Source organism: Lissotriton helveticus, chromosome 10 (genome assembly GCF_964261635.1).
Source record: "Lissotriton helveticus chromosome 10, aLisHel1.1, whole genome shotgun sequence".
In the NCBI taxonomy this organism is placed as follows: Eukaryota; Metazoa; Chordata; class Amphibia; order Caudata; family Salamandridae; genus Lissotriton; species Lissotriton helveticus.
In genome coordinates, this window is record NC_136071.1 from 679,739,123 (window position 1) to 680,027,480 (window position 288,358).

Consider the following 288,358-nt stretch of genomic DNA (forward strand, 5'->3'; position numbering starts at 1 on the left):
TGGTTGTAAGTCAACCTTATAGACCAGCTATCCTAGTAGCATGGATACGAGCAGTCTAAGGCTAAGACTCTAGAGGGCGTGTTAAGCCAGCTGTTTTACCATCACATTACCCCTTGAACACCCAGTGAAAGGACACCACACAAGTTGTTATGAAAATAAACAGTGTATTTATTTATAACAAGACTACCCTGGCTCTTTATGAGACAGGGAGCTAAGCACACAACAAAACTCTTATAAAAATACTTCAAGTCGCACAATTTACACAAATGCCCGAGGGGCACGAAAAACCATATACTCTAAAAGTGGAATGCGAATTACTAGCAGGTAAGTAACGATTCTCAGAGGCTTTAGGAACGCTAGGCCTACAATACTGAACACTCAGGTTAGGAGCAGGAGGCCTAGGGACACCACGTGCAGAGTGGGAACTCTCACGCGTAAGGCGGGTAAAACCTATGGAAGCTAGTGTTCACAAAGTTAGTGTTCTCGGGCGAACCCGACTAGGTAGGTCAAAAACGAAAGTGGATCTGGACCCTTGGATAGTGAGGCTATGCTGGGGCACCGAAATGCCGAAGTTACCTAGCCCAGGGGCTGCAGCTGCATAGGTCTGAAAAGACGTCGGGATTCTTCGTTGATGAACCAGGAGCCTGAAGGAAAGGAGTTGCTGGCAGGCGACCAGTGAAGATTGTTCGAGTGATCCAAGCCTGGATCGAAGATGGATGACACCTGAAAGCAGAGGGGACCAAGTTCGTGACTACTAGCCAGTAGTCAGGGGGCACCAGGAGGGCACCGGATGGTAGTCACCTCGACTAGGTGAGTGGGCGACGCTGTGCTCTGTAGTCTCACGGACCAGGAGGCGTTGTCGGCGACCAGGATGGAGGTACGAGCTGTCCCACGATGGATGATGCTGTCGACGTCGCTGGACCCAGGATTGGGGCAACAAGTCTTGGCAAATTCAGCCCATGCGGTGGACCTAAAATGGCGTCTGGAGTGGACCAGGAGGGTCCGGGGTGCTCCTCTTTTGGAAGGGAGCAAGGGCCAGTCTGGAGCAACCAGACAAGCAGCAGTGATGTCGTCGGGCGTCGTTAAGAAGGCCACAAGCCAGCGGGCTAGTAGCCAAACAACGCGGTGAGCAGCAAAAAGCAGAAGGGCCCCACGCAGATCGTGGAGATGCTGGGAGGCTGAACTTCGGTGCTGGAGCTGCTCAGGGTCGGGGCATCTCGAACCCCAAAGCACTCACCAGAGGATCCCTCGGCGGTCGTGCTGGAAAGAAGTCGTGCAGTCTTGAAGATGGCCGGTCCCTCGAGGTCTCGTCGCACCCACGGTTCTCAGCTGTGCTGTAGAGGTGGGTAGAGGTCAGAGGTGCCAGGGAAGCCGGTTCTCGTCGAGCTGGGCAGTCGGATTCTGGAGGAAGGACTTGCAGCAGACCGCAGTGTTCTTAAGATGGTGCCTGCGGATGCAGGGTGACTACTCCTTAGTCACAAGGGAGAATCTTGAAGAAGAAATCTTGATGTCCTTTCGTAGAAAGTCGTGTCTTGATTCCAAAGATGATCTAATTTGGAAGGGGGCCTGCTCCTACCTTTATCTGGGAAAAGGGGGCTGGCACGCGACTAAGTCCTGCCCTATGGGTGGGACCAGGAGGGGGGTGGTTACACCCCTCTCCTTTGGCGGGCTTTCCCCAGGCCAGGGGTGGAGTGCCCCTGGAACTGGTTTCAGCCGGCCTATGCACAGTGAGCACCGGGGTGCCACTTGCAGTCACCTTCCTCTGAAGCCCTGCCTACCTAGGATACACAAAATCCTGTCTGGGACGGTGCTGGCACCGCCCCTGGCAGGAAACCCTTTGTCCTTGCCTCCTGCTCTGGGAGGACTCCCAGCAGCAGGAGGGCAGACTTGTGTCTCGGTGGCAGCATCCATTTTGTGGAGCTAAGGCTCTGTTGGACTTTAACCGGGGTTACAGGTTACACACATGTCGTGTCCCTCTAGAAGGGTGGAATGCTAACCCCGTCGCCAGAATTGGCGAGGGGTTAGTATTCCAATTCGTATGACACCTTACTCGACATGTTTTGATAAAGCGATACCAGAGTTGGCATATAACCGCGAGGATTATAATGCACTTAAGAGTATATGGTATGCGATATCATGGAAACGGCTAAGGGATAGATCCCGAAAGCCGCAGACAGGCTCAGCTCATGCCAGAGCACCATATCACACGATTCCAAGCACTCTGCCTTCAGGATTGTTAAGGCCTGCCATAGGAGTGACTGATAGGAGATCTGTGTGTCCATTTTGGGGTTAGATATAGGTATACTATATCTAAAGCAAAGGGTGAGTACACCACCTTGCCCCAGCTGTCGTGCAGCCAGTTGTGTCAGTTTCGTTAGTCAGTCCAGGGGTGGCACAATACATGCTTCAGCCCCTGGGAGACTTCTGGGTGCACCTCAGCCCTGGGTACAGGGACTTGGAGAGGGCCCAGTGCCAATTCAGTACCTGAGTACAATTTGGATAGAGAGAACAGCTAGGCTGTGGGTCTGATTAGCAGGCCCACAGCCAGGGAAAGTCGTAAACCAGTGCAGCAAAAAGCAAAAATCTGGGTGATCATAGGATTGCAGACCCTACTCTCCTACAATACCCAACCATTGATTAGGGTCAAAACAGGGCCCCTTATCTCAGATCCAATTAGCATACACAGAGGCGGCACCAGACAGGACTGCCCACTGTCTCTTTTACTTTTTTCCTTGGCAATCGAGCCACTAGTGATTGCGCTTCGGGATAAAGGAAGACCGTGGGGCATACCTTTAGGGGATGGAAACCACATTATATCCCAATAAACTGACGATATATTACTCTGTCTTAGAGATATATATGCTATCCTTGCCATGATAGCCTTGAACTCGATAGATTTGCCTCCCTTTCTGGATTGAGATTTAATTGGGCCAAGTCCTGCCTATTCCCTTTCATGCATGACATCCCACACCCATATTTTCCTGTTAATGGCATACAGATGGATTGGCAGCCTAGCGATTCTTCAGGACCTAAGGAAAAAGCTATCTACAAATTGTGGTTGGACATGGTGGATGAGGGCAGGTCTAGAAGACACGCGCAACGCGGCAAACTTCACACACAGGAGCAACGCCTTGTGCGTGGATCCACCGGTCACTGTTAAAGCCTGGGGACCATTACTAGTGGGTAGATCCAGGCAGGTCATAGGTAATTTTTGGGTATAAAATGTTACCCGAGTGTGCAATAATTTAAGCCTCCAGCCACAATTTGTAGATAGCTTTTTCCTTAGGTCCTGAAGAATCGCAGGGTTGCTATACCATTAGCGAGAAACATGTTGACCCATGTATTTCAAACAAGGACACCAACACGCGAGGATACTCCTCGGGCGAGTGCCTTGTACACCCTTTTAATTAGGACAGGAGACCCCCAGAATAAAATGTGTCCTTCTAGGTACTCCCAGTCCTATTTTACACCACTACACTGCGTCTACACATTCCAGGCCCCATACCCGCACTTCACCATACGGCAGTTGGATAGAAGATCTCTGCCAAAGAGCCCCTTTTTAGGGAGCCGATTGGGTATTGCACCGCCGACCCAACGAGGAGCAGCTCAGATGATGAAGCATGACACCTGCAAGGGTGTGTGAGGGCATTATGATCCAACATATGGTTCCCCACCTAAACTCTGCTTAGAGTACAGTGGGTCCAATACTCTTGCCCATGTTTACATAGTTACTGGTTGGATGTCAAATCTCACTTAGCCCACATGCATGGGCTGCTCAGATCCACACACATGGGAGGTGTGCCAAATGGGTCTCTAGCGCAGACACAAGAAATATAGAGCTACCTCTTGTTTCCTAGATGTAGGGTTCTTAGTAGCCAAACGCCTTATTACTCGTGGGTGGAAGGCACCTGAATCCCCTCCATTGGCAGCCTGGACGCGCTTGCTACTCAATTGGGCACAAGCAGATAGTGTTTTCCTGCATAAAGAAGATAATCTTGGATTATGTAAATACACGATTGCCACTTACTGAGACACCATTCTAACTGAGCTCCATATGAATACTCACCATGATGCCGACGGTAGTGCAGACTTACCTTAGGAGGGCACAGATAACATTCTCATCAATATTTGCTCACCTTCTGATACAAATGGTTGTCAGACCTCTCTCGCCGGTACAATCCTCCAGGTTTTCAAAATATGTGCAAACAATGGTGGGCTCATTTGCCCTTTTGGTATTTGTATGTTGGGTGTGGGAGATGGGCTGGGTACACAGTCATGTGATCTATTGGTTTGTTGTTTTTGTTTATTTCACCGTTGCACATTTATTTCTGTTCCTATATTTCTGATGACGGACTCGCCAGCCGGCTGAGTGGGTCAATGTGCAGTTCTCCTATCATTTCTAGCAGAGCACTGTTGAGTCAAATGAGACATTTGGGGGACTGATATTTAGATGTACTCCTCTTCTTTCATGCCCCCTTGACAGCTTATCTCAAATTCTCTTACCCAACTATGTAACCTATGACTTTTGTTCATGATGATCCTCACTGTTGCTTATGTGATGTTCTGCCTCCAATTGTGAGTTATCCTACACGATTATTGTATTGTACAATGGATTTAAACAAAAAAAAAGAGCAGAAGTCATTGGTGGGGATTGCCCTAGTTTATGGAGAACTATGATTGGATCAAGGTCCACTTCAGAAGGTGAGTGTTCCATTTTAAAAACTTCCTGATAGAAGTTCAGGAGATGAGGGGATAGGATTGAGGTAAATGTCTTATAATATTCAATTCAGAAGCCATCTGGGCCAGTAGTCTTGCCCGATTGCAGGCCACCATTTGCTTCAGTCACCTCCTCTACTCTCAAGGGTGTCTCAAGGAGTGCCCTGCCCTATCTGCAGCAGCATAATTCTGCTTGCATAGCAATTCCCTTCCCAGTAGATTGGTAGGACAGGAAGATTTCAACAAGAAAGCATACTGGTCTGAAATGGGACAATAGGTGATAGAGACATAAGCTGAAACAAAATTGGTAATCCCCTAACATCAAATGCCACTTGTACTCACAATTCTGAGCAAGAGCAAAAAGACAGGAAAATGAGAGAATTTGAGGGCCAAGCAGCAGGCTCTGGATCAACAAAACAGGACGGTCAAGGGGTCTGAAAGATGAGTGGGGCTCTGAAACTGGGCATCAGTGGTCTGTATGTGAATACCCTCTTCCAGTACCTCAAATGCTCACAGTTGTAACTTTCAAAAGACACCCTAAGTCATTCATTTCATTTCATAAACGTTTATTCGAAATCTGAGAGTTCATAAAAGCACATCCACAAATTTACAATGGTGTTATAAAAGTCCCTATTAAAACTTGATAAATCGTAATAGGCACCAGACAAATTTTACCCTAAGTCATTATACTAATGAGAATTCAAAACAAAGACAAAACGAAATATGTATCACGTGGACTGACATTTCTCCAGCCCACTTATCTTGCGAACATCACCATTTTTCTCACTTGTGAGTCTCGACCCCACTGCATGTTTTTACACCATAAACTTCTTTCAACTTGCCCAATAAAAGAATCAAGCCTTGAAAAAGACCCTTACACGAAACACCTGTTGGCTGTGTGCAGAGCTTTAAGTGGTCTTACTGTAACTATGGTTGGACCACTTGTGGACACCGTCATGTTTTTGTAACACTTTGTTCTTCTGGGACTGGAATAAAAGAGTCTGGCCATATGTACAACAGCATTTTTGTGGCCGGAAAGGGCCCTATTCGGTTTCTGAACATAAAAATGGTTTTTGATATGTTCAAAACTCAAATTGTGATTCAGTAGTGTGTTACTAAATCGCAATTTGTGTTTAACGATTCGGTGTTTGAAAGGGCGTGTTTAGGACATCCCTTTCAAATACCATATTTCAGGGTTATGTATGAATGTTTTGCGACTGAATTACAGTTGTAAAACACTAATTTTTTGCTCACACCTCAAGGGTAGTGGTAACCATTTGCAAATGGCAAGAGGACTCTCTACGAGACCCCATCCCCTTTGTGTATGTTTAAACATATAAGTATTGACAGTGGTCCAAGGGACCACAGCCTACTCTTAAACTGTGAAACGTAAATGTTTCATCTTATTTTTTGAAATGCAGCCCGTTTTCCTTTAAGGGGGATGGGCTGCATTTAAAAAAAACAAAGCTCTATTGAAAAGCAATTACAAACAGGGTGGTTTGCTGACCTCAGCAGGCCACCATCCCTGTGATGGATGCAGCTCCTAACGGGTCTCAAACATCTACACTGTATACCAAAGAAAGAAAATGTTTCAGTTAGAGAAGCAAGTGCTAGAGCCTACCAGTGTTGGATTGGGATCATAAATAGGCCGGATTGCACCTTTTCACAAAACACTACTTCGTGTTTTGAATTTTTTTGTGAGAAGACTGAAGAGGGTTTCTCTAGAAGAGGCATGTATTCTTAACTTCACTGACATTAAAAAATGCCAATGTTACTAGGACTCTTTGTGCACAGATTAGTTCACCTAAATATAAGCGAGGCAATTTCTACTCAGGCCCCATTTCCCTGCTCAATCTGCATACATTATTGGGCTGGCCCAGCGAGAAACTGGAAATGACTACTCCCTCCGTTGGAAAAAGGGAGGTAATAGAAGCCTATCTACCTCTGGAAAGGAAGCTCAGGCCGCCACTGGGCTACTGGCGGCATTTGAGCATCACAGCAGACACAGTCCAAATAGGCCATCACGCTGCCCAAGAAAGTGGTCCAGAGCTGCATCTCAGACACAAGCCCATTACCCGAGTGTCCGCTTTAACAATCCGACCCTGGAACTGTTCTTCTAGAGGCTATGTTTCTAATAGTGATGGCCTTCAAGACATTTACTGTTGATTTCTCGAAGCCTTCTATTCACTTGCTTAGCACTTTGCCTGTGTGTCTGCTTACATGTGCCAAATGTAATCCTTTTTGCCCGCAGACACATTTGGCAGCAGCCATGGTGGGCCTGGTTTTCTTCTTTGGCATACCTACTTGGAGTAGAAAACAAAGGCGAGAAAGCACTTCCTGGGATATGGCAGGATCAGGAAATCTCAAAAGTACCCCTCATACATTCATTCACCTGTTCATACATCGATGCTCTCACTCATCCACCGGTTTACCTATGCACTCACTCATCCATCTATGCAAATTCTCAACAACTCATTCCCTCTATCAACCATCCCCGCATCCTCTCAGTGAAGCGTTCATCCATCTACACTCTTAATAATCCATAAACCCAACTCCTTCACCCATTCATTCATACAACTATTTACAAAACCACACACAACAGAAATCAGCAAGACACTTTCACTGAAAAAGGCCAGACCTATCGACTTTCTCTGTGCTTGCTTTAGGTCACTGTAGCTTTTTGGGTTAATGTCAGCTTTGCAATGAAACGTGAAAACTGAAACGCACCCATTGTGTGTGTTCCTTTCCGCATGCAAGGCCGGTTTATATTTCGCTGCATTTACCTGGCGAAGAGTTGTGTGTTCAGCCCTATGTCAACAGCAGTCCCCGAATGGTACTTATCATTGTTTCTGAAGTAGGAAGCTCGGGCCAGTCTGATACGGTTTTGAAGGAAGCCTGACGCTCGCAAGAGAACAACCCCGGGGGCACGGAACACCGAGAGACGTTCAGGGCAAGCAGTGTGTGCCCGGCGGGAAAACTTACTTCGCTCAGATTGTTCCTGAATGTTCTTAACTTTATTTGCACATCGTAAACAAGCGGGGGGCGGAGATGGTGTCTTGCTGCTGTCTGCCTCTGCGTGCCTTGTGGGAGCAGATGGTGAAAGCCTGCAAGTGCATGGGACACGTTCTGTCGGTGAGTCACTCTCCGACGGAAGAGTCTGCTGCTGACAGCACCAGGAAGCTGAGCATCATGGATATAACCCAGCTTGAAGAGGAGTACCTCTGCAAAAAACAAAAACAAAAGCTGCAGACGCACATCATCGTGTATAAAACAGGTAGGCTGACTGTGGGGAGCGGGAAAAGGCGGCGACCGGGCGCTGTGGAAGGGGCGCGCGCACGGATTTGAAGCGAGGGAGAAACCATTGTGAGGCGCTGAGGTGGGGAACTCACTGTAGCTTCTGTAACAGAAACGCCGAGAAGCAGGGGATTTTCTTCCTGAAACGCTACGGAAAAGTACCTATTTTATTATTATTATTATTTGAGGAGCACGGATCTCTTTGGAGGGAACAGAACAGGCGATGCCAGCGTGAAACAGCAAGGAAAAGACAACATGTTTTACTTAGTTTACTATTCTGTATACCTTTGCAGTAATGAACTTTAAAAGCCAATTTATTAACAGGTACGTTGTCTTTAAAACACTGAGCAGCCTTAAAATTCCCAGCTTGAAACTCGTGCTTCTAGGCATGATATTTCCAGTGGTATAATGGAATCTGTTAGGTTCGTGCGGTCGAGAAAACATTGCGTGCGCTCAAATGATTTTCATCAACACACATCACACTTACTTGACTTTTCGAATGCATAGTTGTTGTTCTCGCCTGCATTTTTCATAAGAGTTTGTAAACTATGTGTACTATCATTACCAGTAGAGCTTGAAAATCTACTTTAATCATGTTTTTTTATCTCTGTTATTGTATGGGCAAATGGCTTAAAAATAAATCCTGTAAGCAAACTTGGGTTTACCGTAGTATACTAACAGAACACATGCCTCTTGTAAGTTGCTGCATATAGTTTTTAGGTAGAGCCTATTAGACAGTGCATGCCTGTCTATTGCGAGGCACATTGTTGCTTTCTGAGAACATAGAAGGGTTTGGAGCACATTCATTGCTTACCATTGGTTGACTTTCATTGTCACTCTCATTTGGTTGCTTCTTATTCGTGTCCTTGCTTGTCAAAGTAATGCTTGTCCCTCCCATGGAGCATTGCCCCTTTAGAACCTCTTTGATTGGCTGACCTCACTACTTCGACTGATGGCTTTTCAAGCACTCCTTTTTAGGTCTCGCCTGTCGATGCGCATGCGCATCGAGCTTGCGAGACTATGGGGGCTTATCCACTCTTTATCCAACTTGCAAGGAATCGTGGCGATTCCTTGCAGTGCACGAGAAATTGAAGGTCAATGCGCATGCGCAATGAGCTTCAAAGCGCGTGCACAAGCCCCCAGCCGCCTGCATTGCCTGCTCTCTCTGTCACAGCCTCCCCCAGCTCCGCCTCCTCACTTTTTGATTGCACGGCCGTTAGGCCGTGCCTCCCCTACTCTACTCCCCCCTCCTTCTCCACTCCCCCTCACGAGTGTCACGACGCACCTCCGGATCCGCCCCCTCCCCATTTTCTCTGCCTGCCATGTCGCGTCGCATTTCTCCTCCCCCCTCCCCCCAGCCGCCTGCCTTGCCTACTCTCCCGCCCCCTCACTTCTTGATTGCACGGCCGCTAGGCCGTGCCTCCCCTACTCTCCTCCTCCTACTCTCCTCCCCCCTCCCCTTATCTGGCCTTCCCTCCGTCTGTTCCCTCTCCCCGCTCCGCCCCCTCCCCTGCCCGCAGTCTGTTCGAGACTGACATCGGCGGATGTTGCCGAATCTACCAGGCGAGTGCAGACACTAGTATATGACACTCTGGGCATTCTTCTAAAGTGTTGTGTAAGTATGTCCCGATACTATTTAATACAGTAAGGGACATAACATGATTGAACTTTTTAGCCATACACACGACCTTTCTTTGAGCTGTTGTTTCTAATAAACTGGCACTAACGGTGGCTCTACGTTTAAAGATATCTAGATGCACTGCTGGCGCAGATACTAACACGCGCTATAGAGGGGTTTTCTTTAATTGGGTTAGTCACCCATTGTTACTGCTATGGACCCGCATTTCTCCTCCCCCCTCCCCCCAGCCGCCTGCCTTGCCTACTCTCCCGCCCCCTCACTTCTTGATTGCACGGCCGCTAGGCCGTGCCTCCCCTACTCTCCTCCTCCTACTCTCCTCCCCCCTCCCCTTATCTGGCCTTCCCTCCGTCTGTTCCCTCTCCCCGCTCCGCCCCCTCCCCTGCCCGCAGTCTGTTCGAGACTGACATCGGCGGATGTTGCCGAATCTACCAGGCGAGTGCAGACACTAGTATACGACACTCTGGGCATTCTTCTAAAGTGTTGTGTAAGTATGTCCCGATACTATTTAATACAGTAAGGGACATAACATGATTGAACTTTTTAGCCATACACACGACCTTTCTTTGAGCTGTTGTTTCTAATAAACTGGCACTAACGGTGGCTCTACGTTTAAAGATATCTAGATGCACTGCTGGCGCAGATACTAACACGCGCTATAGAGGGGTTTTCTTTAATTGGGTTAGTCACCCATTGTTACTGCTATGGACCCGCATTTCTCCCCCTCCCTCCCCCCAGCCGCCTGCCTTGCCTACTCTCCCGCCCCCTCACTTCTTGATTGCACGGCCGCTAGGCCGTGCCTCCCCTACTCTCCTCCTCCTACTCTCCTCCCCCCTCCCCTTATCTGGCCTTCCCTCCGTCTGTTCCCTCTCCCCGCTCCGCCCCCTCCCCTGCCCGCAGTCTGTTCGAGACTGACATCGGCGGATGTTGCCGAATCTACCAGGCGAGTGCAGACACTAGTATACGACACTCTGGGCATTCTTCTAAAGTGTTGTGTAAGTATGTCCCGATACTATTTAATACAGTAAGGGACATAACATGATTGAACTTTTTAGCCATACACACGACCTTTCTTTGAGCTGTTGTTTCTAATAAACTGGCACTAACGGTGGCTCTACGTTTAAAGATATCTAGATGCACTGCTGGCGCAGATACTAACACGCGCTATAGAGGGGTTTTCTTTAATTGGGTTAGTCACCCATTGTTACTGCTATGGACCCGCATTTCTCCTCCCCCCTCCCCCCAGCCGCCTGCCTTGCCTACTCTCCCGCCCCCTCACTTCTTGATTGCACGGCCGCTAGGCCGTGCCTCCCCTACTCTCCTCCTCCTACTCTCCTCCCCCCTCCCCTTATCTGGCCTTCCCTCCGTCTGTTCCCTCTCCCCGCTCCGCCCCCTCCCCTGCCCGCAGTCTGTTCGAGACTGACATCGGCGGATGTTGCCGAATCTACCAGGCGAGTGCAGACACTAGTATACGACACTCTGGGCATTCTTCTAAAGTGTTGTGTAAGTATGTCCCGATACTATTTAATACAGTAAGGGACATAACATGATTGAACTTTTTAGCCATACACACGACCTTTCTTTGAGCTGTTGTTTCTAATAAACTGGCACTAACGGTGGCTCTACGTTTAAAGATATCTAGATGCACTGCTGGCGCAGATACTAACACGCGCTATAGAGGGGTTTTCTTTAATTGGGTTAGTCACCCATTGTTACTGCTATGGACCCATATTAAAGTTTTCATTGTAAGCCATGTGGGGCAATATCACTGGGGGAGGCAAATGCAACTCGCTTTTTTTAGAGGATATTGATTCGAGAGCATGTCTTTAACAAACATTTCGAAGTCCCTCTTAGTTTCCTGGGGGGGCTTTCAGTCTGGACAAGGAGTTTTTAACCTCTAATATCTTGTAACTCTACTTTGTAGGCACAGGGGCCAAATAATACTTCAACTTACCCTGGATACAGGAGGGATCGGTTCTAAAGAAAGACATACACTGTGGTACCAGAACCTTACAGTTTTGTTTTAAATATCACCGATCATTGAACAACATACCTAGATAATACTGTATGTCATTTTGGTGACGTTTACCTCTGGGAACCTTTTGTAAATGAGGATACTATCTTGCTAACACTCTTACTCTGGACTATCTATACTCACAGGGCATCTGAGTTTCCCCAATTAGCCACGGTGTAGTATGATCCATTCTCTTACAAATATCCCTCTGCACCCTCAACCCCTCACCCTAACTCACCCTCAACCCCTCACCCTAACTCACCCTCACCCTCACTCACCCTCAACCCCTCACTCACCCTCACTCACCCTCAACCCCTCACCCTCAACATCAACCCCTCACTCACCCTCACCCACCCTCACCCTCACTCACCCTCACTCTCACTCACCCTCAACCCCTCACCCTCACTCACCCGCAACCACTCACTCACCCTCACTCACCCTCACCCACCCTCACCCTCACCCACCCTCAACCCCTCACCCTCACACAGTGCAATAGGTCTCGGAGCATTTGAGTTAGAGCTTTTAGAAATGTTTATGGCTTTTTTTTTTGTAATTCTTTAGCATTGGCTACAGGAAACAAAAATGCTAAAGATTTACAAAAAAACCCATAAACAATTCTAAAAGCACTAACTCTAATGCTGCGAGACCTATTGCATTTCCAATGCTTGTTTTCTTTTGTGTGAAGCACTCTACTAGATTAGGTGTGTTTTCAACCTGTCTCCCTCATGTAGGTCCCTCCACCTGTTTCCATGTTGTTCTCTGTTGAATGGCTGCTTTTTCCGACCCTCCTCCTTCTTGCTCTTGCCCAACTGCGTTTTCCCATTGCTTTCTTCACACTCTGTGCCCCAACTCCTGTGTTGCTTATGGTCCCACCCTCCCTCTATTGCCTTTGCGTGCTCTACCGCCCTACATCCGTTGCTTTCTCATCCCATCCCATGTAGCTTTGGCCTGACACCTACTTTCCTCCATGTTGCTCTGCCTTTCCCCCAAAATTTCCCCAGGTTGTTTTACCATTCCCCTAATCCTCCCTCTGGCTGCTTCCGCTGCCCTAGCCCACTTACAAAAATGCTTTTGCACGTTTTATTTTATTTGTAGTTACTAATCCAACTGGGATAAGTAACTAAAAAGAAAAAAGAATGTGTCACTCTGCACCAGCATGCAGGTGCCTACAAAATGGCGTAGGCAGCCGTGTCCAAGGCTTTTTTCTTTCACTTTAGCAATGCTGCACATAATGCTGCTGAATACGCGTATTCTATTTAAAACCCATCTCTTGATGCATAGAGCGCTACATCATTTTGTGTCTGGCTATTTGTCCTCCAGGATTTCCCCCTATAAACCTAAGAGAAACCTGCGCTCCTCAAATAACTATCTGGCCACCGTTTCAAGGGTCCGTCGCTCAAAGCTGCAGGGTGGTCCTTCACTCTTCTGGGACTTGTGGGTTGAAACAAGCTCCCCTTTGAGTTTCACCAAATGGAGGAAGGCAGGTTTTTAAGGAAAAAACTAAAAACCTGGCTTTTCGCTGAGTAGCCTATAAAAATGTCCTCATTATTCCCTTACACTCCACATAGCGCCGGGACACTCTTTTGGGTAGTTTCATGCTTAACAAATCCCTATACATTTTCTTTCCTAAGTCAATGCACATTGTCCCTCATTGACTACAGGTCACTGTGAATCATGCTCTTCAAGGACCCGATGCAATTGATCTTCTATAGCATGTCCCTCTTCAAGCCACTGGGAAGGGAAACTCCTTCCAATACCAAGTTGCTAGCTGGCATGGGCATGAGAGTGTTGGGGGCTCCTAGGGTCATGGAGTCTCCTTCTCGGAGACAATTTGACCCTCAGATACCTTCCTCTTCCACAGCTTTTCAGATAATTTGAGTTTTTCACGTCGGAGCAGTAAGCGAGACCTCTGTCCCTGAACAGAGTAAATACACAATAGATCTACAAAGCAATTTCTAAGGAGTGTGGGGTTTAATCTATAGAGTATATGAGGGTTTTAATCTCTAGAGTATATGAAGAATTTCTGAAGGATTAATTTATAAAAAGTATTTCTAACACTTATAGGTTGGTTATAAAAATCCAGCCTAAGCACATATGCATAAAAATCACAATAAGTAGTCAATAAATAAAAGCATAATCTGTGTTTGGTACAGAGCAGAAAAAGATACTTAATTTATATGAATTGTTTGTTCAATGCCACAGTTTTTCAATACTACAGCAAAAGTTCAAGATCAGTGTTTCCTAGAGTAACGGGTGACCATCACAGCGCACACCAGCTTGTGCCATATGAATGAATCAGTTAATTTATAAAACATGGCCTTAGTTGGTGTATCACCCACTCAACCGTTAATAGAACAAAAGTTCTTTTAAATCTTGTTTTAAGTGAGAGACATCCGTCTTTTTGGATGAAATCTGTGACTGAGTTCCTACACTGCCTACATATATGGACCCATAGGGATAAACCCATTTTCCTTAAAGGTATACTAGGTTTACCTCTGGTAACTTGGCTTGAGCAGTAAACAAACCTTCAGAAAAAGATATGAGGTATGTGACATAACTCACACAGTTAACAACTATACAGCGAAAGAAAAAAGAACTTGGAAAGCCTTGCGATTTATATTAAAATTAACAAAAATATAGTAACTATGTGATAACTAATAAAGGTTTTTTTGGAATAAGAATTCTCTAACCATCTTCTAGCAGGAATAAGAAAGATATTAAAAGTGTCAAAGTGAACAGCAGAGGGCCACAGATGATGAGCAATATTCACCAGAGCTCTCAGTGCTTGAGTACTCAAATATCCTAGGTTAGTTGCTAATCTTCTATGTTGGTTTTACAAGGATAGTGCAGTACTTCCTAAATATATTTTTTAAAATCTACAGGTCTTGTTCAAACAAATTCAGACGCAGTGGTGGCCAGCATGGCTCGCAGGTGGCAGGGCAGGAAGGGTGTCGCAGGAGGGGGGAGTCGCGCGGGGGGATTGGGGTACGCAATTTTAAAAAAAATAAACTGACCTTGCTGCCGGGTCCTGCGTTTGTGCTCCTGCTGTCCTTGTTTTGGAACAGGAAGCACAGCCAGGCCCCACTGACCAGTTGCTAAGCAACCAGGCTCCCCTGACCAATCATTGCGGCGTTGTGATTGGTCTGAGCGCCCTGAGAACAGGGAAAGTGCGCATGACTGGGTTGGGCAGCCCAAGAGGGCCACCAAACAGTCATTGCCCACTTAGGAGTGGGCAAATCACTCCTCTCCTGCCCTGCTCTGAGAGCAGAGCAACCCACCCACCCGCCTGCCCACAAAGCAGCACGAAACATAAAATGATAATAACTCAAAATTATAATCATTTTATGTTTCGTACTTTGCACTGCTTAAAAGCAGTGGGTTGACCCTCCTCCGCCATAGCTGAGGGTCTGCCACTGTTCAGACGCATGCAAAAAAAACACAGTGGGGTTACCACAAGATTCAATATTGGTTCCATGTCCTTCTAGTCCTCCATCTAAGCAATCAAATCATTTTTTTCCAGTGGACTCCTGGAACCTCCATCCTTTAAGTTTTGACTTGAGCACTTCGAGACTTCGAAGAAGTGCTCTTGAGCAGGATACCAACTCTGCTATCATTTAGAGTTAAATCAGATAAATGTTGTCTGCAATCCTGGTTCGAAGTCCTGCTGGACATACATTTAGATAAAGATCGATCAGTACAGGGCTGCTTGTATTTTATAAGGCACGCAAAGCCAAGCATTAAGAGACAGATGGCGTTCTATTCTAGAATTATAGTGATGATATATAGCACAAAATAGTTGACATCCTGTATATCAGCGTAAGGGCCCACAAGAGTGTGATGTAAGTCTCATGTCAACAGGACTGTCCCGAAACTGAAAGCAACACCATTTTAGCAGATATTGTTGTGGTTGGGTTGTAGTAATCAGAATACAAAGACGGTAAAAAGCAAACCTATAAAAAAAACCTCGAAGATCAGTAGGAACACCATTGCACTGCATGTTCACAGCTCTAGACTCCCCACCTCTCTGCTTCTAGAAGTCTCTTTCTTAGTTCGCTAGCTTCCCAGAGACCATGACTCTCAACTACCCTGCACCCCACCCTCCGCCCTCTCTCTGCCCTTAGGATGGATAGTTCTCTTTCTCACTGATACATATTTATACAGATCCTACCTAGCTCCATGTTTGGATGCTTCACTAGTTACTCTTTTACCCACTCACCCATTCCACCTTCCATACCCCAAAGCTTATCAATCTTCATACATGTCCAGCTCACTACCTCCACTGAACCACAGCGCACCAGCACTGCACTACCACAGCTTTCCGCACCCCTCCCCAGCCAACCATCCTTTACTTGCAACGGCATAACTCGCGTTATGCCCAGTCATCCATTTCACCCAGTCCCCACAGTGACACAAGAATCCCATTGTCAGAGCTCCTAATTTTGTTCTTTAATCTGTTTATTGAGATTTTTTACACATAAGAAAACATGATAGAAACAAGTATAAAAGCAACGAGTACCAGTTGGAACGACAGTTCATATCAATAAGAAGTACATAAAATCCTTACAACGATAGAAAAAAGCATCAGCGTGAGTAACGTGTCTCAGGAGTATACAGATACTTAGTGATTATACTTCGTACCTCCAACATTGTATATCAGCCATTACAGCCTGTCATTAATGCAATATCTAAGCACCATGCAAGAGCACAAATAGTTCTCCACAACATGAGAACTGTACATTTCTCGCTGCATCTTTCGGCTGAGCCATAAAGTCATGACCATTATGTAAGTAAACAGATTCATATAATAAAACTATATAAAACCACTCAGAAAAATCAACTGAGAAAACCAGTAAGGGTAATAAAGGAAGGAAGGAAGGGGGGCCTAAATGCATAGGAACGATCCGTTTATTAAGGCCACAGCAACCCACACTCAGTCCCAGACATATCAAACGCGATGGCACATTTCAAGGAACTATATCATCCGAAGTAAAGAAATGCACTAAGTGAAAAACTCTTTAATGAGTGGGATCACCATGCCCAGTATGTGAATTAACCTGATCAGAGTTGGATGCAATAGAAGAGTCTTCTGGAGTCGAAGCAACTTGTAATGCCGTCAGCATCACTCCCCATGCCGCCGAGATGGGATACTTGCGGAGTGCCAGCGTGTCCTCTCTTAGCAATAAAGTCGCCTCTGCTTTATCTCAATATAACATCGAGTGAACCCAGGCTGTGAGTGGAGGGGGATCAGTTGACTTCCAGCGACGGGTGACCAGCCGCTTGGCCACCGCCAACCCCAAGTATTGTCAGAGCCCCTTATGATGTGTTCCCCCCAGTGCCCAAATGTTCTGCTCTCAAGTTTGGCAGTCAATCCACTTTTCATTTCCTTATCCTTCTTTTCTTTTCTTTTTCTTCTCCGACTACTCATGTTCCTCTGCTGCCAAGTGATAGTCCGTTGTCCTACATTTGAATACTGAGGGACACTGTACCAATGATTATTTTTTTAGGAACTTTACTTTTCCTAGACCACTTGCTTTGCACATTCTAATGTAATAAAATTTTTACTGGTGCTTTTTTGTTTAGATTGTTAAGAATTAGCTCGTGTGAGAAAGAATAGATTTAAGTCTCATTCAGATTTGAGTTTACATATGCTGGAGGCCTAGGGTGGCTTTGTTTTCTCAAAGACTACATATTTTTCATTAAGTCACCCACCCAACCAAATAATTTAAATCAATTGGACCAACACAGCCTCATTAAGTTGTATCAAAGTCAGTTTTCGAACCTGGAGCTGAAAACCTAGCTAGTCTGAATCAGCATTTCATCGTTCTGAGGAAGATAAACTGTGCATTATTGAATAATAATAACATTTCTTACTATCAAAATTCCGAAATAGCAAATCTGTGGCAGTAAGTAGAACATCAATGTAAGTTATTGTTAAAGAAATTTGCCAGAACATTCCTTTCATTTTAAGACTTTATATTCATTTATTGTCCTTCAGCACGTTCTCTGTATCAGACATAAACACAAATCAAAAACAAAACTGAATACAAAGTTTCACCAACGACATAGCATTAAGAATGCGTCCTTGCTGACTAAACAGCTCAATATTACCTGGTTTAAAAAAAAATAGGAAGCGAAAGATGGTTAGTATAAACTCTATGCCTGATTCACAAAAGGACTTACGACTTGTAGTGTGAAGATTCCATCCCAAGTGGGGAAACTCCACCCCAAGTGTGGAGATTCCACCACAAGTGTAGTGACTCCGCCCGAGTGTGGAGACTCCACCACGAGTGCGGACTCTGCACTCAAAACTTTACGAGTTGTACGTCCCTCTGTAAGTCAGCCCCACTGACATTCCACTACAAAAACGGCTCTAAATTATTGTGAACGCTTTATTTGAAATCATGTGGTAGGTACCCTAGGGAAAAGTGTTCCTCCCTTTGTACCATATGACTAATCAAATGAAACATGTTCGGTTTTAATTGATAGCTGAGTATTTCATTTTTGGTGATTATTGCATAATTATCAATAAAGTTCAATACGAGTCATAACTAGCTTAACAACCTCCAGATTCCATATAACATTGCAAAAATCAGCAACAATTGATTCAAAACGTTTTGACGAGCAATATTCTCTCATAGCTAAACTGTAAATACACTAGTTCACATCAAATTGATAAATCACAAGATCATACATACCCCAAATATGTATATTTTGTGAATGGTACAAATTAGTTAATATTGTGTTCTAAAAAATATGCACTGCTTTACTTGTGCAAAGATAGACATTGGAGGTAATCGAAAAAGGTGCCCAAGACAGATGTATAATGGAAATCTTAAGATTATGTAAGGTAAATCTTTTAAACGCCTCAATTGTAACCCACCCTTTTTTAATGACGGTGAAAGGGTACTTTTTTATATGTTAAGCTAGCCATGCAATGTTTTTTTGTACAAAATGTGAGAATTGTGGATAGTTATGATTTTAAAAGTAGAATTTCATAATACAGTTCTGAACTTTAAAGCCTACTAAAAAGCCTCCTTTGCTTTTCTTAAATTCTTTTAATTGATTCTGATTTGTTACAGAGTTTATTGTGACCTAAATCCTACTAGTATTATTACACCATATATTGTCTAAGCGATACAACATAATTGTACCTACAACAGCCAGGAGGGCGCCAATTGGCCCCCTCCACAGTCCTGGTACTAATTGGTAAATACATTAGGTTTCGCCTATGTGATTGATAATATTTTTTGGGGGGAAGTTTCAAGTTGGCGAGCAGTTGCGTAATATAAGTTAAAGAAACTTTGTAAAAATCGTATTACTTGTTGTTTTTAGAAGTGCAATATATTGTGCAGTAGCTGGTGGTTATATAAAGCGATCATGTACCTTTGGGTGATGTTGTGAAAGCCATATTTATATCCACTGTCTGGATTATAAAGGGGATTGAATGGAGATGCGAAGTTCTGAATTCCATCGCACCACTGGCCTAGAAATCAAAAGAAAAGCAGTCTGTCAATATGTCCTTGCAGCTTCTCTACGTGAGATGTGGTGCTGTGCAGGCAAAACCTAATGAGCATTTGCAATGCAATAGGTCTCGCAGTTACGAGAGTTTCAGCTACTGGCATTGAAAATAACAATGCCTTTTATTTATGTTTAAAAAACAAAAATAAAAGGCATTATTATTTGCAATGTCAATAGCTCAAACTCGCGTAAATGCAAGACCTATTGCATTGCAAATGCTTGTTTCTCTTCTCTCAGCTCCAGTTAAAGCGATTTCTCAGCGAAGCTCACTACCAAAGCCCGTATTAATTAGAGGGCGTATGTGAAGTTCGGCCTTCCTCTCGGCAGTTGCAAACACGCACTGGTACCAGCAAGCAAGCACTGGCAAGTTTGTTGTTCCATGAAAGGTGCTGAAATGCAGAGGATTCTGATTAAGAGCCTAGAGCCTCCAGGTAACAGATGATATAATACACAGATTAAAGGACCTCTTCAGTTGATAGAACTGGCCTTTTAAAACACAGAGTTTGTCACAAACTTTGAGAAGAAACAGCATTTAAGACAAGTCACTATCAATGTTCAAATCATTATGATTTTAAAAAGTTCCATTTCAGCACGTGGGCCTCAAGGGAGAGTGGAGATGAATAATGTTCTTTTGGGTTCCCCTCAGTATACATATAATAATTATGTCAGAGGATGCACGAGTAGAATTTTGATACCCAAATTAAGAATTTCTCTGTTTCTTCTTGTAACTTCTCAAAGCTCCCTTTTGCTTTGAGGCTGGCAGGTTACCACTTTGATTGAACCTTGTGAGGATAGGAGGAGACAATGGACGCTTACTGATGCTCTGAACATTAGTAAAGTAAGATAAGTCTTCAGGTAAGAAGCAAGCCAAGTTCTTTGGAGAGCTAGGAAAAGCAGGGATGTATTCACTAAGGTTCAAAGTTTACTTGGGGAAAGAAATCTAATGGCATAGGAGCATATAGACGTTAGTGTAAAGTGCTCTTTGGGTTTGTATTATTTTGTGTAGGTGAAATAAGCGAAGTGAGCACAACATCAAATGATCAGACACCAGAGGAGGAGAAGGCTACCCTCTTCCAGTGGACAGAGAGGCCCATCAAAGAGTATGTGAAAAGCAGCAACCTGCACCCTAGCAGGTTCCCACCAAGGCCCGATATACAGCAATTAACATTTCTGCTCTAGGTCCATATATACTATGGATAAGCTATCTAGTGAGATCCCTCCAAGCACGTTATATAGAGGACTCAACATTTCACCATTAGGCTGAATGTGAGATAACATGCATCCCTGGTTGGAGTGCAGGTCAGGTAAAATCTTCACTACCCAGCTTTTTGGACTTGCAAGGGACTATGTTAGGGGCCTCAGGGTGGGCTTAGTGGGACATATAGCAAGCTCCCTCGCATGCAGGTCAGCCTCTTTTTGGGAAATCCTGTACACCTGGAAGCTTTAGTCTTTTATTTCAGTCCCGAACATCTGCCTAATATTGTTTTTCTTCTACTGTGGGCTTAAGGCTTGGGTTTTCTGGTTGTTACTTCTGACTAAATTTGCAGACTTTTTTGATGGAACAGGTCTGAGTTATTTGGGGTAAACCTTACTGCTGTTAGGGCATGTTCTGAAGAAATTAGGAATGATGAAAAATGTTGGATGGAAGACAGTACAGCTCAGTAGAGGCGGCTGTGGGCAGATAGGGAAGAAACTAGCTTTAAAATAGGATTACCATTGGGGAATAAGATATGGAAGGGGTCAGAAAATGTAAGGCCACTATAGGGTTTATTTAAGAGAGGGAGTGTGTGTGGGTGTATGAGTTTTTTATAAAGACAAAGGGAAAAATGTCAGGTCATAGTTTGCTTTATTCTTGAGCTGGGGGTTTTATTACACTGGACTTTCGAATTACCCAATACACTTTTCCATATACCTGTATTTGTGGTCATTTTTTGTACAAAAAATAAAACTCTTTAATATAGATTGCATGAGGGAATTAAATAAGACAGAAATTCAACCAGAGCCCCCCCCCCCCGTCTGCAGGATTTAGAAATGCCAGGCCCAACCATCGCAAATTAACCGCATGCGTGCGGCCGTTTTTCCCGCGGTATGCAGCATTTTTAGAATTACCGCGTTACATGACGAGCTCAGCTCGTCATCAGCACACGGTAGGTAACGCTGATGACGAGCTGAGCTCGTCATCAGCATGGAAGGGGTTAAGACATCATATCCAAAAACAGATAGGTCAAAATAATGGTTTGACGTTAGGGCTGCAGATTTCAACTTGAGCAATCACAAGTCTAATTCATGATTTTCTACCAAGAGGAAATGCGTGACCAACCAACAGATTCGGGAAACTTATGCAACGGCGACCCCATAAACCACTTAACAACAGTACAGAAGCACAACTTTTAGGCCTTTAACTGTCAGGATTATTGGGGACAGGCCACATAACATCAAATGCAGGCTTTAGAAAGACAAAACCACAACCCTATAAGGCGGGGTTTTAACTTTGCTCCTATGTTAATGTTATGTTAAAAAGTTTTATACCGCGCACGGTCACCAAATGGTTTCATGGCGCTCATACTCAGCAACATTTGTCCACTCGAACAACTGAGAATCCACAAAAAAGTTCAAATGGACCTGAAAATGTGCCATGCTCACATACACTGGGGAAGAAAGGATTTAGTGCAAACCTCACACTACAAGGGAACAGAAAAAGACTCCATGAGGCTCGAAATTTCACAATGGATGCCTTTCAGAGGCCTTAAACGAATGTATACTTTAATTGTTCTCTACTCACAGAACAGTGATTTGCCCCGTCCTTCAAAATGTAGTTGTTCACGTCATATTCGTGCATGTGCAACCAGAGGCGCACTTCCACTCTAAGTTGTCTTTGCAAGTCACCCTGTCTACACTGCTGCTTCAAACAAGCTGCAAAAAACATGCAATAGCTGCAGAACTAAAGCATGAACAAAAATCAATCGCATGTTTAAGGCCTGGTATGTACTGCTATTTATAACTGCTCCTGACCACAGGTCTAAGTTTTCCTAGTTCAGTTCCAAAAGACAGCTCACTTGCGCTTGGCCCAGCACACTTCATGCGCAGCCTAGGACAGGAAGTGGTGTGCCACCAACGCAATACTACAGGTATCACAACGAGAAAGTGCCAAAGTGAAACTCGCGTCATTCACACTTCTAAATGAGTGCATCAACGTGCTGAGGAACTAGCACAGATTGTTATGAACCGCACAAGCTGCAGCCAGCCACTGACATTCAGAGCTAATCAAAAATCTGATGGTGGTTGGTGCCCGTTCCAGCACCATCTCGACAGCTGTTTGTATAATCCTTTACAACGCAGCAATATTCCGCTCAGCCGAGGTGGCTTCTCTGTGCCCGAGATGGCTTCTCTGTGCCCGTGCGCATGTCTGATCAGATCCAAACTAGGAAAGTGAAAGCGTGCCATTTGCGCATTGTGCTCAAACGACGCGAGCCATACACGTGCACATCGCCTGCTGTACGCGTGCACATCTCCTGTCCCCCTTCCACCAAAAAATCGATGACAATAGATCTCGCCAAGTGTTCAGCGCATGCGCTGCATCGCTAGACGAGACCTAAAAAGGAGCAGTGGAAGAAAATATTTATGAGTGCATGCTCCAGAGGTGGGACAAACATGAGAAGAAGGAGGAAATGCACACACAGCTAACAAATAAGAAGCAATTAAATGAGAGTGATAATGAAGACTACCAATCAGTGGTGAGAAATGGGCGGGTCCCAAGCCCACTGTAAAATAACAATATGTCTTTCAACAGACAGAGCATGTTCTGTTTTAGGTGAGACCTAGAATGGAATGCTGAGCGAGGCAACTAAGCTTCAATAGGGCCTATTCATGAAGGATTTTTTTACTGTAAGATTCTCAAGTGCGGAGAAAGCCGTAGTGTTAAATCCTACTCGAGGGTTGCCCAGTGGGGGTACCAAACATGTACATTTGCTGGTATTTCTAAACTTCGATCCAACCTCTTTCCCTCTTGTAAAATCACACCACCCCCAAGTTTGTGGAGAAAAATGTTTCCTCTTACAGAAAAAAAAGTGGATAAAAAAAGTACGGTACGTAGAATTCCTTCCACACATGGGGAATGTAAACCCCTTGTCACATGCCATTCCCAGTAGTACACCCAGATACCAGCACCTGTCGCAGCTTTCCAGATGTATAACAGAGAATGTTTGTGAAAAGGAATACAATCATAATGTACGTTCAGGAAGAGATGACACCTCTGCCCATACCTTTACGTTTTTCCTCCTGAATAGCCTTTTTGGTTTTACAGAGCATCTGTATGTAGTTAAGAATGCCGAAGATAGGATGGTGACAGAGACAGAGAGTAGCCAGGCAGTGAGAAAGATTAATCAGAGAGGAAGAGGGTGGCAGTGGTCAGAAGAGAGGGAGAGTACTGAAATCAGGAGAGTAAGTGAAGACAGCAGACAGGCGAGGCTAAAGTGACTACAAAGGCGAAACGATGGGAGGACTTAAGCAGAAGAAGTGAGACGAACTAAATGAGGAGAGGGGCTGAAGAACTCAACTGAAGCAGTTGTAGATGGGATAGAGGAAAGGTGCAGACAAGAGAGCGGCGAGAGGGTTGCAGACAGGAAAGGAAGAGAGGGCTACATACAGGAAATAAGTAAAAGGTTAAAGGCAGGAGAGAGTGAAAAGATACAGACAGAGGGGCAGAAGACTCCTGAGGGTAAAGACGTGCGGGGACTGCTGAGGAGACAAATGGGGGCAGGAGATGGGACAGGAGAGAAGGCTGCAGGAACACTGAGGCTTGGAGAGAGTAAGAGACTGGATATGTTGAGAGGACTGCAGGCAGGAGAGGTTTGCTTCAGTATGTTTTTAGGCAGAAGCAGGTGAGTGGGGTTCTGCCTGGAATGCTGACAATGTGAGTCCTTCAGACAGGAGAGGGATAGAGGCCCCAAGTCAGGAGAAGACGCAGAGACTGTAGACAGGGAATGACGAGAGGTCTGCAGACAGGGCAAAGTGAGAGAGGGCTGCCTCAATCAAAGGGTCCAAGGGCTGCAGAGGAATGGGAGTGCCGCAGAAAGGAGTGGGTGAGGGGGCTGTCAAAGTGAAAGGGTGAAAGCACTGCAGACAAGGTAATCAACCAAAGCATTACAGTACTACACAGCAATCAAACAGGATACAACTTATTGTGGGAACGGTTAAATTGAGAAGCGAGCAGCCATGCTGTAATGTGTTTGTGCAGGAGCATGCATTAGGAAGAAGCTCACCAATGGCTGTGAATGATAGCAGATCAGGAATGAATTTAGCAAGGTGATTGGTCATTGTTCTGGTTTTTTTGTTGTAAAAAAGGATATTGGATAATGAACTATCGACACAGTATGTCATAGCACACTCGACACAGTATGTCATAGCACACTCATACAACGCCTCAACAACGTCGGAATACAAGGAAAAGCTCTGGATTGGATCATCTCGTTCCTCGCCGGAAGAACCCAGAGAGTCCACCTCCCCCCATTCAAATCAGAGGCCACCGAAGTCATCTGTGGTGTACCACAAGGATCTTCACTCAGCCCCACCCTCTTCAACGTATACACGAGTCCCCTCGCATCCATCGCGCGCCAACACAACCTCAACATCATCTCTTACGCAGACGACACCCAGCTGATCCTCTCCCTCACCAAAGACCCAAACACTGCCAAAACCAATCTACACGAAGGAATGAAAGAAGTAACAGAATGGATGAAGAATAGCCGTTTAAAACTTAACTCGGACAAAACGGAAGTCCTCATCTTAGGATCATCCCCCTCTGCCTGGGACGACTCATGGTGGCCACCGGCCCTGGGTACAGCACCCATACCTACAGATCACGCACGTAACCTGGGCGTCATCCTAGACTCCTCCCTCTCGATGACCAGACAAGTCAACGCCGTCTCATCTTCATGCTTCAACATCCTACGCATGCTCAAAAAAATCTTCAGCTGGATCCCCACCGAAAAAAGAAAGACAGTCACCCACGCACTGGTCACCAGCCGACTGGATTATGGAAATACCCTCTAGGCCGGGACCACAGCCAAACTACAGAAAAAACTACAAGGCATCCAAAACGCCTCAGCCAGACTCATACTGAACATTCCCCGTCATGCTCACATTTCCGGTCACCTGAAGGATCTCCACTGGCTCCCCGTCAACAAGAGAATAACGTTCCGTCTCCTCACCCACGCACACAAGGCCCTCTACGACCTAGGACCCGAATGCCTCAACACATGACTGTCCTTCTACACACCCACCCGCCAACTACGATCATCCAATCAAGCCCTCGCCGCAATTCCGCGCATCCACAGATCCACCATGGGAGGAAGATCCTTCTCCTACTTAGCGGCCAAAACCTGGAATTCTCTCCCCACTCACCTCCGACTTACACAGAACCACCTCTCCTTCAGAAAGCAACTAAAAACCTGGCTATTCGACAAGTAATGCACCCACCCTCCCTCAAGCGCCTTGAGACCCTCTGGGTGAGTAGTGCGCTATACAAATTCCTGAACTTGAACTTGAACTATGATGGATACCTGAAACGAAGAGGAATTTGTGCCCTCCTGTTAAGATATATGGGATTCTTTGTTGGGTGGGAGCTACTCTCCCCTGTTGATTTACATGAATGTGTGTTGTATTATGATTAAGAAATTAATCCTCGAGTATTAAATGTATGTTTATTATAGTGCTGCAAAAAAACAAAAAAAGAAAGAAGCTCACCGAGCTATGGAAATGCAGAGTTCAAAGAATGCCGACCAGAGAACGGCAAACAGTTAATCCAAATAGCCGCACACAGTGGAACAAGTTGCAAGGCAAATAAGCCTGTCAAAACACTCAGCATATACTCACTGGCATTTATGTTGTCACACAGTCTGTTTTCATTTTGAAGCAAGCGCCAGCCTCTGATGTAGCTTTAGCACTAGAGTGGGCGCCTGCTTCGGCCCCAAGGGGACTGGTGGGTGTGCGTTGCCCTGGGAGGACTGATAAGTGCTGTTGCGATTGGAGCATGCAGCACCTTGTTTCATGAACGCTTTTAATTCTAGTGCAGCCACGGTGAACAAACATGAAGTGCTGTGCAGCAAGGTGCACACTGGAGAGCACAAGTGCTGTGCAGGCAAACGCTTTGGAAAAAAAACTCGCAAAGTGAATGATCAGAGTCCTTTGTTGATGGGAAACTGATATGGAAGAACAGGAAATAGAATACCTACAACCAATAGAAACGAGGTAAAGTAACGTGGAAAGTAAAAGGACCGAAAAGAAGTGAAGGCGGGATGTAAGTCCCTTTTAAGATATATTTAATACAATAGACTTCACAAGCGTAGTGCAAGCGGTGTGCAGGCAAAACCTAAACATGAATAAAAGGTACAAGGAAGCAGTAGTCCAATGTCAGATCAGTATGGCACTGGAGAGTGACACGGAATTGAGGATATTCTAGAGATGGTGGACAGTGGATCAACCAGTGGCCATTCACCCCAGACTACTCTAGCCGGGTGAGGTGCCTGTAATGTAATGCTACTGGGTGGTTGTCGACTACAGTCAGCTTCCTGGGGTTAGTCAAAAAGTTGTAGGGCTCTCAGAAGGGGTGGTTTGAAGCAGGAGTATTCAGTTTGAGAGAAATAATGAATTATTGGTGACCATCATGCTGTGAATTTTCACTTTGTCTGTGATGGGTTATGCGTCACCCGTTTCTAAGACCTGCTATAGTTTGCTTAATCTGAGGGTTGTCTTTCAGTTCCTTTCTTTTAACCATGTTCTGGTCTAAAACTGCTCTTTCAAATGCATATCCCAATTTTATTGTACTTATCACTTGCATTCATTTGGTGAAGTAAACAATGGGAAATCACCAAACTACTATTGCCCCTCTAATATTATTGTTAGTTAAATTAAAGTGTCAAATACGATGATTGACAAGACACACTTCTGGCATAAATTGTCTTTTAATGCTTAAACAACTGAGCTGAAGTTTTATATTCACTATAGCCGCCTCCCTCTCATTCTTCATCTCTACTACAAATCGTCTTCTATCTTTGCTGTTATTTCTCATGCTATTCCAGTCACCCCCCACCCTGGGAAACCTTTTTTACCCTACAGAAGACATCCTGAGAATCTCTTCACAACTGATATTTCCAACGAAATCTCCCTTGATCCTAAATTCTCCTCCCCACTAGCTAGAGGACTCATTAACCCCAGATCTGCAATTCTAATTGTGCCAACATTCATTGCACTCCATTCTCAGTATTCTTTTCCTGATTAAAAACAGTCTCAACCAATTCTCTCATCTCCTTACAGAATTTCTCGTCCCACCAAACTTTGGCCCTCATTACGATGGTGGTCGGTCGGACTGCCGACCGCCTTCGTATTGGGCAAGTGACTGTCCGACAATGAATCAACGCTCCCACCCAACCTATTACGATTGTGCCTTTTTCTACAGCGGAGTTTGCAGCACAAGCCGCAGTAGAAAAAGGCACTTGTGAACATCCATACATGGTACCATGCGGTGCCTAGCACACGGTGCATGGATGTGTGGGGAGTCACTACATGTGCTCCCCATTCCACTTAGCAGAGGCCCATGGGGGACGGGGTTCTTGCATGGGGCCCCCAAAGTCTGTTTGAAAGGATTCTGACAGCCGCTCCGATGGGATCTTGTCAGAGGCAGCGATCTTTCCCCCGATCTCTACGATCCGACCGTCAGTATTGTAATCCGGAGTCAGGCCAATAGCCTGTATGTCAGGTGTACCGCCACCAACGTCCTGTTGGTGGCGGTCTGCCCGCCATGGTAATGACGCCCTATGTCACTGTTAGCGAGGATCGCCAAAAAATATCAAGGACAGTATTGCTATCACCCACTAAAGTAATCCATCCTGTTAACTTGTTGATTCAATTCCTTTTTTCTCTTTTGAATTACCTCTGCTTTACGAAACAATAAGAAGCTGAGACGTGTCGCTATTTACCTCACTGCTGTGAAAACCCACTCTTTATTAAATGACCATATAAAACTCAACACCTAGAACCTTCTCCCATTTGACACCATGTTTTTGGGGGACTTTAATATTTGACGGGACACATTTGATGATCAATTCCTATCATCTTGAACTGGTCTGACCACTTCCTTAATCCTTTCTCTTAGGTTCCTGTACCATTACTATTCACACTCAAACCAAATAAGAGCAGACATGATGTCATGACTACTAGAAAGAAATAATCTTTACCTTTGTCCTTCCACCTGTCTCTTGTAAGTTTTAACCTCTTCTTTCAAACATCATAGCTATTGTTGAGGATTTAATTCCTCTCTCTAGAAAGCCTTTTACAAAACCAAGGCTTCCATTTAATTCTCATCAAGTCTCAGCCTCAAAAGACACTGTACTAGAAGCTCTAAAAGGCTGTTGTGAGTCACGAAAACTCTTACCTCACTTACCAAGCTCAACCTCAAATTGAAAAGCTACATTTCCTTCATCCTCTCAGCTAAAGCAGCTTGTCTGAATCCTCAAATGAACCTTTCCAAAAATAGACCGAAGAAATTGTTTAAAATAATTAAATCTCAAAAGAATGCCTACTGGTGCAACCAGATATAATTAATTCATCTACTTCTTCTCCAACTGAAAAAATAAATCAAAGAGGAAACTCAACATCTGTAAGAATATATTAAATCAGAGCTATATAGTTCAATATAACCACTCATCTCCAAACAAATCTCTCATTGGATCTTATTTTCCTTAATCTCTTAGATACTTTCTTTTCTGCTGCCTTAGATAGCAAGCCCTCCCCATACTCTGGAGACCCAATCCCTTCCCCCATTCACAAAGGCTTTATTCAAGTCCTTCTGCACCATTGGTGGCCTTACAAATGAATCTCTTCAAAATGGTGTTGTACTGAACTTCCTTAAACCTAGAGCTAGTAATATTACTTCAGAGGATTCAAATAGTGCATCTTTTATTATGCCGTTGTCAGTTTTTGATTGTAGTTTGCAAGGTCAATTATGCTAATACTTAACTTGGGTTCTACGAAATCATTTATTTATATTATCTTTCTCCTCATTGCTGCTTTGCAAGAACATTATTCTTTAAGCTGACCTTATAATCTAATTTGTTGTTTACATTCTATTGTTTGTTGCTTATGTCAACACCCCACGAATAGCGAAGTTTCCCTCTACTGTAATATCATGGCTGACGTTGTAATTTTCGGAAAAATATGTCTGCTGTCTTAACACAGTCAAAGCATGGTGACTTTCTGCCACCTGCATCACCTCTTCTCTGTAGAGCAGTGAGAAGGTCGGTTTAATGCCTGAAATGTAAATGGAACGGGGATTGAGGCAAAGACAATTGCACCTATCCTTAGTAATAATTTGCCTAAACATGTGAGGTGCTAAGGACCTGAGATCCAATACCCCTAGAGCTCCTGAGACACAAAGTATCTCCAAATTTTATAAATAACACAATGGTCCAGCACACTACTTTCAATCAAAGTTTACAAAAAAGTGATTGATCTAATACGACCATTTGTAGTTTACATTTCAAAACAGAACAGAACAAAAGAATAGTAGTTCAGCAGAGTTGTTCCTTCAAAATCTTTATTGATGTCTTCTTTTTTTCCACAAGATAAAAAGACTACGGTCTTTCGTCCTCTCGGACTTCTTCAGGGCAAAAAACACATTGTCCGGAAATCTTTACTATATCCTTTCATTTACGTGGTTTTCTCCTTCTAAAACCTGGTGTGAAGCAATTTTATTTCAGACCATCAGTAAGCCGGTGTGGTTAGTGTGGCGTCGCTAACCACGCCGGCTTACTGATCGTGGGGTCCATCTAGAGGTAGCATGTGCCCAGGTCCTGGGCACATTTAAGTAACTGGAGAATACCCTACAAATTCTACCCAGGAGAGACAAAAGACCAGGTTTTGGTGGTACGGTTAAGCAATTAGAAATGCTGTATAGAATGTATTCTGGAGTGACATAAGCTGAAGTAATGGGGACCAAGTAAGTCATCCAGAGAAGCTATGTGGCATTTACCCAAGATCAACGTTTGCCCAAGTTCTGGTCACTGTTAATCAACCAGGGAAAGCTATATGGAGGCAATAGAAGAGTGAATTAGACTGAGTCATAACAGTTAGCAATCACAGAATGCTATCTGGAGTCGAACCTGTAAGAGGAGAGAAGCAATCATTATATGGTCCGCCACAATCTAGATTACGAGAGATCCAAGACTGGCCAGGAGAAAATCATATGGACTTTATACTTTCAGATGTGATACAAGATCTTTCAAGTAAACCCAGGGATGTCCTAGCCTAGCTCCTCCAAAAAAATAATCATGGACATTCCACAAATGTTTGGTAATATGATTCTCCAGTTAACTATATTAAGACTTATTTCATGGCCTGTAGTCTGCCATTGTAGCATAATACAATTACAGAGGTCAGCTGCAACAGTCTAGTTTTCAGTGCCTGAACCCCCTCTTCCCCTACGTTGTCCCCCTCATGTGAGTTAAATATCACATCCATGAAAGTTCTTTTCAGATCCTTGAGGCCACGAAAACGTTTGCCCCATCTCTAATATGTTTAGATATTTAAGAAACCCGGGAATGTATTTGCTGTAGCAGATTAGTTGGTTATTTGTAAGCTTTGGCCATACACAGTTGTGTGATTCCAGTAATTTGTCTTTATCTCCATGTGCTTCAAATTGTATGGATGCGAACATTAGTGTGCCGCAAGCCAAACATTTGTGTTTGACACTCAGTTTGTTCCACAATACCTGCTATCTACAAGATCCTTCTGGTCTGATAACACTTATAAACCATGACCCCAGCTGCCACCTCTGAGCCAAACATAAACTTTATAGAAGGCATTGAGGTTTAGGTAAGCCTAAGGTGGAAGGTTGGACTTTCTCTTTCCAAGTGGCAACTCTGGATCTAAATGTGAACTATTTTTCGAGGGGTCCCATGATCTCCTGGACTGAGTATGGCTCTGGGCACCTGCAGCAAGCACAGGAGTTTGCTACCCATCTTTCCCTCTGATCCAGACCGTAATGGATCTGCCCTGTAGGCCCTTTGATGCATATATAAATGGTTGACCTCTGATTCTGAAAGCAAATATGTTAGTATATTTGTGGTAATTAGTTTTCTGTTACTCTGCCCTTTTAATTCAGTGAATCATGTGGGAAAACCAGGCTAACATTTAATGCAGCGCTTCACAACCTGTTGGTTCAAGAATGAACGTGACTGGTGCTGTACTGTGAAATCTTAAAGTAACTTGCTCAATGCTGTCAACATGAATCAGGACTACTGCCCCAAAATTTATGTACATAGACGTACACTTGTTTCTTGAAACCTGCAAGAAATACGTACATAAGGGAACAAACTCCAGATTCGCAATCTATGTACCATACATGGTGCGCCAGATCTCTTGTCTAAATGTAAGTGCCGTAAAACACAACACGTGTTATTGACGAACTAAATCAGATTAATCTCATACGTATAAAAATAAGCAATTTCATGGAAACATATCACTAGTAACAGATCTATATGTATTTTGGAGCAGCATGGGCTTAAAATGCATTTTTAGAAAACAATTGCTGATTCTCCTAGCCAGTTGGTGAAGGAGAGTAAACGAAATACCCAATAAGCCTGGTCCCTTGTGCAGGAGATAAGCACACAAAGGACAACATATATTGTGAACAGGTGTAGTCCTTAATTAACTTCCTATTTTATCGATGACTACTGTTATATTTAGTGAAAGAAACTGGATATAAAAAGAAGTACAGTGCCATGACGTAACTACAGAACTTTCTTCTTCAACTGCTTTTCATGTAAAACACAAATGTCCTCAACCTGAAACATGTTCATCCTTCCCATAAGTCTTAGATATACTGCTTAATGCTACTTAGTTACTTGAGACTGTCACATAAAAAACAAACATCCTGTTAATCCTGTTAATAGGGCGGGTTACATCACAGGAGTTGAGATAATATTCATCTCCTTTATATTTAATACAACAGGACTCTCATTTACCAACTGGCTAGGAGTATCTGCAATTTCAATACAAGACAGGAGGCTCTAGTATGCAAGTTCAAAACATATCTACAGCTCTACTTGCTGCATGTTGAAACCGCTTGCAGTAAAGGGTTTGAAATGTAGACACCCCACACAGTCTTGTTAAGGTCCTCCAACCTGGCTCCAGGCTAAAGCGTTTTCGACGCCATTGCACCTGGGGTTGACTGGTCTCCAAAGTGCTCCATATCCACAACCACTAGGGATATAACACCTTTAGCTCATCCACTTAGATCAGCCGCAGTAAGAAGTTACCAGAAAATAATAACTGCAGGGCAAATGTTTTCAAGTTCTCCATTACTTGTACATACTGCTTGAGGTATCTCAGCGCACATAACTTAGGATGCAAAGGAAATGCTGGACACACTATGGCAGTAGATGCAGTCTTAGTATGCCTTATGAATAATAGTAAAATCAACCCCACTGGAGAAAAATATTTCAAGGAAATGTCCAAAGATCTAACATCTGATACTCTCCTAAAAGCAACTAAGCATTAAAACATGACCAGCTTGGCAGATTATAACTTTAATGACAACTTTTCGTATTCCTCCCATGAGTGAAAAAGTTGTAAAACTATATTATTAGTGTACATTGTTCAGGTTTAGGAAGCTTTGAATATCTCATTCTTTTTAACAGACTACATACCAAAGGGTGTTCCCCAAATGATTTACCTTCAATATTCAATACCCATTAACCTGTTGCCCACGGCGCTAATTCCTCCGTGGTACGGGCATTTAATCAGTGGGCGCGGTTTGGACGCCCCCTGGCTGTCTCCCGCACCCGCCCACCGTCACGTGGGACTGCTGGGGGCCATCCTCAGCATTGAACGGGTTAATAGTGCTACATGTTTTCTGTCCATTAGCCAGTGGAGAGAGGATGTGGAGTTCATGCTCGAACCAGGTTCGAGTCTCGACATTCTGTGATTTTGGGTAAATTGCTTAATGTCCCAATGCCTTAAAAAAAAAATTTGACCTTGTGTAATGTGTAATTTGTGCTAATGTAAAGCGCTCCAATATCTTTGGGACAAGTTCTCACTATATAAAACAATAAAAATGGCAAGCATTTGCAATGCGGTAGGTCTATCATTTACAAAAGTTTGAGCTATTGGCTTTGTAAATGGCAATGCCTTTTATTTGTGTGTTGTTTTTAAAACATATAAATAAAAAGCATTGTCATTTACAATGCCAATAGCTTAAACTCTTGCAAATGTGAGACCTATTGCATTGCAAATGTGTTTGGCGCAGTGCTATAAAGAATTTTTTTAATGTTAGGAGAGAGAGTATCCTGCCTGCTTTAACAGGCAGGACAAAGCTATTTGAGAAAATAGTGCTTGGAGGCTGTAATTAAAGCTTATCAAGTAACAACACACATAACAAGGGATATCCTCATGGAAGGATACATAGTGAGCCAAGCCATTACTAAGGAGGGACTACTAAGCCTATTGACCAATAAAAAGCCACAGTTTACAGTGGACAATGAGACAAGCCAATGAAAAATACGGGCGGAGAGTGGGCGGAGCTTCAAGTCCATACCTGAATACAACATGCCTTGCAGAGCAGCGCATGCGCTGCCCAGGCTCGACCTAAATAATTATGCAAAAAAAAAGAATTGACATCTGCCAAAATGGGGTAATATCCCCATCCCATATATCAGCTAAACCAGACATCACAGGCTGACTAGTAAGCTTTAGGTCTACCCTTCACTCAGGGTGCCCTAATATAATCAAATCTGATTCTGAAAAGCCTGGCATGACTGCAAATGTCCTTAAATATTCCAGGCCACAAGTACGAAGTTGCCCTTTAATATGATGTTATGACACTGCCTGTCCAGTTAGTCAACAACTGTAGAGTGACAGGTAGCAGAATTGGACTGCCTACTGATGTCTCCAGAAGGGAATTTCCCAAAGGGGTGCTATCAAGACCACTCACGCTGACTGTCTGCTAATTCGTGGTACACACCTAGATATCATGACAAATGGTGGAGAAGCATAGATATTTCCATCAGACCATTCCTGAAATAAAGCACCTACTGCCTATGCTTTCAGCTTTCAGATCTGGTATCCAGCTGAAGTACGTCTGTAACTGAGTCGTTAAGCAGGAGGTAAATCAGTCTATGTTGAAGGGTTCCCAAATCCTGCTCAGAGCTTGGAAAACCTTATGGTTCAGACACCATTCTCTTTTTTCATTAATCCTTCTCCAGTACCAGTCCGCCACCATGTTGCAGTGTCCCGGATGATTCTCTGCCACCAGAGATATCTTTTGATGTATCCAAAACTCTCACATGGATCTGGTGAGTTTTGATCTCATCATTCCTAATCTGTTTATGTACCTCATTGTGGTGAAATTGTCCACACACAGAGGGACAGGACATTTCAACTTGTTTTTATGAAGCTTCTGTTTGCAAAGGTGCCTGCAAGACTCTTCAAACAATTAATGTGCATTGATTACTCTTTCTTCGACCATCTTCCTCTAGTTTAGAGACTCCTACATCTGGTGCCCCAACCCCAAAAAGTTACATACAATTCTAGTACTAGTCTGGGGATGTAGCTAAAACAGCCAGACCTTCCCAGGCAACTAGGTGACTAAAGCACCAGCTTATCTCCTCCCTTGCTTACTAATCTAAAGGAACTAACCCTGAATATTCCAAACCCCTTTTAAATGTCTTATTTTCAGATGCTGGAGAGCCCTGTAAGGAAGGGGACACAGAAATATTACCTGATTAGAGGATGAAAGTAATCTAGGAGCCTTGTTAACTGTCAGAGTGTTATTACCATTTGGACTAACGTCAGTCTCAGCTCTTTTGTGATTAAATGTAGCTTTGAGTCTACAAGCAAAAGAATCTCCCTGTCCAAGTCTATCTGAAATCCCAGAAACTTAGTTCTTTTTTATGGGAAGCAAATCTGATTTCTTTACATTTACATCAACCCCCAGGGATTAAATCAGTTCTGAGACTCTGTTCGCCTAGCCGAGCCTCAGCCACGCCACGCCACGCCCCGCCAGACCGAGTGCAGCGATCACCGAGCAGGAGTAAGGAGCGGGAAGGACTCGGAGTAAGCCCACGACCGCCGGACGACCGCTGGACGAGGACGCGGTCAATCACCAGCGACAAACGGGCATACCGCTGCAGATTTCACCACAGCCTCGGAAAACAGCGGAGCCCTCGGGGGAGAGGAACCGTGAGCCGGAGGGACGTCGAGTGCCACGAGATACGTGTGCATGCATCAGAGCGGAGAACGCCAACGTCCGCCAGTCCCCACCCAGCCCCCAGTCAGCCCCATTCAGCAGACTCGGGCATTCAGCTGGATCAGCGATTCAGCAGAGTCTGCAAAGGGGAAACTGTGCTAAAACAACGGAGGCCCCTAAAAGTGCAAGTTGGCACTAAAGGAGAGCTTTGTAATTTAAATACTAGTCCAAAGAAGTCTAAGCTCCACAGAGAAGTCGGAGCCTTATCAAACACGACAGAAAGTGTAATCGTGGCAAGGCAAGCAGGCGGAAGGCAACTAAGGCAGAACAGAGGTAAGCGAATAATTATAAATAAAGTAAAAATTGTTAATTAAGAGTTCTCACCCATAATTGAACAACAGTTTCGTACCTAGAAATGGTACCTAAAAAGGGACTAAATTACGTACAGGGGACGAACAAGGGAGGAGTAAATCAATGGAGGGCTCAAAATCTCTTGAAGAGAGCCAGGAAAGTCATGCATCATCTTTGGATAATAGTAAGGGGAAAAGAAAGAAAAGAAAAGTCAAAAGAGCAACGAAGAATGCCCAGAAGGCAAAAAGAGGTGGCAACCAAACAACTAATAAACAGAAAGAGAACACGGTAGCGACAAAGTCCATAAAGGAGTTTGTGGGTAAACATTATAAATCATTAAACCCAGCGATAACATCGGAGATAGATGGAGAAATAGTGGAAATTGACGGAGAAATCGGTGAAAACTTAGGCAAACCGGACGAAAGTCAAAGACGGTTAGATAAGGGAGATCATCATGAAGAAGTCAATCAAGCGCACAAGCGTTGGATTCTTCCACTCTTGCGACAAATGGGGTTGAGGTCATGTCGCCCAGCATTTCTGGCACTTCAGCTGCTAGAATCTCGATGTGTAGCCAAAAATGTTGCCATGTTTTTAAAATCTTGTTTGTTGACTCGTAGCAAAATTAATTCTAGTATTTAAGTACTGTTGTTAACACGATCCAAATTTTAAACTTTCCGTGCTAAAGATTGTATGTAAAGTTCTCTTTACTTGCATTTTTACAATGTAATAACGTGTTTTTATACAAATTGTACTGTATGATGCACTTTTTATGATTATCAAAAGTTAATCGAATAAAAGTATTTGAACTTGAACTTGACACCGAAGATGAAGGGGTGAACCACAAATCTTTAAATCTGACTCTGCAGAGCCAAAATCACCAAATTTCGGCGCCTCGATTATCATTGTCACCTAAGATGTTCTCACTGTTGTCACCAGGGAACGAAGGTAACAGGGGAAATGAAGGCCAGAACCAGAGTGTTATCTGGGGAGGTGCGCCAGATCAATTCCAGCAGTCCCATCCACAGCAAAAAACCCCAATACATCAAGACAGCATAAGGACAAGTTACCCAGTAAATCCAGTCAGAAACACTATACAGGATTCGGTGCTCTCTGAAACTCCTACATCTTCGTTGATGGATTTAATCTTGTTACTTCAGAAGGCATTACAAGGAATCCTGGAAGTAAGTCTCTCAAACAACGGTCTGATGAAAGCTCAGAAACAACATTTAAAGAAAATTGAAGAAGAGCTAGGAGAAATAAAGAGCAAAATGCCAAGTAGGATAATGCCAACGGATATAGCCCCACCAATTGAGAAAAGTGACATGATAGTACCAGAAGAAGAAAGTATGGTAACTTTGGAAAGAGCTCCCCAACCCATAGAACAAACAGCAAAGGATGAAGAAGAGTCTGTGACAATGTATATATATCAAAAAGACCTATGCTGATAAAAAGGCGCAGGGGGTATGTCACTCTTGGGGCCATGAACAGGACAGGAAAAATAAGGCAATTGAAACAAGCAGGAAAGAGAAAAGGGAAGGAAACAACGACGGGGGGGTACAGTCAGGATTAAATGCCTCAGCTCCGACTTTTATAACTCATAGACCCACATACGAAGAGGCAAAAACTGCGAAGTCCCCAAAGACCCCAAAGACCCCGAGAGAACTAAGGAAAAAGCAGAGATGTAAGGAGGCAATTGAGATCCCCCCCTCCACCCGTACGACGAAACAGAAAGTAAGGCTAATGGATGAACGAGTTACAGAACAATGGTCAGTAAGACCTCAGGTACACGAAGAACCCAATAGGAGAAAGAATGGACGGCAAACAGGGAGAACAATTGCCAGTCAACAGGCGCATGTAATAAACACGAATCTATATGAGAGAGACAATAACAAATGGTTATTTCTGGACCTGGTACCAGCTGGGAGGAAAGAGAAGCCGACAAGAAAGTCCAGACCACTAAATAGGGCACTGATTTTGACTGCATTTGAAAAATGCGGCAGTTTGAGGGGGATCGGCACTAAAGACCTCCAGCAGGTTCGTTTTGTAGAAAATAGGTATGGAAAGGAAATAACAAAAATCACCCTTCACTCAGACCTGGTAAAAAGGGCAATTCAGAAAGCCTCAAATGAGATAATTCAACAGGGAATAAGGATTATCCCAGAGAGAGAAATAAAAACCTCTAAAGATAACAACTTCTTAAAACAGCATGCCGGGCTACAAAAGAGACAAGTGAATCTCTATAGAGAAACAGAAGAGGATCTAAGCTGCCTGAATGTCGTAATAGATAATACAGGAAACGACTCCTCATGGGGCAACTGGTCGTTGCATAGTAATCCCATGGGAGAATGTAATGAAAGTAATTCGTTGGATACGGAAGAAGAAGGTGGTTTGAGTGATGTTGAATAGGATGGAGGGGGGTCGCAAGAACTAGGTCTCTTAACTTGGAACGTAAATGGGCTAGGCAATGAGCAAAAACGGGAATATATAAAGGAAGTTATAAATAAAGTGGACATTGCCTGCCTACAAGAGACCTGGCTATGCGACGACACCCCAACCTTTGATGGATACGTCCAGATAAATCAGCCAGCCATAAAGAAAAATTATGGACGGCCCTCGGGGGGGCTGCTGACATTGGTATCAACAAAAGTAATGAGGGAAATAAAACTGTTGAATACAAAATGTAAATGGGTACAATTATGTAGAATTGAACTTATGACGGTGGAACTGAATTATAAAATGATGATTTTAATGAATGTATACATGCAGTGGGATACCGGGGAGGAGTATGAAAGGGAAATGAGGCATTTTAAAGAGGATGTAGACAGTACTCTAGAAAAATACCCTGCAGATATAATCATAATAATGGGGGATTTTAATCATAAACTAAACCCAAAAAAGGCAGACCTTTGGAATTGTGAACTGTTAGAGGTGTACGGAATAAACCCGGCTAAGTTCCCAACTGGGGAAATTTCAAAACAAGACCAAGGTCTCGTATACACCTTAGGAGGAAGGGGCTTTCACTGCGTAAATGGGAGAATAGAGACAGACTCACCAGCAGGAAAGACGTTCACCCAAGGGCAACAGAACTGCCCAATTGATTATATATTCTTGCAGGCCTGGAATTTCACCCAGATTAGGGACTTTAGGTTAGAACTAAAAGAAGTGAGTGATCACAAACTCCTACACATAATAATATCGGGGGGAAGGGAATTACAGAGAGAAACGGTGATTACCCAGGAGGTCGAGTACCCCAAACGGGTGACGACACGGCTAACTGAGGAATATATGGAAAAACTGAAGGCCATGCAAATAAAAATGGCACCCGAAAACTGCGAGAATAAAAAATTGGAATGGTTTATAGGGAAATTAGAAGAAGTGGTTCAATGTCTAAAGATAAAATTAAAATGGGTTAAACCCACAAGGGTAAAACAAATAAACCGAGGTAAAGGGTGCTCTGTGGCGGGCCAAAATAAGAAAAAGGAGATACGAGCAGTACAAAGAAGACAAAAAAAGAACTTTACTCAAGAGAGACAGGACCAGCTAGTTAAGCAGAAAAAAGAATTCAAGTTAATGGTAACCAATGCTAAAAGAATATATAAAGAAAAATGCTGGATAGAACTATTAGAAGCCATAGAGAATAAAAATCTAAGGCAATTTTGGAAACTAGTAAAGGCTGTAGCGGGAACATCAGATGGAGAATTAAACTGTGTGGTGAGTGAGGCCGCATGGGAAGGGTACATAAGGGAACTGTACGGGGTAAGGACTCCCAGAGAGGAGGTGGAGACCAAAATATGGCAAGAAATCTCAGATGACCTATTTATTAAATTTAATGAAGAACAAGTTGAGCTCACAATAAAAGAACTTAAGCTAACCCGGGCAGCAGGACCAGATAATCTCCCTGCTATAATTTTGAAATCCGAGGTTAAATGGTGGGCAAGATTTCTTGCCAAGATGTTCCAGGTAGTTCTAAGAGAAGGTGTAATGCCACCAACCTGGAAGGGGGCCATAATTAGGCCAATCCACAAGAAAGGGAGCAAAGAGGCGCCACAAAACTACCGGCTGATTAATCTACTAGATATAGGTGAGAAAGTGTTTTCTAAAATTGTACTGAAACAATTGAATGCATGGGTAGACGAGTTTCAAATAATACCCACAGATTTAGAGCAGGCCACTCTACAATAGATCATGGATTTGCTCTATGGGCGATGGCGAGGAAGTCGACGGAACAGAACGGCAAGTTGTGCTGCTGTTTCGTCGACTTCAGAGCAGCCTTTGACTCTGTGGATCGGGTCTGCCTATGGGAGTTACTAAAGAGGTTAAATATTCCTAAAGATCTCCTCACAATAATAAAAGAACTACACAGGGAAAACTGGGGGCAAGTAATTAAGGATACGGTGGGTTCTCTGACCCCAAAAATACCCATTGCCAATGGATTAAGACAGGGTTGTGTGCTGGCCCCACAGCTATTTTCGATCTTCTTGTCAGATCTCCCGGCACATTTAGAGGTGGAGGGTAGTGCCAGTCCGAAAATGGATGGCAATAAGATACCCTGCCTATTGTACGCGGATGATCTGGTAATAGTAGATCAGACTGAGAGGGGCCTCCAAAGAAAGCTTAATGCTTTCAATAAATACTGTGCCAGTAAATTCTTAACTATTAATATGGATAAAACTAAAACCCTGTGCTTCGGGAAAAAGATAAGTAGATTCAGTTGGTATATAGGGGATCTCAAATTGGAGACAGTTAATGAGTACCGATATCTGGGTATATGGTTCAATAGGTCTTTAAATTGGAATACCCACCTGGAAACTCAAAAAGCAAAGGCACTCTCTTCCATATGTGGCCTAAAAAGATTTAATGGGGACTATGGAGAGATGTCACACCGACCTCTGCTGAGAGCTTTTGAAGCAATGATCCCCTCTCAAGTTTTATATGGTGCTGAGATCCTTTATTTGAGCGGTAAGGGATCCTGGGACGTGATAGAGGGGAATTGCATAAAAAGGCTCCTATCACTTCCTCAGTCTGCTATGATACAAGCCATCAGAACTGAAATAGGCACAAAGTCCTGGGCGATACAAACCCAGATGGCTGTGATTAGATTCTGGAAGAGATTGGAAGACCCTGAAAGCCAAAAAGTAGCACACTGGTGCCGCAAAGAAATTCTGAGAAGTGAGCTAAAATGGGCAAAGGTCAGTAGGGAAAAACTGAAGGGAATCTGTAACTCATTAGAGATCGACTGGGACCAGGAAACGTTTCAAGTTCTAAGTACCAAAGGTGAGCTGAAGCAAAGGGGGAAAGAATCTTCTAAATCGCTTGATATAGGTTATCTAGCAAAGAAAAAATCAGTGGCGCATATGCTAAATGCTTGGTCCTATGAAAATTGGTTCCCCTACCTTGATAGATTACCCAACCGCGGGTTCAGGCAAGAGATCCTGAGGTTTCGAATTGGGATTAACCCGTGGCTAATAAACAAAGATCTTAAAACAAAAATGATAGATCAAGAAGGTCGTTGCAGGTGTAAGTTGGGAACTAAGGGAGATCTGCTACATATTTTGTTGGATTGTCTGTCACTCCTAGAGCAGAGAAAACTGTGGCTGCGCCCGGTCTTTCTAAAATATGATATAAAAACAAGGTCGCAGGCAGCCAGCCTTTTAACAGAAATCCCCTTTATTGACATTGCAATTGCCCTCGGGAAATTTATAAAGGTGGCCCTGAGTGCACTGAGAACCAAGGAATAACATGTAGTATTGTATGAATTTTAGCCGACTGAAATAGCTGTGGTGGTAAGAAAGTGAATAGGTTTTAATTTTACAATTATAAGTTTTAAGGTAACTGGAATTTTTATTGGGATTTTGTATTTTGTACTTTGAATTTTGTATTTGTGATAATGGTGTGTAGGATTGTTTTTAACGGCCTAACTTTTAAAAATAGGTTTATGAATTTATTGTACATACTCCATATTGCGTTATGCTCACTGCATTGTTTAAAGACCAATGGTCACAATAAACATACATTTGACTTGAATCAGTTCTATGGCAAATTGTACTGGTTTTCACAAATACTCCTAAAAATGTATTATCCAGGTATACCACCATCCTCAGCCACTGGTATCTGAGAATCCCTGCACTCGGTTTCAACCGTTTGGTAAAGCACCAAGCAGTAGAGATTAGGACACATTGTAATGATGTGAACCTGAACGGCTGCCCCTGCCAAAAAGATTGTAGCTATTTCAAGTGATGGTGAATATTTGGTACTGTTAGTTATGCATCCTTCAGATCAGAATGCACCATCCAATCTCCAGGAGGCAGAATTTTCTGAGACTGACTAATGTTTCCATTTTTAAATGATAATAAAATACATATTGGTTGAGATCCCTCTAATTTATTCCCGGCTGGTACTCTTTGCTCTTTTTCTGCACTAGAAATATTTTACTTACAGAATATCTGGGGTGAAGAAAACAAGGTTCTATCACTCACTTGAAGAGTAGCTCCTGTATCTCCAATGCAATTAAAACCACATGGAAAACTGTATTGGTGTAGGAAAACAAGTTTGTACAAGAGTTGAATAGCAATCTATTTGAAATTCCTCAACTGTTTGTAGAATCCTAGGATTGTTTGAAATTAAACTTTAGTTTTGTGCCTTGGATTCCTCTCTACCTGCCTGTCCTCTTTTGAAGCTAAATCATTGCATGCCCTCTTCTCAGCAGGAAGAATGTTGACTGGAAATACCAGTATTGCTTACAGTAGAATTGGGTCTGAAGATAAATGCATGGCAGTTGAACTGACCTCCAAATATGCCCGCTCTGGAAGAGACCCAACAAACGACTCCTACTAAAGAAGAATGAGCCCTGTCCATGGAAGCAAAGCCCTGTACATGTCTCCATACCTCCCTGATGAAATCATCACCAATGATCTCTAGTCATGAACACAATATCAGACCAAACTAGCACTCCCAGTTTTCCATCTATCTGTACAAGAAGTCCTTTGCACCTCGCTTAAGAAAGTCCACCATATGCATTTTACAAAAACCGCACTGCTCTTTGGGTTCAATTAGATATTATCTCTGCATTTAAAGGTTCACCCATTTGTATTACCTGTTCTGCATGGCACAATGGCACTATTTACTGGTTGCAAAATACTGATCGAAATTTGTGACCTTTCCTTGATGTGATAAGTAAATATTGAATCGACTTATATGCTAATAGGTCAGTTCTTAAAATTCTAAATCATAGTGGGTCAGATTTTGACTTACATTGTGTATCTTAATTAGGTAGGTCACAAATTGTGAACCAGTACAGGGATGGTGGCCTGCTCAAGTCAGCAGGCCACTATGTCTGTGATTGCTTTTAAATAATTAAAGCAAACTTTTTTTTTTTAAATGAAGCTAATTTTCCTTAAATTAAAATGGGTTGTGTTTGAAAAGAAAAAAGAAAATTAGACGTTCTGAAAACTTTTTTTAAGAATAGGCTGTAGAACTACCCCTAAAACTTTTTGGGGACCATTCACAATCAGGAATGGGTCTCCTGGGGACACATTCTCGTTTGTGATGGGTTACCACTGTCTTTCAATATTAATGTTTGGGACCAGATTCAACCCCAAAACATTGTTAAATATCATTAGGAATCGGTATGTAGAAGTGATTCCCTAAACATGCCCTTCCAAATACTGAATTGGTATTGTTTCCTAAACCTATTTGGCGATTTGGTAACTTGTTGCTGAATAACTAAATGAGCCTAGTAAATTCTAAAAACATATTTACTGTTGCAAACCCTGCATTTCGGTAAATCATAGGGTTTGCAGCCTTATATGTGTCCATTAAATCCGTTCGTAAATCTGCCCCAATATTTTTAGGTCTCGCCTGAGACAGGGCATCCCTGTCTCTTCGAGACATTTAGTAAGTGGCTTTTAAAAGTGCCACCAGAGGCTTTTACTGGCCTACAGGTTGCGTTCACAAGCTAGTGCACGTGCACAGCTGCCATCTGTGTTTTTATTGCTGTACTCAGGCTCCTCTGCTTGCACCACCCCCTCCCTTTTCCCCCTCCCTCCTGGTCAGCTTCCTTTGTGTCTTCTAGCTGTGAATCATGCTCCTCTGCTCCACTCCCCCCCCTCCTCCCCCTCCTCTTTGTCAGTTTCATTTGTGTCTTCTATCACTGTTAATGCTCCTGCTTCCACCAGGCACACACACCATCAGTCGTCAGTGCACACTTTCACCAGGCACACACACCACCAGCTGTCAGTGAACGCTTTCACAATGGCACACAAACCACCAGCCGTCAGTGCACGCTTCCACCAGGCACACACACCACCAGCCGTCAGTGCACGCTTCCACCAGGCGCACACCACCAGCCGTCAGTGCACGCTTCCACCAGGCACATACACCACCAGCCGTCAGTGCATGCTTCCACCAGGCATACACACCACCAGCTGTCAGTGCACGCTTCAACCAGGCACACACACCACCAGCCGTCAGTGCACGCTTCCACCGGTCACACACACCACCAGATGTCCAGCTATTGTAGATCCGGCAACTTAAACAAAACAGCAGCAAAAAACAAACTAGCATTGGCATAGCCAGTAGGTCTCCCTTTTTGGACCCTATAAGTATTTAGTTATGCAGCAAAATATCCTTGGTGCAACAACACCAACTGTTGCATAGTTAAACACTTATAAGGTCCCAAATGCGAGACCTATTGGCTATGCCAATGCTTGTTGTGATTGGACCCAAGATATCCAACATCTTGTTCTGACTCAAAGATCAGGCTCTGTCAACTACCCTCTTTAGATCTCTTCCTCCCCTCCTTAAAACATGCTTCTTTTTTGTGGTGTAGAGCAAGAATAGGGCTTCCTTGTCTGCTATAACTGGTCTAGGGCATTCAGCCATTTTCTTGGGTCTAGTCACCCTGTCAATAGGACTTCTAATCCGAGACTTATCATACTTATCCACCAACACCAGAGGGGACCATTCAGGAGAGTGAGGAAAAACCTGTGTCAAACATAGGAATGTTCCTAGCATACAGAATTACAGTTTGTAGTTTTTCAACCATTTTCATTTTACATTATTGACATCACCGTCATTATTATAGTATGCGTCATTATCATACTTATTGTGAACCTACTAATCAATCAGTCACTTTTGTTAATGAGGTGTTTTCCATAGAGTACCTCATGTTTGGTTTTTGTTAATCTATTTTCAATGTGTCTGCCCACCCCTCCCAATGGAAATGACCTGCCACTCCCCATAAACCCGTGTCGAAAGATTAGATATAGCATACACCACTGAATTGCTAATATCAGTGGCCACATTTTTAGTTGATGTGGATACCGCTTTTTATTAGAACCAGCCAATGAGGCATCCATAAAGCTGCATTGATTCTTTTTAAATATCTAATCCTCTTTTGCTCCAGGGCCTCTGTCCTTAATGGAGCTGCACCCTTTCACATCGTCTACGAAGGCCCCTGTATTTATATATCTTTAGTAGCAGCACGGAAAGAGGAAGATCATTAAGGACTTTATACGATTGGTTTGCCTTTGTGGTGTTACTTCCTTCCCAGGCAGCAGGAATATAGGATATGTTGTCTACTTTAAATGTGACATGATTATTAAACTAGCAAGAAGAGAAACTGCATAATAGAGCCTTCCATGTACTACTAAAATCATTTCCTGCTTAAAGTTGTTATGCCAAAGTGTATATTGGTAGATTTGCAGCATAATACTTAAATATAATTCTTTTGTCCCTTCATCTATGGTTGCTCCTGGTCCCAGTGAAAGAGAGACTTAACTGCATCTCTGTTATCACTGTCACTTCCCTTAATTTAGTAGAGCTTAGTGGGCAAAGTAAACAATGCTTATCTCCCTTTTTCCCGCCCAAAGGTTTGTTCTGTTGTAGGCTTTGATCACGTATCGTCTTTCCCAGTGACTTGGGTTGATGACAGGCCTGCTTCCAGTCTGGAAGATCATGGTTGGGTGCAGATCCTCCATTTGTTGTCGGACGTTTTTTTGGGCATCACATGGCTCTCTGGGCAGATCGACTCACAATTATTATATCTTGCGTTATCCAGGACCTTTTGTTTTTAATCAGAATATTTGTACTATACATATTTACGAAGGCTTTCAGAAAGTCCTCTTCCTCTATTGGTTTGTCCTAGTGCCATTCACATTTTGTGCAGTATAAAGTCTGGTGACATTTAAACGTGTTTTAGAATAGCTGTTGGGGCCTTGGTTATGTCCCTTTACAAAACTGTTTAACATTTAAAAAATATTTTTTAATAAGTTAGGCCTTTAGAAAGAATTGTAGTGATTATTTGTCACTGTTCTAAAAAACACCAAAAGGTCCCAACTGACTTTAAACCATGACTGCTACGCCATGTACTTCCCAGAAGCTCATCCTTAGGCTTTATAGGAACCTTAAATTGGGCAGACGAAAGGCCCTGTGTAAAGCATGGAACCGCTCCATGGGATCTAGACCCACAAAAGCGCATCTGCAAACATTGCTTGCAGAAAATGCTAGAGCCATGGGAGAGGATAAACCTTCCCCCTGCAGAAGAGGAGGCAGAAGAAGAGGAAGTAGCAAATGAGGTTAATTCTTATTCCATCACTGCCCCCTCTCACGGCAATACCCCTGAGAGCACTCCAAGCAGTTTCTCAGAAGAAGTAGACCCTGAAGATGCAGATCTTCAGAAACTGGCCAAGAGTATAGCATTAGAGGCTAAACTCTAGGCCATAAAAAAAGAAAGAGCTGAGATGGGCCTAGGACCCATCTTTGGTGGCAGCAAAATAATAAATAGGGAGGAAAACCTAGATCCTAAAATCCAGAAAGGGATTCTCTCTAAATATATAGAAGGTGATGGCATCACAAAATGGTTCACAGATTTTGAGAGAGCCTGCAGGGCAAGGAGGGTCAGCCAGAAGTATTGGGCTCTCTACTTTGGGAACTGTACTCTGGTGAATGCAGGGATATAGACCAGACATTGAATGAGTCAGATGCTGAGTTCTCCATGAAGAATACCCTGAAGGAGGGTTTTGGACTCACCACTAAAGAGTATCGGATCACGTTCAGGGAGACTCAGAAAACCCTGCGTCAGTCCTGGGTTCAATTTGTGTATCTTTCAGTAAAACACTTGCACCTAGATTCATTAATGTCAAATTCTGCGATTCCTAAATTGCGAGAAAAAGCGAATCGCAATTTAGAAATCGCAGAATGGCATTCATGAAAAAATGCGATAAAAAAAGCGATTTGTAATCGGGCGCAATCGCCGATTGCGAGTTTCCGAACATCGCATAAACCGAAATCGCAAATTGCGATCTCGCTAATTGCGAGATCGCAAAAACGGGAAGTCGCATTCTGAGCACAGTGATGACATCACAACCAGGAAGTAGGCAGGTTCCACCCTCATTCAGCATTGTGAGCCTGAAGTGGAAGCAGCATTGCCAGAGCTCCCTCCAGAGAACCTACAGGTGAAATCCAGGAGACACCCCAGTGCACAACATGTCACAGGAAGCTGCAGGTGAAACTTCCACAGGAAGGAAAAGGAAAATTAAATTTTCAGAACAAGAGTTAGAACATCTGATAGAAGGAGTGTCCAAGGACCACAACCGCCTCTTCGGGAAGGACTCGAGAAGGGTGCCTGAGGCGGACAAAAGGAGGATTTGGGTGCGCATCTGTGCAAAAGTGAATTCTGTGGGGGTTACTCAGCGCTCTGTGGATGACTTGAAGAAACGCTGGTACGACCTCAGAGGGCGGGCCAAGGAGAAGATCGCAGAGAGGCTGGGGGAGCGTGTGGCGACAGGAGGAGGGGAGCCCACTGTCCCACCCAACACCCCACTTGAGGACCGAGTAGAGGACGCCCTGAACCTGCAGGCATGCGTGTGGGTAATCCAGCTGGACTCCTCCCGACCCACCCAAGATACACAAGGTAAGTGCCATGCGACTGCGACCCTGTCCCCTAACAATGGCCATGACCCCAGATCATCCCATTACAAACCCCAGTCATGCAGCCAAAGCACACCACAAAAGCCCTATTGCATTGTGGGACATGTAGTCTGACCAAATTACCATCTAGCCCCATACAGCCAGACCTGTTCAGTGAGAGGCAATCCTGCAGCGAGTCAGGGAATGGTAGCCTGCATGCATGTAGGAAGCTTCAATGTGTAAGTAACATGTCACTAATCAACGTCCACTTTACATCACAGGTGGCGCTGAAGTACCCAGTACGGATAGCGATGCCCTGCAAATTGAGGAAATAACAGAGGACACTGAGGGAGACGTACATCCATCCCCACAGACAGGACCATCAGGGCAAGCTGCCGCACCAGCGGTCATAACACCACCTGCCCCTGTGGACAGTGCCACCTCTGCACCAACAGGCGCAGCAGTACCACAGCGAGTGACTCAAACACCAGTGGGGCTGACAACACCAGCAGCAGCACGCAGACAAACCCGCCGCCCTGCGGCTGTGAGGAGCCAGTCCAGCGGACTGGTGAGGGAGCCGCGCAATACCATATCACGCGCTGGCAGGGGGGTGAACGTGCGGGCACCTGGGCTCTCTATTGAGCGCTGTATGCTCCACGTCCACCAGACACAAGCCCGTCATCTCGCCGCTATTCATCTCCAGCTCAACAAGACCGCTAGGAATGTTGGTCAGCTGACAGACCGTATGGAGAGGATGACCGCTGCTGTGGAGGCCAACACCCAGGCCATGTATAGCCAGCGGGACATCAACCGGCGCAGACACCGGCAGCTGCTGACCCGCCTGTCTGCATACACGCGGTCAAATTATATCATTGGCAACGCGACCTCCCAGCTCTCACGACGCTCCTTGGCCATGCAGGTGCAAATGGTCCAGTGCTGTCAGGACGTCGCGAGAGCTCTGGAGCAAGTGACAACTGCAGTTCAGGGTATGCAGGCAACTGGCCATGGCCAGCCGGTGGGGGGGGACGACACAAGTGAGGCTAATTCCAGCCATAGTAGCCAATCCGTGCCACTGGTGGTAGCACCCCGCCGCAGCACCAGGCCCTCTGCTGCCTCACCGCAAAATCAGGAGGAGGAGGTTGAAAGAAGGTTGGGAGCATCTGCCCGGAGGCGGCATTGAACATTTGATTGGTACCATGAAGGGCCATGCTGCTGCTACAAGCATGCCCTCCACAAGAACATGGGACATATGACGCAATATGGCAATCATGTTACAGTTTGGGGAATTCCCACTTTATTGTGCAAAAAACAATAAGAAATATTCTGTTAAACTTAATCTGACTCATGTCATTATTACTATTGTCATGCATGAGTGAAGTCTTGGGTGTGGGTGCACTAGAAACAGTTCATGCTGATTTGGTTACGGCGCCTGTGTCCTTCTGCAGGATTCTCCCCACGTGCATGACGCACATGTGCAGGTGGTCGGTTGTCCCCTTCCGACTCACTGCCAGAGATCTCTACAGGTATCCTGCGCTTGGTAGCAATGTTGTGGAGGATAGCACACACGGCCACGATGTGGCAGCAGACCTCAGGCTCGTATTTGATGGCCCCACCAGTCTTGTGAAGTATGCGGAATCTGCTCTTCAAAAGGCCAAATGTCCTCTCAATGCAATTTCTTGTGCGTATGTGTGCAGCATTGTAACGCCGTTGCTGTGGTGTTGCAGGGTTGAGGTATGGGGTGAGGAGGTACTCACGGAGAGCGTAGCCGCTGTCACCTGAATGAAAGGAGCAGAGGGTGAGTGCCTGTTCTGCGCAGCTACATGATCACAGTGTACTATTTTGGGGCATGTGTACTTACCTAGTAGGTGTCCTTCCCCAAAGTCTCCCCTGGCCAGTCGTGTGTGGATGCCGCTGTGCCGGAATATGAAGGAGTCATGTGTGTTCCCCGGGTACTGTGACACTATGTCCGTGATGATTGTCTTTGCATTGCACACCATCTGGATATTGAGGGAGTGGTAGGACTTGCGGTTGCGGTACATGTATTCCATTTGTGCTGGTGGGCAGATGTGGATGTGGGTACAGTCAATGCATCCTATTACATTTGGAAATTGTGCAACGTTGTAAAATTGAAGCTTGGTCTCATTCAAGTCCTGTTGGCTGGTGGGGAATGAGATGTAGTGGGGTAGCCGGGTCAGCATAGCCTCCAGGAAACTCCTTAAGCAGCGGGACATGGTGCTCTGGGAGATCCCCCCTGCAACAGCAACTATCCCCTGGAAGCTTCCGGAGGCCAGAAGGTGCAGGCTGCACAATACCTGGACACGTGTGGGCACGGCATTGGTCCTCCTTGTTGGGTGCTGCATCAGGGGATCTAGGTCGCGGATCAGCTTGATGATCATTGCCCCATTCAGGCGGTACTTAGCGTAAATTTGCTCCCTGGTTTGGCCCAGAAGGGTGACACGCTGGCGGAATATCCGCTCCTGGATCCTACATCTGTTCCGTGCTGCTCGCTGTAGCCTTCGCCGCCTGACCACCATGTAGAGTCCTGGCATTGTGAGAGTCCTCATGCTCCAGCTGCATATCCTTAAGTGTGTTTGGTCAGGCCTGCACCTGTTGGTAGTTTGTACAAGTTTTTTTGACATTTTTTTTTTCCTTACTGGTTACCACCTGGTTTGGGTTCTCCTTAAATTGCGCGTCGCAAATAGCGATTTTCGGGTTTTTCGCATTTTGCGATTTTTCTTGAATAGCGATTGCGATTGTTTTGCGATTTCGCATTTAAATTCGCAGATTCCATGGTTTCTCGCAATTTCCGATTCGCTAATGGGCTTCTTCCAGGATTCTGCGAATTTATTTGCGAACTCGCAATTTTTCTTTAGCGAATTTGCTTTTTTTGATATTTCACTATCATGAATTCCTTTTATTCAAATTGCGATCGCAATTGCTAATTCGCAGCTATTGCGATCGCAATTTGGCTTCATGAATCTAGCTGTTGGTGATTGGTTAAAGGGAAGTCAGTTGCAAGGTTATGATAGGCTTAACATTTTTCAAATGAAAGAACATCTGTTAAGTATATGTATTCTGAAAAGTTGCATCAATACCGGGTGGACCTGGGGCCAGTCTCTCCCCAAGAGTTGGGGAGGAAGGCTGGTCATTGGGTAAAAACCAGTGTGTCCAAAACTAGGCATGGTGGCAGTGACCAAAGTAAGGAGGCTAAAAAGCCCCCTCAAGAGAAGAAGATGAACCACTCTGAAGACAATGATAAAAGTAAAAAATCTTCTGTAGGCCCCCCAAAACTTGTCCCGGATGGTGTCCCGAGACACCTCCCACAACAAAAGTGGGTACCAGGCTCCCCAGGAAGGCTTGGTGCCTTAACTGCAACAGGAGAGGGCACCTAGCCAAGGACCCTTGTTGTCCCAGAAACAAACCCCTTAATGTAACTCCGGGGGTTGCCAGTGTAGCCTTTTAGGTTGATTCCTCGTATGAGGAAGTCCTCTTAGCCTGTAACTGGGAGGTGGGCCCAAAAGGTGAGCTGAAGATTCCAGAGGGGAGTAAACCCTTCCACCACCTGCTGGTGAATAGAATCTGAGCCACTGCCCTGAGAGATATCTGTCCCAGTCACACTGTTGTGCATGACAGGCTGGTCTTTCTAACCTGTATTTCCCAGGTGAAACAAAAAGAGTGAGGGCTATCCTATGGTATTTCACTATTAGGCCTGTAGCTGTAGTGCCCCTATAAATAGCTGAGTCCCTTAGTTGGAAAAATGTGGCAGTCAGTAAGCCCCCCCCCCCCTTGACTGTCTCCATGAAATTGCCAACCAGAGGTTGGTCTGAGCCAAAGTTAGGTACTGGTCCACTGCTAGTCCTTGCCCAAGGGTTGGTGGGGGGACTGAAGCTGCAGCTAGTTAAAGTAAGCCCCAAAAGAAAACAGACAAGAACAAGTGTAGGAATAGTGGTTAACTTTTAGCCAAACTTTCAGTGAGCCAATGAGATTCCACACCAGTAGGGTATAACTCCAAAGTTGGCACTGGTGAAGCCCTACCTGAACCACAAAAGTCCTGACCAGTCAGGCAGCTGTTCAGCTTGAGATGGTGGCTCTTCAGCTGACAGAAAAGAGGGTGGAAGAGGGTTGCTTACTACAGAAGGTAGTAGTCCCTCACTTTGTTTTACAGCAGACAGGCAACATGATCCCCAATAAGCCTGTAAGTTACCTCCTTTCCCCGTCAGTGAAGAGCTAAAAGTGTGGTTCTGAGCAATTAACAGCTGTCAGTGGCCTCTGCTGGGTTTTAGCCTTTATGGCTGCACTGTTCTTGGTATGGTGGTCTGACCCTATGTCTAATATGCCCCCTGTCCCTTTTGGTCATGGTGAGGTAGCTCAAGCTGTGGGTAACCTCTTTGTGTAAGCTGGGTGTTGCCCTGGCTCTGTTAGGATTAGCAGAGGTGGACACCTCTGACCCCAAACCAAACTGATTGGGTGGGGACAGTAAAGAAAAAGACAGAGGACATTTAACTGTTGAGGGAGGCCGGCTCCCTAGAGGGAATGACCTAGACAGGCGGATGTAAGTCAGAATAGGCCCTACAACGATCCAGTCTGCTTCCCTACTCTTCCTCGCCTGACAGGCTAGAAAGACTCTCCCAGGATTGGCTGAGTCTCCTGGTCTTCAGGCTGGGGGAAGGGGCTGGGTGTGAATGGCAAACTGGATTTTAGTTCCAGTACCCCCCCCCCCCACTTTTTGCCTGTTATTTTGATGCAACTTTGACCGACGTGTACTTGTTCCCTGCTAGCCAGGTTCCAAGTGCCAGTGTTGTTGTCCTAAAACTCTACAATTATTAACCCAATTGGCAAACCTTTAGCTACCTGTGTAAGCCCCTAGTGAATGGTACCCTGGTACCTAGGGCCAGGGGTACTAAAGGAGGGTGCCCCAAGGGCTACAGCACGTGATGTGCCACCTTAGGGGACCCCTCACCAAGCACTTGCATGACTGCTATTGCATTCGGTATGTTTAGTACACAAAGCTGTGTATGCAAACAGTCTTTTTCATCATCTTGCTTTACCCTATACCACGCATGACATACTCAAAGATCACCAGATCAGCCCCAGCAACTAATCCCGAAGATCAAATGTTCTTTTGTCAAAGAATTTCCCAGCAGCGTTTTGCAATTTCCCGTAACCCTCTCTCCTGACCGGAACATAAAGCTAGCTCTATACATGTGCTCAGGCTGGAAAACATTTGATTTCTGATTAGCTCTGTAGCTCCAAGATGATTCTGGTGCAATTTGCTCTTTATAAATCAACAAATACCTGAATTAAACATGGCATGGCTGAGCTTAGGTTAGGGAAAGTGTTGAATCCCTTTACTTCTCAGCTAGGTTTGTGCCAATTAGATACTAATACATGTAGAAATAGTGAAAGTGAGAAAAGACACAGTTGCCCATGTTGATAATTTTCTCTAAGTGGATCTGAATCATACAGTATGATCCACCATTGCTATAGATCAGTGGGGCTGTAGGGAAAATAGTATATGGGCTTACCCTGGAGTGTTTGAAGCTCAAGAACTGGAGGTATGGCTACACAACTTGAGAGAATGCGTGTGGTCCACCCAGAGGTAGCATGTGCCCAGGTCCTGGGCACATTTAAGTAACTCAAGAATACTCTACAAATTCTACCCAGGAGAGACAAAAGCCCAAGTTCTGGTGGCACAGTTAAGCAACTAGAAATGCTGTATGGAATGTAATCAGGACTGACATAAGCCGAAGTAATGGTAACCTAGTAAAGCATCCAGAGAAGCTATGTGGCATTTATCCAAGATCAGCCTATGCCCAAGTTCTGGTCACTGTTAAGCAACCAGAGAAAGAAAAATGGAGACATTGGAAGATTGGCATAGCCTGATGCATGACAGCTAGCAACCAGAGAATGCTATCTGGAGTAGAACCAGTAAGAAGAGAGAAGCAACAATTATATGGTCCGCCACAATCTAGATTACGAGAGATCCAAGATTGGCCGGGAGCAAATCATATGAAAGGGCAATATACTTTCAGATGTGATACAAGATCTTTCAAGTAAACCCAGGAAAGTACTAGGCTATCTACTTCAAAAATATATTCATAGACATTAATCAAATGTTTGGTAATGTGATTCTCCAGTTTCCTATATTAAGACTGACTTCATAGCCTGTAGTCAGCCATTGTAGCATACTAAAATTAAAGAAGTCAGCTGCACCAGTTTAGTCTCCAGGGCCTGAACTCCCCTCTTCCCCTACGTTGTCACCCTCCTGTGAGTTAAACATCATAGCCATGAAAGTTCTTTTCAGATCCGTGAGGCCATGGCAACAATTTCACCATCTCTAAATGTTATATATTTAAGCCTCAGAATGTATTTGCTTTAGCAGAATAGCTGGTTATTTGAGGGGGACCTGGGTTCCCATTCTAGCTCTGGCCATACACAGTCATGTGATTCCAGGAATTTTCTCTTTCTCTCCATGTGCTTCACATTGTATGGATGCGAACATTAGTATGCCGCAAGCCAAACATTTGTGTTTGACTCTCAGTTTGTTCCACAATACCTGCTATCTACAAGAGCCTTCTTATCTGAGAACACTCGCAAGCCATGATCCTAGCTTCCACCTGTGATCCAAGCGTAAACTTTATAGAAGGCCTTAACGTTTAGGTAGGCCTAAGTTGGAAAGCTGGACTTTCTCTGTCCAAGTGGCTACTCAGGATATAAGTGTGAACTGTTTTTTGTGGGTCCCAGAATCCTTTGGACTTAGTATGGGACTGGGCACCGGAAGCAAGTACAGGAGATTGCTACCCATCTTTCCCTCTGATCCAGAACCTAATGTACCTTCCCTGTAGGCCCTTTGATGCCTATCTGTATGGTTGTCCTCTGATTCTGGCAGGAGATAGTCACACAAAGGACAATCTATAGTGTGAACAGGTGTAGTCCTTAATTACCTTCCTATTTTCACGATGACTACTGTTATATTTAGTGAAAAAACAGGATAAAAAGTAGCACAGATCCATGGAGTAACTACAGAACTTTCTTCTTCAACTGGTTTTCATGTAAAATACAAATGTCCTCTACCTAAAACAAATTCATCCTTCCCAAAAGTATTAGATATGCTGCTTAATGTTACTTTGTTGATTAAGACTAGCACAAAAAGACCCAACATCCCTGTCTGGGAGTGTCTGCAATTTCTTTACAAGACAGGAGGCTCTAGTATGCAAGTTCAAAACATATCTACAGCTCTAATTTCTGCATGTTGAAATGACTTGCAGTAAAAGATTTTAAATGTAGACAACCCAGGCAATTTTGAGAAGGTTCTCCATCCTGGCCCTAGGGCAAAGCATTTTCGACTATAGCACCCCTGGCAGACTGGTCTCCCAAGTGCTCCATATCCACCCCCACTACGGACATAACCCCTTTAGCCCATCCATTTAGATTAGCCACAGTACTTGTAGTAAAACGTTTACCAAAAAATAATAATAACTGAAGAGGAGATGTTCTCAAGTTCTCCATTACCTGTACAGACTGCTTGAGGCATCTCATTCTACATAACATAAGGATGCAAAGGAAACGCTGGAGACTCTATGGCAGGTGATGCAGTCCTCGTATGCCTTATGATAGTAAAATAAACCCCACTGGAGAAAAATCTATTATGGAAATGAAAAAGATCTACTATTCGATACTCTCCTAAAAGTGACTAAGCCTTACATGACCAGTTTGGAAGAAAATAACTTCAATGACAACTTTTCAGACCTCTCCCATGAGTAAAAGAGTTGTACAACTATATTAATATCTCACAGTGTAGAGTGTCGAGGTTTAGGAGGCTTTGACCATCAAATTCTTTTTAACAGACTTCATACCAAAGGGTGTATCCCAAAAGGTGTACCTTCAGTTTTCTGGTGCTCAGCTGATATTGTTGCCCAGTGCCCATTAAATAGTGCTACATGACTTTTGTCCATTAGTCAGTGGGTGGAGGATGTGGGGTTAAAGCTCGAACCAGGTTTGAGTCTCAACATGCTGTGACTTTGTGCAAATTGCTTAATACGGCAAAGAATAAAAAACGATGCTTAAAAAACAATTGACATCTGACACAACGGGGTGAATATCCCTATTCCAGATACCGGCTAAACCAGAGTTCACAGGCTGACTAGTAGGCGTTTAGGTGTACCCTTCGCTCAGTGTGCCCTGATATAATCAAAAGCTGATTCCGAAAAGCCTGGTATGCTTGCAAATGTCCCGAAAGATTCCATGCCACCAGTACAAAGTTGCCCTTTAAAATGAGGTTGTGACACTGCCTGTACAGGTTCATCAACAACTATAGAATGGCAGGTAGCGAAATTGGACAGCCTGATGTCTCCAGAAGGGAAGAATAGCATGGTTGCACCTTCCAAAGGGGTGTTATCAAGACCACTTGCACTGACCGTCTGCTAATCTGTGCTACACACCTAGATATCATGAAAATGGTGGAAAAGCAAAGAGTCCATTAGACGGTTCCTGGTGTAAAGCACCTACTGCCTATGCTCACCGATCTGGTCTCCACCTGAAGTACATCCGAAACTGAGTCGTAAAGTGGGAGGCAAATCAGTCTAAGTTGAAGGGTTCCCAAATCCTGCTCAGAGCATGGAAAACTTGATGGTTCAGACACAAATTGTAGTTGTCATTAATCCTTCTCCTGTACCAGTCCACCACCATGCTGCAGGGTCCTAGATGATACTCTGCCGTCAGAGATATCTTTTGATGGAGCCAAAACTCTCACATGGATCTGGTGAGTTTCGCCAAGAGTTTTCATCTCATCCCTTCTGTTCTGTTTATGTACCTCATTGTGGTCGGATTGTCCATACACAGCAGGACAGGAGATTTCTTCTTGTTTTTTATGAAGCTTCTGTTTGCAAAGGTGCCTGCAATAAGTTTTAAACAATTAATGTGCATTGAGTATTTCTTCTTTGACCATCTTTCTCCAGTTGGGAGACTGCCACATCTTGTGCCCCAACCACTGTTCCCTCTAACGTGCGCTCGTGCGCTGGCGCGCACCTATATCGCCTGGAGCGCGCACTGTAAAATACAAAGCGCGCACAGTCAACTGAGGACCACCACCACTTTTAAAATACGTGCGGCGCGAAAACGGTCCGATTGAGTGCCTTTGTTAAAGTAATCATGTAAATCTCTGCGCCCGCCATGCGCTGCAGTTAATATGATTACTTTAACAAAGGCACTCAACTGCCCTGCAGCTGTGTACTATCAGCAAATGAAAGGCAGCAAGTCATGCATGACGTGTGTGTCACACACGTTGTGCTTGTAGACTTCCTGCCTTTCATTTGTTGCTAGAGAAGTGCTGGTAATTGCTAGGGCTATCATTGGTGCCCCCTGACCTGTGTTTAAATGTTCAAAATATTGCTAATAGACACAAGACAAAACAACTAAAATTAAGAATGCGGAACTACATAGAGAAATATACCGCGGGTGGTTCGTTTAAGTTAACAATGCTCAATAAAAAAAATAAGAACACCCCACGCTGTCCGGCTGTTCCCCATCGTTCAAGGCACCAGGCATTCTTCAGTTCAATTCACGGGACAGACTTCATCAGTAGATTGCAACACACTTAATTATGCAAAAGTTGATATTAGGATTCAGCTTCTATCCTACATTAGCTTTCCTAGGCAACAAACAAACAAATCAACCCGATCTAAGGAAGACGAGCTTTTATTCCGAGCATTAGTCTCGCTTCAGTATACACATGTACTGGGGCAGGAATTCCCCTACCTGGTGAATGTAAGTGTACCTCTGCCGAGTGCCTGTTTGCATGTGACTTTATTTGGCTCCGACATTACACGAATCTAGCAGGTGCGTGGAGGTGGGTGATGTTCTCCTGGAACCTCGAGCCCATAACAAGCCAAGCCTTAATCTGCCTGCCACTCCTCCCTCTACTCAGGAGGCGGCGTTGCAGCTAGAGCTGCCCACTTCGGAACTGGGGAACCAGGTAAAGCCTCGACATCAGTACAACAACCTGTGATTCGAGCAAATCACTTCGTCTCACCGAGTATATACAAAATAGAGGTGACCTTGTGTAATGTAATTGGTGTTCATGTGAAGGTCTCCAAAAATGTCAGGTTGAATTTGTGGTCTATTTAAAAATACACAAAGAGATCAAAACACAGCTCAACATAGGGGAAAGTCAACTAGATACTCATTTAAGGGCTGATGTGTGTAAAGTGAAACCAGAAAACCTGGATTCATGGTGGATTTGCAGCTTAAAATGTGTGCATTACCTTGCACATATGTGGTGTCTGGGGAACTGCCAAAAAACGACGCTTGACTGAGAACCATCTGAAACTAGCTTTGAAACCTTAGCCAAAGAATCCACAACCCGTGTGTCAAATGTGGATCAAAGTGAGATCTAAATAACCCCACTTTGCTATAGTTCTTCATCACTAAGGAAGGGAATACTCTGCAGTGCGCTGCTACATGATTAGAGCTAGTGCCCACATGACATCCCATCTCCCAGAGGTCAGGTGACATCACCTGAAATCCGGCAATTTGTGCTGTAGGAGCAGAGGGTGTTCTCAGAAGTCTTCCTGCGGAGAAAATAAATGAGTGTGCCGGGCTCTGCAGGAGGACAAGAGCAGAACGGTAAATAGCCAGAGAGCATGAGCGACTGCAATGAAGCAAGATCAGGAACAATCACTTTGTGGAAGTCTCTCCACCCCACTGATCTGTTCAGGTCGTGAACTACATCAAGAATTTCTACCAATACCAATCAGCAGTACACCATACATGAGAGACTTATGCAACCACTGCCAACGTTCGAACACTTCATTCAATGCAAGTGTGGGGGAACAGATGGGCTGGAACTGCTAAAGGCCTCCACAAGAACAAGATCAGCCTGGAAGCAGCACCAGTAGTGTCAAAATCTGTTTATACAGATCTGTAAACACACAGTAGGTTTGTGTAAGAAAGCCTTGAAGGCTAGTGTTGGGTGGTGAATGTGCCCTACATGGTATACAGGCGTGTTCCTCTGCCCGTGTACCCAACTGCATATTCATTTGGTATCCTGATCCTGGTGTCATGCTAGTCTAAGTGTGTGACAGATGTCTCAGCATGTCCCAGACTATGTGAGGTTATGTACCTATTCTTTGACCCAGACAGGCGCATCAAGCATGCTCTCATTTTGGAAAGAGGACTACTGTCCAGGTCCTGGGTATAGCACATGAAGCAGGGGTGGAAGTATATCATTTTTTAGAAAAGATTAGTGGTGGGACTAGATCTTTAATTGGTCTCATGGGAAACAACATACTGGCCCACATGAGTATCGTTCTACTAATGTGTATCCCCAGAACCCTGCATTGGCATCCTCTGAATAGGTCATGGGTATGTGCATGCTTATTGCATGTAACGTGTGGTTATAACCTCTGTGTGAGTGAACCTGAGCAGCCAAGGCCAGCAGGATAAATTCTGGATCTTCTGGCCGGCATAGCACAAGATGAGGGGGGGAGTACTGTTCTGCCACACAGTAAAGTGCATTGTCTGCATTCATGTAACAGGAGGGAGGTGAACTAGGCACTGAAATGAAGAGGATGAAGACAGGGCTTCCTTTAAAAACACCATTTCAGGCCTCGAAAAATAATAGAATTGTTACTAGATCTGCAGGGGTTCAAAATAACATCCAATTTGACAGGGGACTGGACCTCACCTCACCTGGACCGTGCTTAGGTATTCGAGGCCCCGCTCTATCCGTCGGTGCCACAAAGCTGTACCCGAGTCTTTGGGGTACAGCTTTGTGGCACCGACGGATAGAGCAGGGCCTCGAATACCTGAGCACGATCCAGGTGAGGTCAGGTCCAGTCCCCTTTCAAATTGGATGTTATTTTGCATCCACTGACATGGAGGATTAGCATGTGACAGGGTGTATTTACTCCAACCTATTATCATTATCATTATTACTGTATGTATTGTTTCACCACTTTTTTGTAGCAGTAGCAATATTTTGAGAGCAGATGCCCTGACGAAAGCCGAGGGACAGCCCGATAGGCAGAAACATGTTGGCCTTTTTTTCCGACAGATATGTTTTCACTGTCGCTTGCACTGTTCTGTTTTTAATTAGGGGATGTGCCCTTATTTCAATTAAAATAGCGGTCTTTTTTTGGACACATCACTCTATTTTAATTCACCACGTATTTTTTTGTGCACTGCTTGTTTAGCACTATTTCATTCATCATTGATCAGCGGCTCTATGGTAGTCCATAAGTGCTTGTGGACATGATCCAGTCCAATTAGGTATTGATTGGTAACTGGTCCTGAGGATCATGGGACTTACCATTTAATTTGCTGGATAGCCATATGATATGACTGATCACTGAGTCCATTTGATGGTAATCCACGCACCAGTGGTTTGGATCTTGTCGACCTGTATTGTGTTTATTTGTTCCATTACATTAGTTTCTCATTTACCTTTTTAGGCTTTCCAGGGTGACTTGGGCACTAATTGATGTAATGGAATCATGGATAGTTAGCCAGAGTGTTGGCCTTTAGACCCCCTGAGTTCTTTATGTTGGTCATATGTTGTATTGGGGGATTTGAACCAGGAGAGGTCTCTAAATAATGTTTCCCTATGACCCCCCCCTCCTCTGTTTGTTGTGGTCATTTATATTATGGCCAGGAATCGCTGTTTTGGGGAGGCCTGGAGCATCACCTCCTTTTGTCTGTGCCTATCATGCAGACCCCATATCTCTTGGCTAAGGACCTGAGAGTGGCATTGAACTTGATTATGACAACCACTGCCTGGCTCGAGGCACATCATCTCCTGGGAATATCCCCCTACCTGCACCAGAAGGCTCCATTGTGACATAAATCCTGCTCTCCTCTACAGAAAAGGTATCTTCTATTTCAATACTTAATAAGGTATAGGTGGTTTCGATTTAACCATGATTCATTATAATGAGTTCAGATAATAGAGTTTGAATATGCCACTCTCACTGATGAGCTGCCAAGGCACTCTATTAGATTTAAGTGTTTGGAACACCCAGTTTAAATGTGTGATAGCTTGCAACTGAGCCTGTCCATGCTGTAGGAGATTTAAATCTTCTTTTAGAAGATCAAGCGTCAATGACATTATAGTGCTTATAGAAGACATGGATTTGGCAAGTGTTTTCATGCCATTATCAACAACCTTAAATATAGTTTTCCTTATTTCCCAGTCAATTGTTCAATTATTTTGGCTGCTTCTTTTTCTGAGTAGTTTTGCATTTAATTGTAAAATGCATAGTCTGCTGCAAATAGAAAACATAACTTTTGCTGTGTATGGACTGAAGGAGGGTGTCATTGAAATCCATTGTTTCACTAATTATGGATAGATGTACATTCATAGGCATGATGGTGAACTGTGCAAAATATTCGTGGCACAGCTTACCTCATCTGTATCATGTCACAGTTACAGCTTTGTACGCTCTATGCATAGGGTCTGGGCAATTAGCCGAAGGACCAGGAGCACTGTTCCCATTAAGGTGCGAGAGAGATTGTGGGCTTTTGTTTAAGTATTCATGTTAATCACAGCTCGTGGAGGGGCTGTGATTAACATGAATACTTTAACAAAAGCCCACAATCTCATAGCTGCCAAGGTTTCAGATTGCTTATGTGTGACATTTTCATAATGTCAGTGTTATTATGAGTGACATTGATTGACTATGAGTGACACTTTCTCTTGAGCAAAAATCAAGCAATGAAGACGAGGGAAACACATAAATATCAGAAATTACACCGATGTGAGCAACAAAAAAATGATGTGCCGCACCATTCTATTAAAAGCCTCAAAAACCATCCATTTATTGCTATCTTTAGTAGCACACCAAAAATCAAGCCACATCCAATACCCTTATCCCTCTCCCTCACACTAAAAGCACGCATTCATTTTGGGCCAGGCGAATAAACAAATTTGCATGTAATGTGTCCTGCCCTGCCTTTAATCTCATCTTTAATCTCATTAACGTTTGTTGGCCGCTTTGCCCACGCATTGCGTGAAATCCAGGACCCCTGTTCACCATTAATCTATTGGTATTTATATAGCACAAGCCTAGACAAAAAGGCATAGGTGAGGTAGTTGGGTTCTAGGAGCAGAAGTATACTATTACTTCATTGAGATGTAGTGTTCTTAAAGAGGCAGGCCTTCAACTATTTCCTACATTTGAGTAGTTTGGGGGAAGTCTTGATGGATACGGGGATGTTGTCCCAGATCCTGAGTACATAGATGAAAAAGGCGTGCTTGCATTTTTCTTCTTTTTTTTTACTCTTCTTAGCATCCAGCCTGATGGTGTTCTGGCTTTAGATAAGCCAAGAGTGATCAGGCATGGTGAGTTTTTCTGCTAGATAAGCCGTCATGATGCCATTGTAAATGGTGCAGCTGATTTTGAAAGGGGTGTGGACCGGCAAAGGGGGCCGAAGAAGTTCCATAAGGATGGGCGGTGATATGATCATATTTCTTTAAGCACTGGATTTAACAGGCTATGGTGTGTAGAATGCCCTTAAGAGGAGTCTACGTGGAGTCTGGAGGGGCAGAAGTAGTGAAATATGTCAAATTCAAGCAAGGATTTTATGAATGGACATTACGAGAATCATATTTTATTTGTGTTTTACTAAAAAAGGCTTTTTGAATAGAAAGGATTAATCAATAAAATAAGTAGCTTTATGTAATGTTCCTAGCTCCCAACTGAAACGCATTGTATGTTGTAAAGAGTATGCCAGAAGGGTTTTTGGATTAGTAGGTTTGGCGCTGCACACAAGGGCGGTCTCGTTCCTGGCGCACATAGCCATGGTTGCAGCGCACAGAGACCCTCCACTGCCGCACACAGAGGAAAAAAATTAGAGGGAACATTGGCCCCAACCCCAAAAAGTTGTTGCCAATTCTAGTACTAGCCTGGGGGTGTAGATAAAACAGCCAGACCTTCCCGGGCAACCACGTGACTCGACCACCCGTTTATCTCCTCCCTTGCCCCCTAATCTAAAGGAATAACCCCATAATATTACAAACCCCTTTGTAAATGTCTTATTTTTAGATGCAGGAGAGCATTGTAATAAAGGGGATACAGAAATATTACCTGATTAGAGGATGAAAGTAGGCCCAGCAGCCTTGCTAACTATCAGAGTATTAATGCCATTTGGACTAACGTCAACCTCAGCTCTTTTTAAATTAAATGTAGCATTGAGTCTGTAAGCAAAAGAATCTCCCTGTCCAAATGTATCTCAAATCCCAGAAAATCTGTTCTTTTTTATAGGATTAAATCTTACTTCTCTACATTTACATCAAACCCCAGGGTTTGAATCAATTCCATTTCATATTGTACTTGTTTTAACAAATAAGCTGTCTCCTGCCCTAATATCGCATTATCTTGGTATACAACCATCCTCAGCATCTGGGCTCTGAGAATCCCTGTAATCAGTTTCAACAGTTTGGTGAAGCACCAAGCCATGGAGATTAGGCCACATGGTAGTGATGTAAACCTGAATGCCTGCCAAACCGATTGTAGATATTTCTTTTGATGGTGATCATTTGGTACTGTTAGATATGCATCCTTAAGACGAGAATGCATCATCCAATCTCCAGGTAGGAGAATTTTCCTAGATCGACTACAATTTTCAATTTTGAAATGATGAAAAAAAAACATATTGGTCGAGATCCCTCATATGTATCACAGACTGGAACTCTTTACCCTTTTTCTGCACTAGAAATGTATTGCTCACAAAATCTCTGGGGTGAAGCAAAGAAGGTTCTATCACTCACTTGAAGAGTAGCTCCTGTACCTCCAATGCAATTAAAACCACATGGAAAACTGTATTGTTGTAGGAAAACAAGATTTTACAAGAGTTGAATGGAAAACGATTTGAAATTCCTCAAAGGTTTGTAGTATCCTAGGTTTGTTTGAAATTGTACTTTAGTTTTGTGCCTTGGATTCCCCTCCACCTGCCTGTCCTCTTTTGGAGCTAAATTGCTGCGCGCCTTCTTCTTTGCGGGAAGAACTTTGACTGGAAATACTGAGTCTGAAGAAGGATGCATGGCAGGTGAACTGGCCTCCAATTATGCCCGCTCTGGGAGAGACCCAACAAACCGCTCCTACCAAAGAGGAATGCGCCCTGTCCATGGAAGCACAGCCATTTACATATCTCCCTACGTCCCTTATGAAATCATCACCAAATATAGATCTTCAATCATAAAGCCAATATCAGACCAAGCTAGCGCTCCCAGTTTTGCATCCATCTGTATGAGAAGTCCTTTACACCTCAAATAAGAAAGTCCACCATATACATTTTCCAAAAACCACACTGCTCTTTGGGTTCAATTAGATATTATCTCTGCATTTAAAGGTTCGCCCAATTTTTCTGCCTGTTCTGTATTGCTCAGTGGGCTATATGTACTATTTACAAGTTGCAAAATACTGATCTCAATTTGGGACTATTCGTTTCTGTGATAAGTAAAGATTTTTAAGAATCGACTTACATACTAATTGGTCAGTTCTTAAAATTCCAAATTATAGTGGGTCCGAATATGACTTACATTGTGTATCTTATTTAGGTAGATAACAAAATGTGACCCAGTACAGTTTGGTGCCATCACAGGGATGGTGGCCTGCTCAAGTCAGTAGGCCACCATGTCTGTGATTGCTTTCAAATAATTAAAGCAAACTTTTTTTCTAATGGAGATAATTTTCCTTTCATAAAAACGGGCTGTGTTTAAAAAGAAAAAAGAAAATTAGAGGTTCTGAAAACTTGTATTAATTAGGCAGTGGACCTACCCCTAAAACGTTTTTGGGACCATTCACAAGCAGGAATGGGTCTCTTGGGGACACATTCTCGTTTGTGATGGGTTACCACTGTCTTTCAGAAGTCTGTAAAATATTCATGTTTGGGACCAGATTACGGCCCCAAAACTTTAATAAATACCATTAGGAGTCGGTTTGTGGAAGTGATGCCCTAAACATGCCCTGATTCAGAGTGATTTCCTAAACCTATTTAGTGATTTGATAACTTTTTGCTGAATAACTAAATGGATGGATGGATGGATGGGTTTTTATATAGCGCAATATCACCGCCAGGTCTCAAAGCGCTTTGCATTGGGAACCCGTCCTGGTTTTTCCCTGTGAGATAGCCCCTACTGGGTATCCCCAAGGTGAAAGCCAGGCATCCCGCCGCGGGGGGCCGTAGTGGAGATTAAGCAAGCTATTGCCCAGAGTTGCAGAGTGTGAACCTGTGATTCGAGTAGGCACCGAAGCGAGAATTACCGAGTCCGTGGACATTTTGGGCTCAAGACCCTGCCGCGTCGGGAATTGAACCCTGGTCCAGGGTCTGATCTCAGCGTCCGGGTCTGCCTCCTCTAACCAGTGAGCCACACTTCTCCACCAATGAGCCTAGTAAATTCTATAAAACATATTTACGGTGGCAAACCCTGCATTTCGGTAAATCACAAGGTTTGCAGCCTTATATGTGTCCATTAAATCTGTTCGTAAATCTACCCCCTAAATATTTTTGTGATTGGACCCAAGGTATCCAACATCTTGTCCTGACTCAAAGACCAGGCTCTGTCCAATACCCTCATTAGATCTCTTTCTTCCCTCCTTAAAAATATGATGATATTTTTTATGGAGTAGAGCAATAATAGGGCTGCCTTGCCTTGTCTGATATAATTGGTCCAGGACAATTAGTCATTTTCGATGTACTAGTCACCCTGTCAATAGGACTTCATATCCTAGACTTATTATACTTATCTACCAAAACCAGAGGGGACCATTCACAAACGTGAGGACAAACCTGGGTCAAACATAGGAGTGTCCCTAGCAACAGAATTACAGTTTGTGGTTTTTCAACCATTTTCATTTTACATTATTGACATCACCGTCATTATCATAGTATGCATCATTATCATACTTATTGTGAACCTACTGATCAATCAGTCCCTCAAATGATGTCTTATGTGAACCACCCATCATTCTCAAGTCTGGAACCACAGGTCACCCTCCCACTGCAAAAATGAACCACCACAATTGCTATCAGTTTCGTTAATGAGGTAATTTCCATGGAGTACCTCATGTTTGGTTTTTGTTAATCTATTTCCAATTTGTCTGCCCACCCCTCCCAATGGAAATGACCTGCCACTCCCCGCAACCGGGGTCAGAGGATTGGATACCGCTTTTTGGGTTTCGCCTGGCGAAGGCTGCGCTCTGCGCAGCTCTTCAGCGCAGGTGAAATCCTATGTCGACACTAAGCACTTCGGGAACGTCCCCCGGCTCTCATTGGCTAGCTCCATAAATGGAGGCTAGCCATTGAGTGCCGGATCTGTCCGTCAAGGCCGGACCAGATTCGGGGGCGTTCCCGAGATTTTTTCCCAGGGCGGAGTTACGTTTTTTCCCGTTCCCTCCCCTTTCACTGAAAGTGAATTCAGATGCGCTGTCCATTCCCGCCCCCTCCGTGTGCCTCCCCGCCCCTCCCTCGCTGTCCTGTGCACGTTTCCCGCCGTCCGTGTCCTCTCCCGCCCCCTCCCGCCATCCGTGTCCTCTCCCGCCCCCCTCCCGCCGTTCGTGTCCTCTCCCGCCCCCCTCCCGCCGTTCGTGTCCTCTCCCGCCCCCCTCCCGCCGTTCGTGTCCTCTCCCGCCCCCCTCCCGCCGTTCGTGTCTTCTCCCGCCCTCCTCCCGCCGTCCGTGTCCTCCCCCGCCCCCTGTGTCTTCGTAGGTGCTTGTTCAGAAAGCGAGTGAGGGCGTGATTACTCACAGCTGCTTCTGTTCCTGGCCAAGGTGCGCCCAGAGACCGATCCTCCTCCTCGAGGCATAGCCCGGGCTCCTCCAGCTAAACAAAACAGCAGCTGCTGGCTCTCAAGAGCCGGGAGAATCGCTGTTTTAGCAAACACGCGTGCGCACTGCCCGGCCCGGCCCGGGACTTGTTGACCAGCCCCGAGTTGTTGAATACCTCGAATAGCTATCATATTTGCAGTTGCTGCTGCTCCAATTCAGCGGGGCTCCACTTTTTTCCCTGCTGTGCTGTAAACGAAGAGGCTAGCTTTTGTCACCCCTAGTTGTCTCTCAGAGCTACCCAAATTGCCAAGACCCCAAGCCCACGCTGCCCCCACCCCTCCCCGCCCTAGGAGCTCACGAATCTGGTCCGGCCGGGCCGTGCTTGCTGCTGTCCTGCCTTCCTCCCGCCGTCCCCCCCTGTCCTCTCCCGCCCCCCTCCCGCCGTTCGTGTACTCTCCCGCCCCCTCGTCTTCTCCCGCCCCCTTCCCGCCGTTAGTGTACTCTCCCGCCCCCCTCGTCTTCTCCCGCCCCCCTCCCGCCGTTCGTGTACTCTCCCGCCCCCCTCGTCCTCTCCCGCCCGCCTCCCGCCGTTCGTGTACTCTCCCGCCCCCCTCGTCTTCTCCCGCCCCCCTCCCGCCGTTCGTGTACTCTCCCGCCCCCCTCGTCCTCTCCCGTCCCCCTCCCGTCTTTGTTGTCAGGGGCGCTAGAGTCCAAAGAATGCTGTCAAGGTTCAAGCACATAAGGTGAGTGCCGTTTTAATTTTCTTGCACCGTTCCCGCTCCCGCTGTCCGTTTGCGCCCCCCCCGTCCGTGTACCGCCAGCGCTATGCTGCAACTTCCCACGCCACTGCCCTCTGGCCACCGCAAACATGTTTCCGACGGTATGTCTGCGAACCACGGAGTCATGGGGGGGCACTGAATGTGAATGAGTTAGCTGGCTCATAAATGGTGTCCGGGTTGTTGGTCATGAGGTGAATCGATATGTATGGGTCATTTGTATAGAATGAGGTTGTGGTTGCAACCAGTGGCATTCCTAACTTTATCAACGTTTTTCAGCTCCTTAGAGCTCACGTGCTGTGGAGTAGCAACTAATGAAGAGGTCCAATTGGACAATCCGAATTCTCCAGAACCGCTCCTACAGCGAGCAGTGCTCCAAGCCAACCTTCAGCACTACTTTGTATTATTAAGTCAAGTTCGGGTGTTCAATGTGTTGTGTGACTAGCTGTGTGTCGGTGTGCTGTTTCCCGCGGTGGAGCTGGTCACATCCGCTTACACCGCAGGACTGCACTTGGGGTGTTCGCCTCATGACTCATAGTAAACCTGTTGAACAAAGCCCGCACGAGCCAACACGAGGCTGGTCCGGTGCTTGGCCTTCCGCTGGTTGTCTCTCCTCCATCTTTGGTGGGAGATCTCGCCTGCAAAGTGGGACTGGTTACTCAGTAGGAAGAAGGTATTTTGGTTTGTCGCTTTGAGAAACATCAGGCTTATTTTTACAAGCATCCAGGCAGAGGACTTTTTTTCCACAGATGAGGCCACCTGGGACTCTCCCAGGCAGGCAGCACTCCCACCAGTTGCTATTATCTTTAGGTTTGTCATGACAGCAGCTATCTGAAGACCGATGTTTACCAATTCTTTAATACATACATACACACATAGTGCCGGTGTTTGCTCTGCCCTGAACAGTATTTCTCTCACCCCATGTTATTTTCTTATTTGTATAGTATTCAGCCTGCTATGGAATGATTGCATTGCAGCGCATGAAGGAATATTTTATATCTCAAAAGAACTCTGAAATCATGGGACATTAAAGTACATATTCCGTAGATGCATCGTATATAAAAATCAGTTAGTTCGTTTTTTCCTGTGCATCAGGCGCTCTTAATGTTTTAGCCGGCACTCAAAATGCAAACCAAACATTCTGGCTTTGCCAAGGCTTCTTTTGTCTTTGTCAACATGTGCGCCGCCCTCTTGCCCGATAGTTCGTGACCGCTCGGGGGTCCTCTCCCTGTGAATCCGTCACTGCTGTGTCAGCGCCCAGGCGTGGGGTGATGCTGTTGCCAGGATACCTTTAAATCCAGGGCTGGTAAATCTGTGCAGCCTTCTCGACAGTGGTATTGATTAGAGGGTTTGAACTGTGACCTTTCTCCTCATTGACTGCACCATGACCACCTCTGCACAAGTCATTCAGCAGGAACTTGAGGCGCAAGAATGAGCATGGTTAAACCTGAATATGGGATAAATGTCATTATGGGTGCATGGTGTACAATTAAAAATATGGAATATGGTCTCTTTTTTAAAACCGCTCATTTGTGGTATGATAACTGAGGTGAAATAGTCTTGCAAAACAGGGTTCCCTTGATGCTTTGTTGAGATGCTTGATAAACGTACGTTGTCGTCTTAGACACACCGGGGCTCCAGGGTGTGTGTGTATGTGACTGCTCCAGAGTGTGTGTGTATGTGACTGCTCCAGTGTGTGTGTGTGTGTATGTGACTGCTCCAGTGTGTGTGTGTGTGTGTGTGACTGCTCCAGTATGTGTATGTCACTGCTCCAGTGTGTGTGTGTGACTGCTCCAGGGTGTGTGTGTGCGTGTGTGACTGCTCCAGGGTGTGTGTGTGCGCGTGTGTGACTGCTCCAGGGTGTGTGTGTGTGTGTGACTGCTCCAGGGTGTGTGTGTGTGTGTGTGTGTGTGACTGCCCCAGGGTGTGTGTGTATGTGACTGCCTCAGAGTGTGTGTATGTGACTGCCCCAGAGTGTGTGTGTGTATGTGACTGCTCCAGTGTGTGTGTGTGACTGCTCCAGTGTGTGTGTGTGACTGCTCCAGTGTGTGTGTGTGTGTGTGACTGCTCCAGAGTGTGTGTGTATGTGACTGCTCTGGGTGTGTGTGTGTGTGTGTGTGTGGGGGGGGGGCTCTGGGTGTGTGTGTGTGTGGGTAGCTCTCTTCTGCCCTCACTCTCCCCTATGCCCCAGCCGTCCCCTCTCGCGTTTCCCCTCTATTTCCTCGTTGGTTCCTCGCTCTGCCTTTCCCTCTCGTTCTTCTCCTCGCACCCTGACCAGCTCAACCTCCTCCATTCGCCGTCCCTCCTGCCCGCTCACCGTTGTCTTCACACACCCCTCTCCACTTAGTATGCCCCCTCCTTTCCTATCTCCCTCCCATCCTCTCACATCCTCCATTGATACATTGTACTCGCCCTATCTTTCTTTTGCTTTCCTCTTCCAAATCTACCGCTTGTTTTTAAAATGTATATTGCCTGTCCACCTCCTGCCCCTTTCCTGTACCCCCCGAACTATCGCCTTCTCTCCCTTTCGTTTCACCCTTCCAGACTCTTCCCCCGTTCTCTCTCTGTCCCCCATTTCTCTCTCTGTCCCCCATTTCTCTCTCTGTCCCCCATTTCTCTCTCTGTCCCCCATTTCTCTCTCTGTCCCCCATTTCTCTCTGTCCCCCATTTCTCTCTCTGTCCCCCATTTCTCTCTCTGTCACCCATTTCTCTCTCCTATTTCCCATTTCTCTCTCCATTTACCCCCCCTTCTCTCTCTCTCCCCCTTCTCTCTCTCTCTCCCCCCTTCTCTCTCTCTCTCCCCCCTTCTCTCTCTCTCTCCCCCTTCTCTCTCTCATCCCCCCTTCTCTCTCTCATCCCCCCTTCTCTCTCTCATCCCCCCTTCTCTCTCTCATCCCCCCTTCTCTCTCTCATCCCCCCTTCTCTCTCTCCCCCCCTCTCTCTCTCCTCCCCTTCTCTCTATCTCCTCCCCTTCTCTCTATCTCCTACCCTTCTCTCTATCTCATGTTCCTGTGACCCATGGCGTTGGCTGCAGGTGGGTTGGCACAACTCCTGTCAGAGAAGTGTCTCAATCCCGCTGTGGATTAGGGGCACGTGCCCCTGCTTGGTCCATGGTGAGGTGCTTTTTACACAGAAAAAGGTGTCTCTGTTAAACCGTAGTTTGAGAGTATTTTTAGTTATTGTGTTTTCTTATTGTACAAAACGAATCATGGTGGAACCGGGAATCTTATGCCAGAGCATCCCGGAAAACCCAAAAAGTGAAAGTGAAAAAAACATTTTGGAGAAAAATCACGTGATGTCACAGAAATCGCTTCATCTCTTAGTGGTGTTTAATGTAGGTGCATTTACAAACCCCAGCCCTCACATAAGGTGTCTGAAATGACTCAGACCTGGCAGATTCTCTTGATGCCCATGAGCAACAGTAAAGAGCATGTTCACAGCTGAAGAGTGACCACTTCACCATTCATCCCTTTGTGCCTGCAGACAGAGCTGAATACTTCACCTTTCACCACTTTGCATCTGCAAACAGAGCTGACCACTTCACCAGCTGAGCATCATTTGCATAAGCGTCATTGACACCCCATACTACCGATTTTTTTATTACATATGGTTTCCACAATTACTTAAAGTACGTATGTTGTGATCGGTAGTCTGTCACCTGCTATACATTCCACCATACAGTTTAAGATTCTTTTTGGTATTTGTATTCATCCATTTACACCCTTTTACGTTAAAATAGCTATAGCTTTACTGTATAGTTGCTATAAAAGCTTATAATATGGTATAGTGGGCACTTAAAAAAAATATCACTCCACTGCTAACAAAGCATGAATAAAAAACATTGCCATTTACAATGCCAGTAGCTCCAACTCCAACAAATGTGAGACCTATTGCAATGTAAACAACAATGCCATTTATTTAGAAGTAAAAAAAAAAAAAGAAATGTCATGAGCAATGCCAATAGCTCTAACTTTTCCAAAGGCGAAACCATTGCATTGTAAATGCTTGTTATTCGAACTGCCACTGAGGCATCCATGAAGTTGCGTAGACTCTTTTTAAATATCTCATCCTCTTTTGTTCCAGGGCATCTGTCCTTAATAGGGCTGACCCCTTTCATATTGTCTATGAAGGCCCCTGCATTTATATATTTTTTGTGAATTTAACCACCACCAACACAGAATCACAGTTACAAATTAAATGGCCTTTTGCGGCCGAAAAAAGAACTGTAAAGCAATTACAGATGCACAAATAATCATTTTCCAAATGCATGCTGGGACCAGGATACAACCCGTGTGACTGCTGGCTTGCAGTCCTGTGTTCAAGACTTTGAGCTGTTCGCTCTTTTAGAAATTAGGTCAACAAAACATAATTTTCACTGTAAGTGTTGGAATTCAAACAGTAATTAAAGTGCAACTGACATCCCTGTCACCTGGGAGCTTTTACCAAAATGATTAATCTGCAATTGACCCTAAGGTTAAAGCAACCCCCCAGACACAAATCTGATGGTCTACTAAGAGAGTCCCCCCAAACAGTCATAGATACAATGTAACCAACTCAAGCCACAAACGAAACTTAAGAAGCAAAGTGCTTCAAACCCTGCAAAGCAACTGCAGCAATTACAGAATACAATGTTATAGATTACATGAAATAACACCCCAACGCAAAACACTAAACTCAAGTAGCAGCACGGAAAGAGGAAGTTAATTGAGGACTTTATACAATTGTTTTCCCTTTATGTTGTTACTTTCTTCCCAGGCAGCCGGATTATAGGATATGTAGTCTACATTAAATGTGCCATGATTAATAAACAAGCACGAAGAGAAACTACATAATAGAGCCGTACATATACCACTAAAATCATTTCTTCTCAAAGTTGTTATGCCAAAGTGTATATTGGTAGATTTGCAGCCTAAGAGTTAAATATAATTCTTTTGTCTCTTCATCTATAGTTGCTCCTGGGCCCAGTGAAAGAGAGAGTAAACTGTACCTCTGTTATCACTGCCACTTCCCTTAATTTTGCAGAGCATAGTGGGCAAAGTAAACAATTCTTATCTCCCTTTTCCCCGCCCAAAGGTTTGTTCTGTTGTAGGCTTTGATCACGGCTATCGTCTGTCGCAGTGACATGGGCTGATGACAGGCCTGCTTTCCACTCTGGAAGATCATGGTTGGGTGCGGATTCTCCATTTGTTGTCAGACAATATGGTACAGTACAATAGTTAAGAAAACATTAGGTTCATTCCATGAATATTGCCAGTACTGATGTGATCTGGACTTCTCACATATCTGATCACCATAAATCCTACAGATTAGCCACTGCCACTGTTATATTTAATATACAGGGCACAAAAAAATCTGCCTTTCTTAGAGTGTTGGAAGGCACAATCACCAAACTTTTACATGTTGTATAGTGTGCATGGCATGTTTATGAAAGATGTTGCACGTTTGTCTGACACCTCGTGCCGCAAAAACACCAGATATCCACCATCAGTATTGGCAATATTCATGGAATGAATCTAATGTTTTCTTATCTATTGTACTGTACCATATTGTCTTTCCTTACAGGTACTTGACAATTTGTGAGGACCCACATATGGTCAGTCCTCTACGCATATATAGCGCTCCTTAGCGCGAGTGCTAAAAATGCTTTACACTTGGTAGCTATTTTTACCACTCACTTTTTCACGTCACTCACCTTTGTTTTGAGAGGTCCTGAAGAAAGCCCCAACATTTTTTCAAGAGGGCTGAAACATGTCGACCACCATAGGGTAATAATTAGGGGTGGACGGAAGTCGCGGAAGGGACTATCGCGGAGAGGCATGGAGATTGAACCAATCTCCGTGCCTCTCTGCGATATTTCCGTTACGCAGCCCGCCCGCCCTGAAAAACGGGGCGAATTTCCGCACATTCGCGGGCGGAACGGAAGTTGGCCACCTGCCCGCCTCCCGCCCGCCTCCCGCCTGCCTTTTTAAATTATATTTAAAGGCTAAAATACAACTTATATAAAACTTACCTTATTGCGCCGCAAACTTCCCCATCAGGGCTTCATCTTGGAAACTGCGCATGCGCAGGAGCCTGCACATGCGCAGTTTCCAAGATGAAACCGCGATGGGGAAGTTTGCGGCGCAATAAGGTAAGTTTTATTTAAGTTGTATTTTAGCCTTTAAATATAATTTAATAAGGCGGGCGGGCAGCCAACTTCCGTTCCGCCCGCGAATGTGCGGAAATTTGCCCCGTTTTTCCACCTTCTTTGCGGAAGGTGCAAATTTTCCGCACATTCCGTGGGCGGAACGGAAATGTCCGCCCACCCCTAGTAATAATAAGCTACACATAGTATCGATTCAGAAAAGGGGGTGGTGATGAACAGATACTCTGTCCATCACCACCCCCTTTTTGTAATTATTTTGGCCACTATGAGTGTGGAAGGGTATGCTCAGACATGAGTCCCTTGCTCATTGCACCATCAGGATTCAAGCAAGCTGGGCCGAAGATGGCTGTAATGCCAGAAACCGGTCCCCGGAAGCTTGTTTCCTTTCCAGTGAAGAATTGGCTTGGTAGTTTGGTCTGCCCTGTTCCCATGATGCACTGGGCCAGGGACAGACTAATTTGCATATAGCCAGGTTCTGAACTGGGATGGTGCAGTGAGCTAAAAAACCGTGATGGATCAAGCCCTGATCTGTTGACTGGGTAGGAGTGTTCTGATTAACTCAGATACTCTGTCCATCACCACCTCCTTTTTGTAATTATTTTGGCCACTATGAGTGTGGAAGGGTATGCTCAGACATGAGTCCCTTGCTCATTGCACCATCAGGATTCAAGCAAGCTGGGCCGAAGACGGCTGTAATGCCAGAAACCGGTCCCCGGAAGCTTGTTTCCTTTCCAGTGAAGAATTGGCTTGGTAGTTTGGTCTGCCCTGTTCCCATGATGCACTGGGCCAGGGACAGACTAATTTGCATATAGCCAGGTTCTGAACTGGGATGGTGCAGTGAGCTAAAAAACGGTGATGGATCAAGCCCTGATCTGTTGACTGGGTAGGAGTGTTCTGATTAACTCAGATACTCTGTCCATCACCACCCCCTTTTTGTAATTATTTTGGCCACTATGAGTGTGGAAGGGTATGCTCAGACATGAGTCCCTTGCTCATTGCACCATCAGGATTCAAGCAAGCTGGGCCGAAGACGGCTGTAATGCCAGAAACCGGTCCCCGGAAGCTTGTTTCCTTTCCAGTGAAGAATTGGCTTGGTAGTTTGGTCTGCCCTGTTCCCATGATGCACTGGGCCAGGGACAGACTAATTTGCATATAGCCAGGTTCTGAACTGGGATGGTGCAGTGAGCTAAAAAACGGTGATGGATCAAGCCCTGATCTGTTGACTGGGTAGGAGTGTTCTGATTAACTCAGATACTCTGTCCATCACCACCCCCTTTTTGTAATTATTTTGGCCACTATGAGTGTGGAAGGGTATGCTCAGACATAAGTCCCTTGCTCATTGCACCATCAGGATTCAAGCAAGCTGGGCCGAAGACGGCTGTAATGCCAGAAACCGGTCCCCGGAAGCTTGTTTCCTTTCCAGTGAAGAATTGGCTTGGTAGTTTGGTCTGCCCTGTTCCCATGATGCACTGGGCCAGGGACAGACTAATTTGCATATAGCCAGGTTCTGAACTGGGATGGTGCAGTGAGCTAAAAAACGGTGATGGATCAAGCCCTGATCTGTTGACTGGGTAGGAGTGTTCTGATTAACTCAGATACTCTGTCCATCACCACCCCCTTTTTGTAATTACACATAGTATCTGTAGCCCATTATTCACTCTCCTGTTTTTAAACATACCCCAGATCACCAGGAATAAATTAACGGGAAGAATTCTGGAGGTATTTTTAGATTTACACTCAGTTCATCACATTCACTTACACCTCAACCAGCTCCACTGTAAACAGGTGTCGCAGCACAGATGGGTAGCATTCGGCTACCCGGCTGGGACCCGATGATGAAGCATGACACCAACCAGGTTGGTGTGTGAGGGTTTTCTTATCAAACCTTTGAGGTGCCAGACACTCTAGTGTCAGACAGTCATTCATTTTGGCTGTCTTCTTTGATTATCAAAGAGTAACAAAGTAGACAGAGGACATTTAACTGTTGCGGGAGGTTCGGCTCCTTAGAGGGAACAACCTTGACAGGCGGATGTAAGTCAGAATAGGCCCACAATTATCCAGTCTGTTTCCCTACTCTTACTCGCCTGACAGGCTAGGAAGACTCTCCCGAGTCTCCTGATCTAAAGGTTGGGGGAAAGGGCGGGGGTTTGAATGGGAAACTAGATTTTAGTTGCAGTACCCCCCGCACTTTTTGCCTGGTTTTTGATGCAACTTTGACTGAGGTGTACTTGGTCCCTGCTAGCCAGGTTGCCAGTGCCAGTGTTCTTTCACTAAAACTGTACAATTGTTTCCCCAAGTGGCAAACCTTTAGCTACCAGTGTAAGCCCCTAGTGAATGTTACCCTGGTACCTAGGGCCTGGGGTACTAATGGAGGGTGCCTCAAGGGCTAAAGCACAAGTTGTGCCACCCTAGGGGAGCCCTCATCAAGCACTTGAATGACTGCTATTGCAGGCTGCGTGTCTTGGTGCAAGCAAAAGTGAAAATACAGCATGTCACACATCCCTGTGTGCCATATCCCCTATCACTGCACATGCTACCTGTAAGTCACCCCTACATTAGGCCTGACAGCCCTAAGGCAGGTTTCTTAGTATTACATGTGAGGGCATACCTGCCTGAGCAGATATGACCCAGTACTGGTCATTTTCATTGCTGCCAGTGCAAGTGACCATGGCAGCCATTTTAAGATATGCTGGACATTGGTGAAAACGAGATCCCCAGCTACATGATGGCTTCACTGAAAATAGAGATGTTTGGTATCAAACATCTTGTATTGATAAATTCACACTGATTCCAGTCTTGGATTTATCAATATATGCACCCCATGAAAACCTACCAGCCTCGGGCATGGTTGCTGACTGGTCTCTGCCAGCCTGCCACTCGAGACGCTGTTCTGATCTCCTTGGGTGAGAGCCTTTGCTCTCAGGAGCCCAGAACAAAAGCCTGTCCGGGAAGCTGGTGTGACACCACATTCCCACAGGATGACCTGCAGATTAGCCTCCTTGGGCTGGCGAGCTTCAAAAGAGCCTCTGCTTTTGTAATGCAAATCTGGCTCCCCTCACAAGAGAGAGAGCCTCTCCCCCCCAACCCCCATCCAGAGCCAATCTTGGTACCTGGACAAGCGGTAAAATTAGCTACTCAGGTAAGCGTGCCTCCCCAGGCCAGTACCCCCTCTAAGGTGGGCTACCTGCAAATTGGACACAAATTTTCAGAGTTCGCAATCTTTGTGATGGCATGCCTAGCAATTCTGGCACAGGGGTATGCCCACTTCCCACAGGAAGTGGTCATATAGGGGGTGTAGTGACCCCAAGGGTCAGTAGCCCATTGGCTACTACCCTACACTCCACTAACAACCCTAAATGCAGTATTTAGGGGAGTCCCTGACATTAGAGAAGCAGATCCTGAAGACCTAAGAATAAAGAGGACACTGATGAGCTGCAAAAGCATAGAAGACTGAAGAGAGCACCTGACTTGGTGCCAGCCCTGCCGGCCTGTCTGCAGCCCTTGCCAAAAACTGCTCAAAAGTCAACTTGTCCTACAGCTGTGACTCGAGAAACTTGGGACGACTGCCTACCTTCAAAAAGGACTCAAGACCTCCTGTAAATAGTGGACCCATTCAGCAGAATCTCCAAAAATAAGACTCTGCAGCCTCCGGTACCGCCAAAAGTGCAGTGTCCACTTTTTAAAGTGAAAATAATTTATAGATGAAAACGTACTTAACCTAAATGATTTTTCTCTGATGCCTAAAACTATATAAAAATACTTGCTATTTTTATTAATTGGTGTGGATCTCCTTCTTGAGTAGTGTTGTCATTATTAATCATTGTGTGTATTTGTAAATGTCTTGCACTGTTGTGTGTTAAACCTAAGGCTGCTCGATGACACTGCCCCCTAATAGAGCACTTTGGGATTGCATAGCAAGCCCTGTCCACGAGTAAGGGAACCCCTTGGCTATTTACACGGTATATCAGATTATTGCTATACCACATAAAGAGCCAGCCTCCTACAAGAAGCATAACCAAAATCTTCTTAGGGTTTCAGGAACATAAGCCAATTGAATGGAGTTCACAGAATGAATCAGTCAGGAGAGGAGCCAATAAGATAAATTAATCCTTAATAATGGTGCTGTGAGAAGTATCTGCTGGACACCTAATAGCTTTTAAAACATCTACTATTTCCTTTACATCACCGTCGAAATATTGATAAGTTACAAATGGCTTTTCAGAATGGATGAGAACAGCTGGTTTCTTTCCTTGAGAATTGCTTTCATGTATAGCACCTGATGTGCTCGCGGAATGTTTAATCAAAATCCACATGCTTATTACCTTGTCAGGGGAAAAAGAGCTAAATTGTCTTTCCAGTCATAGCTGACCTGAAGTCAAGACTGTATTGGGTGATTGTTTTAGTGTTTTGTATATGAATAGGCTGTGGGGTTTTAGGTTTAAATCTATAATAACTGATAAAACCCCACTGAAAGAGAAATAGCCCTCACCAGTGAAAACATATAAACACTGAAAAAACACCTGCACAACCACAAACTAAATGCCATTCAAAGAAAGGAAAAAGAGAGTAAAAGAGTCATTTATTTTCTTCCTGCCGGGGCCAATACAATGTAACATTGTTATACAAGCTAGCAGTAACAAAGCCTGGGCTAACATTATTCTGCTTGAGTTTTGTTGTTTAGGGATGCCACTAAAATATTGTTTCTTCTTCCTTTTGCTTTTTTCAGTTGTGTGGTCCTTGGTCTAAAGATGCTGGGTTTAGGAGCATGTTTTAGGTCTCGTTTAATTTGTTTATAAACTGTAGAGAACCAGGAAATATCAAAATCATATTTGATATTTTGGCTGCGTTTGATTCTTTCACTGTTAGGTAAAATGGCTTGTTTCATAAGAAGCTTTCCTGATATGTGTAATCACATTGACCCACCGAGAATGGGTAAAAACCCTTAATACATCAGCCCACAGTTTCTAGTGGGTCTGTATTGACAGTAGGTGAATTGCAAACACCTCAGGATTTAAACATTTAATGCAAGGTATAGTGACAAGTATATGTATAAAGAGTGCAATCACCAAGCATCAAGGATATTGAGGAAAACGTGACAACAGACATTTGGAAAACATGGAACGCAGTCTCACTTGGAATGCTCTGCAAGAAATCTTCTTTCCAAGTTCAACAAAGATTGGAGTGATATTGTTTGTATTTGCAGTGATTCACTTACATATATGAAAAAGTTGTGTGATGACCTGTCAAAATTGATACCTGAGCTGAAGTGATTCCCTGTAGGAGATCCTTACCACTTGTTAGATGGTATGCTGAAAACATCTTTGCAATCTTCGGAGTTAATGAGGGATCCTATTGACTTTTTAGTCCATTCTGGTGCACTGTTTCCTTATGCACAGGAACTGAAACGCAAAGATTTATAATTTTGTGCTTTGTGTGGCATCAAAAAAGAGACATCTCAACAGGGTCCCTTAGCTGATGGTTCTCACTCCAAGGGGCTATGAATGCTATATTATCCATATGGCAACCGTTTACAGAATGTTTGCTGAGTGATGGTGCCAAAAGCAAGAAACGTGAGGATCTTTGGTCGCATAAACATAGTGATGTGAAAGAAAGTGCACTCTACTGCATTATTAGATTTTTACAGGAAAACATAACTTCTGTAGTGGACATAATAAAAAAAACTAGAGCTTGAAAAAAGCCTTGTCTGCCAAGTGTTCAGCATAATTGGGGAAGATGTGAAACCTCTCCTTGAGAGTAGGCAGGGTGACACCTTTAGTGACTTTGGCACAGCAACCAGTATTGGCAGGGAAAGCTATGTCAGTGGCCAGAGTTAACAAATTGTGTACTGGCTGTTTTGGAGTTGCCCGTCTCAAGTGCCAATGTTGAGAGGGTCTTTTTACAGAAGTTTACATGGGAAGGAAAGGGCGAGCATACATGACCAAAGACTCACTGAAGAAGTATTGTATGGTGTATTACAATAAGTTTAATTTGCAAAACTCTATTTGGACCTCATATACACTATACGTACATTATCTATATATCATGTTCTATAAGTGCAGAAAGCAAGCAATAATAAAAGCAAAACGTTCCATAAACACTGGAAAAACACTTTTTCTGTTGTTTTTACTGGCGAAAATGTGTAATCACTGATAACAACTGTTTTTTAAGGTATTGAAAACACTGAAAAAAACCCACCAGAATTTACCAAAAATAGAAACTGAAAACAGGAAAGCCTATATAGGAAGCTAAAAAACGTTAAGATGCATTAATGCACATTTTTCTTATAATTACTTCCATATACAAAATTTCAGTAGCACTGCCCATTTGACAAGGTAATTCCGTAGAAATGGGGTATTAGTCCAAAGATGGGAAGTGTTTATTGACTGGAAGCAGCAAATTAGTTACAGCCTTGCCACCCCTCTTCATCTGCTCACAGCAGTGCTGTCTCACACTTACACAGTCCTCACACAAATACAGTACTGTTAATTGGGTCACTTTGTCTCCTACGTGCTGCACCTTAGGCGGCTTATGGGAACTGAAGTACAACACGTATGCCAGATGTTCATCAAGTGTGAGTTGTGCTATAGGACTGAAGCTACACCTCCTGGTTGAGACTCAACAACACTGGTACTGCTTTGGGGTTGCTCATGTGTTGTTCAGAGAACTCCTAACCTGGCAGGTCAGGGAGGAGTTTCCCTTTTGCAGTGGGCCAAGTGTGATTTGCATATGGCTTACACTTGAATATAATGAAACAGTTGAGCTCAAAAATATAGAATTAAATGCATCCTCAGTGATCACTCCCTGCTAAAATTACTTAAAGCATTCCATCCTTCTTTTTCTATGCTATGTGGGAGGTGTTTTTTGGCCATCATGATCAGCAGCTGTAAGCTTTTCTCGTGTCACTGCAATTGTGTACCAGTGATTATGCATGTACTATAGCAGAGTAGAATAAGCAATAATTGTGCATATGATCATGTGTACTCTTCTTGTGTGGAATAACTCTGTAATTTGCCTTCATTCACAAGAGCTTGAAATGGTTAAAAAATACTTTATTAGTAACATTCTAAAGTTGGTCCAATTGTAGTAAAGTTTTTCAGTAATTCCAACTATGTCTCGGTTAATAGTTAAAAACTGAATTCATAATTTTTGTCGCAAAAGACCAACCAAATGCATCATTCTTACCTTCTTTTAGGCAGCTTGTTTTGACTGAAGGAAAATCTGGGGTCTTATAGTCAAGCCTTCACCTGTATGCTCAAATTGGGTTGGTTGTTGGTAGCTGCTCCCACTAACAGAACACCTGGAGACATGTGGTGCCTCTTTTGCCTTATTTCTGTAGAGGACTGGTTGTGAGAGCAACTGCAAAATTTGTTTTCAATTATTGCACACTGTATGCAGGATAACCAGCCTTCTAAGTACACAACTATCAGACGTCTAGAATGACTCATAAGAGAACTGGGTAGGAGCCACCCACGCTAAGCGGGCCTTTCACTCGCTTCGTGTTATCATAGAATCCAATTAAAAGTATGTTGAATTGCTTTTATGTGTGTCAGTGTCCTGTCTTTTTCCTATCTGTCTCACCCTTCTAAGCCTGCTGTTATGTGTTGGATCCTGAGCTCTGCTTCTTAGATCAGATATTGGCCCAAGCTCTTGCCCCTAGGCTCCCCTCTACTTTCTATTTCAAGGCTCTGTAATTAACTCACCTTTTCTAAGCCTGGTAAAGCAAACAGGTATGCGGGTTCTCAGTGGACTTTTCTGGTCCAAACTGGTCATTGTAATTATTTGCTATTAGTTTTATGATTACTACACTACAGTGTCTATTTCAACCCATCTTGTTCTACACACAACCACTATAAACAGATCTCTCCTTAAGTGCTGATTCATTGTTGCTGGGTTGTTTTTCTGCCTTGTAATATTTACTGCAGTTCTCTGTAAATTGTCCTTAAAATTGGGGTATCCAAAAATACTGATTGTCAAGAAAAACTTGTCTGTGTTTGTAAGGGAAACTTGTACTCCTGCTGATTGTGTCGTTGGTTTGCACCGCTGCATCACTGTGCAAACTTAAAAAAGATTGACTTTGTCGGGGTGTGTCTTGCAAAGAAGTTACTTTTCACTGATAGGCATAGGCTATCAAGATTATTATTTTTTTTAAACTGTATTTTATGGATTTTTTTCGCTAACAACGAACATGCAGTGCATATTGGCAGTTCTGTAATGGATTTATTATCTCGCAAATAGTAAAGACATATACAATCTAGTGAGATATGAAATGCACACGTGAAAATATTTGTTGGTTCAAGGATAATCCAAACAGCAAGAAATAAAACCAAGACATGGAGCTATATATATCACATAATAACATAGTAATGCTCACTTGGTCATCAAGAAATAACAAAGAAAATATTTAAAGTACCCTCCAGTCCCCCATTTCTGAATCTTCCTCCATGGGATGTATGACGTTACAACACATACTTTTACAATGCATACCTTTACAACGCATTTTTTACAACGCAACATCCATTACAACGCATTCAATTACAACGCATGCCATTACAACGAATTTTTAAAAACTACCTTTACAACGCATTCCATTACAGCGCATACTACCTTTACAACGCATACCATTACAACGCATAACTTTACATTGCATGTATGGTAAGTATTGGATTGTGTAGGGGTAAAAATTACTATTCTAACTCCAGGGGGTGCTACAGTAGGGTAAGTGTTGGATGGTAATGTTATGCGTTGTAATGGTATGCGTTGTAATGACTGTGTTGTAATGACATGCGTTGTAGTGGTATGCGTTGTAGTGTCATGCGTTGTAATGGTTGCGTTGTAATGGCATGCAATGTAATGGATGTTGCGTTGTAAAAGTTTTGTTGTAATGGTAGTGCGTTGTAAAAGTTGCGTTGTAAAGGTTGTTTCCCTCCTCCATGGGTTGGTCCCCATCATCGTGAAACATACCAAACAACTGGGCCTGTTGCATTATAGCCTCAGACGCACCCTCAAAAGTTTGCGATAGGTGCAGGTGTTCTTCCATAGCTTCCCACTCCATCAGGTCTGCACCCTCATCCATCCATGGCCACCCGCATTTTTGCCAACAGTAAAGCCAGCTGAGCTAGCTACGACCCCTAAGACGCACCACTACTTTCAGGAGACAAGCAAGTGGGGTCAATGGAACACTAATACCTGTGGTCACTTCTATGCAGGGTATCACAAGTGTCCTGTAGGACTGAACGGGACACACTCCCAGGCTAAGTGTAGAAGGGTAGGCCGACCACCCCACAACGCACACAGGCAGCATTCCTCAGAGTTTGTATTTTATTGAGATTATATGGGGTGACATATGTACGGTGTACAAAAATAGAAATGCAAGAGTTTAAACCGGTTGTTATAGGATACAGTACGAAGACGGTTCAAAGCCGTCTCCCAGTCCATATCAGAGATGGGTGCTCCCATGTCCCCTTCCCAGGCCCTCCACACAGGGTACTGTTGGGGTTGCATATCATTCCAAAGGGCTTTGCAGAAATAGGTAATGAGATGGCGCCCCTCTTCCCATCCAATGAGGCCATAAAGGACCCCCGATGGCAGAGGAGCTGCTGGGAAATCCACCCAGAGATCGTTTGCCATGCTCTCTAGCTTGGTATAATGATGAAACGGAGCTGGTCCCAACCCAAAAGAGTCCTGTGCCTCTTGAAATGATGTAAAGGAGTCTCCAGGGTAAAGGTCGCCCACATCCAGAAATCCTCCTTCCCTCCACTGTTCCATAGACATGGTGAAGTCAATATGTCCGAACAGCGCCAGATCCCACAGCTTTAGGTCCCTACTGAAGGGAGCACTGCAACTTACTGTCTGGACCACTTTTTCCCAGATCCCTGTGATGTAGGTAACCAGGTATAACATCCGAAGCTCCGACCTCCCCCTCCCATGAGTAGCTGGGGCAGGGTGTCTCCTCCCCAAACTCAGTCCCCATGAGCCACTTCTCCCAATTATCCGAATCCATAAGCCAACGGGCCGCTTTCTGTAGGAGGGCAGCATCAAAAATGACATTTTGTACATCCAGGACAGTGAAGCCCCCTTCCCTCATGTTTTGTTTCATTGTCACAAGTGCCACTCTGCTGCTTTTACCCATCCAAAGGAGTGTCACCAAAAGGCATTACAGCTGACGGAAGAAATGATCTGTGAGTGGGAACATAGAATTCTGTACAAGATACAGGCATCTCAGAAGGAAGACCATTTTTGCTATCGCTGCCCTCCCCATTACAGACAAAGGGAGCCGGTTCCAAAAGGCAATGGAGATCTTCAGACTGTTCAACACTCGATCCACTTTTTGACGCTGGTGTTGGGCATCCATGTGAGTAACCTACATCCTCAAATACCTGAACCCTTCCAATTCCCACCTGAGTCCCACATCTGGTAGCTGTTACCAAAATTATCCTGGTGTTTCATCAATATGAGTATAGACTTTCCTGCCGAACTACGTGCACCAGCACGTCGGCCGCATACAGCGAGACTACATGGTTGTTATCCGCTACCCAGATCCCCAAGGGAGCCATCACCACACACAGAACAGTGCAAGCAGCTCGATCGCCAAAGGGAATAATAGGGGTGAGAGGGGACAACCCTGCTGTGTGCCCCTCCCCACCAGCCATGGCTCTGAGAGTTCTCCTCCCACCTTTATGCATATTGAGGTTTCCCTGCACAACAGCTGAATCCAGGCACAGAGTTTGGGACCAAACCCCATGCCCCTTAGCACTGCCATGAGAAAGACTCCTCCACCATATCAAATGCCTTTTCAAGATCCAGTGAGATTAGGGCCATCCCCCCTCCCCAACCAGAGCATCATGGAGCACAAGTATCAACCTATGAAAGTTGTGCATAGTACTGCACGCCTGCATGAAACTGCATTGGTCCTCGTGGACCAGATCCCGAATAACCTTACCCAGTTGTGTTTCCAGCATCTTGCACAGTTTTTAGATAAGTATTGAGCCTAGTTAGTGGCCTGTATGCTGAGGGATTCACAGCACCCCCTCTCTCATAGTCTGTGGCAGTCAGCCTTTATCCCTAGCCTCCAGATAAACCTCCAACAATTTCTCCCGCAGGTCTGGGGAATAGGCCAGATAGAATTTTGCCAAGCGTGTTTAATGCCTTGATGGCTGCACCCACCTCCTCCACAGAGAGTTTCTCTTCCAACTCCAACATGGCTTCCCTCTGTAACTTTGGGAGTCCCGCCTGGATCAAAAAGTCCTCTGTCCTGCCCTCAGTATCTGGTGGGGCAGCATTAGAAACTAATTTAAAGTGGCCCAGTAGCATTGTTAGTATATCTCTTTGCCGGGAGTGTAAGTGACCCTGTGCATCGGGTATGGAAGCAATCGGAGTATCTCCGTCTCTTGCCTCAGAATCCATGCCAGGAGTTTACTCGATTTGTTGCCCTCTTTATGCAGCATGCCGGTAGGTCTTTAGTCCTGTTTTGTCCAAAGTGTCCCAGAGGGAGCACACCTCCCTATGTGCCCCCAGCATAGCTGTGCATCCCTCAGCCATAAATAGCTCTTGTTTCTGAAGGTTTTCCAATCGATCCTCTTGGATCTTTAAATTTGCTGTAAGTTTTCTGCGCACTCCGCCTACAGTGCTAATACATTCCCCCCTTACAAGAGCCTTTAAAGCCTCCCACTCAATTGTCCCCCAGTTATTAGTAGTTTAGGTGTCTATGACAGCTCTGCACGTGGTATCCTCTAACATAGGGGTCTTCAAACTGGGGGGGGCGAGCCCCCCTAGGGGGGCCTCAAGTGATCCTGGGGTGCCAGACTCTGGCCAAAAAAAGCATAATGCTGAAAGCAGTGCTTTGTTTTAGGCGAGCAGCAGTAAACCGCTCTTTAATGGGCCATCACTAAATCTTTTATCATTTATATCCTAGCTGGGAATATGTGTCAAAAGGGAAGGGACTCCAAATATTCTTTAAATCCCCCACTCCAATTTCTTATATACACACTGTGGATACTTTTACATGTTGGTAAGGCCTGCCTGACCACAATAGTATGTTGGGCAATCATACATTTAATTGTATTTTTAAAATGGTATGAGTACTCCACTTAAAACACTGCCAATTTAATAGAATAATTGTGAAAAATCTGAGGGTGGCACGATGATTTTTTTTCCCACTGGAGGGGGGGGGCAACATTAAAAGTTTGCAGACCACTGCTCTACCAAGTCACAGGTCATGCTCTAGTTCTACACAAACCCAGCCTCCCATCCTAGTCCAGTGTTAACAGCGTCAGGTCATGATCAGACAGAAACCGGACCATGTGTGTCACAGTGCTGATCCGGGAGTAATCCAATCCACCCAGCAAGAAATGGTTCAACCTACAGTGGGTATCATGGGTCAGGGAGTGACATGTATACTCTCGGCCCTCCGGGTGCAAGAGGCACCCCCGTTCAACAACCCTAAGTTCCGCATTGCCTGGGCTCATCAGCAATGGTTTGGTACTGTTCAGAACACAATTAATATCACCCGCCCATATGATGGGGGTTCCTACTCTATCTGATAACATATCTTGGAACCCCTAAAAAAAGAGCCTGTGATCTATGTAGGGGGCATATGAATTGAGCAATGTAATCTCTTTCCCATCCTGACAACCTTGAATCAAAACATACCTCCCCTCTGCATCCGTCTCACTGTAGATAAGCTGAAAGGGGATCCCCGGGGCAACCCAGATAGCCCCCCACCCTGGTGTAAGAAGAGTAAGATGCAGGGAACACCTGACCCCTCCACTCTTTTGTAATTTTTGCACCTCATCTGTCCCAAAATGCATCTCTTGCAGACAAGCAATCTGAATCTTATGGCGTCTGAGGAAGGAATAGACCCTGTACAATTGCCGTAATCCCGGAACCCCCGAACATTCCAAGTGACAATGCTGATTTGGTCAATCATACTCGCTGTTAGCTCAGAGGCCCAATTGGACTGCAAACAACAACGTGCACTCCAAAACAATTAGGAATACCAAACAAGTCAACAGACCCAATGACCCACACCCCGGACAGAGAGTATAACAACAGCCAAGCATACTGCACATCCATCATGTACCATGCTGTCAGCACCCACACCGTAACCCCACCACCCACAAACATGGCCTACCACTTAGTGTGGAAAAGAGGTACTCTCTGCCCCGTGAAAAGTACAAACCCATACCAATCACCCCAAACAGTCATCTACACCACTCTCGCAGAATCCCGCAATAACAATACAATTCACATAGCCTCACCATCAAGATTGTTTTTAATATCATAACACCTGTTGAAGAAAACCTCCTCACATGCTAGTTGAACTCTGAAAGGGTTTATTAACAAAAGAAAATGTAATAGTCTGTAAAACACAGTCTTCCAGCCAGAGCTGCTGACTTTGGTGCTAGGGAACACGGCTCGAGTCTCGGCATCAGCTAAACATCCTGTGATTATGGGCAAATCACTTAATCTCCCTGTGCCTACAAAAATGAATGTGTCCTTGAGTAATGTAACTGGTGCTCATATAAAGTGCTCCAATACTTTTGGGTTGAGTAAGCGCTATACAAAAACTGCACCAAAAATTATTTCAAAGTACTTATTTATATGCTAGGACTCATACGATTCAAATATAATCATGGGACTGATTCCTGCTAAACAGCAAGCCTAGACTGAGATTATAAAGCCAAGTAAAATAAGCATTTGCAATGCAATAGGTCTCGCATTTATGAGAGTTTGAGCTATTGACATTGTAAAAAAGAATGCGTTTTATTTATGTGGTATTTTTAACACAGATAAATAAAAGGCATTGTCATTTACAATTCCAATAGATTGAACTCTCACAAATGCGAAACCTATTGCATTGTAAATGCGTTAGGTGCCAGTGCTATAATATTTTTTTTTTTAAAGCATTAGGACAGAGCGTGTCCTGCCTGCAAGTGCAGGCAGGACACAGTTATTTGAAAAAATAGTGCTCGGAGGCTGTAATTAAAGTACAGAGTAACAGCACACGTAACAGGGGGTGTCACCATGGGAGGTTACAAAATGAAACAAGGCGGTGTTAAGGAGAGACTACTAAGCCTATTGGCCAATGTAAAGCCACAGTTTACAGTGGACAATGACACTAGACAGGGAAATATGGGCAGAGAGTGGGCGAGCTTCAAGTCCCTACCTGACTACAGCATGCCTCGCATGCCAGTGCATGCGCTGCCCAGGCTCGACCTAAAATAAAAAGAAATGGGACGACTAATCATGGCAGTATGCATGTGATATCGTGTTGTGTGACATCATGGAGTGTCACATTGCATGTGGCATCATCATCCATGACTTCACAAGAAGTGACATCAGATCTTAAGACCTCACACATATGTTTAGCATGTCTATCATGAATACATTTAGGCACATTACGAGAATTAACAAATAAAAGCTGATCAGTAAGTAAGCCTGTAACTTGAGTTACCTGTTTGAAGGAATTAATAGACCAAATATGCTGATTTCGTCTGGGCTTCTAGCACTGTCTGTGCTGGGAAGAAATCAAGGGTGGATATAAGACTTGCTTGAAACAGTTTGTCAGTGTTACGGCTGCCCTGTGTGTAATCCTTACAGCAGTGTTGGAATTGGAAAAACTTTACTCTAGGCACACACAAATTGGGGGTAAAAGCATGGCAATGAAAAGGCGGTGGAGACATGAAAAGCAGTCTGACAGCTGTGTGACAGATTTACAAAGATTTTCTGCAAAGCAGCACAGCAAGTGAAGTTGCTCCACTGTGATACGTGAAATGGGGAGAGCAAAACAGCGCCATATTTTCAAAGGTACGGTGTAGTTCTGTTCTCTCCTAGCATTAGTACACTTGTGGCTGCCTAGAGCCAATGCAAGCTATTTCCTCTTTTATGCTATCACCTACATAAAGCAGGTGATAGCAAGGAAAAATAAAGATAGTTCTGCTTGTGACACCACCATTAGGTAGGTGCACTATTTTGGGGCAAGCCCATGTTTAGGAATGTTTGTAAATATGGGTTTGCATCAAAATATATTGGTGGATGCATGGGAGCACCCTTGCACCACCAATGTAAAACTTACCTGATACAAGGTAAAGCAAGGTGGACTAATGAGTAAACTGCAGAGGCCTGTGTTTAACCTCATGATCACAGGTTCAAATCCCACTTGGTCCACTCAGTCTTTCATCCATCTGAGGTCAGTAAAATGAGTACCATTGAGTTGGGTAATATTAAACAACTGTTATTCAGCACCAAGATGCCTACGGGTGAACATATGCTTTACCAATACACGTGTTATGTTATTACTTATATTTTACAAAGCCATGCAAATTGGGATTTGTATTGCTTTGTAAATCCCAAAATAAATGTTGTGTTGAGGCAGTAGCAAAAATGTACTGCAACCTATTATAAAAGAAGTAATGCATCCAGGAAAGAAAGATAACGGAATCCAGTTGATAAGGTAAAGACGAGATCTTTATTCAGCAAGTCTTCACAAGCACGGCCAGTAACTGAGTACCGTGAAACGGTCATTTTCCCACACATAACTTCCCCGCTCCCCTTTCAAATCACAACACCCACGCGGCACTCTCAGTTCACATTCACACGGCACACGAGGAACAACACGCGATACCCACACTTTTCAAAACACAACATAACCAGAATATTGTTTGTAGATGACGCACATGTGGCCACGCGCGTCATTACAAACAATAACATACAACACACCTCCCTCCTTTCTTTTTTTTTTTTTAAGTAAGAACAAAATCTATGAATCTATCTGGAAACCTGCGACTCCTCGAACTCCTCAATAATTCTGGTGAAGCAGAACTGCAGGAATTACCTGAAACTACAGTAGATTCAGACAACCCCAACCCATCAGTAGTAACATCCAAAAACATATTTGATGAATCATCCTCTGAAATGTGTCTGTCATTATTAAACTTTGAGACTCTACTAAAATGCCAAACACTTCCATCCAACACTCTCACAGCATTCCTAAATACCTCAACTACCTCAGTTGGATAAGACCATTTTGCCAATCTCTTATGTACAAAACTACCTTTTTTAATCTTACAAGATCCCCTACCTGAATAGAAATACAACTCCTTGTCCCCTTTTTCTACCAAATCATTCTTAATTTTCTCCTCATATGCATCAACTTTCCTGCGAAAGGAAATAACAAAGTGACCGCATTAGGAGCAGTTCTGTATGATAATAACATAGACTGGATTGCCTTATTCCAACACAAACCACCCTTAACAGCTAACTGAATGGCTTCCTTGACTACTCTATTAAATCTTTCTATTTGACCATTGGCCTCTGGATGGAATACCGATATTCTTTTGTGAGAAATCCCACACCTACTAAAATAACTTTCCATTTGCTTACTGACAAACTGTGGTCCATTGTCTGTTACCACCTCTTGAGGAATACTCTCTCTACAAAAAATGTCATCCATAAATTGTATAATAGCATCACTGGTGACTTCCCTAACCATTCTTATCTCTGGCCATTTTGAAAAATAATCTATTAGCACTATGCCAAATGAATGTTGTTGTGATAGCACACTAAATGGTCCAATAATGTCAACACCAAGTTTATTCCAAGATGATGCAGGTAACTCCACTGGTTGTGGCACACTAGGCAAAGCCTTTGCTGTTTTATCACTATTAGCACATAATTCACATAACCTCACTTGATGTTCCACAAAATAATCAATACCAGGCCACCAAAAATTGTTTTTCAATCGTCTCCTGGTGATTGATATACCAAAATGCCCTTCATGAGCTAAATAAAGAAATGTTTTCCTGAGACCAAAAGGTGGAATAAATGTGTCACCTCTCAATAAAATTCCATTTTCTATAGCAAGTTCATCTTTAATTTTACGATAACTCATTAAACCACCCGTGAAATCTCCTCCTTCTGGCCAACCCTTCAATATGAATTCTTTTACTTCCTTAAGTTCTAAGTCTTTATCCAATTCTTCATTCCATAATTGTTCTTGCACCACAGAATTCTCCCCAAATACCAGATTAACATCACCAACAACATGTGCTACTTCACACTCATCCCTGTCAACCACATCTGACTCTTTACATGCCAAAGGAAGCCTCGACATGCAGTCTGTGTGAACATTAGATTTCCCAGGAATATATTCTAAAGAATACTGAAAATTTTGTAGCCTAGAGGAAAGTCTTGCCAACCTTGATGAAAGTGTACGCCCCCCACTAGGTGACAATATATGCACCAAAGGTTTGTGATCTGATTTAATAATGAACTTCGTTCCCCACAAAAAAGGTCTAAAATGTTCAGCCCCCCAGACACACGCCAAAAGTTCCCTTTCAATTACTGAATAATGTCGTTCAGACTCCCTTAATGTCCTTGAAGCATACGCCACGATCCATTCTCTGCCCCATTCCTCCTGAATCAACACTGCACCCAAACCACAATTACTTGCATCAACCATCACAATGCATTTCTTCCCAATTACAAATGGTTTAAGACAAGGTGCCTTGATAAGCATTGACTTTACAGCATTGAATGTAGCTGTCATAGAATCTGTCCACACAAACTTTGCATTTTTCTGCAAAAGCATCCTAAACGGTTCAATCACAGTTGCATAATTTTGAATACATTTTGCATAAAATTCCACAAGCCCCAAAAAAGCTACCAACTGTTCCTTGTTTCGGGGAATGGGCGCTTTGCTGATATTCTCCAAATGTGAGGCTTTAGGTTTAATTCCATTACCACTAATACAATGTCCAAGATACTCCACTTCCTCTCTCCTGAACCTACACTTATTAGCACGAAGTGTTAGCCCTTTATCTGACAATGCATTTAACACTTTCAACAAAGTTTTGTCATTTTCATTTTCATCTTTTCCAAAAACCAGAATGTCGTCCTGAAATGCAACTGCCCCTGTTAAACCAGCCAAGGTTTCTTTCATCAACCTTTGGAATACCGCAGCAGCGCTGGCTAATCCAAAAGGCATCCTGCAGAATCTAAATAAACCCTCAGGTGTAATAAAAGCGGTTACATCCCTCGAGTCTTCATGCAGGACTACCTGGTGATATGCACTCGCTAAATCCAAACAGGAAAATACTTTAGCATTGTCTAAAGTGGAGACCATTTCGTGTAGATTAGGTAGAGGATGTGAATCTACACAAATGGCATTCTTTAAGCTGCGCAAATCTATGCACACGCGAAGATCTCCTCCAGATTTAATTGAAATCACAATTGGCGAAACCCAGGGAGATGACTCAATGGGTTCAATTATTTTCTTTTCACACATGTCATTGAGCATTTCCTTCAACTTTAGTCTGTATGAAAGAGGAACATTCCTAACTTTGTGAGGAATGGGTAAAGCATTGGCATGTACTTTTATACGATGTTCAAATCCTTTATACTTTCCTAAATCATTACAGAATAATTTAGGAAATTTCTCTTTAATTTCTGAGATGAATGTATTCTCATTTCCTTTGCTTAACGTAGAAGTACTTGAATCAGAGTCAATAGAGTAAACAGGAGGATCAGCATTTGGTTCAAGCTTAATGCCAAGTTGTTCTTGGTGTGGCCAACCTAAAAGTGAATCACCAGACTTTGTAACATATATTTTACCACGTGTAGTGCGACTCTTGAAATTAAGTTCAGCTATAAAATAACCATTGAGTTGCAATTTATGACCAGTATAGCCACTTGGTGTAATGTTCGGTTGTATTAAATCAACATTAGGCCAATTGGATCTAAATATGGTGTCAGGTAGAATAGTATACCACGAACAAGAGTCTACAAAAACCTTAGTTGGCACACTATCAATAATGACCTCACAAGAAGGAAATTTTTTGATTTTTGGTTCCTTGGTTATGCACATTATAGTATTGACATCAAATTCACAGTCACTTGAACTATCTTGCTCCTGATCTTGAACTAAACTAACTTTCCTTGGAGCGGATCTACAGACTTTTGAAAAATGCCCCTTTTTTTCACATCTTGAGCATATTTTCTCCAAAGCCGGACATGACTTTGAATTACCTAAATGGTAACCACTTCCACATCTAAAACAGTACATATTGTACACCCTTGAGTCTGGTCTTTGCCAATTGTTCATCCTTTGATCTGGCTTTTGCCAACTGTTCATTCTTGGATCAGGTTTTTTCCATCTGCTTTTATTTTCAACCTTATATTGGTTGTCATTCCTTGTATTAATGGACTTTTTATACTTATCTGAATCCTTAAATTTGTCATTTTCCTTATTAACAATCATCACATCTGATTTACTGTTATTTTGCGATCTAATTTCATCCACACATTTTTCAGAGTGTTCAATAGACTTTGCTATCTCGATCGCTGCATTAAGAGACATATCAGAAGTTGTCCATAACCTTTGCTGTATCTTTTTATTGTTGGTACGCATAAGAATTTGATCCCTTAGCACTTGGTCATAATTAATATGTTCAAAGTCACATGTGACTGCTAATGCTCTCAGCGCAGACACATAGTTGTCAATAGACTCATCACTTTGTTGCTTCCTGGAATAAAATTTAAATCTTTCCATGACCATATTAATCTTCTTCCCATATCTAATGGAGAGTTGTTTAGATGCGATTTGATACACGTTAAGACCAGAGGTATCATTTAAAGGAGGTAAACTTTTAAATTCTTTGAGTGCAATTCCTCCAAGACAATGTTTTAACAAAGTAAATTTCCTCTCTGCTTCGCAATTTTCTTCCTCTAGAACTTCCACATATGCCAAAAACATAGGTTCCCAAATATCCCATTCAATTGGAGGATCCCCTTTTATGGCCAAGAAGGATGGAGGAGGCTGAATTCCTGCCACAATTGTATACAAGTATTTATATTAATTCAAGTTTTATCCCAAATTATTGTTGTACATTAAAAATATTGTTTGTTTTTAATACTTTTCCTCTTCTTAATGTGATTAGATACGACACGCTGGATTTATGTGTGCGTATCACAGAAGCTTACTTACAGTTCACCAGTTTGTAACAGTGAAGATTATCCGCTCTATTCCTTTGATGCGCTGTTCCAACGATAAAAATAAACTGAATTTGACAAGAAAATTTTGATGAAGGAAAATCGCTAATACAGCGATAGAAAATGAGCAGTCTCAAACTGTAGAACAATACAATACAGATCCGGAATTCTCACCAATAAATCCAATAGGAAGACGCTTAAGATCCATAATTGCTATTATCCAATGCGAAGCAAATATGACATCCAATGAAAAGAACCAACAGAAAATCTTTCGTATCAATAGCCAATGAAGAAACGGTTTGACAGAAATCCATCAAAAAACTGCTCGAAAATCAGCAATAAATCCATGCAGGAGTGCATTTCCGATCGTCGCCAGTATTATAAAAGAAGTAATGCATCCAGGAAATAAAGATAACGGAATCCAGTTGATAAGGTAAAGGCGAGATCTTTATTCAGCAAGTCTTCACAAGCACGGCCAGTAACTGAATACCGTAAAACAGTCATTTTCCCACACATAACTTCCCCGCTCCCCTTTCAAATCACAACACCCATGCGGCACTCTCAGTTCACATTCACATGGCACACGAGGAACAACACGCGATACCCACACTTTTCAAAACACAACATAACCAGAATATTGTTTGTAGATGACGCACATATGGCCACGCGCGTCATTACAAACAATAACATACAACACAACCCAAATGGAAAATTTTAGTAAATCTAGGCTTTAACGTATTCATTTTTTTAACTCTGCTGCCAAAAAAATGGCCAAAAGGAGAGACATGGCAGCAAATCTGTTCTGGCTTAATTGGCTGCAAAGGCTGAATTTTAAATACCTTTTGGGTGTATAACACCTGCTGCAGAAAACGTGTGCCCAGTAAATCTCAGAGAATAATAATATTGAAAAGATAACTCTAGTGGGTAATAGATTTGTTGGAGGAGAGATCTGTGCTTGTCTAGTTACATTTCTAACTCAAAGTAAAACAGAGGGCTAATGTGTCTCCTGCAAAGCGCTTCATATCACATGTAGATGACAGATTTTTTATTTTATGCAGATAGGTACATAAGTTACTTCTTTTAATACAGAGATCTTTTTATTACTTACAGTTCGTATTTTGCAATCCATCTAATATAGCAAAGTGACCTTTTTTGAAAGTGAATATGTGCCTCCAACACCACGTAACCCACATTGTTTTATGTAGCAGGTCCTGTAAGTTGATGTCCATACTTTTATGATTTATTGTCAATTTATAATGTGTGCATATGATGTAAAGTGCTTTTTAAATTATTTGTGTATATAATGGTACCGTGCAAACACAAGGAGATGATGGACGGAGCGCTGATACTTTTCAGACACTCACCCCCAGTCACAGATCTGGGTTGAATCCATCATCGTTCTTTAGCTCACTTTGCCACCCCAGTTAGACACAGCTATATGCAAATCAGTCATGACCCTGTGCCTCATGGGAACAGTCCAGCCCGAACTGCCAAGCCAAGTCTTCTCTGGACCAGAAACAAGCATCCTAGGACCGGTTTCATGCTAACAGCCCTCATCAGCCAGGCTAGCTTGAATCCAGTGGCAAAGTGAGCAAGGGACCCACATTTGGGCATTCCCTACCAACTTAGGGTGAACTGGTGTGAGTGAGGGGATGGTAAAAGGACTCACTGTGCAAATCCAATAAACACTTTTGTTAGCAAATGGCTGCTGATTAGACTTCCTGAAGCAGTGCCTGCAGGAAGTTGGCTCTCTATATAGTGCACTAACTGTGAAGAGAGTCCAGGCAACCCTTACCGGGTTACAGGGGCTATAATAATAATCCCAAATGCTCTCTTTTGTGGTAGTGTGGGTGAGCAGTTTAAGCTTATCAGAGGATAGTGTTAGGCATTTATTGCACACACAAAGTCATTAAGCGAGACACACACTCAATAAGGAGTCCAACACCAATTTATAAAAAATAACACATATATTTATATCAAATAAGAAGCAAGATAATATAATTTGCTAAGTACTTTTCGAATTATCACTTTATTAAGTATGTTAACATACACTTGTATTTGTAGTTTTGAAGAGCTAAGTTTATCCTTTGGGAAAGAAACATATACTGCAAACTGTCACTTGTCAACAACTTACAGGACTGTTCTTCTGGACTTAAGTTAACCACTTGGCTGCTAAGGGTGCTCGATGAGCTCCATTGACTTTCCATTGAAATCAATGGAAAGTCCATGACGAGTTACCCTTGTCATTAGCGCTGAAGGGGTTAAATATGGGGCAAGGTCCAAGGCAGCACCAACAGATCACCTCGGTCAGCTCTAGGATATCAGGGTGCAGAAGTGCTTTGAAGCATCGGGTGCCCATTTAAGTCAATGGGAAACGGTCTTGATGAAAAGAGGCCGCAAGCAGGGACTGGGGGCAGGTCATGTTGAACCTACAGGGGAACTCATGTCTCAAGGCTCTCGGGGACAAGGCTGCAGGCGGGACGATGAACCCAAGTTTTCAGTCAACTTATCAACCCGGGGCATTGGATACATGTCAAATTTGGACCTCATATTTAGTTGGCTAAGATTAAAAAAACATTAATGGTCTCATTAGATTATGGAACTATAACCACCGGAGAACACCATGCACTACTAAAGGGTTCGCTAATTCCTTCCAGGAGCATGTATCTAACATCAGCTTCCACGGCACTACTACATGCTTCAGGAATTCTATCTGGCCTTAATTGAATTGCCCTTTGTCACAATATCATGATTGATAAGTGTGGTTCACCCTGTTTTTTCCGAAAACACATCAGCATAGTTTCCCACAAGTGTCTATATTTGTTCTTTTTGTTTTGTACTCAGAGTATACCCAAGTCGAATCTCCTTATTCTTGCTATCCGTTTTCAGCGGGTTAAATATGATTTCTAATGGTTGGCAGTTAGTTACAAACAGAGCAGAAGAGCCTTCTCCACTGTTTCTATTATAAGATTCCCATCTCTTGAGTAAGATGATATGATAAATCTGCTCACCCCCGATTGTGTTGGGTATTGCTAATTTATATGTTACTAGAGTGATCTGGGAACCTACTCTATAGGAACCTTGTCAGTTGGCCAGTAATTTGTTGTCTGAGGAGGGAAGAACTGGTACCTTCTCACCTACAGCTATGGTCCTTACTCTACTTTTTTATTGTATGTCATTTTCTGTTTCTTCTGTGCTTTCCCCACTTTCACCACGTGGGTCCTGACATCTTCCCACAAGCTATGTACCTTTTCTTTGAGATTGGTTGCATACTCTAAAAGTCCCAAACCCCCTCATCTTCTTCCTCCAGTGCTTTGCTGCTATATCCAGAAGTGTGCTGGGTATCGCCCTAAGACTAACTCAAAAAGTGCTATGTCCTGTGGATGATTGGGTATGTGTATGAATGGCATGCAATACTAGTGGAAGTTTTCAATCCCAGTCGTTTCCTGTTTCTGAAACCAGTTTCCTCAAAATTGTTTTGATGGTTTGGTTCTACCATTCCAACAGACTGTCGGTCTGTGGATGATAGACATATGTTCTTATTTTAGTGATATGACTATGCAAGATAGGAAAGCCCTAGGATTACTCTTGTATTTTCCTAGATGTTTGGAATTTGAACACAAAAATATTTGGTATCCACGGTCATTTTAGGCATATATCGGTTTTTCCTAACAAAGCACAATTTCTGCATTATGGAAAATTAGCAGTATTTTACCCAAACCTTTTTTTATTTTGTACTTCACTATGGGTAACATGTTTCCATGTTAGTTCTTTCTTTCCATGGACCTCCTCTGAAAATGGGCAATTACATTACACTTTCACCACACTGTGTGGACAATGGACCCTAGGATCATTTAGATGTAACACTAGAAATGCAACAGACTGCAATGAAAGCATTACAAATGTGAATGGATGCCCACAACTTACTAACTGTGCGTTCACATCATTTGAACATATAGCTTCCCTGGCACTCCCCTTGGAACATGCTCTAGGTGTCGTGGCTACAAAATAAAATATGTATTCTTGTGCTAAATGGCACACTGATGTGACAGCTCTGTTTAAAAAAGTATGTCTATCCCACTTTGTGAATCTGGATCAGTTTGTCCATGAGGCATTTTTGGCATTTTCTTCCCACACTTTACTTACGCACTGTGAAGGCTTGTTAATGAGCAGAATGTAGTCACTCAAAGTGAAGTTAGCCGATGTCTGAAGAGAACTGACCCATTGCCACATGCTGTACGCTGCAGTGGGAGGAAGAAAAATATGAATGATACAATAACACAGAGCTGGATGAACTGAAAGCACCTATAAGTAATTTTTATATGCATGCTTTTAGTCCAATCGAAAGATCTTGGCTAACGCAAGACCTAGAAAACAGGACAAATACACAACTTCAATAATTAAGCAGACAAAGAATGATACATCAGGTTTACACTGCCTTAATGTATTCCTTGGTCGATTTTATGAGATCTTATGGCTCCATTTCATTGATGGCTCTGTTAATCAGTTTTACAAATTTAAAGGTAATCGGTTGATAACAGGCCAGTGGAAGAAGAAAACAAGCATTTACAATGCAATGGTCTCGGCATTATTAATGGTAGAGCTATTGGCATTGCTCATGACATTTTTTTTTTTTAAATCATAAATAAATGGCATTGTCATTTACATTGCCAATAGCTTAATCGTTAAATGAATGGCATTGTCATTTACAATGCCAATAGCTTAATCGCTTGCAAATGCATGACCTATTGCATTTACACCCACACAGAGCCACACACACAAAGCCACCCACACAGAGCCACACACACACGCAGAACCACACACACACGCAGAACCACACACACGCAGAGCCACACACACACACACTCAGAGCCACACACACACACACACAGAGACACACACACACAGAGACACACACACACAGAGACACACACACACACAGAGACACACACACACAGAGACACACACACACAGACACACACACAGACACACACACAGACACACACACAGACAGACACACACACACAGACACACAGACAGAGACACACAAACAGAGACACACACACACAGAGACACACACACAGAGACACACACACAGAGACACACACACACAGAGACACACACACACAGAGAAACACACACAGACACGCACACAGACACACACACAGACACACACATAGACACACACACAGACACACACACACAGACACACACATAGAGACACAGAGCCCCACACACAGAGAGCCCCACACACACACACAGAGCCCCACACAGAGCCCCACACACACAGAGCCCCATACATTTGACTCAAAAATTCCTTCCACAGCCCCCCACTGTCACTGGTGCTTAGTGTCCTGATATGTAGTGTGAGGTAAACAAGCCCTTGCACAACTTGCACAGAGAAGATCAGTTGAGAGCCAGCTACGGGGTTTGGCATGCTTCATGCAATAAATGCCATGTATAGGGTCGTTTTGAAGGGGAAAACACTGCCATATAGCCACTAACGACCTGTCAGATCTGCACCTCTCACGCTCCGATTCTTGGCTTTTGAGTGTTAAGCTCAGGTACGTATTACTGCAGCCATTATAGACAGTCTCTGTCTACAACCAATGGTAAAGTGGTGATAATTCACCTGACTGGACTCGGAGGCGGATGTTTGCAGACGTCAGCTGGTTATCCGGAACTATAGCCCCCAGGCACGAGAAAGGCAAGAAAAACGGCACAATCCGGGGGGCAGAGGCAAGATAAATGGCACAATTCGGGGGGCACAGGCAAGAAAAATGGCACAATCCGGGGAGCAGAGGCAAGAAAAATGGCACAATCTGGGAAGCAGAGGCAAGAAAAATGGCACAATCAGGGGAGCAGAGGCAAGAAAAATGGCACAATCAGGGGAGCAGAGGCAAGAAAAACTAGTGCAATCAGGGGGCAGAAGGCAAGAAAAAAACGAGTGCAATGAGGGGGCAGAAGGCAAGAAAAACGAGTACAATCAGGGGGCAGAAGGCAAGAAAAAAACTAGTGCAATCAGGGGGCAGAAGGCAAGAAAAACGAGTGCAATGAGGGGGCAGAAGGCAAGAAAAACGAGTGCAGTGAGGGGGCAGAAGGCAAGAAAACGAGCACAATCAGGGGGGCAGAGGCAAGAAAAATGGCACAATTAGGGGAGCAGAGGCAAGAAAAATGGCACAATCAGGGGAGCAGAGGCAAGAAAAATGGCACAATCAGGGGAGCAGAGGCAAGAAAAACGAGTGTAATCAGGGGGCAGAAGGCAAGAAAAAAACGAGTGCAATCAGGGGGCAGAAGGCAAGAAAAACGAGTTCAATCAGGGGCAGAAGGCAAGAAAACGAGCGTAACACAGGCCCCCGCGGTGGCTCCCACCCCCCACCCCCAGTGCACTCTGGCCGGAGAGCTCCTGATTGAGCTCGGAGGGGGCCCCTCTACGCACCGTGCACATATACTAACATCGGAACTTGGGACATAAGTAACCAATGAGGGACCATGAGCGCTGCAGCTGGAGGGCAGATGAGAAGCACAGGGCATTAAAGCACACAGCGCCCCCCTCACATGCACACATTACGAGAAACCAAAAAGTGGGTGGAAGCAGTACTTCGGCAATGGGAAACTGATGAGAGAAGCACACAAGGACCAACACAGGAACAAGCATTGGAAAATGCAAGAAAGAGTATGCTACAGCCAATAGAAATTAAGGAAAAGTAAGTCTTAAGCACAGGAACCAAGGAAAAGCTCTTTTATTCCTATATTGACAACTAAAATGAATACACTGTGGAACTTTAGATCACGTATTCCCTATTGGTTGTAAGATTTGCTCTGCCCTCTTTGGGCATACCTAAACCAAATAAAACATTTGTTTAAAGTATTTTGCATAATGAGGAATCATACATCAGCTTTATATGGTATAGGTATATAAGATAAGGATTCGACCTTACGCTTCGCTATTTATTAATTTTTGTGCTGCTTTAGTTTAACAGTAGTGACTAGCCGCCCTTGAGCTGAGTACATTATTTGGGGTTTACTAACTATCGACTACTAACTAAAATGAACACGTTTTGGAACTGTGCTCCGTTGCTTTAACGGTAGTCACTAGTTGGTGATCGCTGCTACACAACTTTTTGGATGCTTCTGAAATTTTTGGTTTGTGTTATGTCTGGTTTCTATGCCCTTTACATGATGGGTCTGTGCGCGGCAAGGATATCTTAACAATTTTGGGGTCCCTGGACAAAATGCATTTTATGGGCACCTGTTCAGGACAGCTTTGAATTTATGATTCTATTTCAACCCTTTCATGCCCTCTTTGGCCAGGCCACAGTGCACAGGCACACTCACCCAATTTCTAAATAGGTTTACATCTAATAATCAGGAATAGTGACGTGTTTGTAATATTGTAACACAGCAGCAGCTCACTAATTTTACAGTAAATAATCTCTGTGACAACCCTCCCATTTCTCATATGTGAGATCGTTATCTAAAAGAAATATTTTTATGAATGAAACAAAAACAACATTTCTCCGCAAAATGTCTGTATAGGCTGTCAAACACCAACTACATAAAAAACAAGCATTTGCAATGCAATCAGTCCCGCCTTTAGAAGCTTATACGTTTTTATCTATACAGCGTATTATCTTGGGTGCAACTGTAACATCTAGTGTTCTTTAACGTGGAAGGATTTTTTTAAATAGTTTTATGTAGCACGAACTAGACACAAAGTTTTTTGGGTGCTTAACATGAGCCTCAGTTACATTACGCAAGGACACATAGGCATATTATCGAACTGCATAGAGAAGTATTTATTTAAAATGTTATTTTTGAATAACTGGCTGGTAAGAGGGCATTACATTCATCCGATGGCAGGCTGCGACGAAAGGGCACTTCCTTTCAAGATATATGTGACGTCTTATGAACAACACACTCACCTTTAGAATATGTAGTGAAATGCTGATGCATTAAAGAGGTCCAGCACAAACTCTTTGGAAACGGCCAATTGGGATGTTCACTAGGGTTATGAAAAGGCACCATCAGGTTTCAATCAATGCAGCTCAGAGAGCACCTGCTCTAAAAAAACACCATTAACAGCAGACGAACTTGGCCACCCATTAAAAACTAAACTCCACATAGTATCTGCTACACGAGCAAATCATAAACAACAGCCTTAGTTCACACTTCCTATAGGGGCCAATCCCAGCTGATGAGGGGGCAGAGTTAAGCAAAGGGCCCATGCAGACTTTAAGGTCAAAGGCCAGAGGGAACTGAAGGACACCCTAGGCTAGAGCAATTACTATGACCGCTACTTTCAATATTGTAATGCAAATGTCGCGCTCGCCTGGTTTTAGAATCCCCGACTTACACACTGATAGTAAACAGACCAGGGAATAGGTGAATCCTTTCTTTACTCGCCTATTTACCCCCACACAGGTTCTTACTCCTGCGCTTCCCGATGCTCATATACACCGTGCTGTGCTCGTTATGTTTCTGCAACACCGTTTTACCAGGTTTACATGCCTATGGATTCGGCGCATGGTGCGTAATACTTTGAATAAACTGTTACATGGGCATGCTGCACCGCCCCACCCATTCATCCATGTGACACCCTCTCTAAAATGCTTACATTTGTTGATGATGTTATTCCTGTACTCAGTTTAAAATTATCACCTCAGTCACAAGTTTTATATGTCTGGCGTGTTTATGCTTACCCCGATGCGCTCCCTGAAGGGACGGAAAGGTAGTGCCCAGCGATATATTGACAAGTCGAGGTGAAACAAGCTGATTTGAATACATTTAAGAACCACGGTTGTTTGTTCCTTAGCAATCGCAGACCATTGAAAAAGTTTCGACAAGCTTCGTTTCTGGGTATATTAAGATAGGAAAGCGCTAAAGGCAATTTTCACACGTAGTTTAAGGGCGCTGAGTGAATTTAGACAACGGCGTGCAACAATATGGCAAAGCGTTTAGAATTGGAACAGCAAAGTTATGGTGTGGGTACTTAATACCTATAATGAGACTCAGAGCCGCTTTATCAGTGCACGTAGATAGTAACTTTTGGATGGAACGGAACTGTCTGTTGGGACAGCAAACACGGTGTATTGCGCCACCGTGGGACATTATTTTCAACTAGTCCACATTACAAGATCGCGACCCAAGACGTCTTTAACAAATATAGCGCGTTTTGCCTTAAGACGCACATAACGCGCATTGCCCCGCAGCGCATTTTCCAGTTACTGTTACTTCTTGAGAGTTACTGGTGTCAACACATATGTAAGAAGATGAAAACAAGCGCCGGAGCCAGATCAAAGGCATCCAGAACAGCTACCTTCGCACCACAATATCCCTGCCTCACCGTCTGCCACCAGCTAACACAAACACAACTTGGCACTCTAACCTCAATTCTTAACACACAGAGTCTGCCTGGCTTCCTGTCTCGGTGGGCCGCCAATGGCAGCGCGGCCCTGAGCAGGGAGGCGGGCACAGCGTCTCCTCCACGATCCCCTGGGCCGGCGGATCCTGCAACATGGCGGGGCAATGCCGGGTGGACCTAATCAGCAGGAGGGGGGCAGGAACAAACACATGGACAGTGGGAGGGGGGCGGGAAAAAGACACGGCGGGGAACGAGACAGCAGCGGACTACCTCATCGTAAGGAGCAGGAAAATGGCGGACGCAAAGCTCCTAACATTTTCGGATTCGGGGGCGTGTTCTTGGCGTTCTGAGTGATGGGTGACGTCACAGGGCGAAAGAACACCAAAAACACGCCCCCGAATCCGAAAGAGACGGGGCTTGTTTGGAGTGACTCCCTTCTCCTCCAATGGCTGGCCTCCGTTTAGGAAGCCAGCCAATGGAGGGGAGGTGGAGGAGAGAGGCGGGTTTAAACACCCATCTCAAAAACATTAAATCTCTTCCCGGAAGCTGGCAAGCCAGCCTTCCGGTCCGAGACCTAAAAAGATACTTCCTGTGACATCGGGATGTCAGTTTGTCGGCTGAGCTCCTTACCATCTGGCTACAGTTCAGGGGTTTTGTTCCATTAGAGCATAGCACAGTACATTCTCAGAACAAATGATAAAAGAAAAGGAGTCCTGTGTGACTCTCATGAAGTGAACAGAGGACATAACGACCTTTAAGTGATTCAGCACATGGAGCTCAGAGAAGCCATATTTCAAGTTTACAGCTCTAATGTCTATTGAGAGAACATTGTCTACAGACGCTACTAGGCTCCTTGTTCCCGTTTTTAGATTCAACTCTTCCTCTACATTACAACAATGGGTAATGTAAAGTGTAGCAGTGGCGGCTGGCATTGCTCTTGGGTGGAGAGACAGGCGCGTGTGATCGCGCTAGGAGTGGGAGTTGTGGAGGAGGGGTCATGCTTGGTGCAATAATAAAAATGTAAAAAAATGTACCTTGCCTCTGGCCGGGTCCTCCGTCTCTGCTTCTGCTCTTCTCTTGCACATCAAGGAATGGGCAGCAGACCTCACTCACTGATCACAATGCTGCAATGCAGCACTGTGACTGTTAAGCACCCAGGCTCCCCTGACTAATCACAACGCTGAAATGCAGCATTGCGATTGGTTTTGAACATCCTGGTTCTAAGCTCAAACAGGGAATGGGGGCCTAGGCATGTTCTCCATGCAGGATGGGAACGGGGAAAGTGCGTATGACTGGTTTGGGTGGCCTGATAGGGCCGACCAGATAGTCATTTGCGCACTTAGGAGATGGGTAAACCACTCCTCCCCTGTCCTGCTACAAGAGTAGAGCAGCCCCGCACATGCATAAGAATATTCATTGTGCAGACTGAACTTGCTTTCTGTCTATTAAACTGCTCAATGTTGCCTATCATCCCTAAAGATTTCACAAGGACTTCTGTCTGGAAAGAAAGGGACGCAACGGAGTTTAACTTGAAGAGAGAAGACTCATGTTGGTCACATGAGCAAGAATTGTATTTGTAACTGTTCTGTGTGATAATTAGGAGTTCAAAATAAAGAATTTCATGTATGAAGTAATTATGAATAAAGCAGAAAGATGATGAATTTATCATTGAATTGACAATTGGGAAACAATTACTTGGAAAGCCAACAAGTCTGGAGTTGGCCTTCAAACCTTTTGGCTCTGTCAATGCTTGTTTGTTTTGTCATAGTTTTTGCAAAACCTTATTGTTGAGAATATTTCTAAGCCCCCATCAGTCTCGAAAAAGCATTGGCTAAAAGCAAAAATATGTGTTTGTGTATCAAAGCACACATTGGCATAGTAGTCCTTGGCACTTGAGGGAACTACTTATTATTCCAATGTGCTCCATGTGAAATGACCGAATTGATTGATTCAATAAAAATTAAAAAGTCTTGGCTAACACTACACCTAATAATTATCAAGAAATTAGGAAAATCAAAATGTAGAAATTCTATGACATACTCCCTATCAACTCTAACCTTATCCATTTCAAAAGTCTAACCTTAATCACAACCAAAACCTTCTCACTGGCCAGAGCCTACCGTAATCCTAACCTCAACAGTAAACTTAAACATTAACTTAAGTTCAGCATTTACCACAATTCTCACCCTAACACTAATCTTAAACACAACCGTAAACCCAACCTGTACCATTACTTTAATCGGCCATATGCCCAGCCATGCCCTTGTCACAACCTGAACCTCAATTTAAAAAAAAAGCTTAATTTGCAGTTTTCTCCAGTTTGTTTTCTTCATAAAGTGTCTCCTCGTAATGTCGTTTTAATAGTCATGCATGGGGATTTCTAGTGGTCCTTACAGGTACTGTAGGCTGTATTAGCTCTACTATATCTTTAAAGGGACCCTCTTATGAGTGATGTCACTGGAAGTATCTAAACCAAGCATAATGTGTGGTTTGTGCATTTAACAAGTATCTAAAACTCAGTTGCTTTCACAGCAGGGTATGAAAAAATTAACTAGTTGGGAGAAAGACCGGTGGGCACAAGAGAAGAAGGTGTACCCCCTCTCTCCAGGATGGTGTGCTTGCCACACGTCAACCAGGGCCAGGTTGTGCTAGAAAGCCGATAACAGCATCGGACCTCGACCTGCTATGGAGAGGGTAGGGGAGCGATCAAGGTCCCGGTCACACACACCATTAAGATCCCCTCCCAGAAGCCATGGTGCCTCTGGGAGCTCACGAATAAGACCACCCAACCTTTCTAAGAATCTTGCTGTAAGAAACAGGGGGGCGTAGACACAAATCCCAAAAATCTGGAGCCCTTGAAGGGTGCCCGTTACTGCAACATGCCGGCCCAGATTTTCATGCCAAGGGCAAGCATTTTCATATCAGAATGGCCGTGCCTCTGGAGCCCTGGTGAAAAACTGAGTGATAGACCTGATCATAACCCCTGTGGGCCAGAAAAGGACAATGGTTGCCCAGAAAATGGGTCTCCTGGAGCATCAGAATGTTGGTGTCCATCTTTGAGGCCACCCTCAGTATGGTCTCCCTTTTGATCTTGTTGAGCATGTTGCTAACATTCCACAAGAGAATTGTAGGTTTACCCAGGAGACCTCCCAGTCAAGCATTCCGATGTATCAGTCATTCTCTAACCATATCTGTGAACCATAAGTGCCTGTCGCCTGTCTATGTCTAATAATGCCAACTGAGAAGAAACTATAAACCAATCCCTCAACTCCCACCCCATATCTCCTGAATTGGAAGACCTTATCGTAGTGTGTCTAGGGACCGTAGCCAATGGGGCTAACCTCGATTGAGTTTACGCCCACCAGCACTTTCACCGGTCTGTTGATCTACCGCCCCCCCCAGGAGATCTAAAACAATTAGTTCCTAAGCTTATTGATTTGGTCGCAAACTCAGCTCTAGCTTCGGCAAATTTCACAGTGCTGGGTGATTTTAACATAAATCTAGATGACATATCTAAGTTTACAGCTAGTGATCTTCTATCAAGCTTTCAGGCGATTGACCTTAATCAAATAGGCTTCCTCCCGACACATGATAAAGTACATCTTTTAGACCCAGTCTTTAGTAATCTAGATAACTTGAGTACTGGGGCTCCTATTCCACTTACTTGGGCGGATCACTATTTAATCCCTCTACTCTGGGTCACGAAGACGGGTCTGTCAGACCAGAGTCAAACTGTGTCCTGGGGTAGGAAATGGTTCAGACTTCCTGTGCTGGAAAGGAAGACAGCTCTTGAGGCCTCAAAACCCCTAAAGGGAACCACCATTAAAGAGGCAAACAACAACTTCAATAGCTGGATACAGGAATCCCTTGATATAATTCTCCCTAAAACTCCCATTTCAGCTAAAATCAGGAAAAACAATGCCCCATGGTTCTCTCCCTAATTGCGATTGTTGAAACAATCCTGCCGGAAATTGGAACGTAGTTGGAGACAGGCTCCTTTACAACATAAGAAGGATGATTATAGGAAGGCTATTAGGCTGTATAAAACCGAGATCAAAACTGCACAGGCCCATTTCTATGAGACTAAAATCAGCTCAGCAGCTAACTCTCCAAAAGAAATTTTTCGGACAGCGAAATCACTCATTACCCCTCCTCAAAAGCCTATACAGACAGAAGGAGCATTGACATGCTGTGACAACTTAGCGTTCTTTTTCCATCAGAAAATCCAAGCTATTTATACAGCTTTCCCTCCTAATCCTCCTGACCCGGTGGAAACTGAGATAGGCGGCCCCGTTCCTTTGCTGGAACAATTTCATCCTTTAGACGGTGACACATTAGATATGGTGATTTCAAAGGTGTCCTCAGGCTCCCCACTGGACCCTGCCCCACCTCAACATCTTATTACAGTCATTGACTACGTTGGCACAACAATCCTCGATATCTTGAACTGTTCTATTAGTTCTAGCACAGTCCCTTCCCACTGGAAATGTGCGATGGTAAGGGCTCTCCTGAAGAAGCCAAGTCTGGATCAATCTAATCTATCTAATTACCGTCCAATTTCCCTTCTGCCCTGGCTAAGCAAATTGTTGGAAAAACATATTAACAACATCTTGGTTAATCATTTAGAATCCAACAATCTGCTTGATATCTCACAAACAGGCTTCCGCCCCTAACATGGGACAGAAACCGCGCTGCTGATGGTAACAGAAGAGGCAAGGAAGCTGGTGGATGAGGGAGGAGTGGCTGCCATCATCATTTCGGACCTCAGTGCCGCGTTCGACACGGTCAATCATACCATCTTGACCCACCGATTCAAGAGTATCGGAGTGTCGGGCACTGCACTGGCATGGTTTTCATCCTTCCTCAGTGACCGCTGTTTCCAGGTCTTTGAGGGAGATGTGGCATCCTCTAGACTACCCCTGAGCTGCGGGGTCCCGCAGGGCTCGGCTTTGAGCCCGACGCTCTTTAATATCTATATAAGGCCTTTAGAAGGGGTTGTCCACCCATTTGGTATCAAGATCGTCAGCTACGCAGATGACACCCAGCTAGTGGTGTCTTTACACCACGATGAGGGTTCATCTAGCACCTTGGGCCCCTGCCTAGAGGCAGTGGCCAGATGGATGGAGCTCACCTATCTTCGCCTCAACGGAGACAAACAGATATTATGCTGTTGGGTAACTCATCACCTGTTTCCTCCGTCTCCCTGTGGCTGTCATGTCTGGGTCCCACACCTCCCCCAAAGCCACAGTTAACGAGTCTTAATTTTGCATACCAAGCAACTGCACTTTCTTCAATCTGTTATGGATTGATGAGAATGCTTCGCAAAATTGTTCCGCTCCTTCCCTTTCAGGCGAGAAGGATCATGGTTCAGGCACTAATATTGTCCCACCTGGACTATGGGAATATTTTGTATCTTGGAGCTCTGCAGACCACAATCAACAAACTGCAAGTAATCCCGAATTGTGCTGCACGGATGCTCCTTCAGACCCCACGGTGGCAATCGGCAAGACCAGCACTGAGACAGCTGCACTGATTACCGATCTCAGCCAGGGTACAGTTTAAAGCTATGTGTCTGGCACATAAGGCTATCTGGAGGACTGTTCCACCTATCTTACATCCGCTAATAACATTGTATCTCCCGCCAAGAACTTTACGTTCTAGCTCTCTATATCTGGCCACCACTAAGAAAATAAGTATGGCGAGATGGGGTGGACGCTCCTTCTCATTTACTCCTGCAAAATTGTGGAACTCCCTCCCCCAGGCTCTGCGGGGGAACAACAATCTGTTGGCCTTCTGTAAGCTTCTAAAAACCCACTTGTTTGGAACGCTTGTATAACATCACATACTGACTTCACTCTGCCCTTCTTCCTCAGCGCTACGAGGCCTCCGGGTAGTATACGGGCTATATAAATATTTTTCCATTCAATTTTCCATTCCATACCTGAGATGTGCATCTTTTCTACCATGCATACCCCCACCCCAACTAAAACCAACCCAACCCCACTAATATAAGGGAAGGGAAAATAAAGGAAGGGGGAAAGAAAAAAGGAGAGGGAGGGCTAGCTTGTGAGTTGTGTAAAAGCCTCCACACATCAACATTGAATATTGCAAAGGTACTAACATCTTGCATCCACATTTACTTCACAGAGTGTCTTGCTTGGCCCGTGAGGGGTCATCATTGGTAGCCAGTGAAGCTGAGTCTTCTGCTGTCACCAAAGAGTTATCTTGCCTGGGGAGTTGTTCTGCTCCCAAGAACCGGGCTCTCCAGTCTCTGTGGCATGGCCGCCTTCTCAGCACTGGGTGCCATTCTGTAGGAGAACCCCAGTACCCCCGCTCCTCCTGCCATCCCCCCATGATGGAGAGTCTCTGATGCTCAGTGTCTAGCACTCCTCTACCCAGTCTCAGATTGCTTCAGGAGTGTCAAATAAGAGTGCCTTCAAAATTACCTCATACAGGCTGGGAAGAGAAGTATATACGTGACTTCCATGGCCCTTAGTTTGTTTTCCGCTTTATGGAAGGATAGTCTTTGCTGTTGGACCTTTAAAGTGTAATCTGGAAAGATCGTCACAGGAGAAGATTGGAAGGTCAGAGGTCCTGTCTTCCACACAGCTCTAAGAATGGCTTCGAGATCAGCATAGTTTAGCACCTCGACTATGAACGAGCGAAGTGGTGCACCCACTGTGGGCTTGGCAATCAGTGTCCTATGAGCTTGTTCGATTATGACAGACCTCTCCTGTGGGAACCTAGTTCAGCAACCAGTTTTGTATGAACTCGGCGGGCCTAGCCCCTTCCGCACCCTACGGGATGCCCACAGCGCACAGGTTGTTACACCTTGATCTTCCTTCCACGTCTTCAGTGTGGGCCTCTAGTTGTCTCACCAGGCGCAGTAGATTTACCAGGCGAGTTATGGGACTTGAATGCATCTTTGGTATCGGATCCCCTACTTCTGTGACCCAATGAGTTGTATTCCGCCAGTCTTGTCTGATCATTGCCGGATCAACCTTCAGTTCACCCATCTTGCCCTCCAAAGTTCTTGGATTGCAGCTAGTGTGGAGGAAGTCTGTGTCCCTTTGTCCGTTGAAAGGCTGACACCGGCTGCCTCTGTCTTATCCAGGGGGACAATTTGTTTGGTAAATTTGTCGATCTTATGTTGGGAGGCAGTGGCTGCTGGTTTATCTATTGCCATTTATCTATTTCATTTTGACGCCACCCTGGATCACATGGCCATGGCGCTGGAAGATGATCTAGCGGCATTACAGTTAAAACAACGAGTTGAGGCACCCACTCACATCGAGGGTCACTTACTGGACCCAGTATTTAGCAACTGTGTTGAGTTGACGGTTGGGCTTCCAATCACCATTCCCTGGACTGACCACCTACTAGTACCTTTCACTTGGACCACTCATAAGCCACTTCCCCCTAGCATCACCGCAAGGAACGCCAGAATCTGGACTCGTCTCCCGGTTAATTCTTGGGCTGACAGACTTGCGCTCGCCCAGCCCTCTTACAACAGGGACCCATGCGTGGCCAACCAGGAATATGAAGATTGGATTGTACAAACCCTTGAGGCCACCCTTCCCTTGCGTAAAATTACTCCGAAACGTTCTCAAAAAACCGCCCCTTGGTATACGGAGGCTCTCAGGGAAAAGAAACGCCACTGTGGGCAATTAGAAAGACGGTGGCGCATGGGATACTCACTGGTTGAGAAAACCCAATATAGAGAGGCAATTAAATCCTACAAGACTGGGATTAAATCTGCCCAGTCCACCGATTTTTCGGACAAAATTTTGCGAGCCAAGTCCAAACCAAAGGAAATTTTTCATACTGTAAAAAGCCTTACTAAACTCTCCTCCCCGGGCATGCATTTGGGCAAAATTCCAGCCCAATGCGATGACTTGGCAGATTATTTCCACCACAAAGTTAATCAAATTTACTCCTCTTTTCCCTCCACTATATCAGAACCCACAGTCCAGGAGCAGACAAACCCGGGGGATACCATATCCCAAGCATTAATTACCTTTGATCACTTCCCATTGTTGGACTCTGACTCCTTGGATTCCACAGCTCGCCAGGTAAAATCGGGGTCACCAAGTGATCCAGCACCCCCAGAAGTTATGATGCTGGCAGCACAGTTGTACTCCCTACCATCATGTACCTCCTGAATGCCTCCATTATTTCTAGTACCGTCCCACCTGCGCTTGGAAACAGGCAATGGTCCGTGCTCTGCTAAAAAAAACTAATCTGGACCCTGGTGACTTTAGCAGTTATCGTCCAATCTCCCTGCTCCCCTGGGTGAGCAAGATTCTCGAGAAGCACATCAACAACCATCTGGTGGACTATCTCGAGGATAACCAGCTTTTAGATGCCACCCAGACATGGGACGGAGACTGCGCTGCTGACAGTCACAGAGGAAACCAGAAAGATCTTGGATCAGGGGGGATCAGTGGCAGTGATCCTCCTTGATCTTAGTGCAGCATTCGACACGGTCAGCCATGATATCTTGCTGAGCCGTCTTTCGAGTATCAGCATAACAGGCGGAGCATGGCTTTGGCTCAAATCATTTTTGAGCAACAGGTCCTTCCAAATTTTTGAGGGTGATATGGTATCCACAAGCAGGCCACTGAGGTGTGGAGTCCCACAGGGCTCCTCCCTAAGCCCTGCGCTTTTTAACATCTATATGAGACCACTGGCTGAGGTTGTCCGTCCGTTTGGTGTCAAAATCGTTTCTTACGCGGATGACACTCAGCTAGTGGTCTCTCTGGCGCAGGAGGGTGGCTGCCCAGTATCCGGAGGGCTAAGGAGGTACCTGGAGGAGGTAAAGGGTTGGATGACCTCTTCCTCCCTCAAACTTAATGGGGACAAAAGAGAGCTGATGCTCTTTGGCCCCACGAACCCTACATCTTTTGACTCCTTGTGGCCCCCATGCCTAGGCACTCCACCAGCCCCCAAGGATACTATAAAAAGCCTGGGGGTTTGGCTGGATAAAACTCTATCGTTCAACACTCAGGCCACAAAACTTTCTGCCACCTGCTTTGGTCTGCTCAGGATGTTGAGGAAAGGTCTTCCTATCCTGCCTCTGGAGGTAAAGCAGGTGGCTATTCAAGGCCTGATTCAGTCCCGTCTAGACTTTAGCAATGTCTTATACCTTGGTGCCCCCGAATACACACTGCACAAGCTGCAGATAGTACAAAATTGCGCGGCCCGTACACTACTTCAGCTGCCATGCAGACAGTCAGTTAAAGTCGCACTGAGTAGTCTGCACTGGCTGCCGATACGGCAAAGAATTGCCTTCAAGGCTATGTGTATATCGCACCAAGCCTTTTGGGACACAGGACCAGTCATTAGTCGAGACCTAACAATTCAGTATCATCCCAGGAGGAATCTTCGTTCCAGCCAGGCATTCATGGCTGTAGTTCCAAGAATAAAAAAGGTAAGAATGGGCGGCAGGTTGTTTGCATACAACGCCGCCAGGTTATGGAACACACTCCCCCTTCAACTCAGGTCCAATCCTAATCTGTCCTCCTTTCGGAAACAATAAAAAACTTTCCTTTTTAATGCTCCACTTTAATTTTTCACTCACTCTCTTTTCTTTTAAGTAAATCACAACTGTATTAGCGCTTGGACGCCTCGGGGCAGCAATCGCGCAGTATAAATACACATTTCATTTCATGATGCGGTCAATTGGAGGCACTGTCCAAGAGAGTGTAACGAGAAGCTGCAGCAGGATCGCCCACTATGACACACACCCCTGTCCCAGTGGGGTGGAAGACAGTATTCCTCAAAGTTTCATAGAACATGAGACCTCTCCCTATTCAGGCAACAGCTCCCCTCCTCAGCTATGGGGCTCGATTGCCACGTTCGATGCAGGCCATTCGATGACATCCACCCCATTGACAAACACCCCACGATCTTAGGGATTAATGGAAGGGGAGGAGGAAGCAGGGAGAGCAAAGTTTGATCCACGAGGGGTTGGGGCCCAGCCTCTGCCCATACCTGTTTGTGTGAAGTTTACTGGCACTCACAGTTTTTGCCGCACTGGAGTCGCTTGCTGTCACAGTGCACATGTTCAGACCTCCCACTGATCCCTGATCTTTTTACAGCTGACTTCTAGTATTTGTGTAGGTCTCTGCCATGCCTTGCCAGATTAGCAGTGGGGCAAGCCCACCTCCGCCAAATTAAGTCTAGCCAGTTGTTCCCCATTAATTTCCTTAGCGCCTCAAAGGCGAGAAGCAGACTACAGAAGGACCACATAGCCTGGGGGCAAGAGGAGGAAGGCAAAGGCTCCAGTGAACAAGACCACTCCTATGGCACCCTCTCTTAAGCCCTCTTGGAGCCTATTGATGACCTCAGTGCCCCAGTTCAGGTCTTCAAGGTGCACAGGAAGCACAGCTTCCTATATTTGCAGCGTCCAACAGTAGGTAAAGTCCCCTTAAGGTTGTCCGTCCAGCGACTCGAACGTGGCTCACCTCTTGGAGGCCGCTGACGGGCTGCCACTCCTTTAACCTCATCTGGCCCCCTGGTGCCTGCCTTTCAAGTCCCCTGGCCTCACCAGTGGCTGCATCAACTTCAAAAGCTGTTTGACAGCAGCACAACAACTGTTTAAACAAAAATGAGTCTCTCCTGCTCGGCAGACATACATATCTTTGGAGTGATCAGTAGTGTCCGGGAATAGTAGGGCCCCGTCCTGAACCTAAATAGGTGGTGAAAAACCTTGAGGTATGGATGGTTAACTCTTTATCCTTTGAGACCCAAGTCAAAACTTTAGCAGGTCCCTGTTTTGTCATCTTAAGGAGCCTCAAACCAATGTTGGCAATTTTTTCCCCACAAATACGCCAACTGATTGTACAATCCCTAGTCATCTCGAGTCTCGACTACTGCAACATCCTCTATTTGGGGGCAAAAAAATCTATCCTGAACCGATTGCAGGTTGTTCAAAATGCTGCCGCCAGGCTTCTCTTTTCCCTCCCTAAATACAGCTCTGCTTCCCAACTTTTGGGTAAGCTCCACTGGCTACCCACAGGTAAAAGAACAAAGTTCAAGGCCCTTTGTATTTCCTACAAAATCCTATACAAGCAAGGAGTACCCAACCTAGACACCTTGATGCAATTCTACAGGCCCTCCAGAGCACTATGCTCTGCTGATCTGAACCTGGCTCATATCCTTACGTCACACCAGAGCCAGAATGGGAGGCTGCTCCTTCGGTGTCATAACCCCAACCTGATGGACTTTGTGCCACTCCACCTCAAAAGATTCAAAATCTCCTACAATTTCAGAAACAGCTGAAGACATGGCTGTTCACCAACTCGATTCTCTATCTTTTATTGCTTTATCTCTCCTTCGAGCAGCCCCGGGAGGCTCCTTTAGGGGCAGCTGCAAGCTTTAGAAATCTTTTTTAACCAAACATAAAATTACATAACATAACCAAACATTTGAAACATTGACACAACTCTTTTATTGGCTGGACATTCAATGCATGAACAAAAAGTCTGAACCAGTGTTGTGGTCAGCACTTTTATACAGAGAACTGTTGATGCAGCTCATAGTTCGTATTTTTTTTCCACTGTTCAACTGTGCACTTTGACACATATCTTCCAAATCACCTACAATGAGCCCTCAAATGGAGCATCTACTTATTGTACTCAAATTAATTGTCTAAATAGAAATACAAGTTTTTCTAAAAATGTTCAAAAGAAATGTGTGTTTTTTGGTGGTCTTACTGCACAGGCTGGCACCTCTTAAGTTAAAAATTGTTTTTCGATTTCAAAAAGTTTTTATTGGATATTTCAGTACAATCAAATTACGATGTGCATACATTCCGTGTGCAGGTAAAAATACAATCAAAACATAGGTAAAATCATAGTATTAAGATCCTGATAATCAAGACACATTATAATGGGGTAATTATGGTGGACATTGTTACTTCATATGTGTCCAGGCAATATCCGGGCATCACATCTATCATTGCTAGGCCTTACTAAGGCGAAGGCCAAAGGGAAAGGAGAAGGAAGAGAAGGAAAGAATAGAGAGAGAGAAGAAAAACAAAGAGAGGATGATGCCCCATGGTATAGCAAAAAGGGTCTTACCATTTCAGCATGACTCGAGATGTGTTATCAGTGTGTGAGTGTCCAGGGACCCTGGAGAATTCACGGAGGTTTATGGACGCTGAAATAGTTATCAAGCGTGTTCCACATTTTTCTTCGTGCGGGCCGCCAGGGCGTGTTTTGGAGAGTAATGTTGTCTGCCCCTCGGAGGTTAATCACCCAGTTCAACCAGCAAGCATAGCTAGCCTTTTTGGTGTCTTTCCAATTGTTTAGGATCACCTTAACAGCCGCCATGAGCAGGAGATCTAGCAGGGCTCTATCTGGTTCAGGAAGCTGTGTTTCTTTAACAAAACTGAAGACAAGGTAAGGGAGTTCTTTGGGGGGCAAGATATTGAATACTTTGCGGATAAAACCGAATACTCTGTCCCAATATGTTGAGACGCAGTCGCATTGGAGGATGGGATGGTCTAAGTATCCCTCCGCACACTTGCAGTTCCAGCAGAAGGCGTCGGAGCTGATTTTGTGGGCAAAGAGGCGAGCGGGCGTCCAGAAAACCCTGTGCATGAGCCAGAATTTGGTTTGTGATAAGGTAGAGCTTATTTGGGAAAAGAGGCGAGAGAGGACCAAAACTGTGTGGAGCTTTCGTTCAGTCTGGAAGATTGTGGGCTTAGGTATTTATACATCCTGGAGACTTGGTGACCTAACTTATTTAGGCTGGAGAAGTATGTAAGAAGGGCTGGGGGTGTGGGGCACAATCCCAATTTTGTAATGGCTGTTTTTATGTTCAGGAATATATAAAAATCGAAGTCATTGATCCCAAATTTCGACTAGATTCCTGCAAAAGGAAGGGGGTAGGCACCATCGTAGAGTTGGTGAGGGAAGAGGATGCCACTCCGAATCCAGGATTGGTTATACAGTGACTTGCCTTTATATTTGATGGTAGGGTTCTTCCAGATCGATTCCCATCTAGAGCGCCTTATTGTTGTGTCAAGAAGTTTATCAATTTTAAGTAGGACCAGCTTAGTATTAATAAATAAAGATTTCGAGCAAGGGATTTGGTTCACCCTCATTGATAGGACCGAGATGGGAAGAATATCTCCCAGGAGGGCTTTTTCTATATCCAGCCACACAGGCGAGTAACCCACGGGGGGGACAGCCAATAGGATCCTTGTTTGGCTAAGAAGGCTATTTGGTACCTTTTAAAGTCCGGGAGGTTGACTCCACCCAGGGACTTATCTAGCCGAAGCTTCTGAAGGCTAATTCTCGCCTTTTTTCCTTTCCAAATGAATTTAATAAGAGCCTTGTCCAGTTTATGGTGAAACTCTTGGGATAATATCAGTGGGAGCATAGTGACAAGGTAGTTTACCAGCGGCGCAATCATCATCTGATGGTCTCCAGTCTGCCCCACCAAGTAATAAATCGAGGTGACCAACCATCTAGCTGCTTTTTGATTTTCTCGAGGGTCAAGGATTCATTGTGTTGGAGAGTCTCAATAGTGGAGCTGCCGAATTCAATCCCCAGATATTTGATGTAACTGTTTTGCCAACAGAGCCCAGATGTGCCTAACACCCACCTCACTATTGGTGAAGATGTTGAACTGTGGTGGGCATGCTGGATTATATGCACAGACCCGCAGTATATGTAAGAAACTTTGATGAGCACCGGAGCTGTGCCCGATGTAAGATGGCGGCGGCTGCGGCTGGCGGCCGATGCGAAATATAGGTCTGTCCTGCCGCCCGATAATTGGCGGTGCCAGCGCTGTTCTGCGAGGGGTGAGCTCCGATCCGAAGGCCTGAACACAAGATCGGACGCTGATGGAGCGGTTTCGTGCGGCAGTGAAGACCTGATCCTACTCGGCAGGACTTCACCCCTTCGCCTCTGCCTGACTCTAATATGGCGGCCGCGTTTTGTGTGCTAGGACTGACTGCTTCTAAGCCCACTGCTTGAGGCAATTGACATCTGATGTAAATGAACTCTGCTTCAAATAGTAGTGATGTTATAGGTGTTTCTTCTACTGCATCTTGTGCATCACATAACAGACAACTGATAGACCTGTTGGGATGAATACCTTCTCTGTACCTGCTTGAATAAATATACAAGTTAACTTACTCCACGGAGCAGTCCTTTATTACAACATCCTGCTGCCTCCATGCTCTCCCTACTAAGACTGACTACGCCTGGAGCTCCACCTTGTGGCCGCAACAATAATTAACGTACCCCTGTATGTCGGCCTTTTGTATTTGCCTGGACCTCCACTGTTTGGTCAGGGAGGCTGAGATGCTGTGAGACTGTGTGGATTGCACCTGCAAGCTGCCGACTGGAAGAGGAGTTCTTGATGGGACACTGGCATCACTGTAAGAGCACGGAGGTGGGGTGATGTGCAGGCTGCAATGGCGCGCTGCAATGGCGCGCTGTACTGCGTGACTTGCGCCCTTCCCCCAATGCAATATTGATACCCTGGTATTGTACTGACGGCGAGTGGTGTATGAGTGCTGACTGGAGCTCTACTGCAGGACCTGGGGCATACGAATTGAGGGGCCACCTGCATACTTTTGTATGATGACTGATGGAGCTACCTCGTTAGCTATGGGGGAGATTGGCTTTGGGCTCCCTCCTTTGACTATCACCTACCCAGCCGGACTTCGGACTAACGCACCCGCGTCTCTCCTGACCTTACCTTCCCGCTCCCACTTCCCCCAACCCTCCCCCCCACCGCTCCTACTCTTTCCAGCTTCTGTCCTCTGCCCTCGCATGCGCCTGCCTTTTGTCCCCACCCTGTTTTTCTGTGAATCTCTTCCCTCGCCACCTGAGACTGAACTATTTTGTATGATGCCCGATGGAGCTACCTGGTTTTAGCTATAGGGGAGATGGGCCGTGGATTCCCTCCTTGGTCGTCACCTACCCAGTCGGTTTTTAGACAGACTTCCTTTCGTCTCTACGGTTGTCTCTTCCCTTATCCTCACTCTCTCTCCTCCCCTATCCCCCACTACTTTATCTCTTCTTTCTCTCCTCCCCTAATGTATTGCTGACTGTTCTAGTTAATGTTTACTTGTTGTTCTTTTTCTGGTATATTGTCGAACCACATTGTTGCACTTCCTTTCGTGTCTCTTGTCGTCTCCTCCCGCATCCTCCCTCTATTTATGTCTCTCCTTCCCTCCTCTCTCAATGTATTGAGACCGAACAATTTTGTCTGATGCCCGATGGAGCTACCTGGTTTAGCTATAGGGGAGATGGGCCGTGGATTCCCTCCTTGGTCGTCACCTACCCAGTCGGTCTTTAGACAGACTTCCTCTCGTCTCTACGGTTGTCTCTTCCCTTATCCTCACTTTCCCTCCTCCTCTACCCCCCACTACTTTCTCTTTCCTTTCGCTCCTCCCCTAATTGTATTGCTGATTGTTTGATATAATGTTTACTTGTTGATCTTTTCTGGTTTATTGTTGAACCACATAGTTACACTTCCTTTCGTCTCTCCTGTCGTCTCCTACCTCATCCTCCCTCTATTTATGTCTCTCCTTCCCTCCTCTCTCTCAATGTATTGAGACTGAACTATTTTGTCTGACGCCCGATGGAGCTACTTGGTTTAGCTATAGGGGAGATGGGCCATGGATTCCCTCCTTGGTCGTCACCTACCCAGTCGGTCTTTCGGCAGACTTCTTTTCGTCTCTCATTATTGTCTCTTCCCTAGCTCCTATCCTCTCTCCCTTGAATCTCTCCCCTTGTCTACCCTGGGATCACAGCTTATTGGACTTTGGACGTTGCCTTGACTCGTCTACCGGTTTGTGTCACCATCACCCTTCCCCTCCTCTTCCCATGCTGTGTCTCTCACCCGCCCCTCCCCTTTCCTGCCCTCATTATCAGTCTACTTCCCGTGCTCCAACCCCCTCCCCTGAATCTCTCACCTTGCCTGCTTTTCCCCTTACATATTTGTGCTCATTGTTTATCTCGACCTTACATGTAACTATGTTGCCATGCTCTAAGAACTGTGTAACCTTTGTAATGATGTAACCTGTAACTATGCTCTGATGCTCATGTAAAGCGCTCTGATACCTCCGGGTCTAGCTAGCGCTATATAAAACTTTAAAAATAAAAATAAAATAAATAAATAAATAAATAAATGTTTAGAGGTTTAACTTCGGATTTGTCTCGGTTCAGCTTATAACCCGAGTGCAGGGAGTAGGAGTCAATAGATTTCATCTGTGCTGCTATAGAGATTTCTGTCTGTTCCGTGACCACCAAGATGTCGTCTGCATAGGCCGCAAGTTTTACTCTCCCGTCACCGAATGCAATCCCACTAATATCACTATTTTGTTTTATCTCACAGAGGAGTGACTCCAACGCCAGTAGGAATGGAGCGGGCGATAGGGGGCAGCCCTGTCTAGTCCCCTGTTCAAGTTGAAAGGGTTCAGAGAGGGAACTGTTTATGGAGATTCTTGCGGATGGGCGGGAGTATAGCGCCATGACCATATCAATGTACACGTCTCCCAGGTTAAAAAACTTGCATGCATTGGTGCAGAAAAGGCCACGACACTCGATCGAATGCCTTTTCCGCGTCAAGTGTAATTGCTACCGCGGGGGCGTCTGAAATTTTTGACTTTTCCAGCACATGACAAAGGAGTCTCGTGTTATCATTTGATAATCGGTGTTTTAAGAACCCCACCTGAGAGCTACTGATTAAGGTTGACAAGATGGAATTTAGTCTGCAGGCTAATGTCTTCGCATACATTTTACAATCTAAGTTTATAAGGGAGGTCGGTCTATAATTTTTTGGTAGCAAATGGTCCTCCCCGTCTTTCGGTATAACTATTATTGTTGCCTCACTCATCGTGGGGGTGACATTGCCTTTTCGTGAAAAAGATTGGAACAGGTTAAGGAGTACAGGATTGAGATGGTCTTCAAAAGCCTTATAAAAATTAGCCGTAAAGCCGTCTGGCCCTGGCGCCTTATTATTCTTTAGTGTTCTGACTGCGGCCGAAATTTCCTTGAGCGTGAACGGGGCCCCTAATTTATTTTTGTCTTCCTCCGATACACGAGGTAAATGGATTGAGGTTAAATATTTAGTGCACTCGTCCAAGTTAAATTAGTTTTTGTTCTTATAGAGATCCTCATAGAAGGATTGGAAGGTGCGAAGGATATCTTTCAGTTTGGTATGGCTGGTATTGGCCTGATCTTTAATAGAGGTGATGTGGAATTGTTCCCTCTTATGTTTAAGATATGATGCCAGGAGTTTCCCGGACTTGTTACCCTCGCAGAGCTTCTGCGCTTTAAATTTATTGATCCATACACCTGCGCATTTACTTAGGATGGCGTTGTATTTATATTTCAGATTGGTCAGGCGGTCAATCGTCTGCTTATCTTTTAAATTGGAAGTGTGGTAAGCTTCCAGTTGTTTGATTTCTTTTTCTAGGGAGTCTAATTCAGAATGTAGGTCCTTGTTCATGCGAGCCCCGATTCCTATGAATGTACCTCTTATTGTGGCCTTAAAGGCATCCCAGACTGTTGATATATCTGATTCTGGTCGGGAGTTTATTTCAAAGTATTCTTGTATGGCGAGCTCTATCAGTCTCTTGTTTTCAAGGATCAGTAGGATCTCCTCATTAAGCCGCCACCGCTTCGGGGGAGTAAGGGTGTGGGAGCCTGCAAGTTTCATGTGGATACAGGAATGGTCCAAAACCAAGATAGGGGCAATACCTGTTTCGTCAATAAGGTGTGTAAAGGGGTTGGAGACTAGTAAATAATCGATTCTCAAGTAAGAGTTGTGTGGTGGGGAATAAAAGGTGTAGTCGCGTCCATCAGGGTGTTGGAGTCGCCACGAGTTGTGCAGGTGGAATTTAGAACATAGTCGTAACAATGCCTCATGAGAGCGTGACGGGTTGTACACACATTTAGACTGCCTGTCTAGTAGGGGATCTAGTGGGAGATTGAAATCACCGCCCACCACCAAGAGTTCCTCCTGGGGGATATTCTCCAATTCTTTTGAGACGTGTTCCCAGAATTCAGGGATATCTGCATTAGGCCCATAGATATTTACCAAGTGTATATGGTCCTCATCTCTTTGAAGGTGAGCTATGCTTAGTCTGCCATCGTTATCGTTGGAGTGAGAGATCAGGGCTAAATTAGATTTTTTGGAAATAAGAGTGATCACCCCTCCTTTTTTGTGAACAGCCGGTGAGCATAGTGTGTGAGAGGTCCAGTGTTGTTTAAAAAACTCCGCATCCTCCTGAGATAGCTTAGTCTCCTGTAGGAGAATTATGTCGCCTTTAGTTTCAACAAGATAATCTAAAAAAAATGTGCGTTTAATGGGGTGATTGAGTCCCTTAACGTTCAGCGAGACTATATTTAGACTAGCTGCTAAGTCCCTATCTGGAATCATGATAGCTAATGTTGTGGTAGGGGATAAGGTGCAGATTGTGAGCCCTGAGTCCGCAGACGTGGGACCCCATTAGAGGAGTGAATATGACGACCTGCGCTAGTGGACTGGGTAAGCCCCTCCGAGGCATCTTAGTCATGTGTTTTTGCTTCCGTTCCCGCTGGTAGGATATGTGTGGAGTGGATACCATGTGGAGCGGATACCATGTGGAGTGAATACCATGTCAGGTAATAATGTCAGGTAATAATCCATGGTGGGCGTGGAGAGTGTAGAGTGTAGAGTGTAGAATAAGAAAAGGAGAGAAAAGAAGAGAAATGTACGAGGAGAAAAGAGCATAGCACAATAAAACAATACTAAAACATCCAATTTTACCGACCTTTTGTCGAACCCCTTTCCCTCCCTCCTCCCAACCCAACCCCCAACCCTCCAACCCTGTGCCCCGCCCACCCCCCGTCCCACCCTAGAACTCGAACTTAAGAGCTGCGACAGCAGTACTGTCTAAGCTCAACACAGGAGTAACAATAGAAGTAAATGAAACAGTGTGGTCACTAAATACCTCTCCATTTTAGATATTCGAAGTTACTGTACTTAGTGAATCTTTAGACAAAACACAATTGTTCATATCATAATTGTAAGATAAAGGCATCTCAGCTGTGACTCCATTATAGACTTCGGTCAAGGTGAATACAGACATTTGTCATCTTGAAGGTCTAGACATTGGATGCTCGAACAATAGTCCCTTCTTGGGAGAACAGTAGATGTAAGTAAGAACTGCGTGCTAATGAAAACGTAAAGGTGAATACAAACATTTGTCATCTAGAAGGTCTAGACATTTGATGCTCTAACAATAATCCCTTCTTGGGAGATCAATAGACGTAATGAAGAACTGCATGCTAATGAAAACGGGGAAACCTTCAATTCTTAGGTGTATAGGGTTTGGCCCTAGAGGGAGAATGTCAATTAGATTTTAACTTTTACGAGACTATCAAAGTATCTCAGGCCGTAGTATTCTACCACTAGTATCTGAACTTTCCCTGCGTAGAGACCAACCCCTACAGTCAGTTGACAAAGTGGGCTGAATAAACAGAGCCGGCATTACTAGCAAGATAGGTAGTATTAGGCACATCGGTAAGACATTAAATCAATAAACTGATACTTAGCATGTGGGTGTACTGGAAATGTCCCTTTCTGCGAAGGAGTCTGTGAGGAGCATGACACAAGATGCAGAACAGGCAGTGTTGATAAGATCGGCAAGAGGTAGGCACTTCAGGCACGGCAGCATACCAGACGACCGATACTTAGTCGTGCGGTTGTACTGAAATTGTTCCTTTTGGCTTACAGTCCATGAGGAACATGATCCTTGTAATCGCCTGGATCTTTATTGATCCTGACTTTCCGTGTCGTGAGACTCTGTTTTCCTTTTGTTGGAGGCTCCTCCTGCAAAATCCATTTCTTGTGGAGGTGAGTCGTCGAGGTAGCCCACCAGGTTGTGTGGGCTGGAGAAAAAGCGTGTTCGCCCGCCGTCGACGATCCTGAATTTCGCTGGACCTGCAAAGGAGAATTGGATGTTTCTAGCTCGTAGTTTCTCTTGCTGTGATAGGAACCCCTTTCTCAGCTCCACCGTCTCCTTGGAGTATTCCTGCGTAAAGATAATGTGGTTTCCTTCCCAGACAATATGTTTTGTTCTTGCATATTGTAGGATGGCTTCCGTATGCTGGTACAGAAGAGGTTTGTATATGAGGTGTTGGGGACCTCTTGATGTTCGTTGTGAGAAGGTCTGCATCCTATGGGCTCTATCCAACTCCAGACCATGTTGGAACTTGATCCCAGTGACCGTAGGGATCCAGGCCTCCAGGAAGGACACACAAGACTCCTGCATCTTTTTCTGAGTTTTCCGGCACCCCGAAGATGCGTATATTGCCTCTCCGGTTTCGATCTTCCAATTCGGCAGTCTGGCGTCTGAGATCTCTGGCAGTGGATTCTAGATGTTGAATCTGTTTAGCGCTACGTGATGCTTTGTCCTCATTGTCACTAATCCTTTGCTCAGCTTCACTTAGACGCAGATTCATAGTATTCATGTCCGCTCTAATTACGGTGAGCTCGAGCTGCATCGAATCGGTATTGAACTTCGTAGATTTGGCAAGGTCATGCACGTCCCCCAACTTTTTTTAAATCATGTCAAGAGTGCCAGAGAGATCAGCCTTGGCTTTGATGGGTGAGTCAGAGATAGAGGCTTCTGGCCGAACCTTTTTGCTTTTGGATTCCCTGTCCACCATTGTTGGTTCTGGGTGGGAGCACTAAACAGATTTGTCGGGACTGAGAGGTCCGAGGTTGGTAGTGTAGTAGGAGTAATGGTAACAAGCGACGGATAGAACCTAGGCGCCTGTGGCGATATGTTGGGTGAAGTTTGCAGGGCCTTATTGGCCGAGGAACGTTACCAAGGTCCGGATCAAGCAGGACTCACTGATACTGATACTGCAATACTGACGCAAGGCTTTAAACAATAGAGCGTGCCCCACGCATCTGGAAACAGTGTGTTACCATGAGATCAGGGGGTGAGCATCCACGTTAATTGACGTGCATTACTTGAACTGGCGCTCTGTAGTGTTGACACCAGTCATTACCCAGAGGATCGTGCCCCAACCATCTGGGCTTCTTGCTGTGTTGTGACTCAGGAGGCGGGTGGTAGCGCTAAGGAGCGCACATTCATTGCATTGGATTCCTGTGCCCTGGCTATCTGAGCATTGCTGGCACTGGGCACTGGCACTGGCACTGAGTAGTACTGGCACTGGCACTGAGCATCACTGGCACTGGTCGCCTATGGTCTCCTATGTTGATCTCTGTGGAGCCTGGGGTACGGTCGCCGAGCATGGTCGAGCATGGTATTATATACTGCAATGTCCAAACTCCGCCATCTTAAGGTCAGGCGCCATGGGCTGGTCGTGGTTGCTCAGGCAGGCTGCAGACAGCGTTACAACAGACAGCATATGAGAACCAGGTGAAAATGGGCTCAGAGAGTGGCAAACTCGCTGCATTGGAGCGTAGAGGGCGAAAACGAAGCATGTAAGGCAGCGCTTCTCAGCCGCTACGCCAATTTGGGATCAGGCGCCTCAGGATCGCAATAGGAACACCACCTCTCGTTGCGCAAAAGTCCCAGGAATATAAAGTAGGCGCCGCGTCTCCTTGGTTTACAATGCGCTCACCTCGCTGGCCTCAAGGGGTGCATCCGGATTAGTAAGGAGGGTTGTAGAACATCTTGAAGTGGATCGGAGTCTGCGACCGTAAAATGGCGGTCGGCATCATGTCTCCCGGTCCAGCAGACAGACAGCGGGCGGACTCGTTCCCTCAGGCAAAAAGTGGTGCCGAGCGGCTCATTAAATGCACCAAGCCTTGCGGTCACCAAAATGATTAAATTAATATGAGGGAACTACTGCACTCACATACTCTATCAATACCCAGGTTCCAGAAATACGGGGTTGCCCCCTTTACCCTTTGTTACAAATTGGTGATGGTGCAGTACCGCACATCTTTCGGACTAGGCCATATCTGTGACCCTGTGTGACCTCTGCTCCAGACCATGTTATGGCCTCTTCAACTCTGCACTGGTGACACATAGCTAAGGAATTACAATTGCACGACCATGGCTCAGGATTGATTACGGCCACATAGTGTCAGGCCAGGCGACCCCCATATTCTGCCATCCACACCACTCTTGTGTGGCTAAGCAGATACACTTTGAGTTTGCAAACAATCGTTCATTGCGTGTAGCTCATTACATTTCAATTAAAAGCAAACACGGAAGTGTTAACCAAATTTTCCCCTTGTTCTCCAAGGCCTAGCTAACCCTTGGGGCTTTGATCTTATTTGTGTAATTGTGAGAGAAATATCCCTTCAGAGCTGATTCTGTACACGTTCACCATCTGTTGGCTCTTGGTGAAATGAAAAACTCACGTACGAAAACGTGATGTTGTTCATTTAATGCATGAGAAAGTCCTAAATTCCCAGCATGTGAAGTTTGTGCATTTAAATGATCATCTCCTCAGTTTAGCGCAATACATTTTAATGTGTAATATGTTTTGCCTCTTTTGCCTGCTTGTCTATGTGGTTTTTATTGCAATTATACTTCAATTCTAATACGAGCTACTCTGTTATGGGCTTATTCGCCAGCAATAGAGCTTGGATTGGATTCTGATCCTTGGTAAAAAAAAAGTTTGACTTTTGACTTTGATCCTTGGTATGCTGAAGATCACACAGAATGCTCCCACGCCGCGATGCTGAGTCCGGAGGGGCATATTTATGGAAATTGTGGTGCAGGGCAGCGCAGCAAGTCACCTTGCTGAACTGCGCTGCCCTGTGTCACAGGGAAAGGGCAGGAATTTGCCATATTTATCCAATAAGGTGCACTCATGTCCTCTTCCCTTGCTCCGGCGCCGTTTTGGCAGCCTAGCGCCAACGGAGGCATCCTTAAACCGTGGTACAAGGGTGCATGTGTTGTAGGCAAGATTGTTTTGTGCAGGAAGGGACACCTTTCTCCACAAATGCATTCCTAAGAGTCTTTTTCCTATTTATATGTGCGCTGCAGAATGCAGCACACATAGAAAGAGGAATAAAGAGGAGAAATAAAGATATTTCTCCTCCTTATGGCATATCTTTTTGGTGCATCCCCAGGTTTACTTTGCTTGGCAAATCTAGGAATGCATCAGAAACCATGGGAGTTGCGTGGAACACCCACGCAACACCTCCCTGGTGTAGAGTAATGCAACGCAGTGATTTGCGCTCCTGTGCAGTAGTCCATGACTGAAGGTCTGTGTTGCTCTTGTCCCATGTTGCGTGGAGCAAGAGCGACGCAAAACCGGGTCATAAATATGGCACTTAGTGTTTCTCATTAGATGACTTTTTCACCCAATTTATGCTCTATATTTCTAGGTAGGGCATGCTTTCATGGACAAGGGCACTGGCACCCCTCTTCCTTACCTCTTTGGAATGCCAGCTTCCCAGCATAATGTGAAGCTGCCTTGTGGGGTTTAAGAAGAACGTAAGGTACACACATTGACGTCAAAGGTTTTACACAGCTGCCAGTTTTCTAGGCAGCATTCCCTAGTATCGTGTGTGCATGTTCTTACCCCTCCCATTCCGTCAGATAAATTATTCATGTGCCCTCTTTTCTGTTCTTTTCTCGCACCAAATTTGTATTACTTGTACCTCGGAGAAGTGTTTATGATCATAATTATAACTATCAACTGTATGTACTTGTCTTAAATATATATATATATATATATATATAATATATATATATATATATATATATATTATACACATATACACACACACATATAAAAATATAAACATAGTAAAAAGATGAAGGAGACTCGCGGCTAAGATAGCACACTAAGAGAACCTAAGGCCCTGTTGCCTAGTTATCATTCAAAAAGAGCACTAGGCCTCCAGGATATCAAGCTGATTGCAAGTCAAATTTTTACAACTGAAAAATATAGAAGTCAAACCGGTTTCTGGATGTGGTTAAATGAGAGCTGCAAAATCTGCAGAGCACACACCAATTACAGCAAAAATGCAAAGCAAACAACAAGGAAAGGGAACTTAACTAGAAAGAGTGCAGCATCCATCACAATGCCTGAATCCGGAAACTGACCAAGACTTCCAGGTGAAAGGTCGGTGTAGCATCCTGCTACAATAATCACAGACACATATTGGTAATTTCTATGGAGCTTTATTACTGTGCTCCCTGCCTGTCTCCTGTCCCTACTCTAACTAACTTCCCTCGCCCTGCTCCTCCTCTTCCTGCCCTCCCCCTGTCTCCACCCACAACCACTAGTCTGCTAACTTCACAACATCTCCCCCTTTTGTAACAAAACAAATGAAACTCTGACTTCTTAGTCCATTTCTGCAATAAGTCTCCTGGGTGGACGGGTATTCCTATGAGGTCGCGGCGATTTGACACTCGGACCAATGCTGTTCGGTGTTTCATCGGCAGGACTAATGTTCTCACAATCATCTGTCCGTGGTTCAGCCGAACCAGGAATGGCTATTTCACTGGATGCAGTTTCGGTGGAGTCCTGCGATAGTTTCTTGAAGTGTGAAATGTTTCTGGTGATGCTTCGCTGCTCCGATTCGGCAGTCAACATAGTTCCTTTCCGTTTTGTGATTACTAACGGTTCATCCTTGAAAGGGCAGTCAGTCTTCCTCTGCTGCTCTTGTCTGACAAATACCTGGTCCCCTTCATGTAACGAGAGTGACCTTGCTCTCCTCCGTCGATCTGCGTATGTCTTCATCTTGTCTTTCCGGTGTTTGTCAGTCACCATCATCTCTTGATGTTCTCGAGCCGGTGACACTGACGGTCGTAAGACCCCTTCCCATGTTGGAATGCGGTTCCGCATGGGACGTCCCAGCATGAGAGTCGCTGGGCATTGCCCTGTGGTTGCATGAGGGGTTGTCCGATAGGCTCGGAGGACCTCATTGAGGGCTACTTGTAAGTCCTTTCCCTCTGCCGTTGCATGCTGAAAAGTCTTTTTGAGCGTGGCCATGAATCTTTCGATTGTTCCATTGGCCTGTGGCCAGAGGGGCGTGATCTTACGGTGGTGGAAATCTAGGTGTTTTGCAAACGCTGCAAAGTCTTGTCCATTGAATGGGGGCCCATTGTCTGTCTTCACTTTAGAGGGAACTCCCCAAGCCGCAAAGACTTCATCAAACACCTTGAGAGTGCTCGCGGCATTGGTTGACGGTACAAAGTGTGCAAATGGATATCTGGAGTGTTCATCAATGATGGCCAACACGTATTTGCCCGATGACAGGGGTCCATAGAAATCAATGGCAATCTCTTGCCACACTCCCGGTGGAAGGGGGGTCATGTTCAATGGTGCTGGAGGGTCATTTTTGCTTGTGAGCTGACAGAGGTGACAATCCTTCAATGTGGCTTCCACCATTTGGTCAAGGTATGGAAACCATACTCGCTCTCTCAGTGCACGCTTGGTTGATACAATACCCCGATGACCTTCATGAGCAAGTGCAACTACTCCTTGTCTCAGCTTGGTAGGGATCACGATTCGCTGGTCTCTCAGCAGTATGCCATCAGTGGTGGCAGACAGTTCACCACTTACATGTTGGAAAGCTTGCATTTCCTGTTTGAGGAGTGGATCAGTCTCTGTATCCGTAGGATCGTGTCTCCACCTGTTGTGTCGAAGGCGGCGCAAGACCTTCTGCATGACAACGTCTTGGGACGTACATTCACGGATGGTGTCCATTGGAATGGCAGGAGGGAGAGCTTGATCTGTCACAAAGTGTATATATTCTTCCGCAACAGAGGGATTAGAGGCTGACGATGCGAGTGGATGTCTGGACATGTAGTCAGCCGGGTTTTCTGACTTCCCCGGCTTGTGGACTATTGTAAATGTGTATTCCTGTAACCTTAGGCCCCACCTCTCGATTCTTGGGGGCATCTTGGACCGGGGATTTCCGTAGATGGTGACAAGGGCTTGGTGGTCTGTAATTAGAGTGAAGTGCTTACCATATATGAAAACATGAAAATTTTCACATGCCCACACTACGGCAAGACTTTCTTTCTCGGGCTGCGAGTATGACCTCTCTGGGTCAGTTAGACTGCGACTCGCATAAGCAATGATTCGACGTTGATCTGAATCGTTGTCATACTGGGCCAGGATGGCTCCAAGCCCAACGGGGCTGGCGTCCACAGTTATTTCCGTTTTCCGTTGTGGATTGAAGTATGACAGGTGATCCGCAGTTGCCACCGCCTTCTTGATGTCTTTGAATGCTGTCTCACATTGTGGAGTCCATTCAAATGGTTGACCCTGTTTGGTCAGGATGCGGAGGGGGTTGCTGATCGTTGCATAGTCCTGGATATACCGGGCACAGTAACTGGCCATCCCGAGGAATGACCGGAGCTCGTTGACGTCTTGAGGACTCTTGGTGTTGTTCAGAGTCCCAATTTTGTCGGGGTCAGGCTTCATGCCAGCGCCGGAGAAGATATGACCAAAGAATTTTAATGTGTCCTGATGAAATTCACATTTGTCCTTGTTCAGGGTCAGGTTAGCTTCCAGTAGTGCGTGACAGACACGATTGAGTGCAATGTCATGTTCTCGTAGATCAGAGCCATACACAAGAATGTCATCGCTATAGTTGAGCGTATTAGGAATGTTCTGGATGACTTGTCTAATAGCCTCTTGAAATATTTCAGCTGCTGAGGAAACTCCAAAGCTGAGCCTCTTATATCTGAACAACCCAAGATGAGTTGCAAATGTGGTGATGTATCTGGATTTTGCCTCTAGTTCCAGTTGATGGTACCCCTTATTTAAGTCCAATTTGGAGAACACCTTAGCCCCGTTGAGAGCTGAGATCATGTCGCTCAAGTGTGGTCCTGGGTGTCTCTCTCTTTCAATAGCAGTGTTGGGCAACCGCATGTCTACACAGAGTCTGACTTTGTTGGCGGTGCCCTTTTTAGGGACAATGACTACTGGAGATACCCATGGAGTTGGGCCTTCAGTGCGCTCGATGATGTCAGCGGCTAACAGGTCCTGGAGTTCTTCTTCCACTGCGGTCTGCAAATGGAACGGCACCCTTCGTGGATGCTGAGCAACTGGCCTGACTTGTTCGTTGATGTGCAGCCGCACTTGACAGCCCTTCAACTTGCCTAGCCCTTGAAATAGTCTGGGGAATTGACTGGTCACGTCTCGGTTTCCACTGACCTTGAAAAGAATTTCTACAAGGTGAAGGCGTTCTGCTGTTGGTAAGCTCAATAGACAGTCTGCTTCAGGGCCTTTGATAACGTGGATGACTGCCGAGATGGTTGTGTCTTCATGTGTAAGGGTTGTCGAGAATTTCCCCAGGCAAGGAAGTGGCTTCTTGGCCATCCAGGTGAAAACTCTGACGGGTGCGAACGACAGAGGGGGACGCGGGCTCATTCTTTCGTATTCAGTGACTGGAATATAGTTCAGAGACGCACCTGAGTCCAGTACAAATTTGGTGTCATGATTGCCAACCTTGATGTCCAGCCTTGGGTATGTTTTGAGCTGATCAGGATCCGCAGCTAAGTTCAAATATTCAATGGTGTATACAGAGTCTCTGGATGACGGCCTGGACTCCCTGGATGGTGATCTCCGGTCCCACCTGGACCGACGTGACTCCCTGCTGGAGTGGGACGACCCTGACGACAGCTCAGTTTGATCTTGAACCGCTCGTGCATGGTGTCTTCGGCCGTCAGATCGGGATATTCTTGAGGTACCTCCTCGTGGCTCAGGCTGAACTGTCTTGTTGGTTCCGCCTCTTCTCTCTTGCTGGTATTCTCCACACATTGCTTCAAAATGATTGGTTCTGCCACATTTCTGGCATTTCTGGCCCATGGCAGGGCAGCTATCCACATGGGGGTAGTCATATCCACACCGGAAACACTTCCTTATATTTTCAGATCTCCTTTCTTTCTTCCATGGTTCTCGCCGCTGATGTCGCGATTGTTCTCGACGAGATGACGGGCGTGACCTCCACTGCTTGTCTCTCGAGCTTCTTCGCTGGTCACTTCTGGCGTGCACACGTTGCACTACCTCGCGACTCCCTTTGTGCCCTGTTTCAATGGCAGCCGCATGCTCCTCTGCTTGATCAAAGATCCGTGTCATCTCCTCGATCTCATCTAGTGTGTGTTCTTTCCTCAGCAACCGTCTCCTCAGTTGATCGGAGTGACATCCATCAATTATTTGTGATTTTACTGCAGCATCCGTGGAGAAGTTATCAAATGCACAGTGCCTGGCTAGTCTCCTCAGTCGCATCATGAAAGCGCTCATTGGTTCCTCCTTCCCTTGACGTGCTGAGTGGAAGGTGTGTCGTTCATAGTCGACGTTCTTTTTGTGAAGGAACCTCTTATTCAGAGCGTCACGCACTTTGTCATAAGTATCTGCCTCTGTGGCAGGAAGGTCCTTAATTATTTTAACAATCTCTCGCCCCGCCAGGTTACGCAGGGCAATCAACTTCTTTTTGTCCTCAGTCACTTCTGATCCTTCGATATAATCCTCGAATTCTTCGAACCATTCTTGCCATTTGGGACCCATGGTGCCCCCAGTGGTCACTTTTAGGGGTTCAGGCGCTCGCAGGTGCGACCCACCTGGAGCCTTAGGCTGATTTCTCTCATCACCGGACATCTTGGCAAGGTTTGCAGGTGTCTTTGTCACACTCACTTGGACTCACCAATGCTTGTTTATTTTCGGGTACCAATGCTTGTTTCTCTGGTCCAGGTTTGTTAGTTTTCAGGTACCAGTGCTTGTTTCTTCGCCAATGCTTGTTTATTCCTGGGTACCAATGCTTGTTTATTTGCCAATGCTTGTTTGTTCACAGGTACCAGTGCTTGTTTCTTCGCCAATGCTTGTTTCTGTCATCAGTGCCTGACTTCAAAATGGCCGCCTTTGCTCTATACAGGGTTGTACTTCCCAGCCGCCTGACTTTAAGATGGCCGCCTCACTGCAGGCACACACGAGGCTGGCTCTCCAGGCTCATTCACTCGGGGGCACTCAGGACTCACCGGCGGTCGGCTTCTGAGGCAGTCCACGCCAGGATTCACTTCTCCTCCGCCACCACGGACCTCAGGTGAGATCGGGGTGGGCTCCCGGCTCGCCTCCGCAGTTCCCGCTTTTGTTTCGCCGATGACCTCCCAAACCTCACGCATCAGGCGTGAGGTTTTTCCGACGTCCGATGTCGCCCGGGCTCGGATTGCAGCGCTCTCAGCAGCGCTTGCTGGCGGCTCGTTGTGGACGCCGTCCACACCTCTGGGGCACTTCTTCTACCTCTCTGGGCACTCCACAGGGTCGGAGTAGGCTCCCGATTCCTGCACACCGGCTCTGCACCTAGGACGCACGCTTCCAGCGTGAGGCGCTCTTTCAGCGCGACGAACTGCTTTGCTCTCGAGCAGTCCAGCGCACGTTTCTTCGGCCCCTCTGCTCCCTCACAGACTTTGGGGGTTACTCTCAACAGCTGCTGGCCTCGACCTCCGGGCGGCAGCGTGGTTCTATTCAGCAGCGTTTTCACAGCTGCTTGGGACAGGGCGTCTTCGTGGGGCTCTGCACACAGTGGGGCTTGCTGTATCCCATCCTCGTCGCCAGTTGTAGCATCCTGCTACAATAATCACAGACATATTGGTAATTTCTATGGAGCTTTATTACTGTGCTCCCTGCCTGTCTCCTGTCCCTACTCTAACTAACTTCCCTCGCCCCTGCTCCTCCTCTTCCTGCCCTCCCCCTGTCTCCACCCACAACCACTAGTCTGCTAACTTCACAACAGTCGGGTATTTAGGTCCCAAAAGAAAGGGAAAAGGCTAAGGCTTTCCTTAAAATTATAGGGTTGCCGATATTAGGACCTGGTAAGGTTATTCGAATAGCCAGGCGGGTTTTAACGTTGGTGGCGCCCTGCGCAACAATCTTTGTTAGCGCCCCCTTCCTAAAACTCTCTTCTTCTCAGCTCTCAGCCCCTCGTCTCTCCATAGCACCTTCCTCACATTTATTTAACTTAATTTCTTTTATACAGGTACTCGTCCCCATGTAGGGTGTCAGAGCTATTTATATCACACACACACACATTATACAGGGACGCTGAATAAAGCAAGATTAAATCATTGTATAGAAAATGTTGCATAAGGCAATGAGGGCTACAAAGTGTAGGCATTGCATATCATCCATACTGGTAAGCATTATTAGGAGTGCTTGGTCCGAAAAACACAAACATAGGATTTAAAACGTAACACAGTGGTTGGGGTTGTCTATACCAATAAGAGTTTACCACTACCCAAAATAACGCTCTTTTCACAATCTTAGAACAAAGAAATATTGAGAAAAAAATACGTTTCTAACCTATGTTTTTAATTAGGATATATTTTTCATTCTCACTATTTACAACTTTTCAGAAAGGTTAGGGTTAATGCTTAGTACTTCACCTTTCAAAGCTGTAATGAGAGCTCCCCAGGTATGAAAACAACTGTTCAACCATAAAGAAGTGCACCCTGACATACACTCCTTTCAATTAATGTTTAAAAGGTCTTAGCAAGAAGCTGGGACGGAGGATTGCTTTTGAGAGAAATTCCCAAATTACGAAGTCACTACGGCGTTTCATTCTTCAGAGGTTGATAACTCCTGCTATTTACAGCATGCCAAAACTGCAGCAAATGTGGTAGCAAGTAAGCCGTAAAAAGGTTATTACCAGCCCTAGTACTGTACACAATAGCAGACACAACAAAGAAAACAGCTTAACCAAGTAACCAACCACAAGCCCCAGATAGTAGAAGAATTTCAACAGGTTTACTCTTACCGATATTTACAAAAGAGAAAGCTTTTTAGAATTGACTAACCCCCATTAAGTATCATGAGGAAATCGGGCTTCAGAGTTCCAACAGAAATGGTTGAGATTATGTAGTTTACTTAGTGCCAGACATTCTAAACTCTGCATAAATATGTTCCACATTACATACCGGCTGCCTTAAAATCAGGCAGCACAATTAAGCATGCACCCGTTATGGAATCCAGTGCAGTGAAACATCTTTGCACCCTCAAGTAAAAATGTTTACTCTTATGCAGCCATGCCAAAAGACAGGATGTACAAGTACAGCCCATCCTTCTTGGCTTGTGTAGAAAAGGTCAGAGGGAATGAAAGGTGTCTTTATGAAAGCCACAAGAGAAGGGAGACAGCAAGAGGTGAACATGAGAGCGAATGAAGGGGCCAGAAGACCAGTAAGGAGCAGGCTATCTTTATGGTAGTGGAGCAAATGCAGAACAATATGGCAACAATGATCACCATCTAGAACCAGGTGAGTGTGGTTGCCTCTCTTTAATTTCCATGGTGATTGATGTTGTGGAAATAAAAGACGGGCAAAAGAGCTTATTTCATGTGATTTGGACCTGGCACCCCGAACGTGGTGCCCTGTGTGACAGCACTGGTCGCACCACCCTAAAACTGGCCTTGGCCATTTCTGCAGATGCTTGTAGAACTCAAGAAGTGAGGAGAAGGCTCTCATGCGCTGAGGGAGTTTGTTCCAAGTTTTGGGTGTGATGTAGGCAAACGCGCAGGATCCTGTTGTGCTTTTGGAAAAGTGCGGGGTGTGTGCGAGTGAGAGTGAGGCGGAGTATATGTGTCTGGCTGGTTGGTGAAAGTGTATTTGGTTATTTAGGTATGCTGGCCCAGTGTTGTGCAGTGCTTTGTAAGTGTGTGTGAGGAGTTTGAACTTGCGATATTTGTGCATTGGGAGCTAGAGGAGCTATCTGAGGTGAGGTGAGATGTGGGTGAGGCATCGTAGGTTGAGGATGAAATTTGCGGTTGCATTCTGGATGATCTGGAGTCTGTGTGTGAGCTGCTTGGAGATTTCTACTTAGAGTGTGTTTCCATACTCGAGTCTGCTCCAGATGTGCTCTTGTGTGACGCTTTGTCTGGTGTTCTGTAGCAGCCTTTTCAAGATCTTTTGGAGCATGCGTAGGATGTGGAAGCAGGAAGTGGGCGCTGCATTGACTTATGCAGTCATGTTGAACTTCCTGTCCGAGGTGATCCTCAGTTTCTGTAGTCGGTTGGTGTTGGTCCTACCTCTGCTGGCCACCAGGTGGCATCCGTGGGGAGGTCTAGGGCCAGATGTAGGTAGCCCAATAACGGTCGGAAACGGCCGAAAATACCGATTTTCGTCCGTTTCCAACCGTTATTGGGCTATGGAGATGTAGGGGCTCAAAAAACATACAGATTCGGTAATTTTACAGAATCGGTAAATTTACCGATTCTGTAAATTTTACCGATTCGGTAAATTTACCAATCGGTAAAATTACTGAATCTGTATTTTCAGATGTAGGTAGCACTTTGAACAGTGCTTCAGGCCTTTCAGGATTCGGTATTTACCATGTAATACAATTGCATGGTAAATACCGAATCCCTGTGTACATGCACACCTGTGCATGTACACCTGTGCCATGTGGCACACAGACATGCCCTAAGGGCATGTATGTGTGCCACATGGCGCACAAGCCAGTTACAGGGGTGCAACAGGGTGTCAAAGTGACACCCTGTCCCCCTTTGCAATTCGGTATTTTTACCGATTCGGTAAATACCGATTCGGTATTTGCTATTGATTCCTATGGGCTTCAAGGCCCATAGGATTCAATAGCAAATACCGAATCTTACCGATTCGGTAAAAAATACCGAATTATTACCTACATCTTATTTACCGATTCATAAATACCGAATCGGTAAAATTCGGTATTTATGAATCGGTAAATGAAATTTCCTACATCTGGCCCATAGTTTCCGAAAACCAGTACTTCGTCTTGTTGGAGTTAAGCTTCAGGCAGTTGGTTCTCATCCATTCTGCTTCCATGGTTATGCAGTTGATGAAGGAGGTTCTGATGATATTTGTGTTGTTAATCAGGGAGAGGATGAGTGTGTTGCTGATGTTGGAGATGATGTTGATACCTTGGTACTGAACCTGGCCCCTTCTGTAGAGTCATCCTCAAACCTTTTGCCTTTGACCTCCACTTTTTGCTGAATTCATTTTTTTGGGCTTTAGGACTCGGTCCACTTTACCACTGCTAACCAATGCTAAAGTGCTTGTGTGTATAATTGGCTTATACACAGTTGGAAAATGTAATTTACTTGTAAGTCCCTAGTTAAGTGGCACTACCTGTGCCCAGGGCCTGTAAATTAAAGGCTTCTAGTGGGACTGCAGCACTGGTTGTGCCACCCACTCAAGTAGCACTTTAAATATGCTTAGCCCTGCCTTTGCAGTCTGTGTATGTGCAGTTTTCAACTGCCATTTTCATTCTTCAAGCAAACTTTTTGCTAGTCCAAAATCTTTCTTTTTAATACATATGAGTCATCTGTAGGGTAGGCCCTGGACAGTCCAGAGGGAAGAGTGGAGTATATTTAAAGAGTTGGCCATGTTTTTTTAAGTTTTAGTAGTGGTAGTGAAAAACTCTTAACTACGTTTTTCACAACTGCATGGCCTACCTCTCTCATAGAAAAATATTGGAGTTACCTTATTACATTTAATAAGCTGAGGTTTACAAATGGGAACAGTTAACCAGTTCATGTCTGGTGTCTTTGGAATTGTAATGAAAAATTCTAACTTATGGTGAAGTTAGATTTAAAATTAACATTTTTTAAATGTCCTACTTTTAGAAATGTGTGCATTTTTCTGCCATAACCATTTGGTGCTTCCAACCTGTCTCTGGGTCACATTACTGGGTGTAGTGAACAGTTGGGCTCTCTGTATTCCTCCTAGACAGCCGAACACAATGGGGAGCTTAGATGTGCCTGGATGGGAGGATTGGAGGGCGTAGCTGGGCCCAACCATACTTACACTTGAATAAGCTCTATTCTGTCTCCATGCAAAAGACTGCATACCCCGTGTAGTTAGTCTGGCACCAGGACAAGGAAGGCAGGGGCACTTGTGCACTTCATAGGCCGGCCTCTAGAAGCTTCTTCTTAATTCAAAGGCACAACTGGGTGTATATATACTGGACCCCAGACACCACCACTTCAGTCCTCTTCTGTGGCTACTCTGCCAGGAAAAAAGACTCCTGTGCTGCTGAAAGGAGTCAATAACACTTAAAAAGAGAGGAGGAGCGTAGGCCACCGTATGTCCCTCTAGAGAATCAGTTAAATTACACAAACAGGTATGGTAACACCAGAAAAGTAAAGAGAAAAATAGAAAATATGTTGTTTCTTAATATTCTATGAACAATCAGGAATCTAGAATTTGGACGTCACAGGACTTCTGCCACGCATCTGAGGAAACGATTCAGAAAAGGGGGGTGGTGATGAGCAGAGTGTCTGAATTAATCAGACCACTCTTACCCAGTCCAAAGATCAGGGCTTGATCCATCACCGTTATTTAGCTCACTGCCCCATTCCAGCTCAGAACCTGGCTATATGCAAATTAGTCTGTCCCTGGCCCAGTGCATCATGGGAACAGGGCAGACCAAACTACCAAGCCAATTCTTCACCAGAAAGGAGACAAGCATCCGGGGACCGGTTTCTGGCATTTCAGCCGTCGTCGGCCCGGCTTGCTTGAATCCTGATGGAGCAGTGAGCAAGGGACTCATGTCTGAGTATACCCTGCCACACCTATAGTGGCCAAAAACGATTCAGAAAAGGGGGGTGGTGATGAACAGAGTGTCTGAATTAAGCAGACCACTCTTACCCAGTCCAAAGATCAGGGCTTGATCCATCACCGTTATTTAGCTCACTGCCCCATCCCAGCTCAGAACCTGGCTATATGCAAATTATTCTGTCCCTGGCCCAGTGCATCATGGGAACAGGGCAGACCAAACTACCAAGCCAATTCTTCACCAGAAAGGAGACAAGCATCCGGGGACCGGTTTCTGGCATTTCAGCCGTCGTCGGCCCGGCTGGCTTGAATCCTGATGGAGCAGTGAGCAAGGGACTCATGTCTGAGTATACCCTGCCACACCTATAGTGGCCAAAAACGATTCAGAAAAGGGGGGTGGTGATGAACAGAGTGTCTGAATTAAGCAGACCACTCTTACCCAGTCCAAAGATCAGGGCTTGATCCATCACCGTTATTTAGCTCACTGCCCCATCCCAGCTCAGAACCTGGCTATATGCAAATTAGTCTGTCCCTGGCCCAGTGCATCATGGAAACAGGGCAGACCAAACTACCAAGCCAATTCTTCACCAGAAAGGAGACAAGCATCCGGGGACCGGTTTCTGGCATTTCAGCCGTCGTCGGCCCGGCTTGCTTGAATCCTGATGGAGCAGTGAGCAAGGGACTCATGTCTGAGTATACCCTGCCACACCTATAGTGGCCAAAAACGATTCAGAAAAGGAGGGTGGTGATGAACAGAGTGTCTGAATTAAGCAGACCACTCTTACCCAGTCCAAAGATGAGGGCTTGATCCATCACCATTATTTAGCTCACTGCCCCATCCCAGCTCAGAACCTGGCTATATGCAAATTAGTCTGTCCCTGGCCCAGTGCATCATGGGAACAGGGCAGACCAAACTACCAAGCCAATTCTTCACCAGAAAGGAGACAAGCATCCGGGGACCGGTTTCTGGCATTTCAGCCGTCGTCGGCCCGGCTTGCTTGAATCCTGATGGAGCAGTGAGCAAGGGACTCATGTCTGAGTATACCCTGCCACACCTATAGTGGCCAAAAACGATTCAGAAAAGGGGGGTGGTGATGAACAGAGTGTCTGAATTAAGCAGACCACTCTTACCCAGTCCAAAGATCAGGGCTTGATCCATCACCGTTATTTAGCTCACTGCCCCATCCCAGCTCAGAACCTGGCTATATGCAAATTAGTCTGTCCCTGGCCCAGTGCATCATGGGAACAGGGCAGACCAAACTACCAAGCCAATTCTTCACCAGAAAGGAGACAAGCATCCGTGGACCGGTTTCTGGCATTTCAGCCGTCGTCGGCCCGGCTTGCTTGAATCCTGATGGAGCAGTGAGCAAGGGACTCATGTCTGAGTATACCCTGCCACACCTATAGTGGCCAAAAACGATTCAGAAAAGGGGGGTGGTGATGAACAGAGTGTCTGAATTAAGCAGACCACTCTTACCCAGTCCAAAGATCAGGGCTTGATCCATCACCGTTATTTAGCTCACTGCCCCATCCCAGCTCAGAACCTGGCTATATGCAAATTAGTCTGTCCCTGGCCCAGTGCATCATGGGAACAGGGCAGACCAAACTACCAAGCCAATTCTTCACCAGAAAGGAGACAAGCATCCGGGGACCGGTTTCTGGCATTTCAGCCGTCGTCGGCCCGGCTTGCTTGAATCCTGATGGAGCAGTGAGCAAGGGACTCATGTCTGAGTATACCCTGCCACACCTATAGTTGCCAAAAACGATTCAGAAAAGGGGGGGTGGTGATGAACAGAGTGTCTGAATTAATCAGACCACTCTTACCCAGTCCAAAGATCAGGGCTTGATCCATCACCGTTATTTAGCTCACTGCCCCATCCCAGCTCAGAACCTGGCTATATGCAAATTAGTCTGTCCCTGGCCCAGTGCATCATGGGAACAGGGCAGACCAAACTACCAAGCTAATTCTTCACCAGAAAGGAGACAAGCATCCGGGGACCGGTTTCTGGCATTTCAGCCGTCGTCGGCCCGGCTTGCTTGAATCCTGATGGAGCAGTGAGCAAGGGACTCATGTCTGAGTATACCCTGCCACACCTATAGTGGCCAAAAACGATTCAGAAAAGGGGGGTGGTGATGAACAGAGTGTCTGAATTAAGCAGACCACTCTTACCCAGTCCAAAGATCAGGGCTTGATCCATCACCGTTATTTAGCTCACTGCCCCATCCCAGCTCAGAACCTGGCTATATGCAAATTAGTCTGTCCCTGGCACAGTGCATCATGGGAACAGGGCAGACCAAACTACCAAGCCAATTCTTCACCAGAAAGGAGACAAGCATCCGGGGACCGGTTTCTGGCATTTCAGCCGTCGTCGGCCCGGCTTGCTTGAATCCTGATGGAGCAGTGAGCAAGGGACTCATGTCTGAGTGTACCCTGCCACACCTATAGTGGCCAAAAACGATTCAGAAAAGGGGGATGGTGATGAACAGAGTGTCTGAATTAAGCAGACCACTCTTACCCAGTCCAAAGATCAGGGCTTGATCCATCACCGTTATTTAGCTCACTGCCCCATCCCAGCTCAGAACCTGGCTATATGCAAATTAGTCTGTCCCTGGCCCAGTGCATCATGGGAACAGGGCAGACCAAACTACCAAGCCAATTCTTCACCAGAAAGGAGACAAGCATCCGGGGACCGGTTCCTGGCATTTCAGCCGTCGTCGGCCCGGCTTGCTTGAATCCTGATGGAGCAGTGAGCAAGGGACTCATGTCTGAGTATACCCTGCCACACCTATAGTGGCCAAAAACGATTCAGAAAAGGGGGGTGGTGATGAACAGAGTGTCTGAATTAAGCAGACCACTCTTACCCAGTCCAAAGATCAGGGCTTGATCCATCACCGTTATTTAGCTCACTGCCCCATCCCAGCTCAGAACCTGGCTATATGCAAATTAGTCTGTCCCTGGCCCAGTGCATCATGGGAACAGGGCAGACCAAACTACCAAGCCAATTCTTATACTGGGAAGGAAACAAGCTTCCGGGGACCGGTTTCTGGCATTTCAGCCCGGCCCATCCCCCGCCTGCCCCGATCCCCGCCTGCCCCGACCCCCACTTGCCCCGATCCCCGCCTGCCCCGACATGGGTCCCCTTACCTCAGCCGCCGCTCCTCCCGCCTGTCCGCTGCTGATATACTGCTTTAAATATGTCTGTTCTTCTTTGCAGAGGTGTACAGCTGACCAATCCGTTCTACAGAGTGTACATTGGCTGGGAAAGCTTACATCATAGCTAATCTTTTTGGCCTAGAGGTGTGTTAATGATTGCTGTTTCACCATTAAAACACAGGATCATTCTCTTTTCTCCTGCAGCCCGGGCCCCCGCCCAGCGCGTCCTCCGCCTGCCACGACATGGGTCCCCTTACCTCAGCCGCCGCTCCTCCCGCCTGTCCGCTGCTCGCACTGCCGCTGGCCTGTCCGCTGCTCCTCACGTCAGCGCTCCTCCCCCCGCCATGTCCGCCGCTCCTCGTCGCGCTCCTGGATGCCGCTCCTCCCCGCGCTCCTGACGTGAGCACGCACGTCGCGGCCGGCGCTACTTTGGAGGGACTACTTTTTTTTTTACTGTAAATCTTTTTAAATAACGTTTTTTAAAAAAATTATATAGCCTATAACCATCTACACACCCCGACGATTCCAACGGTGTATCGGGTGTGTGGATTGGCGCTGTGGTTCTCGAGTTTACCCGCCTCAAAGGCTGAAAGTTCTCCCTTTATTATAGTAGTATAGATAACACTATATGGTATGTTCATATTGCTTATCAATTGCATAGCTTCTTCACATAAAAGTTCCCACATTGAGTACACTTTTAAGAGGTTTTATTTTCATTGACCACATTTCCATCAAACAACACATATTACATAGATTAGTATAGTTTCTTTTTTTTCAAAGGCAATATGGATATTTGTGTTTTTGTGGAAAATTGATCAAGAATATCTTTGTAAAATTTCTCAATGAGAGTTGCAGCCACATTTCTTTTGGGGGAAAAACAGATCATGCATTTTATAATCATTTGCAAAAGTCCTGCTTCTATATTATTCCTCCAGATATGGAAATGGCCCCTGATACAGCTTCTAAAAAAGCACAAATGCAGCACTACTTTGAATATTCTTGCGTAATCACTAGAAAAGTAACTTAATTTCTTCCTCAAAAGGTAATGTAAATGGTGATAAATGATTAGGGATCAATAGCATGCTCAACTGCAAAGTCCATAGTAATAGTAGAGGATGTGGTCATACATTAAAATACAAAAACACAATTGCAAAGGTGGCCTGCAACCTTAACTAGTTTTAAATTACAAGGAACTCCTAGTTTCATAGCTATAGATCCCTGCTTGCCTGTTGAACTTTTGTTGTTGATTTGTGTCCTGTTAGTTCCCATGTGACTACTGCTCCTACTCTATCTAACTATGTAAACATACTTGTCACACAGACACTCATATATTATCGTTGTTCCTGTTCTGTCACACAACTCAGTCTAGCATCTTCATTCTCTGGTTCTTCATTAATCCTATGGACTTGTGAATAGCAATCTTTATTTGCAATTCTTTCGAAAAGCAATCTTGTTTGCCGACTTGGTTTTGTGTTGCCCAATGTATGTATGTGCACTTTTTTCAAGTACTCTGCTCAGTGTTTGTCCAATTTCAGTCCGCCCTATCGAGCTACCATAAAAACATAAAAGCAACTCAGAAATCATGTTTTACCTCTCAGCTAGCCATGGCCCGGCAACTCCCCCAAAACCCTATACCAAATTCTCCAATCCTTTGTTAATCCCAAATCCTGCGATAGTATAGAGGCCCCCACTCAATCCTTATCCAATGATACTGCCCTCTATCTCACTCAAAAAATAGAGCTTATTTATGAAAAAAGTATTGGTACAGGGGATATATCACAAACCCAAATGGCTACAGATAAGTCCAATCTCAATGATAATCAGATATTAGAGAATTTCCCTACTACCTCATTAATGGAGGTCGAATCATTGATTAATAAAGTTAAATCTGGCTCTCCTGCAGATTACATTCCTGCAAAAATACTTCCTTCTCTGGCCAAAACTCTGTCTCCTTCCATGCTAACCCTTATCAACCTCTCCCTAACAGGAGGACATGTACCATTAGAGTGGAAAGTCGCCCAGGTTAGGCCGATTCGTAAAAATACCAAACTTCCATGGATGGAACTCTCCGACCTATCTCGCTCCTTCCGTTTATCAGCAAACTGCTGGAAAAACATGTAAATACCCACCTCTCCAACTTTGTCGAACAAACTGGATGCCTAGATCCTTCCCAGTCCGGTTTTCAGGCCCAAATACAGCACCAAATCAACATTACTAGCGGTCACAGACAATTTCAGGATGACCCTAGATAATGGTCACTCCATGTTTCTCTTGCTGTGGGACCTGTCCGCAGCATTCAACACAGTCTCTCATAACATCCTGACTAATAGATTGGAAGAGATTGGACTAAGGAAATCGGCCAATGGATGAAGAGCTTTCTATCTGGGCGCTCTCAAGTTGTCAACCTAGGCCCTTACAGATCGGCCCCCATAAAATTGTCCAAGGGAGTACCTCAGGGCTCATGTTTGAGCCCTACATTATTCAACATCTACGTTGCTCCCTTGGCCAATCTCCTGAGGTCCCATGGGTTTATTCCGATATCATATGCCGATGACACCCAATTACTTTTTCCATTCAACAAGCTCACCTCAGAAGTACGGGCGGCCTTCTCCAATGGAATGAGAGCCATATCAAACTGGATGAGGAATAACTTCCTCCAGTGCAATGTGGGGAAAACAGAAATCATGCTCTTTGGAAAGGCACCCCTCTTGTGGACACCGGACTGGTGGCCGACAGATCTAGGACCCCATCCTGTACCCAAGACGTTAGTTAAAAACCTGGGGATCCGGCTAGATCAGGCTCTCACAATGAAGGAGCAAGCTGCTCAAACTGCGGGGTCTTGCTTCCATGTAATGGGCCTACTATGCCGAATCTTCCCTTTGCTCCCTGACTCCTCCCGGAAAACTCTTGTCCAGGCACTTATATTAAGTCGCCTGGACTATTGTAACGGCCTGTTAGTCTCTGACAATGAAGCTTCGTTGGCCAGATTACAGGTAGTTCAGAACTCGGCAGCTCTAATGGTCCTTAACGTTCCCCCGAGAACGCCCTCCCACCCTCTTTTGATGAAACTACACTGGCTCCCCATCCGCCAAAGGGTCAAGTTCAAAATCTGCTGTACCATTCATAAGGCATTGTATTGCTCAGGCACCTCTTATCTATCTGAGAAATTCAAGCCTTACATTCCCCTGAGATCTCTCCTTCGAGCACTACACATATGCTGGAGGTACCACGAGTAAGAAGAGCAAGACTGGGAGGAAAGGATCTCTCCCATCTTGGTCCACACTACTGGAATGAGCTGCCTCTACCTCTGAGACAGTGCGCACACCACCTACAATTCAGGAATCTGCTAAAAACTACTCATTTCTGTACCTGTTAGCTTGCAGGGTCCCACACCACCTTCATGTGCCGTTTAAGCGTAGAGATAACCCCCCCCCCCCCGGGGGTCGATTCTAGTGCTATATAAACATATAAATAAAAAATAAATAACTGTTCGCATTTTCAATAGGCGGATACAAAAGGTTCAGTCAAAGCTCTTAACTAGACTCAAATACATTTTGGGTGGTTTGAGTCAAAATTTGTAATAGATATATGCACTTGTTAGGGGGGGGAAATTAAGTGGCACCTTCATTATCTTAGTTAGAAGTGGTTTGCAACCTGAATAGAAAGCCTTCCATTAATCTGATAAGCTAATGACAGAAAGGAAACTCATCAAAGGTTGCTCATTTATCCTTTTCTGCAGCCAGGTACTCAACCAGTTGCCTGGAATGCACCTTCCTTCTGGAAGGTTCTTTAACACATCATGGTACCTAAGATGGCCACTGCCCAGGGAGCTTGGAAAATACAGTTCTTAGGCCATTCTGCTGATTCAAGTTAATGTATGCAACGTGTTAACATCACATGTCAGCATTTGACATATACTGGTTAACCACATCGATGCTATGCATTTTCCCGCTGTGTGCTGGAAACAACAAAAACACATGTTACATGACGAGCTGGGCTCGTCATCAGCGTAGCAGGAGGCTACCTCATGACGAGCCCAGCTCGTCATGAGTGTGGAAGGGGTTAAAAATGGTTAGCTTGGCCTTTGTGTCTGTGTGTGCTCTCTATATTTGTTGTAACTCAAATTGCGCCAGTTGGCCAGCTTGTACTGTGTGTGCATTTGCATAGCCAAACTTAGATTTTTCAGGGATCAATTTCACTTCAAAAGAACTAGAAAAATAAAAAACTGGGAAAGTAGCAGTCCTGTATAGAATCCTGCCTGATATCTGTAAAATCAAGTAGAAGATCTCGGACCCGGGTGCCCATGGTCAGTTTGAGCATGATCAATGAATCTGAAGATTGGGTGACGTCTTGTAAAAATTCACAAATGAAGATTGATAATCAAATCCTGTGAGCAATACTCCAATCTCTGTTAATGTTAATGTTAAGAATGAATAATAGAGCACGCGTACACCAATTGGTTTCATGGCGCTATGATAGGAATTAGCCGTTGCCATTGGAGAAATGAGTTGTGGGCCTGTTCAAATAGCCACGTTTTAAGGACTTCCTGATGCTCAGAAGGTCAGTACACGACCGGATCTCCAGGAGAAAAGAATTCCACAACCTCGGGGCAAGAGAGGCGAATCTGCAGCCTCCTTGACTTTTCCGCTTGAACGTGGGGGTGGAAAGAAGCAGGACGTGGGCAGATCGTAGGTTGCGTGAGGGGGTGTACCTTAGTATAAGATTGTTTATGAATTTAGGGCTTTGACCGTGCAAGGATTTAAAAATCAGGCAGCCGGTTTTAAAAACGCTGCGATGAGGAATGGGGAGCCAGTGCAGTTTCCTTAGTAGAGGCGATGCTGGTTGCCACCTAGGTTGACGAAGGATCAGTTTGGCTGCCTGGTTAGGGACCATCTGCAGCCACTTAGTAAGGAACAGTGGCATGCCCAGGTATACTGAGTTAGCATAGTCCAAGTGAGACAATATAGTGGCAATTACGACCTGTTTCAAGGCTTCCTGCGTAAGTAATGTTCAGATCTTCCTGATCTTTCGCAGCTGAAAGAAGCATTTTGAGATCACCAGTACGGCCTGCGTCTTTAGTGATAGATCATTATTTAGGGTGACACCAAGAGTTTTGGCTGAAGTGGAGGGGGTGGGAGGGGATCCTAGCTCCACCGACCAGTAGTGTGGGCCCCAGAACTTGTGACTATCCCCTGTTAGGACCTGCTCCGTCTTCAGTTTAAGGTGGTGGCGGTCCATCCAATGTTGGATCTGAAACATAGTGGCCTTAAATTCGGTGACTGAGTTAGGAGAGTTGTCAACAGTGAATACAAGTTGAATCTCGTCAGTGTAATTAAAAACGTTCACCTTCCTATCTTTTAGGGACTGGATCAGTGGGAGGAGATAGTGATTGAACAAATGGGGGGGAAAGTGAGGAGCATTGCGGAACCCCGCAGGTGGTTCTTCGTCTGGGAGCCGTGAACTGGGCTGAGCGAACAGCCTGGGACCGGTCTTCTGTCCATGCCAAGCTATTCGCAAAGATACTACAGAGACACTTAAGGCACTGGACCGTGAGACCAGCCGAAAGGGGAAGAGTGCCAATATATTTTTAACTTAATAGGAGCCAAGTTGATTGATGCAGTAACATATCCCAGGTTGCATTTAAAGCATGTGGATACTGCCAACCTAGATGCATATCTGCCATTTATGGGCATTACGCCTGCATTTTATTAAGCTTTGTAAAAACCCTGATATTCTTAGGATTAGCTCATGGTTTACTACGCTGTGTACTCAGTATCTATGCTGAACAACAGTGTAAGATTGGCCACATATGGCAGTAAAAGTGATGTCTTTCTAGTAAATCCTACTTTCTATCATTTATGTTAACAACTTGGAAAATAAAAATGTGTTCAAAAGGCATAATATGAATTGCCAAAGATAAATCAAGAAGATAAAGTTTTAATTAAACTCTCTTGGCATTAGATGTGTGGTTAACCTGAAATGGTGAAGCCATATTGCGAAGAGTAAATATTTTCTAGAGCATTCAAGGTTGGACTATCTGCCTCAACAGTAATATGGGCAGCTACTCTATTATTTCTAATTCAGTGATATGTGCTCTGTATGCCGATTAACCCAGGAGCATGTAGGCAAACCACAGATTAAGCTCCATGGAATACAAGCTACTGAGGAAAATATTCAGGATCAGAGACTCAACTGCAAACAAGTGTGCTAATTGGGAGTTTGGATAACTACTTTGGGGCACTATTTTGTAACTCCATAGGTAAGCAAGTTTCACCATTTACAATAGTAACTTTAAAAAGCTTAGAAAGTAGCCTTTTTAGCGTTTTGGAAGAGCCTTCCCTAAAGAGGAGGCTGGCACAAGGACGTTGCCATGATACAGAATGATATTGTCAACAACAAGGGGCCCCAATTTAGTCAGCAGGGGACCTCGGGGAGCAATTCTTTTCAAACAACATCGGTCCCATGTACATTCTAGTGCAGTATCAATAAATATAGACGAAATCAGTTCTATATTTCAGAATGACGTGTCCAGCCGGACAGAGGTCCTTCAAGTTTACTTAATAAACAGAATTCCAGAATAAAACAAGAATACCTTCCACAAAACCCTGTGTGGTGCACAAGCCTGTGCCCAACACTTAGGGGGTGTTGACAGTTAGTGATAAAAAGGAAAGGTTTTAAGGCAAACAAGCGTTCTTCTGTTTACATGTTCATTACACAGAAAATATCAGGTAGCACCATTACAACAATTTAGCAATCAAATATTCGTATATGGTGTTTAAGCAAGTCAACGGCGTTTCGATCCCCCTAAAGGGTCATGGGGACCATCATCAGGACAAATAATTAATTGCCTTAATTGTTAAACCTCAAATTGCCTATAGGGAAGCAAAAGGGAAGAAAGGAGACAAAATATACAAACTTAAGAACAGAGCATACTTAATTATGAAACAGGTGACTCTTTGTGCAGGGTGTATGCCAGGATATCAACGTGATGACGTGTCACGATTTTCAAGGGTGACATGGTGGCGGTGGCGGGGAACCGTGAACCCGTGGGTGTTTGTGCTAAGTCGAAACTAACGTCAATTCCATGGTATCGACGAGTGCGGAAGGGGTGGCAACGCGAGGACCCGTACATGCGTATGACCAGGGGTTTAAATAGTGCCTATCGCGATAGTGCCTGCATGATCTCAATATTCGAGCAGGTAGTGAGATGCAATTCCTACTGGTGGTGGTGCCAAACGGGGAAAGTGGTATGGCGCATGCCACTAAGGCGGCTGGAGAGTGCATATGGCTTACCGAGGCAGCGTTTATTTAATGTCTGATGAGTAATTACTCAAGACGGCCCGGAACGACAGCCCTAAAATAATAGAAGAATTTTAAAAACCCATTTGAATAGCAATCCCGCAACAGTGCACGAGACGTGCCATGCAAGGCAGCTTACCCAAGTAATAAGTGGGTTGCCGTGTTACTGGGTCGTAACCGGGCGACGCCAGGGTAAGCCTGTTGGAAAGGGAGGAAATTAGTGAAACGTTGATCACATCGGTAATACGAGGCATGTAACCAAGCGTTGTTGTTTTACTCACCGGAATAGACGGTCATGGAATCGTTCCCTGGCGTGCTCGTGCAATCGAACCAGGAAGTGAAAAGGGGGCGGGTGCCCTGTGATTGGTCAGTGCGCGCAAGGTTTCCGGCCATAAACATAAACGAGGGGTGCATATTGTGGTGGCCATCTTGAGTGATGTGTGTCTATGCTGATATCTCATGCAAAGTGACAAATATAAAAACATTAATTACAGCCTGACATTTTTTCCTCGGACAGTTAATTACTGGGCGCTTTGCTAAGAGTCTCTACAGTAATGTTGTCAAAAAATCAGATTAATGCAGTCCATTCCTCCTGTAGGTTCAAGCCTGAATTCAGGCTGTCAGTCTTCAGAATCCACTTCAATTCTTCTCTGGTTAGTATACGGTTTAAGTCGCCTCCTCTTGGTGGTATGATGATTTGCGTAATGACAGTCCAACGGATCTCATTTTCAGTATGCCCTTTGCTTAGAAAATGTTCAACCAGGGGTGCATTCAGTGTTTTACATCTAATGCGGCTGCGATGTTGAGATATTCGCAGTTTAATCTTTTGCTTCGTCTGGCCAACATATATAAGGTTGCATGGACAGAAAATTGCATAGACGAGATTACAACTATTACAGTTTGTAAATGTATGCAGTTCATTCTTCACATTTTTGAATACAAATTCCTTACTGTCAATCGAAAACTCACACACCACACAGGAGGCGCACTTGGAGTGACCTTGTAAAGGTGGTAATGACCAGTGATCGTGAAGCGTGGTATTTCTCCCAATTACTGGTGGTAACGCTGCCCTGACCAATTGATCCCTGAGATTTTTGCTTTTCTTGAAAGCAAAGAGGGGAGTTTCCCAATTGAGTGGACGAGAATTCAGAATGTGCCAGTTCTTTTTAATACACTGCTTCACACGATTAGATATAGTGGAGAAGGTGGTTACACAAACTGTTTTATCGCAGGCTCCTTTAGGTTTGGGTTCAAGGAGGGTATCACGAGGACAATACCAGGCTCTCTTCATGGAGTTTTTTATCAGACGTCTAGGATAGCCTCTAAACCTAAGTTTCTCAGATAAGGTATTAGCCTCAATAAAGTAGTCCTCTTTCCTAAAGCAATTTCTTCTGAGCCTGAGGAATTGTGAGTAAGGGAGACTATCTCTAAGCGCCCTGGGGTGGCAGCAGTTATAACTGAGAAGGGTATTCCTTTCTGTAGGTTTGCGATACAAGGATGTGTATAAAGTGCCATCATGATGTTGGATGGTCAGATCTAGGAAGGGAATGCTATCCTTATTGTGGGATAAGGTGAACGTCAGGCCATTGCAGTTATTATTCAGCCAATGTATTAGCCCTGGGAAATCCTCACTGGAACCTCCCCAAATTAGAAAGATGTCGTCTATGTAGCGCTTCCACGTATGTATACCCTGATGGAATGGGTTACTGCTAGACAGAATGATATTCGTTTCCAGCCAGTCCATATATAGGATGGCCAGGGTGGGAGCAAAAATAGCACCCATGGAGCAACCACGAACCTGCTGGTAATACTGCGAGTCATGGAGAAAGAAGTTCTGAGTTAGGCAAATCTCTAACAGTTGTATTATGAATAGGGTAGGTACCCTATGGGGACGTGTTCTTGTGTTTAGTATACTTTCCATTACAAGTAGCGAGTCTCTCTGGGGAATATTCGTGTATAGGGACTCTACGTCTAATGTGCATGAGACTCTATGCACATTAGACGTAGAGTCCCTATACACGAATATTCCCCATAGACACACATCACTCAAGATGGCCACCACAATATGCACCCCTCGTTTATGTTTATGGCCGGAAACCTTGCGCGCACTGACCAATCACAGGGCACCCGCCCCCTTTTCACTTCCTGGTTCGATTGCACGAGCACGCCAGGGAACGATTCCATGACCGTCTATTCCGGTGAGTAAAAGAACAACGCTTGGTTACATGCCTCGTTTTACCGATGTGATCAACGTTTCACTAATTTCCTCCCTTTCCAACAGGCTTACCCTGGCGTCGCCCGGTTACGACCCAGTAACACGGCAACCCACTTATTACTTGGGTAAGCTGCCTTGCATGGCACGTCTCGTGCACTGTTGCGGGATTGCTATTCAAATGGGTTTTTAAAATTCTTCTATTATTTTAGGGCTGTCGTTCCGGGCCGTCTTGAGTAATTACTCATCAGACATTAAATAAACGCTGCCTCTGTAAGCCATATGCACTCTCCAGCCGCCTTAGTGGCATGCGCCATACCACGTTCCCCGTTTGGCACCACCACCAGTAGGAATTGCATCTCACTACCTGCTCGAATATTGAGATCATGCAGGCACTATCGCGATAGGCACTATTTAAACCCCTGGTCATACGCATGTACGGGTCCTCGCGTTGCCACCCCTTCCGCACTAGTTTCGACTTAGCACAAACACCCACGGGTTCGCGGTTCCCCGCCACCGCCACCATGTCACCCTTGACAATCGTGACACGTCATCACGTTGATATCCTTGGCATACACCCTGCACAAAGAGTCACCTGTTTCATAATTAAGTATGCTCTGTTCTTAAGTTTGTATATTTTGTCTCCTTTCTTCCCTTTTGCTTCCCTATAGGCAATTTGCGGTTTAGCAATTAAGGCAATTAATTATTTGTCCTGATGATGGTCCCCATGACCCTTTAGGGGGACCGAAACGCCGTCGACTTGCTTAAACACCATATACGAATATTCGATTGCTAAATTGTTGTAATGGTGCTACCTGATATTTTCTGTGTAATGAACATGTAAACAGAAGAACGCTTGTTTGCCTTAAAACCTTTCCTTTTTATCACTAACTGTCAACACCCCCTAAGTGTTGGGCACAGGCTTGTGCACCACACAGGGTTTTGTGGAAGGTATTCTTGTTTTATTCTGGAATTCTGTTTATTAAGTAAACTTGAAGGACCTCTGTCCGGCTGGACACGTCATTCTGAAATATAGAACTGATTTCGTCTATATTTATTGATACTGCACCCGAATGTACATGGGACCGATGTTGTTTGAAATGATACAGAATGATGCAAAGGTTACACATCGCTTCCCTTTTAAAGCCATCAGTTGTAGGCAGAGCAGGTGTCTCATATAGAACTACAAAATAATATAGGCCCCTTGCTTTGGTGCAATTAACTGCACACATATCTCGCTGGCTTCCCCCTTTGAATTGATGCATGTCTTCCAGAAATGGAAAATGCATTAATCAATGAACGAACACACATATTTTTAGGTTCAGCACTTGATTCCCACATACTACCCAGGAGTTACATTCTAGACATGAGGGGAGGCACCATGCACAGAGGACATGCAAACATTATCAGCTCAAAGATTTTCTTAGGAGGACACCACGGTTGCTGCCAGATTCCAGGGCTGCAGAATATGAAGGCTGCCTAGGGTTTATTTCATCTCAAGTCTCTTTCTTCCACCACCCAATGCTTCTTGACTTCTTGGCTATGGGGTGGCATGTTGGCTCTCTGGCTCATTCTCCCCTATGACCATCAGGAATTTCTGGGTTTTCACAGTGGCCCATCTTGGAAGGGATGGGCACATGTTGCATGGATGTTTCTCCGTGACTCAGGATGTGTGGGTGTCTCATCTGTTTTGCAGTAGAGTATAGGTGTGTTTGGATTGCTGTTGAGAGAGCTTGCCACTTCTCTGAACTTGCTGGATCACCAGGAAGTGCCTTGTGAAGTGCTTGTTTGTATGATTTCATCGACACCAATATTACCGTTTCTGCTTTTAGAGCTTCTGGTAATACTGAAAACAGTGCTGCCACATGAGATATTATCACATCCTGTAACAGCATCTCAATCTACAGGCCAATAAATTGGCATTCATATCGGTGGACCGAACAGAAGCAGTATCATAGAGCAGAAAGAACGTGATCGATTTCCGACCTCCAAAAAGATAGATGGTTGAAACTAGGCCTGGACAAAATTTGCCACATTTCTTCTGGGAAAATTAAGCAAATGCTAAACAAAATTATACAACGCTGTGCATTTTTTTTGTGCGAAATGTTCCTTCGTGTCTATTTTGGAAACAAGAGCACATTTTCCACCAAAGAAAAATTGACCATAATCGTGTGTGACGTAAACAGCAGCCGCTTAAATTCTGTTCGTTCACGTAGTTCCCATACTTCTGAACTAGAATTGTTTCCCAAACGAAATCCAGCTACATAACTTGGCATAATCGCGTAACATGCATAACCCAAAATGCCGGACATTATGCAAGACAGATTACACCAGCATACACCCAATTTTGCCTGGGCCCAGTAATAACTCTGCATGTGTAAATTCAGAAACAAACTACAGAAACAAAAGCCGTTATTCTGGATTATTAACACACTACCTGGCTGCAAATGGGTATTATTTACCCTGTATTTTACACAGTCAAAATATTAAACACCACATTGTGCTCATATATCCTAACACAAAACCGTATCTTGTATGTACAAGACGAAAGGTGTACGAAAATGATTTCCTGAAGGTTATCGCGTCTTTTCTGCAACACTGAAGATAAATTGTGAGAGCTTGACAAGGTGTTTTATTTTTAGCAAGCACCTTTGATTGCGATATTTGCTCACCTAAAGTGCAAGCTTTTTAAATAGATATCCTATCTTAGTTTCTTGTGCAAACTTTAAAAACAGAAGGTAATTTCGGTTTTGCGCAACTATAAAGATCTATCATTGTATAATATATTGAAGTAATATAGGAACACGTGTCTTGCAAGTTGCAAGTTTTCCGCTTTTGTTCGTTTATCTACTTTATGAAAGGCCCCATTGGTTGTTTCATGGGTTATTACACAGCTAAACCAGTCTCCCGTTAATACCCATCTCATGAGAGCACTCCATCAAACTACCAGTAATCACTGCAAATTGCAGTTCATTGTTTAAATTGCCTTTTCTTTCCCTCTAGCCTTGGTTTGCATTGTGGATGGTGTACTTAGGTATAATACAGTTAGTTTTTGAAGACGTCTTTATCTCCTGATCTGGGCTTCTTGGTCATTGAACAATGGTCAATGTATTAGCTCGTACTGCTATTGTGGTGCAACTCCTGAAATGTATTTTGCTGTAATTGTCCTCTTCTGGTTATGTACATATACAAATAGATGACGTGTGCTGTAGAGATGTGCTGCGCCAAAAAGACGCGCACTTTAAACAGTGCACATACAGCCCACCAGGGCCGGACTGGCCATTGCGGGCACTGGGTGTTTTCACTATGGGCTGCAATATCGGTCCCCTGTAACAAAAGTGGGAGCAGTGCTTTTTACTAGCACCCAGGGCCGGTCGAGCAGCAGTTGGCCTCAGGGCTGGTTGCTGTTACCAGTCTGGCCCTACAACCCACCTGTGATGTATTCCTATAGGTTCTGTATCGATCCCCCTATTCCTGACCCTATTCTGGTTAACAAACTAACAAGTTAACTAGCAGCCATCCCATGAGGCAGAAAACCCCCATGATGCAGGAACCGTTATCTGATAAAGCCACACTACGGCACAGGAACGTGTTATCTGATTAGGTCATAACGCTTGCCATCTAATTAGACAAGCGATATTCCTCCAGCCCCTGATAAGGCATACGGAGTTCTCAAAACAAATCAAACCTATGACAACCTGGGAAAAACCCTGCGGCCATTGTTTTGATTTCACCGAGAACTTCAGCAAAAGAATGTGCTAACGACCTGGTCGTATGACATCTTTATTGACGTATCTATGTCCATCCTTACGTCAATCTCGGCACCTTAAAGGTATAAATATTACCGATATTGCCCTATGCAAACACACGCGGTGGTGACGAGATCGGAGCAGCCAGACTTGCCGAAGCCCAGAGCAGAGCAGACCCCGCTGGCGCAGCCCCGCCTTCTTGACGCGCTGAGAACGAGCAGCTGCCTATTTCTCCTGCCGAGAAATCCAGCTCCGGCGCTTCCGGGTAGCCCTCGCAGGCAGCCTGGAATATCGAGACCAGAGACGAGAGATACCATCCCTCATCCATCCTAGATTCCAGGTACAGAACTGAATAACCCCTCGCAGAGAATTCTTTAGTCAGTCACTTGGCAAAAACAAACTTAACTTAAACTGTAACTTTCTATTCCCGCCCACGTATTAGGCTTAGGTCAGGTACACAGGGTAGGCGTAGTTAGAAACACCAGTTGAGTACGATTAGTCAAATGTATATGTGTATGTAATATATTTTATTCATTTTAAACCTTCATATGGCTTAGAAACCATATCAATGTTTTTACAGTATTATTTTATACTTCTGCTTTTAATGTATGCACTTTACTTAACCATAAGTATTGCAATAATATCGATCCATTTCTCTTGTATGAGAAAAGAGACTGATCAATAAATAACATCTTTTATTGAACACGCCCGTCTCTTCCTTTTCTCTACAATCTGATGAGACTAAGAATGCACGTACTGACTGAGTAAAATAAATTGCCTTTTGTTCACACGACTCTCGAGATACACTCTTGATTAGGGGAGAGCAAAGTTGTCATGTTCTATGGTTGTCAGAAACTAAATCCCTTCTTGTCTATCCAGGGAGGTTCAACTCCTCCTTGCCTATTCGAGAAAGTTTCTAGTGAACTCTGAGCTAGCTGGCAAACCCAAAACTTTAAGTCTAATATCGACAGTAGTAGACCTAGTTAACGTCTGGTCTAGGCCTATACTATTGAAGGTATTATTCCAATGCGCAGAGCCTATTGGGATAATAGGAACTACACTACATGGCGCCCAACGCGTTTGGAAGGGCGATAAAACTAACGTAAGACATTTAGAGTAACTCAGTCATGCTTTCTCACTCAGACCCCTTTTTTCCCATAATACTCCAAAGACGTCTGGAGTGGGTAAAAGGTAATATCCGCCAAACCTCGCAGGAGGAAACTCCTATGTATGGTACTTGGTTTAGTCAACGTTGAAGGATAAAACCGTTCCAAAATATTGTGCAACTAATCTTTGTTTCCATAGGAAACCTGATCTGCAAACAAAAGAAATAACATTCCTTTCGATAAAATGGGAGACAGTGATGATGAAAGAGAGGCAGTTAGATTAGCAGCTGAAATAGTAGCAGCTGATACTGCTATACAAGAAGCTGACCAGGATATAATACTCATCCCGGTCATCAAAAGGAAATCTATAACTTTAAAACTTATAGAAAATGGACTGACACCTAGAGGTGGCACAGTCATATTCGTAATTGAGGCACACGAATATCGGCAGACAGAGGTATACTATTCATGGATACATTTTCCACCAGCAAATGCTGTAACAAAGTACTTTCACTATTACAAAATAGAGGAACCTCCTGAAATGTACACTCCTTTCGAGGAGGTGGAAGTACCACTTAAATTTCAAGAGCATTTGCTCTTATTTAATGGCGCCCTAAAACACAATAATGACATCACCAGGCTCGGTCCTTTAGGTAGACCAGGAGCAACGTGGCCGGTCCTAGCCGGATACACACCGCATCCAGACTTCGAAAGAATGCCTGCAGCAGATCTTTTAGTACAACTAAAACAATTAAAAAAAATACATAGACAATTAGTCCAATATGTGATGCGGACTTCAACAATTCAGCCAGCAATTAAAATTCCACAGCTGACCCCTCACCAGGGGAACACAAATAAAATTACACCACAGAACATACAATCCTGCCTAGGTAAAGTACCAGCTAAACGGGAACAAATACCATTCTGGTTAGCACAAAAAATCACCCAAATAGAGGCTGTGTTTCCAGATACCACCCCGTTAGAAAAACACAGGATTCTGACTATCTGTCTTCCAATGGGAATCGCACCACACGTGGAGGACTGTGACACTTGGGGTACAGTCTTTGCTTCCATTTACACAAAAATGCACGGTGTTCCATCCATTTCGGTAATACCAGATGTGCTAAAACAAATTCAAGACGAATATGGTCCAGAACCCGCTTTAACTCTTGGTATGAAACTACTAAAAGACTTCAAGCAGGTCTCGGCTATATTATTAGCCAACATAAAGGGAGAAGCAGCAAACGTGGCGATCCGCCAGAGGTTAAAGGAGACAGATATAGCAGACCAACCAGCTGAAATTGCCAGAATCATAGAAAAATCCTATGAGGAACTAGGCAGAGATAGTTTCGGTGGAATACCAGTAAAACCACAACTAATTGAAAGTCCTGAAAAAATATTTTTTAATAATAACTCAACATCACAAAAAAGAGCTGGGATGGAAACAAACAATCCAATCCTAAAGAAAAGAAATTCCAGTCCAGAGGAAGGTCTCCTAGGCGAAGAGAAAAATCTCCGAACCAAAGACACAGGTCACCCCAGAGTGACCCCTCTGGGAAAAGATATAACCTTAGAAATAGGGATAATATAAAGAAGCCTGATAGATATCAAGACATTGATACACGTCCCTCTCAATCTTTTCAGACATCCTCGCAGAAATCGGAAAGAAGAGGACGATCAGAACAAAGAGAAGAGCACGCCAAGTCCAAAGACAAGGAACCTGCTCATCTAAAAAAGAAACTACAATTTCCTAAAAAGAAGGTAGCCAGTATCAAGGTAGTTAACAATGCCGAGAATACTGAGGACACAACTGAAAAACGGAGAATGGGCTCAGACAATGCTAGACAGCGCAGCAGAAGTGAGCATAGCTCGCAAAGTCCTTATGAATCATCTGGAGACAGTGACACGAATGAATATCTTCAAGTGGAAACTGCAGACACCAGAGTTAGCAAACCTCACAAAATATATGAAATACCTTTACGTATAGAGGGGGATAAGACTAGAAAAATAAGGGGACTATTTTGGGATAATCTCTCCAAGGGCTATGACATCCTTCTAGCTGAAAAAGACTGGCCACCAGAGTTTGTCAGGGAGTGCCCTCATGGCGAAGAAATAATTATGCCTGCCTTCTCAAATCATATCCCAATTCATAAAAAATATACACTTGCTAGAAAGTGGGCAGTAGCTCTAGCTCCTGCTTTATATAAAAATCACGTAGGATGGGATGAGGACTCTCCTTCCCACAAAATCCAGTTAAAATCACAACCTACTGCACAGAGGCAGTACCCAATTAAGCAAGAAGCTAAAAAACAGGTAAAAGAAATCCTAGATCAGCTAGAATACCAGGGGGTGATTGAAACTTGCACCTCACAAATGAACAACCCTTTGTTTCCGGTCTCCAAACCAGACAATTCATATCGTCTAGTTTTGGATTACCGACACCTTAACTCATGTTGCAAAACATTTGCAGTGCAAAACTCGCATAGTGCTGCACTAATGAATAACATAGTGCGTAAAAAATACAAAACAACATTAGACATCTCTAATGGATTCTTTTGTCAAAACATAGCACCAGAGAGCAGATATTTGTCTGCGTTCTCAATAAATGGCACTCAAAAACAATTCTGTCGGTTAGCCCAGGGGTACAAGAACAGCCCGGGAGTATTCTCAGCGAGAGTAACAGAATTACTACAAACATATGATGACGAAGCATTATCGTATGTCGACGACATATACTTAACAGATGATGACTTGGAGACTCACTTGAAGAGAGTGAACACCATAATACTTGGGTTCGCAGCAGAGGGTTACAAATTCAACTTTAAAAAATCCAGAATTGCCCATCTGACAGTCCTGTTCTTAGGATATGAATTATCAAGTGAAGGCAAAAGCCTGGCTGACAATTTCCTAGAGAAATGTGCCATACTCCAAGCACCTAGAACACTAAAAAACCTACAGTCAATTCTAGGCTTCCTAAATTTCGGAAGCACATACATTGCAAATTACGCAGAAAGGGTCAAACCCCTTTATGATCTAATAAAACCAGATTTTAAAAGAACCAATTGGACTCAAATACACACAGAAATTCTGAGATCCTTACAAACAGACATGCTAATTAAAACAAAATTAGAAACACGTGATAACACACGCAATCTTGTGATTCGAGTCATCCCAGGAAGATGCGGATTCACATACCTGACCTCTAATGAGGGAGAAAAGGTACCGATTGCATTCAAATCACACTTGTACACAGAAGCTGAACAGAAATTCAGCATTAAAGAAACAATTGTTCATGCAGTTCAAACCGCAATAGCTAGAGAAAAAGATCAAGCTGACGGTAGACGTATCACAGTCAGAACAGCAGAATCAGCCTTTGAGGCATTAACAACACCGTGTAATTTACCAACAACAACATTGAATCCGGAATGGATACAATGGGTGAATTCAATTACAACGGACAAAGTATACTACTACTTTGATCCAGAACTAGAGGAATTAAAAAATCTAGAATATGAAAGAACATTCCCTCTGCCAATCGACATTCTGCCCTTACGACAATACGCTTGTGTAATCTATACAGACGGACATGCTCAACCCTCCGTTTGGGGAGAACAAGCATACAACCCCACATGTGAGATTACAAAAGAAGTGTGGCGCGGAGGTAAACTAAGACCTCTATTAACAAAAACACACTCAGTAGAAACTAATTCAGAACAACAGACTGAAATAATAGCATTGAAAATGGCGCTAGATTATGCGGATCGCGAATTCCCGACACTTATAGTGTCCGATTCATATTACTGCGTCAAATCATATAACAACGATTTGCAGACATGGATTCAAAACGGTTACAAAGATGACACAGATGCAACAATAAAGCAGAAACTGCTTTGGGAACAAATAGCTCTTTTACAAAAAGAACTACCAAAGACTCACGTGACACACTCACTGAGTCATCAGCGTGATGGCGTTCACGTTGCAGGGAATTCATTGGCTGAGACAGCCACAGCGGTAGCAACTAAATCGGCTTCCGTAGTTCGAAAAAAGCGTACAGTGAAGTATATTGACGGTGAAACAGTGCTGGCGGTGAAAACGTCATTAAAAGGCGACTGCTCAGCACTACCGATCAACTATCCACTCAATTATACATACATAATCGATGCAAACTCCGTCCCTTTTGCTCGAATCCCTGGAGTGGGGGATAGAGTGATTCCAAACATGGACAGGAGAAACTTGTTAATCGCAGACGCACATATGGGCGAGGGTCTCAGACACCTCAAACTAAAAGATTCTCTGGAAGAATTACAATCAAGGTACTGGTGGCCAGGCATGAGCCTGCATCACACCATGTTTGTAAAAAACTGCCCAAACTGCAACAGGAATCGCAGTGGTGAGAGAAACGGTGTAATACCATGTCGTTTCACTCCAGAAAAAATCAACAGTAAAAAGCAAGGCTTGCGATTAACATATACAGGCTAGTTTCCACTTATAATGTAAATCACCAGCACTCGGCTGACGTCTGGACTGTTATACAAAGATTTGCGAGTCTAAATGGCATATACGCTGAGAGCATGCTACGTTTGACCATTGTTTTCACTCTAGCCCTCCAGCCTGAGGGGAAACATGGCCAAATGAGCATAGCACAGCGGGAATCTTCTCACTTCCTTCCTGAGGGATACGGGATGGTGTAAAGAAAAAACCAAGGCATAAAGCTATCTATAACAGAAAGGATATTAGGTTCGGGAGCTGGGTGGGTCAAACATCTAATAAGTGTCCAACGTAGTCTAAATAACTTGCCAAGAAATTCTCTGATGGGATTCAGTCCGTACGAATTATTATTTGGAACTAGGATGTTAATCTCTGACCTTGACAGTCAAACTTCAGTGGTGAAGGAAAAAAGCTTTGATATCAAAGACCGTTTGGCTATTTTGCAGGACTTGAATGAAACAAGAAAAGACCTGAGCAACATAAAGTTGAAACAACAGCCAACAACCACTGAAGAACCACCACCTGTCCCAGCAAGACCTGTCTGGATTCCAAAAGTCGGGGATCTAGTCAGAGAAAAGATCGCGGTAAAGAAGGAATTTGGGCCTTCTTACAGAAAAGCAGTTCCTGTCTTGTCTGTCAACGGGACAAGATCAGTTGTACTACCGCCGCTTGCTGGTAAAAAGGAGAACCGAGTTGTATCCATCGACCTGGTAAAACCACAATCATGTGGCCGATAACAAATAGTAGGCCAAGTGGACTCCCCATAAGTAGCAGAACACCATGGTTTGCTACCAGTACAGAGGTCCTAACAAAGAGGCTAATCACATTCGAAACGCCTACAGAAGAACAACAAGGACTATGCAACAATGCAATGGAACTTAGACCTCTGAAAACCCAAATAAAAACATTTAGCAGAGACACACCAATCTATAATGAAGTACCAAATGATAATGCAAGGAAAATTAATCCTGAAGCAATTGGAACAATTGACAGAACTGCATCCGGCTACTTCATAAACTTCGATGATTCCTCTGAAGGCTTCAGTGAATCAAAAACACAGCCATCATCAAAAACCTTTAAAGATAAAGCTAAAGAACTTTTGAAACAACTGAAAGAAACATATCTAATTTCTCCATGGATCGAATTTTGGGTGGGTTTTGGTGCATTTATCCTCATACTTTGGCTCATCATGATACTAACTTTGGGACGCTTCATTGAGGGAAAATATGCTAAAATGGACACAGCAAGTCAGAAAATCAACTTGATCCTCAAACCACACACATCTTCACACGTCGAGAAAAGAGAACTTTCTTCAGTCAACTTCACAGCCAATCCTATACCGGGTGGGGTAGCATGGGACAACACTGACTACGAAATCTATGGTCCGGTTGAAATCCTGAAATATCCACACCAAATTAAGATCTCGTTGAGTGACTTTGTAAAACCAAGCTCATTTGCTGATGATTGGGACTTTGAAAGTATAAACAATATGATGTCTGACTTAGTGATGTCTGCTAAATTTACCAAACATGATTATTTGCAGGGTTCGACAAATTATGATAGTATGTATTGCTACAACCACTATGGTAACCATTTTCTACATAGATCTGCACAACCTAGAAATGTTTTAAATTATAATCAATGGGAACATGTGCAACCCCTCCAAAAGGAACCTCAAGAACCGTTTACGACAAATATTCATACTTTTCAGGTTTTAACATAAGTAATGCTGAAACATTTTATTTCAAATTGTCAAATAAGACAGGGACAAAGACCATGATAACAAACACGAAATTGATATATTCAGACTCATTCTTTGAACAAATGAATACTTTTGGTTTTGATTATTGGGACAAAAATGTTGAATTGAAAAGTGTTTGGAGCACAAAAGAATGGCAAGTACAGGGTATAGAATCTTTGTTTAGAGCCTGCATGATCCCAGAACAAATTATATTTTTAAATGACACTGTTCAACAAACCACCTGTCTTGGCCTAGCCAAAATCAAAGACTTAAATAAACCGTCTATTCCAAAACCAACAATGAACAGCAATAGCTCTACAGATGAAGAGATAGACGTAAATTATGTATTAAACCAAAACAGAACACATCCAGATTGGAAACAGTGGTTGATCTGGCCCACAGATACTAATAACTGTCAAGACAGATTCCTGAACAAAACACAGGGGTTCAAAATGACCAGGCCAGACCCTAGATATCCCCAAAGACATCACCCAGGGATAATAACCACCTACAGTGTGGGCAAATTATGCCTTCAATGGCTGCAAACTTCCACACTGGCAGAAATTAAGCAACACCTAACTTTACTTACTGATGGTGCTGACTTGCGTGATTTCACTATGGGACCACGCAAACAGCGTCAAAAGCGTTTCATAGCAGCCTCTGTATATGCAGCATACAACGAGGCCTGGAAGGTGACTCAAATTGAAACAGCAGAGAGAATACGGGAAATTGACCGTATTAATTTGGAAAAATCACTTTCTGTAGTGGACAATGGGTTAATGACTCTGTCCTCCAGAATTTTTTCTTTGGACAGCATTGTGTCTTCAGCAATCGACATATTATCGCAAGACTTACTGTTATTACAACACGGTCAGTCCCAATTGCGTTCTATTGTACAGCTTGGCTGGACGTTACAAAATCTGCGTTGAGGCTATGTGCCTTGGCGTTTAATCAACACAACGTCACTATTCCATATCTTTAACCTTACTGATAGACAGATCAGTATGGCACAAAAGGGTGCTGATTATACAATCCTGAGCATTGAGAAACTCGAAAGATTACCAGTGACAATGTCAGAACGACCTGTCAGTGAATGGATAATACATGGGATAATTAATATTCCAATATCAACCTTCAGGTTTCAATACTGCCAAAAATATATACAGGCTGGCATGTACGAAAAGCTGGGAAAAGGGTACATTAAAACAACATGGAACTTGCCCTATTCACATGCATGTGTCAGTAATAAAGGACAGAAAGTGTTTCTTAGTGGCAATAATTGTGCGATGTCACTAAGCGGTACACTTCTGTGTAACGGAATTAGTTTGCATGGAGCCTGTGAAGGGAACTCAAATAACCTTTCATGTCACCAGCTAGGCACACCTGCAACAGAGATAGAACCATTCTTTCAAAGACTCTATAATGGGAGTTACATTCTAATTGTAGATCGCAGATGTTGTAGTCTTATGCCCGGGACTCCTTATCTCGTAACTACGACTGCGAAGGTCATGTGCTGTGGACACTCATTGTTCCCCAGCTCCTTTCCAGACAGGGAGGCAAGGGCATGGCCCAACTTGAAAATTACTTCTATTCGAATAGATACTTTAAGCAGAATGAAAACAGTGCTTCTTCAGACGCCGACAAGGCTCACGTCATCAAAAGAAACGTATGATCTCCAAGTCGCAAGGACGACTGCAGAGATACATTCATTGTTATCAACTAATTCCCCCATAGATTTTGCAGAAATCCTGAATGAAATCTTAAATATTTCTGATACCAGTGGAGTCTCAAAAGTATTTAAGACAGTATTTTCGATGGCATTAACACCATTCAAAGCCATACTGGGTATTTTTCCAGATTTCGTCCATTCGATTTTTGGCGGACTTCCCCTCATTTTAGGACTGATTGCAGGAATCCTATTCCTAGTCCTTATATTTCGTTATGGCAAACCATGTCACAGACAGAACACCTGCGACAAGGGAAGAAACAATCCTAGCCATTGGATACCGGGACCGGATATCAAAAATCCTGGGACTATCCCGGCTTAGAGACCTGAACATGACTTGGTTTCTATCATTTCGACCAATGTGGCAACAATGTGTTTTACCTGTATTAAGGTGCCTGCTATGCGGAGAAGAATGCGTGTTAGACACCTGTCTGACGCTACAATCGGATGCGCCAATGGATGCAGAAACATTGTTGAGTCCAACAAAGGCTCATGCTTTGTGCTGCCCTCAACGGCTACCAATCCTGATGACGGCATTCGTGGAAGCTTCACCACTACGATTAAGGGGTAGTGAAGTTCAAGATGAAAGCAGCATCGATCAGGTACGACCTTCTGTCAGCAATCCAAATCAAAATGTCAATGGAGACAATCATGCGCACGAATGCATGGTTACACCTATTTCCGAGTTAGTGGAACTCTCCCAGGAAGCTGTTGACAACTTTTTCGAGAGTCTAAATGATATGATGTTCTCACCAGAGCAGAAATAGAGACTTTTGAGCAAGCTCGTACACGGCGTTCCCTGAATTTGGCCTTCAACTAGAAAAGCAAAATACCATGAACAATTTTCCCTCCAGTTCACGGACAGCAATTTTTTCAGCAGCCCCAAAATATTTTTGCATATTTTTCGGGACACTATCTTCTGCTTAAAGTAAGAACTATTCTTAGAGAACTAAAATTTCTAATTTTAGATAGCTTATAGACATTAGCTGCCCACTGGTATGTTCATAATTATTTTATTCTGTGATGGAATGGTCTCGAACCTTTTTTTCTGTATTAAGAGCCATTTCATGTGTAATTTCTCATATACCAATTAGCAATAATGTATACAAATGCGTGATTACTTTAGCATTATTTCACAGCTTGAGTGCATACAATACATGTAACTGCTTTTTTTCCGTATATTTGATAATTTCAAAATGCATTTATGTATTTTGGGGTGGTAAGGTATACACGATACTCTACAGTATGTTTTACTATGCATAGATTAGTAAATATGTCCATAGTTAGCGTGGAGTGGGTGTGATGTATTCCTATAGGTTCTGTATCGATCCCCCTATTCCTGACCCTATTCTGGTTAACAAACTAACAAGTTAACTAGCAGCCATCCCATGAGGCAGAAAACCCCCATGATGCAGGAACCGTTATCTGATAAAGCCACACTACGGCACAGGAACGTGTTATCTGATTAGGTCATAACGCTTGCCATCTAATTAGACAAGCGATATTCCTCCAGCCCCTGATAAGGCATACGGAGTTCTCAAAACAAATCAAACCTATGACAACCTGGGAAAAACCCTGCGGCCATTGTTTTGATTTCACCGAGAACTTCAGCAAAAGAATGTGCTAACGACCTGGTCGTATGACATCTTTATTGACGTATCTATGTCCATCCTTACGTCAATCTCGGCACCTTAAAGGTATAAATATTACCAATATTGCCCTATGCAAACACACGCGGTGGTGACGAGATCGGAGCAGCCAGACTTGCCGAAGCCCAGAGCAGAGCAGACCCCGCTGGCGCAGCCCCGCCTTCTTGACGCGCTGAGAACGAGCAGCTGCCTATTTCTCCTGCCGAGAAATCCAGCTCCGGCGCTTCCGGGTAGCCCTCGCAGGCAGCCTGGAATATCGAGACCAGAGACGAGAGATACCATCCCTCATCCATCCTAGATTCCAGGTACAGAACTGAATAACCCCTCGCAGAGAATTCTTTAGTCAGTCACTTGGCAAAAACAAACTTAACTTAAACTGTAACTTTCTATTCCCGCCCACGTATTAGGCTTAGGTCAGGTACACAGGGTAGGCGTAGTTAGAAACACCAGTTGAGTACGATTAGTCAAATGTATATGTGTATGTAATATATTTTATTCATTTTAAACCTTCATATGGCTTAGAAACCATATCAATGTTTTTACAGTATTATTTTATACTTCTGCTTTTAATGTATGCACTTTACTTAACCATAAGTATTGCAATAATATCGATCCATTTCTCTTGTATGAGAAAAGAGACTGATCAATAAATAACATCTTTTATTGAACACGCCCGTCTCTTCCTTTTCTCTACAATCTGATGAGACTAAGAATGCACGTACTGACTGAGTAAAATAAATTGCCTTTTGTTCACACGACTCTCGAGATACACTCTTGATTAGGGGAGAGCAAAGTTGTCATGTTCTATGGTTGTCAGAAACTAAATCCCTTCTTGTCTATCCAGGGAGGTTCAACTCCTCCTTGCCTATTCGAGAAAGTTTCTAGTGAACTCTGAGCTAGCTGGCAAACCCAAAACTTTAAGTCTAATATCGACAGTAGTAGACCTAGTTAACGTCTGGTCTAGGCCTATACTATTGAAGGTATTATTCCAATGCGCAGAGCCTATTGGGATAATAGGAACTACACTACACACCCTCCTCCCTGTTGCTGTCACTCAGCAGGCCCCGCCCAGTCATAACGCCATGTTGGGGACAGGGGTGAAAAGTAAAACGGTACCATTTTATTTTTCATCTCTGGGGCTTTGGGGTAAGTTAAGTGGGGTGAAGCTCCTCTGCTCCAGCAGAGGAGCCACCCCGATCAATGGTTAATTATTGTTTGTTATTTTTGCAGTTGATGCCAATCATGCTCTTCGTTTCTTTAGTATTATGAAAGATTTAATAACAATCATTAAAAACATTATGCTAAATCTAAAATTAAATCTCCTAGGATTCAGAAACTATGTTGACCTTGCAGACATACCAGCAAAAATCCAGTAAGGAAGTGCCCTAATTATTCAAAAATAATTGTCAAGTAATTTATGCCAATTGCCAATTATTATTCAAACTGTCTTGCAATGTTAGTGTGTTCCTATTCTTCAAAGGTATTTTTAATATTGATGGGTGTGTCCTGATTACTTGTCGGTAAGAGTTCAAATATTTACAGTAACTGTCATGAACCCGTTAAGACCTCACCACTTCTAACTCCTGCCCTGTCTCTCTAAAAAGTCCCTCACTCATGCATCAAGAAGCTTGGTAGTAACAGAAGAGGTGGGTCTTGGACAAATAATTCGTATAGGCCTAAGCAGAGGGTTCATTCAGAAAGAAGTGAAGATTGTGAAGATTGTATTCCTTCAAATTCAAACTAACCCTGGGCATAGGACTACTCTACGCTCGCGGAGCGTGCGTAGTTTGCGTTACTACGCGCTACGCAAATTGCACGTAGCGCAGTGCAAAAACGCTTACTGGGCATTTTTTGCTTGCTCGTGGTTCTCAAAGTCAAGTTGGCGACCGCGAACGAGCAAAATCAACATCCCGGCAAGACTTTTTCCTTGTTCGCAATCAGCAACATCAAGTTGCTGATCGCAAGTGTGGAAAATAAACCTCCCGGCGAGATTCTCAATGCGGGGAGATCAGGTTTCTCATTACAAGTGGTCGCGTATGCACGAGACCGCTCACGATGAGAAACTACCAGTCCACGTTGAGAAAGCTGCCACTCGAGTACAAATCTACTCGAGCGGCAGAAAACGACCGCTTGCACTGTGTAAGATGCCGTTTGCAATGATTGCACAGTGCGGACAAGCATCCGGCACTGTGCAATCAGTGCGAACAGCATTTTCCCTACTGCAGTTCGCGTTGCTCGCGTAGTGCACTTCACGTAGCTACGCGTACCGCTACTACGCAAACTACGCCCAGGGTTAATTCAAACTAGGGAAAAGCAATTTAATCGCAGACAAGATAAAAACACATAGGAGTCTGAGGCATAGTAGTGCACTGTTTTTTCCTGTCTTTTGTCTGTATGTAGTATGTAGACTTGGGATCTGCCTTCATGAACGACTGGTTATGTCGTCAAAGACTAGGCTGCTATGCAGTGCCAATTTCCCAATATGTAGACAACTTTGTTTTGTTAGATAAGGCAGGTGATGGCCTGCAAAGCATACTTACTGACTTGGAGTCTTACTCTGTGTGAGAAAGTGCGATCTTTCTTGCATTGGTATGCCCCCACTTTTTTCTGAACTGCTGATGTGCTTTGACTGAGTGTTCCTTGGGCTCCTGCCAACCAGGTACCCAGGGCCTGTGTTCCTTCCCTAAAACTGTGTTGAAACTAAAACCCAATTGGCATCTCTGGCCTCCTGTCAGCCCCTAGTAAATGGTACCCTAGGTACCCAGGGCATGGTGACCAGAGAAGACCCCTGAGGGCTGCAGCACTTATTGTGCCACCCTCAGGGGCCCTGTACCCTGACACCCACACACTATTTTTCAGGCTGAGTGTCTAAGTGGAGAACTAAACAAAGAGTTGACATGGCACACATCCCTGTGTGCCATGCCCACAGAACCCACTGCCCTGGCATACTTTAGTCACACCTCTAGCCTGATGCCCTATGCCAGAGGTGTGGGTACAGGTACATGAGCCCTGTGCCCCTAAAGTACCCAGGTCCATTCCTGGGCACTGTAAGTGCAGTGATGCCATTAAGAGTATATGACGCTGGGAGGTTGTCATTACGAACTCCACAACACCATAATGGCTACACTGAAGACTGACAAGTTTGGTACCAAACTTCTCAGCACATTAAACCCGCGCTGATGCCAGTGTGGGATTTAATGTAAAATGCACCAGAGGGCATCTTAGAGATGCCTCCTGAAAACCTAGCCTACAATCCACGTCTGGGCTGAGTGGCTCCAGACGCTGCCACACAGCATACATGTTGCTGGACCCCTGGGTGGAGAGCCCCCCGCTCTCCTGGGCCTGCAACAATGCACATCCTGGGTGAGGTGCTAGGTCTCCTCCCCCAGGATGGGCAGAGAGGAGATTCAAAGACATGCCGCCTCTGTGAGCTTCTCCAGACGATTTGCTGTACTCAGCAACTGCGCCCCAACGGTTCTAACCCCTACTCTGGCGGGAAAACTGGTGGGAAACCCTACATCAGGAAGGGGGGGTGTGCCTGCCTGTGCCAACCCCAACCCTCAGGTGGGAGAGGCCAGGTGAAGCACGACTCCGGGCTCCGGCCATCTTGAAGATCGGAGCCCTGCCCAATCACAGCTAGGCTCGTTCCACCCTCCCACAGGAGAGGAGCAGGCTAGGGGGTGTACACACCCCAGGACAGGGACCTATTGGTCCCTGCCCTTGACCTACCTGTAACGCCCCTAAATTTAGTATTAAGGGGCACCCTGAACCTTCCTTCCGCAGATCCCGATAAGAAAAGAAGATCAAGAAGAAGAAGACCCGCCGTGCAGCTGCTAACAACAGTACAACACCCACTGACTTGGCCCCAGCCCTACCGGCCTGTCGATCCTGGAACCTGCTCCTGCTTAACCCCGGCGACTCCTGCGGACAGCAACCTTGGGACACCCGGAGGACCTGCCTGCCTTGACCCTCTTAAAGACTGGGACTCCCATAAGCAGAGGCTCTGCTTCAACAACCAACCCCTCGTGCCAGCCAGAAAGCTCAAGACCTGCCCACTCTGGACCCGCCAAGCCCGGCCTGTGCCCAAGTGATTGAAGACCATGAGGACGTCCCCCCGGCGACTGGGACCCGAATTCCAGTGCCCAAAGACCCTCCTCGACGAACCAGATGACACCTGCAGCCTCATAACCAGGGAACCCTCCAACCGAGGGTAAGATTTCCCGACACCCAAAAACACCCCTGCACCCGGCACCCTGCAACCCCCTGTGCCTCCCTTTGGGGTACCTACCTCCTATCCAGGATCCCAACTTACCTCTCGAAGTGGTGGTCGCACATGAAGAATCCCCGTCCCCGAGTCTGCAGCCTTTGTTCCCTTTTTACCTTTCCCATTGAATAACATTGAGCGCCCGAAGGCTCAATGGCACCCTGCACCCAGCCGCCCGAGTGCCCCTGGCAGCACAACCTGTGCCCTATCCTATTTCCCATTTGCCCTGAGCAAGTGACCAGGAGGCCAGCTCCCACAGCCGCGTGGCCTGCTAGCCAGCAGCACCAACCGCAGGCACCCTGTCCCTCATTGGATAACATTGGGCCTAACTACCTCTGCACCCGGCCGCCCCTGTGCCGCTGAGGGTGAACTAACTGTACCTACCTGACCCTGGGGGACCCCTGAGTCTATGCTCAGAACACTAACTTCGGCAGCCGAGTACTCACCTGGCAACCGGTAACTCACTTACCTGCCATTGGATAACATTGACTGGTTGGACTCTTCTTAGTGCCCACTTTTGAAAACTTAAAATATTCACATAAAATCAACCGAATTCCGAAGTACTCACCTGTGATCAGGAATGGAGCCAGTACTGCATCTTGTCCCCAGTACTGAACCGCAAAAGTAATCCTAGTCGGGTTTACTGGTAACTTGAATTTTCTCCATAGGAATCCATTGTGTGCTTTTCTGTGAAATTTCTTCTGTCTACTTTTGAAAACTTGAAATATTCTTTAAAAATCATTCCAAATACTGAAACACAATTACTTACCTGTTTAAAGCTGAGACCCCAGTGCTGGACCTAGGAGCCCAGTACTGGATTACAAAATTAACGAGATCGTACTTTACTTGCCACCTGAATTTTCTCCCATTGTATAACATTGCCAGTTTTCGGTTGAAAAGTTTCGAAGTGTGAACTTTTAAAATAGCTTTATATTCCTGAAAAATCACTGCAATAACTAAAATGTTTTTACTAAATAGTTTTCAGCTTAGACCCCAGGACTGAATCTAGGATCCAGTCCTGGAACTACCAAAGTAATCTACTAAGTAATCAACTGTGTTTAAATAGAAAACCCCATTGAGCTCAATGCTAAATTGTGTGTAGAATTGTGTTGCCTACTGCAACCCCTGTACCTATGGTGTTTACAAAGTTATTGCCTTTCTGCAAAGTACTCATCTGAGACCTCTCATATTGAGAACAGTATATTTTGATATCTGTTGGTTCTAAAAATAAAACAACTATATCTTTGATATAAAAACAATTGGCCTGGAGTTCAGTCTTTGAGTGGGTGAAACTTTTTGCTGACTGAGTGTGTACAACAAATGCTTTACACTGTCCTTTGGTACTGCCTTACTGCTCCAGTATATATAGAGCCACTTTCTCACACTCTGACAATAGCAATTCACAATAAACTTTTAATAACTTACATTATAATATTTGTTAAAAGCAAAATTAAGAAACCTGGCGATTGGATATTTTAGGTTGATCGTATTGCCCAGGCCCCTGGATAGAAATCCTTAGATGTGTTGCTCCACAAAAGAAGCATGTGTTGCAAGCATCTAGCAAATTGAAAACCGAAAGCATTTTGCTCTCCACTATGCTTCCATGTCTGGCCAGGGGGTTTACAGGTCAATCTCTGGAACCCATGTTTGAAATAATACAAGCCAAATTTCTAGCAGCTATTGAAACAAGGTATTTTTGGGCAGATTCATGTTCTGGATAGATTTGGCTCAATCTAATCTACTCAAATGATTATTCAGTCTTCCTCACTTACACCCCAGATTAGGTTGGAGTTTGGCTACCTACATCAACAATGGGCAGAGAAAGTCTCATTAATAAGATTTTGGTATAGAAACAAAATCGCCAGCAAGGGAACTGCAAAAAACTGCCTTTTAATGTTAACTAATAATGCTCTGAGGGAGCTAGGATTGGAGATATCCTGCAATATGGGCGTATTTATATATACCGATGAACAGTGAACAGAAAGAAGAGGGGAGATATGGAATCCATATGCAGGATTATTGAACCATCAGGAGAAACAAAGTGTATAACCTCTATTGGGATTCTATTTTGATCCAGGCACCCAGTCACATTTTGAATACGCCGAATGAAAGCCAATCAAAAGTGTCTTCAACTTAGATTTGGATTATTCAATTTTAGTGAAGCCAGACAGAGATGGAAAATTAGGTAATTTTTCAGAAATGCATTTGTGCAACTCAAAATTGAATAGATTATTTCAATTTCTTCATATTTGCTTGGCTTTGAGTCATGAACAAAGGCAATCTTTAAAGCTGTCCTTTTCGTAGACTTAGGGGCCCATTAGGATGATGGGTGGATCGCCACCGCCTGTATGGCAGTGGTGATCCGCCCGCCAAAAACCTCCGCCCACTTCTATTTTCCCACCTCCACATTACCATGGCGGGGGGGACCCCGCGGACGGGAAGACCGTCGGCCGGTTTTCCGCCAGTAGGCAATCCGCTCGATTGCCTACAGGGCGGAAAAGCAGTCTATATGGTGGCGATGTCTGGTAGACACCGGCATCCATATTTGTATGCAGGCGGGGACATGTCGTTATCGCCACGCAAAGGCAGGCGGTTCTTGACATTGGGGGCCCGTAGCAGGCCCTCAGGTATCCTGGGGGTTGGGGGTGCACATGGGGGGTACCTATGGTACCCCCCAGCAGTACCATGCACAACATGGCAGGCACCGCGTGGTGCCTGCCATGTTGTGCATGGAAGTGCACAACATGCCTTCCTGGCATTGTGGCGGGCGGTGCTGAGTGCACCACCCGCCACAATGACAGGAATGCAGGCTGCGGCCGCCACTGCGGGCGAATCCTAATGTCCCCCACGGGACCCTCCCTTTATGGTGGGAGGTCCCTTTTCCCGATAGGATGGCGGGAGGACAAAGTCCGCCCACCATCCTAATGACCCCCTCAGTGTCTGAACATGCAAAAAGGCCACTGAAACGTTTGTGAAATGTGAAGATGGCCTGCTATTGACAGCCTTTGCAAAGTTCATTAAAGTTTTAGAAAACAGCTACAGGCCATTATGAGCCGAAGGTTTGTAGTTAGCTTAAAAGTGCCAGATCAGTTCATACATACCGTAGCTCACTTTTAGCGGTGAATAACCAGTGTGTAAGATTATGTTTTTGAAGCTTATTTCTGTCTGATTATTTGTGTATTATTGATGTTATTGTACTGGATTGAGATACTGTTATACAGCTGCTTAGATCTTAGATCATCCATAGTATCATTTTAGTCTCATGTCTCTATATCAGCTTAGATGTGTCCTTTTGTTTTTTGAGGATCTTTTTTTATATTTGAAAAGCAGACTCTGTCATCACACATTTAATTATTTATCTCATTCATGGATTGTATACACACCAAGCAATGTTTTTTGTTTTGCACTGCAGCAGGGTTTTGTAATTTGCTTTTGTCATTGGTGGATTAGGAGACATAGGTCTTCACACAACCCAACGATGTAAAAGTCTGGTCCTCCTTTTTTCTAGAGTGCCATGGAGTTGCTACTAGTAATCAAGCTAGGACTAGGAAAGCATCAATTGTACTATTCAGACGTCATATATCTTGAAAGGAGAATACTATTGCTTGAAAGCTGAAGTTGCAGTATGTAGCCAAAAGATGTCCTCAGAGAAGAATACAATGGAGATGGAAAGATGCAGTTGTGCTATACTAACAACAGATGTGCTCGCAGAAGATGAAGGATTGCAGTTGTACTAAAGGGAAGACAGGTATGCTCATATACAATTACAATGTATAGGGCGAATGAACTGGAGCAGTGCTAAACAGCCTCTTATGAAAGTTTAATGCCGAAGAAGGGCAGCAGGGGACATATGATTCAGAGGATGGCAGCACCTTCTGAATGTTACAGGTCTTCCTAGGTGAACAGTTAACCTTTTATCTGCATTCTGTAATTTGCAGTCTTTTATTAACAACTATACACAGGAATAGCAATGCCAGATAAAAAGGAAAACAATTACCTTCTTCCACTATTTATACATAGTCTTGTGAAGAGTGGGTTATGCAACCTCTGTATTTATTCTGTATAGATGCAAAATCATATGTGTGGCATACAAAACAAACGCATGAGTACGTATTGACAAAGTTTGCACCTTGAAGCCTACAGCACTGCCCAGAATCTAGGTCTAAGCTTTCCAGAATCTTAGGCACGAGCTGGAAAGCTGAAATGCCCCTATGCAGCCTACAGATGTTGTTACGGGGACTTCACTGGAGATGGAAACCTGAAGTACCCCTATGCAGCCTACAGATGTTGTTAAGGAGACTACAATTTAGATGGAAAGCGTGTTGCACTGTACTGCAAATATAACTCCTCAGAGAAAAATAGAAGTGTGCATAAAAGCCTTAATTTGCACTATACTACTAACAGAGGTCCTCACACAGAAGAGGGCAATGGAGACAGGAAGCTGCAGTTGTGCTATGCTGCCTACAGAGGTCTTCACAGAAGAGTACTGTGCAGATTGAAAACTTATTGCACTCTACTACCAGCAAAGGTTCTCACTGAAGAGTATAATGGAGATGGATAAGGAAAACTACATGTGGTCTAAACTACCAACAGAGCTCCTCACAATAGAGTGCAACAGAGATGGAAAGCGTGTTGCCCTACACTACCCAAAGAGGACCTCACAGAAGAGTACAGTGGTGCCATAGCCCTTCCTGAGCACATGCTCACAAAGTGGAAGAGCACGTTATGCACAAGGCATACAACTGTGACAACTTGATAAAATACTTATAGCACTGCTTTGTATATAGGTCTGGATTTTCCTCAAACTAGTGCAATAAACAATCATGTTAACTTATGCAAGATCACAGTTACCATTGGATGACTCCCAAAATTAAACTTTACCTTTCTGTTTAGGAATTAGGATGTGCATCCCTATTGACAATGTCAAGTGCACAACTATTCTGAGATGGCTCTGACATCCTGAAATCTTTGCACACAATGAATACATGTAACTTCAACACCCGTTAATCTAAAAGAAGTTCAATGGATGCAAAACTGCTGCATGTATTTACTAAAGGTCCCTCTCAAGTCAGATAAAATTGTTTGAAATGTCAATCGAAAAGCTGAGGGGGGCTTGTCTGCAACCTAGACATGTGCATATAATATTGCTATTATAAGGCCTTTCGCTCATTTGTCTAAAGGATAACTAAATATAAAAAAGTTGGGTCATGGTGTTGAGTCAACATTGCAACATACAATAAATATCTTGAGGGTTATGGAAATAGTTGATAACATCCTGCTATACATAGTAACTAGCAGTCACTGGGAAGTAAAAGTGTCTAAAAAGTTCTGTTCTTAGAGAGCTATTTATTAGGTGTATATATACATGTGCAACTGGTGAAAATGCAGTCTCTCAAAGTGTAGGCAGCTAGTGGCTGAAGTGGGCTGGTCCACTGACCTATATTGTTTGCTGTAGTAGGAGGGAGAATACTTTGAATGACATTGGAACAGACTAATGGCAATGAGTGCTGATTGAGAAACCCTATATGTTTATGTATTTTCTACAGTATTTTGGGGAAAACATGAAGCTGGCAAGACAGTAAAGTTGTCTTTAGGCCAGGCCATAAATATTGTAGCAAGCAAAGACAACGAAAAAATGTATGTGTCTCTTCCTGCACAGTGTTTTATATTTGACAGGAGCATTGTTGTAAAAAAAGACAGTCTGTGTCATTGTGGAGTCTAACAAATTAAATCTACGAAAAAAAATTGGAGCTAAACCACGATGTTCATTTCTCTTTTATTGTTCTCTAAAAAACCAATGGACCATAAAGTACAAGATGTTGCAAGACCCAAAGGAGTACATACGATGTTATAGCTTTTGATAATTTAATCCAGGATGATGTTTTACTGATTCTCTGTCATAAAATACATTGCTGAAACCCCGCGCACAACATCCTAACGCGGCCCTCCAAGCCCCACTAAATTATCTTTAAGGGCCAAATGCCAAAATCGGACGATCTGGAGCATCTGCTCTGGGGCCGCCGATACTTCCAGCGGCTGCTCTGCTGTGATATCGGCACTATGCACCCCTGGCGATAACACCTCAAGATGGAGCCTGAGGTGAAACTGAGGTAGAAGTGGGGGGGCCATGGTGAAACGGACCCACGTTATGAGGTAACAATGCGGGGGGCGCCACATCAGGAGCGGGCCCCCTGCTGCCCTTTCATCTTCCCTGGCGAGTGCCCACAGCTGGGGCAGCCCATTATCGCCGGATCGGCAGCCTGCATCCGCCTGTGTGGCCCTATCGCAGTGTGTGGATGGCGGCCTGTGGCCACAGCAGACGGGCGGGACAGGTTACACGACCGGGAGAGGATTTTAATTACAGCGCTCACCCCCTACATATGACGAAGCCGCTAACGCCCCCCCCTGGGCGAGCCAAGATAGACATCAGCTTTTTGTCGAGCATGAAAGCTGGGTGGAGACCTGGGGATTTGTTTTAACACCCCTCCAGCTAATGACACGGGTGGACTGTGGTGCCCAGTACAGGAGCGTGGTATCATATAGACCAGGGATCATGTGTGTGCAGCAGTGGTGAAAGGAGGTGCAAATACTGAAGATGCTCCTCCTTTTGACTGTCTGGCTCCTTTTTCCCTCTTGTTCCTCCTCCGTTGGGTCGGCTCCCTCGTTTTCTTTGGACTTGGCCCTTGTAACTTTTGGACTGGAACTCGTGTGCGCCCGCCATTTTCGGACCCTCTCCTGTTGTCGCTCTTGCCCTGGGTGCATCTTGCCATGTTGAGATGGCTTCCCTCGTTGCCCACGACCCGGGTCCACCATTTTGTTGATTCTTGTCCTTTCCTTTGGTCCCTTGGATTCCATCCTGCTGACCTTCAGACATTTCACTTACGCTGGACTGCCTTATCTCTTTCTCCCCCTCAGGCTCCCCCTCTCTCCTCTCACCAATCTCAGTCTCCAACTCTTCTCCCCCGCATACCGCACTCTACCCCTTTTTATTTTCATTTTTTATTTTTTTTATTTCTCTTTTCACTCTGTAAATATGTGATATATACTAGTCCAAGCCGAATCGCTGGTAAAATGGAATCCTGAGAAAGTCTACTATTTGTATATATATATATATGTATATAGAGATAACTCTAACCACTAGTATATGTAGTAGACCTTTGTACACACTACCATTCCTATGTGATTCTTAGAGTTTATCCATTTGTATCTCTTCCTTGAGTGACTTTACAACTTGTACATTTGCAATTATTTGTATCTCTTCCCTGTGTGTCTTTACAACTTGTACATTTGCAATTTTTTTTTCCTGTTTGTATCTTTTATGTAACTCATGTAATCCTAAATCCTTATGTATCGGAACTGGTTCTTTTGTAAAGCGCTCTGACACCTTCGGGTAATGTTCGCGCTATAGGAAATCGCATTACAAAAAATAAATAAATAAAATAAAAAAAATAAAAATAAATGGGGTGTTCCAAGATGTTTTGGGGGATTTGGCAAGGAAGAGTGGATAAAAAAACTTGAGATCATTATTGTGATAACTGATAATAAAATGTAATGGCCACGTAATCCTGAAAGCCTCGATGTCGTTAGAGGCTGGTAAAATAGACCTGTAATTCCCATGTGCGGTTCATTTGAGGTGTAGCTTTACTTAAGCCATGCATTCCGAGCTTCCCTAACATGATCCTTTTAACACTGCCCAGTGTTGATGGTGAGCTTGCTGCGGACTGAGGCCTAGGGCCTTGAGCATCGTCGCCTTGTGCAAACAAGCAACCTTTCAATAGGTTGAGCCAGGGCACCTTAAAGTATATTAACATGTTCAACTGTGAATAATGTGGGTGGCACAATGTCCTCTTATTTTACTTTAAATGGAAATTGGAGTTTGCGCTTTAACTTAGAAAGCCCCAGGAAAATGTCCATGAACGACTTATCATTCCATTCAAGGATCTAGTTCATAATTAATTTTTCTGATTTGTGCACTAGTGTAAATTAGGGAACAATCGTTAATTTTTGTCTTATACATATTCACAAAATGAATCTGCACATATTTAAAATGCAATTCATGGCTAAAAATAGTCTTCTCCTTTCCATCCTTCAGGCGTTCTAATCTGGCACAGAAACCCCTCAGTGGTACGCACAATCAAATGTCCCCTAAAATTCCAGTGCCCATACGCTAGTTATTGTGTCGCGAGACTGGTACAGGATGACAGTCCCACTGCTCACCAAGGCGGACTCTGGAAGCAAAAGCAGCCCTCCGGTCACTTTATCTCTGTCTTACTCTCCCTCTCTTGGGATAATTTGTAAGCAGACATTCAAGATTTTTATTTAATTTGATGTAGTCCTCTGCTGAGGACAACAAATTATAAAAGATACATTCTGTTAAAACAATGATGATATAACTACATCAAAACACTTTGAAAAATGCTTAAAAAAATTATACAACCTATGACCAAGAAATTCTTCAGGCAGTAATTTAAAAAGCAATATAAGACCTTGCACCATGATTATATTGTATCTTGTACAAATAGGATTTAAATACCGGCTTCTGGCCTCAACTAGTGTCGGATTTGGACATTAAAACAGTACATGTAAGCAGCCCTTAAAGTCTGACACTTCAAAGGTCAAGTATTTTAAGGTTTGTACTACAATCCTCAAAGATACACTGAGGAAGGACCATCACTGCTGAATTCTGTAAATGAAAGAATCATGTAAATGAAATGGAAACTCCTTAGAAGATACATATATAAATTCAGCACTAATTTGTCTAAGCACTTTTTGAAAACTGGTGTGTGCCAGTTGTTTCACAATCTCCGTGGAACAGAATAAAAACAAAGTGGGTCAATGAATGAGATGCCTTAACGCTGTTTTGTAAATAGTTTCTAGTCAGTAAAGTGATATAGATTGATATATACTAAAGATATAAATGTGGCCTTGTCTTCATTTGTACCCTAGTTTCAACAAAATTGACCTAGACCCACAGGCACTTACAAATTTATACTTTTATTGGTGTACCATATGTTGCAAACCATTACAACTAGCTCCCCTATTTTAATTTGTGGGGTAGGAGGTACAACCACATTGTGCCTTATTTAAAACTTGCCCTGTCCCTTTCATAAAACAACAATTGTGAGACATACAAACACACACCCAAGTGTCGAACTCAGACAGAGGAAAAAGTGTGTGTGAACGAGATGGCGCCTCACGGGCGCACCACCGGCGGGAACCTGGCAGGTACTCACCAGGATTGCCCTGATCTCATCATTGGCACCATCAAGCTCGAAAGAAATATGTGTCCAATAACAAACAAGAAATGTGTTTGTGAATAGTGCAGTGTAGACAGACAACAAACAACAAATATGGTGTCAAAAACAGAAATACAGACCACAAACAACACGGATATTAATTTTATTCTGTCTCTTTCGTGTTGGTTGTGGACTCTTAAAAAAGTAAGTATGGCTACTACCTATCCAACCATACTCTACTTGCCGACATGTTTCATTGCCACTCAAATTTTTGGCAATTTCTTCAGGGCATCACATATTTTAAGCCACTGCTTTGGACATACATAGTCTTCACAACTAAAAAATAAAATAAAAAAAACACATAATTGTCAACCTGCCTTGTAAATTGCTATAAGTGTGGTATATCCCAAATGCACATAACTCCACAGTATTTACCCTCAATCAGCCAACTTGACTCGTACCAGCTGAGAGGACGAAACCCTCGTATATTTCTAAATGAACTCCAAACGTGAGTCACCTTTCCTCCCCTTCGGTTATTTTCACTGCAGGGGATGAAATATACCAAAATTACACGCATGTTTTGTGATTCGCCTTTCCATATTATTGAGGTCATCTTTCTTTTACTCCCGTTAGTTAAATATCTGTCTTTCTCCTGCTACGATGTTTACACTTCAAGACAAACCATTCTTATTTACATTTCCATATTCGTGGCTTTAGCCCGTTGGCACCACAAAAGAATGATTTATCAAATGGTTTAGCAAAATACAGTCTTAACGTTTCTTTACAAAGAAACACCTTTCTACTTCTTTTACGTAGCTTCAGCACTTGGCACCACAAATATTGTCAAATTGACCGCCCCCCTGGTGGGTAAAACTCCCTAATGTCATGGGATTCTAACTCGCAAATCGAAACTCGGACCCCGTACTCCATACCGATAGTGTGAGGGACAGCTGGCATTTCCTCAGCCCGTGTGTCTACCCGGACGGCTTCCTCCTCTATGTATACAACGCGGTTCGACGTCATGGCGTAATCCAAAGGGACCCAGCGCGGATGCACGTAACCTTATGGGCGCCATCTTAGAGTGGGGCTGAATTCAATATGTTACCTAGCCGTATTGTTGTCTGGCGAGTTCTCGCGCTCCGTTTCTCAATACAGAAATGACTTTTATTCAAACGGCTGCAACAAATGTATATCACTATCAATTCATTTAAGCCCGGGGGTATGCATATTTTATATTTTACGTAGAGGAAAAATTTTAAATGAATTTTTAAATTTTTTAAAGTAATTTTTAAAAAAACTCAGAAAGACCTCAGCTCCAGTAATTTACGTCTTGTTCAAATGTATGTTGTGAATAATCTACATATTGATTATTGACGTTACGGCAATGCAACAATTCACCCCTCTCCTATAGCCATATATTGAATTTATATTCCACTTTACTTCACAGATAGCCTATATGATTTTCAGCCAATTAGTTTCAGAAGCTGAAAGGCAATCGCTGAACGTTAGTAACTGGCTGTTTTTTTCAACAAGTATCGGAAGTATCTCACTTCAACACCTTCACCTATGAAAAAGAAGAAGTATTCCCAACTCAGGACACAGGCTCCCTATTTATGTTGGGGAATTAACTTTCCAGCTGCCAAACCAGGAATGGAGATCTTGTATATATACTGTGGGCTATGGATTTTCCAGCTCTCTATCTGGGAGTAGCCAAAAAGGGGGGGGGGGTGGATTACATTAATGTACTTTGTTCCATTCCAGTAATTCGTTGAGCCCTGCTCTTTCGGTCTTTTCCTGAAAAATCCATCTTGCCTCCTTAGTGATGAGCAGCCGTTCTACTGATCTGGAATCCCCTGTCACTTTCTTTAGAACCACCCACTTAAATGTGTGTTTGCTGCCGTGGCAGTGTTGAACCAATTTCATAGACAGTTTCCCTGCCCTTATTGTGCTCAAATGCTCTTGAATCCGTGTTTTTATTTTGCGTGTGGTAAGTCCAATATAGTGTAACCCACATTCACAGTCTAACCTATATACCACATTAGTGGTATTACAATTACTGAACTGTCTATAACTCCATTCTTTACCAGATTGTAACATTACACTGGTCACTTTAGATGTTAAAGGGCAGACTGAGCATGTCCCGCAAGGATAATGTCGCATCGGGACCGTGCTGTTCCCTGTTGCATTGCGGACTTGTGTGCGGGTATGGACCAACTTGTCTTTTAGATTGCATGCACGCTTGAAAGCGAACCTGGGTGGCTGCATTTTAAAGTCTTTGCTTGATAGCAAAGACCAATGCTTCCGTATCGATTGCCTTATTTTCGTAGCCAGCGGGTCGAAGGTCATTACTACTGGAAGGCAGTTCTCCTTTTCTCGGTGGTTAACCTCTAGAAGGGCACTCCTGGGTGTATTTAGTGCTCTCTTCCTGGCTTGTTTTATAATTTTTGCAGGGTAATTTCTTTGTTCCAATTTGTCAGACAGAACCTGTGTCTGCTCTTTGTATAAATCTATAGTAGAACAGTTTCTTCGATATCGAAGAAACTGCCCCACCGGCAAGTTGTCTCTGAGTGCCCTTGGGTGGTATGAATCATAGGACAACAGAGAGTTCCTATCAGTGGGTTTCTGATGGACACTAGTGAGAAGGCCACCCTCACTAGCTTTAATGTCCAAATCCAGATATACTGCTGAGTCACGGCTATAGGACCAAGTAAAACGGAGGCTTTGATCCTGCACATTAAGCCAGTTTAAGAAATCCAATAATCTGGATTCCTCTCCAGTTCAGACGCAGAGCACGTCGTCTATGTATCTCCTCCAAAGACGCACATGGTCTTTGAAGGGATTGGTGGATGGGTAGACCACGTGCTCTCCAAACTGGCCCACATATATGCAGGCCAGACTGGGCGCCATTGTAGCCCCCATGGAGGTCCCTGCGGTCTGCAGGAACAATTTGTCCTTATAACTGAAAAAGTTCCTTGTTAGGGCTAATTCGATGCATTGCAATACAAAAGTTTGTGGTGCATCATAAAACCATTCCTGCAAGCCCAGGGCACGCGCTGCTGCCACCAACGCGGCGTCCTGGGGAATGCAGGAATACAGAGATTCAATATCAATTGGAACTTAATCTCTTCGGACGGATCAAATGCCATTTCTTTAATTACATTTAAAATGTCCATAGTGTCCTTCACAAAAGATTTCTGTGTTACAACGGATTCTCGCAAAAAATAATCCGCGAACTGGGACAATGGTTCAAGAACCTACTGTATTTGTACCCTCCCATGGCGACTGGTCTTTTTACTTCGGTTGTTTTACGGAACCTGTTATTTAGTCTGTAAGTACTATTTACTCTATTTAGTTTCTCTTACTGCAGGCCGGACATGAGCTGCTTCATCTGAAACCACTTGTGTTTTTTTAAGCAGCACAACTGCCCCCGTAACACAGGCACCTGCTTTCAATCCCTTTAACCAGGCATTATCTCGTGTCTGTTTCAACCCCCCCAGTAAAATGGATTTATAACTGATTGGCAAATTAAGTCATGTGAATTCTAGGTAGCACATAATCCTGTGCTAATGGGCTGAAGCTGACAGCAGCACATCTGTGTTACATGTCATCTCTACTAAAGCCACCTGACTGGTTGTTTTCAAAACCTGTTTTATTAACAACAACAACACCACCACCAATACCACCCCCACCAATATTACCACCAATACCACCACCAATACCACCACCACCACCAATGCCACCACCACCAATACCACCACCACCACCAATACCACCACCTCCACCATCACCAATACCACCACCACCAATACCACCACCACCAATACCACCACCACCAATACCACCACAACCAATACCACCACCACCAATACTACCACTAATACCACCATCAATACCACCACCTCCACCACCATCAATATCACCACCACCAATACCACCAACACCACCACCAAAACCACAACCAATACCACCAATACCATCACCAATACCACCACACCCACCAACACCACCACCAATACCACCACCAGTACCACCACCACCACCACCAATACTACCAATACCACCCCCCAATACTACCACTAATACCACTATCAATACCACCACATCCACCACCATCAATATCACCACCACCAACACCACCACCAAAACCACAACCAATACCACCAATACCATCACCAATACCACCACCACCAATACCAACACCACCAATCCAATACCACCATCAATACCACCACCACCACCAATACCACTACCACTACCAATACCACCACCACCAATATCACCTCCACCAATACCACCACCCCACTAATAACCCCACCCACAATACTGCCACCACCACCAATACCACCATCACCAATACCACCACCAATACCACCACCACCAATGCCATCAATACCACCACCACCAATCCTACCACCACCACCACCACCAATACCACCACCACCATCATTACCAATACCACAATTACCTATATCACCACCACCAATACCACCACCAATACCACAACCACCACCAATACCACCACCACCAAAACAACCACCAATACTACCACCAATACCAACACCAATACCACCACCAGCAATACCACCATCACCAATACCATTACCACCACCAATACCACCGCCAATACCAATACACCATTAATACCACCACCACCACCAATACCACCAATACCACCGCCATCGATACCACCGCCACGAATACCACCAATACCAATATCACCACCACCAATACAACCACCACCACTAATACCCTCACCGTCAATACCGCCACCCCCAATATCACCACCACCATTACCACTAACAATACCACTACCACCAATACCACCAATACCACCATCAATACCACCATCACCAATACCACCCACCACCTCCACCACCAATATCACCAACACCAATACCACCACCAATACCACCATCACCAATACCACCACCACCACCAATACCACCACCACCACCAATACCACCCCCACCAGTACCAATACCACCACCAACCAACCCCCTGGCCAAGGAGCTGAGAAGGGTGCCCCGGGAAAGATTAGGCGACAAAGGCTCAGGACAGGATAGATGGCCTCTCTACCACTGACGCTTGCATTGCACCCTTCTCTAACACTCTCTTTCTCCTCGAGATTCTTCTGCAATCTTCTTCTAAGTAAATTAAGTTAAGATAAATGGTACTGCATTCGATTCTTCAGCAGCATCTCTGGTCACTCCGAAAGCATCCCGAGCTCTGCAGCATTCAGCAAATCTCCGTCTCTGGTTCACTCGGACAGCATCTCGGTCTCATCTCATCTAATTAGCTAAAGCTGCCTCAATTATACTCTTTGAGATTCATGTACCACCCATTAATGTGTCAATATCGTAAAACATACTAACTCTGATTGGACAGCCAAGGGGGGATGATCATCACACCATGCTTATTTTCAAATTTTGTCTTTCAGTCCATTGTTAAAAGATCCCACCCCTTGATTTGTATTCATAAATCTTTATTCCCACCCGTATTCAGATCATATTAGAAACAAGTTTATCATTTCTCCTGTATTTCTATTCATCCAGAGGACTACGGTACTGGTTCCCAGGGTATGTATCTTTTTCGTCCTTGGACTGTGTTCAAGAGTCACATCTCTTCTTCCGGCTCAGTCACACTACGCATGTGCGAAGGTCAGGTGGTCAATAGACTTTAGACTCATACGAAAGGCCCAAAATACTCACTAATAAAAGAGTCAAAAATACATTTGTTAAATAAAAAAATAAAATAAAGGGTTTACTCTGTACCACCTATCTCTACTCTAATCCAATTCATTTATTAATGCTCTCCCCGCATTAGCATTAGTAAAATAGCTTGTGTTAGTTTCAGCAAAGCAGATGCTAAGCATGTGAGTTCTCAAGCAGCCATTTTAATACGTCTGCTTATGAGCAAGAAATTCCCTCCAAGTGATAGCTCGTCATACTGGTAGATGCAGCTGACGCATGCGCAATAAAGATTTCCCGTTAGCAGCTATTTTAGAATTTCACTCGTGTTACTTATTAGTAATACACGTAGGCAAGCTTCTCTATCTTTTATGTTCAATGTTGTGCATATTAATTTATACAATACATGGTTAATACAATATTTGAAGTTAAATGAGAGGGTTGCTTCTGAGCAAGTCTCTTTTCTACGAGTCCTTGCTCCATCAGATGCCTCTGAAGAGCTGAGGTCTCATGGCCTCAACTCGGTCATAAAGTTAAGACTACTTATCCTATTACCTACACAGCACCAGAGTATTTTATGCCTTATGGCTTAGAAGCTGGAGTACAGCTATTCAACACTTATACAACCTTCCACAAATGCATTACCTCTATGTCCTTCTATGTTCCTTTTCTTCATCTTTGTTGTTACTTTTATGGTTGCCTATCAGGTGATTCCCACCACGTAAGTAAAGGGCGTGATAAATAAGAACAGGACTACACATCAAGAGAATTACTAAGTTAATAGCAAATTTGTGTGCCTGGATCTCATTTGGTTATGTACTGGCCCAGCCTTACGAAGATGGGCAAAAGTAAATGTCCTTGTATACAGAAAAAGGAATTATAAGCATTGTGAACCATTCCGTGGCATGTACCCAGAACATTGTGGAATACAATGTGTTTGATAAATGTATATCCTAAATATCATTTTAAAATAATAACACAGTATTGGAGTTTATAATAGCCGATTCACACCCTGTGGGATGGTATGTTTGTAAACTATATTTGGCACATTACATTTATGTTAACATGTTTCGGCATGTTGCCTGGGGAGATCTGATCACAGACAAAATGTGCTGGTATTTCCATAGACAGAGCTGGCAGCATCATTTGGAATGCCTGCCTTTTAGTGATATAATTATCTGTTTGGAAAGTAATGTGAAAGGGCGTTTTCAAATAAATATGTAAAATAATCAACAGAAGAGGTACACACTAAAATGTTTAGATCTAAGGGTAAATTGTGTTTTACGCAGAATACACACTTTGCAAATCTTTCTTCATTCTGGGTGACGTCAGCAATTGTGTCTGTACATTCTGTTCCTGTCACTACTCCTGGTGATTTTTTTTATGTTTCTGCTGAACCTCCTCTAGTTTGTGGTTGAAAGAGAGAATCACAAGCAGCGAGCTTTCCACTGCTGCTCATTTGGTGAAACTTTTCAAGGACCCACTTGCACCATAATTAAGTGAATTAGTGTGTCAACTGTTTAATGTACACAAACGTGCTTTCCTTTGCAAATATTATTTAAACGTACAATTTGGCTCACTAGTGGTAACTCAGGATTGTGAAAGTATGCCACTACAGCAGTGTGCTCTATAAAGCAGGAGACTTTGCACCGCCCATAGACTGAAGGTCAATTGCGCTCCTAGGGTTTACTCTCATTGAAGTCTCTACCAGTGACCTTGGTCCAAGCCACTAATAATTCATCTCTTTTCTCGAAGCAGGTTTGCTACCTTCAATCAATCATTCATGGGCTTATAAAGTGCAGCTACTCACCCGTGAGGGTCTCAAGGCGCCGGGGGAGGGGTGGGGCTGCTGGTCCCTCTGGGTGGAGGATCATTCAAAGAGCCAGGTCTTGAGGTCCTTCTTGAATTGCTGATTGCCTGATGTGGAGGGGCAGTGTGGTACAGGTTTTGGCGGTGAGGTAGGAGAAAGAGCTTTCTCTGTAACCCCCTCCACTATTAGCAAGCACCAGATTAACAGAGATTGTTGTAAAACTGTACTTGATCATCTACCACCTTGCATTGGTGCAGATTTACAACTTTCTGAAATTCTGCTCAAATGACAGCTTTCAAAGTGTAATCCTGGAAACCTGTTGTGAATTCCTTTTTGATTTAGTAGTGGTATGTCTGCAGAGATATTGTTCACACGTTCAGTTAGGTGATGAAAGTCCAGCAGCTTGTGAAAGTGCACTATTTTTTAAATAGTTAAAAGAATATTTTTCTTTGGTGAACCACATTCTCTGCTACTTTCAGAGGGCCCAATTCACAGAATGAATTTAAGACTAAATCCTAAACTTACTACTATTTGGTATTCACAGAATGCACTTACTACTTTTGGTATTCACAAAATAGATTTAAGACTACTAACTTTACGTCCGCACTCGGGCTGGAAATTCCGGCCTGGGGGTGGAGCTTGCGGCCCGGAGGCGGATCATCCGGCCCGAAGGCGGAACTTGCGGCTTGGAGGCCTAGCTTCAAGGCCCAGAGGTGGGGATTTAGCTATGGCTGAAATCTCCGCCTCTGGGCCGCACGCCCCGCCCCCAAGCCAGAAGCTCCGCCTCCGGGCCGGAATTTCCAGCCCGAGTGCAGACGTAAAGTTAGTAGTCTTAAATCTATTCTGTGAATACTGAAAGTAGTAAGTTCACTCTGTGAATCCCAAAAGTAGTAAGTGCATTCTGTGAATACCAAATAGTAGTAAGTTTAGGATTAGGTCTTCAGTTCATTCTGTGAATCGGGCCCTCTATTAGCAGGTCAAATGGTGTCATGATGACATTGGGTCATCTAACAAACTTCGCTCTAGGATAGTTTTTTCCTCTATAAAGTGATTGTAACTTGGAATCTGTGAGGAAGTAAGTAGCGATTTTCAGGTTACTTGCACTGGTGATGTTCAGTTTAACCTTAGCACTCTAGTAATACATGTGTGAATGCAAGTCATTTCCTATAACATTTATTAGTGCACATATATTTTCTCTAATATGGCATCAGTTGGTGTATTGGTATTGCTGGGAACGGTCTGGGTTCAATTACACTGCAAAAAGTCATCAAAATAATGTGTTTCTTATAATAAAGATATCCTCTTTGACAGCAAACCAGGCAAGAAAATATTCTGGAGACCCATTCCATGTAAAAGAGGGGATAAAGTTCAATCTCATTGTCTCCTGTTAAACAGTAATTTCGGGGCTTATGCCAGGCTTCAACCTTTTGGTGAGATCCCTCAGAGAAATGGAAATTAAACTCCCACAGTTTCATCACATATGTATCCAAGTAGACCCAGAGAGTCGAAAGCTGTGGAATTGAAGATGCCATCTCTTCATCAATTTCCTAAGATGCTAACCAAACTGTGTGCTGAGCTCCTATCATATTGTGAAAGAGTCCCAAAAGTGGATCTACAGAGTACAAATTGCTTTGTAGATTGGGTGGAACTTTGTTGCATATCATCTGTTCTTTTTGTAAAAACATCTGGGCATTTTCATGCAAAGTTCTCTGTTGCCTTTGAATCAGCATGTGGATGGCTAGCACTTTCCACACATTCTTCCTCCACTGACCCATAGACTTGCTAACCAGTATTGTCCCACTGGTAAACATGATCTGCCAACACATAGTCTGTGAATAACTATATTAAGGAACCGTTAGTGTCCAGCTAACTATTCTTCGCACACTGGCATATACTCTATTGCAAGAGCAGAGAACACCTGCTTACAGAGGATTTACTGCAGGCAGAAACAGAACTAACTTAAACCCAACAATAAAGATTATGACTTTTATCTAGCAAAGACGATAAAACAATATGTATCTAATGTCGGAATGGGCCACTGTGATAAACCGGAGAAAACTCTGAAAACTGTGATTGCCAATTTTATGGATTTTCACCTTCCGTGTTTTCTGACCCTACCCATATGCACCTGTAAATGGGTTTGCTTTAGCCCATCTGTAAAGCTGTCAATACTGCAGGCCTGCCCTCTGTCACCAAAAGAACTAGACTGTCACTGGGGCTTGTAAAATTATCAACAGCTAAACCATTGCAAGTCAGCAGTGCTAGTGGAGGACAGCATGCACTTCTAGACAGGGGATAGTTTATCAAAACTGTGATATGGGATAGGTCGTCCACACAATTCCACCATTCAGACAGCATGCATGCCCCAATGAGGCTCTGCTAGCTTTAGCTATAGATAACAATGCTCTTTCAAATACAAATGTTAAATCACTCTTAATTTGGATCACGGGTTTGGTAAATGCAATCAACACTAACATGATTCCTTAAACATCATTGGTCCTGGAACACTCATACTTGCAACCAGGCTTGAGCTGTCTATTTTAGTTCTGTGACCTTTGAGACATCAAACATTGAGTTCCTATGTCAAATACAGTAGACCCACAGGGAAAGATCCCTAACAGGAATGACCTAAGACTCTGGAAACGGTATCTTCTGTAACGTGGCCTCGAGCAAATGGAAAGTAACAAAACAACACATTACTAAAACATTTACAAGATAATTTTACACTACCTCTTAGATCTTTTGGTAGGGCCAGTTTCAACTCATGCCTTTCAGCAGTCTACCTTAAAGGTGTATGCCTCAGCCTCCACTTAGCCAAGGAAAGGGAACATCCGATGACTGGCATGTACTACATTACAAAACAGCAGATCACATTTATTTCTTATCAAGAAAAGTTTACTGGCAGACATACAGTCACCACAAACCAGTATACAGTTCTGATATCGTGTTGGTAAAGGGTGCTTGGTTCACTTTGTAATAAATTGGGCTGTACTGGTTAGTAATGGGTGAATATGGGAGTTGAGGAAGTTCCCCTTAGCATTAGCGTTGCCCCCAACAAGGCGAGGCCTGGACAGCCCAGATGGCGTTCACTCTCTTCTGAGTGCCCGCCCGGCTCCTGCATTCACAGGTGCTGGCAAACCTGACCACATTCATTGGCATTGCCCATGATCTCCTGAAGCCTCTGGGAGTATCAGGTGCCCACTGGCTTTCGCACGTTTCTGCTGCCGGTTAGACCATGAGCAGAGGACGACAGCAGATGGCAGCTGGGAGACATGATTCGGCTCCCGTACTGTAACCAATCGCTCGACGGCTGATGGGCAGGGGGGCCCGGGCCCTCACACAGGACAGCTCGCAACTGGTCAGGATTGGCGCAGCACCCCAGTGGAAGTTGGGAGGTGTGATGAGAGGTGGAGCAACCTTTCCCAAGTCTGCCAGGGCTTCCTCACTTAGCTTGTCTCCTCAAGGTGTTCACTCCAAGACATCATTCATTTTTCATGGGTCCTCCCTGCCCTGCTGGCCTTTGCAGCTCAAGGTGGATTCGGTTTTTCAGTGCAATATTATGGGGGATGATGTACCATGGGACCGCTTGTTTGGGTGTGGGGGAATGGAGGCGTGAAGAACCTCTCGATCCTCCTCTTTTCCACATTTGAGGGCGCCTCCTTTGGACTTGGCAGAGAGCGGTGGAGCCAACAACAATTTGTTACCCCTCTGGGGTACTTGTTGTGTCGAGGGCCCATTCCTGTCATGGGTGTGGGGGCTCTGTCCATCGCTTCTGAGCAGAGCAGAATGAGTCCTAGCCGATACAGCTTCCTTGAGGTGCCCCATGCTGGGCCATCCTGGCTTTTCCCCCGTCTTTTTTTAAGGCCATGTGGGGGTGGAAGCGAATCTCCAGCCATGGGTGCCTCCCAACACCTGAATCGGGCTACCATTGGGTCTGACTGCTCATGCTGCCTGCAGCTTGTGGAACCATGTGATGCAAACATGTCAAGTCCCCTCCAAAGAGTATGGAGTGTGCTAAATCCAGTTGGCTCCAGTTGCCACCCAGGTAGCCCCCCTAGTCAAAGGGACAATATTACCACATAGAGTAAGGCGGCGTGTGTCTTGACAAGTCCCTGTCCTCACAGACGCAAACAAGATGGACACATTTACGGCTCCTACTGAGGGCTCAAAAGGTGCTGCAGGGAGGCAGCAACAATTCAGTGATCCTGCAAGCTAATCAAGATTCACAATCCACACTGGAATCTTGGTCCTACTGAGGCAGGATCTCCAAAATACAACTGACAGAGGATTGGAGGTGGATGGAAGAATCTCTAAGCTACAGGGCACAGTGCAAGAGCTCCTGCAGTCCCCTGACTGGCCACAGCATCCAAGACCCCGACAGACTGGGATGAAGATGCAGAGAACAAAGTCTGCAAAAACAAACTTTGTTTCATAGGGTTTCCCAAAGGATGAAGCTCGATAACCAAAATATTCTTGAAACAGTGGATCGGGTCATGGATGGGCACCCTCTGCCTGTCGTCTTGATTCATCATCGAACGGGCGCACAGATCCTTAGCACAGGAGCTGTCAGCTTGACGATTCCTCGAGAACAGATCGATGCCAAAAAGGGTCCACCTCTCGACAGCCCCAACCCTGAATGCTATAAGAGCACAGGTGAATGGGATGGTCAAGCGGGGGAAGGAAAGGAAGGGGTCAGCAGGGAGGGAGATCTGAAAAGCAAAAACACTCAAAGATCAGCAATGGCTAGGTTATCTGATTTCTCTTATCTAAGCCAGTGAGCAACCCCTACCTGTAAAAGAAATAATAGCATTCCTTCCTTTTAGGCAAATCATGAAACCAACAGTTCAGTATTTTCATTATGTAATGATGGTGGTTGCGCTAGGGAAAGGATAGTGGTACAAAGGGAGTCAGAAACCAGGAGCCCAAACAGACACGCAGCCATCGCTAGCTTTGCCATGCGCCAAGGAGCGATACACACCATTACACACACTTTCTTCCACGTCACAAAGGAAGAGCTGAAGGTGCCTCTTGAACCCCCTGTTAAGATAAACCAAACACAAACGTTCAAAATACTTCTGTTGAAATCCAGATTAATAGTTCTGCATCATTTTAACAGTCATGTGCATAGCGCAAATCACCTCCTTAGCAGCAATACCTAGGTACCTAAATCCTTGGTTGTATCTGTACAAAATTGTGGTGTGATACTCTCCTTGTCGTAGTTGTTAATTCTCAGGTTCCGTGAGGGCATATATTCGTCCACAAGGAATCACCGCACCAGGTATTAAATCGATCTGACAGTCGTATATACGATGAGAAGGCAGTATATTTGCTTGTTCTTCATTGAAAACATCCTCATAGCTCTTGATATTGTGTTGGCAAGTCTATCTCCTTCTATTAGTCTGTGGCGATCACGTGTCCTTTTGATAGCTCTCTTGCTGGACTGACTCGTATTTGTGTACAGTGTTCCAGGCAGTACGTGGACGTGAACTCTAGTACCTCCTTCTCCCAATCGATAACAGGATTGTGTTCGCGGAGCCAAGGAACCCCAAAATGATACCATATTGTGGAGCTCGAATTATGTTGAATGACAACTCTTCCCTATGACTACTCCCACATGAGACCTCGAGATCTTTGGTGCTGTAGCAGATGGGCTCCGAAACCAGTTGTCGTTCGTCAGCTGTCACCACTGTTTCTGTTTCTGGTTTGGTAAGAAGTTCTACTTGTAATGTGCCAGCTAGCTCCTCATCCATAAAGAGTCCCGTAGCCCCTGAATCCACCATGGCCTTGAGGGTGTGTTGTTGACTATTAATGTCGATCTCTAAGGTTACGTAAAAATTTACCGAAGGGTCTCCTGAATCGCCATGAACAGAAGGGACCATCTTTATGCCCAAGAATCTCCCTTTAAGTCTTCTTGGGCCTTGAAGTGTTCTGCCTTTTTAGGTCGAGCCTATCCCATTCCGCAGGAATGGATAGGGGAGAATTTTAGTGTACAAAATAAGTTCTCAAACCATCGGGCGGATTTCAATCAGTTCACGTGCACAAGCACGCGCTTCTCCCCCACAGGCTTTTTATTTCCATTTGCTCCTGCCTCCGAGAGCTTCAAAGGGATCCGCTCCCCGGCCCACTGCTTCACACTTTTCACTGTCGCCAGGCTGTGTCTCGCATTTCTCCTCCGCCCTCCCCACAGCAATGCCAACAGGCCCTGATGTGTAGCGTCCTGGCTCTGTTTTTCTTAGTCTCTGTCTCTCTTTTGCTTTCTCTCTTTTATGCCTCTCTGCCTCCCTTTTATTTCCTCATCTTTCTCTAGTTATTTTTTGAAGGATTAACCCGGTGGTTCTTGTGCAACATCCATTTAACTACCTAACGGTGTATGTAGAACTGCATCTGCCTAATGCGACAAGTATTTTGGCCTGATTGAATGCTGAGAGAACTCACACATGTTGCGCAGTTCTGCTATTAAGCTTGCTTAGGCTAATGAGCATGACGTGAAACGCGTTTTGCTACTCGTGAGGGTGGTAAGGAAAGTAACACTAAGTCAAATGCACTCAGACACAAGGGAGACTTTATCTAAATTGGCTCCCACCATCTATATTTGAGGTGAATAAATGTACCGTGAGTATTTCTACAATCCATCGTTTTAGCGTACTACATGGATACATCGCAAACCAGGCTTCTTTCTTTGAAAATGTTAAGCTTTCAGGGGCGGCCTGGTTGTCTCCTTTAATTTCTACCCGTGGCCAAAGGAAGAGGGCTTTTGCTATTCAGCGTGTAGCCCTCACCCCCACCCCACCCATTAAACTCTAACTGTCTGCTGAAATCCCTGCACAGTAGTAGGACTCGACTTTAGCCCATTTTAATATCAACCCTGGAACACATCTGCCCAATGCTAATTTAAGGAGCGTGCAGGCTCTGTTTATCCTGAAGTAACGTCGCTGCTTGGGGGTCAGCCTGCCTGTGCGCTGCTGCTAGTTGTCTGACACGGTGGAAGGTGGGGGTGAGGTCGGTTTGAAGTGACTCAGAATCCCTGCGTCTGTTTATTTACTACGTTATTTTAATGCACTTTCGTGACTGAAATTATGACCATTACTATATACTTTACAGTGCAAAACAAAAGCCTATTTTCTCATATCCCTCTGTTGCTGGCCCCGCCCCAGAACCCCTCCCTCTCCTAGCCCCCTCTTTACGCATTTACATTTAAAAAAAATCAAATCCCTTTGAACTTTATTAGAAGGCAAAGATTTACCAAAGTTTTTACAAAACACGTAACACAAAAAAACAAAAACATAATGCTACATTATGAATTTGCAGCCTTTGATAGCTGCGTACATTTAGGGGAAGCTGTTCTGCGTGATGTCAGTACACCCTTTCCCTCTCACACACTCCGAGCCCCATAGGCTTCGTCTGACCCTCCCATGCCAGTAGCTCGCTGCGCATTAGCAGAGAGAGACACACAGAGGGAGCTCAGCGGCAAGCGCAGATGAATCCAGAGCGCGGAATCACCCGGCAGCCCACCCTCATCCTGTGGGGTGTGGGGGCACAGGAGGGAGAGGTGGGACCAGATAAGCCACAGAGTGCAGAGTACTAAGGATCCCCTGCTAAGAGCTGCAGGCACCGCTCAGTCCACCTCCACCGGATACAGCCCAGTATCCAGGCCACTGGAGATGGGCCAGTAAGGTAAGAGAGCGCCTCACACTTCTGCCTGGGACAACTCACCCCACCCCCTAATTCTCTACTAGTCCGAGGAGCTGCTAGTCCAGCTCCGGGGTACAGTTCTGCATTTAGGATGACACTTAGAGCTGTTGCCCAGTTGTTTCATTTTAGATATTGCTGGACTACAACTCCCAGAATGCATGGTTGGTTATATGAGAACTCGGCACTTGCGGTCCCCAATGGCATGGAATTAACTGTCAATCTAAGTTAGGTGTGCAGTTTGAGATACTGTGCTTGGGAGCAGCTCCCTCCTCACTATGGTTGCATGAATGCTGCCCTTATCTACTTCCCACGTGCCAAGTACTACAAACTAGCAGAGCACGTGCAGGGCTTGCAGCAGGGCCTTGTGAAGACTGATGCTGCTGGTTCCACTTTCATAACTATCTAGGACTGTCACCTGACGCCATGTTGGTAGAATGCCAGTCTTGGATTTTCTTTTATGTTATTGACAGGGTGTGGTAAATGCAGCGCAACTCGTACTCATGCCCCAAGTGGTTGTGTGTTCCAGTTACAATTAAACAAGAGCACCTTCACACAGGAACACATGGCCTTTTCGAAGGCACAGGAGATTAACTAATTTTTTTCTTTTCCGTTTTTCACGTTTATTTAAACACTCCACACATACCTCCTGCATTTTTCTCCCTGCTGCGCCCATCGCTCAATGACATTCTCTTTTCTCCCAGGCCCTTCAACCGCTAAACTCTTTCCATACTCTCATTGCATTTTTCTCTCTTTTGAAGGAGCAGTTTTATGTTTTATATTGCTTAATTTAATGGTCCAAGATAAAAAAAAAAATGGATACTGCATCATGACATACATTTCCCGGCCGATTTTTTTTTCATTTCGCGGACGCGTTTATTTAATTTCAGTTCGTGGCCGCGTTTTTTTTGTGCCCTTATGCCCTCTGTTAGACTCCCTTTGTTGTGCCTTTCTGCCCCTGTTAGACTCGTTTTTTGTGCCCTTCTGCCCCTGTTAGACTAGTTTTTTGTGCCCTTCTACCCCTGTTTGACTCGTTTTTTGTGCCCTTCTGCCCTCCGTTAGTTTTTCCCTTGTTTTTTTCTGCCCTTCTGCCCTCTGTTAGACTCGCTTTTTGTGCCCTTCTGCCCCTGTTAGACTCGTTTTTTGTGCCCTTCTGCCCCTGTTAGACTCGCGCGCAACCCCTGCATCACTCAGCGCAACCCCTGCATCACTCAGCGCAACCCCTGCATCACTCCGCGCAACCCCTGCATCACTCCGCGCAACCCCTGCATCACTCAGCGCAACCCCAGCATCACTCAGCGCAACCACTGCATCACTCAGCGCAACCCCTGCATCACTCAGCATAACCCCTGCATCACTCAGCGCAACCCCTGCATCACTCAGCGCAACCCCAGCATCACTCCGGCAAACCCCAGCATCACTCTGCGCCACCCCTGCATCACTCCGCGCAACCCCTGCATCACTCAGCGCAACCCCAGCATCACTCAGCGCAACCCCTGCATCACTCAGCGCAACCCCTGCATCACTCAGCTCAACCTCTGCATCACTCAGCGCAACCCCTGCATCACTCAGCGCAACCCCTGTATCACTCTTCGCAACCCCAGCATCACTCAGCGCAACCCCAGCATCACTCAGCACCACCACAGCACCACTCAGCACCACCACAGCATCACTCAGGACCACCACAGCACCACTCAGCGCCTCCCCAGCATCACTCAGCACCACTCATCATCACCACATCATCACTCAGCGCTACCTCAGTATCACTCAGCACCACCACATTATCAATCAGCACCACCACATTATCAATCAGCACCACCACATTATCACTCAGCACCACCACCGCACCACTCAGCACCACCACAGCACCACTCAGCACCACCACAGCATCACTCAGCACCACCACAGCACCACTCAGCACCACCACATTATCACTCAGCACCACCACATTATCGCTCACCACCACCACAGCACCACTCAGCACAAGCCTAGCATCACTCAACACCTCCCAGCACCACCACAGCATCACCACTGCATCACTCATGACCACCACAGCTTCACTCAGCACCTCCCAGCACCACCACAGCACCACCACTGCATCACTCATGACAACCACAGCTTCACTCAGCACAACAGCACCACTCAGCACCACCACAGCATCACTCAGGACCACCACATCACCACTCAGCACCACCACAGCACCACTCAGCACCACCACAGCATCACTCAGCACCACCACAGCACCAATCAGCGCTACCCCAGCATCACTCAGCACCACCACAGCATCACTCAGCACCACCATGCACCAACACAGCATCAGTCAGCACCACCACAGCACAACTCATCACCACCACAAAACCACTCAGCACCACCACAGCAACATTCAGCACTCCACCCTCCAAATCCACCCTCCAACATCAACTCCACCCTCCACCCTCCAAATCCACCATCCAACTCCAGCCTCAAAAAACAAAACCACACTCAAACTCCACCCTCCAAGTCCAAGACCACCCTCCAAGTCCACCCTCCAAACCCAAACCCACCCTTCTAGCCCAAATACACCCTTCAACCCCTACTACACACTCCAACTCAAAAACAACCTCCAAACCCAAATCCACCCTCCAAAACCACCATCAAATTCAACCATCAAACACAACCCTCCAAGTCCACCCTCAAAATCCACCCTCCAAAGCCAGCCTCAAAAACTTCCCTCCAGCTCCACTCTCCAACTACACCCTCCAACTCCACCCTCCAACTCCACTTCCACTCTCCAACTCCACCATCAAACTCCACCCTCAAACTCCACCCTCCAAATCAACCTTCACTCGATCTATTGCCATACACACTTACTACACTACTACACCGCCCTCTCTCTACCACTATACCGCCCTCACTCACTCTACCGCCCTCACTCACTCTAACGCCTTCTATAATTCCATGTTCACTTCTCTTCTCCCGTACAGATCTGCTGCTCTCTTCCAGCACCTCCTTCTTTAAGTACCAGTTCTCTTCTACTGTGCAAATCTGCTGCTGTCTTCCACCCCAACTCCTTCTTTAACTCACTGTTCTCTTCTGCGGTGCTGATCTACTGCCTCTTCCACGCACCTCCTTCTCTTTTCTTTTCTCCCTCTGCTCTGCTCATCTGCTGCTCTCTTCTGCTGCTCTCTTCCACCCACCTCCTTCTTTCAGTCCCTGGTCTCATCTCTTCTCCTATAATAATCAGATGCTCTCTTCCACTGCCTCGTTCTCTAACTCCCTGTTCTCTTCTCCTGTGCTGAACTGCTGTTCTCTTCCACCCACCTCATTCTTTAACTCCATGTTACCTTCTCCTGTGCTTACCTGCTGCTCTTGTCCACCCCAATTCCTTCTTTAACTCCGTTCGCTTCTCTTCTCCTGTGCTGATCTGCTGTTCTCTTTCAACACGCCTCCTTCTCTAAATCCCTGTTCTCTTCTCATGTGCTACAATTAAGTTCTCTTCCACCCGCTTCCTTCCTTAAATCCCGGTTTTATTCACCTGTGCTGATCTGCTGCTCTTTTCCACCCACCTCCTTCTTTAACTCAGCTTTTGTCGTGCCTGCATGAACGGCAGGTACATGGTTGGCGCTTCTCCCGAGGGGAATGGTTGGCAAGGTGTCGGAGAAGTTTAAAGCGCATGCGTGGAGGTTCGCGCATGCGTGCAACACGCTTAAAAACCTTCCTCGATGTTTACAGAACGCTTCGCGTTCCTTCCGGGTCAGAAGTCAAGAGTCTCTTCCGGGTCACGGTGGTGGCGTGTTCGGGTCTCGTCGGGTCCTGCAATAGGCGCACCCTGACCTCCTAGAATCTTCGTGTATTCGTACACTGCAGGTATTCGTGTCACAGATCCGGTGTGTTATTTATAGTGCTGAGACGGCAGCAGTGTACTTTGAGTTCGTTTTGTCTCTTGTAGGATCTGTGTATTGGAATCATAGTTTCTCCTATTATTTAGTATTGACAGTAGCGCTTCTGAGCAAGAGTGAATTGCTCCATATACATTTATCAGGATTCAGTATTTACTGCATATCCACGATCCTTTATAACTTTGCAATACCCCCCACACAGGTTACATAAGATTATATGAACTTCCCTAATAGAATCATAGCTAGTAGGGGTTCACCATATTGATTCATTGTTCATATTGCATTACAGGGCATACACAGTATTTTTAACCTTTATCGTCTCTTGTGAAGACAACAGGAGAATACCTTCCTTCTTTCCTTCACTAAGGTATTCTAAGCATTCTACACCCATATATCCTTATAGAGATTACTCTTCAGGGTTTATACTATATGCTTACACTTTTAGGGTGTTCCAGCATTCTTGTCCCTATTTACCATTGTGCTGTGGAGAGAACAGAACATTGGGGAGTACAAAGAATACACACACACCCAGTATATAACCAGGTAGTTGTTAATAACGTTTCCCACCAGTAATCTTACCTGCCCTATAAGAATTGATATAACCTTCATTCTTTGTCTTCTAGGAGAAGGTCACAGACGTCCCCCTGTCCCTCTAATTGACTGTCTTGGATTCTGTGTATGAAGACTCTTTGTTTTCCCTCCTTACCTTGTTTTGTTTCCCTGCTTTCCCCACACGGGCATCACCTCTTGCTACCAGTATACATATAGTCTGGGGCGGAGTGAACCGGTGAGGGGGAGTTGTGGACTAAGCTTCAATTCCATGGTGTTTCCGAGGCAACCTCCATTACAAGCTTGACAGAACGCGAAGCCTTTTATAAATTTGCCACCCAAACACCATGGATGTGACGCTGGGCGATTTAGCCAATATGATGGGTAGTCTCCAATTAGAAACACAAGCATTAGCGAGTCGGTTAGATAGACTTGATAGAGATGGAGGGGGCGGAGCTTCCGGATCAGCGCTGAGACGCCCATGGGCATTTGTTCGCGCTCAATAAATGTTATTAATAAATAAATAATAAATAAATCACAGAATCCGGTTATACAAGTAGTCACCCCCTCACCACCAATACCTTTAGCCCCGCCTGAACGATTTACAGGTGACACTATGAAGTGCGCTGCTTTCATAAGCCAATGCCAACTACATTTTATGTGTAAAACAACATGTTTTCCTTCAGATCAAGCCAAGGTCGCCTTTATGATTTCCTATCTAGGGGGTTCAGCTGCCAATTGGGCTATCCCATTAATTGAAAGGAATGATCCATTGTTACTGGATTATGACACATTTAAGTGTGAATTTCGCAACCCATTTGATAAACATTCCTTCACTCATGCCGCAGATACCGAATTACTTAACTTACGACAGGGTACGAAAGATCTGCCTACATATATCGCCACCTTCAACAGGTTAGTGGCTGAAGCTGACTGGCCTAGGGAAAAACGCAGCGCTTTATTTTACAAGGGGTTACGTGAAGAGTTAAAAGACGCCCTGGCCCATGTTGTTGTTCCCCCGATTCTTGCCCTGAATTAATGGATTTAGTGGTAAAACTAGACCATAGATTGGGAGAAAGGAGAAAGGATAAAACGAGGTTTGATTTCAACAGATCCTTCTATAGAGAAAAGAAAACAGAATCAGAGGCAGGTTCTGTACCCAGTTCTGATAATACAGAACCCATGCAAATCGGGAGTGTGAAAGGTCCGCTAAGCGAAACAGAAAAACAGAGAAGAAGGGACCAGAAATTGTGTTTATATTGTGGCAAAGCCAGGCATTTTTTAAGGGACTGTCCCATCAAACCCAGACAAAGTAGGAAGTCGGAAAACTAGAGGACCCGAAGCCAAAAGAGACTGAGGCATTGGGTCATTCCGGATCTATAGTCTCCTCCCTCTCTCATACTCAAGGCCATTTCTTTGTATCTTCTTTATTGCAATGGAGACCTAATCAGACAGAGATACCCATTATGGTTGACTCTGGTGCTTCGGGGAATTTTATGGACTTACATTGGGCTCATAAAAGTAATCTTACTACACTCCACAAGGACATAGTAGAAGAAGTACACCATAGATGGGAGCTCCTTGAAATCAGGTCCTATCACACATACTACCGACACCCTTATCATGACATTAGCCAACCTTCATAAAGAGCCCATCCAGTTTGACCTTATACTGTCACCTCAATTTCCGGTAGTTTTAGGTCTTCCGTGGTTAAGATTACATAACCCGTCAATTGATTGGCAGAAGGGTACCATTCTCTTCAACGCTATAACTTGTATTAAACACTTGGTTCCAATGGAGGTGCCGGAAAGAGACACCAAGCTGGAAAGGATTAGTGTCACAGATCTCAATCAAGAGAGATCAGTTTTGAATGCCACTATCAAGGAACTTAACATAGACGAACCAGATACCACTTTACCTGGAGAGTATTTGATGTTTCAGTCAATATTTGATGCTAAGGAAGCTACATGTCTGCCCCCACATAGGGTATATGACTGCCGTACCGATTTGCAGGCAGGAGCTCGCATACCAACTAGTCGTGTCTATGCTTTGACGGAAAAGGAAAATGTGTATCTGAGGGAATATTTGGATAAAATGCTAGACCTCTGGTTCATTCGCGTTTCTAGGTCCCCCGCCTCATCTGCTCTCTTCTTCATTCCAAAGAGGGAAGGAGGATTGCACTGGTGTATTGATTATCGCTCCCTTAATGCAGTTACCATTAAGAACCGATACCCTCTTCCACTCATCTCTTCCCTGCTCGATCAACTGAAAACCGCCAAGTTCTTCACGAAGTTAGATCTACGAGGAGCGTATCATCTGGTCCGAGTAAGGGAGGATGATGAGTGGAAGACGGCGTTCTGCACAAAGGTCGGTTTATTTGAGTATCTCGTGATGCCATTCAGCTTGTGCAATGCACCCTCAGCTTTTCAATACTTCATTAATGATGTATTAAAAGAACTTTTGGGAAAATGTGTAATCGCCTATATTGACGATTTACTAATTTATTCTGGCACCCTAGATGAACACGTCACACATGTTCAATCTGTTTTACAGAAACTAAGAGATAATCTTTTATTCTGCAAGCTGGACAAGTGTTTTTTCCATAGGTCAGAGGTAACATTTTTGGGATACGTGATATCATCACACGGTTTGGAAATGGATCCCCATATGGTTCAGGCAGTGGTACAATGGCCATCACCTAAGACAGTTAAGGAAGTGCAGCGCTTTATAGGATTCGCCAATTTCTATAGGCGCTTTATTAGTCACTTCTCTGACATTGTGACCCCCATTACCAGGCTATTACGGAAAGGCATCCTGTTTGTATGGTCTTCTGAAGCGGAAAAGGCCTTTAACACCTTAAAAGAGGCATTCACGAGCGCTCCAATACTCAGGCATCCTGATCAACAGAGTCCCTTTGTAGTTGAAGTAGATGCGTCACAAGTAGCAGTGGGAGATGTGCTATCACAAATCCACCCCGAAATGGGGGAACTACATCCAGTGGCTTTTTATTCTCACAAGCTTACCGCTCCTGAAATCAATTATGCAGGGGGAGAAAGAGAACTCCTTGCAATAAAGAAGGTACTAGAAGAATGGAGGCCGTATCTGTTGGGTACACGATACACCGTTACTATCATAACAGATCACAGAAACCTGCAATACCTTAAGACTACCAAGGCGCTATCCATGAGGCAACTAAGATGGACCCAATTTTTTAGTGGGTATGATTTTGAAATACACTTTAGGGCTGGTAAAAGGAATGGGAAGGCACATGCCCTTTCTCGCATTAGTTTTGATCCCTCGCCTTCATCAGATGATCCACCCAACATCCTAGATACCAACAGGATAACAGGGGTACTCACTGCCGAGGAAAGATTCATGAATGAAGTCAAGGAAGCTCAACAGACTCCTGACATCCTTGAGTATCTTAAATCTCAAGACACCCAGTGTAGACAAGGGTTGTATTATGTACAGGAGAGTTTGTATATTCCCACTACTCAACAGCGACAGAAGGTGTTACATTGGTGTCACACTCAGGGAACAGCCGGTCATCCAGGATATTAAAGAACAATAGAAATGGTGAAACGTTATTGTTGGTGGCCTAGCCTTACACAAGATGTACAGGATTATGTTAAGACGTGCCACATCTGTGCCCAAGGAAAAGCATCCCATGTTAAACCAGTAGGTCTTCTTTGTCCTATTCCTACGCCACCGGGTCCATGGCACACCGTGTCCATAGACTTCATTGTGGAGTTGCCACGCACTAGTAACGGAAATACTACCCTGTTGGTGGTGGTTGACTCATTCACCAGAACTGCCCATTTTATTCCTTTGCCAGGTCTTCCTACTTCAATGAGGTTAGCACAGGTGTTTTTACAACACATCATCAGATTACATGGAATTCCCTTTGTTTTGATAACCGATAGGGGTACACAATTTATATCTAGATTCTGGAGACAATTATGTAAGTTGCTACAGGTGGACGTTCGTTTGTCATCCAGCCATCATCCACAGACGGATGGACAAACAGAACAAGTTAACCAAAGCCTTGAGCAATTCGTGAGATGCCAATGTATCCAGTCTAGTCAAGATTGGGACGAAATAATTTGGTTGGCAGAATTGTCTTACAATAACAGTCATCACTTCTCCACTTTGTTCACCCCTTTTTACGGATCTCATGGGTTCCATCCCCGGGTGCTGCCTATACCCCTTTCGGCCTCTTGTGACACCCCAGCAGTGTCGGCATTGGTCCAACATTTACAAGTAGTACACAATTCCATTCAGGATAATCTTGATAAAGCAAAAACACTGTACAAGAAAGGGATGGACCCACACCGGACACCTGCACCCACGTATCAAATAGGGGATAAGGTATAGTTGTCAACCAAACACATTGCATTGAGAGGGGCATGTAAATGTCAACCTAAATACATAGGTCCCTTTCCCGTGTCTAAAATAGTGAACCCTGTTGCCTTAAGGCTTCACCTTCCTCCGTCCATGAAAATACACCCCGTTTTTCATGTATCACTCCTTAAACCTGTTGCACCTGGTACACGTCTTCCTTTGGTCCCCACCCCTGTTGTTGTTGATACTGAAGAGGAATACGAGGTTGAAGCCATCATTGACTCCCGAAGAAGTAGGGGCAAATTGCAGTACCTAATCCATTGGAAGGGTTATGGTGTGGAGGAGCGCAGTTGGGAGCCTGCTAGCCAAATACATGCGCCGAGGCTGTTGTGTCTGTTTCATAGGAAGTACCCCGGAAAACCCAAACTAGTGGGAGGGGGTTTAGGAGGGGTGTACTGTCGTGCCTGCAGGTATGTGGTTGGCGCTTCTCCCGAGGGGAATGGTTGGCAAGGTGTCGGAGAAGTTTAAAGCGCATGCGCGGAGGTTGGCGCATGCGTGCAACACGCTTAAAAACCTTCCTCGATGTTTACAGAACGCTTCGCGTTCCTTCCGGGTCAGAAGTCAAGAGTCTCTTCCGGGTCACGGTGGTGGCGTGTTTGGGTCTCGTCGGGTCCTGCAATAGGCGCACCCTGACCTCCTAGAATCTTCGTGTATTCGTACACTGCAGGTATTCGTGTCACAGACTCGGTGTGTTATTTATAGTGCTGAGACGGCAGCAGTGTACTTTCAGTTCAGTTTGTCTCTTGTAGGATCTGTGTATTGGAATCATAGTTTCTCCTATTATTTAGTATTGACAGTAGCGCTTCTGAGCAAGAGTGAATTGCTCCATATACATTTATCAGGATTCAGTATTTACTGCATATCCACGATCCTTTATAAATTTGCAATACCCCCCACACAGGTAACATAAGATTGTATGACCTTCCCTAATAGAATCATAGCCAGTAGGGGTTCACCATATTGATTCATTGTTCATATTGCATTACAGGGCATACACAGTATTTTTAACCTTTATCGTCTCTTGTGAAGACAACAGGAGAATACCTTCCTTCTTTCCTTCACTAAGGTATTCTAAGCATTCTACACCCATATATCCTTATAGAGATTACTCTTCAGGGTTTATACTATATACTTACACTTTTAGGGTGTTCCAGCATTCTTGTCCCTATTTACCATTGTGCTGTGGAGAGAACAGAACATTGGGGAGTACGAAGAATACACACACACCCAGTATATAAACAGGTAGTTGTTTATAACGTTTCCCACCAGTAATCTTACCTGCCCTATAAGAATTGATATAACCTTCATTCTGTGTCTTCTAGGAGAAGGTCACAGACGTCCCCCTGTCCCTCTAATTGACTGTCTTGGATACTGTGTATGAAGACTCTTTGTTTTCCCTCCTTACCTTGTTTTGTTTCCCTGCTTTCCCCACACGGGCATCACCTCTTGCTACCAGTATACATATAGTCTGGGGCGGAGTGAACCGGTGAGGGGGAGTTGTGGACTAAGCTTCAATTCCATGGTGTTTCCGAGGCAACCTCCATTACAAGCTTGACAGCTTTTATATCCTGTACTGATCTGCTGTTCCCTTACACAAACTCATTCTCTAACTCCCTGTTCTCTCCTCCTGTGATGATCTGTTCCTCTCTTCCACCCACCTCTTTCTCTAAACCCCTGTTCTATTCTCTTCAACTGTGCTCATCTGCTGCTCTCTTCCACCCGGCTCCTTCTTTAACTCTGTTTTCTTCTCCTGTACTAATCTGCTGTTCCTTCCAGCAAATCCTTCTCTAAATCACAGTTCTCTTCTCCCATGCAGAGCTGCTGTTCTCTTCCTCACGCATCATTCTCTAAATCCCTGTTCGCTTCTCCGAGGGTGATTTGTTCCTCTCTTCCACCCACCTACTTCTCTAAATCCCTGTTCTATTCTCTTCTGCTGTGCTGATCTGCTGCTCTCTTCCACCCCACCTCCTTCTTTAACTCCCTGTTCTATTCTCCTGTGCTGATCTCTTCAACACGCATCCTTCTTTAACTCCCTGTTCTCTTGTAATATGCTGATCTGCTGCACTCTTCCACATACATCCTTCAGTAACCGCAGACACACATACATACAACAACACAAATACACACAAACAACAACACACATACAACTACACATACACATCTACACACATCTATCGCCATCACTCGATCGATCTAGCACCCTCAGTCTATTAAAATATCGCACTCACTCTATCTATCGCCCAGTATCTATCTCCCTCACTCTATCTATCGCACTCACTCTATCTATCGCACTTAATCTATCTATCGCCCTCACTCTATCTATCGCCCTCACTCTATCTATCGCACTTACTCTATCTATCGCACTCACTCTATCTATTGCACTCACTCTATCTATCGCACTCACTCTATCTATCACACTCACTCTATCGCCCTCACACTATCTATCTACCTAAATCTATCTATCGCCCTCACTCTATCTATCACCCTCACTCTATAAATCTATCACCCTCACTCTATAAATCTATCGTCCTCACTCTAGAAATCTATCGCCCACCCTCTAGCTATCTATCGCACTCACTCTATCTATCTATCGCACAACAACAGCATCACTCAGGGGCACAACAGCATCACTAAGGGGCACCACAACATCACTATGCCCTACAACAGCATCACTGAACACCACAGCATCACTTGGCGCCACCACAACATCACTCAGCGACACCACAGCAGAAATCTGTGCAACAATCCGACAACAACTGGTTCAAATATGTTCTCTCAATGTTGCAAACTTTATTACAAACTAGCAGCCCGTCCCGACGTTGTCCGGGAGCAATCAGGCTTCTGGGCCCCCGCCCGCCCCGACGTTGTCTCATGCTTCAGGGCCCCCGCCCGCCCCGACGTTGTCCGTGGGTCCCCCGGAGCGCACCCGCCACTTTTAAGGCCCCCAATGAGCCGCACACAGGCCGCTTCACCTACCTCAGCCGCCGCTCCTCCCCGCCTGTCCGCCGCTCCTCACCGCCTGTCCGCCGCTCCTCACCGCTCCTCCCCGCCTGTCCGCCGCTCCTCCCCGCTCTCATGTCCGCCGCTCCTCCTCGCGCTCCTGTACGCCGCTCCTCCCCGCGCTCCTGATGTCAGCACGCACGTCGCAGCCGGCGCTACTTCCAAGGGACTACTTTTTTTTAATCGTAAATATTTTAAAGAACGTATATTTTATTTTTTTATATAGCCTATGTCCATCTGCAGACCCTGACAATTACAACGATGTATCGGGTGTTTGGATTGGTGCTGTGGTTCCTGAGTTTACCCGCCTCAAAGGTTCAAAGTTCTCTCTTTATAATAGTAGTATAGATGTAAAAAAAAGTGTTAATATTTCCATTATGTTCTTGGATTTTCGTGACAATAAAATACACTAAACATATTCTTCACACAAGTTATTTGCAAAAGTTTTACCAATTGCCATTATACCATACAATAACTTTTATTTAAAAATTAATTATTACATTTCATTAGAAGCCATTGTTATTTGTAATATCAATACATGTAAGTCACGTACAAACAACACATATTGTATTACAATTGCAAAAGGTGGCACATTTGAAAAAATTAAAACTATTGGCATTGTAAAAGACAAAGCTATTAATTTCTATATTTTCACAATTAAAAAACAAAAATAAAAAAAAGATCCTTTACAATACCAAAAGATCAAACTTTCCTAATGCGAGACATATGTTATGTTATGTTAACCAATTCTTCTATAGCGCGGCAGCTACTCCAGAAGGAGTGTCCCGGCGCTTTGGCGAAGGCAACATAACTAAGAGACCTTAAGGAGAGACAAGGGGCCTATCTAGTGAAGAGCCAAGTGTTTAAAGCTTTTCTGAAGGACATAAGGTTGGGAATCTGTCTCAGGGAAAGGGGGAGCTCATTCCAGGCACGGGGAGCCAAGTGATGGAAGGAACGGCCGCCCTGTCTGGCGCGTTTAATGGTCGGGACTACCATTTTGAACAAAGAGGCGGACCGTAAGGCTCTGTTAGGTTTGTAAGAAACAAGACGTTTCCTAATCTAGGAAGGGCCAGTATCATGGAGGGCCTTGTAAGTCAACGTCAGACTTTTGAAAAGGACTCTCTTGGCTATAGGGAGCCAGTGCAGTTCTTTTAACAGGTTAGAGGCACTAGCACGTCTGGGAAGCCCGTAGATAGCCCGAGCAGCTGAATTCTGGACTACTTGAAGTCTCCTTTCAAGGTATTTAGGGAGACCCAAGTAGAGACCATTTGCATAATCCAATCTGGACCCTACAAGTGCTTGGACAATGATCCTACGATGACTGATTGAAATCAGGGGAAGAAATTTTCTGAGCATCCGAAGGATGCCGAAACATTTCCCAGAAAGGCAGGATTGAGGCCCAAAGGTTAGGTCATTGTCTACAATGATTCCAAGATTTTTGGCTTTGACACTTGCATTTGCAGGTGGAAACAAGTCCGGCGGCCACCAGCTTTTCCAATTTGGTTCTGTGGCACAGCCAAAAAAAAGCAACTCCGATTTATCGGAGTTGCATTTCAGGCCGCGTCCCTGGAACCAACCAAAGACTGCCTCTAAGCATCCTCTGATGCGAGCCCCGTCGAACACCTCATTCTTGTTACATGTAAACAAGAGCTGGGTGTCGTCAGCGTAGGACACGATCTGGGCGCCATAGGACTCCGCCACCTCTGCAAGGGGGGCCAGAAAGATGTTAAAAAGCAGGGGGCTAAGAATAGACCCCTGAGGGACCCCTACTTCCAGAGGTGCCATAGCGGCGGAGTGTGGGGGCGCCCAGATCGTTTGCCGACGGCCGGCTAGGAAAGATTTCAGCCAGTTCCACACCGTCCCCCGAAGACCGCATTCCCAGAGTCGTATTAGGAGGGTATCATGGGGAACGGTGTCGAACGCCGCCGACAAGTCCAACATAGCCAACATGGCCTTACCTCCCGCATCCAACACCTCTCTAATAGCGACGGTGACTTCAAGTAACGCGGTCTCTGTGCTATGGTTAGCACGAAAACCGGATTGAGTGTTGTGCAACAGATGGTTCTCTTCGATAAAATTTGAGATTGATCTGTGCACATGTCTTTCGGCCACCTTCGCTAGAGCAGGAAGAAGCGAGATTGGCCTATAGTTGGCATGTATGATGGGATCAAGGGCTGGTTTTTTTAGAAGTGGAAGAATGAGAGCACACTTCCAAGCCCGCGGGACTACACCAGAGGACAGTGAGGAGTTGAGGATGGAATTGATGAGGCCATTTAGGGCTGGGGCTATTTTATTGAGGCATGAAACAGGGCAGGGATCAAGCGGGGAGCCTGATTTCAGTCCTGTAAGGTGGTCTAAGGAGGAAGCCAGACTCAGCGGGGGGAATTCCCGAAGAGTGGGGGCTGGGACAGATTGTAAGGGGGAGGGGGCCTCTGGTGGATCAGCCTGAGTATGTTCAGAGTACGCAGCAAGAGAGGCTTGGATAGATGTTATCTTATCTACAAAATAATGCGCCAATTCAATCAGCCAGGGATCTGAGTGTGATTGGGCAAGAGAGCCTGAGGATGGAGAAGTAAATTCCTTGACAATCTTAAAAATTTCCTTACAGGAGTTACCTGAATCGTCAATGCGCCGTTCCAGATAGGATTTTTTTGCTTTCCACAACAACTTGTGGTAAGATTTAGTCAGATTTTTAAGTGTTATTTTCTCTAGAGGATTATACTCCTTCCTCCAAGCTCTTTCAGCTCTCTTACAGATTTGGCGAGTTTCCCTGAGCTGAGAGGTAAACCAAGGGGCAGAAGGCCGTTTGTTCCCAGTTTTAATTATTTTCTCAGGAACGAGAGATGCTAGTCTTGCCGTGAGCCACTCAGCAAAATAGACGAGGTCATCTTCCACGTTACCTGATAAAATGCAAGGTGTGCATTCCATCGCTTGTAGTACCATCTCATTAGAGAGAAGATGGAAGGGTCTAAACGGTCGCTTGGGAGAAACAATGGATTTCATTCTAGAGGAAGGGGTACATGGGAGAAAAAAAGTAATTAAATAATGATCTGACCATGGCACCGGCTGAGGAGCTTGAACGTCAATAGTAGTGGTAGAATAAACTTGGTCCAGAATGTGGCCCTTATTATGCGTAGGCTCGCAAATAAAAGGCAATAACCCTAGTGCAGTCGTTATCTCCGTAAGTTTCAAAGTGTCAGGATTAGTAGGCTCATCCATGTGTATATTTAAGTCGCCTAGGAGTAAGCAATGCTTTGATGTGAGACAGGGGACTGAGAGTGCCACCTGTAATTCGTCCAAGAAAGGTCCAAGGGCGCCGGGGGCTCTGTATAACAGAATACCGGTATATGCCTGGGAGGGGGATAGATGGAGTGTGAAGCCAAGGGCCTCTGTCTCCTGAATGTTGTCAATCGGAAAGGTGGTGCAGCGCAGCAGCCTATTTACTATAATCGCCACACCGCCCCCACGCCCAGTTGCTCTATCCTTCCTAAAAACTGAATAGTTTGGCGGGATTGCATGAGCCAAGTCCGGGGCCGAGGAATCATGCAGCCAAGTTTCAGTCACAAAAAGACAGGAAATATTGGAGTTATAAAGCAAGTTCCAAATGTCCAGCGCATGGCAACCCAAGGAACGTGTGTTAAGAAGTAGGCAGACGACTGGGGTCGAATGGGGAGTCGATATAGGTTTTTCGTATTTAGGAAGACGCCAGCCACAGCTATTACAGCCTTTCCTAAGGGCACGACTGCCAGGGAAGACATGCAAATGCTTGTTTACCTCTGCAACGGCTCTGGCTTGTGCTTCTCTGGTTCTTCCTCTGGCTTTCACTAATATGCACCAATCACAGAACTTGAGACAGCCATTTTAAAACTAGAATGTAGTAACCGGGGTCATCAGACGGAGCAGGCAAGGCATCACCTAGAGCTAGACAGAGCTTCCCTGCGCCAGCTCTGCCTGGATGAGACCTGTCGATGTTTGTGTGGCCTCCACCAGGCGGGTATATGAATGTAGAGATAAATCAAGCAAACTTTTATATTAATTAGCCACCAAAGATAAGGAATCCAGAGTGGTTCCACACAACAGCGATGGGTACGGTGGTAAGAACAGATACAGCAATAGACTCTTTATACCGCAGGTCTCCGCTGGCACAAAAAGGTGAATCCCCACTGATCACTGACTTTGTGATGCCTCAACTGACAGCTTCTAAACAAGAGGATCTAGATCAACCTCTCAGTCTGGGGGAAGTGGGCAAAGCATTCACTGACCTCAACCCTGGCAAGACCCCAGTGTTAGATGGTTTTCTGAAGAATTCTAACGTAAACTCTGCAGTATTCTCTAAATCGAACACACCAGATTGTGTAAAAAAGTATTTACTGAGACTTCTTGTTCATTTAAGTTTAGAAGCAGTGAGTAAAATCGTTACTAGATTCCCCAGGGGAAAAAACATTGAAGCGGAGTTCCTGTAAATATCCAAAGAAAGAAAGAATATGACATCAGTCTACAGGAGTGGAGCTCATATGCAGCTCTGCTTTATCATTTCCAGGCCATGTAGAACCAGTTTAGAGCTGCATGACGCCACATTGCGCTGCGCACGATCCATTCTGGTGCCTGCGGCATAATCTAAAGTAGGGGAGCTCTGGTTTGAAGTTATGTTATGTTATGTTATGTTAAAGTAAGTTTATATAGCGCACGGCTACTCTGAAAGAGTGTCCCGGCGCTTTCCACAGGCAGCTCAGTGTAAAATAACACAACAGGGAAAAACAGATACAAGAAAAAGACAAAAGACCCACCAGAAAGAAACTAGAGATTAAAAAGCCAAGTCTTCAGGCTCTTCCTGAAATGAAGCAGGTTGGAAGTGCTGCGTAGCGCCAGAGGAAGAGAATTCCACAACTGGGGTGCCTTGAGGCTGAAAGATCGCCCCCCCGTGCGGGCCTTCCTCACACGCGGAACCACGGCAATGAAGAGAGATTCGGACCGCAATGAGCGGGCTGGGCGATAGAAAGCCAACCTACGCTGTAGGTACCCAGCCCCTGAGCCAAACAATGCTTTGTGCATCAGCGTCAGGGATTTAAACATAATCCGCTTCCGCATAGGCAACCAGTGGAGCGTCTGCAGCAGCCCAGAAGCTCGTGCTCGCCTGTGCAGGCCAAAAATGGCGCGGGCAGCAGAGTTTTGTGCCACCTGCAGGCGCTGGACCAAATAATCAGGGAGGCCAAGAAAGAGAGCGTTGGCGTAATCCAACCTGGATCCAATGAGCGCCTGCACAGTAATCCGCCTATGCTCCGCAGACAGCAGTGGAAGAAACTTGCGGAGCATCTTCAGAATGCCGAAGCAGGTGCCGGCCAGACCAAGGACATGCGCTCTCAATGAAAGCTTGTTGTCCAGCTTGACACCAAGATTTTTGGCAACCAATGATGACTGAGTGGGAGGACACATGCCAGACGGCCACCATTGCCGCCACTCGGGGTCGGTGGCACAGCCAAAGAATAAAACCTCTGACTTGCTGGAGTTGGCCTTCAGACTGTTCCGCTGGAACCAGTCGAAGACCGTTCCCAGACAACCCCGAATACTCTCTCCATCAAATGCCTGGTCTTTACCGCATGTGAAGAGGAGTTGCGTGTCATCGGCGTAAGACACGATCTGGGCCCCATAAGCCTCCACCGCCTCCGCCAAAGGGGACATAAAGATGTTAAACAACGAAGGGCTCAACACAGAACCCTGTGGAACCCCAACTCCCAATGGCGGCATCTCGGCGGAGCTCTGGGAAACCGAGATCGTCTGGCGGCGGCCTTCAAGGAAAGATGTAAACCATTTGAGCGCCGTCCCCCTAATGCCGATGTCATAGAGCCTGGCGAGGAGCGCCTCATGGGGGACGGTGTCAAAGGCCGCCGACAGGTCCAACATGACTAGCATGGCCTTGCCACCAACATCCAAGGTCTCCCTGATGATCTCCGAGACCTCCAACAACGCCGTCTCCGTGCTAAAATTTGGACGGAATCCGGATTGGGAAGGATGGAGCAGATTGTTGGTTTCTAAAAAGCTCGACAAGACGCCATGGACATGTTTCTCAGTGATCTTGGCCAGAGCCGGGAGAAGTGAAATTGGCCTATAATTGGCCAAGACCTCGGCATCAAGACCAGGCTTTTTCAGGAGGGGGATTACCATCGCCCTTTTCCAGGTGCGAGGGACATTCCCCTCCCTCAGGGAAGCATTGAGGATGGGATTAACCAGGGGATTCACCACCGTCGCCATCCCAGCCAAAAATTTGGCAGGGCAAGGGTCCAGTGGTGAGCCTGATTTGAGGCTGGCCAGCAGCACCTGAGACGCCTCGCTAGTAACGGCAGGAAAATCTGACAGTACTGCGACAGGCGTGGACGATGACCCATGTCCCGCTCCGGGACCGCGACCACCCTCCTCCGAGCTTTCCAGGAAGGAAACCTGAATCGCCTTGATCTTGTTGGTAAAAAAACTGGCAAGATCACACGCCCACGCATCCGATGATACTAACGGGGGTGAATGGGAGCTGTGGGTCGTAAACTCCTTCACCACGGAGAAGATCTCCTTACAGGAGTTCGCCGCCGCCTCAATCCTCCTAGCAAGGTATTCTTTCTTGGCACCAAGGATGTTCCGGTGATAGGCCTTCACAACCGCCCTATAGGCAAGTTTGACCTCCCCATCGTACTGAAGGCGCCAGGCCCGCTCAGCAACCTTACATTGGCTGCGAGCCACACGCAGCGCCTCCATAAACCACGGCGCAGATTGCCTTAATACCGTGGACCGAGGGGCTGCCTTTGGGGCGAGATCGTCCAGCCTTTCAGTCAGCCACAGCTGCAGAGCCTCAGTGTCTCTTTCCGGATCCCCCGAGAGGCAGCAAGGGTGTTCCGTAAGCGCCTGCTCCAACATAGCAGGTGTCACTCTGTGCAACGCTCTCGAGGCTGGTCTAGGCAACATGGGGGCGCTGTTATCCGGCCGCCCATTCTCCCACACGGAAAACCTAATCAGCCAATGATCCGTCCAGAGCACCGGCATGGTTTCAACATCAGCAATCGGGACTGACGAGAACACTTGATCGAGAGTGTGCCCTTTCTCATGCGTAGGACCCAAAACAAACGGTGCGAGGCCCAGCGGAGAAGTAATGTCCAGCAATTTAACAGCGTCCGGGTCACCTGTCACGTCTAGATGGAAATTGAAGTCGCCTGCCACTACACAATGCTGTGTGGTCAGCGCCAGCTCGGCCATTGCTATCTGCAGGTCCTCCAAGAAGGAACCCATAGGGCCTGGCGACCTGTAGACCAGCAGCCCCTTGAACGCTTGGGCCGGGGACAGTCTGAGCGTAAAGGCAAGGGACTCCGAGCCCCCGATGGAATTCAGGGGAAGAACTGAGCAGAAAACGTTCTTCTTCACCACCAAAGCTACTCCACCACCCCTACCCTTCACTCTGTCCTGCCGGAAGATGTTGTAGGCCGGAGGTATGGCAGAGAAAATGTCCGGGTTAGACGCCTCGCCCAGCCAGGTTTCGGTTAGGAGAAGACACAAGGGATTTTCCCTCACAAGCAGATCATATATGTGCAGGGCATGGCAGCCTAATGACCTCGTATTGAGCAACAGGCAGAGATGTTTAGCACGAGCCTCGGCAGGCCTATGGACGTTGACCGGTGTCCAAATGGGCGACCAGCCGCAGCCCGGGCAGCACTGTTTACCCTTGAAACGGGCCGGGAAAACCGAGCGACAAGAACAGGAGTACGTCTGCAAGGCACGCAGCGCCGCTGAGGTGTAGCTCATCATCCTCGCTCTAGCCTGACCGGGCCCTCGTCCACCGCCACCCCGACGCCTCCGGGACGCTTGCGGGCGCAGACGGGCAGGACTGCGGCACGACTCAGGCTAAGCGAAGGCGTCCACCTGCGCGTCCCGCTGCGCATATGGGAGCGACTTTAAATAGGCGCTCCAGTCATCCCTATCGCGCGAGTCCGCTCAAAGATGGCGGCCGCCGCCGGATGAAAGTGCCCCAATCAAATATGGCGCCCAAAGTTGACCCCCAGGACCCGGACCCACCAAAGTGGTGGTGCTTTGAAGGCACAAAGTGCAGTTTTTAAATGCTGTGAGGGGAGAGAGGGGCGCGAGCTGCAGGCAACAGAATTAAAACCAAGGGTAAGTGAAACAAAATGCAAACCCAAATACAAAAACGAGGAGAGCTTAAAAGACACAGCGCTGATGCAGCGCGAGCGCAGCAATGTGGTAGGTAGTATAGGCCACCGCCACACAAAGGACCGCCTTAAATAGGCGCTCCAGTCATCCCTATCGCGCGAGTCCGCTCAAAGATGGCGGCCGCCGCCGGATGAAAGTGCCCCAATCAAATATGGCGCCCAAAGTTGACCCCCAGGACCCGGACCCACCAAAGTGGTGGTGCTTTGAAGGCACAAAGTGCAGTTTTTAAATGCTGTGAGGGGAGAGAGGGGCGCGAGCTGCAGGCAACAGAATTAAAACCAAGGGTAAGTGAAACAAAATACAAACCCAAATACAAAAACGAGGAGAGCTTAAAAGACACAGCGCAGAAATGTGGTAGGTAGTACCATCAGGAACTCAGAGCCCAATCCAGGGCTGCCAGCCTCAGCTTGTCCTGTTTCCATTCAACTTTCTTTAGGACCAGCAGGATCAGTGACAGAGGTGAAAATGTCTATGGCCGAAGTCCCACCAAAGGCTTAATTAACATGTCTCCAGAGAGGAGAATAGGGAGGGGAGACTTAGTTGAAGATTGTGTTGTGAGCAGGTTTTTGGTTCAAGGCAGGGTGGGGGAGGTTGACAGCACTAAGAAACATGAGAATCTGAATGGCAGATAGGGTAAGTGGAGTTAAGTACCCTTTTGCATGATGTATGGAGATATGTACAGGAGGTGAAAAAACAGTTGCTTGAATGTGGGGAAGGGGAGTGCACTGTCATGTTGTGGAATCTTGGTGTTGGCAAGTGGGCGAATGTAGCATCATTGTGCTTGTGTGCAATTGTAAGGATGTACAGTATCCTAGTGTTCTGAAAGTGGGGAAGAGGACTCCCCTTTTGTAAGAGGAATCTTGGGGAAGTGTAGTACCCTTTTGTGTTGTGGCTGAAAGTCACAGGTTACGTCGGTTTGTGCCCTGAAACTAGGTGTCGCTGTCTACAAATTTGACGTTTCGACGGGTGTGTTCTGCTAGAAGCAGAGTACTTTGGTATGAGGTTTTTTAATGCTTCATTTGGTACTGGTACACCCATGTGTGCTCTGGAAAGAGTGGTTTTGTACAAATGCGAGGATTTGACACATCAGTGGTATTGGATGCAGAGTACTTTGGTGTGTGCCTTGTATATGTGTAGATATGTGGCTTCAGAAGGTGTGCATATTATGTGTAGGTGCTTCCTTACTCTGGTGCCTAGAGCCAATGAAGTTACAGATACCCTTATGAAATATGGATTCTGTTCTAGAGGCCTCCCCACTGTTGGCCCCACTGCAGATGCAAGTTCTGTTGAAGGGATTGCACGTGTCACCGAATGTGTGAGACACCAGCAGGATGCTTAATGGTGGTAGACCAAGGAGACTCAGAACCATAATAGCAGGAACAGAAGTTCTCACCTAAAACATTGGTGTATTACTCTGAATGCGACAGACTCACTGTGAAGGTGGAAAAGCCTTCACAGTGACAGTGTCTAGTATGATATCAAAAAAGAACCATGTCAAAGGGATTTGGACTTGTTTATGGAAAATGCCAGCGTTCTGCAGATGATCAGACTCTACTTGGGGAAAGCTCACCTTAGGGCCAGTTGTTGAGGTGCAGGAATATATTTATCCTCGAACTGCAAAGATGGACTGCGTGCACCAACATAACTTTAGTAACGACCTAGGGGTAGAAGTGAGGCTGAAAAATAGAACAGTGAACTGAAAGTGGTTGGCTCCCACTGTAAAGCAGAGGTACTTACTCTGCGACTGCTGGACTGGCACTCATCCAGCATCCAATCCTAGTCATCCAAGGCCAACATAACTTGTGCTAGCAATATCATTTTCAAGCTTGTCCTTTCTGTGGAACAATTTCAGTATTCTCAAGTCGCGTATTAACCTCAGGCCACCAGCTTTTTTGGAAAGTACTGTGAAAAGCATCTCGTCCAAAGCTCTATTGCAGGTACTGTTTTGATTGCAGTCTTGGTGAGCAATATCAGTAACCTCCCAGGTAAGTAAAAGGATACAGTTGTATGTAAACTAAGGGATTGTGAGTAAAGGTGTCCTGAAAGGGAACGGCATTGCCTGCTTGGATAATTCATAGGACGCATTGGTCCAACGTGACCAAGTGCCAGTCTGGAAGGCGTTGTTGAATCTGACCACCAATTGGTCACAGCCGAGGGTGAACTAAAGTGATTTTGATATGTTGCTTGGAGAAGAAGAGGACTGATGCAGCTGTTGACCTCATCCTTGCCACCCCATCCCCAAAACCAAAAAAATCTATGTGGGCTGGATCTGCTTTAGAGACTGATGCAGACAGAAGTCTAGGCCCAGAGAGTAACCCAGCAGGTGCACCAATGCCCCGCTAGTCTTAAAATTTTCTGTTACCAAATTAGCTATCTTGCCGAATATCCATCAAAGGGTATGTCTTTCAAGGATGCTTGGACATCTCTGGAAAATCTGGTGAAGTGCATACAGACATGCCTTTTGAAGCTAGCACTGTTTGCCTTAGCAAAGGTAATTGAGTCAGCCATTTCCAAGCCAGAGCATAAGACCAGGATGGCCAAGATGTGGCAAGACTAATCTGTCTGAGCAAAGGTTCAAAGGTCCTCTATCAGCTTGGGCAGACCTTACTTATAATTCCCCAGAGAGCCTGGCAATACAGAGTCAGAAGGAAAGAAGTGCTGAAAGAGTGCAGTGCTATACTACCTGAACAGAAAACTATTTTTCTGATTAGGTCAATATGTTTGAACTTTCTGTCTGGTGGAGTGTTCAGAAAGGAGTTCAGTTTGACCTTGCAATTAGAATCTTGCACCACAAGACTCTCAGATGTAGGCTTTTGCATCAGGAATTTTGGGCCCCAAGGTGCTTCCTATAGCACTTAACAATAGATCGAATGACCACTGGGGCCAAATCTTTTTTTGACCAGGGCCCTATAATTGGGTCAAAATTGGTAATAGAGGCTGCAAAGTGGACGGTCCAGGTTGAAATATCTCTTGTAAAATGTTAGGTTTGATGTCATCAGTTGCGATGGTAAATCCAAGATCTCTGCAGGTCTGTGAACTACTTAAGCAAAAGAGGCACTTTCCTCTGTTGGGGGCAGGGATTCTCCAAGGCAGGTCTGCCAATAGTATGCTGATTGAAGGCCCTGCCAGGCCTTTGGGTCTGGAAGGGGTGACACAGGGAGTAGAAGTGTAGTTGGATGTTGGCAGCATGATCTTGTGAAAAGCTGCAATTTGCTGCTGCGTTGATGATGGCCCTGGTCACATTGGATCCAGAGTCAGCATTAGATCCAATGAGGAAGGTGAAGCCAGAGTTAGTTTCCTCGAATGCTGCCCGTGTGAATTCTCCCTGGAGTTAGAGTTACACTTAAGCTTCTTATGCCTTTTTTCACTCTGTCCTTCAGTTTCCCTGAAAAGGGTGACCTGAATGAGACCGACCTTGTTTCTTCTGGTCAGCAAAATAGCGTTCAGCTTCTAGTTACCTGATGGCCTTCAGGTGCCTCAGGGAGCAGTTGTTGTATTACTTGAACAGAGACACATATTCAAACACAAGGCGAGAGAGGGTAAAGGAAAAAATGGTGCCACTTTTGGGCCCCCTAATGGTAATGGTAAATAAACAACAGAAGAGTGAGGCCAAAGATTGAAGAGCCAGCAAGAGGAGTCACTTATTTTGTAAAAGAGCCCTCACTCACCAACCTGGTTGGTGACATGCTTCATCATTGGGTTTCCACCAGAGACGCCAAGTGCCTCTCCGGTGTGCTACAATGCCTGATTACAGAGGAGCAGGTTTTTGGGAATTCGTGGATGTGAAAAAGTGATAGTGCAAAAGGTTAATATTGCCTTAATTCGCCCAGAGTCAATTTAATGGTGGAAAAATAAGGCAAGAGGTAAAAACAGTGCGGTGGATGTTTTGAACTGGATAAATTGACCAGCTACATCCTAGGGTAAAAAAGAAGAAGTGTGGTCTACATGTTTCAGCCTCTTCATGCTGTTAGCAAGGCTTTCATCAGGACCAGAAGCCAAGGCGGTATGCGCACGCTAAGGTGTACCCTAACCTTGGGCAGTGAAGGAAACCAGATGACTTACGGTTATCGTTGTGCCTTCAAAATTACTGAAGGCAGATCAATCTGAAAGACTAAAACAGACAGACAAACAAATCACATGACAGTTATGTACAGTTATATGAACACGTGAATCGCCGTGTAAGTGACAATGATCATGCTGCTGTTTGGTACTCTTAGAAGTGCAGCAATAACACGTATCTTCTAACAGCTAGTAGTGACAATGGTGCGTGAATACTAAGCACTAGTTGCGGCTGCAAAATAGGTGACCTGGTCAAATACCAGGGTGTTGGTCTGTCAATCCTAATATCTCATGGCAAAAACGTGCTTTTAATCCTGCACGCCGACTCAGGTGTTGCCAGTGTATGTATGATTAAACTAAGAGAGTGAACATGACTAGTTAAAGGCCACAAGAGATCATGAGGCTCATGATATCGGAAGTCGGAAAGGCAGACGGAATTCATGAAGAAGACCAAGCTTACATTTAGTGAAGGGAAACCTTACACCATGGATCCTAGCGGGGCTGTGGCTTGTATTCACACGCTGGGAGCACAAAAAAAGAGTAAAATCGTGTTACTACTGAGACGGCCATCATGTTACCTGCTGTAGTTGAGGAGCTGATCCAGTACTCACTCTGTCAAAGCCAGACACCCGTTTGGCACCTAGAGACTCCCGTCATGAGGAGCCGGCCGATGGTGAGGTTGCGGGCCGGGATGTATTTAAGGTAGGAACTGCATAGGACACTTACAGTCTGTGTCGCGGGCCGAAGACGTCCACGCGTACACACGAACGTCTGCGCCAGTCGGACACCGGAGAGGGCTGCCGCGCTGACCTGCGTTATGTCATGCTTTTATTGACGAGGACGCCACTTTTGTATGGTGGTAGTTGACAATAATTCAAGAAAACCGAGAAATGAAAACACAAAGTTTGACAGTAAACGAGTGTAAAATTGATCTAGTATGGATCACTGTAGGTGGAAGATATGCATGTAATGTGGGTTGAGTAGTTGCGTATAAGTGGCGCAGCAGGTTCTTATGGCCCACAAGTCCCCCCAGCCAAAATATGAGAACAAGGTCTGGAAACTGCATGCATATAGGTCCCCCGTCTGAGTGTAAAAGCAGGGCATAGAGATCAGGCAATGGTATGTGTATATAAGGAAGCGGGCTGGTAAAGGACAGAGGGTGAAAAGTCCCTAAAAGGTCCCACAGTCCTGTCGTGACATTATGTACTGTTAGGTCTTAAATCTGCACTAATGGTGTATAGGTACAGAGGTAGTTACCAGAGTACAGTAAAGAGAGTTTGTTAGCATCCCAGCATGGACCCCCATGGGATATTGTCGTTGAGTCCCTGTTTGTGTTTTGAGAGTTGGTATACCCACCGCTGTTCTTTTTCGAATAGTACTTTGTGTGAATTATTCCCTGGTTTGATTTTCTCGCTAACTGTCCGGCGTAAATCATTTGTGGTGTGTTTGGCCTGAAGAAAATGCTTGTCATCCTGGTTGTACTTTTCTTGCACCGGATATTACTCCGGTGCTCACACACCCGTTGCTTGACTTTGCATGTGGTAATTCCCAAATACCTTAGTCCACCCGAACATGTGATCAGGTATATCACATTGTTGGAATTGCCATTCGTGTGGGATCTCCATATCCATGTTTTACCGTTTTCCAGATCTAAGGTTTGATGGGTGTTGTAAGATGACAGACACTACAGTTGCCACAGGGAAAATACCCTGTGACCTAAGGTAGGCCCCAAGAGTTAAGTACAGATGGGTTATCTTCACTGTCGGTTTTTTTAGGGTGAGTATGTACTAGAGCATCCCTAAGGCTTCTTGCCCTTTTGAAAGAGAAGAGGGGTTTATCCTACCTCCTATTGTTACTTGCCAGTACCTTCCAATGCTTGTTTATTGAGTTTGTTATGGCATTCGAAGCTGCACTGCTCGTAGTTACACAGGTCAGAGGGACTTCATCAGTGTGCTTTGGATTGTCCTCCAAAAAGACCTCCCTTGGATGGTTCCTAGCCCATTTACAACTTTTCTTTAGGATTCTCTCAGGGTAACCGTGATTGCTCAGTTTGTTGGTTAATTTCGCTGACTGGGTGCGGTAGTCATCAATCTTGCTGCAATTACTCCTTAGCCAGAGATATTGTCCATAAGGGAGGTTTTACCGCAGGAGCCTGGGATGGAAGCTAGAAAATTCAAGTAAATTGTTCTTAGCTGTGGGTTTGTAAAAAGTCTTGGTAGATAATTGCCTTTCTGCTTTAGAAATGAGGACATCAAGGAAAATCATCTCCTCCTTGTCAAAGGCATGTGTAAACCTCAAGTTGGGGTTGCAGGAGTTAATCCATTGCAGGAACTCTTTCAAAGTATGTTCAGGTCCTTGCCAGATCACGAGGACGTTGTCAATATACCTTTTCCAAAAGGATATAAAACGTGAAGGGTTAGCTTTCAATCGGAATGTACTTCTGTTCAAAATCATGCACATAAAGGCCTGCTACGCTCGGGGCGAAAGTGCTGCCCATGGAAGTCCCTGTAGATTGTAGGAGCAGGTCCCCTTTGTACTCGAAGAAGTTTTGTTTGAGTGCAAGGGTGGTGCACTCGATAATGAACTGTTTTGGAGTCCGGTAATCCCAGGTAGCTTTGTTCAGAGAATCACCAAGTACCTTGATTGTGTCATCCTGAGGGATACTAGTGTAAAGGCTCTCGATGTCTAAGGACACCAGTATGGTGGAGTCCTCATCCACTGTCAGGTCTTGTAGGAGGGCCAGAAGGCACTTTGTTACCTTGAGGTAGGTGCAAGTTTTCTGTATCAGAGGCTTTAGAATAAAATCGCTGAAACGCGATAATGGCTCCAAAAGTGAACTGATACCCGAGACGATGGGGCGTCCCGGGGGTGGGGTTCTGTTTTTGTGTGTTTTGGGCAGGGTACACCTAATGTAAGCTTGGTCTCCTTCATGAATTCAGTCTGCCTTTCCGACTCCCGATATCACGAGCCTCATGATCTCTTGTGGCTTTTAACTAGTCATTTTCACTCTCTTCGTTTAATCGAACATACACTGGCAACGCCTGAGTCGGCGTGCAGGATTAAATGCGCGTTTTTGCCATGGGATGTTGGGATTGACAGACCAACTCCCTGGTATTTGACCAGGTCACCTATTTCGCAGCCGCAACTAGTGCTTAGTATTCACGCACCATTGTCACTACTAGCTGTTAGAAGATACATGTTATTGTGCACTTTGAAGAGCACCAAACAGCAGCATGAGCATTGTCACTTACACGGCAATTCACGTGTTCATATAACTGTACATAACTGTCATGTGATTTGTTTGTCTGTCTGTTTTTGTCTTGCAGATTGACCTGCCTTCAGTAATTTTGAAGGCACAACGATAACCGTAAGTCATCAGGTTTCGGTCACTGCCTCAGGTTAGGGTGCACCTTAGCGTGGGATCTGGTGCTGACGAAAGCCTCGCTAACAGCGTAAGTTGGCTGAAACATGTAGACCACACTTCTTCTTTTTTACCCTAGGATGTAACTGGTCAATTTATCCAGTTCAAAACATCCACCTCACTGTTTTTACCTCTTGCCTTATTTTTCCACCATTAAATTTACTCTGGGGGAAGAAAGGCAATTTTAGCTTTTTGCACTATCGTTGAATTAAAAAACAAAACGCTCCGCTGTAATCAGGCATTGTAGCACACCGGAGAGGCACTCGGCCTCACTGGTGGGAACCCAATGATGAAGCATGTCACCAACCAGGTTAGTGAGTGAGGGTTCTTTTACAAAATATGAGTGACTCCTCTCGTATGCTCTTCAATCTTTGGCCTCACTTTTCTGTTGTTTATTGTTCAGAGACACTACAAACAAACATATGCGGGTAACAGTTAGTGACATCAGTTTTCAACAAGGTTTGAACTCTGTTCTCTTCAGGGGCATCATCTTTGCACACTGACAAAATAATTTGAAACAAAACTTTAGTTAAAAAAACAATAGTAGTGGTCTCTGGGTCCTTGCCGAAGTGCGCGGAAAAAAAGGAACTGACATCAGCATGCATGTTTGGTGCTTATATGCAGCTGCACGTCATCTTGTCCAGAGGCACAAGAGTCATAACTGTACCACTCATCAGCACGCAGGAGTTATTGCAGGAGCGACTGCAGAAGTTAGCTACTGGATTCAGGCCTGCACCTCGGGGGATTAAAAAAGTAAGGAATCTGCGGTTAGAGGTATCCATCAGAAAGAAAAGTTATGGCACAACCTCCACCCCTCACTTTGTTGAGGTGGAAAGCTAGACCTAATGCCATTGAAGTCGTAAAAAAGAAGCTAAAAAAAAACTCTCTGGTCTTTTTTTATGTGGGACATTATGGCTTGTTTTACCTCTCAACAAAGTGAGGGAATGAGCAAATATGCCATTAGTTCAAAGGAAGAATGGCTCTTCTTTCAGCAGCAGCAGTGTGACAAAGCTGAAGTTGGGGTCGGGCCTTATTGTACAACATACAACAATTTAACAGAGCAAATGTTAGCACACTGGGGGAACAAGGAACAGGTAACCATGGAACGCTCCCCAAGGGAGCAGTAATGGAAGTTCTAGGTAAGTAAATGGAGCATTTCACTTCAAGTGCTAATTTGAGCACTGCATGAGCGAACAGTAGAAAAATGCATTCCTGCTCACCGATAAATAAACGGTCGGAAATGATTCAGGCACTCTAGAGTGTATTCGGTGATCTTAGATTTTATATTATCACCCTACATTAATACCATGGCCAGAATATTGCTACCAGCATTTAGCCAAGGTAAGTGGATAGGCAAATCTAGATTTACTGTGCTTAACTCCAAATAACAGACTTACATGTCCACCACTCAAATTAATTTCATATTTCCCTTTACTAATTCTCCACTATTCCTGTTTGGGTTGGAGTAGTGTGCTACTCACCAAAAAGCGCTTAACACATCATCAGGAGTAGCAAGCACTATATAAATGCAAACCCTTCTCTCTTCTATCCCTCCACTATCCGTCTCAATCCAAACACCAGACTAACATATCCACCGCTCAAATTAATTTCATATTTCACTATATTAATTCACCACTAATCCTTCATGGGTTCCAGAGTAGCGTGTTACTCACCGAAAAAGCACTTAGACGCCTCGTCAGGGGTAGTAAGCCCTATATAAATGCAATTTCAATACAAATTACTATACATACATGTACCTTCACCATATATTTACCGTCATGGTATGCAGTCATGGAGTTAAGTACAGTAAATATATACATTTACAAAAAAATTACATTTACAAAAATTCAGAATGATAATGGAATACTGACTGTAGGTAAGTCACTCCCACGCTTTTGTCTGCTACTTCATAAAAATACTTGATTAAAATGTGTACACTGGGCAAATATATGTATTGTTATATACTTTTTGAGTGGGAGACATGCATACTGCAGTATAAGGTGGAGACTTGTGACTGTTTTATACATGGTTTGGCTACTGGTTACTCAACTACAGTAACCAGGAAGGTCTGTTTTCTGCAACATCTTGCTGTTACAGTGAGTTATTTGTTTTTCTCTCCTGGATTCAGTTCAAATGGCTTCATGCCCTGCCACGTCTACACATCTAATGGTTTATGTAAGCCGACGAGTGCCTGGCTGGCACAATATGTTACCTATCCACAGTATGTAAGTAGTAAAAAAAGACTCAGTTGGAACATAAGCTCCCAGTTATGACTGAACTCACAATTGTTGTTTAATATAGGATTTAAAAAGTAGAATATTAATATTTCGCTTGCTGGTGGAATCCAGAAAGTTACCCTGGCTTCCCGTGGAGGCAAACAACAAACGAAGGACCCCATTCTTTAGAAAGTTAGAAATGTATTCCTGCGGATTTCCTACATGCAGGTGTGCATAATTCTGTCTGTCTGGTAGGACCAGTCCTCCTGGAATCATATGCCAGGCCCGGCTTTCCAGGCATATCATGAAAAACGTTCAGAAATTCCTTATGTGCATTTGAAAATATGCAAATGCACGTTTTTGTATGCTATAAAAAACATCGTTTTTTCTTCCTACACCACTAGCAAACTTAGGGATCCCTTGCCACCCTGAAAAGGGGAAGGGATTTACGCTTACTATTCACAGGAGTAAATATCTCACTATTGATAACAGGACCCCGAGTGGGGTCCTGTGAATACCCTCATAAGTGTATGTTTGTGGGTGTGCATAATGTTCCAGGGTATTCATGTTCAAAATTCAGGGGCATTCGTGGAGAAGTGTGGCTCACTGGTTAGAGGAGGCAGACCCTGAAGCAGAGGTCAGACCCGGGATCAGGGTTCAATTCCCGATGCGCAAGGGTCTTGAGCCCAAAATGTCCACGGACTCGATAATTCTCGCTTCGGTGTCTACTCGAATCACGGGTTCACACTCTGCAACTCTGGGCAATAGCTTGCTTAATCTCCACTACGGCCCCCCGCGGCGGGATGCCTGGCTTTCACCTTGGGGAGGCCCAGTAGGGGTTATCTCACAGGGAAAAAGCCAGGACGCGTTCCCAAAGCAAAGCGCCTTGAGACCTTGCGGTGATAAGGCGCTATATAGGAACCTTTGAATTGAAAAAAATAATAATGATTTGTGCGCAGGAACGCCCACTCCTCATTCTCACAAGGAGCTGTATGTACATCGAAATACCTGTGCGAGAAAATATTAACCCTTTCACAAGTGCAACCTACTTTGCCATGCCAAAGATGGGCGTTTATGGACTCTCAGCTATGTGATTACCTTTCCCCAGGAATACGGTTCAAACTTTATTGCACTGCGTTGATGCCAATTGAAGATGAAGCTGGTTTAGCCCCACTTTTAAGGCAGCCTGGATGACTGGTTACCGAAGAGGTCCTGGATCCTTTTAATTGTTATGTCAAATATGTTTGGTGCAAGTTTTCTTCTTAATACACTCAACTTTATTGAGACCTGCACTGCACTAAAATAAAGGGAGACTAACAACAGTAACATCTTGGACTGGGATGTGATGCACAGTGCAATTCCAAACTTTGAGTTAAGTATTTGTATCTAATATTCCATAAACAAAACAGCATTCATATTAATGAACAAATTCTGGTATTTCTGCTGACAGCACTGAGATGCTGTATATTTACTAGTAACCAGGAATAATGACTCTTCCCTTTAAAAACAATATACAAAATGATCAAGCAACTGCTTGAACTGATCCCAGCCACTGGTAATTACTCTGAGCTGGATTCAAGTCCATCGTTTTTTAGCTCATTTGTGCCACTGCAAACAGGGTCAACCCTATGAATGCCAGTCTTCGCCTAGCTCTAGCAGTCTAAACCGCTAGGACACATCAGTTTTGAACATGAACAGAAGCACACACCAGACCGTTTCTGGTCTTGTTCAGTTGCACTAGAGAAGTTAAAATTGACTTCTATGGCACAGTGAGTTCAAGACCTAAATCTGGGCATACCCATCCTACTACGTTTGACTTAACCCCTTCGCTGCTGGCGTCGGCCAACGGCCGCCGCACGCTCTACCTTCGTAGTGCTGCGCACGGCCGTTTACCGACGCGGCCCCGCCCACTGCGCTAGACCACCGCACTACAGCGGAATTGACGCCGCAGTTAAATAGGCAACACCGAAAGTGATTGCTGAAATGCTTGAATTCATCTCAGCCGTGCTTACTATTACATTGTGTTTATTGTATTTTGTGCCAGACTGGCCAACCCAATGCTAGCCATTCAAGTTCCCTCTCCAAAAGGAATCGTTCAGTTTTAAGCGCAAGGAGAGAATGGAAACATATGCAACCCCAGACTAGGTTCAGTCTTATTGGCAACCTGACACTTAAGACCCCACAAGTTCACATACCACTTCTGAACTTATCCCTCCTGCTTAAGAAGAAGCACTTAGACAAGTGATGGATGGACTGCTTGAATTAATCGTAACAACCAGGGCATGTTCCTTTCCTTTGTTTTAGGTTTCTCTTTTCCATTACAGGCAGGAACCAACCTTATTCAAATCAATCTTGACCCCCTCCAAGTGGCTTGGTCTGGGCAGTTCCTATTGGAAGAATAAGATCAAGGCTGGCAGGGCTGTTTCTGTATTGAAACAGTAATTATCAGCATATTTATCAGTGGCTGAGATTATCTCAAACATTTTATGCTTCACTATTCTATTCTGCTAACTGAGAGACTTAATTGCAATGGATATGTATATACATGGGTCAGTAGCTCGCTATACCATAGCGCTTGCGCTTCACCTGACCAAAAAGGCCCAGCAAGGCTTAAACTAGGCTGTGTTTACTTATGCTCTTGTTCAGTGTATGTGGTCTAAAAGTTCAGGCTCGAATGTTGGTAGTGAAGCAGTACCAATGCTGATTTTCAGGGGATTGTTTCATGTAAGAGCAAAAAAACAATGGAATGGAATAAAGCACAAAATAATTATTAGTGACCGGTTTTAATTTAGACATTCCACCCCTGCTTTTCGCTGTCCTTAAAAAAGGCGTGCCTAATTGCATCTCTGTAAATGGAAAACTTGGAATGTTTTATTACTATACAAGAATGTTTGTGTATGTGCCTTAATCAAAATAATACAAAATCCTAAATAACACAAAATAATACAATAACCTGGCTAAATCAGTACTCTGTATGTCGAAATATCTTTGTGAATAATATCAAACTAAATGTATGTCAACTCCATAATTGACTGCTATCATATAGGCAAAGTAAGCATATATAGAAAATATAGATTTAACGTTCTTAACTCCATATTTACTTACTTTATTGATGTGCTGGTAGTCAGTATCATGGAGTCAATGTAAGTATATGGCAGTATTAAAAAAGTCAATATATGGGGACAACAACGATCAATTAGTTGCGTAAGTATTATATTTTTGTTCTTAAAATTACAATACCTCCAAAAATGTTTTTCCAAATGGCTTTTTCCAATGCTGGAATAAGTTTCCTTCAGTTCTTTATCACAATTGATGCGTAGAAACAAAGTGATCTTCACTCTGCTAGGGGCAGATAGGAGGTGAATACATGTACGATAACATTAAGATGGCTGACATCATATGCATGTTCCCAACCCCTTAATCATCAAATTCTAAGAGGCAACACATTCAAAATGAATAGAAAATGAAAGTTAAGAACAGATAATCACCAGGAAAAATAAGTATCAAAAAGTATAACATCAAGACTAGTGACTAAGGGGCCCTATGGGGCTGACCTCAGAGCAAGCTTAGAAAATATGTGGAATTTGGTTTATCTCAGATTTACCTTTGAAAAAGGATTTTAAAATCAAAAATCTTTTGTGGGTCCTAACTGGATATTGTCAGATTTTGACGTCATAAGGCTGGAAAGTCCCCAGCATGAGGACTTGGTTAACCATAATATTTCTGCGTTGGATTGAATATAGAGGGAATATTTGTGCCTTCCTTGCCTCCGCTGATGTAGAAGAGGAAACAGATTACCGTGCCATCTCTGTGAGCTCTGTCAGTTGTGTGCAGGAGGGGTGGAAAAGTAGAACGACGGAAATAGGATGTCATAGTGTCAAAGAGATTCATGGTACTGTCAGTGAATAGCAGTGTTCTGTATGTATTATTTATTGGAATGCCAATAAAAAGAGTTTTAAAAAAGCTGCAGCGGGGACAAACCTACAAGCTGTGTCTGGATTTGGGCTGCAGGAGCCCACAGAGAAATTGTGGGCGATCCTAAGCATTGGTGGATTAGTAGTACGAAGACTCCTTCTGAGCTGTTCCAAGTCATAAATTCAAGCACTGCGCTTTGTTGTACTGTGTTGCTCGTACAGGTTCAGGATTTAAAAAATTGAAAAATTATTTTCCACTAGTAGTTTCTTCAAAAACTAAGCACAGGTCTCTGGAGATCCTGTCCACATACATCAATAGTTGCAATAGTGTTGTATTATTATGCTACATTCCACACAAGTGTAACCAAATATGTGCAATTACAGGATTCCAACACTCCAAGTCATCTTGACATCCAGAATGGGACAGAAATTACCTCTTGACTCAGCTTCTAAAGAAATATCTTATTCCCAAGAGTCAAACAACTTCCAAGCAGACTATCTCAATATCCGAAGAGTTAAGCCTAGTGAGTTGGCTAGTTTCAGCTTTTCAACAAGTGTTCCCTAAGGAGCGAACATGGTTGGTCTAGCACATTTGAGGTATTTCATTCACAGGTGTCCAGAGAATATTATTCCTGCTTTTTCTCTTTTTCAAGTCTTGACCACTGAAAGAGTGGTACAGAATAGCTTGTCCACCAGCCCATTAGACAGAGAAAAACTAGCCAATGCTAAAATAATTCCAACCCTTTGCAGTTTCTCTTTTACAGCTAAATAAAATATTGTGATATTTGGACATTTAGGCAAGCCACACATCGCCAAGGCATTATGAATAAAAGTGATATGGTAAAATGATTCCTAAACTCAAAGTATATTCTCCCATTCAACACAACTCAACAGAAAATATATGAATAAACTAGCTAGAACGTCTATGGTTTCTTGGAGTCAAGAATTGCTAGGCATGCCTTGTAACTGTAATGGGCTCATGACACAGGTTGTTAATATCTTTCTGCCAAAAGGGTTATTCCCTTAAAGGCTCTTCCGTTTGTTCTGGCCTTTTGCTTAGATGAAGCCTTTGAATAACCATTATTGGTTGTTATCCCATTAGGTGCAGTAGCACGAGCTATTGCACCGTACACTCAGCCCAGAAAAGTAAATATTTCGATTGAAGCCAATCCTGATTAGCAACAGCAGCAAATATACAATTGATTACATGTCCTAAATTCAAAGTTGGGTGTTAAATCAATGAGAAAATGTACATGTTCCAAGGACAACGGCATTTAAGTTTTGAATATGAAGTCCCCCGCAGCCAACATAAAAATATTAGATGTTTTAATTATTTCCCTGAGATATCACCCACAATCCTGTATGCTCAAATATTACATTTATATCTATTAAATCACAGACATAATTCAGAAATATAGGCGAATGTATTTCAATTTCTACTTCTGTAACTGCAGAATATATGCTCTTTGAATTCTAATTTATAATATGTAAATTTTTAATTCTCATATACTGTTCAGGGGTTGCCTAGTGTGTTGGTGTCCTGTCAAAGCAGGCCTACAGCTGTATGTGAAGCAAAGCCTACAGTGCATTCTTTGCCTCAACACATTTGGATAGACCTTTCTCACAAACCACATAAGCTTGCATCCACTGACACAATGCAATCTGTGTTAGAATCAAAAGGAGTTAGAATCTTTCATAAATCATGTTCCTTCTTAACTTGATCAAATTCCTTTTGATATTCTTCATCTCACAAAAAAAAGTGTTCCCCTTCTTAATAATGATCTTAAACGTTTGGTCTTAGCCGCATAATTCTGCACAAAAATTTGATAAAATTCACATACCCCTAAAACAACTAGACTGGTCCTTGCTAGTAGGGCTGGGCACTTGGACAATTGCTTCAATTAACCTAGGGTGTGGCTCCATCCCATGGTGAGAAAGTAAATGTCCCAAATACTCAATGAAGCTAGTTGCAAAAACAAACTTCTGTCTGTTAGTCACTATGCTTGCTTCATGCAACGCTGTCAGAACCACATTCAGATTTTTATCATGTTCCATTTTACTTTTACCTGACACAAAAATGTCATCCTGAAAAACTACAATGCCTAGCACCCCTTCCAGAATCCTCTCCTTAACGAGCTGAAAAACCAAGGCTGCTGAGGCTAATCTGAATGGCATTCTTTTAAATTGAAAAGTGGCAACAGGGGAAACAAAAGCAGTAAGATGTCTGGAACTGATATCCCACTCAACATGGTGATATGCTGAAGCTAAGTCTAATACCGTAGGACCTGAACATGTAGTTACAATGTAATCAATTATCTGTAAGGGATGGGAATCTACCCATATTTCTTTGTTGAGTGTACGTAAATCTACACAACCCGTAAGCCCATTTACCTTCCTTGCCACAACCAATGGAGACAACCATAATGACGATTCAATGGGTTTGATAAACCTTTGTCTCACACATTCTTGCCAACTCATCTCCCAAATTGACTCTCATGCTAATCTGCGCATTGCGCAATTTATGCTTTACTCGGGTGGCATTTTCCTTAACTTTGATTTCCTGACTCAAACCCCCTTATGTGGTTCAGCTTGTCAGCAAATAATGTTTATACATGTTAGTCCAAAACTTGCTTCACCATAATTCTCATCACCCACAAAATACACCTGCTCCCTGGTCTTAATGTCATGCAGAATAACCTTTGGTGATACCACCCCAATATATTCAAGCCTTTCTTAGCAACACACACTTTGCCCTGTGTTATGAGACTTTTAAATTTCACAAATGTATCTCAAAATATCCTTTTAATTCTATTTTCCTTCCTTCGTATGACACCGGATTTGTACCCTGTGGTTCCAGTTGTTTGTTATCCTAATTCTCAGCAAATAGTTCTTCAGTGATCATTGTCATTCTTGCACCTGAATCCATTAGTCGATTCAATTGTTTACCATCTACATAAATGCTTGTATATGGATCAATACATTTGTCAGATTCATCTTTCACAACCAGAACTAAATCATTCATAGTGTTTACTATGCTTTCATTCATCTCAAAAGCCTTCTCCTTCTGGTTGACACTATTCATTTTATCCTTGGATTTGAAAACTTTGGCAAAATGACCTTTTTTGCCACACTTGCGGCATGTCACATTCTTTGCTGGACATGAACGTCCATTCGGGAAATTTGATGAGAACCCACACCGAAAACAAATATTCCTCTGAATAAAAATATTACCCTTCTCTCTCATTCTAAACGGCATGGCATTCTTGTTGGACTTTACTGTAGTGTTTTGTTTTACATTCTGCTCTTTAACCCTTTGCTGATTTATCATTCTTCACTAACTCCTTTGATGCAGCTTCAGATGAGACAATATTTTTACTATGATAATAGTTTCTTGCAAAGAAGGATTTTTATTGTGAGTAATTTCTCTTGTACTTCCTTGTCTACACCGTACAACAATTTAATCTCTTATCAATTGTGACGTGAATCCTTCAAACTCACAATCAGCAGCCACTATGCATAAAGTAGCAACATACACATAAATACCCTCGTCAGGCTCTCTGGTAAAAGATTTGTGCCTCAGCATGACCGGACTTGGTTTTATATCAAACAGTTTTTTCTAGCCTAGCTGCAGTATCCTCAAATTTATCTAGTCCATCCTCTCCTTCTGAAAGTTCTAAAGGCAGCAAATCTTCAAGTACAACTTTCCCCGCAAACCCAAGATTCTGTTCTAATATAAACAACTTGCATTCAGCACCGAATCTATTTCCATCAACAGCACCTAAATACTAAAGGCCTAATTATGACTTTTGCGGTGTGGGAGCAGGGCCGCCACGCCACCGCCCTGCTCCCACACCGCTAAAGCCATGTGAGCACCACCTGCCTGATTACGAGTTTTCTCATGTCTGGCGGGCGTTTCTTTGGCAGTCCCATGGCGGTGCCTCTGAAAAAGGGCACCGCACTGAGAGCACAAAGGCAGTTTTTGCATGGCATGGACTCTACAGTCCATGCCGTGCTGAACTGGGGTGCACGCACATAGGGGGGCACAACATGTGCCACTCTGCATGCACCCCATAGCCCTTTCCTCTCTGGCACAGTTTTCATGGCAGGCTCACTGCAATGAAAACCATGGCAGAGAGGAAATTCATAATATACTTGGTGCAGCACCACCAAGCATATTGCAGCCTCAAGACTGCCGCAACACCGCCAGGGATCCTTGATCCTTGGCAGTTGCAGTTGTCCCGTGGAGGTCTGACCGCCCAACTTGTAATAGAGCGGTCAGACTGCCGGCGCGGCAGTGCTTGCACCACCACCATGGCTACATCAATCCATCGTACTGCCATAGTCATAATGAGGTCTCTAGTGAAAGCTCCATACCATGTTTTCCACCTAACTGGTAGAATTCCAGGGAGCTGTAAAAATGGTGGTGGTGGATGAACACTCTGCATATTACCCCTTAAATATAAATATAATACCTTGTAGTATTATCCTATAAAACACACACATTAATAAACAATATCTGCAGTAAATCACACACAATACGTTAAACCTGTGAGGAAACAAAAATGCAACTGTTTTGTTTTTTCTCACCACATTACATTGCAGTGTGCCATAAGTAGGAATCCATGCACCAAATTAGATGGAGAACTAACCCACTCTCCATAATGTTTTACTGGTTAAGAATGATATGCGTACTCCCGCAATTGATCCACACCAGACGATTTTCTTCTCCTCACGACACCGCCTTGGTACCTACAAACATAGTAATATCAGTTGGTGCACGCACGATGTTCTTCTTCTCACAACCATGCATAGATATCAACAATCGTACGATCCTTTAGATGTTCCTTCAATACACAGAACAGCGCTCTGAACCCTATCTCAAATGGTGCAATGACTATAGTACATTTGTCCGATGCTTTAATTGTTCCGCTAATACGCATAATCGCTCTCTACACCTGATCCAAAATGTCATGATGGCTATAGGATTGGTGTCAATCCAGAACAGCTCGATGACTAAAGGACTGGTGTGAGAATGCGTTGCTTGATTGCTTCACACGCCAAACCAAAATGGTGTGGTCCACAAATTTCACGCGATCTAAAATGGCACTGGGAATCATGCCTGAAACTAAAAGGGCATCTGGAGGCATTTCTACACTTCATCTGTTGCTGTCTCACTGCACTAAGGCTGCTCCTCCTCCACAGTGTGGCGTCAAGCTCCTCCTCCACAGCATGGCTCTACTATGAACTGAGGCCACTTGTACTAAGACTGCTAATCCACACTGCAGCCTCAAGCTCAAAATTTATGAATACTAAATAACCTGGCTTAAACGATCAAGGCACCTGCTTTAGTTCACCAACCCTTTGTAAATACAATACAGCTAGCCAATTACCAAGAATCTGGATGCTGTACGACTCATCATGTAACCCAAAGCTCCCTGGAGTCTCAACTTACTCCAGAACCAACAACAGGTTTGAATCGTAATATTCCATTAGAACTATACATAAGTCATAATACAGTCCCCTGAATAATGAATACTACAAAATGTAAGTTAGTTGGCAACTTATGTTACTAGGTGGGAGAGTGAATCTCTAAATCGCTAGTTTGCACCACTGTCATTTGTTAGGCCAGGTAGAAAAAATGCTAATCATCAAATTACATGTTTCATATTTTAGATGCACACATAGAAATTGAACATTTGTTCTTAATATTTTATATGACCAGTAAAATATGTGAACAGCATCGCAAGAAGAGATACCATCTTGCAAATGCCTCTGGACAGAGTTCTCTATTTTCTGCACAATGGAAATTATGAAACACTAAAGTGTACATACTATCACCTCTCCATTAGGATAGAAGGCCATAGCTCTGGATGTGTGCCTGAATTTCTACTTAAAAGCTAAACCTTTCATGGGAGGTGGTTGCTTTTGCTCCTTTGGCTGTGTTAACAGAACTTTGAAGCAGAGGTCAGAACAAGTCTATTAAAAAGCAAACAATACAGAGGAACAGCATGGTCTTACAGAACTTCTTCAAGGATCCGCTCTTGTTTCTCAGTACTTTGCACAGACCTCTACTTTGAGGGTTTGCCCTAGAAAAACAAAAAGTAGATACTAAATGACTCACCAGATGGGCCATCTTTAGCATTTTCAATGAACGTGCACCTACCATGTTACTAGAAGCAGTTTTTGAAAATATTCCCCACTTATTTGGTGGGGAAGAGTAAGTATGGTGGGATTGAGTACCAAAGGCAGTGCCTCCACCGTTCCACATCTACAGCGACCGGCTCGTCGGACTTCTTTAGTGTTTAGAAAACCTATGTAGGAGGTTGTTATAGCCAGGGAATGCTACCTGGAGGAATAACCAGGTCCTCATTGTCCAGAAATGCCATGACCGCATAATTGACCTGCTAATGATTGCATCACAACAAATATTGACATTTTGTGAAAAGTGATTACCTTAATGAACAACCATTAACCAGGGACCAGTGTTTTCTTTATCTGAGTGTATTGCGTAAGGCAGCTTTTTAGAGTGTGTACCTGGATAGGTGTGAAAGAAACAGTATTGCTGGGATTCAACTAATTCAACCCCTCAGATAAAAAGCTGTTAAATGACTCAATAAACATACATGAATTTCATTACTGTCCATAGGAAGTTTTAGCACCAGGAGAGGAATCAAATCCCAGTTCTTTACTGCTCTGACAGAAGAGCAGTGAAAAAACAAACGTGATTTTCACTTTTCTTATGACACACGGTGGACAATGGTCCTTCCTGTTCTTGCAGAGATTTACTGAAAGTGGTGGAAGGGCAGATGCTGATGAACACCCTTCCTGAGTTCTTAAGAGACCTTAGGGAAATGGTGAAATATGTTATGGTGATCTTCTGTAACCCCTATTTCCTCAGCTTCCCTGGATCGCCACAGACGGGCAAACTTCTTGGTAGGTGATGCTCTGGCATTGGCAAATGCAATTTTCACTGGCCCCTGTGAGTCTACAAAGAACCAAAGGAGATAACAAACATTTGCCTGGCTCAGCTGTGGCTCAGTGTAACAGCCACCATTGAGCATGGCGCATGCTTTTTCACTTTTAAAGAGACTGGTTCCATGGCACATGGGAGGCAGGGTGAGAAAAGGCTATAATAAGGTGGGAATGTTTGGGAGGAGACCAGATATTTTTTACACAATAATATGGCTAATGGTCTGGACTGCTGCAAGGTTACAAAGGCAAGTAGGACACCACAAAGTTTGTTTCTAATGATATTCCTTGGAAGGACGGAGGGAGGGAAGTAAGCCCTGAGGCAGGTGGGGGGGGGGGCAATAGTTTAGTTTAGACACCGCTGGAGAGGTCTTTGGGCGTTGTGGGAGCTAATTTCCAAATAAAGCATAACATGCTAGTGAATGCAAGAATCTAATGGTCAACAGAAAAGATCACCTGTGTTAGATGAAACAGTTGAATTTCTTGAACCCGATAAAGCAAACAAACTGACCATCTTTGAAAGCCTTTGTAAACGTCAGATCATCAGGTACGAGTTTGAGGGGCAATGGGAGCTTATTTCTCTATTTCGCTTCGAATCACTCTTAAGGAATTTCCAACCCATGAGATTTCCCTTAATCTGGGGATGATCAGGAGATTGATTTGTCAACCACAACTGACAGGCGGATTGTGTTGTTTTGCATTACAATGTTAACTGGGTAGATTGAGAGGTGCAATAGTTTTAATGAAACAGGCAGAGTTCTTTAAAGCTAATCTACTTTCCTACTGGCAGCCAGTGTAGAGTCTGCAATAAACCTGATGCTGAATAAAACCTTTAAAGCCAAATATCAAGCATGCCGCATTACATTGTATATGGTAGAATCTATTCATGGTATCTTTGTGATTCTTAATTAGATTGTGTTTCAGTAATCAATTCTGACATGAATTAATGCATTTTTTACCATAATTGTCTGGGAAAAGGTGTGGAATATTGAGGGAGGTCTTATTCTCCTTTAATTTGTTTCTGGTTACCAAATTATGATTTTGACTTGTATCTCATATTCTGGTGCACCTGCGTTTAGTTGATTAATTACTACTTTCATTCTGTGTGTAATGAATTTGTTTGATTGCTCTCCCTACAGGTGAGGATGAGCCTATGACCACGGAAGCACTGGTTACAACAGTTCCTGTAAACAAGAAGGTGCAAAAACCGAAAGCATTTGAGGAGCGAATTCCAGTAAGAGGGGTCACCCTAGAAATACTGCGTGATGCTACTTCACAAGACCCAATCGATCCATGGCACATACATCTAGATATTCACCGACTGGTTCAAGTTGAGCACCAAAATCAGGCATTTAATCCTGTTCAACATAAACACAAACAGGTTAGCTTTGACGATGAGAGGATGTCTTTGGAGGGAAACGGAGACACTGAACCTGTGCATCCCCTCTTAATAGACAGTCCCACCGAAGAAAAGAGTGCACCATTTAGAAGTATTCAAAGAAAGCCTTCTTGGAAACCACTGACAACCACTTCTTTAATACATCACCAACTCTCATCCATTAATCATATGTCAGGATCAAACAAACTATATTATTACCCTTTCCCTCAAAAGAAAGGACCCAGGATTTCAGAAGCTGCCAGGCGTCTTGGATTATATGTCACTCAGTCAAATATTTGAACTAACTAGGCAAACACTGTCTAATGTTTCTTGAAAAAGAAATGCGAGATGCAGGAAACGCCCACGGTGGAATGCTCTAATGGAGAAAGGCCAGCCATTGTTCTTCTGATGTTTGCCAAAACACCTTTGCGGTACCATCTTATTCAACAAAAAAATCAAACAAGGGAAAGAAAGGTTTCTGCCCTTGAAATTCTTGGATCTTTTTCTATACTCTTTGTACCTAGCTGCCTTTGTAGTTTTCATTGTGTCTGGCTGCATCAAGGTTGGCATGCGCTTGGGTTCATCCAGATATACTTGAATGATTCACAACCTAAATGGCAGAGCTGAACATTGCCTCCTATTTTGTTTTTTTGTGTTATTTTGACACATGTTGCTAGGAAAACTTTTCTCCCATTTATGCATATGCAGATTCGCTCTTGGGAAATCACTTGAACCTTCTTGACAATCAAAATCAGTTTAAAAAAACCTATACAATGCCTTAGCAACGACATTAGGTTGTTCATGTTGTCATGAGCAACTGAATTCCTGAGACTACAAGATTTCCTTTACAATTAATTCTGTGTTGGCCACTTTGGCTACTTCACTATTATGGACCTACATTGTGTACTGATTAATTTGTACATTTCTGTGTGGGTCTTTCAGATGTGTAGTAAATGACTTTAGGTGAAAGGATTGTTGTTAATACATTGAAAAGAAATAATTTCTCCACCAGCAAACTTCAAAAGACTTCAGATTAGTTAGGATGCTATAATGATCTTGTCTTACTTTGAAGACTTAATTCATAATAATAACTGTTGCCTTGTCATGATTATGTAGAACAAATATTTAGTGTGGTTGTGTGTTGTATATGTTCTGGGTTCACAAGCGTGTTTGAAAGAACATTCACAACAACATGGCTGTTGATATTGCTGTCAGATTACTCTAACATTTGTTTAAAACGATTGCTTGTTATCTTACTAGACCTAGAAAGATTTGTATTGTTCTAAACTCTGATAACATTTATAGGAACATGGATAAAGATGATATAGTAAATAGTTTTTTTGGACAGTACAGATTCCTTCTTCATGCATGACAGTTACCACAAAGGATGCACGTAAATGATTTACGAAGCAAGGCAATCAAATGTGTTAGAAAGGATGTATGATGGCAAATAATGGAATGACAGAGTCAAATTCAGCACCCTTAAAGGACCATTGAGATTGATGCAAATGGGGAGAAAGGCATTTTATGCCAAATAGAGCAAGTTATTCAAGGAAGAATTATAACTGATGCTGCCAGAATGATATATAAAGGCACTCTTGTGAGTCTTAACAGTGTTTCCACTGAAAAAATAGTACAATCTGGAGCTCTGTAACATGATACATGACCTAATTTAGAGCTTGATTGTAAATTCTCTAATTTGTTCAGGAAGTACTAAGGCTGCAGAGGAATTTGCTGGCAGAATAATCATCCACCATGTAACTTGTTATGGTGGAACACATTTTGATGGGTAATTCTGTAGATTTAAGCTCCTCAAATACGATGATTTTGCATAACCGTCCAACTCTAAATGAGGCACTTAGACATTTTTTCTTAGAGCCTACTAACTCAGAATAAGCAGGTTCACATGAAATTCGGCCTTGCATACATTGAACGTTACATTTACATTTAATAACTGAGAGGTCTTGAAATGAGAGTCCATTTTGCCAAACGAGATGGCCTACAGGTGTTTGTATCAAGGTCCGAAGTGGTGAGTTGGGGATTATTAGTAGCTACACCGTATCTGTTAGTTTGTGAACTTGAATGGAAATGTGCATTTAATTAGAGCCTATTCACAATTAAAGACCATTTGCAGGCAAGTACATGTGGTTGGATGATCCCATCCTTTTTTAATATGTGCTATGTATTTCTTTGTAAATCATTGATGACCTTATGGTACAACTAAAATTTGTCTGCTGATAAACAGTACATGCGACGGTCAATTATCTCTCAGATAAACTGTCCTGCATCAGTAGAAAGAAAGGACCTCATCAAAACTTTTGAGTTAAAGGAGATAGTCTGTGGGAAGGTGTTAAAGAGAGTGGAGGCTCTTAAATCAGTTGGGGAAGTATTGCAATGTAGGTGAGCAAGAAGAGAAAAATATCAAAACACCATAGTACGGAGGTCAGTGTGGGTTCTGATAGTGTTGGCATAATGAACAGAGGAAGTGTGCATGATTAAAGAGTGGGATCTTCGGCACAAGGTGTAGGGCTCATATTTGGGATATTTAGATTTTTTTGGTTTTACAAATATGAGGCAGGTGATAGTGGGCAGAGCTGTCAGTCAAGATAATGAAAGAGGAAATTCGAATCTGACTGACGGTGAGCTCCAAGTTTGGAGGTAGAGGGTCACTGAGGAATGATGTTGGGAGAGGAAGATAGGACGATCGAATACTTTTATATGGAGAGGATGATGGGGAGGGTGTAACTGGCATAGCTGAGGTAGGAAAATTAGGAGAAGAACTTTATATCACTAAGAGAGCTTGAGTACACAGGGAGGATGTAGCGATGATAAAACCTTGTGGGACTCCATTTACAGTGATGTGTGCTCAGAGTTTGAGAAGTAAATATGAGAGGGATTTTTGAAGAACAGTGAGGAAAGCCTGGAGAGTTGAGGTACTCAAGACGTTTAAGGATGGACATGCTTGTCAAGAGTGGTAGTAAGCTGCTCCCAAAACAAAGGAGTTGCATGAGCATGGACTGGAAATAGTTCCGGAAGACAGTGCTAAACACATACCTGAGAGCGTTTTTGGTGGTGTGCCTTCAACAGTAAACTTCCACTGGTTCATGATACCCTACGGAGAATTTGTATTTCTATGGCACCCTAGTGCTAGTTTTTTCCTGATGGTCCTGAATTCACTACAGTGTTTTGATGTGTCATACTAACAGCATCTAAAATCCTTCTTCATTTATCACCGGTCTCTCTACCAGGAGATGGTTGTCTCCCCCTTGTTTCTACAGTAAAACTGCCATGTATTATTCTGAATGTCATCCTACCATTGCCAGAGATTAATATGCAAATATGACTTATTTTTAATGCAAAACAGAAGTGCCCCATCTAGGTCCAGGATATCTGCACCCTCTGCCAGATGTTCATGATATCCACTATCTTATTGCGTTCCATTTAGATACATTGCATGTCAATATTTTTTTATATTAGAATTCTGAAAGAATGTACAGCCTTCCTGGGCTGATGTTGGACTCTTCTCAAGTAAAACAAACTGCCTCACCAATTGATTCACTACTGGGCGTGTTTAAGACTGCCTCCTCACCTCAGTGACAACTGACCTTAATAATTAACATTTTGTAGAATCGTTGTACTTCTTTTGCTCATGTTATAATAATATACTGAACAGAGATTACAACATTTACTCTTGCCTGACCAAGAGATTCTTGCGTATTACTGCACTATATAAGTGTTATCATTCATTCATTCACTTGGAAGCCTTTAAAATGTGCCTTATGGTCATTTCCAGATCCGTGGACATTCAGCAGCATCTCGAAGAGCTGATTTTTCAATGACACAAGCAACAGATCTTTGAAGCAGTATCTTCTAGTGTATTTTGTTTCTACAGCTTTGGGCATAATTCATTGACTCGCCCTTTAATGTATGTCAAATTATGAATAATATGCATGTGTGTATGGCATCAATACATAAAAAAAGCACTTTATGTAAAATGTTGAGCCTTCACGTTCCCAATATTTTATGTCCTGTAAGAATGTTTGTATGTATGTATTTATCAAAAAAATATTAATATACATTCACTGTAATTTGTAGTAACGGATCATTCATACTAAGGTTAGTGTAATACAATGTTTTACCTAAAGTGAACTGTCTAAACATACATTTTTGGATATTTGTTGAATTTCACCAAACAGTCGACTAACCTAAATGTATATTAAAAATCTATTTTGGACTTACTAGTATTATATTGCCTAACCTGTGGTTTGCTGAAATACGAAAGTGGATCTTTGATGGAGTAGGTAGCCCATCTGGGTATGGAATGCTGGAGAAAGGCAATATCTCTTAGGACCCTTCCCTGTGGAATACTTCCCTCTGATAGCACTTCTGCTAGAGATAACGTTCTATTTTGGAGCCATTGCAATCTTTTTGTGATCGCCTTAATCTGTAACAGGACCCTAAGGTGCGAGAGGTTCTTTCCTTAGACCTTTAGGCTCAGTAACGGATTACTGTACTTTCTCAATCTCATATCTGTCCAATAGGAGTTAGGGTATATCTTAAGCAGTGCAAAGATATTCAAACATTGTTTAAATTTGTCTTAACTGCCTCTAGCCTACAAAATGTGAGATTGTTGGACTTTGAAAGTGGTAAACTGATCCCCAGAAAAGGCAAGAAACTCAAGCCCATTAGAAGGTACTTGATGTGTCTTCTGGCTGCTGCCAACACTACCTGCATGAATGAAAGCCTAAGTGAGTGAGTGTATGCAGGTGTATTTGGTTATGGTGCTTTGAATGGGAGCCATCTGCAAAGATGGTTCCAACTTAATAGCATCCACAATATGCGTCATTGCATCTTTCAGCACAGTATGACAGTGTGCCACCATAAGCTGTTACCATATAATGTAGAGAGACTATATGTTGTAATTTTTCATTGATCAAATAAAATTCTTGGGCTCTTATGAGTTTGCGGTCCCATGGACCGCCGTATTGGTGGTGGTGGTCTGTGCTTGGTGAGCTTGGCGGTCTGACCGGCGTATTACCAGTTGTACGGATCAGCTTTGCCAAGACAGTCGCTGGACCACCGTGATCGCCAGCAGACCGCCGACCGCCAGGTTCGCGCTCAGAGAAAGGCAGTGGCGGTCCAAGCGCGGTGAGCTCGGCGGCCTGACTGGCGAATTACGAGTTGGACCGATTGGCTTTGTAAGACCGCTGCTGGACCGCCGTGATCTCCAACAGACCAACGACAGCCGGGTTCGCGCTCAGAGAAGGGCAATCACCTTAGGGTGTTACAGGGGAGCTCCAGCGTTATGCCTATTACGAGTTGCCTTTTCCACGAGCGAACTACAGCAGTGCAACCACCTCCTTCAAAGTGGCAGTGTGGCATTGACGAAGGATATGGGGAGTGTAGTCGCTCCTTTCTTCTTCTTCCATGGCCATGTCTGAAGTGGGGTGGCAGAGTGGGCTACAGAACAGTGATGGATTAAACCCAGTTCTGTTGACTGGGTGTGAGTGTTTGATTGGTTCAGATGCTCCGTCCATCACCACCCCCTTTTGTACCGCTTTGTTCGCCATAAGTTGTCAGGGTATGCTCAGACGTGAGTCCCTTGCACACTTTGCCACTGGATTCAAGCAAGCCTGGCTGAAGACGGCTGTAATGCCAGAAACCGGTCCTAGGAAGCTTTAATCCGGTCCAGGGAAGGCATGGCTTGGCAGTTCAGGCTGGACTGTTCCCATGAGGCACAGGGTCAGACTGATTTGCATATGGCCATGTTTGAACTGGGGTGGCAGAGTGGGCTAAAGAACGGTGATGGATTAAACTCCGATCTGTTGACTGGGTGTGAGTGTTTGATTGGTGCAGATGCTCCGCCTATCACCACCCCCTTTTGTACCGCTTTGTTTGCCATAAGTTGGCAGGGTATGCTCAGACGTGAGTCCCTGGCTCACTTTGCCACTGGATTCAAGCAAGCCTGGCTGAGGACTGCTGTAATGCCAGAAACAGGTTGTAGGAAGCTTGAATCCGGTCCAGGGAAGGCATGGCTTGGCAGTTCGGGCTGGACTGTTCCCATGAGGCACAGGGTCAGGCTGATTTGCATGTAGCCATGTCTGAACTGGGGTGGCAGAGTGGGCTAAAGAACGGTGGTGGATGAAACCCAGATCTTTTGACTGGGTGTGAGTGTTTGATTGATTCGGATGCTCCGTCCATCACCACCCCCTTTTGTACCGCTTTTAGCCGCCCTAAGTGTGGCAGGCTATGCTCAGACGTGAGTCCCTTGCTCACTTTGCCACTGGATTCAAGCAAGCCGGGCTGAAGACGGCTGGAATGCCAGAAACCGGTCCTCGGAAGCTTGTTTCTGGTCCAGGGAAGACATGGCTTGGCAGTTCGGGCTGGACTGTTCCCATGAGGCACAGGGTCAGACTGATTTGCATATGGCCATGTCTGAACTGGGGTGGCAGAGTGGGCCAAAGAACGGTGATGGATTAAACCCAGATCTGTTGACTGGGTGTGAGTGTTTTATTGGTTCAGATGCTCCGTCCATCACCACCTCCTTTTGTACCGCTTTGTTTGCCATAAGTTGGCAAGGTATGCTCAGACGTGAGTCCCTTGCTCACTTTGCCACTGGATTCAAGCAAGCCTGGCTGAAGACGGCTGTAATGCCAGAAACCGGTTCTAGGAAGCTTGAATCCGGTCCAGGGAAGGCATGGCTTGGCAGTTCGGGCTGGACTGTTCCCATGAGGCACAGGGTCAGACTGATTTGCATATGGCCATGTCTGAACTGGGGTGGCAGAGTGGGCTAAAGAACGGTGATGGATTAAACCCAGATCTGTTGACTGGGTGTGAGTGTTTGATTGGTTCAAATGCTCCGTCCATCACCACCCCCTTTTGTACCGGCAGGTGGCAGTGTGGCATTGACGAAGGATATGGGGAGTGGAGTCGCTCCTTTCTTCTTCTTCCAGGCAGATTCCAACGTGGATTCCAACGTGGATCTGTTCCTCCAGGTCCCCCCTTCACAGCAGGATCTTCACCTGAAGGATTACGACCCTGTGTGCGTCAATCTATAGGTCAGTCCTTTTCTTACTCACTGCCATCAGTGGTCACATATGGACTGATCCCCAGGGATATATGACATTGTTCCACATATATCATTCATATGGGTGTATCTGACACATATGCAGTCGAAATGCACACACAGGCATTAATATATATGGTAATAGTATTCACCACAGCTGCAAGATCCCCAACTTCACACCGCCGTCTCATAATACGGAGGTCTTTGGACCACCTGTGCCGTGGGCTGCTGGCGGTACAAAAGGGGCTGGTGATAGACGGAGCATCTGAATCAATCAAACACTCACACCCAGTCAAAAGATCTGGGTTTAATCCATCACCGTTCTTTAGCCTACTCTGATACCCCGGTTCAGACATGGCTATATGCAAATCAGTCTGACCCTGTGCCCCATGGGAACAGTCCAGCCCGAACTGCCAAGCCATGTCTTCCCTGGACTGGAAACAAGCTTCCGGGGACCGGTTTCTGGCATTCCAGCCGTCTTCAGCCCAGCGTGCTTGATTCCAGTGGCAAAGTGAGCAAGGGACTCACGTCTGAGCATACCCTGCCACACTTATGGTGGCCAAAAGCGATACAAAAGGGGGTGGTGATGGACGGAGCATCTGAATCAATCAAACCCTCACACCCAGTCAATAGATCTGGGTTTAATCCATCACTGTTCTTTAGCCCACTCTGCCACCCCAGTTCAGACATGGCTATATGCAAATCAGTCTGACCCTGTGCCTCATGGGAACAGTCCAGCCCGAACTGCCAAGCCATGTCTTCCCTGGACCGGAAACAAGCTTCCGGGTACCGGTTTCTGGCATTCCAGCCGTCTTCAGCCCGGCTTGCTTGAATCCAGTGGCAAAGTGAGCAAGGGACTCACGTCTGAGCATACCCTGCCACACTTATGGTGGCCAAAAGCGGTACAAAAGGGGGTGGTGATGGACGGAGCATCTGAATCAATCAAACACTCACACCTAGTCAAAAGATCTGGGTTTAATCCATCACCGTTCTTTAGCCCACTCTGCCACCCCAGTTCAGACATGGCTATATGCAAATCAGTCTGACCCTGTGCCTCATGGGAACAGTCCAGCCCGAACTGCCAATCCATGTCTTCCCTGGACCGGAAACAAGCTTCCGGGGACCGGTTTCTGGCATTCCAGCTGTCTTCAGCCCGGCTTGTTTGAATCCAGTGACCCTGTGTGCGTCAATCTATAGGTGAGTCCTTTTCTTACCCACTGCATTCAGTGTCCACATATTGACTGATCCCCAGGGATATATGACATTGTTCCACATATATCATTCATATGGGTGTATCTGACACATATGCAGTCGAAATGCACACACAGGCATCAATATATATGGTAATAGTACTCACCACAGCTGCAAGATCCCCACCTTCACACCGCAGTCCCCAGGGTCGACTCATAATACGGAGGTCTTTGGACCACCTGTGCCGTGGGCTGCTGGCGGAGGCAGACCAGGTCCTACAGCGGTCAGACCACCAAACTTGTAATGAGACCCTTGGTATTGAACAGTTGGAATAAGGCTTTCTATTTTTTACACAGATCCTTTATTAATGGTTTATAAGTAACCAGAGGAACTAATAAAAGGCTGTGGCCTAGGTAAAGCTTAAGGTTGGTATGAGGCAGTGGTCACTGTGGCACAGGGAGGTATAAATTGATACAGAGGCCCCACCATTAAACCTAAATCTTAATGTTATGTTTTTTGTATCCACAAATACTTTACCCACTTTAGTTCCCAAAGGGACGCACCGGTCCATGACCTAAAGACCATATACTCACCCTAAGTGTCATGGTGGCACACATTTATTTACATATGGTTAACTGACAGTTGATGCAATCCTAATGGTTTCACACAGAAAACCCTAAAGCATGAAAAAGGAAAAAGAAAAATTAATTGTAACATTACAAAGGTACATGATCTTGAGGATATCTAAAACTATGGCAATAAAGCTTAAGCCTAGGAAGCAATAACACTACAGTCATCTGGAAATCCAGTATTTTGAACAACGAGATTGACTATTTCACTGTTCTTCGTATATGAAAACCATTCTTTAATGAGAGGCCAAACAAAGCTGCTTATATTAGTACAGCAGTACAATTACGCATAGTCTTTTTTCAAGAGAAGTGCAAAGAATGTCAGTGCTCCAGAGAAAATATAATTCTGACCTCTGTGAGTGTTCCCATAAACTGAACACGGACTGTTTTCTCGGCATTTTGTAATAATTGGGTACACCTGCTCATTGGCAACATTATGCTGCTTCTTTGGGGGCCCACCAGGGAGGGGCGGGGGGAAACAGCACAGACACGGACTCATCTGAAGGTGTGACAAAGTCCGCTTTATTGGAAGCAGGTGCACCTTACAAAAATATCCTTTGGCCTGTGCCGTACAAAACTACGCCTCGCTAAATAACATGTTCCTAACAGAACCCCCGACCCCCTCCCCTAAACATGGTTTCCCCCAAACACAACAACATGACCAATTGGCCAAAATTCAACTTGCCTCTCTAACTAACTAAATAAACTGTTGCACTTACACCTCCCTCCCGGCAAAGGCAGACCTCCTAATTCTCCCAGTCCTTAGGTAAAAACCACCACCTGGACAACCGAACAACACACCAGCGCCTGCTCCAGCGACATTACCCCATACAGCAAAGCCCCCCTGATGCACCAGCTCCCAAGAAACCATCCCCAACCTGACAACACAAAATCATCCCTTAAATTACCACCTACCCAGCATAACCCTACTAGATAAACCACGGGCGGGAGGGAGGGAAAAAACGACACCGACCACAGTCCACTACCAGCTGCCGTGTCACTGCCACCGAAATGGTGGACAGTGACACAAAATGGCTGGATATATATCCAGGTATCCCAACTCCAGCCCAACCACAGCCCAACCAGCCCAAGCCAGCCCAAGTAGCCCAAAACAGCCTGGTTAAGGAGCTGGCTACCTCCCCCCGTTGGCCTCCAAAACTCCCCAGGAGGCTCAGGCCTCCGTCCGGTCGGCCACCCCTCCCAAAGCCCTCTTGTCTTACCTAATGTAAGCATCTGCCCTGCATTTTGTAACCTCTAAACTAGTCTAAGGGCTAGTGTGCATAATTATAGATTGCTTCTGTCATCACTACTAATGAGACATTGGAGGTCTGGAACTAAATCCAATATTTGGACTCAACACAGGGATGTAAGATTGGATGCTTTAGAGGTACATTTGAAAATAAGCGTAACTGTCAGTTTGCTCGCCATGTGGTGTCTTCACCTTGATTTAAAGGGCAAGCGGAAAACAAGAAGCTTGGCCTCACTGATAAAAACACAATCTATGTAGAGTCTTCCATCCATACTTGGTCTGGAGGGGGAAACCTTTTGTAGAACCATTCATACGCAATATTCCATTTTAGGGAATGCTCCAGTGCAAGAATTGATTTTTCTTCTAGGTTTGACTTGCTAAAAATCAATGATTGAGAACACCTTAATCCATAACTCGATAGCTACTTATTAAGATATACACAGTTTTGTCATGGCACGTAAAGGTACAGTTTGCAAGTTTGGCTATAGACATCTTAGGTTTTTTTTAACATACCTTTAGTTTATTTACAGTCTACTTACTTGGTTGTGGATGATGAGGATTTGAGGATACGAGGTTGTATCCATAGATTTCCTTTGTTCCATGGAGTATGATAATATGGCTCCTCAATTTGTCGGCTATGTACTTTCTGTTAGGTTTTAATTTTGATGTTTTCCATAGAGATATACTATGGGGAATTATATTTAATAGAATATAGTTTGAAGTAGAAATTACATCAATAATGTATATCATAATGTTTATCTATTTTTGATATATGATTTTATACCTTGGAGAAAATGGAGTTTATTTACCTATTGATAAAGTTTTATATAGCGCGAACGAGACCCACGAGGTTATCAGAGCACTTTACCGTATAAGAACATAAATGGTTTAGGTCGTATACATACATTCAAAAGTGTCAATTCGTACAAAAGGAATAAAAGACATATGACTAACAAACATAGAGGACTGTGAAACTGCAGGACGCAGCGCAATATACAGTTAAAGAACATTAGGTGAATGTGCTAGCAAACATATATATTATAACCACAATCGAATCCCAATGGATAAGACGTGTATAGATAAAACCAAGAGGGACCCATAACCAGCTAAGCTTTACACTACATACAGTTATTAAACAGTAAGGGTAGTGATATTCGTCATACATAAAATGGACTCAACCATTCCACCTGAGATGGACTCGGTGACATCCTAGGAATGAAACTTATGGCATGAATTTGTTCATTAGTAGTATTTTTACTTCTTTTTTTAAGGCGGTAAGGGAAGTGATTCCACGAACTACTGGAGGTAAGGAGTTCCAAATCCTTGGTCATGTCGGCAGGGATTCTGCTCCTATACAGAACTGTGCATAGAGACTTGGAACCTCAGTGAATTAGGGTGTGCCAAAACTCACCTTAGTAGCCAAAATCCCCTACCAGATTAGCAATCAGTTTCTCATTGGTTCTTCCATACCCGTAATGATTAGACAACCCAGAACATGAACTTAGAACACCTCAGGTAACGTGGAACCGAACACTCTTTCGTTATACTATCATACCAGTCCAAAACGAGGAGTAAATGAAGACACGTGCAAGTTTGAAATATTTATTTCTAATGCCGTGTTCTCAGGCGCAGTATCTTAGCTAATACAAGCAGACATATTATAAGCAACAAGGTTATCAGCATAGTTATTATTCCATAAAATACAAAGGGTGAAATCATGTTAAAATGCTAAAGGGAAGAAGGCTAAATCACACCTCTATCTTACCCTACCTTGCTAGTATATTATATTATATCCATAGAAGGTCTCTTTGGGTTTAGAAGGGCAACCCCATACCTCTGGTCTTAGTAGAAATGGATCACATCATTTTCCACACCAGCTCTCTGCATGCGAATGTTCTTCAAGTGTGTTTGCATGCTCTGCGCAGTGCATTATTAAACGCGCCTAAATCAGAGGTGGCCACAGCTGCATACGTGTAATGTCTAGGACGTGCCCTGATCAGACCGAACAACAACCACTGTGTTGAAATAACCTTGAAGGCCTCGGCACTCACTGTTCAGACATAGCTTACCAAGCAAGATGATACAATAGGAAAACATATTCTCGTTTGAAGCAAAATATTCTGCTAGACTCTAAACATTTATAATATTATGTGCAGTGTGCAAAAGCAGCAGAAAGGAAAAATGGTGTTTAAACTTCTAATAAGCTCATGCTAACTTAACACAGTGTAAAGGCAAAGCCCATCTCCATGACACCCTCCCTTGATCCGAGCACGGATAAGATAAGATAAGGGGCAAACTTTGAAATGCAGAGTTCAAGAATAATAGTCAGAACCAGTCTCAAATTTGCATACGGAAAAAAAAATGTATAGAACAAAAACCTTATAGTCCGACAATAGGTGAGCATTAAAAATGTAGCCATTGGACATAGTGAAGTCAATAGGTCTGGGCAGGAAAAAAAAATCAAAAAAGTAAAAAATATCCGATGTCCAATACGTGACGTCGGTCGTGGAAGAGAGGGACAAAGACACATCTCATTCTAACAATGAATATGCAAAATATGCAGCAACGGCCTCCAACAGGAAGACACTGTTTTCATCCAATTTAACAAAGGGAAAGAACATACATGTTCCTCAAGTACCGGAGACTCTAGCACCATCAGAGGACAACTCGGCGGGTTTTCAATGAAGCTGCGTTCCAAGAAATCTTGCGCCACTGCGAACACATTCCAACGACTCAGAACTCCATGCATCACTGCAAAGGCCATAATCCCTCCGCCAGAACAAAGCAATTCATGAGCAACTAAGGAGCTCATAAGCTGATTATAATCCACATCGGGAGACACCGTATTGGAGACACACAAATTCAGGGCTCAATCGAAATCACAACTCAGGCAATGAAAGACAGGCTGGACGCATGTAAAGTAGGAAAATCGAAATGATAATCCATAAGCCGCACTCAAGGTAGCAAGAGGCAGCGCTCCATAGTACTCAAGCATTCGGTTGCGAAGCAGCCCCAGTCGTGACAGCTCTTCTTGCAACACAGGTTGTGCATCCATTTTGAAACAAACTAAAATGGTAACAGCACGCCAGCAGCCAGAGCCAGCAGTAAAGGAAAACCACCAAACTGGCTGGAACAAATAGAATGAAAAAATGCTGGGAACACACCAAATATAGTCTGAAAAGAAGTCACAAGGCCACTGCTTACAACCTTAAAAATGTGAGCCAGCCCCGTGGTGGAGGATGCATTAAAGATAGTGTGAATTAACTCACCGAAATGCAAGAGCAAATCAGTATTCAATAACGCGTGCACTTCTGTGCGGGTGTTTGCCATGTGAAGGACGAATGTCTCACGAGCAGATGTGAGGGCAACTTCTTTCTGGGACAATAGAGCTCTTATGCGACTCATCTTGTTGAACTCTGCTTTCAAGGTCGGAATCTTGGGCCAGATGGAAAGATCAAGCTTTCCATGCAGAGGAGGATACATTACATTTTTGCAGCAAACCACACGCTCACTGACGGTAACGACATAAGCAATTCCCGCTACTAACCCACAACAATCCTCGTTATTCAAAAGTAAATAACTCCCATTTGCCAGTAATGTGAATGTGGGTACAATAGAAGGCACAGGTGTACCTTTCAAAATACAGGCTAAATGTGGCTCATTCTGATTACAAGAGCCATGTAATTGGATATGTCTACACATCAATGAGTGATCTGATGTCTCAGTGCAATCTTCACCATTCAAATAAATCTCCTTATCCTCCCTAAGGCACCTATAAGTAAACGGAAGCGACCAAGCTTCATGGAGATAAGCACTGACAAGAGGCTCCTATCTACCAATGGCAACGTATTTCATACACGCCTCGAACTTGAAAAGAGGAAACGGGAGAGTATTAACCCGCGGATAAGCCACGTTGCTGAATTGGCTTCAGCCACTGAAAATGGTAAAGGTTCTAACCTTTCAGTGTGAAACATAGAAAAAGATGCATCTTTCATTGATAGTAAACGTTGCTTGTCAGTCAAATTAAACGGGGCAAACAATGATGACGTGTTCATGCAATGCCAGGGCACTTTTCCAGCTTTCAAGGTCTGCAAGGTCCATGCAAACTGCATAATGGAATGCAATTGATTTTGACCATGGTACAAAACAGACACTTCATCCTGCACAATATCAACAACAGATGATACAATATTGTCCAACGTATAAATGCGGGAAGAGAGCGTGTTTATGCAATTATCTACAACCGCCAGCACTTTTTCTAAATTAACTTGATCTACAGCTCTAATGCGGGTAGCCGCTTCAATCTGGGACGTTTTCCAGACTTCGTTGTAAATAGCATATACCCATCGTTTAGATCTGACGTTAGCCGGGCCCTTTATAAAATCATTCACACCAACATTGTCAGTCAGTTTAGATAAATGCAGTTTAACTGACACCAAGGTGGAATGTTTGAGCCAATTTTGATATAATTTGCCTACAGAATAGGTAGTCACAGAATGGCCACTTTCAAAACGGGGATCCACCCTGACCTGTGTAAGGCCATGAGCCAAACCCAGAAAACGATGCTGGCAAGAATCTGCACTCCTGTGCCCGAGCAACCAACCCGTCGGATCCAAACTGGATATGAAGAATTTAGCAACAGAGCTTGTATCTCTCTGATCGAAAATCTAGTGGCATTATTCCAACCGGAATATTCTTCTAATTCAGGAAAAGAAGGAGCATTTAATCTTGTAGTAGTAGCCAATCCAAAGCAAGTTGTCTGTGAAATTGTTGAATTCAAAAACAATATCTGGTTCGGGATGAGGCATGCACGGTGCAAAACCTCAGCGCCTTGCACTTGTCAGCTTTTAGAACCACAAACAGATTTAAGGTCAATGGTATCCTTCCACAGCTTGTAGCCCCCAACAGCTAACTGGTCTAGAAAGGACTTCGAATACAATAATTTAGTATCGGTAAGTCTAACCTTGGATGTGGACTTTTCAGTCATCTTAAAATAAAACGCATTGGGATTTGACTGATTAAAATCAGTAAAATAAGTGAACCTTTTAAAAAAGGAAGTAGAACTGCCTTGTATAGGAGCCGGACAATGTTCCCATTGTGTATAATTGACAGTGTTCCTCCTGGTATTAGCTTTTTGGAGGTAGGATTGCCAAAATGTTGGTAACAATATAAATCACCGTAATTAGCAGACTCTAATGACAAATCTTCAGCATCAAAGGCAGCATAATATTTCAAATCTGAAAACAAAGCTTCTACGGCCTGAACATCCCAATCATCAGAATGTATATTTTGTTTAATCACATCCCCCATAGAAACCCTCAGCACATTAGGGACATTTATAACTTCAGTGGGCCCGTGAATTTGAAATCGAACAGCATCCCATACAATCCCATCTAATACAGGCCAAGAGGTAATATTAACAAAAGCGAGGTCCCTCTTCAATCTGTGTGATGAGGAATGGGGAGCCAATGTTCCATTGATATGTCGAATGCAAGTTCTCTCCTCGACATAGTGTCCATGGACTAGTCGAAAAAAATACACCACAAAGCCAATTGACATAAACAGGTAAATTGAAAAAAGCACCAACCAAATGTAGGTCCAAGGGGGAATAAAAAATGTTTTTTAAACAGTGCTGCCAAAACAGAAAGTTTTGAAGGTTTCTTCGATGTGTGGGAATTAGTGTCAAATGAAAATCTGGATTCTGTAGCCAAACGAGTTTGCAAATCAGGCATCGATAAGTCAGTTGGGTAAGTGTAATCAGTTTCATCAAGGTGAGTACCAGGCAGTGTACTCAATAAAGGACTTGAAATTGCAGGCATCTCGATGGCAACATCAGGCCTTGGATCAGAAGCCAGGGCCAAAACAGAATTTCTCAAAATCGAAGGACATGAGACTACCGGTGTCATACTAAGAAGAATCGGCCACTCTGTGTATTTTGACAATGTCAATGGAGATATACCTGTTCTCTTTACGACCTGGAAGTGGTGGTAACATGACTGTTCTTGTGACCTTCACGTCAAGCACCGGAATTGGAGCTCGATAAGAGGGACCAAATTCTTTCTTGTTTTAGATCTTCTCCCGAACCAGTTCTCCAACTTGGGGTAGCCAGCCAACTACAGGGATCTGCAACGCATCATCAGATGTGGAGGACAAGTGTTCCTTTGCAAGACTGTCTCTCGTCTCTTGTAGATTCTGTAAAACATGACAATGTTCATCTACGTCTAAGGGGGCAGCAACCGCCGCCTTGTCTAGACTGTCAAGGTCCGGGACGAACATTTTGACACCAAAGAGCATTTCGTATGGGGTCCGTCAACCCAGAGACCTTCTAGGGAGATTGTTAAGGGCACGCTGCACGCTATTGAGGTGGGCCAGTCAGTTCCTGCCCGTGCCTATAACCCTAGCTGTCAAAGACTGCTTTAAATCACGGTTCATTCGTTCCACAACACTATTACCCTCAGGTCTTTATGGAGACGAAAACTTGACTTGGATCCCCAACGAAGCCATGGCATCCTTATACGCCTTAGAGGCGAAAGCAGGAACCTGATCCGAATGGAAGGTACCACAGGCAAAAATCCCTACAAAGACACGCAAGTCTCTTATGACAGTTTGCGAATCAGCGCTGCGGTGTGACCACACCCACACAAAGCGTGTGCATGAATCAACTGCTACTAAGATGTACTTATACGCAGTATCAGAAGAAAAAGGACCACAGTGATCTAAATAAACACAGCCAAGTGGTTTATTAGAAATGTACAACTGTGTCTGGGGCGGAAGCGCAGCAGTTGAAGGTTTAATCTGCTGGCAAATGTCACATTGAAGGACATAATCACGCATCTGTTTGTAAAGTACCCGCCACCAGAAACGTAGTTGTAACTGAGATACAGTAGCCAAAACGCCCGCATGGGCAGACGCTACACCTTCATGGGCAGCTGTAATCAGCGTGGACCTGCGGTCTGCGTTGGGAATGAACCTTTCACCAACGACCGGTATTTTCACATAAGGAACTTTATCAGGACTTAAGTGGTATGTATACTTGGAAGGGAACCCCTAAGGATATTTACTTCCCTTCTCAGTTGCGGCTACCGCCACCAAGATATCATCATCAATCTTACTTTTGGAACGGGTAACTGCTGCAACCAAATATGTCGATACTGTTGTTTTTGCGGCCTCATCGGCCAAAGAATTGCCAACAGCGTGGACTTCTACGCGCTGATGACCAAGAGTGTAAATTACATAAACAAGTGGCAACTGCTCTTTAAGCTCAGCTACTCGTACCCAGATCATTTTATGTTTTATTGTGCTACCCTTGGAATCACGAAAATCATTCTGAATCCAAAAGAACAGGTTTTCGTTGTAAGACTGGACACAGTAGTAAGAATCACTCACAATAAGAGTCGTCACACTAGGATCTGCGTACTCCAATGCAAGGAGCACGGAGCTCTACCAATTGTGCGGTACAGTCCCCTAAAGTCTGTGTGTGCACGACATTGGACTTAAATTCATCATTCACCATGGTACCCACCACAATGGCGGAAGCTGAGATGTAAGCGTGTTTAGACCCATGCGCAACTTACGCTGAACCATCAGTGTATATGACACAATGGAAATCCTCCAAAGGCCGCATAGTCAATGGCGCAAGATGAACAAATTCATACTGCAAAAACTCCTGCGACTGTAAGGAGGCATCAAAAATAAACATGAGATGTCAATGAGGCAGCCCATTGTATCCACTGTGGGTGCAAAGCTTTAGAATTTGGTACACTGGCTTTCGTCACTGCCTCTAGTGCAGGATACGGGGTAACAACCAACATGCGTTTTCCCTGCGACAGTGCACGTTCCTTAAGAATCGCCATTTGCACTGCTGTCAAAACTTTTTCCACAGTGGAAAACCGCATTTCTGCCGAAGTGTACAAGTGTGACTTGTAAGCAATAGGTACTGTGTCTCCTTCGTTAAAAGTAAGATATGTGAAACCCACCGCCCCAGGGATGAATCTTATTACCAGGTTGGTGTGGTTATCACGAGCCAGTAAGAATTAAGATTCTAGAAGATCAGCCTGCAAAGATTGCAAAATGGCTGAATGTTCAGGCAGCCAGCACGATTTGGTAAAAGTAGGTTGTATCAAAGCATACAAAGGCTTGATACACTGGGCATATTTGGGAATGTAAGTACGTCCGAAATTCAAAAATCCCAGCAAGGACTGTAATTTTTAGGAGCGTGCAATTGTGCGCATTTCTCCAAGAAGTGAGGAGCCAATCCTCGACCTTCATTGTTGAGCTCGTAGCCCAGGAACAACACTGTGTACTCTGCAATGTGAGATTTTGCAAAGTTGAGTTTGTAACCGAAGTCCGCAAAGTTACAAATTATGCGATCAACGCGACGCAGATGCGCCCAAATTTCGTCGTCTGTGAGATAAATGTCATCCACATACGAACACGCATCTGTGTCAACTCTCTCCAAGAGAGAGACAATACGGGCAGTAAACACACCTGGACTATTCTTGTAACCCATCGCCAAACGCTTAAATTGGCGCTGTTTGCCGCCACAGGTAAAACTGGTCCATTGGGAACTTAGACCATCCAAATTAACTTTGGATATGTCAAGTGTGGTTTTAAACCATTTACGCACAAGACCATCCACCAGAGCAGAGCCGTGGGTATTCTGTACTGCACAGGTACGGCAATGCGAGTTCAAATGCCGGTAATCCAATACCAAACGGTACGAACCGTCTGGCTTGGTCACAGTAAAAAATGGGATATTCATCGGTGACACACAAGTTTCAATTACACCTTGATATTCCAATTGTTCAAGGATTTCTGCAACGGAAGTCTTAGCTTCACGTCGGATAGGGTATTGAGGTTGAGGCTGCGGCATAGACCATAAGGGAATCTCGTGGTGTGGGGAAAATGTATCCCAACCACAATGCGTACGGTACAGAGCCGGCGCAAGGGCTTTAGCCCACTCTTCTGCAAAATGCAGCGCATGCTCCTTCGAGACTGTGTGCGTGAAACTAGGGAGGATCACCTCCTCCCCTCTCGGAGCTGCGAGAACAAAAGGTGGGGGCCTGTCAGCCTCCGCTAACAAAATGTAATAGGTAGTTGTAAGATTTTCCCAAAATACCCCTTTTATGGTACGTTGTACGTCACCTTCAATTAAAAGGACTATATTATAAAGTCTATCACGGGGAGCTACTCTAGTGTCAGCTGTCTCCACAACAACATATTGGTCAGTCGCTGTCACCTTCAGTAGTGGACGCAGGGCCTCTCGCACTATGGTAATCTCCGCCGCGCTGTCCAACAACGTCAGCACCCATGTCTGATTCCGAAGCTGCGTTCTCACTATCTGTGGCATATCTCGCTGTTAAAGCGGCAACCTTCATCTTCTGAAACTGGGGTCTTTTCGGTGTCGAATCGTCCTGCTTGCCTTTACTGTCTTTCGGGCGGGGCTGGTCGCGTCCCTGCTGGCCACCCCGACCTCTGCTGCCTCCTCCACCACCGGTCGATGAGGCCGATGAGTCCTGAAAAGAACGAGGAGAGCGTTGTTCAGAAACCTGAAAATGATCAGGTGATTTTATCGTCGCGCGATCATGCAAGTCAGAGACGCGTTCTGTAGGTGCAGGCACTGGAGATGCAGGACGTGACCCCTGTTTCTGTTGCTGTTGTTTACCCTGTTTTTTGTTCTTAGGCTAATTTTGCTTCTTAGCCTTCGGCTGTTCGTCTGCTTCTGACTTCTGCCCTTGGGGCTGCTTTTTCTCTTTTGTAGAGAAAGGCTTGACACCCAAACTATTACGGCCCACGGTCTTATAAGCCGCCGTAATAATTCTCGGTAACTGTCGGGGTTTATCGGCATCGGGAACAGCCTGCAAAGCATTAGACACCTGGAAGCTGCATCTGTGGTATATAAATAAATAATACCGGATCTAGGTTTGACTAGGCATAGCAATAACAGATAGCTCAATAAATAAGAGTCAAGATTCGAGGTAGTAGGAGTTTTGCAGGTTTATTACAGCATAAAGGACGGGAACAGGACAACCTGCATAGGAATAGGATGGCAGGGCCCGGCAGCTGCCGGGGCTGGATCTGGGATGAGCGCGCTAGCATTTAATAACAATACACAAACATATATAGTAAAACAGTTGCATTACAGTACATATGATAGGCGGAGCGGTGGGTGGAGCAAAGGGTGTGACGCGTAGCAGTCGCGAAAGATAAGGGTGAAAGTGGGTGTAACAGGGCGTATACATAGACATGTGCTGCAAACGTAACAGAATATGTCATGAATGGGGCGGAAACATGGAGGGGGCTACCTAAGGAGCCGGGACCTCTAACCTGATGGTGCGCGCAAACTGGCAATGACGTGTTACTAGGAGAAGCTGGGGGCTACGAACTCTGTGCTAGGAGCAGAGACTGAAGTCTGGAGAGTCAGGGCGACATGTACCTAAGCAGTATCTAGTATCTGATGTTTAGAGAACATGTTGATAGAATCCAAAAGTTATCGGGGTAAAGGCTAACAGACTCTAAGAATGGTGCATGCATTATTCTACATGTAGTGCGTGATGAAGAATATTAAATGACCATTAAATGCAGTATTTCTCTTACATGGAGACGTAAAGGCTAGACAATGACGGAAACTATTGATGCGGTTCAGTAGCTTAGGAATGCAGAGAAGGAGGGCTGGACTGATAACTAGGATCATAACATACTCTTGGCAGACTCAGAGGCAGAGCCAGGCTGAACCGGGCACTGTGAGGCAGGAAGTAAGTGAATGGTCAGGGATACAGGTGGGGGCTGTATCGCTCCTCAGCGAGGGCTTCAGGAGACAGGAGCTGAATCTGGTGTCCGGGCCCTTTTGAGGCCTAGAAACGGGGACTTTACAATGGAATAACGTGCACACTGAGAAACATGGCAACGTAACTTTAAATAGGCCTGATATTCGTAGTATTCACGAGAACTGGAAACTGGCATACTAGAGATGGACACAGCTATAATTGCGTCTTTAATCGAACATGGGGAATACATATGCATATTAATCATGCACACATAACATAAGATGGAGGACGCGTAGGGACACAGAACATGGCAAAATTCACTTTTCCACATTCCCTCCTTGTCACTACGTTTCCATCAGGAAACATCAATATTCATGATACCATCTATCATTTCATACAGTATCATTTGCTCGTCTCGAATTTTCTGGGAACGGGTTTTAGAACGGGACTTGGGACTAGGAATACAAGAGGTAGCACAAATGCCGCAAATCGCAGGGCCACATTGTAAACAGAGGCAGCAACTGAATATGATCGCTACTGCAATACCTAGAAAGGACAAGACTTTCCATCCCCAAGCGGAAATTATATTCCAGAACCAACCGGACCATGTCCAGGTGCCTGGGTCTTGGTGTAACAGATGGGCAATTTTATGGAGTCTGGTTATAGCTGAATAAACAGACGGTGCGTTATTTGGAATGAAAATGCAGCAACTAGATCCGATGACTCTACAGGCCCCGCCCCTATCGGCCAATATGACGTCAAGGACGAGACGATTCTGGAGCACGACAAATCTCATAGCAGATTGCTCTTCGGTTAAGTTACCTAGGGCAGAGGCAGTCTCATTTACTACAGCTTCAAGGGTTCTGGTTAACCTACGGATTAGCTTGCTATTCTGGATAGGGCCTATAAAGAAGAAGAAACCTCTATTGAAATCTGTATACTGTTCTAGAGCAGTTTCAGTATAATCGACAATTGGGGACTCAATCTCCCTTCTATGTCTAATGTGTACTAGATGTGTGTTTCTATGATAATCAGATGGGGCTAGGAAAACTGGTGGCAGTAGGAAGGCAATGTAACAGGTTCCCTCCCAATCGAGGGGCAGACGAACATATGCGGTTTGACCACAAACAAAATAAGAATGACGTGAAGCTTTGAAAATAGATTTCCCACTGTCACTATACTTGACAATAGTAGTACAATCACTATGGCCTACATGTACGGAACCATTATTTCGGACACATAATTCGCCTTTGACTGGTAGTACTGAAATAGCAGGTAAGTCTGGAGTAGTATCAGACTGAACATTCAGGACCATAAAATTTGAAGAATAATTACCTAAGTTGTAAACTTCATTCTCTAGATCTAACCCTGTTCTGTGGGGAAGACCTTGCTTGTCTGGGAAACATGTACTGTTAAGGAAAGACATATCTGTTGAGGATGACGTTAACGTGGACCATGCTCCACACGAACCATTATGAGAAAATGGATAAGGAAAGAGTGGCAGAACTCCCTTCGGTGTCTGGAAAGGGGGGAGTCGACCACACACCCAACAATTAGTGGCATTGCTGGTCTGGTGTGAATAATGTAACATGCGGATAAAAGAATTGTTACGCATAGCGAGGCGGTAAGAGAGTTCATGAGGAGGCAGATCACTAAACGTGTGCTCTACTGTAACATTAGAAGACTTATTTACATGAGAAACTGGAAAATACAGATAAAACGCATAACTGGTGCAGGAAATCATAATACTGAGAAATAATATGAAACATAGAAAAACGATACATCGGATTGAGTTTTGACTAACTCTCTCACTATGGGGGTCTATTTTATACATGTCAGAAACCGGTCTAACCGTTTCACCTAGGGGAGGACTTAGACAATCAAACTGGCTGACTTATTTTACTAGACCTTAACTTTAATTTATACTCCTGTTGCGGAGTTTCCTCTAACAGGGAGGGTGCAATATCATTGTCTTTTGCGGGACAGTCCTTAAGAATAGTACTTTGGCAGTCCTTTAAATCCTCGGAAATGTTCTTTGAAACTGGTTTCAATCCATAAAATCTTTTGATATGCGAAAGATGCACCCAGCCTTTGCGTCCCTCCAACTTCACGGCTGTACGGGTGGCCAGGAGGACCTGTCGGGGCTCCTTCCAGCGAGGCTCCAGCGGACTTGAGCGATCAAAATTTCTCACTGAGACCATGGATCCGGGAACGATTTCATGCGGTGCCACCTCGGTATTGTCTGGAAATGCGGCGGCAACCTGTGAACGACAAGAGTTGAGGGCAGACATCAAGGAAGCTAGGTAATCTGTCAGCATATTACTTGAAACATCGGTAATACTTCGAGGTCTAGGAGTACCCCACATGTTAGGGGGGCGGCCGAAAACGACCTCATACGGAGACAGACCTGATCTGGAATGTGCGACCATGCGCATATAGAACAGGGCAACTGGCAGAGCTATTAGCCAGTCCACACCTTTCTCTTGACATACTTTGGCAATGCGAATTTTCAGGGTCTGATTATGTCTCTCTACGAGACCGGCTGCTTCAGGATGGCGTACACAATGGAACTTCCACTGGTACCCTAACAAAAGGGACACGTGTTTCATTAGCTCGGATGAGAATGGCTGGCCGTTGTCAGAATATACGACTCTAGGGAGTCCATAACGGGGGAAGAACTCACGAACCAACTGCTTGGCAGTGGTCGCGGCTGTGTAATCTGGAACTGGATATGCCTCTGTCCACCTGGACAAAGCGCATACAACTACGAGGACATACTTGAAACCTCGACATCGCTCCATCTGAATATAATCCATCTGGAGGACTTCAAAAGGGTGGTCAGGGGGCTGGAATCCACCTTGTTCCACCGGGACACTTTTACCTGGATTAAACTGGCAACATATCATACAGGTACGGACTTTCTGCTTGGCTGCAGCTCGTAAATGCTTGTTGAACCAAATGTTCTGGATACTGTCTAACATAGCTTTTTCTCCTAAATGTGCTGGACTATGTGCGGTATTGATAATGACTTGAACCATAGAGTCGGGGAGAAACCATGTGGCTCTACCCTTCGTTAACCATCCTTGATCTGTCTGGACCCCTCCTTGTTCGGACCATTTCTTGATTTCTTCAGGAGTAGCATGTAACTGGATATCTATGACATCTTGAGTAGGGTCCTTAACTGTCATACAAGTAGTCGGATCTGGAGTGTGTGTCAGTGTCATGTTAACTGGAATGTCTGGAGTCTGAGCTGTGAGCTTGGCTGTGCGATCTGCTAGATCATTACCTTGAGAAATAGTGTCAGTAACTTTCGTATGTGCTTTGCATTTCATGATAGCAATGGATGTCGGTAAGTGTATGGCATCTAACAGAGCTTGAATAAGGAGACCATGCTGAATCTTGGTTCCATGAGAAGTCATGAAACCTCTCTCCTGCCAGAGCACTCCGAAGTCATGTACGACTCCAAATGCGTAACGTGAATCTGTGTAAACATTAACTTTCAGGTTCTTGGCGTGTATGCAGGCTTGAGTCAGAGCAACTAGCTCTGCTGCTTGAGCAGACAGGGTGTCAATGCGGTGTGTCTCTATAACTTCGGTGTCGGTAGTCACTGCATACGCGGCTACTAGTTCTCCTGTACTTGTTCTCATACATGAACCATCCACATAAAGTGTCTGGTCGGGATCTGGTAATGGAATATCTGTCAGATCTTGTCTTGGCTTAGTCATAATATTAACTACTTCCACACAGTCGTGTGTGGCAGGATTCAAAGTAACTGATGGTAACAATGTAGCAGGGTTTAGGACGTTGCAGCGTCTGATTTCTATGTGTGGCTGAAACAGTGTCAATTCATAACCTGTTAAACGTGCAATTGTCAAGTGCTGAGTTTGTGTTCGGTTTAAAAGAACTTCCACAGAGTGTGGAACTTGTACTGTCAGAGAGTGTCCTAATACTATGGAATCACTTTGTCTGATAGCTAGTGCTGTGGCTGCAACTGACTTGAGGCACGCAGGCAGAGCCTGGGCTACAGGATCTAATGTGCTCGAAAAATAAGCACATGGCTTGTATTGTCCTGCTTGATCTTGTGTGAGAACAGATAATGCTGTACCTTCGCGTTCTGTGACGAAAAGTGTAAAAGGCTTACTGTAGTTCGGTGTTGCTAGAACTGGAGCTTGACATAGGGCTTTCTTTAATTCATTGAAACTAAGTGTATGTTCAGATGTCCAAGGGAGGACAGTCGATACGGCTGCCTCCTGTGTCGTTAACTGTATCAGTGGTTTAGCTAGAAATGCATACTGAGGAATCCATTGTCTGCAATAAGAAGTAAGGCCGATAAAAGCACGTACCTCCTTCTGGGTCTTTGGCTGAGGAAGACTCGCTATTAACTGGATACGGTCTGGTGTCAACTGCCTACCCCTCTTGGACAGTAAGTGTCCTAAGTAGATCACTTGCTGGACACAGAATTGAAGCTTAGAAGGGGACACCTTGTGCCCCATCTCGGCTAGGAAATACAAGACTGTAAGTGAGGCTTGCTCGCAAGCACGTTCAGAACGGGCTGTGATCAGTAGATCATCGACATACTGGAGCAGGGCAGTGTCAGTTGGCATGTGAATGTTGTCTAGTTGTCTCTTGAGTGCTTGACTATAAATACTAGGACTTTCTGTGAAACCTTGAGGAGCGCGTGTGAACATATAGCTCCTTCCATTTAAACAAAATCCGAAAAGAAACTGGCTGTCTGGATGAATGGGGACACTGAAAAACGCGTTCTTGAGGTCTATGACCGTAAAAAATGAGGCTTCGGAATCAATGGCTGTCAATAGGGAAGAGATATCTGGGACAACTGGGTACTGGGGAATAATACATTTGTTAAGCTCTCGGAGATCAATCACTAATCGATATACTGGGGGTGCATTTGGATCAGTACGTTTCATGACAGGAATGATCGGAGAATTACATACATTGGAGTCAGTTTCTACCACTACTCCTTGAGCCATGAGCTCGTCAATAATTTTGGATAAGGCTGCTACAGCCTCTGGTGGCAATCTGTACTGTCTTATTCGTGGTAACACTACACCTGGCTTGAGAGTCACACGATGGGGTGTGATTTGCATAAAGCCAACATCAGTTGGACCTTGCGCCCATAGATGCTGCGGGACATTGGACAATCTGGGATCAAAATCTCGTAATACATAGTGACCCTTGAAGTCACGTAGGAACAATCGTATTCCCTCTGGGGAACAGCATATAACTGCACCTAACTCTTTCAGTGTTTTAATGCCTAATAGATTTTCTGGACATGACTTAGTAAGTAACAGATCAGTAGTGCGGGACAATGGACCTACTTCTAGAGTAACTGGCTTTGATATTTCATTTACAATAGGTTTTCCTGAAAATCCAAGGGAAACATTTCTAGAGCCTGAGAGCGGAGCCCCTGGAACTTCGGCGTGACTGATGGTGGTCCTGCTTGCCCCTGTATCAATCAGAAACTTTCTGTCTTTCCCTAGTACTTGACTATGAACATAGGGACCTTCTTGATCTACAGGTATCTCGATGAGAGGCAAGCCTACCTCCCTCTCTAGGCTGTTTCATGAATACGGTTGATACTCTGGATACTCTGACTGAGCATACTGGTACATCTGCTGTGTAACATGCTGTGTTGCAGCGATGGGCTGCGGTACAGTAACTGTCTGTTGTGCTTTCTGTGGCTGAGAAGTCTGTGAAACTTGCTCTTGTCTAGGCGGACGTGGTCTTTCTTTAGTCTTACCGGTAGCTATGTTGTGTTTCAGAACTGCACACTCGTTTATAAAATGACCTGGCTGTTTACAATAATTGCAGTTCCCTTTAACGGGAGCTGCAGGATGACTGGCTTGATTTGATCCCCTCTTCTGACTGTCTTGAGGAACAGATTGTGCAACTAGTACTTTCATTTTCGTGTCTTTCATACGCTTTCTCTCATGATCTTGCTCTTCTCTGATTCTATTCTGGTGATATTGAAGCATCTGTAACATCTGGGACGGGGTATTAGCTTGCCAGGTACTTTCGACTTTCAAAACTCGGTTTTTAACTTGTGGACTTGAATTCTCGACTAGTTTAGTAACAAAAAGATGAGGGTATGACTCGCTACTCGTCTTGAGGCCACTGTTTATAATAAAACATTTTTCAAATCTAGAGTAAAAATCACTAGTGTCTTCGTCTTGTTTCTGTTTACATGCTGAGATTGCATCCCAGTCTTCCTTTTTAGTTGCTAATAGTCTGGGCAAAACTTGTATTAACAGTTCAGGTAATTCTTTACATTTATCTCCAAGACCGGTACCTGGTACTCGTGCCTTATCTTCAGCTTCTAGAACTGCCCAATCGATCTTTTTCTCTCCCACCTCCCATTCTTTTTCCTTGAGTTTCTCATATACCCCTGCGGGCAACAGGACCTTTAACATTTTAATAATATCTGGATACGTGTATTCTCCCATACGGAGCATGTCTTTTAATTCTCGGTGGAACCCTGCTGGATCTTTATCATGACAGGGAATTAATTTTTTCATCTCTAAGAGTTCCATCTTTGTGATAGGGGTGTAAACAAACACTCGTTGCATTTCACCACCCTCTGTCTTAACTGGATGCACTTCTCGTAACGGATTCTGTCTGTCTATGTAAAAGGGTTTACTTTCTGGGGGTGAGACATGAACAAAATGCGGGTTCAAAAACATACTATATTTGTGGCGTTGTTCCAGAATGACACTAATTAAATCGGTACCTAAACCTTTCCATTTATACTGGAGTAACTCGTTCAGGACATCATGTAACGGACCTGGATCAGAATGTTGACCCTCATACAATGTAATGAGGTGCTGGATCATATACATACCCGCCAGTCGCTGCTCGGCTGGGGGCAATTTCAGAAACATTTGTGCCACTATTTCGTCTGGAAAAGTGGTAGAATCAGTAATCCATCGGACTGCTGATCGGACTAGTTCTTGTTCATGCATAGTACTTAACTCGTTATAACCGATTCGTGATTTCAGAATGTGATCGGTAGCTTGAAATACTTGTTCCAGAGAACCTTGTTCTGGTGCTGGATGATGTAAAACTGACTTGTGTTCTAGGCGCAAATGGCGGTCTGGAAATCTAGATTTTCCTACATACGCTATTCTGGCGGGATTCTCGTCCTCTACCTCTTCAGTAGAAGAGTCATTATCTTTCTCGTTTACTTGTGCTGCTTTACGTTGTTCGTGTAACTTTATTATTTCTTTACGGATTTTCTTGTACATACTCTCTATACTACTGATAGTCTTGTGCTTACCCTCAGCTATATTATCACTCCACCTTGTCAGGATTTTCATTTCGGCCTGATCTTTAGTCGGGGAATCTTGTTCTCTTATTAGACAATTAATCAGGAACTTTAATAACATGAGCTGGATCTCAGCTTTCCTTTGAGACATGACTTCACTAATACTTTCTGGATCATCCCCTGTACGGATGAAACGATATATTCTGTCTAGATCTTCTTTCATATCTGGTAGGGTGACTAGATACTCGGTCACCTTTCTCACGCGTAATGAATATAAAACCATATTATCCTCGCCTGGGACTGGATCATAGCCACATTCGGTAAGGGCTTTTCTTATTTCTGCAACAGACTGATATCTGGGCGTACGCTGTGACGCTTGTGCATGTAATTCGGCTAACGTTAAACGCTTGTGTGGCGGCGGGGTTCCTGGAGGACCTCCCCCTGCGGCCCCTAAACTAGAGTCGTCTACTGATGCTCTTCGTCCTGGCAGAGTGGGAAATGGAAATGCAGGCTGGACTTGTATGGCGGGCTGGACCGGGGGTACCGTAACAGGTACTCCGGTGTCTGGAGGAGCGGGAATTGCCTGATTTACAGGGACTGGCGGAACAGGATTTGCATATTCCGGGACTGTGTCGTCAAAATAGGACGAGATGAAAATATCAGCTGCGGTCGGTTTGTGACGTAGCTTAGTCGGAACTAGTGGTGGCGGAGAATTACTGGATGCCTCCGGGGTTGCTTTTGGCAAGCCCTCGGCAAGAAGAGGATACATACCCTTGATGAGGGCATGCCTCTGTCTGTCTGACTGTTCTGTTTTAACTCGTTCACCTATCTCGATTAGTTCCCTTTCCTGGGCTCGTTCCAAGGATTCTCTACTTAGTTCTAACTTTCTGATTTCTTTTTCGGTTCTTTTATGAGATTCTCTGCGCCATAACTCGATGGCATCTTTCTGTGACTGTCTGGCTTTCTTTTTCCATAATGCTTCTTCTACTCTCATGATGCACTCGGCATCCCATGTACCCGATACGGGCCATCTATACTTTTCTTCTAACTGTTTGGTATACTCTACCCATAAATCTAGATACAATATGGCGCTTATGCCATGCTTCTGATACATAAAATGACCTGGACTGTCCCTAGGCGGGGCAGGAACTGCTTCTTCTAGCAGACCCTTTCTAGTTTTTAACTGACGTAATCTCGAAAAGAGGGACATTGCAAACTTGAATCTGAACACAATACAATACACGAGGAACAATAACAATTGAGAAAACAATTCAGGCATACCACGACATTGAAAATACATTGAATAACATTATGAAGCAACAGTTCGGACAGAATACTACCTGGAACACTGAGAACAGAAACACATGAATTTCTCGAGAACGGAACAGACTAGAATTACTGGATGCGCTGCTGAAACAGCACGGAACATACCGGTCCCATAAAGGGACGCATCAAGACCCGTATCCACCTAGGTGAACACTTCGTTTCAGATCTGCGTACCCAGACCCATCGGACCAGAGACAATTTAGATTGACCCTGTCTAGATACTACCCCAGCAACGGTACTCACCGGGCAGCAAGAACGGAAGGCCTCGGACTGGACTGGACTGCTTCGACGCCGGACGGACGAACTTCGAACTTCTGTTACGGGTGGGCCTCCGGATACCTCGGACCTTGGACTCTAGGCTTGGGCTCTGGTCGGGACTCGCCGCGTTCCTCCACCGTCTCGTCTGGATGCTGGACCGCCTCCTCCGTCTCCTCCGTGGGCCTGAGGGATACTTAAAGCAGAAATATCTGCCGGTGCGCAGAAGAGTTCCGTCACGACTGCAGAGGGTCAGGGGGCCGGCGTGGCTTCACCGACGCGTGGGGAAAGGGCAAGTACCTGTTCGGGCGCCATTATGTGGTATATAAATAAATAATACCGGATCTAGGTTTGACTAGGCATAGCAATAACAGATAGCTCAATAAATAAGAGTCAAGATTCGAGGTAGTAGGAGTTTTGCAGGTTTATTACAGCATAAAGGACGGGAACAGGACAACCTGCATAGGAATAGGATGGCAGGGCCCGGCAGCTGCCGGGGCTGGATCTGGGATGAGCGCGCTAGCATTTAATAACAATACACAAACATATATAGTAAAACAGTTGCATTACAGTACATATGATAGGCGGAGCGGTGGGTGGAGCAAAGGGTGTGACGCGTAGCAGTCGCGAAAGATAAGGGTGAAAGTGGGTGTAACAGGGCGTATACATAGACATGTGCTGCAAACGTAACAGAATATGTCATGAATGGGGCGGAAACATGGAGGGGGCTACCTAAGGAGCCGGGACCTCTAACCTGATGGTGCGCGCAAACTGGCAATGACGTGTTACTAGGAGAAGCTGGGGGCTACGAACTCTGTGCTAGGAGCAGAGACTGAAGTCTGGAGAGTCAGGGCGACATGTACCTAAGCAGTATCTAGTATCTGATGTTTAGAGAACATGTTGATAGAATCCAAAAGTTATCGGGGTAAAGGCTAACAGACTCTAAGAATGGTGCATGCATTATTCTACATGTAGTGCGTGATGAAGAATATTAAATGACCATTAAATGCAGTATTTCTCTTACATGGAGACGTAAAGGCTAGACAATGACGGAAACTATTGATGCGGTTCAGTAGCTTAGGAATGCAGAGAAGGAGGGCTGGACTGATAACTAGGATCATAACATACTCTTGGCAGACTCAGAGGCAGAGCCAGGCTGAACCGGGCACTGTGAGGCAGGAAGTAAGTGAAGGGTCAGGGATACAGGTGGGGGCTGTATCGCTCCTCAGCGAGGGCTTCAGGAGACAGGAGCTGAATCTGGTGTCCGGGCCCTTTTGAGGCCTAGAAACGGGGACTTTACAATGGAATAACGTGCATACTGAGAAACGTGGCAACGTAACTTTAAATAGGCCTGATATTCGTAGTATTCACGAGAACTGGAAACTGGCATACTAGAGATGGACACAGCTATAATTGCGTCTTTAATCGAACATGGGGAATACATATGCATATTAATCATGCACACATAACATAAGATGGAGGACGCGTAGGGACACAGAACATGGCAAAATTCACTTTTCCACAATTCGCAAGTACAAGAACAGAAACTACGTCAAAAGAGCCGCAAAACCTCATTCCCAATTCAACCGCTGCCTCAGGCCCATGTTCATCTTGAACACGTTTAATGACCAAGGGAAGGACAGTCACTGACGGAGTGCCGAAGCACCTCATATACACTGCCGCAAAAATCTTACCCCAAGACTCACAGTCACCTGCCTCCGGTATCAAGTCTTTAGGCAAACTAATTGTCAGAATCCTGTGTTTTTCAGCAGGAGTCATGTTAGGAAATACTGCTTCCAGCTGATCAAGTGTTTTGGCAAGCCAGAAAGGCATATCATCATTATCCTGGGGACGCTTGCCCATCACTGCATTAACCATGACAGGACTAAGCTTCATTCCGCTTGGTCCGGCTGGAAGCGCCGCAACACCCGGCGCCCCGCCCGGGAGATTGTGGGTAATGTATTGTACTAACGACCTAATTACAGTATTCGCGACTGTATGTAGCTGCCTCAGATCCGCAACGGGAACCACTGATGCACAAGGATGCAGCGTAAATCCAGCCAAAACAGGCCAAGTAGCGCCTGGAATGGAGAAAGGACCTAACCTTGTGATTTTTAAAGCATGGGGTAGGGCGCCATTAAACCAAACACGGTGCTGCCAAGCATTAATTGGAACTTCTTGTGTCCTATACGGTACATATTCTTGCGGCACGGCTGTGTGAGTATAAGTGTCGAACACACCAGTGTTTGCGTTCACAGCAGGGAAGGTCACCCACGAGTAGAAAACCTCAAACGGGTAAGCTACTTCCGCACTCACTATCATGATAACTGCCATGATCTCTAACCCGACGTTATAAGCCTGCAAATGATTGCGGACCGCAATTCGACTATGCTGCGGAATGTCAACGTCAGCCATAACGACACAGTAAGAAAGTGGTACAAAGAAGAACCTATGTAGCACAACTGGGTAGCAATTCAAAAGGAAACCGTTTGAAAAGATTCAAGCTTGAAAAGACCTATGTCACTATAGGTAGGTTTATCCGACACCACTGTTATCCGGAAACAATAGCGAAGGGGTTAAGGACTGAATGAAGTACTACTCAAGCGTCATGTAACAAGACCACCAACGATTGGGCGCCATGTCGCAGGGATTCTGCTCCTACACAGAACTGTGCATAGAGACTTGGAACCTCAGTGAATTAGGGTGTGCCAAAACTCACCTTAGTAGCCAGAATGCACTACCAGATTAGCAATCAGTGTCTCATTGGTTCTTCCATACCCCCAATCATTAGACAACCCAGGACATGAACTTAGAACACCTCAGGTAATGTGAAACGCACAAACACTCTTTCGTTATACTATCATACCAGTCCAAAACGAGGAGTAAATAAAGACACGTGCAAGTTTGAAATTTTTATTTCTAATGCCGTGTTCTCAGGCGCAGTGTCTTAGCTAATACAAGCAGACATATTATAAGCAACAAGGTTACCAGCATAGTTATTCTTCCATAAAATGCAAAGGGTGAAAGCATGTTAAAATGCTAAAGAGAAGAAGGCTAAAACGCACCTCTATCTTACCCTCCCTTGCTAGTATATTATATTATATCTATAGAAGGTCTCTTTGGGTTTAGAAGGGCGACCACATACCTCTGGTCTTAGTAGAAATGGATCATATCATTTTCCACACCAGCTCTCTGCATGCGAATGTTCTTCAAGTGTGTTTGCATGCTCTGCGCAGTGCATTATTAAACGCGCCAAAATCAGAGGTGGCCACAGCTGCATACGTGTAATGTCTAGGACGTGCCCTGATCAGACCGAACAACAACCACTGTGTTGAAATAACCTTGAAGGCCTCGGCACTCACTGTTCAGACATAGCTTACCAAGCAAGATGATACAATAGGAAAACATATTCTCGTTTGAAGCAAAATATTCTGCTAGACTCTAAACATTTATAATATTATGTGCAGTGTGCAAAAGCAGCAGAAAGGAAAAATGGCGTTTAAACTTCTAATAAGCTCATGCTAACTTAACACAGTGTAAAGGCAAAGCCCATCTCCATGACAGTGCAATCCCTGAGAAAGCTCTACAACCTGTTCTCTTCTTAGGGAAGGATTGAAGTTTCAGAAGGAAAGTGCTCGCACTTTGAAGTTGTCTGCATCCTCCAGACCTTTCCAACTTTAGAGCCAGGTAACTGGGTGTATTGTTGTGAATTGCTTTGTGTGTCATGCAAGCCACTTTACGGTGTATTCTTGCCTCGTAGGGCAACCAATTCAGGGTTTTCAAGGTGGGAGAGATGTGACAATTTCTTTTGGTTTCTGATACCAGTCTAGCTGCAGCATTCAGTGCTGCTCTTAGCAGAGCCAGCTTGTATTTAGGAAGAGCACAGAGTGTGGTGCTTCCGTAGTCTAAACTGGGTAGCACTAGGGCTTGTACTGCCATTTTTAGATCAGCCTGAGGGAGGAAGGGTTTGAGTTTCCTTAATATACTCAGCTTGTAATTAGCTCCCTTGGAGGCAATAGAGATGTGCGACTGCATATTCAGATGTTTGTCTATGGTGATTCCTAGGTACTTTGCTGAGTCAATGATGAGGGGGGCACAGTCAAAGGAGGTTAAGTTTTAAACCATAAGTCTAGCTTTGGTGTGTGGCTCGGTGGCGAGATGAGAATGAATTCAGTTTTTTGGGTATTCAGCATGAGGTGGTTGTTAGTGAGCCAGCTTTGTGTGTTCAGTAGAATAGTGTTGAGGGCAATGAAATCTTCTGGCCAGGTGATTTTCAGATACAGTTGGGTTTCATCTGCGTACAAGTGATACAGAATGTTCGCAGATCTCAGTGCATTCGCCAAAGGCTCCATTAGGAGGTTGAAACAAATGGGTGGTAGGCCAGATCTCTGAGGAACACCAAGGGTGACCATAGAGGGTTGCGAAAGTGAATTCCTCATCTTGAATCTTTGAGTACTGTTATTCAAGAAGGAGAACCATTGCAACACTGTGCCCGAGAGGCCCATCCTTAGTTCCAATAGGGACAGAAGGTTGTCATGCTTGACCGTATTGAAGGCGGAGGACAGAGCAAGAAGAATCAGTAGGCATGATTCATTGCAGTCAAGTATTTTAAGGATGTCATCCATAATATGTGTGAGTGCAGATTCGTGCTGTGTCCTTGGCAGAAGCCCAATTGGTGAATATCTAAGAGGTTATAATTCTCAATGTGATTGCTTAATTGAATTTGTACACATTTCTCCAATTGTTTCGCCAAAGTGGAGATGTTGGTTATAGGCAGATAGTTGTTTAGATCAGATGGAGTGGGGTCAGCTTTCTTAAGTATAGGTGTGACCTGCCCTATTTTAAGGCAGTCCGGAATGACAACTTGACTCAGAGAGGCGTTTACAATTTTAGCCCATAGTGGTAGGTTAGATAATTAAAAATTTTTGAACAAGGCGGGAGGCAGGGGGTCAGAGAAATGATTGGAGGGGTTGATTGTTTGAAGAGTGTTGTCGATAATTTGTTGAGAGATTGGCAAGAAGGTGTGCCAAGAGGCATTGTTTTTTGTGACTTCCCCTGGTTTATTAAAATGTACTTTGAATATATCGCCACAGATTACTCTAAAGTTGATTACTCTAAGTATTGGAGCCTGAAGTCAACATTTGTATTAGGTTTTTAAGCACTTTGATGTGGATGTGAATAATGCTAATTTAAAAATGGATCTAAAAATTATGGAACCAATCTACTTTGATTGGCTTATTAACAGTTGGAGCAAGAGCGCTAGTAATTATTATTTGTAGTATTTTCCAAGTTTGATTTATTGTGGGAGCATCTAAGTTGTGGGGAATCATATTTCGATATGACTTTCCTGAAGTACTAGCAAGGATGGTAATTGGTATTTTGCAAGTCTATGTTGACATCACCGAGAAATAAACTAGATTTATATTTTATAAAACTGTCAGTGAAATTTGTGATCGTTTGTATTAGTTAAAGATCCATATTTCCAAGAGACAGTTCAGAAGAGAACACCACAAAATACCAAAGAAGATCATGTTCTGGTATGGTGCACAGATTCATTGTTTTTCCACTGAAATAATTCATATATGTCTTAAAGAAATGTAAGTGCTGCTCCGTCAAGCCTCCTCCAGCGGTTGCATGAGCTAAAAAAAAAAACAAGCCATCCACCCGTGAAAGCAGTCCACTGATGTCCAGGTTTTCATAGATTTAATGAGTGTTTTGAATGGCCGGTCCATTTTCTTTGTTAAATTTAGGGTAAAGTATCTTTGAAATTCACATATAGAACCTCACTTTTCCTTTATTGGTCAATGAGGAGAAAGCTGGTGCAATGTGTGTCAAACAAGTCCAAAATTACTGGTGGCGATTTATTGAGCCAACAAAGATGAACGAATGGGTTAATTTCTTGTATGGTATTCAATTTCAATGGGGAGACCAGTTTTTTTATCTGTAAGTATGAAACATGTAGTTGAAAGTTGTATCTCAAGATTCATGGTGAGTTTATTTGGGGATAGGGCTGTGTGCCTGAAACAAGAAGCAAATGAACAGAGATTCTGTAAACACTGTCACAGTAAACCATGGCCTTCAGGAAAGAGCTGTAGTATTCATTTCTAGACTAGGGAAGGGAAAACTCAGATGAATCAATGTGGAGCAGCGTTTGTGTAATGTAGAGAAATGGGGAAAAGATTAAAACGTGCAACTCTACTTGTAACACTGGTACACCCAACCCTAGACCATCTTTGGAAACATAATGATGGGACTCTAGCCTACAAGTAGCAGGACTGCCAACAATGTCCATTGAAACCAAAGTTCCAAAGAGTTTAGTGCCAATAAAGGTGCATAACAACTTGTGGGATGTTGATCTCCAGATATTTGTTCATATGTCTACCAGTGGACTTGACTAGGCTTAGGAACCAGGGGGCTGGATTACGGGTGCTGTGTTTATAATAGACAATAACGTAAGACTTTATTTAGTGGTATTGACAAAAGTTACTTAATTCTCCTCCTATGTCTGATCCATTTATATTCCTAATTAACAGGACATATTTTGATATAGAAGGGACTATAAAGATTATTATTAGACAACCACGAACTCAGGAGATCATAACTAGCAAGACGGCATGCCTGGTGGAAGCGTTCTTCCTATAAAATGCATTAATGTTCTAATGCTGTCAGACAGATTATTGGGTAGCCACTACAGATGGTGCATAGTAATTTCTGATGGGCATGTGCATATAAAAAGACACAGGCAGTTTTAGCTCTTGTGGAGTGCATTAGAAGAGTTCAACAAATTTGAGAATCAGCTGGGTCTTTTGATAAGGACATCTACTTTCCATGATGCTGTTAATGAGAGGACAATGGATGATCAGAAATATTAGGAACGTTCCAGCTTGAAACACAAGGAAAGTCTGATAGCCTGGTGGTTTAAGCTACACTGTGGGAGCAGAGCAAAGACTGATTTACATGTGACTGAGCTCCCTCTAAATTGCCACAGTAGACATAAACAAATAGATCATAAACCCAAGAAATTTCTGAAGGCTAAGATAAATTTAAGCATTTTACCCATCACTTTTTTCGTTTTTCGAAGTGAGACACCACATGAATGACAGATATATCCACATGTGGCTTCTGTGGTCCCTGTGCCATAAGACTCAAATTGCATCGCACTGATGAGGACCAACAAGGCCGAACCAATCTTGGTTGCTTGTGTTCCTGTATACACTGAATTAGCATGGGGAATCTGGCTGGATGGCACCTCTGGAACAGGAGAAATACTGATTTGCATGTGGTTAGGTGACGTCTAGTGGTACATTGGGCAACAAAAACATGAACTGGAATGTGGCTCAAGTGATCAGCGGCCACGATTCAATCAATCATGGCTTTTGCAAAGCGCGCTTCCTACCCGTGAGGGTCTCAAGGCGCTGGGGGGAGGCTGCTACTGTTCGAAGACCCAGGTCTTGAGGAGTCTTCTGAAGGTCAGCATGGCTTGGGTCTGCCGTAGGCGGATGGGCAGGGTGTTCCATGTCATAGTGACGAGGTGGGAGAATGATCTGCCGCTGGCGGTCACTCTTCGGAAGCGGGGGTCAGCAGCGAGGGCGTGATCGGAGGAGCGGAGCTGGCAGATGGGGGTGTAGAAGTTGAGTCAGCTGTTGAGGTACGCTGGTCCGTTGTTGTGGAGTGCCTTGTGTGCGTGGGTGAGGAGCTTGAAGGTTATCCTCTTGTCGACAGGGAGCCAGTGTAGGTCTCTCAGGTGGGGTGCGATGTGGTTGCGGCGAGGGATGTCGAGGATCAGGTGTGCGGAGGCGTTCTGGATGCGTTAGAGCCGTTTCACGAGTGTGGCCTAGGCTCCTGCGTAAAGGGCGTTTCCTTAGTCCAGTCTGCTGCTGACAAGGGCCTGGGTGACCGTCCTTCTTGTTTCAGTGGAGATCCACTTGTAGATCCTGCGGAGCATGCGGAGGGTGTTGAAGCAGGAGGAGGAGACGGCGTTGACCTGCTTTGTCATGGAGAGGGAGAAGTCGAGGATGACCGCTAGGTTGCGTGCGTGGTCGGTGGGTGTTGGAGCTGTTCCCAGTGCGGTCGGCCACCAGGAGTCGTCCCAGGCCAAAGGGGTGGATCCGAGGATGAGGACCTCTGTCGTGTCCGAGTTCAGCTTCAGTCAGCTGTTCCTCATCCATTCGGCGATGACCTTCATTCCTTCGTGGAAGTTGCTTTTGGCGGTGTGGGGTCCTTGGTGAGGGAGAGAAACAGCTGGGTGTCACCGGCGTAAGAGATGATGTTGAGGCCGTGCAGTCGGGCGACGTGGGCGAGTGGTGCCATGTAGATGTTGAACAGCATTGGGCTGAGGGATGAGCCCTGGGGTACGTCGCAGATGATCTTGGTGGCTTCGGAGCGTAAGGGGGGTGGCGGACGCTCTGTGTTCTGCCGGAGAGGAAGGAGGTGGTCCAGTCCAGTGCCTTCTCTTGGATTCCGTGGTACAAAATGGTACAAAAGGGGGGTGCAAAAGGGAGGTTTCGGAGGGATTCCGGCATTGTGGGTGCGTGTACGTAGTGTGCTGTGGCAGACCATGTCGAAGGCAGCTGACAGGTCCAGGAGGATGAGGGCCGTGGTTTCTCCGTTGTCTAGCAGGGTTCTGATGACATCGGTGGCAGCAATGAGAGCAGTTTCAGTGCTGTGGTTGCTGCAGAACCCGGACTGGGACGGGTCTAGGATGCTGTTCACTTCGAGGAAGCTGGTCAGTTGTTTGTTGACGGCCTTCTCGATTACCTTTGCCAGGAATGGGAGTAAAGAGATGGGTCGTAAGTGGATGTATGACGTTACAACGCATGCTTTTACCACGCATGCTGTTACAACACAGTTTTTACAACGCATACCGTTACAATGCATAGCGCTTTGGGGTGCTGGATAGTGAATAGTTTAATTTACTATTCCAACTCCAGTCCCCGTGGACACTAGGGAAGGTGTTGGATAGTAAATTAAATCTATTCCCTCTCCTAGAGTGCCCCCCAGCGCAATGCGTTGTAGTGGTTTTCGTTGTAAAACCTGCATTGTAATAGCACTGCGTGGTAAAAGTTGCGTTGTAAAGGATGTTTCCTGTCATAAGTTCTTGAGGTCCTTGGGGTCGGCCTTGGGTTTCTTGAGTAAGGCGTTGATTTCGGCGTGCTTCCAGCTCTCCGGGAAGGTCGCTGTCTCAGAGGAGATGTTGATGGCTTTCCGAAGGTTTGGTGAGATGGTGGTGCTGGCTTTGTTGTAGATGCGGTGTGGGCAAGGGTCTGACAGGGATCCGGAGTGGACGGTCTTCATGGTGTCGTCGATGTTGGTCCAGGAGAGCAGGCGGTTGGTGCGGATGGTGGTCATGGGGGCGGAGCTCTCGGTGGTTGCCGGGGCGGTTGCGGCATTGAAGCTGTCGGGGATGGCTGTGATCTTGCGGTGGAAGAAGGTGGCCAGCGAGTTGCACATGTCTTGTGATGGTGGGATGTCGTTGGTGTTGGAGCTGCGGTTGGAGAGTTCCTCAACGATGTTGAAGAGATCTTTGCTGTTGTGTGCGTTGTTGTCAAGGCGGTCTTTGAAGGAGGCCCTTTTGGCGGATCTAATGAGGTGGTGGTGTCTACGGGTGGCATTCTTGTGGGCTGCATAACTTTCTGGAGTTCGTTCACGGATCCAGTTCTTTTCTAGCTTTCGGCATGTTTGCTTGGAGGCCTGGAGGTCCACAGTGAACCAGCTGGCTTTCTTGCTGTTGTGGCTGTTGGAGGGTTTCTTGAGTGGTGCGAGGGTGTTGGTGCAGTTGTCGATCCACTGTCTGAGGTTGCGGGCGGTTGCTCTCGGAGGTTGGGAGCTTGTGAAGAAGATGGGGTCAAGTGTGTGGCCGCCGGAGTGGGTGGGTGTTGTGACGGGTTGTCGGAGTCCGAGGTTGGTGAGGTTGTCGATCAGGGTGGAGGAGTTGGTGTCGTTGTTATTCTCGAGGTGGAAGTTCAGGTCCCCGAGGAGGATTTAGTCCGTAGAAGCAAGGGTGTGTGCGCTGACGAAGTCGGCAATGGAGTTGCTGAACTGTGGACAGGGTCTGGTGGGGTCTGTAGACGAGGGTTCCTCTGAGGGTGGTGTTGGGGTCGGTGTGGATCTGGAAGTGCAGGTGTTCGGCGGTGCTGAGGGTGTCGTCGGTGTTTGTCGAGACTTTGAGAGTGTTCCTGTGGTCGATGGCGATTCCTCCTCCTACTCCGTTGGTGCGGTCCCTACGGGTGATCTTGTAGCCTTCCGGGATGGCTAGGTCGATGTCAGGTGCCGAGTAGGGGTTCAGCCAGGTCTCTGTCAGGAAGGCGACGTCTGGGATGTTGGAGTAGAATAGGTCCCAGAGTTCAACGGCGTGTTTGCGGGCATAGCGGGTGTTGAGAAGGATGCATCGGAGGTAGTTGGGTTCTTTGGTTGGTGGTTTGGTGGGCTGGATGCTGGTGAAGCTGCAGTTCCGGCAGGAGAAGGGTCCTTGGGCGCGCTTTGGGGCAGCCAGGCAGTAGGTGCGTGATTGCCTGGTGTTCAGCGTGGAGGGTGTTGGAGTTGTAGTGGAGATGGGTGTCACGGCATTCGCGGGGGCCAGGGGTTCTGGCGCTGGGCTGATAAGCGTGACTCAAATCCACCTGAGCGACTTACCTCACTCATCTATCATTCTCATATAATAAGCCAGCCAGACAATGGAGAAGAATTAGTAATATACTTATTTGGCCATAAGATTCATCTGCAGATGGGCCCCGTCAGGTCTACACCCAAGGGAGTGCACCGAGAGGACTGACTCATCCTATCATGACAATACATTATAACATAACATTGCAGGGTAAAGACACGCCCAGCCTGGAAAATTACCGAACTAGCAAAATGGTGAACAATGAACTCATACATGCGGCATCTGCACCTGCGAAGGCAACACTGTTATCTCCCCTCAAGGCCACAGAGCCGAGGCTCTGCTTCTCCAGGGCATGGAAACATTTCTGCAATACTAACTCAAGGCAAGAAATGCTGAAACAGGGGTTTTCTGCTCATAAGGGAGGGGGGAAAACTGTACTATGAGACATTGGAGCTGCAGCGCAAATGTCAGCATCAGAAGTCTGTGTGCCATAGACAAGCCTCTCTCTCTTTAAAAGAAGTTTGAAGCTTGCATATCACAAAAATAGCTCAGTGGGTTGCATCACATGAATAATAAGCTGTAACTGCATATTGGTTAGACACACTAGGCTAACATATTCATAACATCATTAGAACATTCTGCAACAGGGAAATTACTATCTATCAGACCCTCCTTTTAGCCTATTGTGGCTAACACAAGTGCAGTTACAGCTTAAAGGTAAGGACTATACAATTCTAAAGGCATCACTCATCAATCAAAGGGAAACAAAAAAAACACAAGAATAACTAATAGTATATCATCATAAAAGATATCTGGTATCGGGAAATTAAATACTAGGATGAGCATGATCACAGAAGTAGTGCAGCATACTATAGGGCAGGAAATGCACAGGCAACAAGTAAAAGAACAACCCCTGCAATACCTACTAAGACAATAATTATTCTCTGGGTGTGAGGCACCCTCCTTTTGACTAATCTAAACATATGTTCTCGGGGTACCATTTCGCTATAACACTATGTCATGATCGGACTACTTAAAAAATACATCACAGTTTAAGTCATGAGCAGGAATTAATGCAAAAAAAGATCAAACTGTCATTATCAGGGAAAACACAGGCTCACTTGCATTATCAGCTAGGACCTATATCTGACATCCATGAAGTCGATTTTTATCGGGCTGAGAAATGTATTTTACTAAACTACTCGAAGTATACTAACCCTCGCAGCTACTTCCATAGGGCAAGAATACAAGCAACAATTTTCCACCCCTGTGTGTGTATGAAGGCAATGACCCACACACCCAATAATTTGCTGGTCTATAAATAACATGTGTCAGGTGCAACATTTGAATACTACATCATCCTAATGAACTTCCAAGTGCTCCTCTTCGTGAAGAGCTAGGGTACCAATGACATTCTCAGGTGGCGTTGAAATAATACTCATGAAGGTATGCGCCAAGCAACAAGAAACTAATTCTCTAAAGAGAAATATGAAAGCAACAGTTAGGATACAAACAAACACAATATTACATTTCTAGACCATGAGAACCAAATGAGATCAGGGACATCTGGACAAGGAGCCGCAGAGGCTGCTCCTCCTGGGGAATAGGAACATTCAAAGGGACTCATTTTCCTAGCTAAAAGTCCAAAGTAAACTAAAGGAAACAATCTGCAACACAGTCAGCCAGAGGGGAGTCTTCTCCCTGTGTCCGTCTGAGCCTCACAGGCAGGCTCGTATTGTCCATCAAAAATTCAAAAATCATCTGCGTTGGAGCTGCACTTGCTAGCAACTCATCAAAAAAATTAAAAAATCATCTGTGTTGGAGCTGCACTTGCTAGCAACTCAAATGGAAAACAATCTTGGCCAATGATGTAAAGTCTTTCTTACAGAATTTAGCAACCACCAATCCAGGTAGTGCCCTCTACAAATTCTGTCCAGTGTCTCGCTCAGTACACCAGATATGAATCTAACAGATATTAAGAGCATTGTATCTGTACCCTAAGACTAAAGTATCTCTCTACCTCCTACTTTTCTTCTCCTGGTGCACCGCTCTTCTGTCGAGGCCATAGATTGTATAAAGTGTGACCAGGTACCTCCTTATCAGCAGACAAAACTGTAGATTCCAAAACAGATGGGGAACAGGGAAACCTGAAGCATAACCACTGGAGAACTTGCGGCAGCCTCTTGGACAGACGGAACTGCCCCTCTCAAGTATTTCTGAGAAACCTTTTCCAACCATTGGGAAATGGCACAAAAGCGAAGAGTGAGTCCTCTATCTCGGTCAGGCCTGCCCTTTTCTTACCCAGGAATCACACACCTACAGCATCTTCAGCGGTACCTTGGCTCCAAGCAAGACTTCCGTTGGTATCTTCTGACGACGAGACTTGACTTGCACTGAGTCTTGAAGTTGGATCTGATGCTTGGGTCCCCTCTGGCTCCGGCGGTGTGATACATTTCTATTGATGAACAGAACAAAGATCTTTAGACAAGGCATATGAATAAAATTCAAATTCAAAGAAACCAAATGAGGTCTATTCTGTGCTTTCATATCGCTCTACCAATGTCAATTTGAAGGTGAACACATCGTACCTATCAATAAATTTGTGCACTGACAATAGGTAATACATTACATATCTGACTTTTCGCTGTATTACCTGTGGACGGACGTATGCATTTACTGAATTCTAAGAGAAGAGAAAAAATAATACAAACAGACATATTGTATTCCCGCATTTGCACTTGAGAAACAGCAAAAAGGGAAGTTCAAACCGCTCTTCCTATAGCGAGCACACAGCGTCTACTTTGTGAACCTTCACTGTTGTGCAAAACTTCAAACACTTCTAATATTCTTTTTCTTACTCAAAACAACTTATATTTTTGCTCATGACCATGCTCACATATTATAGATGCAGCAGGAAACTAACTTCTACAAATCTTTAATTTCTAAAAATATTTTGCTGAGGATCACACAAGCATCTTTCACCTTTCTCACTATTTAGACCGTGTAACATTTTATTTAGGGGAAAACCTGTTCACCAGCTCTAATAGGGGTTGTCAGCTCAACTATGCAGGCTAACTGGTAAGAGACTTGTACACCTTTACTTAGTGCTGCACAATAATGATGTTATTACCTAGGAATGTGAAGCAAAACAACAACAAAAAGGTACCGATCTATTATTCCCTTCAAAGGTCAAATAAGGAAACACTAGTCTGGGCTGTTCCCTTCAAAGGTCAAATAAGCAAACACTAGTCTGGGGCTACCAGTCCATTCATCCCTTTCATCCCTATCCAATTAAAATAATCCTCTAATAAAGACTATCAGTTTTTTTTTCACAGACTAGCTAATAAAGAACTAGCAATGTACTTGCAAGACTACAATAATGGTATTATCACCCAACACTTGTAGAACAAAACTACCCACATCTAATTCCCCTTTTAGATCAAAGCAGGACAGGCTAATACAAATGTGAGAAGAGGAGGGAGCAATATACATATTACCTAGTTTTAATTTATAGGAGAGCTAGCGGGGAGCTAGCCTCCTCCCCCAGTTTTGACAGAAGGAAATCTGAAACATATTTCACTTCAGTCAACACCATCAACCCCTGGGTGTAGCACTGAGCATAAACAAAATTCTAGGGGATACACAGCACGTTTGAGAGGGCTAGAACATCTTTTAGAACATGTACAAATGTCATTGCCTCAAAATGATGTGTGTGCCTATTAATATCTAATACAATGTTACTTAGGAAAATTCATTATAATTATTTATCTATTACAAAACATTCTATTTCTTTTTGAGGCCTTTTATTCCCATGAAGGAGTAAGGAAAAGGAAATGGGACTGGGACACAGCTAAAGTCCCCCATAACTAGGCACTATGCGACATTCATTAGGAAAAAGGCGGCAAAAGGAAAATCTATAAAAGAACAAAAATTACTTAGGTGGTGGTCAGGCTTGTGACACAACACCATGAGTACACCGCAGAACTCTTGTATTTTTCTTCCATACCATTTGACCAAATAGACATACACAGCTGAAGTGTTGTCTGTGGAATTTAGGGACCAGAACAAATTCCCCACAGAGGAGCTTGTACTAGTATCAAAAATAGAATTGTCAAAACAATACAAAACAGAAACATACATAAAATAAAAACAAGCATACCAAGGCAGCAGGTATACTTGCTGTGCTAAGCAAAGAAAGCATAGACAAATCACAGTAACACATGCAAATGAGCTGTGACACACAACACGATGCCATGCATTTCATGCACAGTGAGCCTGCGTCCCAAAACCCAGCATGCTGGCCTTCTTAATTTGTCAGGCTTAAGATCGATCAGCATACCATCCACGCAGAACAGAACAAGCAATGTACAATAAGCCAAAGAAAACATAAAACACACAATATAGGTACATGCGTATAACATAAAATAATACGCAATAATACATATACCAAACACAAAGGCCACAAAAGGAAAACACAATATTAGTTACTCAAAGGACTATATTTTTCTCATGCATGTCATGCATGATGCGGTGTCAGTGCACACTTAATCTGTCTAGCACAAAGCTGCATCAATACTCACCGTAACACACAGATAAAAATATTTCCCATTGCACTGAAATGAAACAAATCAAACCACACAAAAAAAAAACAACAACACACAAAATATTGGACAAAAAGGCAACCATTTACTAAAAATACCTTCTACAAATACTTACCTTAAAACCTATGCTTGGAGCTCATTCACACCAGTTCATATATATTATCTATCATCACCCTATATACTAACTGTTCACTTTCCGTTCTGAAAACCCTGTCTGCTCTTTTAGACAAGAAACAGATCTAACCTCTTTTAACCATCAGCCAAAAAGATAAAACATTTAGCAGCATTGAAAATCACATGACAATCTTGTAATGACATTTAATGCAGCATCAAAAAGGGAAAAATATACACCTTTACTGTCACATCTTTAAAGAAAAAGGGCGCCATCTCACCACATTTAATCCTGTTGCCAAAGGTATATTCTCACCCCCAGAACATACTAAATACTCCAGTGCACACTAGCAGACATTTGCACAAAACACGTACTCTGCATCTCCACTCAGTGGGTGGGGCATACTGTTACACACATATATACATTACACACATATATACATTCCCACCAGGCCGTTCCTATGAGCAACACAATCAATATTCTGTACCTACCCTCGCATGATCAGTACTCTCCACTAGGGATCCACTAGCAAAGTCATTAATCAGTATGCCAATCAGAGACCCCCAACTCAATAATTATTGAAATAGAAAACTTTTATACTATGACATGGTCCAACAGTGAAACAAAAAAAATCAACAACAAAAAGGGACACAACAGACAACCAATAAATCTCTTTTTTCTTTTTGCCATTAAACTGCACACAAATCAATCACTGAATACAATTCAAACAAGAGGAGTAACATGTGCTTAAACTATTGCATCTGAAACACTCACTAACATATTTAGTAAATTAATTTTTCTCAAAACAATCCCTCTTTTCTCAGACTAGACCATTTTAAAGTGTAATTCTCTATGTCCAAATGGAATAACCTGTTGAAAGGTATTCATAATTTTGTTCCTAATACTAAATCACATGTGTTCTGAACAACTGCATTATACTTTAGTCTAAACCAGCAGCAGTTTGCACTCATAATTATGCAGACTCGCTCCAAATTCACAATTCACATGACTCCAACTGTGTATCTCTGCCAAGAGCTGAGCCTCCTAGCCGCCCCCATAATCTTCTGTCTGTGCTCTGCGAACCCATTGGAATGCTGTTATCACACCAAGGTCACAACTGCTCTGCTCTTTCACACACTGTTATTCTAAACCTTAACAGCCCAGAGCTCTACAACCCTTTTTCTATCATTGTGGACTGAAACACATCCACTCAACAGGTCATGTTTAAAACTAACTAAACAACTTCTGCTCTCCACCCCCTTTGGAGGCCTCTTTTGCCGTTCAAAAATGCATTTCACTCTCACCGTCTTCCAAAAGCTAAGAGTTCTGGGCTGCTAGCCAGCCTTCCTGGCCCCCCTGCCATTCATCACCAAGGCCAAATCTGCCTCGCGCTCCACGCTCGTCGTTCTGGTGCTGACAAAGCCAATAAGCCTTCCTAACTCTTTCTAACATGCAATAATTAACCCTATTTTAAAAAATACATTTTTCTTTTTTTTCACTTCTTTCTAACCTTACACTCTATCTACATTCTATTTATATACATTCTAATTACTGGTAATCACTTCCTTATTCTTTTCTTCATCTTCTACTGTTCACAAATTAAGGGGGATGAAATAAACCAAATTAAATAAGTTCCAAACACATTTTATTTTTTAAAAGGCCACAGTGTTATTTTTTCTTCTCATTCTTTTCTTTTCCATAGAGCACAGTCCTGCATGCACTTTTAAACTACATGAAAAACACAGTGATAGTCAGGCACAACCATCTCAGGTAGCTCACAAGGACCAGACAATCTAACTCATGCAACAAGACGCACTCACTTCATTCAAACAAACATTCACACAAACAAAAGGCAGCCCACAGACTGCTCTCAAACCAAACCAATTATAACCAAATCAAACATATTACATGAAATGCATACCCCATCCTCTTAATCACTGCTCACATTGGCTCACTGAGCCATTAAAAGCAACTTTAAATGTACACATTTTGTCTTCTTTTAAAACTAAACTTTTGATCTGTCCATATTCTGGGCTATCCTCTCATCTGTCTTTGCTGAACCTCTTTCTACCACAACCTTAGGGAATCAATGGTTGTGTAAGAGCAGAGAGGCGCACACAGTAAAGTCAATAGTATACAGAAGTCCAAAATGAGTTGTAGATCTTCGGTTCTTATTTGTAAAAGTTTTCTTTATTTTCATGTACAGCGGCACAGCCAACGCGTTTCATTCCCATTCGTGCCTTGGGAATTTCATCAGGGCTGTAAAAATACATTGACATGTATAAGTGTTTATCAAATATTAAAAAGACGTTTGCCCAAGGGGGCACCAGTCCAAGTCAAATTACATCAAAGTGCGCACCCATAGATCCAGATACCATAGCCGAGTTATACAATTACTAAGTGTCAATCTCAAAATTTTAAAAAATTACCTCATGACAGCATCTACCCCCTCACCGGTACCATGCAGTCACAACGCCAGTCCAAGCAAAAAGTGCTTGGTCCTGATTAAAAAACACCATGCCATGCCTATTGGAGAATTAGGCACCGAGATGTGCAAGTGTGCGGGTCGTACCGACCCTTGAAGAAGAGAAAAAGAAAGACGGGTTGTGATTCAGAAATCCTTATATCCAGTGTAGGGAAGTGAGTAAGGAACATAGTAAAAGAAAGTAATCCGACATCGTGAAAGACTACCCTGTGCTCATGCTTGAACTCCCACAGATTGTGAGATTGAAAACCAAGGAAAAGTAGGAAATTCCCTAGTGAGAAGGACCAAAGTCAACAGGTCAGAAAAGACCCTGAGATGCATTAGAAGATGATTGAGAGAATATTACTGCTCACCATGCTTTGCGGACCCCTCTTGAAGCCGGAGACTTCGTTGGGCACTTAGACTCCCCTTCCCCTCTGGAGTTCCCCCGAGGTACACCTTTTTACATTAGGTGTATTTGTATTTACTAGGGGAAATAGTACACTAGGGCGGGATCGAGGGTCAACCTACCAACATACACACAACCAGCATACGGCAGTCATTAGTAGCATATTGTTGTCTGCAATCTTTAAGAGCATGTCGTTTTAAATTGCCTTATGCTCCTGAAACAGCGCGGTCAGATGTATAAATAACAGGAAATTGTCATTTTTGTATGTTGGCGCCAGTGATCCACATGTTGCCCAACAAAGGAGCACAGTCATTATTATGTCTATAGACAAACTACCCCGTGATTTGCCATTTGACACAATCAACAGAAGGGGGCTCACAATTGGTTATTATGAATGGGGACATCAAATGGGACAAAAAGATTTGTACTGCCTTGTGACATCAATCTGAATGTGAAGAGTTTCTCTTTCTATATGTAGGACGCTGATTATAAGAATAATTGTTGTAACATATTTATAGATATAGGTCCAATTCTCACCTAGCCACTTAACCTCCCACATACAGGGGCCCGGATTTGTCACTTTCATTGACCCATTATAGTGACAGCGACCTAATACTTCGTGAAAACTTGGACCGTCACTCCACTTGGAGTTCAACATTAAGCATTCTGCAGGTACTATATACCTTCAACTTAGATATATTGCCTAGGAAAAAGGGGGTCACTTCAATCGTCTTGCTGGTTATTTTTCACTACCCACATTAATAAAAGTCACCTTATGGTATATAAGGTAGTTCAACTTCTTAGACCCCTACAACCCTCTATATTACTCTGCGTTGTAACTACCTTAGATCATACTCAACTCAGTTTTCCTTACTTGATGTTCCCCTTTCTTCCATCTAGATAAACAGGAACTCGCCGTTCCCATAAATAACTTCAAATCTGTAATCAATATTGTGCTTACGAACCCTCGTACTATATTTTTATTATAGGCACACATTGTGAGCCACTGTGACTGCCCTTCAAACTGTTGTTGAAGAAGTGCGATATCGAGAATAACCACACAGACTAGATTGTCTAAAGCATGGTGAGCAGTAATATTCTCTCAATCATCTTCTAATGCATCTCAGGGTCTTTTCTGACCTGTTGACTTTGGTCCTTCTCACTAGGGAATTTCCTACTTTTCCTTGGTTTTCAATCTCACAATCTGTGGGAGTTCAAGCATGAGCACAGGGTAGTCTTTCACGATGTCGGATTACTTTCTTTTACTATGTTCCTTACTCACTTCCCTACACTGGATATAAGGATTTCTGAATCACAACCCGTCTTTCTTTTTCTCTTCTTCAAGGGTCGGTACGACCCGCACACTTGCACATCTCGGTGCCTAATTCTCCAATAGGCATGGCATGGTGTTTTTTAATCAGGACCAAGCACTTTTTGCTTGGACTGGCGTTGTGACTGCATGGTACCGGTGAGGGGGTAGATGCTGTCATGAGGTAATTTTTTAAAATTTTGAGATTGACACTTAGTAATTGTATAACTCGGCTATGGTATCTGGATCTATGGGTGCGCACTTTGATGTAATTTGACTTGGACTGGTGCCCCCTTGGGCAAACGTCTTTTTAATATTTGATAAACACTTATACATGTCAATGTATTTTTACAGCCCTGATGAAATTCCCAAGGCACGAATGGGAATGAAACGCGTTGGCTGTGCCGCTGTACATGAAAATAAAGAAAACTTTTACAAATAAGAACCGAAGATCTACAACTCATTTTGGACTTCTGTATACTATTGACTTTACTGTGTGCGCCTCTCTGCTCTTACACAACCATTGGTCTGATATCCATCCTTGGCAGCGGATGGTGAGAGTAGCCGCACCGCCTAATAATTTTGAAACAAACGAAGTGAATGTGCGAAACCTTAGTCAGCTGCTGGGTGTTTCTGTTTTTTGCTTAGGGAATCAAACATGCTCTGACAGCTGTGCCTAGCAAACAATCTCTCCTGCAAGTAATCTATCTTAGCTGCATCAAAAATTTTAAACAGAATCGGGATAAATCCATATTCACATACATCTCAAAATTCAAAGAGTCTTCTACAGGAGCGTCTTGGCTCTCGGCCAATCTGACATCAGTTGAACTGCAGCAACACCCAAAACATCGCAACTTACTGAAACGCGGCATCTTGCACACTCAATCAAACACCACCAAACTCACTCAATCAGATACCGCCAAAGAACCCACACATACCCAGACACAAAAGAACCAAGCAACTATCTCCACACACAACCACACACGCACACGCACGTCCTATGCATTGAGTCCCTGCCAAACACGTGTTACCATAATGGGACAAGGCCCGTCGACCAAGTCCTGGGGAACATGGACCCTACCACAGACCGAACAGTACACTAACTGTTCTGAGGTTGGAGGACACATCCGCCACCCGGGCGGCACTACAGACCGTTGCGCACTTTACCCCGGAAGATCTGGGACTCTTCCATCAAACCACTCACACTAGGGGTTTGGGTCCTTTCCCAGTATTTAACCGTGATGAGCCACACTCCAGTCTCAGTACCACCCGGTCGGATGCTCTAAAACAGACATCCACCCGAAACCCTCATAACCAATAGTCTGTCAGAGCGCCACTTGCACTCTGAGTTCCCCGGAGCACACTAGCTCCTTTAACCACTGGGGACACACTAGTCCCGGAGCACACTAGCTCCCTTAACCACTGGGGACACACTAGTCCCTGGAGCACCGCAGTTCCTTCAATCACCAGTCGGACCACTCACCTTCCGCTCGCAGAACCGACATCCACCGTTCTCCACTGCCGGCTGCTGGGACCAACACGGTCAACTCCAAAGTTCCGCCTTCCGAACCCCGGCGCAGGATCATGAACCGGGACCTCTCCCGATCAGCAGGGTGGGGCAGCGCTGCGAGAACCAAGCTCGGCATCAAAGTGGGTACCCAGACCCACCGTGCCGACCAGAGGGTCCCCGGCCTTCTGCTACCCACTTATGGGTAAGAAAGATCCTTATCGCGGAGTCCCTGTTCGGGCGCCATCTGATAAGCGTGGCTCAAATCCACCTGAGCGACTTACCTCACTCATCTATCATTCTCATATAATAAGCCAGCCAGAAAGTGGAGAAGAATTAGTAATATATTTATTTGGCCATAAGATCCATCTGCAGATGGGCCCCGTCAGGTCTACACCCCAGGGAGTGCACCGAGAGGACTGACTCATCCTATCATGACAATACATTATAACATAACATGGCAGGGTAAAACACGCCCAGCCTGGAAAATTACAGAACTAGCAAAATGGTGAACAATGAACTCATACATGCGGCATCTGCACCTGCGAAGGCAACACTGTTATCTCCCCTCAAGGCCACAGAGCCGAGGCTCTGCTTCTCCAGGGCATGGAAACATTTCTGCAAAACTAACTCAAGGTAAGAAATGCTTAAACAGGGATTTTCTGCTCATAAGGGAGGGGGGAAAACTGTACCATGAGACATTGGAGCTGCAGCGCAAATGTCAGCATCAGAAGTCTGTCTGCCATAGACAAGCCTCTCTCTCTTTAAAAGAAGTTTGAAGCTTGCATATCACAAAAATAGCCCAGTGGGTTGCAGCACATAAATAATAAGCTGTAACTGCATATTGGTTAGACACACTAGGCTAACATATTCATAACATCATTAGAACATTCTGCAACAGGGAAATTACTATCTATCAGAGCGCTGTCCAGTCGTGGACGGGCGCAGACGGGCTTGCCTTAAGCACGCCTTCAGTGTGCCAGTGGTGCGGCCGCACAATGGCCGCCAAATAAGGGGAGGTGGGAGGGAGGAGCAGCTGGGAGGTAGGAGCGGGGAGGCGAATGGTGGAGACGGGTGTCGCGGCATTCGCTGCGGCCATGGGTTCTGGCGCTGGGCGCTGTCCAGTCGTGGACGGGCGCAGACGGGCTTGCCTTAGGCGCGCCTTCGGTGTGCCAGCGGCGCGGCTGCACAATAAGGGGAGGTGGGAGGGAGGAGCAGCTGGGAGGTGGGAGCGGGGAGGCGAATAGTCTGCGAGGGGGGCGGGCCACAGGGGATGCAGCGGTAGGAAAGTGGGTGGTGGAAAAAGGCGGTGGGAAACAGAGGGGTACAGTGGGGGACAAGCGCTAAAAAAAACAATGGGCAACAAAACAAAACAAAACCAGCTACAGTACAACTACAATTGAGCAGCACAGCACAAATACAATTATCCAGAAACATTGAATCAAGCTTCTACATAGCACTTTTAATTAAGCTTCTTTATGCAGTTCATCTCTAGAACCTCGCTCCAGGAGACCAGACGACCTTTTGCAGATCTTGGCATATCTCCACTAGATAGTCAGCTTCTCTGGGTGTCTCAAATACAAGGAGCACAGCTGGGCTTTTCTTGGACATTCTCTCCTCCTTCAGGGCCAGGCACTATCATTCCTCTCTGAGGAGGCAGACAGGCAGGCTTCTAGGTGCTAGGAAGACCCACAGCTTCTCCAGTAATCTGCAGACTATAGGTGATATCCTCTCACCTCTTTGAAACTATCTGTCATGCAGATTTCAGCCTTGGTCTCACAGCAGCTCTTTGAGTCCTTTGTGGCACACCCCCTTCCTTGTTAAAAAAAATACCTTGAATAAAGGTATGCGCTCTGCCTACAAATGTCCCCATTGTTAGCAACAAAATTTGCTGACCCACCCTCTCTCCCCACCATATACCATATGTTAGTGTTCAGGGAAATCTAATCAGCAATCCCTGATAGACTTCCTGTCACTGTCCTACATCACTTCAATTTCTGAGTCTCCCTTCTCCAGCTACAGGTATTAAGTCAATATACTTCCACTACCTGGGGAAGCTGTACCTATTATCCATCTACTGCCATGATGAACTAGGGCCACTCTAAAAAGCATCCAACTGGTCCCAGTACACAGACTCTCATCCATACACAAAGACTATCAGGTAGTGCTGAGTTTTTGTCTGTTGTTGGTGAATGAATGTCCTGCAGTTTCAGACTCCAACCAAAAACAAAGTGAAGACAGCATTGTTACTACATTGTGGTCACCTCTCCTGTTTCAAGGAAACGTGTCACGCCATGGGGATTCTGTGAATAGAAAACTGGAATACCAAAATGAAGGAAAGTAATTTAAATGTGGGACTAGAAAGTGAGAGATTGGAGCTGGCTGTTAATAATGAGCATATAAGAGCAGGGAAGAGTGAGTCCTGAAGATACACTATAACTGAGTACAGCAATAGACTGCTAATTTAATTGTAACAGAAGTCGCAGGTGTGACACTTCTTATTGTCTATTCACATTTTATCTTTGTGATTTGTCATGGGGAAGGTCAATTGTAACACATTGATATTAATCTGTATGTGGGGTGAGAAACTAT

The 288,358-nt window shown here is 44.6% G+C and overlaps 1 protein-coding gene across 1 annotated transcript; it reads left to right on the plus strand.

The window, feature by feature from the left end:
• The first annotated feature begins 7,611 nt into the window (after window positions 1-7,611).
• On the plus strand, window positions 7,612-239,235 carry C10H9orf152 (chromosome 10 C9orf152 homolog). Its single transcript, XM_078663211.1, is given in 3 exon segments — window positions 7,612-7,990; window positions 234,759-235,243; window positions 235,245-239,235. Coding segments are annotated over 3 exon segments (798 nt in total). The 5' UTR covers window positions 7,612-7,764; the 3' UTR covers window positions 235,332-239,235.
• The last annotated feature ends 49,123 nt before the right edge of the window (window positions 239,236-288,358 follow it).